Source organism: Lagenorhynchus albirostris, chromosome 15 (genome assembly GCF_949774975.1).
Source record: "Lagenorhynchus albirostris chromosome 15, mLagAlb1.1, whole genome shotgun sequence".
Lineage (NCBI taxonomy): Eukaryota > Metazoa > Chordata > Mammalia > Artiodactyla > Delphinidae > Lagenorhynchus > Lagenorhynchus albirostris.
The window spans coordinates 4944784-5233141 of record NC_083109.1 but is presented as its reverse complement, the minus strand read 5'-3'; the positions used below and the strand labels follow the sequence as shown (position 1 = coordinate 5233141).

The following is a 288358-nucleotide window of genomic DNA, read 5'->3' as shown; positions in this document are numbered from 1 at the left end:
AACAGAGAAGCCACTGCGATGAGAAGCCCATGCACCGCAATGAAGAGTAGCCCCTACTCGCCGCAGCTAGAGAGAAAAGCCTGAGCACAGCAACGAAGACCCAGTGCAGTCAAAAAATAAAATAAACAATTTAATTAATTAATTAATTTTTTTAAAAGCTACATAGCACACTTGGAGGCTAGATTCTACAAGGGTGAGGCGAGTCCAAGCTTTCATGGAACCTACAGCAGACACAGCTGAAATTCCATGGGAAACAAGAGGTTATAAGTCAGGGTACCAAAGACATCTGGTATTCGGTGTGCCAGGCACTGTTCTCAGCATTTGACATAGCGTATCTCATTTCATCCTGGCAGCAACTCAGTGAAGTTGGTCCTACTATAAGAGTGGGAACTAGAATCAACTGGTTTAACCAAGGTGCAGCCAGACATGGGTCCTTCACCGTGTCCACCCACTTCAGAGGGTGGACACTTCTGCTTTAGCACGTTCACAACAGGTGGGCACACTCCAGAGGCTCTATCTCATCTCATTCACCCCCGTTTCAGCATGCATACCCCACTTGGCTGTACGTGATGCCTTCGGCCTTCGCACACTGCATTTCAGCACACGCACCCCTCTTGTGGGTGCCCCCTCCCCTTCAGCAAGTCCTCTCCTTCCCCACGTACACGCCTCCTCACCAGGTACATGTCACTCCAAGGGTGGTCAGTGATTAGACTTGCCCAACCTGGATCCAATTCCAGGCCACCCCAGAAGTGTGGTAATAATTTCTAGAAAAGCCAGGCCAGACCTACCGCCATGAAATCCATTCTTGTTTTTAAAAACAAGAAAATCAAAACAAGTAGGTGCCCCCCAAATTTTACTCCATGTCACGGCAGAATGGCTTCGATACTGAGTGTACCCATGCATTTATGGAGCAGCTGTGCTGAGCCGAGGGCTGGAACCTGCTCAGAACTGTTGTTTCCCGTTTAATTGGTGGGAACAAAAAGTCATGGATCCCAACCAAAAACCATTCCACTCCATCAACCCTGTCGTCAAAATTGCTCCTCTCTCGCGAGCTCCAACATCATTACTGCCCACGTGTGCATTTGCCAGGCAAGCCTGTTTCCCCACAGCATCAGCTGGGAACTACCCCAACTGCCTCCACTTTCCAAGCATCTCTGGAGATTCAGGGTAAGCGCAAGTGACTTTAAAAGTGCATCTTGGAGGGCTTCCCTGGTGGCGCAGTGGTTGAGAGTCCGCCTGCCGATGCAGGGGACACGGGTTCGTGCCCCGGTCCGGGAAGATCCCACATGCCACGGAGCGGCTGGGCCCGTGAGCCATGGCCGCTGAGTCTGCGTGTCCGGAGCCTGTGCTCCGCAACGGGAGAGGCCACAGCAGTGAGACGCCTGCGTACCGCAAAAAAAAAAAAAAAAAAAAAGTGCATCTTGGGACTTCCCTGGTGGTCCAGAGGTTAAGCCTGGTCGGGGAACTAAGATCCCACATGCCTCATGGCCAAAAAACCAAAACATAAAACAGAAGCAATATTGCAACAAATTCAATAAAGACTTTAAAAATGGTCTACATTGGACCTCCCTGGTGGTGCAGTGGTTAAGAATCCGCCTGCCAATGCAGGCGGCAGGGGTTCGAGCCCTGATCCGGGAAGATCCCACATGCCACGGAGCAGCTAAGCCTGTGCGCCACAACTACTGAGCCTGTGCTCTAGAGTTCGCAAGCCACAACTACTGAGCCCACATGCCACAACTACTGAAGCCCGCATGCCCTAGAGCCCATGCTCCACAACAAGAGAAGCCACCGCAATGAGAAGCCCGAGCACCGCAACAAAGAGTAGCCCCTGCTCGCCACAACTGGAGAAAGTCTGCGTGCAGCAATGAAGACCCAATGCAGCCAAAAAAAAAAAAATCTCTAAAAAGAAAACGTTTTTTAAAGTGCAGCTCTTCCCTTCAACCCCTCTCAAACTCAGGCTTTGACTTTTGAGTTGTTAATAAGGATTTCATGGAGCCAAAGTTCTGTAAGTTTTTCTGCTGCACTCACAGGGGATCGTGTGCAGACCTTGAAGGTTGCCATGGAACTTCAGCAGCCAACCAAGAGACATGGAGAGACTGCAACCCACGCACACACATCCCACGTCTTCTCTTTCCCACCCCCAGCCCCGCGCTCCCTCCCCAGCACTCATGTTGTCAGGCTGCCCATTTCAGACCTGTACCACCAGCTGCAGAGGGACTGTCATCCTTGGGTTTCCACTAGCATTCGTCACCTGGCTGCATTCTCAAAGCGGCTCATCTACTGGCGCCTCACCTGGCTCCCCTGTGGCCTCCGTGACCACAACCTTCACTTCCCCACAACCACACAGAGCTCCGCGGGGCAGAGACTAAGATCTTTTCCCTTTCACTCTGTAGGTCATTCATGAACACCTCCTGGATTTGTAAGCCAATTGCCTGCAGGCTGGTGCACCAAATATAAATCTACAGTCACGAATTCTGGGGCCCCCAAACTGTCAGGTTCCTTTTTTTTTTTTTAAAGCAAACTAAATCCCCCTCTGAGGTCCCATCTTCAGGAAACTGGACCACCATCCTAGTAATGCATAGCCTGGGGTCTGCAGGAGTTTGATCCAAGAAAGCTGGTCCAGGGTGCACTTCCTACAACTCACTAGCTGTAGGGCTTCAGACAAGGAACTTAACGTCTCTGAGCCTGAGTGCCTGGTGTGTAAAGTGGGAATGATTGCACACATCTGTGCACACACATGTGCCTGAGATAACAGGTTACAGCACATTGTAATCCGGGGCAGAGAATAAGTATGACCCATTAGTGGTATGATTTACAACAGAAAATCAGAGTATTTTCACGTTTCTGTTTCTCTGGATTCCCCCCGCCTCAATCACTTCCTTTCCAGAGGTCAATTGTATTATCAGTCACCGGAAGTTACAGGCTGCTGCGGCCCCAGCTAGGGAATGGCAGACCCCAGGCTCTGCCAGTAAGGGCTTTGCAACATCACTCACGGAATCCTGCAAGAGCCCGGAAAGCTAGGGCTCTCACATCCCCATTTTACAGCTGAGCACACTGAGGCCCAAACAGGAAGAGAACGCACCCAGGATCACTCCATTGCTGAGTAAAAGGTAAAACCAGTTCACGCTGAGGTCTGGGGGAAGCCCCCAGGAAGCAGCAAGAACGATGGGCACAGACAGAAACTATGAAATGCCGTATCTTATGAAAATTAAAAACAATTTTTAAAATTTTATTTATTTATTTTTGGCTGTGTTGGGTCTTCGTTGCTGTCTGAGGGCTTTCTCTAGTTGCGGTGAGCTGGGGCTGCTCTTCGTTGCGGTGCTCAGCCTTCTCATTGCGGTGGCTTCTCTTGTTGCAGAGCACGGGCTCTAGGGTGCATGGACTTCAGTAGTTGTGGCTCGTGGGCTCAGTAGTTGTGGCTCGTGGGCTCTAGAGCGCAGGCTCAGTAGCTGTGGCGCACGGGCTTGTGGGATCTTCCCGGACCACGGCTCGAACCCGTGTCCCCTGCATTGGCAGGCAGATTCTTCACCACTGTGCCACCAGGGAAGCCCTAAAAACAATTTTTGAAATTCAGGCTTAGGGCAGTTTCTGAACATTTTTGAAGGCTTTTCAAACCTTATTCCTCTACAGCTTCATATCCGGAAGTCAAGCCCTTCTGGGCTTGCCGAATAGCGTGGGTGAGTGGGCGCTAATGTCAATTCATTTCCTCCTTTTCCTCGCCCCACCCCCAGCCCCCTCCGATCTGTCCAGTGGATGCTGAGGAATCATGCCGCTGATGGCTTTGAACTTGGCCTCTCAGGGGGAAGCGTGTCTGAGCAAATGAGAACCTTGTTCAGATGGGTTGGCAGTTTTGCTCCTGTAGTGAATTCTTTTATTTTCATCCTCCTTGATTCCTTCCCAACAAACTGAAACCATCTTATTTTCCCCTTGTTGAATTAACTTAATTAGGGCATTTGCTTTTGACAATGCTGGGAGATTTTTAGATACTGAACACTCCTCAGGAGACCAGAGGAAGGTGTGGTGCTCTCTGCCTGCAATTATGGAGCAAATCGCTCAGAACACGCTCACTTGTTGTATCTATTTATATCTTGGGATCTAAACCTTCATTTCCATTTTCTTCAGTTCTGCCTTTTGTGCCCAGCAGTGAGCAAGAAACTAGGGGCACGAGATAAGCCCCCATTTACGGAGAGCAGCTGGGAACACAGGCATTAACAAATAGTAACACGTAGAAACAAGTAAATACAGGGTGCAAAGAAGGTCAGGAAGAAATAGTACTTTGCAATGTGCCTTCTCTCTGGAGTTCTTTGGAAGAAAGCGAACAGGAGCACACCTTTCATACAAGAGTAAGCTCTGCTTTGTAAGATATTCTGTTTGAAATCACATCCATTCCTCACCATAGCCAGTGGTGGGCTCCAATATTCTTTTTTTTTTTTGCGGTATGTGGGCTTCTCACTGTTGTGGCCTCTCCCGTTGTGGAGCACAGGCTCCGGACGCGCAGGCTCAGCGGCCACGGCTCATGGGCCCAGCCGCTCCGCGGCATGTGGGATCTTCCCGGACCGGGGCACGAACCCGTGTCCCCTGCATCTGCAGGCGGACTCTCAACCACTGTGCCACCAGGGAAGCCCTCCAATATTCTTTTTGTTCACAGGCTGCATCCTCTGTCCTCAATGCTGAGCCCTGAGCTGGTCACAGGATGCAATCAGAAGAGGCATATTTTAGGAAGATCGCGTCTAAAATTCACACTAAAGAGACAATATTTGAACTCTCTATAATCAAACATATTTTCCAGTTTCTCCCTGAGTCACAGATGTGCTGCTTTCTACATCAGCTTTCAAAAAGACAAACCTTTCTGTGTCAGGAAGAAAAGTACAGAGACGAAAAAGAAAAAAGAAATCTCAAGATCTGATTCTTCACTCTCTTCTGACTTTACCAGAAACAAATGATACCTTCCCAGCAGTGACTGGCAACTACCTCGAAAACAAAATGATTACTCCTTCCTTTATTAAAAAAAAAAAGGTGAGGATATTTAGTTGTCCTTGGCTACAACCAAATTTCTCTAAGTATTTCAGTGCAGCTCAGAATACTGCGTTGACAGGTTCAAATCATAAAAAACTGCGTTGGGAGTTTTGAAAATGCACGGGTAGGATTATGCAATTTTCCTTCCATTTGAGGCTACCTCTGAGGACATGGTTTTTTTTAAAGTGTAAATTGTAGTATTTAGAAGATGGAAGACTGATTTGCAGGCTGTGCTGACTTCAAGGGGCCCTGCCACCTCCTTCCAGACGATGCCACCAAACGAGCAATGCCCGGAGGGGACACAGCCCAAGGGGAGGTCACAAGGTGGTTTTGGAGGTAAGGTGGCATCACAAAGCACAGAGACACACACTGACAAAGTTATTCGTCTTTAACCCTTCTGACTCGGCCAAGGAGAGCCTCCGCCGGGGAACTAGCCAACAGTTAACACATCCCGGACGGTGCCACCCCCCTTTTGAATAAAGAGAGTAAACGGGCTACAGCATCGAACTGGAATGTAATCACATCGGCTTACGTTACTTCTATGACCGCCTTCTACATACGGCAAATAGCATTGGTTCTCCGTTGATGGTGATGATTTAAAGTTTCCATTTTGAATAGATGTATGTTTTCAAAAGTGTGTAAAAATTTGAAAGAAAAGATGAAGTAAATAATAGCACAGATGTCATAGGTGTGGTGCCAAGGACGGGCTTGGGAAAGAGCACCATCAATAAAAAGAAAGTCCAACTTGGTCCTCCTGCTTTCGCATCGCTGCAGAGCAAACGAAAACTAAAATTCATTCCCTCTGCAGTGTGATGGAGGAGAAAGAGTGGCCAGGAGGACATTCACTAAACCGGTAAAAGTTATTCCCCCTAGGGAAGGGGCTTGGGGACAGGGGAAAAACATTCATTTTTTTACTTTAAACACATGTGGGTTATTTGGAAATTTTGTGTTGCCCAGAAATTAACCTGTTTGTCTGACATCTCGGTTATAAACATGTTTTTCCAGATTGGTCACGTGCGTAGCGCCTTTGTGATATCTTCGGCATGAAAAACTTGTTCATTTCACAGAGTCTGAAAAAGTCAATCTTTTCTTTATAGCTCCTGGGTTTCCAATCTTGGTTAAGAGGGTCTCCCCACCCCCTAGATTGTACATGCAGTACCGTAAATTTCTTGCAATACTATGACTATTCATTTATTACTTGGACCTAGTTAACCCTTCTAGAATTTAGTTCTGTGTGCCATGGATGACTGGTTACATTTTCCCTTTCTCCCACTTGCCAGTGGGTCCGTCCTGCCTCCTCTAAACTGAACCATGCCATGGGCTCTCTCTATAGACACCATCTGAGTCAGAAAGGCAGTACTGCTCCCTGCACCAAAACTGACTTGTTTGCAGGGCCTTTAGAACAGGGGTCCCCAAAACCCGGGCCAGGGACCGCTACTGGTCCGCAGCCTATTAGGAAGCGGGCCGTACAGCAGGAGGCTGGTGGCAAGCCAGCAAAGCTTCATCTGCCTCTCCCCATCGCTCACATTAATTACCGCCTGAACGTGGAAAGGTTGTCTTCCACGAAACCGGTCCCTGGTGCCCAAAATGTTGGGGACCGCTGCTTTAGAGCACATACTGGTATCTGGAGGGGTTGATTCCCCATCACTGTTCACATTTTCCTAGCCATTCTGGGGTCATCTCTCCCTCCATATGAGCTCTAAGAGTTTTATGTGACTATGCATTACTTCATTCATTTTCAAAATAAATTTTCTTTTATTGTTAAAAATGGGGAAAGGGCCTTTTAAGCCTCTTTCTAATATACCAAGAAGTAAGGTATGCCAGCATCATAAACAGAAGGTGGCTGAGGGTACCTCTGGCACTGGCCCCTCATCCGCTAGGAGGCTCCCTGAACTTTCTGCAACAGGAAGTTAGAGGGATGGAAGATGGAGCCCCAAGCGCAGTCACCATCCTGGCCTGAATCCTAGAAGATACCTGTCATTACCCCATTTCACAGATTAGCATCTCAGAGAGCTTAGTTCTTTCACACGTGTCCACACAGCTTGGGGCACTTGGAGCTGAGTTGTTCACTCCACACACATACCACACTCAGTGTAAGAGCAAGAAATACACTGCCAGCAGCACCCTGGAGGAAAATATTGGTCTTTGAATATGCATCTCCCTGATATATGGATACATATAAACAAATGAACTCAATGCTAGCATATATATACACAAAAATGACTAAGCCTGAATCATCATCTGACAAGCAAAGAGATACAGCAGTATTGATGCTGGCAGCCAGCATCTTTGAACAGACAAAACAAAAACAGAAAAAAATGAGAATCCCTCTTTCTAAGTGTTTTTGCATCAAACCCAATATCTGTTCAACCCCTTGCTGTTGCTTAAAGGATGTCGAAACTTTCAAATGCACAGCTTGGTAAAATCTTCATTATTTCACCTTCATTTGTCCCAGCTCAAAGTCCTCATGAGAGAACACGAATAACATAAAACAAATAAAAAGTTCTCGCCTGCTTCTCCCTTCTCGACTTTTTAAAAGTTTGGCGTCCAAGTGACTTGACAAACCCAGACCGTAGCAATGATATTTCACGCAGAATTCTGGGATCAAAATACAACTTCAAAAATAATGTATTTTCTGACATCCCCCGAGAAAAAAATTACTGGTTTCTTCCCTCTGAAAGGATTTAGAAGGAATAACATCTGTGTTGAGAATATTGTGAATATGTTAAACTGACAGGCAGTCTCTAAGGCACTCCGCTCATTAATGTTCTGTGCATAAAATTAAAACTTGAAATATATTTTTAAATCCATTTTGAATCATTTAAGCAATTCTCCCGCAAAGAAACTATTGTGCTGAAATAATATATTTGGAGCGAGGAATATGAAAGCTATTAAAATGTCTTAGACCCCCTGCTTTTCACGAGAAGAAGAAGAGGGGGAAATGTTCTCTCTCTTTGATTTGAAACACGCTCTCTATAAAGTACACCCAAAAGGAAAAAAAAACACAACCTACTTTGAAATTGCACTAAGAGCTTGACTTAAACCCACAGGAGCCAAGGAACTCAAGCTGGGCCTTCGTACTTCTGCCCCATCACGCTTGATGGAGCCAGGAGCGGTTCAGTGTGGGCGTGGGACGGCCAGCAAGGGTATGCACCTTCCCTGGTCTGCAGCGGTCAGAGCCGCGAGCATGAAACCCCAAAGGAGGTGGGAGACAGAGGCGCAAAGATAGCCTTGGTTTGCTCCCGCCCTTTCCTGATTTCTGCAAACACCTCCACGTACGCTCAAAACATGCATCGATTCGGTTGGTTTTTTTGGATCCGGTCGGCATGAGTGTGTGCTAAGAACAGCAGATGGATAGTCTCCCATCATTGTCCCCATCATCTGTTTAACAAATATTCATGGAGTGTCAAGAGCCACCACCGTCCTAGACCCTGAGAGTTCAGCGTTGGGCAAAATTCAACTATGGAAACTATGAGGACACACTCTAAGAGAAACGACATGATGCTATGAAAGGGTGGGGAGGTCATCTGGCCTGGTCTGGGAAGGCTTCCTGGAGGAAGTGACAGCCGAGTTATGTTCTAAGGGAAGAGGAGGAAAGTGAAAGTACATGCCAGGGCAGGGAACGGCAAGTGCAAAGGCCCTGAGGTAGGAATTTGCCTGCAGTGTTTCCTTGATGGAAACCAGGACAGTGTGGCAGGAGCAGAGATTGTGGGGAGGAGTTGAGAGAGGGTGGAGGTGAGGGTTGAGGTAATGGGTCAGCCCAGGCAGGGCCTGTGTCCACCACGAGAAGCCTCCACCTGCCCCTAAGGGCCAGTACTTTCATTGTCCTTTGCACATGTGGGGACTTTCCCATCTGGTATTAATTCATTTTTTCCCCATGACAACTGTCAAGGTGGGTATCATCGTGATCCCTATTTTACAGAAAAGGAAAGAATCTCCTCAACTTTGCTCAACTGGTAAATAGAAGAGGATTCGAACCCCAGGAGCCTCACTCAGTAGCCCAGCCCTCCCCACACTGCAGCACCACCGCTGGGAACGAGGGGGCCACTGGGGGCTTAACTCAGGGAGGGTGACTCCATCCAGTTTGTGCGTGTCCAGCCCACTCTGGCTGCCGGGTGGAGAGGGGTGGAAGAGGGGGGCCTGGTGGGTGCTGATTAGGTGAGATGGGAGGGGAACGTGGCTGGGGGGCTGTGGACGTGCACTTCCCGCCCCAGTGCTGAGTCAGTGGCCCCCCCTCCTGCCCCCCCCCCCGCTAGTCCCTGCTCATCGTTTGTCACTCAGCCTTGGCGGGATGCGCCTTGATCGTGCTGTGCCGGGACCAGCTGAGGGTGGTCCCCGATGAAGCCCTGCGCTCCCTCCCTCACCGTCCGCATGGACTGGAGCCCGCCATCCACCCCGCGGGCCGGGGGCTCCTGAAGGCGCAGCCTGGGGCTCGCTCACCACCGCATGCCCCTGTCCACCTCGGGCCTGCCACCACCTGGGGGTCCCAGAAAGGCAGGGACCACACAGTCTTCCCCCCTCACCACATGCACACGGGACACTTGTAAACTTCTGTTGAGTGAATTTCTGCACAAACTGAACTAAACAGGACAAACCATGGCGTCAGGAGCATTTAAGGCTTCCAGGGTGGATTTCTGGCACTTTTCTGGTTCAAAAGCTGAGATTCTACGGGACTGCTGTGTCATCAGTCATCCGAGAACACCTGACCCCCCGGCAGCCAGGAGGACGGCCCCCTCTCGCCGTGTGGCCCAGTTCCCCGCGTGTCCAGTGCTTCAGCAGACCTCTGGCAGGGAAATTTCGTCTCCTGTCTCCACGCCCCTGCTGCTAAGACCTTGCAACTCACAGTCAACACTAGCCCCTCGTGGAGACACGGAGATGAAATCCACCCTGTGCACGAGGGGGGAGGGAGCGACAGAAGCACGATATGCAAATGCAGGGATGTGGCCCTGAGGAGGAGCCTGGCGCAGGGCAGAGGAGGGGCTGCATCTGGCTGGGGTCCTCACGCTGGACACGCTCTGTTCTCACCCACCCTGGGTTCAAGGCCTTGTGTTTTGCTGATTCTAAATGCACGTTAGTTCACATTTTAACATCTCTAAAACTGAGACACAACTTACGTTGGATGGATGTCAGACTTAAAGGGCAGACTGAGGCTGACACCCAGATGGCGGTGGAGGTTTGATTCCTCCCTCTTCTGAGAGCGGAGCAAAGAGCTGGCCCCACGGGTCTGAGTTCGCTTTGCAAAGAACAGGATGACTCAGCTGTGAGGCTCCAGAGGCTGTCTGGTCCAGCCAGGCCTCCCATCGCTGTCAGAGATTCCCTGGCCGCCATCCCTGTCCATGGGTAGAGCGTGACAAGGACAGAATCCTTCTGCCTGGGCTTTTTCTGAGCTGCACCCTGTGCAGCCCCTGCCGGCCAGAGCACATCTCCCAAGCAACAGCAAGAGCTCGGGGCCCTAGTGCGCTCAGCTTCCTCTCGGCCAAGTTCTCGGCAGCAAATTTGACCGTTTACATGTCTGTGGCGCATGAAATACCAGGGTGTCTCATGATCAAAGGCATTTTAGATTTCATTACATACGGTGGTTATGTAATGGGGAAGAACAAACCTGACTCCATATGGGATCTGTTTCTTTTACTTTAACCTTTGTCTTCTATTGCTTTTGCTACAAGTTAAGAATGTTGCCTGTAGCCTGAAATATCCAGGACAGCCCCTTCTCAAGGCTCTGACCTTTAAGGGTAGAATACTTTTCCATTCGTATTGAGATAAAAAGCTGCAGAACGGAGACTAACATTTGTCTTTGAGGTTTGCAGGAACATCGTGACCTGACCCGCGTGGTCCCCTGTAATAACAAAGGATTCTGACACCAGGAAGATTGCAACAACCAACAAAACCCCCGTCCCCTTTTAGTATTAAAGACGCCTGAATTCTAACTGGGGTAAGATGGTTCTTTGGGATATCAGTCTACCATTTTTTCAGTCTGCTGGCTTTCCAAATAAAGTCACAGTTCCTCACCCCGACAACTCATGTCTCAATTTATTGGCCTGTCGTGCAGTGAGCAGTACAAGCTTGGACTCGGTAACAGTTAGTTGACCTGGGCTGGTAGTACAGCCACTCTGAGCCTCAGTTTCCTTATCTGCATAATGGGATAATAATACCTACTTTGCAGGATGAATGCAGAAATTCAAGAGAGTGTTACATGTGCATAATATTGGCACACAGTAAGTGCCTGATAAACACTGACAACCCCAGATGAAGATCACTTAGCTTTTCTTTAGCTTGGGCTGCGTTGATTAAAATTTCTAGTTATTTATAGAAAAAGTCAATGTTCTGGGTTTTTTTTGCCCAGTCTTTCCCAGAAATTTTCCCGAAATCCGTGTTTCCTGGGGAAGATCTAAAGAGAGCTAATATGTAGCCATTTTACAAGTAAAAAGAATTACACAACAGAGCGCAGGGTAATTTGAGATGCTTTCTGTACCAGGCTGGGCAGGTACCTGGGAGTATTAACATTTCAGGCAGACATCTCAGGGAAGATCCTCAAAGCAGCCTGAAATCTCAGCCTTCTGTGTGAGCTCCCCTCTGCAATAGTTACGTGTTTCTTCCTAAACTCTTTTCTGCTACACTCAGCTCTCCATCCTTCTGCCTTCCTGCGCTCAATTTTTGTACCTTCAGGGAAAGCCCATTATAATTATAGAGTATACCCCGTACGGGTCACGTGCACAAGGAGCTTTCATGGGGGTGTGGCCCCCCCGCTCCAGGAAGATGCTACAACCCTCAGATGATGCAGGTGGGTGTCTTTCCCAAGGCTGTCCATGCACCAAACTGCTAACTCCCCACTGAGCCCGTAAGGTGGGTACCACTCTCTTACCCACGTTACGGAGGTGACAGAGGCTCCAAGTGGCCGGAGGGTTGTCCTGAGAGCTCACAGCGAGAGGCTGGCAGGGCTGTGGTGTGCGCCCAGGTCTGTGAGGCTGAGGACCGAGCCCTGGAGCCATCCAGCCACATCTCACACCTCCCTCTACACTGCACCCTCGTCACCTGGGGGACAGCGAGGGTGGGGTGACGGTGGCTAGAGTCGGGGTCAGGGTGTGTTGGGCCAGGATGGTTCCAGTTCACTGAGGATGCCTGACAGTCCACACGCAAAGGCAGCCCCTCTCCCCAGGGACCAACGTACTGGATCACATTCTGCTCAGAGCCCCACTTATGCTGGGCATTTTCCTCGTCCTACTCAGGTTCCTCCAAGGAAGCTCTCCCGGATTTATAAACGTGGATTAGAGGCCCATGGATCTGTGTCGTCTCCCGTCCAAGCCGTCAGTAGCCTGCACAGTGGTCGTTGAGACCCGTGTATGTCCCCTGTATTCATTTCCTGGGGCTGCGTTAACAAATGACCACACACTCGGGGGCTTAAAACAACAGAAACGTATTCTCTCACCGTTCTGGAGGCTGGAAGTCCAAAACCAAGGTGTCAGTAGGGCCATGTTCCCTCCAAAGGCTCGAGGGAAGGACGCTTGCTCGCCTCCTCCAGCCTCCGGTGGCTGCCTGCTTCCCGGTGTCCTTGGCGTGTAGCTGCATCACTCCAGTCTCTGCCTCTGTTTCCACATGGCCTATCTTCCCCCTGTGTGTGTCTGTGCGTGTCATATGGCCTCTAATAAAGACACCAGTTACCGACTTGGGGCCCCCCAATCCACTATGACCTCATCTTCACTAATTACATGGACAAAGATCCTACTTCCAAAGAAGGTCACATTCACAGCTTCTAGGGGAACATGAATTCTGGGGGGACACTATCCAACCCCGTACCCCACCCTGCAGGATAATTGCCTTTTGAGAGCAGAGCTGGGGCTCATTTACCCATGGAGGGTGTCGATAAGTGTCTGATAAAGAAATGAATAAATGCGCGTACTGGGGCTTGGAAATGCTTATTCTTACTATCAAACCTCAGAGCTTCTGAAATCGGCCCAGCCTGCGAGCACCTCTAACACACAGAGGGAGCCCCCTACTCACTTGCAGGGTCCCCGGTCTGAGCTCAAGGGCTACAAAATGGAAACGGGAACATCTGCCCTGGGAATGCTGTGAGTTTTGAACATAAGTTTCAGGGGTTCTCGACAGGGTCTAGGGAACAGGTTAGAAATGCCAGGGAGAAAAAACAACAACAACAACACGAAATGCCAGGGAGGGGAGGAGTATCGGGGGTTATCACAGTGATGGGGCCACGTGGTGTGCTAAGAGAACTACACAGGACAGGGGCCACCACCAAGAAAGATCCCCACCTCCAACGACTTGGGATCCCGCTGCTGCATATTCGCGGAGGTTCATTCATGAAAATCTCCCTTGTAATGATCTAAGCCAGGAGCAGCCCTCTGTTTCTCATAGAAACGCAAAGCCATTTCACACATGTCAATACAGTCCTCTTTGCACAGGTTTATTTGACTTTAAATTCACCAGGAATAAAACTGCTGGATTCAGATACAGACGAGAGTTGTTTCACAAAATCACATCATCAACGGCAATGTCACCAGTGGTATTTGAGGGGCAACTATGCTCATCCGTGGGTAAGTGGCATCTGTGACCGCACACACCCCGTGACTCCACCAGGTCACGCAGGAGATACGGATCCCCTGTCTGGCTCAGTGGAAGGGCTCCTACCTGGGGCGCCTGTGTTATTATTAGGGACCGGAGTCCAGGCATGGTGGAACCCAAGGGTCCTTCGAGCCCATGACTTTCACCAATTTTTAACCACAGCCAAGAGAGGGGAGCCTGGGCACACGGTCACTGAGAGACAGGGACCAGCCACAAGCACAGGGCCCTCAAGAATGAGTGGGGGATGTTATGATCCCAAAGGACTCACGGTCAGTCTTAAAGGGCAAGGAGGGTGTGGATGGGAGAAGACCCAGCAAAGGGCCAGAGGCGGGTTGGAGAGCCCCAGGCTGGGTGCGGAAGGAGCCTCACAGTTTAACCACGTGGCTAGAGCTGCCCTAATGCACCCAAAGACGCCCTGAACCCAGACTCCAACAGTCCCCCCGCAACGCACTCACCAGCAAAATGCTTTTTGTATTGAACCAAAGAAAAATGGCTTTCCTATAAAACCCATCCTGATTATTGTCAGGGTGATAAGCCGATTGTCCCTGGAGATAAAAAGCAAAATTGCACGGGTTCATCCTTTTCCCCTGATCGAGGAACACTAAACACATTGCAGGGTGACAAGATCTTAACTGAGAGATAAAGTGGAAATGACAGCTGAGTTACAGACAAACGAAGGCCGATCGTCTGTAAATCGGGAACACTAAGTCGGGCAGAGCCAGAGGGTGATCTTGGTTTAATTTGTTCCACATGTCACTGCCGTCTTTGCCACTCCCCTATCCCCTTGTCAGCGGGCTCAGTTCATGGCACCCAGCCCCAGCCCCTGGCTACACCTCAGTGTGTTGCTCAAAGTCACCAGTGGCGTCCACCTCTTCCCCATGCCCACTGGGCCTCCACACCCTGTGCAGGGACACTTGTCAGAATTGCCTGCTCGCACCCTGACCACTTCTCCAGGTACTGGAGTGGACACGTGGCCCCAGCCCATTAATCAGCTCATTCTGTTTGCTGGCCGCGGTGATCCTGTCCGAGACGGGCACACACCTCTGACAGTCCAGTCAGAGAGAATGCTGAGACTGGTGTAGGAGCCATGGGGAAAGGAGGAGCCTCCGTCCATCGGGAGCCTGGAGCTGCTGGTGGCCACTGCCTGAAGAACCTGCCGGAGATGAGCCAGCAGGGAGGTGTGCAGAGCCCAGGGGTGCAGGAGACCAGGTCCTGATGGCCTTGCTCTAACTCCTGGATACAGCGTTACCTGAAGCTTCCAAAGTCTTCAAATACAGGAGCTAAATAACACTTTCAAGTAAGAGTCCTGGCTAATACATCCTCCTAATTTCTCCCTATCCCCGCACATCTAAGTCTTTCTCCCTACCCCAGATGCCACCTCTCTGGGCCCAGGCCTCATCACCACTTGTCTAGGCATCACTACCAACCTCCAGACTGGCCCCCTGGCCTCCAGCCTGCTATACAGTCCATTCTCCAGACCAGAGCAACCCAAACAAAATAGGGCACAGTGCGCCCCTCCCCAGAGCAAACTCTAGGACAAAGTCCGAGCTGATTACAGGGCGTGTAGAGGTCTTGCCCTTGTCATTTGGGCTTTAGGGGTCCCCAGAAGTGGGCTTCCATTTCTTCTTGGAGGCTCCAAGCTCTCTCTCATCCAGGGGAACCGGCACCCTCCCCGAAGGGCCTGGGAGATTCCCATATCTTGGAGGCTAGGAGCTCACCTCCACAATGTACAGCCTCAGAGGACCACGGAAACTTTAGGAACTCCATCTTGGCTGTCTCCTCCCCTGGTCTTGCTTTCTCTCTCTCTCTCCCCGTCCCCCAATCACAGAGAAAGAACTGAAGGGCAGTGAGGCTGATTGCGGACAGTGGCCCCCTCGGCTGTGTGCCGGATGGTCTCCCCAGATTCCCATCCGAATGCTCCCTTTTAAGCCTCTTCGATGATTAGACAGACGGGCAGAACCCGGGAGCCACCGCAGCTGCTATTCCTATTAACCGGCTGTAAAAGACCTGGCACGCACGTAGCCCCTCAATAATCACAGCAGAAGCAAATCTCTGAAATAATAGCTATTCCCAACTTAGCCTTCCGGATTTCACAGAGCCTCCAAGCTCTCATCTGAAATCCATTTTATGTGAAGTTACCTGAGCTTGAGCAATAGGAACCGCCACGAGATGTCTCCCCAGACACCAGCGTGAAGAACGCAGAAAGAGATCAGTGCACAAAACCGACTTGCCTTTTAGATCAAATGTGCGGAGTCCCAGTGGGTCCTACCTTGACACGTTTCTCAGCCTCTCGTGTTGCAGTTTCACACCCTGGGTGAGGCTTGTAGCCACAGAATGGTCAGAACAGCCTTCACTCAACCAAACAAGAATCTGCTGAAGGCCTACTGTGTGCTGGGCCCTGGCTGGTGGCGGGTCTAGAGGGAGGAGTGAGACTTAGACCCTAACCACCACACCGGGAGCTTGGCACGTGGTAGGTCCTTAACAATCGCGCAGCAGGTACTCAACCGGAGGGCCTTTCACTCAGGCCCAGGTTGTAGGGGTGAGGCATAAGGGGTGGCAGGGGGGCGGACGTAGAAACACGCAACGCTATTGGCCTCCTTTATAGGCATTAAGATTGTGCAAACCGTCACATGGGAAACGATGTATTCCTGACTCTTAACCATCTAAGAGGCCTGAACCGGTATTCCAGGTGATCTTTCTCCTTGCAATCTGCCACGTTGTTGGTGAGGTGCATCTGGATCTTGGCTTCCTACCTTTACTGCTGTGTGACCACGGACAAGTGGCTTAACTTCTCTGATTCTGTGTCTGCCTCTGCAAAGTAAGAATGACCATCATTCCTACAGGAAGGCCTGTGTGTTGGACGGAGCTACCCAAATGCAATAAGGATCTCCCACTGAACTCGGAATAAAGTCCCAACTCCCCACCCCAACTCGCAAGGCCTGCTGGACCCAGTCCCCATGGACAGCCTCTACTCTTTCTGGGGGTAGCCTCTATGCTTCGCATGGGTCCCTGCTCAAATGCCACCTTCCCTGACCACCCGCTAGAGAGCCCCGACTCCACACCATGCTTTATACGTTTTCATAACACTCGTTCCCAGCCGAAACTCTCTGGGTTTATTTGTTTATTGGACTGGAAGCTTCCTGAGGTTGGAACTAGACCTATCTTGTCCCTGCCGGGTTCCCTGGGCCTGGCACAAAGCCCAGCACATAGAAGAGACTCTACGAATAGTTGTTGGTTGAATGAATGAAAGCCATCTTGCTGAAGCCTCAGCCTGGTACCCCCCAGTAAGTAAATGAGTGTGGACTGTAATCCCTCCTCACCTCCCACCCCAGTGATCCACTTTCCCGTCAAAACCCTCTGTCTGACCCTCTGTCGGCAGAACCCGGGGCAGCGGGTCCTCTCTGGGAGCAGAGCCCTCCACGTGGCCAGTCCGGCTCCATAAAATATCTCTGGGGTAATAGATAACTACTGCACTTACATTGCCATTCAAGTTCAGTCTTTGTGACTTAAAGCTACGTCTAAACCCTTCAGAGATGACGCCCCTGTCCTCAGAGCATATGCATCTCTCACTAGCACCCTTCTCAAGCACTTCGTTGCAGATGCACAGACGCCTTCTGCTTCCAATCCTAACAGCCACCGGAAGGGGCGTCCTGGGCACTCACCAACCTGAATGACCCAGATCCTCGAGCCACATTCACACTTGGAAATCAAAGTCGGTTCTTTTCCCTTGCATTCAGACTCACTTTCCTTTTCACACAGGGGTTGGGCTTTTCTCACATCCTAAGAGCTGCGACAAGAGAGGCAGGGGAGAGCGGAAGAGCAGGACGAACTCTACCTCCGCCCCGGTGCGGGGTCTCTAATTGGAGCACTAATTGATAATTATGCCAAAGGTTGAAGAGGCTCAGGAGAGAGAATTCTAGGGTGCTGAGGGGAGGAGAGGTGGCAACGGGGAACTCAGCTCTTTTCTTCCACAACAAGACCCAGAGGATGCGTTCATTGTTACCTTAGGGGTGTGGAGTGTAGCTTATGTGCGAAGTAAGAGAAGAGTTCTTTCTGCTGGTACTAAAGAGAGCATAACGTGTTTGTGAGGGCCGGAACTTCCCAGCTCCCCGAGCTGAAGCTCGGTTCAGCCATGAAGTACATTCCCTGCAAATCAGCACCTTCAGTTCAAGCCTCCGCGTCTTTGCTGTGCAGCCGAGGTAATAATCACCCGCGCTGAGAGAGAGGCACACTGGCTGCGGGGACCTCTCCCCACACAAAGCCTTCTTCGGTTAAAAAAAAAAATCATACAATAAAAAGGAAAACTGTTTAAGCTTAAAAACTAAAAAGAAGCAGTTAGCTCCAGTTGTTGGAATGTTTTAAAAAGCAACAGCAAGATGAAAAAAATACAAAATGAGAAATCAACGGCCCCAGAATGCTGAGAGGGCCAAAAATATTAATATACAGGAACATGGCAAACCCTCTGCAAGCTGTAAATATTGTCTCCATTTCCCAGGGGTAATCAACAAGTGCAGCCTTCTTCTCCCTCAGCTCTCCCTTCAAACTTCCTGTTTGAAATCTACACTGCAGGGACTTCCCTGGTGGCGCAGTGGTTAAGAATCCGCCTGCCAATGCAGGGGACACGGGTTCGAGTCCTGGTCTGGGAAGATCCCACACACCGCGGAGCAACTAAGCCCATGTGCCACAACTACTGAGCCTGTGCTCTAGAACCCATGAGCCACAACTACTGAGCCCGCGTGCCACGACTACTGAAGCCCGCGTGCCTAGAGCCTATGTCCTGCAACAAGAGAAGCCACCGCAAGGAGAGAAGCCCGTGCACAGCAAGAGACCCAACGCAAGTGTAAATCAATAAATCAATAAATTTAAAAAATATATATACATATATATGCTGCAAAACACTTTTCCCAAATAAAATAAACTAACAGTATTAGGTGAATAAATTGTGTCTGTCAGAGGTCCATGAATTTCTTGTTTCGAATATAGGGAGGAGGGTTCGACCCCCAGAACCAGGAAAGAAGGAGGATATGTATAAAGCAAAGAAACACAGACCACCAGAAGTAAAAAATCAAGAGAAGTTCATATAAGGCAAATGTATTCATTTGCTGAGCATGGTAGGTACACTGGTGAAGAAACTCCCTGAGGGTAGGGTGGTCACGTAAGCTACGGATGCCGAGCTATTTTTAATAAATACATAATTTCTTAGCATATAGTACAGTATGGGTGTGCTCCATGAAATTCAAACTTACGTCCTGTATTTCTATATGCTAAATCTCGCAACCCTACTGATAGAAGGTTCCGGTGGTTATGCTAATTAAGGATTGATACTACGCACTCCGACAGGACAGTGAGTCCAGGCTCCATTCATACTTAGATGCAAGTCCCGAGCCCATCGGTCAGGAAGGAGACTTCAGGGAGGTCCGGGGAGCTGGGGTCTGGGGTCCCTGTGTGATCTCAATCCCCTCTCAGCTTTGGCTGCCTGGAGGCACAGCAAGTGTTGCTCCAAGGAGAAACCCTGCCTTCCACAGACATCACCTCAGGAAGACCAGACCCGGGCTCCTTCCCCAGCTGTCACTTGCTGAGCAGATTCGACCCTCACAGCTAAGCTTCAGCCACTGGGAAATCATCCAGAGAGAAGGGGGCCTCCTTGCTGGTCAAGAGAGAGAGGAAAGCCAGGCTATGTTGACTCTGCACCTTCCGGAGGGTCCTGCCCCTGGGAAGGAAGAGCGGTCCTCTAAGACAGGAGTTTATGGTAAGATGCAGGGGGTGGCTTTGGGGTTTGGTTCAAATCCTTTCTCTTCCACCTATTGTTTGAGGCAGGTTTCCCTTCTGTGACCTGGTCACGAGTGAACCCTTCCTCCACGAAGTCTGTGAATCTCCATGAAGTTAGAGGCTGAGGGAAGCGTCCAGCCAGGACCTGGTGAACGCTGCACCATGAGGGCGGGGCCCGGGGAGAACCCCAGGCCAGCGTAGCTCGGGTTCCTCTCTCACTTCTCAGGAAAGAAGGAATCTCGCCTTCCAGGCCAGTCCACCAGCCATACACAGCCTCTTATTCAAAACTGACATCCTCAAGAAGTCAACCCCAGTTCCAACCAAAGCCCCATTTCCGTCCGCCTACACTGTCCCCCCAACCTTTGTGTCTTGGGCCAAGGACCCTTCCCAAGCCAAGACTACCAAGATGCTATTCCTTGGGTAACACTCGCTGTTACTGGTGAGCGCCAGCCTTCCAGGCACCGTGTGGAGCCCTTTACATTTGCTCCTCACAGCCTGCTAAGATCCCTACAAGCTCATTTTACAGGTGAGGAAACTGGGGCTCAGGGAGGTTAACCAGCTTGCCCACGGCCACTGAGATGGTACACAGCAGAGCCAGAACTTGAGCCCACATCCAATCCCAAAGCCTCCGCACTTAACCATAATTCTCTACCCATTTCTCAACCTGGACCCATCCCCCAGGGTGCCTTGTGCAGATATTTCTGAGGAGAATGGGCAAGACTGGCAAACTCTTATTCAACCTTCAAAACCTCACTCACTCATCACCTCCTCTGCACTTTTCTGCCTCATCTGGGGTGCTCTCATCCTACTGTTATTTCATATATGAAGCTGCCTCCACATCCGTGTCCCTGCTTAACTGAACTCCTGGGAGAAGTTCTGCTTGCTTTCTCATTTCTGCACCCAGCCACACTTTGCAGGGAGCTCTCCAGCTATACTGGTCTCCTTATTGGTCTTCAAACAGCCCGGGCTTGTTCTACCTCAGGACCTTTGCCCTGCACTTCCCTCCTCCATGGAAAACTCTTCTGACCCCTTTGCATGGGTCCCTCCCTCTCCAGCTCTGTGCTCAGGCATCCCCTCCTCAGAGAGGCCTTTCCTGGCCCCCCACTTAGGATCGTCCCTTCCGTACCCCTTCACTTGACTCTGTCACCTCCAGCCTGCTTCCCTGATGTAACTTCCTTGACAGCATGCATCTCTCCCTGGGGTTATGGTGCGTTTGTTTATCTGTCTTCACTTGCTTCATTCTGTGTCTTCCCTCCAGACAAGTCAGCCCCAGGAGGGCAATGACTTTGCCGGTCGTGTTCCCTCCTGGATCCCCAGGCACACAGGAGGTGCTCAGCAAACATTTGTAGAATGAATGAACCCTTGGTGTCTGGCATACAGACTTTCAGTAAACGAATTCATTCTTAGTTAATCATTTTAACAGAATCATCTTAGAAGCTTCCCAAGAGAGAAGCAGACTTTGCCCCGCTACACGATGGGTCCTCTTCTCTTCCTAGCCATCTACTGTTCACAGTTCTTCCCAGGATACCTTCCCTCCCGTTGTAGGAATGGCAACCTCAGAGAAAGGGCCAGGAAGAAAATCCCGGGCCCAGCTGGAGACCCAGCCTGGTGGGCTGGCTTGCTCAGCCATGGCCACAGCGTGCTACACATCGCCCTGATGAATCCCTGCAGCTCTGATTCCAGCCCCTGCCTGCCCCCTCACTATTTCAGCTGCGGCAGCAGTAGGGACCACCCCAATCCTGGGCCTCCACCCAGCATTTCCAGCAGCCAAGAAGAGCATCACACACCTAGGGTGTGGGGAACGTCATCAAGAGGGGAAAACACATCCTCAAAACATCCCCATAAAAGCACAAATCTGTGGATAAGGAGGAGGTCAGGAATAGAGAGTCAGGGAGGCCCGCCAGGGAGGATAGCCGATACCCAGTGAGGAGATGAAAGCACCCACGTCCTCTCCGAGGCTCTTGCTAATCGTCCAGAGATGACCTGTAGGTCAGCGGAAGCTTGCTGCCTCCTTCTCTCGGTGCCATGAGGCTCTGGACGCCTGTGCATCTCGTGGCTCTCAGGCAGAGGAACATTCCCCTGCCCTACGCAGAGGATGCACATTCTGTTTTTTAGACACATTTTCCAGCCCCGGCCTATGACAATGTGGTGTGATGGAAGTCGGGGGGGGGGGGGTGGGTCGTCGCTGAGTCAGTCAACAAATACCAATTGAGCATCCCAATGATGGGGGATTGGTGTTGATGGGCGTGAAAGACAGAGTGTGGGGTGTAGGGTCTGGAGGCAATATTATCTTTGAATTGCATTTGGAGATGGTTATAAAGAGTGCATGCCAAAGAAATGCATGCATATGTTCTCCAAAAGCCATGTGCGCTGAAACTCACAGCAGCACTTTCATGGAGGCCCCAAAACTCAGCCCCAGTGACGCCCACATCGAAGTGAACACACCCCGGCTACTCGCAGCGACGTGGATGAACCACTCAAACGTAACACTGGACCAAGGAAGCCAGGCAAAAACGACACCAGGATGATTCCGCTTACACAAAGTTCAAATTGTGATGAAACAAATCTCTGCCGAGAAAAGTCGACGGGCGCTGCGGGGCGGGGCGTCGAGTGACCTATTTCGTAACCCAGGCGGTGGCTACAGGGGTCTCTATGACGGAATCCATTAAGCTCGGTACGCTTAGGGTTGGTCCACTTGGCCTGTATACTTGCAGGTCTCAATTTTAAAGGGAGGAGGGAATGTAAGGTCTTGAGGTTTCCCCAAGGTTTTCCGCAGAGAAGGGCTGCTGCGCCCGCGAGCCGGCAGGTGGGCAGGGAGGCGGGCGAAGAGCGCAGCTGCGGACTGAGATTGGCAGTGGGCGCGCGGAAGCCGCGGAGCCAGGCGGCCACAACCTCGCCAGGTGCTGCGCCGCCTCCGCCTGCGCGTCCTGCGTTGCTTGGCAACCCGTCTCCTAGGCGACGTGAGACGCTGAACCCAATGGCCGAGGGTGCCGGGCGCTCCAAGACCCCAGGCCCCATGGCGCAGAAGCCCATGAGCAGGGCCGAGGCCGAGCGCATGAACCTCGTGGCCCAGGACGAGATCTGGTAACGCCCGGGAACCGGGAACCCAGTGGGCTGGGCCGTTCCCACCTGAAGTGTTCAACCTGGCCGCCTCAGTTTCCCCACCAAGTCCTGGAGGTGATCGACCTCTGGGCGCGAAGAGCGTGCCCTGGAGGGGGTCGGGGGGCCTTGCGGAAAGGGGGCAGTGTTAGGGACGAAAGAGCCTTTCTTTTTCTTGTCTTAGGCACACCACAAAGGCGTGAAAGAGTTTGCATCTGCCTTTACAACCCGCTGCAAAGCTTTGCTTGTTGAGATACGACTGATGTGTGCTTATTTTTAATATTTACCAAATGCTTAAAACATCTTAATGTTTGTTCAGTTCGAATGAGAGCACGTCACATTCTCGCTTGCTTGTCCTGGTTTTTGAACAAGAAGCTTTAATTTAAAGAATAGATCCGTTTTCTCAAAGATTTATGTTCAGCAGACATCTGTAATGGATGTTTTTATTTGGCATTCTATCCCATTGCTAAATAGTATCCCATCTCTTTGAAGTTTTAACGGGTATGGGAAGTTACTAATTTAGATGCAAGTAAGTAAATATTAGCAACAACAAACCATCATGGCTCACCTCTTAAACTTCAGTTATCCTATTGTCATCTCTATGACTTTTACCATTTCCTTGAAAACCCTGTAATAGTCACTTCATATTTTTCTTTAAATTAGCTTTGTTTCACTTAGTGAACTTATTTTTATAGGAAACTTTATATCACTCTTGAAAATGGAAAGCCAGTATTATTTGCAATAAATACATGCTATTATTATTTTTTAAATCTTTATTTTTATCCAAGTACCCACTATAGGAAATACTACCTAGCAGGGTATTAGCAGGGTCTGTTTGCTCTGCCTAGAATGCCCTTTTCTCTCTTCCCCCACCAAACAAACTCCTACTCATCCTTCAAGACCCAAATCAGATGGCCCCTCCTGTGTGAACAGAGCCAATTAAGCCCTTAGACTGTTCTGTCCCATGTCCAAACTTGAACACTTGAAACGTGGTTATTCCAAATTGGGATGAGCTGTAAATGTAAAATACTAGATTTCGAAAACTTCATGCCCCTAAAAAGTGATACCAAAATTAAGTTTACCTGTTTATTTTTACTTTTTTTAAAATGTGGCTCTAGAAAATTTTAAATTACATATATGGCTCATATTTTTGTCTCATGTTACAGCTCCCTTGGAAATAGACTCTGCTTTAGATGCTCAGTGTCCAGGGAAAGAGTTTGGCCAGGGCCTCTGAAACTGTTGAGACATCAGAGGGGGCTTGGGGTGCAGATATTGATTCCAAAATAGGAAAAGAAACTTGAAAATCAAAATGAATAAATGTTTAATCAGATTTTTGCAAAATGCAACACACCCGCTCTTCAATTGCAATTCAGTTCAGCTCCTAGGTAGTTATGTATAAATTATATTCAATGTGGAGCAAAAGCAGGGCCAGGATTAGGGTGGGATGAGTGAGGCATCTGGAGTGCAATAGTTAAGGGGGGGACTCCATCTCAAGATCATGCAGGTGCTGGCTCTGTGCTTGCAGGAACCTGAGAGTGGGCACCTCCTTAAATTTTGCATCCCAGGGACTCACTCACTCTGGCCTGGTCCTTGCTCTGAAAACAAAGGAACCTTATATGTACCTCCATAATGATTTAAGACTCCCCCATTACTATAGGTCCAGGGGCCCCCAAAACAAGGATTCCATTCCTAGATGACCCCTCGGGCAGAGTCAGCCCCAGTTCTGTCTGCTCCCCAATGTACCACCCAACCAGCATCTCTGGTTCTTAGACATGTGTCTTCCTTACATTAGTGGGAAGTCCCCAGCGACAGGGACTCCTGCTTCCTCCCTGACACGGAATCATCCTTCAGTCCAGATGCATTGAAGAATGTAAAATTCTCCCCATTGCACCTTAGGGTTTGCTACTTTAACCCTTTTCAAATGTCTGGCATTTAAGAGCCTTCTTTTTCAGGACGTACCGCCTGAAGGCTGAAAACGAGGCACGGCAAAACTGGGCAACGAACTGGGGATTTTTAACGACCCCCCTCGAGGAGGTAAATGTAAATTTGATGAGCTCGGAGGTTATAGAATCAATCATTTCCAAGAATAAATGGTTATGAAGTGTATAATTTGCAAGAATAAATTAAAGAGCATGTTGTAGGCGAAGACGGCTGACACCTGAAGTTTCCTCCCATTCACAAATTTATTGAGTACTTACTATGTGCCAGGCACGTTCTACGTGCTTCATCCGAACCAGCTCATTGAACCCACACGACAACCCCTGTGCGGAGGGGCGTGCTCTTTGATGTCCATTTTCCAAATGAGGAATTTGAGCTCAAAGAAGTGCAAAGTCACACAGCTCAGAAAGAGAGGCGCCAAGGGGAGATGCTGGTCTGGCTGATTCCAGGGCCACTCGGCCTTGGAATTCCCATCTGTAAAATGGGTGACAGTCCTCACTGCCTCACTGAGTGACTGTGACGTTCAGATGGAAAGAGAGGAGAGGCCAAGTGAATATCGGCACGATTATTAGGAAAATACTCTTGGTATTTCCTACACCAGATAGGAAACAGAAACAAGGAAAAGGACCAGGCATAATTAATAGGGAGTGATGGGGACACCAGCAAAGAGACCACTGACCCCATCCAGAGGCAGCCACCATCAGCCCAGCTGAGGGCTACCAGGCAAGCAGACTGGCTGTATTTTCTGACTGTTCGAGAGAGTCCAGGGCTTCCCCGGTGGCGCAGTGGTTGAGAGTCCGCCTGCCGATGCAGGGGACACGGGTTCGTGCCCCGGTCCGGGAGGATCCCACATGCCGCGGAGTGGCTGGGCCCGTGAGCCATGGCCACTGAGCCTGCGCGTCCGGAGCCTGTGCTCCGCAACGGGAGAGGCCACAACAATGAGAGGCCCGCGTACCGCACAAAAAAATAAAATAAAATAAGAGTCCAGAAATCCAGACGCTTTAATGAAATCTCTGAGTCTAGAATAGTGGCTTGGATTTATAAGACGCCAACAGGCTCGCAGAATGCTTGTGTGAGCTTCACTGGGATGGCGGCCAGTGGTTTGCAACCTTCCACGTGACCTCCAGGACACAACATGAGGAAACCACATTTCTCTGGGGAGGCAGAATCGCACAAAGGCCGCATAATTCAAAATGTCCATGATTCTAGGCAGCGTAAAGCCCCTTTGTAATTCACCCCGTCCCACTAGCGCTGAAATTATGCCATTCTTAATGAGTTTTTTTAATACTTAGAGAGTTACACAATTTGAAATTTTATGCCTGAGTCCTTATTAATATAATATGCATAAAAGAGTTTATATTAATATTCCTTATGTGTAATTAAATTGGGTTTTTGAAGGGTTCAAAGTTGCTTTAAAAATTAAAAGGGGGGATGGAAGCTCTCCTCACAGTTTACAGGTTGGTCCTGAACCTTGCTGCCATGTTTTAGTCTAAGTCCATAACCTGTGACGTGTTCTCAAATCACTCAGCAGGGCTGTAAACAGGCAGTCTGCAAGGGCCTGGGGCTGAGCTGGCCTGTTGGCCAGTCCCCACGCCACCTCTTTCTAACTGTGATATGAGCACCACCTAACCTGTAAAGTGCCTCGTCCTGGGGGGGCAGTGAGGGGAAGCTTCCAAGGTCTCAGCCTGCAGGGCCCCATCCCTGGGGATTGTGTTTCAGCTGATCGAGCGTGAAGAAGAGCCTGCCACCCCAAAGCCCAAAATCGAGCTTCCCGAGCGCTTCCGCATCCGGCCAGTGACCCCAGTGGAGAAATACATCAAGGTTCGCAAAGTCCTTTTAAGTACTTGCTTTCCTAAGTAAGAAATCAACCCCACCGGAGACGGTGTTTCTCCTGTGTTGCTCCTGGTGGGCCCAGCCACCTGCACAGGTAAGAACACAGCGGCGCCCGGCCTGCGGGGAGGCAGGTTTCCAGCCCTTTCCAAGCGCACACATGCAAGACACAGCGGGTTACCGGTCCCTACACGGGCGGGACCTCAGAGGCCAGAGGAAGGAGTTGGGATTTGAGCCCGATTTGCAGTGGGAAGCAGGGCCACGGCGTGTTGAGAATTGCCTTTTTAAGAGATTGCTCTTGTTGCTGAGTGAGGGACCAGGCTGTCCAGAGGGGTGAAGACTTAGATGGTGTTCCCACCTGAGACCCATCAGCTGTGGATGTAGGGTAGATGTCTCTAGAAGTTGCTGAGCTCTGTATGTCCCTGGGTCTCCTCTCATGCATCTGTCACTTTAATCCTGGGTTCTGCTCTCTGCCCAGCTACGGAGAAGGCATTTCTGTGTCCTGATGGGGAGAGCGGATGAAAACTCAGGATGAAGGCGGCCAGGGGTGGGGGTGTTAGGCTCTGCATTTTCTTTTCCTGACGCCCTCAGGGTCTGATGGGGTGGCCAGCTCGTTCGTAGTGGGTGCTCAGTGGGTACGATCTGTTAGCCGAATGAATGAATGAATGAATGAATGCATTCCACTGAGATGTTGAGAGGGTTCCCCCCGATTATACAACAATAGAGGCTCAGTGATTTTTCTAGAAATACAGCAAAATATAAATCATACATTAAAACATCTGTATGTACCCTGACCCATGGTTAACATTTTGGGGAGTTCCTTCCAGATGTTTTCTATGCCTCCATATACCACCAATAAATGCTAGCTCTTTTTTTTTTTTTTTTTTTTTGCGGTACGTGGGCCTCTCACTGCCGTGGCCTCTCCCGTTGCGGAGCACAGGCTCCGGACGCGCAGGCTCAGCGGCCATGGCTCACGGGCCCAGCCGCTCTGAGGCATGTGGGATCTTCCCGGAGGGCACGAACCCGCGTCCCCTGCATCGGCAGGCGGACTCTCAACCACTGCGCCACCAGGGAAGCCCTAGCTCTTATTTTATTACTGTCCTTTAGTAGCTCCCCATACTGAGTGCTTTACATGGTTATGTCCACAACATCCCTGGAAAGTGGCTATAATGGCCATCAAACCCATTTGGTAGATGAGGAAACTGAAGCTGACAAAGGCTGAATAACTTTCCCAAGGTCAAGTGGGTCTGATTCCAGATCCATACTCTTAAATGTTATTTTTTGACTGCTCCTTCAATAAACACACACACATACACACACATGCATATATATATATATATATTTAAAAATCAAACTCCACAGGCTGCTTTGTAATCTTTTTTCACTTAACAATATGCCCTATATATCTTTCCATGCAGTTAATTACAGCACTCCAAATCATATTACGTTACTGACTGCATTTTTCTCCATTGTACGGGTCCACCATGATTTGTATACCCTTCCCCTATCTCTGGACGTCTAGGTTGTACCCAGTTTGCAAGGAGCAGCCTTGTAGACACAGTGTTTTGCTCCCAGTCCGTAAGTTTATTGGGAGACGTGCCCAGAAATGCAGTGGTTGTTCAAATGAACCACACACGTGGGGAACCCGCTCTGCCCGCACCAACTCCGACTGGAACCCTCGGGCTGGCCAGCGACAGGGCAAGCGGGGCAGGTAGAGGCTCTGCTATTTCTCCACTGCTGGGTTTTAATTCTGCCACCTCCCTACCCCCGCCTCCACCCCGAGGTCCCCGAGGGACCCTGCTGTCTCTCCTGGCCACGAGCGGTCCCCGTAAGTGCCTTTCTCCTGGGGAAGCTGGGCCCCTCCCTCTGCCATCCTGACAAATGGCCCCCATGCCTGCTCAGGCGGCATGGCAGCTGCCACCAGAATCATCATCTTTTCAAAGGAGGCGCTCCCACCTAGAGAGCAGAACAGCATCCCCTTCTGCGGGGGAGAAGAGAGGAACTGTCCTGGGACCAGAACAAAACGGAACATGATTTCTCCCTGTGTGAGCCTCTGCTTAGGAGAAGGCCAGGTGTGGAAGCCACACCCCTGTCAGAGCCTGGGGGGTGGACGGGGGAAGGAGTGGAGGGTCAGTCTCACGATCCAGCAGAGAAAGGTACTTTGCTTGTTTCCCTCTGAGCTTCCTTCCTTGCCGAAGAAATGGTTCCCGTCTTCCTCCTTCCCATCCCCTCTTCAGGTGGATAGACCCCTTAAAAATACATTTATGGGGCCTCCCTGGTGGCGCGGTGGTTGGGGGTCCGCCTGCCGATGCAGGGGACACGGGTTCGTGCCCCGGTCCGGGAAGATTCCACATGCCGCGGAGCGGCTGGGCCCGTGAGCCATGGCCGCTGAGCCTGCGCGTCCGGAGCCTGTGCTCCGCGACGGGAGAGGCCACAGCAGTGAGAGGCCCGCGTACCGCAAAAAAAAAAAAAAAAAAAAAAATACATTTATGGTTTAACAGGCATCCTACACCCCAAAGGGCAATGCCGTGAAAAGCCTCCTTCCGTCCCCCGAGTCCTGAGAGCTGTTGCCCCCCGTCTCTGCACCCTTCCCCTGATGCAATATGCCTATCCAAGTGGATGTGGAGGGCTCTAGCCCTTTTTCCTTTGTACACAAATTATACCATATTTTACATCTTTTATGCATCTTTTTTCCTCTTAGCAGTTTGTCTTCAAAGTCGTTCCATCTGAGGATATAGAGAGTGACCTCATTCTTTTAAACTGCTGCGTAGTTTTCCGCGGTGCGGAGGGGCTGTGGCTGAACGGGTCCCCGTGGATGGACACGTAGGCTGTGTCCAGGCATTGGCTATGACAAACAGGGCCTTGGTATGTGCGTGTGCAGGTATTAGGATGTCTTAGGATAAATGCCTAGGGATGGACTGTCAGGTCAAAGAGCGTTTGCATTTTCATTTTTCGTAGATGACGGTAAGATTGCCCTTCACAGAGAATTAACAACAGATTCTCCCATAAGCTCGTTCACGGTGGTGTTTTCATCTCTTCATCTGGTGGGTGAAGTGTGGCATCCCAGGGTGGGTTCTGACTGCATTTCTCTTACCAGTTGGAGATAGACTTGAAGGCTGGTCCCGTGTGTTCCCGAGGTCCCAGCATTGTGGAGAACTGGCTCGCTGGAGGAAATTCTGGCCTCGTTGGCGTATGTTCATGGCCCTCCCTGCATGGGGGCTCTCAAGAGATTCATTTTAATACCTCAGCAAGAATATATGTTAAGGGGCTTCATCCACCAGGACCGTCCCCTCCGGCCACCGCCTCACTCAAAGATCCTCTGAGCCAAGCGTGAACTCGTAGCCCCAAGCATACTAAACCTCTTCCTCTCGGTTCTTCTGCTGGAACAAATATTCCTCACTGCTGGCTTGGTTCAAATCCCCCCGTAAGAGCAGAACAGAAGATTATTCCAAATGTAAGGGAGAAACCTGCATAAACATTTAGCCTCATTTTCCAAAAATTTTCCAAATTTCAAGGAATTGACAAACAAAATTGTGGGGTTTTTTTCATTTCAGATAGAATCCCATTTCCCTTCTGGTTTTTAATTAAATTCAATTGTTTTTCATTCCTGTGGCATCTATGGTTTGGGTGTGTGTGTGCGTGTACACACACGTATCGTAAAACCTTCTACTCAAACCTATAACCGCCAGGATACCATCTGACAATGTTGCCACGTATTTTATAAAGGGCACTGTGAACTGTAGTATTTGATATTTCTGCACCTTACTTTTTTCTCTTTTTCGCTCTTCTACCAAATAAAAATTATTTCATTGGGTCGTGAATTAAATGTGTTAAGCATTACGAGATAAAGAGACATGTTTGGTGATCGTTACTTTCAGGGAAAATGTGATCTCCGAGGCCAGCTGATTGGAGCGTGCTTACGTTCAGCGCACCTTACTTAGGGACCCTGGCTCTTCTTTCTGTCTTTTCTTTCTAATTTTTTCTTCCAGTTTTATTAAGCTATAATTGACATACAGTACTAAGTAAGCATAAGTTGTGCAGCATCATAAGTTGACTTACATACACCATGAAACGATTATCGCAATAAGTTTAGCGAATGTCCATCTTCTCATATAGATACCAAATTTAAGAAATAGAAACAAAATTATTTTCTCCTTGTGATGAGAATTCTTAGCATTCACTCTCTTAACAGCTTCCATATATAACGTAGAGCAGTGCTCATAATATTTATCCTGTTGTACGTTACATCCCTAGCACTTGTTTGTCTTATAACTGGAAGTCTGTACCTTTTGACCACCTTCATCCAATTCCCCCTCCCCCACCCCCACCTCTGGTAACCGCAAATCTGACCTCTTTTTCTACGAGTTTCTTTGTTTTTGAAGTCCAATTGACCCACAACACTATGTTCGTCCTTATTATACAACACAGTGATTCAATATTTCTAAACATTTCAAAATGATCACCGTAAGTCTCGTTACGATCTGTCACCATACAAAGATATTGCATAATTACTGACTATGTTCCCCACACTGTACATTTCATCCCTGTGACTCATTTATTTTGCATCTGCAAGTTTGTCCCTTTTACTCTCCCTCACCCATTCCTCTCCTCCTCCACCACCCCTTTGGCAACCATCTGTTTGTTCTCTGTTTCTATGACTCTGTTTCTGTTTATTTTTGTCCATTTGTTTTGTTTTTTTAGACTCCACATGTAAGTAAAATCATGCAGTATTTGTCTTTCTCTGTCTGACTTATTTCACTTTTAAGTGCCCATCTATGTTGTCACAAATGGGAAGATTTCATTAATTTTTATGGCTGAATAATATTCCATTGTGTATATAGACCACATCTTTATCCAGTCATCTGTTGATGGGCACTTCAGTTGCTTCCTTATCTTGGCTATTGTAAATAATGGTTCAATGAACATAGAGCTGCATGTATCTTTTCAAATTAGTGTTTTCATTTACTTTAGGTAAGTACCCAGGGGTGGAATTGCTGGATAGTATGATAGTTCTATTTTTAATTTTTTGACAAACTTCCATACTGTTCTCCACAGTGGCTGCACCAATTTCCATTCCCACCAACAGCGCAGGAGGGTTCCCTTGTCTCCACATCCTTGCCAGCACTTGTCATTTGTTGTCTTTTTGATGATGGTGACTCTGACAGGTGTGATGATTAGTGACAGTGAGCATCTTTTAATGTGACTGTTAACTACCTGTATATCTTCTTTGGAAAAATGTCTATTCAGGTCCTCTGCCCATTTTTTAATCAGGTTGTTTGTTTTTTTGATGCCGGGTTGTATGAGTTCTTTGCATATCTTGGATATTAACCCTTTATCACATACGTTTGCAAATATCTTCCCCCATTCGGTAGGCGGCCTTTTTGTTCTGTTGGTACTTTCCTTCTCTGTGCAGAAGGTGCCTTTGAGTTTGAGGTAGTCCCATTTGTTTATTTTTCCCTTGCCTGAGGAGACATATCCAAACAAATATTGCTAAGACCAATGTCAAAGAGTGTGCTGCCTATGTTTTCTTCTAGAAGTTTTATGGTTTCAGGTCTTACCTTTAAGTCTTTAATCCATTTGAGTTTAGTTTTGTGCATGGTGTGAGAAGTAGACCAGTTCGCTTCTTTTGCACGTTGCTGTCCCGTTTTCCCAGCACCATTTATCAAGGAGGCTGCCTTTTCCCCACTGTATATTCTGCCTCCTTTGCCATGGATTAAGTACCCATAGAAGTGCGGGTCCATTTCTGGGCTCTCCGTTCTGTTCCATTGACCCATGTGTCTATTTGGGGGCCAGTACCGTGGTTCTTTCTGTCTTTTCCACACCAGGCATACCGATCCTGATGCCTCCGTGGACACGCCTCGTGTTGCTGTGGCCCAAGGTGACTCAACCCCCTGCCTTTCTATTCCAGGTGCTCCCATCCCCCCCAGTCCCAAAGACGACCCAGGGCTTCATCGGCTGGAGATCTGGGGTGCCGGGCCTGAACAAGTGTCTGGAGCACGATCATGAGATCAGAAGCTGCAAAGGGGCGTATGCCAAGGAGCTAAACTGGCCGAAGCAAGGTGTCCACTGAGTCCAGACAGAGACCCCGGCCCCTGGGGCAAGGAAGGGTGGACCGCCAGATGCCGGTGCCCATGCCCAGGAAAGGAAGAGTTCCCCGGCCTCCCCACCAAGGACAGGGTTCCCCTCCACATCTGCTCATAGGATATTGTTGCAAAGAACACAAAACAGCCCTTAGACGTTTTCAATTCATCAATGCCTCCCTTCCGGAACATTCTTGTAACATATTCATTCTTGGCTAATGCAATGAATAAAGCAAACTAGACCCTCTGATTTTTTTTAATACCATGGGAATTTCTAGGTATAGCTTTTAAAAACACGATGTGATTCCATTTTTAAATATTTGTCTAAACGCTTTAATGTCACCTTCAATCCCCCTTCTCAGCATCCTTGTTGTAATGAGGTTGTTGGCCAGGTGTTTCTGTACCCAAATCCCCCTGGGCCTGCTTTTCAGGAGGAATAAAGCGCTTTGAGCGTCCCTCGACACTCCTTCCCCAGGATATCTGCAATACGTCAACAGCTTTAAAGCAAAGACGGGCACAAGATGCGCCATTGAGTGCGGATTTCCTGGAGAGGACGGGTTTCCCAAGCGCTCCGTAGAAAACCTTCTCCGATTACCTGGTCCACCCCCCCCACCCCCTCACCCCCCGACCCCTATCACCACGCAGACAGCAGCCGAGCTGGGCAACGAGGCCATCGTCCGTTCCCCCGGGGACGTTTGACATTAACCCCTTGGTCAACATTTGATTTCCGGTCCCTGCCTGTCCCTGAGGCTTTGCTTCACCTCCTACAGATGGGGCTGGGGGTGGAGAGTGCGCTGTCCAGTTGGTGAAAGAGGGCAGCAAGGAGGAGCCAGCAGGTCCTGAGGCCCCGCCCACCGGACCCCAGGGAGTAGGCAAGCAGAGAGTTTGTAGGTGGCCTGTGAAGGCGGGTCGGTGTTTCGTTTCTGAGCAGCAGAGGGTGGTGCTTCCTTCACACCTGGGGTGGGCAGAGGTGGGGGGCCGCCATGTCAGTCACCGGCCGCCATGTCAGTCACCTGCCGTCCGCGGAGTCACGTTCCTTCCTCCCTCTGGTTGGTCCAGTGTCACTGTTCACGGGATGGGCTCCTCCCTGGGTTTGCTTGAGTGAGGGGGCTGGAGGCGCTTGTATCTCATGGAATCCACCTACAAGCCCCACCCATCCACACCTTTCCTGCTCACCTTCCTGTCCAGGTGTGGGTGGGAGTGCTTTACCAATGCAAGAACCCCTCATCTAGACCCTTTCCCCGACCCTGGACACTGGCCTCCTCTAGCACACTTCTACAGGGGCTCCATGACTTTGGGGGCACCAAATGCTGGGGGACAGAATTCCTACTGAGTCTCGGCCATCCCCTGCAAGGTCTGGGCTCAGTGTCCAAATGCCGGAGGCCCCTGGCTGAAGAGCTCCTCTTGTTCAGGGATGTGGTTCTCTACAAAGCCTGCAGGCTGTGCTTTGAGTGACTGGGCTTCTCACGGGGGGGGGGGGGGGGGGGGGGGTGGCTGCTGACTGCCGACAGCTCCAGAGCGAGCCGGTCGGGCACTGAGAACACAGCCACAGGGCAAAGCCTCCTCCCAGATACCTCGTTGGTTCTCTGCCCCACACGGCCCTCCTCCAGCCCAGAGCTGGAAACTCAGGTTCTCACGGGCGCCCAGCCTGGAAGAGCAAGAACATGAGAGAAACAGCCCTTCAAGAAGCCTCGTCATTCCCTCTGAGTGCGGTGCCCACACGCATCGCCTGCCACGTGGGTCACGTGGGCCACGGCCACCAGGAAATCCCACGGTCATCATGCTCACACCCCACCTGCCACCCACAGACCACACATTTAAAGGAGAAATGTCGTAGCTCTTTAGGTCCTGAGAAAAAATAGGACAAAGTATCATGGGCTAAACTGTGTCCCCCCCTAAAAAGATCTGTCAAAGTCCTAACGTCCAGCACCTGTGAATGTGGTCTGATTTACAAATAGGGTGATTGCAGAGGGAATGAGTTAAGATGAGCTCATACTGGAGTGGGGGTGTGGGGTTAATCCGATGTGACTGGTGTCCTTGCAAGAAGAGGAGAGACGCGGGGAGGAGACGGCCACGTGAAGACACAGGGGAGGAGCCACGTGACCACAGAGGCAGAAATTGGAGTGATGTATCTACAAGCCAAGGGATGCCAAGAACTGCCGGAAAACCACCAGGAGCCAGGAAGAGGCAAGGAAGGATTCTACCCTACAGGTTGCAGAGGGAGCACGGCCCTGCCGACACCTCGATCTCAGACTGCCAGCCCCCAGAACTGTGAGAGAACCAGCTTCTGTTACTTAAGCTGCCCGGTCTGTGGTCCTCGGTTATGGCGCCGCAGGAGAAGAGCAGAGGATTGAGTACATTCTGCTGCCTCCCTCTCCCCCCGCTCAGAAAATACCCTCCTCTGAGCACGTGTCCTTCTTCGGTCTTGACTCAGGCTGTGCCTGCATGAGACAAGCTCACGTGGCTTCAAAACTCCAAAGATGTTTCCAATCGCCCAGATGTTTAGCCTGATATAGACTAAACAACAGGATGCTGGCCAGACTCGTCCCGCTTAAATCCTAACGTTCTGGCATCTCGGTCATCGCTGCAGGCGAGGCATCTACCCTTGAAGAAACCCACGTCCCTTGTTGGGATCAGATGCCGCCCCTGTGGTGGAGCAGAGCAGCCAGAATCTTCTGTCTTCAAGCTTTGCCTCGACCCCGCCAGGGTTGAATTTCTGTCTGCTAGGCATGAGGCAGCACACACGTTGGCCTGGGACACAATTCCAACGTCAGGTGCTGATTTTTGTTCTAATTCCTGATCATAAAATGAATCTGTGAATCATCTTCCACAACAGTGTGGCAACACAAAAGTCCAGCAAAAAAGATGGGCTCCCTTGACGGTCTGGACCCCAAGCCTGGACAGGAATTCAGCACGCCCAGTTTGACTCTCCTGAAACTTGCTGGTGGGTTGACTTTAATTCTGATTTTAACTGGCTGGTCTGTGTTGATCGGCAGCCTGGATGTAGGTCAGTGCTGTCCCGGGAAATGACCCAGAGCAGCAGAGCAGGCCACACTGCAGTACCAACAGCTGAAACTTCAGAAAGGCTAGAAGTCCGGGTTGTAAAGGTGTTCAGGGCTGTCCCGGCCCTGGTACCCACCGCAGACCAGTGGAGGAAATGGGTACATCCGTACTTAGATCCACTTCACTTCAGGTCCTTGGGAGCATACAAATTCAAGAGACCCAGATCAACCCTGTGCACTGTTGGTGGGAATGTAAGTTGATGCAACCTGTATAGAAAACAGTAATGGAGGTTCCTCCAAAAGTTTGAAATAGAACTATCATAGGATCCAGCAGTTCCACGTCTGGGTATTTATCTGAAGGAAATGAAATCTCTGTCTCGAAGAGATATCTGCACCCCCATGTTCATTGTAGCATTTCGTACAGTATCCAAGAGATGGAAACAACCTAAGTGCCCATTGATGGATGAGTGGATAAAGAAAATGTGGTATATTTGCATACAGTTAAATATCATTCAGCCATAAAAAGGAAGGAAGTCCTGCCGGCGCAATGACACGGATAGAGAGTGAGGACGTGATGCTAAGTGAAATGAGTCAGAGAGAGAAAGACAAATACTATGATTTCACTTATATGTGGAATCTAAAAAAAAAGAAATCTCATAGAAACAGAACAAATTGATGGTTGTCAGAGGTGTGGGTAGGGAAAATGGGTGAAGGGATTCAAAAAGTACAAACTTCCAGTGATAAGATAAATGAATTCTGGGGATGTAATGTACAGCATGGTGACTATAAAGTCTAAGATTTCTTTAAAAAGAGAGAGAGAGGGAGTCAGATCAAAATCTGAAGACACACAAATCCTTTAGACAGTGAGAACACAAACACAGTTAAACTTCTAGGAAACTATCTAATGCTTTTTGCCACCCCTTAATTTAGATGACACTTACTCCAAGTTTATGTTCATGTGTTTAATGCCCCATAAAACTACTTCTACTTAAAACATTGAAGCATAGGTTCTTTTTTACCCTTTTGCTCTGGTCAACACACAGATGGTTTTATAAACTAACCAGCATCTCAGAAACCTCAGTTGGTGGGATTCTTTTCTGCCTCCGATAATTTATTCACTAACCATGTATGTGTTTTATTTAAAAAAATTAAAATGAGACAACATTTCTGCAGGTCTCCAATTACACTGCCAGGAGCCTCCCCATCACACCAATCCCCCTGGACTCAGATGACCTAAGTAATTTGGGCTGCACTTGTGGGCTCATAATAGAGCACAAATGTCCAGTCAAAGGTCACCGCTGAGAATGGGAGTGGACAGCACTGGAGGATTCCATCACCCTGGACCGTCTCAAACTTGACATTTAATCTATGGAAATCAACCTCTTTGTGGGTGTCCAAATGGGCTCATAAATGTCACCACACACTGTAAAATGCCACAACATTTCCAAGGTCGAGACGAGGCTGGTGAACCTGGGTTCACGATGCTGAAATACATCACAGCAATGAACGTCCAAATGGGCCTCGGTCTAAATGAGTGACCTCGGAAATGAAGCAAAACGTAATCCGGGGCTTCCCTGGTGGCGCAGTGGTTGAGAGTCCGCCTGCCAATGCAGGGGACACGGGTTCGTGCCCTGGTCCGGGAAGATCCCACATGCCGCGGAGCGGCTGGGCCCGTGAGCCATGGCCGCTGAGCCTGCGCGTCCAGAGCACAGCTCAGTCTAAGGCAAAGTAGAAACTCCGGTGCTTGAATTTCAAGCAAATGACACGACCGAATGCAATAAAACTAGCGGAGAACACAACTCTTGCTCTTACATGTTCAAACACACCCAGGTACCCACCCAATGGACCCTGGACTGAGGGAACCCCCTGTCCAACAGCTCAGGAGGCCTAAATCCAAGAGCACACAAGGAACTGACTCCTGCTGGTGGTCATGTGAACAAGCCCGGAAGCTGGTCCTTCCCAGCAGAGCCTTGCGATGGTCCCAGCCTGGGACATACCCTGACCCAGGGGACCCAGCTAGGCTGCACCTGGGCTCCTGACCCACAGAAGCTGGGAGATCACAAGTGCTGTTTTAAGCCACTAAGTTCGGGGTTAATTTGTTATGCAGAAGCAGATAACAAATACAGGCTATAATAGCAGATAAATAGCAAACCCACCGACCACCCCATTTTCAGGAGAGCCTAGAGAATTTCCCAGAGGCTCCGCAGAGCGCCGGCACTCGGGGCCATTCCCTCTAGGCACACTGACATCACCAGTGTGCCGTAAGGAGCAGAGCCCTTTTGCAAGGAAATACCGTGAACTATCCTTCCGGAAGCTCTTCCTTAAAATCGCAGAAGCTGGATCAACATTCCAGGTGACGCTTGTCGTTTTAAGTTTGGGGGGCAAAGCCAGAAAAATAATTCACAATCCCTCTAGCTCCAACGACGATGTAAAAACAGTCCTCACGGGTCCACCAAGCGCCAGGTAGAGCTGCCCTTGCATCAGGGGGCTGGCTGAGGAGCCTGGCTCAGGAGTCAGGCTGACCTGCCCTCCAAGCCGGCCACTCCCCTTTCAGACCCTGTGACCTTGGGCAGGTGGGTGGACCACTCAGACCCCTGCACCCTCAGCTGCGAGATGAGGGCACAGATTCAGTCTCACGGTGGCGGGGGGTGGGGGGGTGAGTACGGATTAACGGGGATTAGGGTGGAAAGGGGTTGGCAGAGGAGAGAGAGGAGGAAAATGTTTGTTCCATCCCTGGCGGCAAAAGTATAGATGTTTCAGAAACAGGGTGAAGATAAAGTATTTAAGACGTCTGGCCTGGCCAAGGGACTCGGCCAAGGGAGCTTGCTGCTACTTTATTGCTGTGGTTGGTAACGAAAACAATTCTACTTCCATAAAGCGAGACTGTCCTCAGGCTTTTCAATTAAGTGTACGGCATTTACTCAGCACCTACCGCATTTCAGAGCCGCCTGTCACCAGGGCTCTAGAGAAAGCTGGGCGCTCCTTCAAAAACCCACAAATCAATTAAACTCTCCCCCACCCCCCATGGGGGGAAAAAATCTTTAATCTCTTTCTGGAGCCATTCGTTCAAACTTTAAAAATGGAGCCCAGAAGAACTGTGGATTTTACGCTCGTTGCACGTAATTGCAGTACTCGCAGGCTCCCCGACTGGGTTTTCGTTTCAGGACACAGTCGTGGGGTTAACAGGCTGTGCTCTGCCTACTCTGGGGCATGACTCTGATTAGAGGAAATCCAGACCATGACTTCTGGTGAAGCCACAGCTTTTGGAACCCCAGGCATCAGAAGAGAGCGGCTTGCTTGTTCCCCAGAGGAATCAGGCACGAGTGTAAGTAAGCAACTGTTGTCTGTGTGTGTGTGTGGTTGTGATTGATTGATTTGCTGTACAGGAAGCTCTCTTTTAATTAGGAAATAAATCTTGCTTCTCGATGTCTGACTGTAACATTCCCACGGGGATACACGTAGAATGTTGATCTGGGCTCAACACAGGCTGCACGGCGGGCACAGAGGTGTGGATTGAACCAGCCCCGGAGCCAGAGGCTGCAGAAGGGGTGTGTAGCCAGGCTAGTGCCCCTTATAGGAAAAGAGAGGCTGGACAGCCACTGGGGTGGGGGGAGTGGATAAAATAAGGGCTTACCTTTATTGCATTTATTGGATCTCTACTAAGCGCCAGTGGACCCCACTTTTCGATGTCTGACTGCTGACACCTTTGAAGCCTCACCCCTCCCTCTCTCCCTCTGCCCATACCTGGGCACGCTTTTCACTATGCAACTCCAACTCACCTTCCACTTTCTGCCAGTGGCCCAGCCTAAGAGCGACCTTCTCTGCCCCATCGCAGCCTCCACGCTCTCAGGGCAACACACACCGCTCGCGACAGCTCATCACCCGGCAAGTCCGCCTTTATGTGTGTAATATTTTTACTAATATTTTACTCCTCTAAGAGCCTGACATTCCTGGCAGGCCAGGAATCACGTCCAGCTTTCCTCACCGTTACACACACAGTATCTAGAACAATACACAGTGCGTAATAGGTGCCGCATACTTGCTGAAAGAAGAAAGACGCTGCTTGAGGCGGAGTCATAGCTGCTCAGCCCTTGAAACGTTCACAGCTGAATATGATCTTCACAGGATAAAACTCTAATCAAATTACAGGCATCTCAAAGGTCCAAATACAAAGAGTTCCGAAAAACATGTGTGAAAGTTAGATGTTGAAACTCCTAGCAGTCGCTTTACATGCCATTAGGAAAGTTCTCCTTGTTAGAGAGTGAAAACATTTTTACAAAATCCCTAATTACCCTTTGTCTTTTAGAGGTGCTTTCAGTGCCATATTTCAAATTCGACACCAGCTCTTTTGTTTTGTTTTGTTCAAGACTAAATAGAAAGGCTTCAGATTTGCCTCCTGTGACATGAGCCTGCACTTGGGCCAGGGACGTGCCACGGTGTCTGAGACACCTGTGATGGTTAATTTTGCATGTTAACTTGACTAAGCCATAGAGGTGCCCAGATTGAACATGATTTCAGAGTGTGTCTGTGCGGGTGTTTCGGGATGAGATGAGCATTTGTATCGGTGGACTTGGTAAAGCAGCTCGCCCTCCCCAATGTGGGTGGGCATCCTCCAACCCATCCAAGGGCCCGAATAGAACAAAAGGAGGAGGAATGAGGAATTTGCGCCTTTTCCTTCCAGCCTTGCTGCTTAACCTGGGACGTCTTGCCTCACGGTCTCCTGCCCTTGGACTGGGATTTACACCATCTGCTAAACTCAAACTGGAGCTTCATCACCAGCTTTCCCGGGTCTTCAGCTTGCAGATGGCAGATATAGGACTTCTCAGCCCCCATAATCGTGTGAGCCAATTCTTCATAATAAATCGATAGCTGATAGATAGATAGATCTTCTATTAGTTCTGTATCTCTGGAAACACAGCTAACTAATACAATACCCATCTTGGTTGCGATGGCATTCATGTGGGAGACCTTGACTTCTCATCCTTGGTTTCAGCAAGTTCCTGTTTCCCCACTCATTTTTATAAACCGATTATACTGAAATATAGGACCACATTCAAACACTTTGCACCAAAGAAAGCCAAGGGAGCTACCAATATGGTGCCAGGGCCCATCCTGATCTCAGGGGTGCAGGCTGTGCCTCCACAGGACGGCTCAAGTTCACCTGCTGGCTGATGTGGCAAGGGTTACCCTCCAACACACAAGGAAAGGCACCAAGTGTAAGAAAAAGCATATACCGTCGTAATTTCTTTGAAAATCGACTCTCTTGCGCTATCCTTTGTTTTCCCAGTTTCAACAGAGACATGGGTGTAGAGACACAGTTAAAGTTCCTCTTCACTGCACAGAACACAGCATTCTGAGAAAAATGATGACTAGCAGCTGGCCTAAGGATCAAGGCCCCTCTGAGGAGGGGCCACAAGCGGCAGAGCCCAGGTCCTATGTAAGGAGCCGTTGCCCCCGGCTCAGGCGGAGCCTCGCCCTGGGGAGCTCGGGGCCAGGAAAGCCAGACCTTCTAATCAGTCAAAGGAGTCTGAACCATCCGAATTTTATAATGTAAAGTTTCCCAAATTTTTACACTTAAAATTTTTTTTGATTTTTCTAATGTTTAAATCACTGTTGAATACTAGGCAAGTTAAACCAAATATGCCAGCAGCCCCAGTTTACAATTTCTAAAATTAACTCCTACTTCCAACTGCTTTTCTGACATCTCCATTTGGATGTCTAAAAGGCATCTAACTTGACATTCAGAAATTAAATTCCTGATTCCAGCTGTCGCCTCCCCGCCCCCCCCATAAACCTCCGCCCCTCTCCAGTGTTCCCATGAGACTCAGTGACCAGGGTATTCCCTGCCGCCGGGGATCTTGGCTTCCCCTGTCTCCCCCAACCCAACAATCCTTCAGCATACGGGTCAGTGTAACTCTCTACTTCACCTCCGCCACCACCAGCATCTCTGTAAAAGAACAGGCCTGGAACACCATGATGTTCGTCTTTTGTGGCAGTGACAGTGAAGGTAGACAGCGTGGTCCATGACAAATGTTATTGTGGTCCATGCACACTGGCCTGGAAATGCTTCATCCTGGGGGGGGGGCGGGGGGGGGAACACATGTCTTCTTTTCACATCTCATTGCCCAGAGCAAGTCACCCAGTCGTGCTGAGTTTCAAGGGGCAAGGAGTCTTCATTACCGTTAATCATGTCTACTGCAGGGACTATAGCACCTCTACCCTTGCGAAGTTTTTATTTTTACAAGTCAAGAACATTTAAAATATGTATAAACAGTGCCACTATCTATTAAATGAGGGGTGCCCAAATCTGGCCTGCCACCTCTTTTATTAATAAAGTTTTATTGGCACACAGCTCCCTCATTCGTTTGCACATTGATAAAACGGCTTTCCACATGGCAGAGCGGAGTCATTGCCACGGAGACTGTATGTCCTACAAAGCTGAAATATTTGCTATCCATCCTTTTACAGAAAAGGTTTGCCTACCCTGGACTACACCATTTAGTATCACAATTATCTCATAAAAGAACAATTTAATGCTGAGAGAGAGAAGATGTCATCTCAGGATAGGGGCCCATCCTTAAATCAGATGTTGACGGAAAAGCTGTGATGGCTTCATTTTCTTCATTTATGTACAAAGAGAGGAAATCTCATCAGAGGACTGGGGCTTTGGAAAACCAAAAGGCAATTTGTATCCTCTCCCCAAGAGGAGCTGTGAGATCCTGGAGGGATAGTGGGTAACTGAAAATGGGCACACAGTCTTCTTGTCTTCTGGAGATAACTCATCAATAAAAGCTGCTTCCTCTGCTTTAAAGAAAAAATGACATAAAAAGGAAGGAAGTACTGAGACACGCTACAACATGGAAGAACTTCAGAAACGTGATGCTGACTGAAAGAAGCCAGACACAGAAGGTCACCTATTGTATGGTCCCATTTTTCTGAAATGCCCAGATCAGGCAACTCCATAGACACAGAAGATTTGTGGCTACTGGGGGCTGGAGGAAGGGGGTCTGGGGACTGCCTGCTAACGGGCACGGGGTTTCCTTTTGGGGCAATGAAGACGTTTTGGAACCAGGTAGAGGTGATGGTTGCACGACATTATGAATATACAAAACAACAATGAACTATACACTGTAGATGGTGCTTTTTGTGCAATGTGAATTTCAGCTCAATTTTTTTAAATGACCGGAAGTTTATTAAGTTGTCGATTCTGGGTAATGTGCATGAAATTATTCTTTTATATGTGCTTTCTACATCTGACATGTACATGGAAACATATATTACCCGCTGCAGAGGGCAAGTCAAGTACGATCCGTCCTTGAGCTGTCAGTTTGCCACGTCAGATCTCAACCATCCATGGTGGCCATCTGGTAATTACCTCTGTCAGCCATCACTACCCACGGACCTGATTAGCGGAATCTTTCCCGGCCTCAGGAAGACTGTTCTGCTGGGGTCAGAGATAAAAATAAACCCGCAGGATGCTGGGCCAAAGAGGCCAGACACAAAAGAGAACATGCTGTATGATTCCATTTACAAAAAGCGCAAAGACAGACAAACCGGATGGATGCTGAGAGAAGTCAGGACGGTGGGATCTTTTGGGGGCAGGGACGGAGTGGGGAGGTCGCATTCTAGGTCTCAGTCTGGATGCTGGTGACACAGGCATGTTCCATCGGTGAAAACGCACCCAGCTGAACGTTTATGATGTGTGCGTGTTCCTGTATTATGCTAGACTTCAGTATTAAAAAGTTTAAAAGTAAATAATAAATGCAAAATTCCATTGGATACATTTAATTTCCTGCCAAACCTTTGAAACACTGGCTCAGAGCTTGGCTTCAGGTGGCAAGCCCCCAGGCGGGCGAGTTTGTGGCTCCAGCCCCCCACATCCCGGGATGTGGGGTTCAGGTGCCGTTTGAGAAAATCAACGCACAGGAGGTGGATCACGGTTGCTTATTACAACTTCTTTCTCGTGCAAACAGAACTGCCTAATCCCGGCTCAGGGTCCCCTCTGGAGACCAAGAGGGGAAGACCTGCAATTTCTAACTTCAGTCCCACCCAGCACAGGGAGCAGAGGGTCCAAAGCTGCTCTTGTGGACACTGAGACATGGGAAAGGAAACGGAGGACTGGAACGTTATCCACCCAGAGCAAACTGTTCTCAGGCTTAGAGTCAGGAAAACAGACGTGGAATTGCGGAGGGCAAGCACTCCTCTAATGCTTTTCAGCAAGAATCCGAATGCGTTGGTCTGTCATTAAGCCCTTGGAGAAGCTGCTGGCGCCCACCTCCCCTCCGTGGGCTTGCTGACACCTAGGAAGGAGCCCAGGAAAGGCCTGTGCCCCCCAGAATGGCCTTTCAGAGCCCCCCTCAACCCCAGGCCAAGCCCAGCCAGGCCCTGCATACCTGGCCCGTTGAACAGGTCTTGCAGTTTCAGCCTGGACCCTGTCAGCATCTATGGCCAACAGCGGGCCGGGGATCACAGGAGCTAATCCTGTCCCTTCCCCTTAATACAGACGAGGTCAAGTCCCCACAGTGGGCACAGAGCCCAGCAGAGCCCACATGTCCAGCGCCTGCCCCAGGGTGGGGGGCTGGGGAGGACAGGGGGAGAGAGAGACAAAGAGACAGAGACTAAAAGAGACAGGGGGAGGGAGAGAGCAAGAGACAGAAGCAGATAAAAGGTGCAGCGGGGAGGGGGGCGGGGGGGTAGGGAGATGTACAAAGAACAGGAGGAGAGAGAGAAATGGAGAAGCAGAGGAGGGAAAAGGGAGGGAGGGGAGGGGAGGGCTTGCAGAGAGAGCACGTCTGTTTTCTTTTCTTTCCTTTTCTTTATTTTTCTTTCTCTGAAATTCCAGCGGGAGGGAAGTCTGCATTCCCAGGGAAGGGACCGCTCCCCAGAAGCCGCCAGCGTGCACTGGGCAACCAGCCCAGGAACGAGATGGCACGGGTTCGAATCCCAGCTCAGCCCCCTGGTGGCACAGTCCCTGAGGACGAGCTGCCTTCTGGGTGACCGTCCACCTGTGAGCTCCCGGGGAGCTGGGCGAGGGTGGCCGGCTGCGTCTGTGCTGAGCGCCACCCAAGCCCGTTCTTCCAACACCAGCCTCCCATCCCAGGGACAGTCCCTGGTGACACCCATTGTCCAGTTCAGCATTTGTCCCAGACGGAAGCATCCCGGTCTGGTCACTTACTCTGTCGCCCTTGGTCACCAGCTGGGGCCAGCCTGGGTCCAAGCCCCACCTCCACCCCTTACTCCGTGTGACATGGACACCCCGACATGTGAGATCAGGGATCAGGGATTCCGGCCAGAGGCTGCGCTGAGGGTCAACGCTGACGAGGCAGGAAAAGCCCAGCCGTCTCGGCGCTGCGGCCGCAGGTGCACTTACCTGCCCCGAGCGTCACAGGCCTCGTACCTGATGGGTCACCTCAGGAACCTGTCTTGACCGGGGTCCCCCAAAAGCAGAGCCCTTGAGGAGCACTTGGGAGCAGGGGTCTCAGGACGTGCAAGCAAGGAAGGGGCTCAGGAAGCGAGAACAGCAAGGGGTGGGGGGGGCGTGTTGATGGGAGGACCCTGGGCTTGATCCCCCTGGGGACCCGCTAAGGAGCTGCGAGGTCCAGGACTCTGGGTGCCTAACCAGCAGTCCCCCCCCAACCCCGCTGAGGGAGGCCCAACTCCCCGCACTGCCGGCTGGGGCAGCTTGACGCTAAATGGGCTCCCCCAGGGGCCTCCAAGTCTTCAGGCCGAAGACCAAAGAAGCCCAGCTGAGATGGAAACTCCAGCTGGAAGCGTGGGAACTCAGGTGGGCAGGTGGCTATGGGGGGGGGCAGCACCTCTGCACCCCCCTGGGTGTAGAGAGGACTCTGGGGGTGCTCGGCTCTAACCTGCTGAGAGGAAGCCCCACGTGTCACCTGCAGTTACCTGGCGCTCCAGGTGTGGCACCTGACGTCCAGCAAAGCTCAATAGTCAGCCGCCGCCCAGGGCTCTGGTTCAAAGCCCACGGCCTCCCACCATCGCGTAAAGCCACGTCCCCCTACTGGCTACGGCACCAGCACCCCGGGGCGGCTCATGCCTGTGGCCTTGTGGCTGAATTGCACAAACAAGGCCAGGAACAGGCTCAGCACAGGGCCAGCTAGGACACACCACTGGGATGGAGACCAGGTCCCCGTTCCTAGAAATGACCCTGGAACCAGCCAGCTTTCCCCGGAAAAAGCGGCTCTCCTGGGGGGGTCCTGCCCCTGCACAGGAGGGTGTTCAGAACGAGAATCAGGCTTGGAATCTGCAGGTTACCCCCAGTCCCTGCCCAGGAGAAAAGAGCAAAAGCTCCTGGAGGAGACAGGGGAGCATCTGAGTGCAGTGGGAGCGCCAGGCCCTGCTTCTCCTTCCAGGCAGGCACCCGCGAGGCAGATCTGCAGATCCCCCCACTTTACAGACGGGGAACTGAGACTTGGGGTGAGAGGAGCGCCCTCTGGGGCCCCCGTCAGGCAGCCAGAAAGTGACAGAGCTGTCGTCTGTCTCCTGAGCACACAGGTGGCTCACAGGGAGAGAAGAGGCAGGGGGCCCATCCCCACGACGGGCTCAGCCCTGAGCTCAGAGTCCAGAAGCTGCGGGGGGCCGGGGGGGAACCGCTGGGCCCGGGCTGAGCTGTTTTCATCACTAGAGACCAGAGCCTTCCCCTGAGAAGTCGGAGCCCCGAAAGGGCAGCTGAGCCCAATGTCAAGGGCCCCCGATCCTCGGCGTATCAGCCACGAGCGGGGCAGCCCCCCTGGGGGCCCCGAGTCCCAGCTTCCTGACTACAAAACGGGGGCACGTAGCTCCGCTCAGAGAATGCGAGGAGACCCGCTGGGGTGACATGCAGGAGGGGCTCTTTCGAGGGGCGGGCAGCTGTCACCAGGTCACCCTTGGAGACACCCCCCGACACCGGGCAGGCCAGCTTCCTGCAAAACAGAGCAATGAGCCCGACTCTTCCTGGGTCCCCCAGACACTCACCTCCCACACTCTCCTCACATCCCCCAGAGGCGGCCCAAACCCCCAGCCCTGGGCCGCGGGGCATCCATCCACCCTGTCAGGTGTCAGCCAGCCTGCCTCCTGCTGGGATGCACTTCCTGCTTCCCCGTGACAGTGGGGGCCTGACATTTAAGGCCGAGGATGTCTCTGAACTGGGCCTCGACAAATAGCAGTCACTTCTGAATCCATTCCTCTAAAAGGTCACCAGCCAGATACCCGCGGAAAACAGCCGTTGCCACCACCCACCCAGCGGCCCCTGCCGTCCGTTGTCCCCCCCCACCCCGCATCTCCTCCCCCATCTGCCTGGCTTGCAGAGCCCGGCGCAGGCAAGACGGCACCAGCCAGGGCCCCTAGCTGTCAGGACCGTCACCTGTGACCCTTCCGGCTCCTGGCACCCCCTACACCCACCTCGGGAGGCAGCAGCAGGAGGGGCCTGTGCCTCACCTGGGGACCAGGAGGCCCCTGGGCTCAGCACCCTCCCCTGCTGCCTGGGGTCCACAGGATGGGCTTCCCTGAGAGGCACTTTCCCTGCCCCTGGAGAGGTCGAGGACCCTGGGCCAGGTGACAGTCCCCACCCTGGGGAGGAAACGCTGTGAAAGCACGGCAAGTGCAGACCCCTCCCTAGCTGGGCCCTGCTCACACCCCGTTACCTCCTCCCTTTGACACAGAGATGGAAGAGGGGCTGTCACAAGCCCGGCTCCATGCCCCGGCGGTCTGTGAGCCCCACTGCCCGGCCACCCGGTGCAATTGCAGGGCCCGGGGCTGGGAGGCGGGACTGCCACTGCCACTGCCACCCTGTGCTTGGGAAGGAAGGAGGGAGGGAAGGAGGGAGGGAGGGAGGGAGGGAGGGAAGGAGGGAGGGAGACAGGGAGGGAGGGCAGGCATCTAAGACAAAGTGTCACGGCCAGCCCCCACCCGCCAGAGGGAGGAAAGTTCTTCTCCCAGACACGGGAGAGGACAGTCCAAATATAAAGATCAGCCTCTTTCCCTGAGGAGGGAAAGCCAAGGGCTCCTTCCATGATCATCACCGCTTTTTGTTTTTCTTGGATGAGAAAACGGACTGGATCCTGGCCACAGCTGACAGCTGTGCCTCCCCCTCCCCCAGACACCCTGTGACACCTCCAGGCTGAGTGCACACCGGCATCCACTCATTCATTTGTTCATTCTTTGGCTCATCGGCACGCACTTGTCTGAGCACCTGCTCTGTGCCAGTGATGCACTGAGCCAGGCCGCCAGGTGTCCCGGCCCCTTGGGGCTGATGGTCTCATCAATACGTCACTTCAACAGCCCCAGACCCAGAGAGAAGCTGGGACCAGCGTTCTGAGGCACCCGAGAAGGTCGCGGTGAAGCTGAGAATTTGGCCAGGAGTGAGGGACTGGGGCAGAGGGAGGGGGTAGAGGTTGGGCACGCAGAAAGGAGCTGGGGCCGGGGCGGGCGCTCCAGAGAGGTGGGGGGCTGGCATGGCATCATGGCCTCCACCCCCGCTGGCTCCCGTCCCCACCGCCCAGAGACAGACCACGGAGCACCCACCTGCGGGCAGGCACAGAGTCCACACCCAGCGGGTGCAGGAGGCCTGCTTCCTTGGCGGCTGGCTTTAGGCAAGGGCTTGGCATCTCTGTGCCTCAGTTTCCCCCTCAGTGGAGCTGCAGGGCTTCACACACCCAGGTCTGCTGACCCTGAATTCCTTCTTTGTAGGACACCACTCTCTCTGTGGAACTCAAATCTCTGATTTGCCCAGAGGGAACTCACTAGCTCTGGAAATATCTGCTTTTTATGCAAACCATGCTGGAGTCCCAGTCAAGGTGGGAGGGTCAGGGAGCCAGGGGGGTCAGCATCCCCTAGGGGTCAGGAGCTGCCTCTGGGGACAAATTCTGAGACTAGACTCCTGATTCACCCCTTCTGTGCTGTGTGGCCTTCAGCAAATTACTTAACCTCTCTGGGCCTCCATTTTCCTGAGAAATGGGAAGAAGAATAATAATAGTAATACCTACTTCATGGGGTTACTGTGGAGATTGAAAGGGTTAACGACACATGGTCATCACAACATGTCAGTAACTGTTGGGTTCCTGCGGGTGGGGCTCTTCAGAGGGGGGCAATGCACCCTGACTTTCTGGAGCAGACAGTGGGCAAACATTTATCAACAAGACCTGACCATTCAGCCATCCACTTGCCTGCATTCCAGAAACTACTTTTGGTCAAGCACCCTGCTAAGAGCTCACTTTAGCTCCATTTCCTTAGTTAATTTATGTCTAACTGTGCTTTTACCTGAAAGTCTTAATTTTTTTATGGTTTTCTTTTCAAATTATGAAAAGCGATGCACACTCGCCTTCGCGAGAAAAATGAGTAAAATATAAAATGCAGAGAGATGAACAACGATCCCTCCACCCCAGTTGGCACAGAGCCGGGGTGGCGTCTTCCCTCTCAGAGACTGGGACGTGCCCCAGCTTCCCAGCTACACACCATCATCTACGACGTCGGGCTTCCTAGAGCCGTCCAAAGTGACCATCCTGGGAGGAACCCAGGCCCCGGCACTCATTCACTCCTTCACACCTGGAAAACCTCGACCTGCCATTTCTTCAGTCTCTGGTTCGTTCAACTAGCTAAGGCCATCAGACCTGGGTCTGAATCCTGTGACCCTGTGACCTGGCCCCCTTCCTCATCCGTAAAATGGGACCCGCTGAAAGGATCCCATAAGGTAAACCCTGCAAAGCCCTAGACACAGCTCCTGGCATACAGTAAGTGCTCAATAAACAGCAAAAATAAATGTTACTGCTGGTGGGGGTGATGATGGGACAGGGGAGGTGTTATCAAGGCAAACCACCACACTGGGCCCCAGAGGCTCGAGCCCACCTGAAAACTGGGGGAAGGGTACCAGAGGGCACCCGCAGGCAGGGAGCTGGGCGTTCATCCTCCGCTCCCACTGCCTCGGCTGGGGCCTGCTCTGGGGGGACATTAACTCCCTGGCACTCGAGCCTGGACTGGAATGGTAAGCGCCGAGAGGAAGTGGGCAGGACACTGACGCCACCGAGTGCGGGATCAGATCTGTGCTTGGTGGTCTCCCGGGAGACCCTGCCCCACTGAGCCCGGGCAGCATGCGCGTCTGCGAAAGTGGGGCTTACGGTAGCGACCACCTCTCAGGACTGCTGTGCAGAGTCAGTGGGAGAAGAGCCTGGCACATAGTAAACATTCATACACATTTCGTCTGTGTGAACGTGTGAATTTGTTTCAGTTCAAATCCAAGGGAAATAACGCTGCTCATCAAAGCAGCGCTCAGAGGCTCCTCCCTCTCGTCATCCCTCCCCAGGAGAGGGACTGTCAGCCAGGGGTTAAAGAGCAGCCTTGTCGACTGTCACTCAGGACAGCTGGCAAGAAGAAGGAAAAGCAGCAAAGGTGGGAAGAAGGAACGCTCCCAGGTCGCAGGCGGGGAATGCACGTGCCCACGCCGCCCCCTTCTGGGCAGATGTGGAGTTACAGGAGCGGAGGTGCGGGCCGCGGGGACTTAGGCGCCCAGGCTCGCCGCTGCCGGGGTCCCTGCGGAGAGAGGCGCTGAGCTGGGGTCCTCCCCTCCCCCCGCATGAGCGTGGCGTGACACGTCTCCCCTGCGGAGCACTGGGGTCTCTTTAAGGCCACCTAACGCCTTAAAGAAGAGAGGTTGGGAGCTGACAGGCTGGGGAGCTGTGATGGAGGGGATCCAGGCAAAGGACCGCCCCAAACCAGAGAGGCGAGTAGGGTGGCACCCGGGTCAAAACGGCCCCGCTGGTGGCCATGGGAAATGCCAACATCCATCCTTTCATGTTAACTGGCCTCAGGGGGCTGCTCCCCCGGCGGAGAGTGGGGCGAATGGGGTGCAAATTTTAACGGGACGCTCCCAAAAAGCAGTGTTCAAGATAAATGCTATTCTAAAAATTCAAAATTTCCATGATGAACAAAACGTGGAAATTTTTAAGTGAAGACAGGATCAGTATTACTGAGTTTTCCCTTTGCCTCAGGCTCCAATACGGCTCAGCACAACCCTGTTACTTATCCTTCTTTAAAGCTTTGATATTTTGTTGATCATGGATTTTCGCATTAATTCTGATTTTTTGCAAATCGCATGAAAACATCATTTATCTTGTTTACTGGTTCTGGCGTCCCCTTAAATTTTGCACCACAAGGGAATGTTGCACTTGCCTCACCGTAGTCCTGGCCCTGCTTGGCCCTCGCCTGACTCCTGGGCCCTGGGGCCCCTCTCCTTGGACTCTGCAGGCCGGCAGAGCTGGTGGAGTCCCACTGTGGCTTCTTACCATCTGTGCCACTTGGGGTAAGTTACTTAACCTCTCTGACCCTCAGCTTCCTCATCTGCTACATAGGATCACAGTTTTTTCCGCCACACAGGTGGCTGGGAGGATTAAATGAGCTACCCATGCACGTGAAGCAATGAGCCTCGAGCCAGCATCTTTGCAAAAGCCCGTGACAGCCTTTGTTTTTACAGTACACGATTCAGAACCTAGCAATGGTTTAGAGGGATGTGTGCGTGTAGCCCATTAGCAGAAGGAACAACGTTCCGCTTGCCAAGGATGCTTACGGAGAAGGCAAAGCCTGGGGCAAAACATCCCTGTTTCTCCTGACAGGTCACTGAACATCCATCCCTTCTGAACACCTGTCCCTTCTGAATCCCTGGTACCTGGCCCTGGGGAGCGGGAGTCCCGAAGACCTGAATGCCACCCCCAGCTCCACCCTCCCTCACTGGGACCCCTGGGACAGTGACTTTCACTCTTGTAGCCTCGGTTTCCTCCTCTGTCCAATGGGAATGCTGGTCGTGTCCCATAAGGTCCCAGGAGCAAGTGCTTGAAGAGTCCCTGGCACCAGGACAGCTCTCAGTACATACTAGCTAATATTATCTTTAGTAGTAGAATCATAATTGACAGTGATGGATGAGAGCATGGGGTCAGGGCAGGCCTATGGCCTTGGCCACGTGACCTCACATCTCCCAGCTTCGATTGCCCGGTCTGTGAAATGGGGTGATGACTATGACCACGTGACACGTTCATCGGGGGGATTAAGTGAGATGAGGCACGTGGAAAGCTGTGCCCCCGGCCTGGCCCTTGAAGGGGCTTCCCTGCCACCCCACTGCCCACAGGAGGAGAACAACCCCAGGGGAACTGGTGGGAGAACTGAGGTCCAGGCCTCTCTCCTTCTCAGTGGCTCAGTTCCCCCACCCCCAAACCCCGGTACCCCAGGCACCACCTCACCATTCAAACATGAGGTTCACCCCGTGTTTTACATGGTCAGCTGTCATTTCACGCGATTTCTGGCAACAGGAGCCAACCTCCTGGGACTCCCCACATACCCTCGGTGGTTTATGACCCCTACAGATGGGATGATGGCTTTATCATGTATAATTGGCCATATATAAGCCCACATTTTATTTTTATTCATCATTATTGACAATTATATGGGCAAACCCTTGTCACTTAAGGGAGCATATAAACAATATCTCAATCATTTGTGCAGAGCTGATTTCCAAACAAAAGAGAGTCAATGGGCCCATCCGGCCCAGGAGAGATTTTATATATCTATATTATACAAACAGACGCACGTTTATTTATATATATGTAGATATATACCCACATAAATACATATATGTATATGTGCATATACAAATACATACACATCTATAGATACATATATGTTTTCCCACCACCTCCAGTCCCCCAGGATTTGAGAGTATATTTTCAAAGGAAGACTGTGAAGGGCAGTTTGATGTGTCAACTTGGCTAGGCTACAGTTATTCAATCAAACAATAAGTTAGGTGTTGCTGGTAAGGTACTTTGTAGATGTGATTACAGTCCATAATCAGTTGACTTGAAGTTAGGGAGGCTGCCCTAGATGGTCTGGTGGGCCTGGTCCAATCAGTGGAAGGGCCTTAAGAGCACGGCTGGGGGTCCATGGCAAAGAGGAAATTCTGCCCGTGGACGGCAGCCTGAGTCCGTGCCTGGTAGTTCCAGCCCTTCCTGAAGGCCCATCCCACAGATTCCAGGCCTGCCCAGCCAGCCCCACAGTCACCTAAACCAACTCCTTTTCCTGGTATTTACCTGAAGCTGGTTTATTCTCTGGTTGAACCCTGACTGAGACAAGGACCCTGGAGAATGACAGCCCACAAAGCAGGCCAAGTGCTCCTGAGCTAAGATCTGGTACAAACCTGTCAAATGGAATTGCTTCTTTCCATGCCATCACAAAGAACCCAAGAAAGTATAACCTCTCACGGCCTAGCCCCAAACTGGGGCGGTATCATTGCCGCTGCATCCTACAGGTCAGAGCAGATCACGGCCAGCCTGGATTCAAGGGAGGGAAAACAGACCCCATCCGTATGGGAGGAGTGGCGGGCACATACGGGGACGGGGGGCCTGTGGGCAGCGTTTGGGGGCTGCATGACGGCCCCCAAAGATGAGCAGCTCCTAATCCCAGAACCTGGGGCTACGGCCCTTAGAAGGCAAAAGGGACCTTGCAGGTGTGATTAAGTGAAGAATCTTAAAATGGGGAGACTATCCCGGATTATCCAGCTGGGCCCTAACTGGGGAGGGTGAGGGGAGTGGGGAAGGAACGAGGGGCAAGGGAGGGAGGAACAGCCCTCACACCCCCCTTGCCCAGTTCCCCCTCCTCATTTCAGCTTAGAGCTCTCTGCTCCCCAGACCCTCTTCTCCGTGGAATGGGGAAGCTCATGTCCCTCCCCCAGGGCCTGGCTCACCCAGTTCCCAGAGCCCTTCCTCCCCCACCCTCTCCTCCCCACCTCCCTGAACCCTGAGAACCCGGTCTCTCTATTTACCCCTGGGGCAAGTCCCGCTTCCCCTCTGGAGAGAGAGAATGAACGCCTCTCACCTCCTTTCTGAATTTCCTTATTCTGATGAGCACAGGGGAGCCTGAGAGAGCACCAGCTCTGGGGTCGGCCTAGAGTGGGATCCCAGGACACACTCGTCGTGTGGCCACGAGCAGGAAGTGGTGCCTCTGAGCCTTGGTTTGCTTTCTCCAAGGCCATCGCCCCCTTTGCCATGTGCCGTGTGTGAGTGCACGTGTGTGTTGGGGTGGAGAGTGTTACACAAGGTGACGCGTGGTATGCACCTGGCAGGCTATGAGCAGTGGGTGTCCCACGTGGGACGTGTCCAGAACCTTCTCTAAAGGTAGCTCTTCCCCGTGACCCCGCTCTCAGGACCGGGAAGTTTGCTCAGGCCTTCAAGCTAGGACTCATCTCACACTCCAAAACCAATCGGGCCACAAATCCTGATCGATTCTGTCTCAAGTCTCTCCAGAATCCAGCCACTTCCCACCACCTCCCGGGGCCCTGGCCAGGGTCACCGTCATTGTTCACGTGAATGCCTGCAGCCCCTAATCAGCCCCCCACCGTCCCTCCACCTTGCAGCCAGAGTGAGCCGTGTGTGCACGTGTGTGTGCGCGTGTGTGCGACAAATACACAGAATATAAAATGTGCCATCTTACCCAGTTTTAAGTGCACAGTTCAGTGGCATTAAGTACATTCATGTTGTTGCACAACCATCACCAGCCTCCATCTTCAAACAGTAACTCCCCATTCCCCCCTCCACCCAGCCCCTGGCAACCACCAATCTGCTTTCTGTCTCTTTGAATTTGACTCCTATAAGCAGAATCATACAGTATTTGTCTTTTTGTGGCTGGCTTCTTTTACTTAGTGTAATGTTCTCAAGGTTCATCCACGTTGTAGTGGGTGTCAGAATGACCTTCTTTTTTATGGCTGAATAGTATTCCGTTGTGTGGATGGACCACATGTGGTTTACCTGTCCATCCGTCGACAGACACTTGGGTTGCTTCACCTTTTGGCCGTTGTGAAAATGCTACTGTGAACATGGGTGTACAAATATCTGTTCGAGTTCCTGATTTCAAATCTTTGGGATATATACCCAGAAGTAAAAATTCTGAATCATATAGTAATTCCATGCTTAACTCTTTGAGGAGCCACCGGGCTGCTGTCCACCAGCCACACCATTTTCCATCCCCACCAGCAACACACGAGGGTTCCAATTTCTTCACATCCTCACCGACACTTGTTATTCTCCATTTAGGGGATGACAGTCATCCTGGTGGGTGTAAGGTGGTCCGAGGGGGACTTTACAGGAGCAAATCCTACCATGTCTCTCCCCTGCCCAAAGCACCCAATGGCTTCCTTCGCTCTGTGAATAACATCTTTCCACACACACAGGATCCTCCACAACCAGGCCCCCGCCCCCTTCCTGACTGCTTCCCCCCCAGCCGCTCTCCCCCTCGCACTCTCTGTTCCAGCCTCACTCACCCCCTTCCTGTTCCTCAGAAACGGCCAGTTCCCACCTCAGGGTCTTTGCATCTGCTGCTCCCCTTCCTGGAAACTGCTCCCTGAGACACAGATGGCGCTGCCTGGGTTGATGCACTTGAGAGCCTTGAATAGAAAGAGAGCGAAATCGTGTTTCCATGGTAGGAAGTCTGTGGATAACACCTAAAACTGCAAGATCAGGAGAAGCCGTCCAAGCTTATGATTTAGACGCAACGAGGAAATTCCCGGAAATAATCAGGTAAAAGTGCTGGATGGAATTTCCCTGATCAGGTGAGCACTATGGATACCGCCTTTTTCATCCTAACGAACTTTATGGCACTATTTGTCTCTAAGTGTAGCAATTACTTCGATTAAAATATAAATTAAGAGGGCTTCCATGGTGGCGTAGTGGTTGAGAGTCCGCCTGCCAATGCAGGGGATACGGGTTCGTGCCCCGGTCTGGGACGATCCCACATGCCATGGAGCAGCTGGGCCCGTGAGCCATGGCCGCTGAGCCTGCGCGTCCGGAGCCTGGGCTCCGCAACGGGAGAGGCCACAACAGTGAGAGGCCTGCATACAGCAAAAAAATAATAATAATAATAAATATATATATATATATATATATAAATTAAGAAATAAGACTTAGTCCCATTTGGTTCTAAACAGCTATCTTATTTAAACAGTGCCCAGCACTCAATAATTTGTGGAATAAATGAACAAATGTTCCATTCCCAGCCCTCCTCCCACCTTGGCTGCAGTGTGGGGGGAATAGAATTCTGGGGTTCATCCCCCTCTGTCTTCTGTGTTGGGGCAGGAGGGGGTCCGCTCCATATCTCTGGTCTGATGCCAGCTGGTGGCATCTTGCCACATCCCTCCAACACCTGTCCCTGTGCCCCATGCTGCAGGGATCCTTGTAGGTGAAACCCCCAACTTCGTTGCTTTTCCATGACCTGGTCCTGGGGGGCACGGGACGGGTGGCTCCGCCCCCCACTGCTGTCAGGGCATGGAGCTTGGAAGGGGAGGGCGCGCCAGCACACCGGCAGCTTCTCTCCAACACTTTCACCTCAACACAGGACCAGGGCGGAGTAAATACCCAGCTGGGAAGAGAAGTCGGTCTCCCATTGGGCAGACAGGGCCCCCTCCCCTGCCCATGTACTTCGCCTCCTCTCTCTCTTTTGATCTGGAGAAGAAGACCTGCCAAGACCGAGTCCCTCAGGAAAGAAGGAGCTGCCCTGAGTTTCTATGTCATCAGATGTCCTCACAAGTATTTTACTTCTAACAGCACAGTTGTGTTAGAGAAAGACATATCTTAAAAGGGGGGAAGGGTGCCAATAAATGCGACTTTGGGAGGCTTCCCTTGATGTTATCAACGAGAGGAGAGAGAAACCCCGCTGATTTGGTCATTATCAGGAAAGTGTCTTCACAAAGGAGATAACAGTTATTGTAAACAAGTGTCACAGGCAGAATCCTAAAATGACCCACAGCCCTGCCCCTGGGGTCCACACCTTTGTGTGGTTCCTTCCCTGGAATGTGGGCAGAACTGTGACCCTCTTCTAACTGACAGAGTATGGCAAAGGTGAAGGGATTTCAAGAAAATGCAAGAACCTGACAGAGCTGGGACGATCCCATCCTAGCCAGGTCTCCAGATGAGACATTTCGTCTCAGCCTTGTGAGATACAAGAAGAGAAGCCAGTTAAGCTGTACCCAGACTTCTGACCAAAGAACTGTGAGATCATAGATGCGTGCTGTTTTAAGGCACTAATTTTGTGCTACTTTGTTACACAACAATAGAAAACTAACAGAATGAGTCTCTTTAGATCATTTTAAAATGCAATAAAGCAAATGATTGCCCTATGAAGATCACCTGTTTACACCTACCGGCCAGATGGGGAAAACTGTCCTAACATCACACAAGTGTACCTTACAATAGAATATAGAGTAAGAGCCTTACGGAGGGAATTTGAAAAGTGCTGTGTCTCATACAACTAGATGGGAGTGAAGATGCTGAGCCCTGGAGAATGTTGGACCCTCAAAGGCCTGGGTGGAAGAGACCCCAGTGGAACGTTGACATAAGACTGATCCATGTTCAAATCAATAAAATTAGAAATCAAAAAGGAGAAGTTACAACGGACACCACAGAAATACAAAGCATCATAAGAGACTACTACAAGCAACTCTATGCCAATAAAATGGACAACCTGGAAGAAATGGACAAATTCTTAGAAAGGTATAACCTTCCCAGACTGAACCAGGAAGAAATAGAAAATATGAACAGACCAATCACAAGTAATGAAATTGAAACTGTGATTTAAAATCTTCCAACAAACAAAAGTCCAGGACCAGATGGCTTCACAGGTAAATTCTATCAAATATTTAGAGAAGAGCTAACACCCATCCTTCTCAAACTCTTCCAAAAAATTGCAGAGGAAAGAACACTCCCAAACTCATTCTATGAGGCCACCATCACCCTGATACCAAAACCAGACACAGATACTTCAAAAAAAGAAAATTACAGACCAATATCACTCATGAATATAGATGCAAAAATCCTCAACAAAGTACTAGCAAACAGAATCCAACAACACATTAAAAGGATCATACACCATGATCAAGTGGGATTTATCCCAGGGATGCAAGGATTCTTCAATACATGCAAATCAATCAATGTGATATACCATGTTAACAAATTGAAGAAGAAAAACCATATGATCATCTCAATAGATTCAGAAAAAGCTTTTGACAAAATTCAACACCCATTTATGATAAAAACTCTCCAGAAAGTGGGCACAGAGGGGACCTACCTCAAAAAAGTAAAGGCCATATATGACAAACCCACAGCAAACATCATTCTCAATGGTGAAAAACTGAAAGCATTTCCTCTAAGATCAGGAAAAACACAAGGATGTCCACTCTCACCACTATTATTCAACATAGCTTTGGAAGTCCTAGCCACGGCAACCAGAGAAGAAAAAGAAATAAAAGGAATACAAATTGGAAAAGAAGAACTAAAACTGTCACTGTTTGCAGATGACATGATACTAGAGAATTCTAAAGATGCCACCAGAAAACTACTAGAGCTAATCAATGAATCTGGTAAAGTAGCAGGATAGAAAATTAGTGCACAGAAATCTCATGCATTCCTATACACTAACGATGAAAAATCTGAAAAATGCCATTCACCATTGCAACGAAAAAAATAAAATACCCAGGAATAAACCTACCTAAGGAGGTAAAAGACCTGTACTCAGAAAACTATAAGACACTGATGAAAGAAATCAAAGATGACACAAACAGATGGAGAGATATACCATGTTCTTGGATGGGAAGAATCAATATTGTGAAAATGACGATACTACCCAAAGGAATCTACAGATTCAGTGCAATCCCTATCAAATTACCAGTGGCATTTTTTACAGAACTAGAACAAAAAATCTTAACATTTGTATGGAGACACAAAAGACCCTGAATAGCCAAAGCAGTCTTGAGGGAAAAAAAAATGGAGCTGGAGGAATCAGACTCCCTGACTTCAGACTATACTACAAAGCTACAGTAATCAAGACAGTATGGTACTGGCACAAAAACAGAAAGACAGATCAATGGAACAGGATAGAAAGCCCAGAGATAAACCCATGCACCTATGGTCAGCTAATCTATGACAAAGGAGGCAAGGATATACAATGGAGAAAAGACAGTCTCTTCAATAAGTGGGGCTGGGAAAACTGGACAGCTACATGGAAAAGAATGAAATTAGAACACTCCCTAACACCATACACAGAAATAAACTCAAAATGGATTCGACACCTAAATGTAAGACCAGACCCTATAAAACTCTTAGAGGAAAACATAGGAAGAACACTCTGACATAAATCACAGCAAGATCTTTTTTGATCCACCTCCTAGAGTAATGGAAATAAAAACAAAAATAAACAAATGGGACCTAATGAATCTTAAAAGCTTTTGCAAAGCAAAGGAAACTACAAAACAAGACAAAAAGACAACCCTCAAAATGGGAGAAAATATTTGCAAATGAATCAATGGACAAAGGATTAATCTCCAAAATGTATAAACAGCTCATGCAGCTCAATATTAAAAAAAAAAAAAAAAACAACCCAATCAACGAATGGGCAGAAGACCTAAATAGACATTTCTCCAAAGAAGACATACAGATGGCCAGGAAGCACATGAAAAGCTGCTCAACATCACTAATTATTAGAGAAATGCAAATCAAAACTACAATGAGCCATCACCTCACACCTGTTAGAATGGGCATCATCAGAAAACCTACAAAAAACAACTGCTGGAGAGGGTGTGGAGAAAAGGGAATCCTCTTGCACTATTGGTGGGAATTTAAATTGATACAGCCACTATGGAGAACAGTATGGAGGTTCCTTAAGAAACTAAAAATAGAATTAGCATATGACCCAGCAAACCCACTACTGGGCATATACCCAGAGAAAACCATAATTCAAAAAGACACATGCACCCCAATGTTCATCACAGCACTATTTACAATAGCCAGTTCATGGAAGCAACCTAAATGCCCATCGACAGACGAATGGATAAAGAAGATGTGGTACATATATACAAGGGAATATTACTCAGCCATGAAAAGGAATGAAACTGGGTCATTTGTAGAGACGTGAATGGATCTAGAGACTGTCACACAGAGTGAAGTAAGTCAGAAAGAGAAAAACAAATATCGTATATGAATGCATATATGTGGAACCTAGAAAAATGGTACAGATGAACCAGTTTGCAGAGCAGAAACAGAGACACAGATGTAGAGAAAAAAATGTATGGACACCAAGGGGGGAAAATGGCGGGGGTGGGGCGTGGTGGTGTGATGAATTGGGAGATTGGGATGGACATGTATACACTGATGTGGATAAAATGGATAACTAATACGAACCTGCTGTATAAACAAGTAAAATACAATTCAAAAAAAAAACCAAAAAACCAATCCATGAAATGTGAAAGAGGGGATTAACCATACTTCCAGAGTAATACCTCTGCACTATGTGATTTTTAAATACACGTGTGTAACTAGTTAAAGAAACATTATAACTAGGCTTTTGATGATTTCATCTACATCTTGGCCAATATGGTCTTTTTGTTTTTAATTCTTAATAGGAAAGTGGGAAGAATCTCCTGTTTTGGGTCTCCATATACGCAGGCATATATGGTGTTTGTTGTAAATAAATTTACAGGCGTCCGTTTCCCATCTGGGTGGTGGGGGGTAAGGGTAGTAGCAGGGCTTGGAAGTAGGGGAGCCAGGACACAAACAGCCACATCTGACCCCAAGACCATCCTTTCCAGTCTATCCCAGACAAACATGGAGAGAAGAAAGTTTCCAGGACCCCAGGAACCCGCAGATGACGACAGAGTCGCCAAGATGACCGCAGGCATTGTGGAGGCCAAAGGGGCTGGCCAAGACCCTTCACTGGAATCATAGGTGGTCAACGGGCAGCAAGGCCGAGGCCCCCCTCAGGCTCCCACAAACTTCCCACTTTATGTGCTAAAACTCACCTCTTCCCCAACTCCTACCTGAAACTCCCTCGCCTCCCAGAGATAACTGCTTGGTTTTCAGTACAATTTCAGTCATGTTAACGGGAAAAAAAATACCCTGAACTAAAGCTTTTAATGACCAGCTGTACATTTCTCGTTCGCCAGCCCATAGGGAAATGGATCTTTCTCATTTACTGTCCCCAGTGAGACTTGGGGTAATGTGTCCTGGAACCTAATTCTCAGACTATAATGGCAGGGAGAACCCATTTGGGGGCCACGTCTTGAGTTGATGATATACACTCATTTAGTGGATGGACAGCTAAAAGCTAAAATGCAGCAGCTAGAAGTTTACCGTCAAATTCTACTTTTTTACTTTAATTTTGTTTTGTTTTAAGTTCCATGTATCACAAGAGCTGTGAAAGTTCTCAAAGTTAGATAAAAAGCCATACCTCACGTTTGATTTCCAAACTAGGTCAATCTAGGGAAAGAAAGAGATGTTGTCTTTGTTTAATTATCAAAGAACATATTGAATAGAAAAATGTATTCTTTCTGCTCAACACTCTTTGTTTCAGGAAACCACATCCCACACTCCAGCAGTCCCATGAATCCACAGTCATGTGTCAGTCATGGTACCCTGCCCCAACACATGTACAGGGGCGGGCCATGAACCAGGCTGGCCAATGAGAAGACTCCATTCTACTGGGCATGTGACCCAAACAGACTAATCAGGGGCTTCCCTGGGACTTCATGCTAGGGGAGGTGGATCCTCTTTCTCAAGCCATGAAGACCACATAAGGTGGAGGCTTCCTGGTGGAGGGACCTGACTGCAGGAAAAAAGAGGGACACACACGTGAGAAAAAAGAAGCAGAAGAGAGAACCTGGTGACATCATTTGATCCCTGGAGCCCCTCGACCCCGTGGTACCTTGAATTTTTCTGTTTCATGAGCCCAGCAATGTCCAATTTGGGCTACAGTCAGTTTGAGTTGATTTTCTGTCAGTTACACCCAAACATGTCCTGAGTAATACAGAGAATTTCTGTCATCATTCATTCACTCACTCAGGTGAGGAAGACATCATCCCAAACTTGGGGAGAAGGTTGAGCAGAGGCAGCAGCCGTCAGACAGAGTGGCCAAGAGTTGGTCCCTGACGGGGGTGATGAGGGCCACCCAGGAGAAACTGGGGTCTTCAGGGCACGTGCCAAGGAGGGCCCACCCCTGACCGGGGAACTTGGGCGCCCTCCCCCAGGAACGACCCAGCAGATTCGACCACAGCTCCTAAACTCTCTGCTTTTGTTTCAGAGGATTTCTTTTTTGAGTTCTAAAGTCATCATGGATACTAACTCCGCTAGGGGAAAATAAACATTGTCATTCTTCTCTCTTGAGGGAAACCTCTGCTTCCTCCCGTACAGAGATAAACACTTTCCTCAGTGCCACAGAGGCACGGGGTGCTGGGGGGATGGTAAGAAGAAGCCGCTGAAACAACGTGTGGAGGGAGCCACCCTCTCCACAGCCCACCCTCCAGATCCGACTGCTGTGTGTCTCCCAGGAGGAGGCACCGGGGGCTCGAGGCCTGTGCCCATGACCAGCTGCCCCCACCATCCACAGTCCCACACAGAAAACCTCCCGGTGAAGGTCTGCTGCCTGCCACACAGCAGTCTCACCAGAGGCCACAAACACAGACTGTGTACCCACGAGCAGAAACACACATACACACAGGTAAACACACACGCATACACAGAAGGCATCTGCTAGGAGCCGAAATGGCCTTTTGGAGTAGATCTATCGAAAGAAGTTGGAGAAGCTGCCATAGAAGTACCACGATTAAAAATGAACCGGGAGACTGGGATTGACATGTACACACGAATATGTATAAAATGGATAACTGATAAGAACCTGCTGTATAAATAAATAAATTAAATTTTAAAATGTTTTTAAAAAATGAAGATTTGATTTTTGCTTTTCAAAAAAAATCCCTAAAGGTAGTAATAAAGTTTTTCTTTTTTGTATATCAAATATATATAAAAAAAACCACAAAGACACAAACATGCATACACGTACACATACACATATACACACAGGTGCACACAGGTGCACACACAGACACAGTACACTCATACAGACACACACAGACGCAAGCACATGCACACACAGACGTGTGTCAAATTATAGACATGCATGTGTGGACACAGACACACACAGACACACAAATACACAGACACACGTGCACAGACACACACCCGCAGATGCATGTGTGCACACCCATGCACACGCAGACACACAGACACACAGCAGAGGGGGCATGGAGGGTGGGGAGGTGTGAGAAGAAAGCGGATCTGAGGTGAAAAGGGACATGATGGCCACCGGCTCCGGGTGTTACCTCGGCTCAGCAGGTGGGGTGAGGAGACTGGGGCCCCCCAGTGCGGACTAGACCAGGCTTCAGCCGTCTCTGGATGCACTGGACGAATAGGATTCAAACCCCAGCTCCTCCTGGAGCCCCCCCGCCCCCCCGATCCTTTCTGTACCGAGTGGAGATGGCAGCGCCGCGCTCATTGGGGGTGGCGTGATGAGCCGTGCGTGAAGTGTTGGACGTGAAAGTGTGAGCACAGCACCTGGCAGGGAGCGAGGAGGGGTCTGGAGCAGGTAGAAGCAGCCCCAGAGGTTAATAACGAGAAAGAAACATCATTTTTGAGTCAGACAGAGAAAGGGGACGGGGAGCTGCACAGTCACAGCAGAAATGGGGAGACGTAGGGCCCCGTCAGCACCGCTGGGGACCCCCGTCTCCCCCTGACAGCGTCGCAGGGGTCGGGGTCTTGCCCCTCCCCCGCCGCCCACAGTCCAGAGCTGGTGGCTCCATGGCAGTGCCCAGGGACACCAGCAGAGGGCAGTGACAGCCAGCAGACACACCAGTTCAGGAGCACATGTGTGTCCACGCAGAAATGCAGGGCTGGAGGGCACAGGGGCTTTCCCGGGGCCCCGGGGGGCAAGGGCAGGTCTCGGGATGCCTGGACGGTGAAGAGAAGAACTCAGCGTCCACCAGGGGAGAGCACCCCACAGCCAGAAAGAGCGATCCCTGCCACATGGTGGGCAAAGGCCCCAGCTGCAGAGTAAGCCTCGTGGGCTTCTTCTCACCCCCCGGGCGCTGACCCCGAGGGTCCAGGCGCAGCGGGCGGAGAAACAGAGGAGCAGAGAGAACAGCAGAGCACAGCGTCTGCTCCCCCAAGACACGGCTCCTATCTCCACCTTCCGCCCAGCCTGCTTCCTCGGGTCCTCTCCTCGGCCTCCCCCGCACCCCCAGGCTCCCTGAAGGATCTCACGTGGTGCCGAGACCCCTGTGCCTCGGAGACCCAACGTGGGTGCCACCTCCTCCAAGTCCCACCGGCCTGACACTCAGAGCGTCCACATGGCGCCTAGCGCCCTCACCCTCCCACGCCGCTCACCGCCGCCCACCCACCATGCCCAGCGCGTCAGCAGCACCTGCTCCCCGATCCCCACCCTCCCCCTCCCACCTCTTCCTCTCCCCCGCTGGGTCAGCGGGTCTCCGAGGACACGACCAGGCCCTGGACCTCCTCTGCACCACTTCCCCCATCCCATCAGCACGTTGCCCTGTATATTCGCAGATTAAGTCGACTGCTTTTCTGCAGAAGAGAAGTTCCCCTTCTCTTGAACTTCACAACTTTTCATTTGTTAAATATCTGCTGGACGCCTTAAAATACACAGCTTCACTGAGATACAGTTCACGCACCATAAACATCACCCACAGAAAGCACACAAGTCAATCGTTTTGAGTCTTTTTACGGAATTACCCATCATGACCATAATCTCACTTTAGAACATCTTCATCACCCCAAAAAGAAACTCCATTAGCGGTCACTCTGCATTCCTCCCGGCCCTAAGCAACCAGTGATCTGTCTTCTGTCTGTGGATTTGTCTAGACTGGACATTTCGTGCCCATGGAAGCCTACAGGATGGGACCTTTTATGACCGTGTTTCACTCAGCAACATGTTTTTGAGGTTCTGCCTTTTCGATGCCGCCCACAAGGCTGCGGTGTTAAACTAGACGAAATGAGGCCCTCCCCTCATGCAGCTCCCCTCTATGAAGGAGACAGAGACGGAACAGTAAGGACACCCCAAATAATTCCCTACTGTGTTGATAGGAGAGCCAAGGGGTACTCCAAGGAATGGGCCAGGCCCATGAGGAACAGCAGGCAGGGCTCACTGCCAGGAGACTGCAGAACGGGAGGGTGGGTGGGATTCGCTGGCCAGAAGAGCACCCCAGGCAGAGGGAACAGCATGTGCAAAGGCCCTGCTCCAGGAAGGAAATACAAGAAGGCTGTGTGCCTGGGATACGCGTGCAGAAAGGAACGTGGCCCAGAATGAGATCCACAAGAAGTCATGGGGTGGGGGTGGGGGGAGACATGAAACCTCCCATCAGGAGCTTCGGCGTTATCTGAAGAGCAATGGGGAGTCATCAGAAGTTCAAAGCAGAGGAGGGATATCACACATTAGATTTGCAAGATGGTCCTGAAGGCAGGGCTGGGCGAGAGGCTCTGCGGTGGAACGGGAGGGGTGATTTGCCACAGGCCTCGGAGGCAGGCTGGACGTAGGGGTGAGACAGAGGAAGGGGTGAGTGGGGCTCCATCCCAAGTCGGGGCAGGGGGAGCTGCAGCAGCCAGCAGGACGTCCAGGCCTGGGCATCATCGGATCAGTATTCCGCACGATTCTTGGCCAAAGCGGAGGGTGGCTCTCAGGCCCCAACCTCTTTATCTAACGGAGCTCGGTAATGACCTTTCCCAGGCTGCTCTCCAGCTCCTCCGTGCTGCCGGCTAATTCAGAATGCAACTGGCCCGCTCCTCGGGCGGCGGCCGCCCAGCTCCTTCATGTCCTCAGCAAATGGGCACCACTGTGAAATGATGTTTCGCTCTCGGCCAATGCATTAAATTTAAGTGTTTTCTATAACCAGAGCACCCTGGGTCTTCTTTAATTCCCAAGTGATTTTTTTACCCAATTTATTGCCAGGACTCGATTCAATCAATACTGGCAGGGATTCAGCCCGCAGAGGTGTCCAGTGGCTCCGGGGACCACTGGAGCTTCTGCCCCTGCACCACGGTGCCCCCCATCCACCAAACTGATGGGCCTGCCACCCCGCAGGGCTAACCAGCGTCCAAATGACCAACCTGAGATCTGTCAGACACTCCAAATGCCGTAGACACCCTCTCCCTGCCCAAAGGGGCCTGCAGTCCTGCGCCTGAACTGCCCTGGGCCTGCCCTGACCTCAGGACTCCCTGGGGGAGGAAAAGTTTCGCAAACTACGAAGGCTCTGCGTTAATCTGGACAGAAACAGACTCTGGGAAGGGGGAAGGCATACGTGCCCTGTATGAATCGGGTCTTATTGCACTAGGGTCAGGGTTTAAATTAGATCCTTATCTTTCGCTCTGGACATATAAAAACAGGATGTGGGGTTTCTTGTTCCCAAGGATTTAGCAAAACTTTTGCTTAAAAAAAAATTGAAAAAAAAATGCCAGAAAGCTTTTTCCCTTCCAAAAGGAGGGTCACGGGGTCTGAAACCAAATATAAGAGGTGAAGGTCTTCCCTCTTGAACTTGCTCTGGCAAAAGTTCAGTAGAATCACATCCTCTGGTTCTAATTCTAAACTTCCTGGAGGAGGGACAGCAGGCGGGCAGCTCAATCTATAGCCTTTCTCAAAATAAATCACCAGCAGGTCACGGCAGCAGTACTGTGTTGTTTTTTTTTGTTTTGTTTTGTTTTGTTTTGTTTTGGTACGCGGGCCTCTCACCACTGTGGCCTCTCCCGTTGCGGAGCACAGGCTCCGGACGCGCAGGCTCAGCGGTCACGGGCCCAGCCGCTCCGAGGCATGTGGGATCCTCCCGGACCGGGGCACGAACCCGTGTCCCCTGCATAGGCAGGCAGACTCTCAACCACTGCGCCACCAGGGAAGCCCCAGCAGTACTTATTAAAACATGAAATTAGTTGACATGCCCATGTTTTTCACTTCCCCTCTCTTTACACAGACTTAGAAAGGCCTTTAGGCAGGGAGAACTGTTCATCTAGTACTAGATAAAGGGTCCTGGGGCCTGACAAGCCGTGTAAATGGGTGGCAGGGCCGGGTGGAAGGGGCAATAGGGAGTGGTAGAGGCCGAGGCAAAATCAGGAAGGCGGCAGCCGCTACCCTATGCCAGTCGTTGCCTGGGAGGGGACCTCCAGACACCAGGGCTCTTGGCCCTGCCAAAGAGTCTAGTGGCCCCCAAAACAGGCACATACGTCCTGTGCCATTAGGCTATGTAAGGACCAAGTGTCCTGGGACCACTGGTATCTGATCAGTGACTATAATCCCACCCCCCCCAGAGGGGCAGAGTCCATAAGACGGACCAAAGCTCAATTTCCCACCACCCCAAAGGGATAAAGCTCTGGGTCCAAATTAAATTTGCATAAAAATAATCGTTTTCCCTCATCTTTCTCCCTCGTGACCCTTTTCCTAGTGTGGGAACCCAGCGTTTGGTGCCATTGCCTCTGAGCAAAAAGGATGCCCCAGGAAGCAGAGGAAAACTGGAGTCGGCTCTCCCTCTGCTTTTGCTTCAAAAGTCTCACCCACAGAGCAGGGCGAGAACTCGGGGAGAACGGAGCTGGCAGCAGGTCTGAAGGAGAGAAAAGCTTCCTAGAAAACTTGCCCTCCCACCTCATCCATCCCTGACATGGGCAAAGTTTACCCACAAGGGGGTGTACAGGGAGAGGGTCCCTTTTACCAGGAGCCCCCTTGGAAGGGGACAAGCCCCCCATGAGTATATGGCTGCCCGGAGTATCTAGGCGGAAAGGATGCGAGTCAGCCTCCTGGGGCTTCTATGGCAGAGGAAGGGACAGTAGAGGGGTACTGGAACCCCAGGGGGTCACGGGAGTAGCAGGGTGGGGTCTTACAGCTTCCTGAGCCCCCAAGTTGCCCCAGCTGGTGTGAGACCAGCTCCATGTGCCCACTGCCCCTGAGAATAGAAGGAAAATGGCCGAGACAGAGGAGTAGACAGGACCCTGCAGACATCACGAGGAAAGGCTGAGCAGTCATTGCACGGACCAGAGTCTGAGGGTCAGACAGGACCACGTGTCCCAGCAGAGGCCACCTGCCCAGCCCTGATGCCCAGGCATGCCGCAAATGCCCTGGGACAGAAATGGAAAGTAAAGTTTTCCTCCATCTCATGTAGCTGGAGGACTTGGACCAGACACGCACCCAGCAGTGCTGAGGCTTTCTTAGGGTGATGTTGCCTTGGTGTGAATGTGATGGAAACCTCAAGAAGAAGCGCAGAGTTCAAACTTCAATGCCCTGCAAACCGCCCCCCCCCCCCCCGGGATCTCGTTAAAATGCACATGCTGATCAGGTAGGTCTGGCGCGGAGCCTGAGTTCTGCTTTTCTAACAAACTCTCAGGTGAAGCCGATGATGCTCGTCCAGGGACTGTGCTGCAATAAGGAGGCTCTAGAAGGTGCTAAAGGGGGCTTCCCTGGCAGTCCAGTGGTTAGGAGTCCGCGCTTCCAATGTAAGGGGCACGGGTTCGATACCTGGTCCGGGGAACTAAGATCCCACATGCCGCATGGCATAGCCAAAAAAAACCAACAACTACTTCCTAGAAGGTGCTAAAAGAAGACCCAGAATCCACTGGCAGAACCACAGGCGTTTGCCCACAGGCCTGAGTGCTGGCCAAGGGGTCCAGGCCGCCCCACTGGGTGCTTCTGGTGCATACTCCAGAAATGCACACCCTGGAATTGAAGGTAACGGAAAAAGCACAGAATCTCCATGTTTAAATGTGAGCCCCCAGCCATAAAAAAAGAATGAAATAATGCCATTTGCAGCAACATGGATGGACCTAGAGATTATCAGACTAAGTGAAGTAAGTCAGAAAGAGAAAGACAAATACCATATGATATCACTTATATGTGGAATCTAAAATATGACACAAATGAACTTATTCACGAAAGAGAAACAGACTCACAGACAAAGAGAACAGACTGTGGTTGCCAAGGGGGAGGGGGGTGGGGGAGGGATGGATTGGGAGTTTGGGATGAGCAGATGCAAACTATTATATATAGAATGGATAAACAACAAGGTCCTACTGTACAGCACAGGGAACTATATTCAGTATCCTGTGACAAACTGTGATGGAAAAGAATATGAAAAAGAATGTGAAGATATATATAACTGAATCGCTTTGCTGTACAGCAGAAATTAACACAACATTGTAAATCATACTTCAATAAAATAATTAAAAAAAAAAGACGAAAAAATAAAATGTGACTCCCGTGGAGTGTGGTCATGACCGCACAAGTCTGTAAGTTGACCATCAAAAGATGAATGGATAGGGCTTCCCTGGTGGCGCAGTGGTTGAGCATCCACCTGCCGATGCAGGGGACGCAGGTTCGTGCCCCGGTCCGGGAGGATCCCACCTGCCGCGGAGAGGCTGGGCCCGTGAGCCATGGCCGCTGAGCCTGCGCGTCCGGAGCCTGTGCTCCGCGACGGGAGAGGCCACAACAGCGAGAGGCCCGCGTACCACACACACACACACACAAAAAAAAGATGAATGGATAAACGATGTGTGGTCCATCCATAGAGAGGAATATTCTTCAGCCATAAAAAGGAACGAGAACTGATACACGTGACAGTGTAATACGTGGATGCACCTTGGAAACATCAAGCTAAGTAAAGAAGCCAGACACAAAGAGCCGCATATTGTATGATCCCATTGATAGGAAATGTCCAGGACAGGTAAATGGACAGCAACAGAAAGGTTAGTGGTTGTCAGGGCCTGGGGTGACGGAGCGATGAGCAGTGAGTATTTAATGGGTCTGGGGTCTCCTTTGGGAATGATGACAATGTTTTGGAACTACAGAGAGGCGTTGGTTGCACAACTCTGTGAATATAATAAAAACCATTGAACTGCATCCTTTAAATGGGTGAAGCGTACGGGATGTGAACTAAAACTCAATCTCAATAAAGCTGCTTTTTCAAAAAGCAGATGGGAGGACAAATCTGGGATGATTCCACTTATGTGAGGTACTTAGAGGAGTTAAGTTTATAGCAACAGAAAGTGGAATGGTGGTTGCTAGGAGCTGGGGGAGGGGGAAAGGGAGTCAGTGTTTAATGGGGACAGAGTTTCAGTTGGGGAAGATGAAAAAGTTCTGGAGATGGACGGGGGTGATGGTTACACGATGGTGTGAATGGACTTAATGCCACTGAACTATACACTTAAAAAGAGTCCAACTGGTAACTTCCAGGTTGTGCTTGCTTTACCATAAGAATAAAAAAAAAGGTAGCAGGAACAGGTGCTCACAGGGTGAGAAGGGGTCATCTCAAAATTACTCTCTAAGTCCAAAGGTGGAAACACAACTTCCCAGGGAGGGGGGCAGCTGTCAGGACCACAGCCCCAGGCTTGAACTTGGCATCCTGATGGTGGGACCAGCCTGAAGCTGATCCCCCCCGGAGGTCCCACATCCAGTTCACAGGAAGGCAGGGGACAGGGGACACGTTAAAAGACACCACGGAAACCGGCCTTGCCGAGCACAGTCGTGTCGCCAAGCTGGATGGGCTCTCAGCAGCTTTCAGCTCTGACGCCCACGCCCTCCGCCCGCCCCCAGCACTTCCCTCCTCCCTCACCAGCCCCTCCTCTCCTTGTCTGCTGGTTCCCTTTGCCTGAGCCCAAAAGAGGAGACCTCCGGCCTCCCTCCTCTGTTCCATCCACAGCCCTCGCCCTCCTGGTTCCCTCGCAGATCCACCTGCTTGCTGACAACCCCAAAACAGGGGTCCGGCGAGTCTCTCTCCTGTGAGCCCACCCACAGCATCCCCGTGGGTGCTGACACCTCAAACATACCCGCTGGAGGGGGTGAGATGGTGCCCCTGGAAAGATGTGTCCAACTGGAACCTGTGAATGTGACCTTACTTGGAAAAAGGGTCGCTTTACCCCCTCTCCCATTCCCACACCTCCAGCACCTGCCGGCCCTGCTGCATCCTCCCTGCCGTTACCACACTGGTTCGGCCACTGCCCTCTGGCACCTGGACACCGGCAATACCTCCAGTGATCTGATGGCTCTCACTGCTGCCCCCTACAGAACATTTTCCTGCAGGCCAAGCGGACACACGGAGGGCAGGCCAGGGGGCCGGTGCCGTCTCCCCCTTCCCAAGAGCACCACCTGACCTGCAACACAGAGGCCGAGGGAACAGTCGGACGGAGGAGGAGGGCAGGTCTTAGGGGGTCCGCAGGAAATCACCACTGGCAGAGGCCCAAGGGCGGATCTCCAAAACCCACTAAGTGCCTGGTACCCCCAACGGAGGGACTTTGGGGGCCAGGGGAGAGCCACACACAGCCCCTCTAACTTCTCCCAGCATCCCGGGCCCACCCCCCAGAGACACAGAAACAGCTGGGCAAGTGCAGAGCTGTGGAGGACAGAGCATAGAGGCCAAAGGCCCAGGGCCACCAGCCAGCCGGGGACAGCCCTGAGCTGGGGGAGAGACAGTGGAGGAGACGGTGGTTTCTACTGGGCCCAGGCTGGATTTTTTAAGACTTGCAAAAGATGGCTGTTGATTTATAGAAGTAGATAGCCAAAGGATCTAGTAACTCCCTGAGGCAGGGAGAGGAAGCCCACAGGGTGGGTGTGCAGGGCGACAGCGGAGCAGCAATGAGACCATTCCCGACGGCCTGCGATCAGAGCGGCCCGGAGCCCCGTCACACGTGAGGGCTCGATCACGGCATCTGTTGAACGCAGGGGTGGATAGCAGGTCAGTCACCTCGCCTCATCACCAGCACATCCATCTGCCTAACAGTCCAGGGCTCCAAGCTGCAGGGGACCGATTCATTTCTTTTCAAAGGAAGTGGCTTTGCTCCCCAAGCCTCTGTCGCTGTGGGGCAGGAATAAGAACACCTCACGGGGTCTTTACAAGAAGCAAATGAGATACCTTATAGGCTGGCCTAAGCGGACCTGATGCATTTTTTTTTTATCATTTAAATAGAATTCCTAAACCAACATGAGATGAACCAGGTATGAAATATACTGCAGTCTGCTGAAAGGTGGAGATAAATCATGAAGTTCTTTGAAGGTGTAATTTGGTAAAAATAGCAATTCTGATGAGAGCTCATTTTTAATCTCAGCCCCTCTCTGGGTGCCATGGCTTATACTTTGGGGAGAATATGGAGGATCTTGAGTTTAAAGATACCTAATTTAGCAAAATTCTTTCTTGTTTTTCTTGTTGCAGACCTCCTGGGTGATAAGACATTAAACATTCATGAGAGTTGCAAGGAAGGTCCTAGACTTTTCCTCCCTTTGGGGGGTTAAAAAAAATAAAATTTATCTCTAAAGCTGGCTGGCTCTTATTCCTGACCTTAAGACCATTGGTGAGCCCCTGGAGGAAGAGTCTTTGGGGGGCCGTATTTCTTTCTAAAATTCTTGTACCATTAATTTTATGTGAAAATACTACCCACATAGTCACTTTTAAAAATATCTTATGCAAAGATCAAAACAGCATAAAAGAATCGAATGGAAAGTCCTTGGGGTATAATGTCTAAAGGGAGAGGAGAAAATTAAATGCAGCAGGATCTACAACCTGCACAGGGGGCTCTGGACGTACTCCCGTCTGGATGGGAGGAACTCTCGGGCGCACCAAGTCCATCCGCGGTCTCGCTACGACACCTGGTGGCCGCCGCGTCCGCCCACCTGAGGCGTCAGCGCTCAGCAGCGCCACCTGGCGGGAGCCCTCGAGCTGACCCTGGGATGCCTGGAGAGAGTCCTTTTTCTAAACCAAAGACTGAGAGTCCTTTTTCTAAACCAAAGAAGAAAATGCTCAGGCCCCCCAGGGACCTGTCTTGCTGAGGCTCTGATACAAGCCGAACGGATGAGGAGGTGTCGGTGGGGTCTGATTACCTGCTCTGCATCCCGCGTTCTGTGCTGCCTGGTGGTGCCCAGCCCAGTAGTCCGTCCTGGTGAGGCTCTGGGTGGGCACCTCTGTGGTGCCTTGAGAGAGTGCCAGTATTTTCTGCGTTTTACAAGCAGGGAAAGGGGCCCTTAGAGAGGTAACCGAGGTCACAGCCGCCAGAAAGTCCTCCCAGGCCGGCTGGTTCACCCCTGGAGAAGGATCGTGGTCTGTGATCAGGCAAGTTTAATACTGTCAGGTGCTTCTTAGAACCATGGTCTAGGGTCAGGCATTCTCACTCTGCCTTTTACATGCTGTGTGACTCTGGGCAAGTTGCTGACTTCTCTGAGCCTCAGTTTCCTCAAATGAAAAACGGGCATGGATGGACTAGACCATGCTCAGTGCCACACAGCACGAGCATCCCTGGGAATTTGTTAGAAACCTCAGGCTCTGCCCCCAAACTACTTAATCCAGGATCTCGCGAGGCAAAGCCCAGCAATCTGTGTCTTAATAAGGACTCCCTGGGACTGATTTGCGCTCAAGGTTGAAAACCTCTGGCCCTCAGGATTACTGAAAAGATTAAATGAGATAATTCATGCAGAATGTCTGGCCCGGGATCATTGCTCAATAAATGCTTGTTGTGATTCTCAAACTTTGGAGAGCTCAGGTGGGAGGTAGGTTCGCTTCTTTTCCTTTTTCCTATTTTTTTAGTTACGAATGTAGGACATGCTGCTAAACACAGAATTCCTTTATGACCCAGGGACTCCCCTCCTGGGTATGTACTCAAAAGAAACAAGTATTCAGACAAATCTTATACAACCATGTTCATAGCAGCATTATTCACAATGGTCAAAAGGCGGAAACAATCCAAATGTCCATCGACTGACAAATGGATCAGCGATGGAATATCCTTCAGCCATAAAAACGAATGAAGTGCTGATACACGCCACCACGTGGCTGAACGTGGAAAACATCACACTAAGAAGCCGATACCTAAGGCCACATATTGTACGGTTCCACTTATGTGAAGTATCCAGAAAGGGGCAAATCCACAGAGACAGAAAGTGGATTGGTTGGTGGTTGTCTAGGGCTGGGGGGGAGGGAGAAGGTCAGGGGGACTGTTACTGGGTCCAGGGTTTCTTTCTAGGGTGATGAAAATGTTCTGGAACTAGATAGGAGTGATGGTTACACAACACCGTGAATGCACTAAGTGTCATTAACGGCCAATTTTGTTATGTGTGTTTTACCACCATAAAAAAAAGAAAGAAAGAAAAGACAGGCCGGCTGTGATAATTCAGAGCTGTGTAGAGCAACCCCGCGGCCCCAAAGTGAGCAATGTTAAGCGTTTAAGCATCTTTGACATAACTCTTCTTTTGCTCAAATAAGAATGTGCTTACGCGCACATGTATTAGATTTGCCTCCTTTTTAGAATTGTGACTCCATGAGCTCATGCGCATTTCCTAGGCAACGTGCTGTGTGTCACTTAACGACACATCACAGACACCCCTCGCGGCTGTCCCTTGGCCTGGACATACAGATCAAGTCGTTTTTTTTAATAGCTGCAAAACGTGCCACCACCTTTCCCAGCGGTGGGCCTCTGGAGTGTTTCCAGGCACTCGCCACCAGAAGCAGTTGCCACGCACTTGCACACGCGCACCATCATGGAGTGGGGCTTCATCTCCGTGGGACGGACTTACAAAGTGGGGTAGCAGGGCCTTCTGAACACCTCCTGTCCGATCGAAGTCCGGCAAGGCTACAGGACTCTACAAGCTCCCCTCCACAGCACTAGAGAGAGCCGTGTCCCAGGCACCCGTGTACACACGCATACACGCACATCAGCACCAGGTGTTATCAGTATGTATCATTTTTTCCAATCGCACATTGACAATGCACACCCGCCCAAGGGGTAAGAAGGGGATATTGAATTGCATCGATTTGATTTGACAGCTGGGGAGGTTGGCCTCCCCGTTACGTGCCCAGGTTTGGGGGATCCACGGACCCTCACAGGACATGATGAACGTTCTCCCCAGAAAAATGTGTGTTTTGAGGACAATTTCGGGGGTTGAGGCACAGAAGCTGTCCGGGAGCCCCTGTGGCTGAGCCCCACTCTTGAGTTTCCAGTGGGGCGCAGACTGCCGCAGCTCTGACATTTCCGGCGAGCACAAACAGCGGGTGTTTTTCTAAATGTTAATGGGTTTCTGTGCCCTCCGCTGGATGCTGGTGTAGTCAGTACGCACTGCAGAGGCAGAGCTGAGAGACTGGAATTTTCCTCTCACCTTAGAGCTTTTGTTTTCCTTTTCTCTCTCTCTCTCTTTCCTGCAGAACTGGCCCTGGATTTTTAAGTCCAGAACGACTTTCTGGACCCTGTACTTAATACTAAAATCTGCAAGTTTCAGGGACATTATTTATCTCCCAGTCTAGGAATGATCAGTGCTGGACGGGGACTCTCATTGTATAAGGTTTGCTGAGAATTGATAAGGCTCTCTGGACGCCGGGAGTGTATTGATTCCCAGTGAGTAAACATTTTAAGCAAATTAATTGGTGGTAGTAATAATAATAATAATGGATACTATCTTTCAAGAGTCTGCTCTGTGCCAGGCATTTCATCCCTCCCATGATGACAGGGGCAGATTTTATTACCCGAATGTTACAGACGAAGAAACTGAGGCTCTGAGAGATGCAATTGCTTGGCCCAATGCCACCCAGCCAGCAGGGGAGGAAAATTCTAAGTGGGATCTGCTGGACGCCAAGCCCGGGCCCTTCCCGAGGACAGTTCACATGGCTCATCACAACCGGGCTGCGAGGGAGATGATGGGGGTCCCTGTGGAGGCGACAGTTTGCCCCGAGGTCACACACTGGTTAGGAGTGGAAAAAGGAAAAGAATCCCAGCCCACAAATATACTGAAAACAAGACGATGTTATTAAATCCTGGCAAAACACTGCTGCCTGCGGAAGGCTGCTCTATTTGTGTATCTTATAAAAGCTCCCTTTTCGCAAAGGTCAGGGGGGAGTCTGACTTACGAACACCAAGCGGAGACTTTCCTCTTGTCGGAATTAAAAGGACTGAGAGCGATGTGAAAAGGGAATAACTCTCACCCTATGTTTCAGTGGCACCTACTGCAGCGTCAGGGCCAACTAAAGTTCCCTGAGGTGCCACCAGTGGGTGCCCTTCGCCTCCCCGGGAAAGTCTGGTTGGTGACTATGCTTCAGAGAAGGGAGCGTTCAGGCCCGAGATGGAGGAAGGACTCAGTGCAGCTGAAACCCCCCCGGATGAGTCTTTGGAGAGAGACGGCCATGCACCCAAGCCCTGGGCAGAGCTGAGAGACCCCAGGCAGCCAGGGGCCCGGAGGGACAGCCAAGGCAGATGGAAGCACGGTGGAGATGCAGCTATCACTGTCTTCCTTGAGCGAGCGGTCGGCCTCTCCAGAGGGGCTCCCCGGTTCCCAAGGGCTGTTTTCCAGGCTGACATAAGGCACACTGGTGAGCAGTGTCCCTGACGGAGGGGATGCTGAGGGATCCTTTCTTCACGCCGCCAAGAAATCCAAGGACGCTGCACAGCACTTTCCCGGGGGTACTGAGCTCAGAGGTCATCGGTCTCAAGGTGATCAGAACTTGAGAACCCAAGGAAGGCACCAAATGGTTCTCCTATTTGCCCCCAAGCCCCGTCAATCATCAACAATTGAGCCCATGACTTCAGAAGGAGTCTTCAGTCAAGCTCTCAGACGAGAAGAGCTAGCATGTACTGAGTACCTCCTACCTCCCAGGCCCTCCCAACAACCTTAGGGACCAGGCCCCACGACCACCCTCCAACCTCCTGTACCTCAGAGCAGTAGGGAACGTGCCCAAGGCCACAGGGCAGAGCCACCAAGATGCAATCTGGGGTCCAAGCCCTGTGTGTCCACACTACCCCAGTAGCAATTCCACTCTGGCAACTGGAGTCCAGCTTCATGGGAGATACACAATAAGGAGGAGGGCGATGGATGTTATACTCAGACAACTGACAGTAGCTCCTTTCCGAGAGGAAGCCCATTCCTCTCCACACAGAGGTGAGGCCCACCTGGGTGATGGCAGACCACCGCTGCTTCACCACAAAAGACCATCCCCAATACCTCGGGCCTAAAAGGATTTCAGGGTCCTACAAAACCGTTTGAGATCAACCCCTTTAAAAAAAATGGACACTAATATGTATAAAATAGACAATTCATGAGATCCTGTTGTATAGCACAGGGAACTCCACTTCGCTGTAGAGCAGAAACTAAAACAACATTGTAAAACAACTCTACCCCCATTAAAAAAAAAAAAAAACATGTCTGTTGGCTCCAAAGCATGACCCCAAAAAACTTCAAATGTTGAATGAAATTTTCTGCAAAGTGTAAGATGATGGCAACCAATTGCAAATCAACTCTTCTGAGGCTATGGACATATTTTATTGAATAGGTGGTACAGGCTTGTTTGAATATAACAGCTAGAATGTTAAGATCGTCTAAAAGAAGAGCCCCCAGGACCTACAGGACTGTTTCAATGACCCTGCCACAGACCGAGCAAAATGTCACCACGGAGAGTTTGGAACTCACCCAATTGCCGGCCGAGTGTTTAGCTGAATTAGGGGTGACAAAGACAGAGGGCTTCCCTCCAGAGTTTGGAAGACAAATGTCAGGCAGCTGGCTCTGCTAACAATAAAGACAGCAGAGCAAAGCTCCTGGAAAACACATGACTCTGACTCACACCACTTGTTAAGTTAAAAGGGTGCCCAGGTCCCCCTGCCAACACACCTCATTAGCTAAATGAACTGACCCTGCTGGATAAGGTTATTTAATATCTGCCTATTGACTTTGGAGAACGTCTGCCACAAACAAGATCTCAGTTTTGATATTGTTGATGCTGAGCTGTATGTTTTTTTCCTGATTATTATTTGTCAAACAGATCGCTGAGCTGGGTCCAGCCACGTCCACTGAGTGTAAAGCCACGTCACCAGCATGGCTCTTACTTGCCACGACAGCGGGAAATGCGGCCAATTAATGTAAAAGTGGAATCCAGTTCTTGGGATGTAAGTCAGAAAGAAGGGCGGCTGGGATACAGGGCCATTTTCCAGCACCTTAAAAACAGCACTTCAACGGTCGAGAGATTGTTGCCACACAGACTGACTCCGGAAGCTGTGTCAGGACATAGGGCTTCAGAGAGACACGTGTGGCCACGGTGGAAGGGTGGACAACACTTCCCACCCGGCAACACTCAGGGCCATTCCCGCCCTGTGGCTTCAGAGCCGGGGAAAGTTCCAGTGAGTCTTAGGTTGCTTCTACCCGTTTCCCCAGTGAAATGAGTTAGTTTGACGATGGTCGGCAGTCCCAGCCATGGCCTCAAATCTCCTACTTCTTTTGTTCCGGACGCCGACCTTAACATAATTCAAGCCAACGCTTAAAAATCAGGACTTAGGGCTTCCCTGGTGGCGCAGTGGTTGAGAGTCCGCCTGCCGAGGCAGGGGACGCGGGTTCGTGCCCCGGTCCGGGAAGATCCCACATGCCGCGGAGCGGCTGGGCGCGTGGGCCATGGCCGCTGGGCCTGCGCGTCCGGAGCCTGTCTGGAGGCCACAGCAGTGAGAGGCCCGCATACCGGAAAAAAAAAAAATCAGGGCTTAGATCTACAAGCCAGGTTTCCAGCTCTGGGAAGCTCTGCAAAGATCTAGGTGCCTTTGGCTCGCCTTTCTGCCGCAGCTGAGTCACGGTGCCCTCCTCAGACAAGGGTGTGCGTGTCAGTCCGCCCCAGCCTTCAGCCCTCCCTCTCGGCTCCCACACCCACAGGGCAGCTTTTGTGGGTGTCGAGCCCAGAGTTCAGCATAGACACTGCCCCACAGTAGGGACGCTGGAGCTACCCCAGTTCTAGCAGGAAAGGAGAAAGCTAGCGGGAGGGGGGTGCTTGGACCTCTGGGGATGGGACAAAAGGAAAAAAGAAGCTCCCAGCTCGAATCCTCTCCCTTACGAGCTCATCACCTTTCACACCGTCTCCTCCAAATCCAGTGCCAGCTTGTCACCTTTCACCAAGAGTAACCAGGCGCCCCTGTGGAGAACCAAGCTCTTAGATGCTCCCCAGGTCAGCCTGGCTTCTCCCCCCAGCCCCACCTCAGACTCAGGCAGCAGACCCCTCCAGGAAGGTTCAGGAAAACTTCCGGAACATTGCTGGCTTAGGGAGCATCTAGTGCCATGAATTTTACAAACTGAAATTCACAGGTCACACTGCCCACGACCTGGTGACGTTTGCCTGCGCTGGTTTTGTACCGTAACAACAGAGCTACTCTCATCACGGCTATTACCCCTATTATGCCAATGTGTTAGATGGTGTCCAGACCGGAGAGAAGGTAATTGGTTCCCATCACCCCAAGCAGCGTTACTGGATACAATGAACAAATAGCTCAAAATTAAAGGCTGGCATGGGAGCCCATTAGGTCTGTGATGGATTTAGGAAATGAACACAAACTCACCCACTTCCATCAATACCCTCCTCAAGTCATTTGCAAAGAGGACAGATGGTTTCGTATCTGATTCAGAGGAACTGCCACGTTTCCCGGCCTTCCTGCTAACCCAGAGCCACTGGCCACCGTGGATCTGAACTCAGGAACGTTACCCCAAGTCAGAGCTGACATGCAAACATTCCCAGGTGGAGCTACGTTTTGTTCTCCTTCTTGGATCCAAACCCGGCCTCGACTCTCTGAAAAGCCTTGTTCACGACAGGGTCCATCGGGTCCTTTGTCCCCAGCTTCACCATCCAGTAGAAGAGGAACATCCACCACCTGCTCTGGCTGCGGTTCAGGCGGCAGGCGAGGGACATGGGCGTCTCCCCCTTGGTATCTCTGTCGTTGATGGAGGCCTCATAGTTGAGCTGGAGGCTGATACAGTCCAGCCGGCTCATGGCTGCAGCCACGTGCAGGGGCGTCCTGCCCACGGGGGATCTGCCCTGACAGTTGGCACCTGGGAAATAAGAAAGTTGGCTGAGGGAGGGCCCCCTGCCGGCAGGAGCCAACCCTCTGGAAACCCGTTCAAGAAGAGAAGCATGGGAAGGGCCGAGGCTGGGAGAGGAATGCTTGCAAGAACGAATAACCGAGTGCACGGAGGGGGGCACTGCTGCATCTCCCCCCTCCCACCCAGCATCCAGCACTGCCTTCCCCCCCCGACCCCATGCTTCTCTTACAGCAGCCAATGACCTTCCTGCAATGCCTGTACCACTCTCCCACTCAAATCCCATTGTTGGCATCTACCACCCTTGGGGCGATGTTCTAGGTCTTTACTGCTCTGTCTCACCCACCCACCCCCCTTATCACTCCAGCATTACCCCCCTCCGTGATCTTCCTTGCCCGCCCATGCTCCGCTTACACCAGCCTTCTGGCTTTATCCCGTCAGTATACCTGCTCCCTTATCCTGCCCCAGGATCTTTGCATATGCCATTCCCTTTGCTAACAACACTCTCATCCTTTTTTTTTTTTTTCTCCTGGGCTAACTCTATGTTTCTTGAGGTCTTGTTCACTTCCTCGGGAAAACCTTCCTTAGCCCTCCTCCCCACAAAACCCCCTGCATTTGTTCAGCAGACATTCTACGTCTCCGGAACACACCACGCACGACTGACCATGGAATTAATTATTTGTAATAATCTGCTGACTTCCCTTCATAAACTCCACAAGGGCAGAAAACACACTTGTTTTGATCACGGCTGTTTTCATCCCCGGCACGTAGCACGATGCCTGGAGAAGACAGGCGCCTGGGAAATGACAGATGATGGGCAGCCTGACTCATGGACAGACTTCACTTCAGCTGAATTCCTCACTGCCTCCTGCAGATGGATGGGCTAATGACAGGTGTCCCATACGGACTTGTTGAATTGAATCAAATAGTGGGTAACAGATATCATGACACAGAAAACAAGGCAATTCAATTACATGCAGTTGACATTTCGGGAGCCAGTGTTTATGAGCTATGGCTGGTCAGTGAGGTAGTTTTAAATAGGTTTTCACAACACTTAGCCTCAGCCCTGGCGCCTCTTCAGAGCCACTGTCTGCAAAGGACAGAAAACTTTGCAAAGCTGGCTGTAATTTTTTAACTGGTGCTTTCAAATACATCACAGTTCCATCAGAGGGAAAATGACTTTTTATGAGCTTAACGGACTGCTGGGTTGTGAAAAGCCCATATTTCATCTTACAACAGGAGAAGTGCAGAAACCAGTGGAGGAAGGAGAGGAGGAGAGTCAGAAAAACCTCTACCCATCACAGACGTGCGGCCCCAGCATCCTGCCTGAGCATCTGAGATGCTTTCCCAGCTTGGTTGGTGGAAGTGGGGCAAACAACACAGAGAGCCTGGGCTCAAGGCCGAAGGCTGGGAAGGAGGGGTCTAACTTGGAGGCTAGTTGATATGGGAAACCCTCAGATGAGGCCCCCTCCTGAGCCCCAAACCATTGACCAAATACCACATTCTTCCTTTTTCCCGAGGAAGCCAGTGGCCTGGGATGTCTGCAACCGTCTACTGTTGGTGAAAGGTCTACACCTCAATCCGTGGGCCTCCTTTCCCAAAAATACTCTACATCCAGGGAAGATAAAACGTACTCCCACAGAACCTCATGCAAAGCCCTTTAACTCGGAGACAAGGCAGGCTAAGGCTTCTATGTCTATGGACAGAGAGAGAGTGAGAGTAATCGCCCTTCGGTGGAGGAGAGATGAAAAGAGGGTTTGGGGCAAATTCAAAGAGCTTGGAGAAAGGAGACTGGCTAGCCTGCTAACCACCAAGGCAGGGATGCTGGTTTGGGGCTAGACCCCTCGGACCACTGCAGAAACGGGACTTCGGGTGGGAAGAAATAACAAACAGGATGGGAATATCCCCAGCGGAGTGTCTGGTCGGACGCAATAAACCAGGAAGCCCCGTGGCTTGGTGTCCTGAAAGGTCCGTCTTCCTGAGCCCCTGGCAAGAGAGAGGACACAGCCTCCAATAAGCACGTCCAAAGACCCCCTCAGACAGGGACTGAGTGGCCCGATGGGGACCTCCATTGGTGGCTGACAAACTTGGGTCCAGGAAACCATTACTGAAGGGACCAGGAGGCAAGCCGCTGTGTCCCCCTTGCCCTCAAAAGAACCCCACTCTTGAATGTCCTCGGCTGCTATCAGAATTACCGTGTTCTAGAAGGTACTGAACAGCCTCCGAGCGACCCCTGTGTGAGGCAACATACAGCGCCATGAACGCTCTCTGAGAAATCCACTTCTTCCACTGCTTGTCATCAAAATGCTGCGAATTTGTTGTTCGGTGGAAAGCATCTTCGGCAACACCGAGGCAAGACAGCTGGGCGAGGTAAACAGAGTCACGCACGTGCGTCTGGGTGAGTTCAGAAGTGCAGATACCCCTGGCTGGTGGGTGATGGGACACTGGAGGAAAAGTTTGCTTGGATGCCACACGCAGGCTGGTGATGGGATCAGAGCGGAGGAGCTGGAAACGAGCCAGGGGAAGACATGTAACTCTCTCTACACGTCCAGGAAATACGAATTTACCATCAGCCAGGCTCGGGAGGCAGGAAATTCTTCCTGTCCATGTTTTGAAGAGAGAAAATAGCTTTTCTGGGTGTCCAGAGGAAGGGGGTTACGGCTCTGAAGGAAGACCCCAGCCGACACGGCACGGCCTCCCCAGAGGGGCACAGGCGTCTCTGGAGATGTGATGGATCCTGGCCTTCCGGTCTATTTTTGGGCCCATTGTCTCCATTAACTTTTGGGACACTCTGAACTCTGCTCCCAGGTGAATAACAGCCCCGGGATATAATCATCACGTGGAGAATTAAGGCTCTGAGCACAGGAGGCCGACTACGGACTACAGACGGGCTCTGACAGATAGGAACCCGGTCGCAGATGTGCAGCATCCGGTGTGGGGCGAAGCGCGATGTGAGGGGCCCCCAGCGGGGTGACAGCAATTCTGGCTCAAGAGAGGAGGGACTCACCCATCACCCATGTCCAGAGCAAGAGCCAGAAAGTCTAGGCACGGACACAGAGCCAGAGGGGTAAGCAAGGGAAGGCAGGGGAAGAGGAGAAAAGCAGGAAGGAACCAGAGGATTATGCAAGGAAGGGCCCCGCCCTTCCTTCTAAGGCTCAGGCTCCAGGGCAGCAGGTCCTGGCCCCCCCTCCCCCGAGCCCACTCCCCCTTCCCAGACCTAATCCCAGTGCCCCTCCCGCACCCAGCCTTCCCTGACCCCCATCCCAGCCAGAAGTAAACTCTCTCTCCTCCACAAGCTCATAGCTTCTCATCCGAATTTATTTTCCAGAAAGAACGCGCACCTGTCCCCTTGTGTCTGAATGATTCATCTTCACTGCTGGGTAGACACCCTGATTTCCTCCTCTTGCCTCCCAACTCCCACCCCAGAGCCCAGCTGAGCACCCAGCTCAAGGCCTGGCCAAGAGTTAACGGCACCCACTGTGTTTCCAAGTCTCTCCCCCTTGGGTGAGAGCAGACCCCCCCAGAGGATTTTTTGCAGCATTGAACACTCTGGGCCACACGTTTCCAAGTGATCTGGCATTCTCCACTGTTAACTTAGGTTTTCAACTTTACAGAGTAGACACGTGAATAGAAAACGTGCTGCCCTGGCTCCTTTTGGGGCACGGTGAGTGGGTTACAAGTCACACAGCTACGTGGACGCAGTGAAATCGCAAAAGCCAAACGGCAAATGGCAACACTCGACTTGATCATGATGACATGAGTCCTTGTTATCTTTTCCCTCTACTCTGAAACTTTTACCCAAATATTCATATTAAAGACTAAGTGAATCCCCCCCCCACACACACACAATTTACAGCTGGTTCATGAAGTATAATATCCATTTAAAGAAGCATGAAAACACCTTACTGGAATCCCCTTCCACAGCCGCCAAAACCAGTTCCGTCCATCCATCATAATGCCAGATACGTAATGAAATAATCCCACCAGGAACAACATCGTGGCACCTCAGCGTAGCGTCATCCATCAAAATTCCTCCAGGGAATGATTTTTTTCTTTAAAAAGAAAAATCGGGCATTAAAGATAAACTGTTACATTGGTTTAGTTAAGAGATTACCTGACCTTGGGTATCACAAGGATAATTTGAGAGCCTCGAGCGCTACTCTCATTTGATGACCCCACATCCGTCTGTTTGTGGTTAGTGATGCTTTTTAGAAAATTAATTTGGCTTAGCTCAAAGAGAAGCCAAACCAAAAGAAAAAAAAAAGGCAACGAAAAAAAAAAGGCAACGATTTATAAGATTCTGTAATTGTAACTTGACCTATGGCAAAAAAAATACATGAGTGAATAAAAGTCATTTCAGGAGGCAAACCCTAAGTAGAGCTACTTGAACTTGAAGTAACTGTATATTACAGATGTGGTGCAATGCGGTTATATAAGTTATAGATGTTAAACTAAGATACTAACTAATTCTGGTTAATGTTATCATCAGTTCGCTTAAAGAGGTAATAAGGACAAAAATTTGTCGGATCTTTCAAATTGTAGTCTGTGGCAGCATTTCTCAACCTTGGCACTCCTGACATTTGGGGCCAGATGCCCCTCTGCTGTGGGGTCTGTCCTGGGCATTGCAGGGCGTCTAGCAGCATCCCAGGCTTCTACCCACAAGATGGCAGTAGCCCACTCACCTAATTGTGACCACTGAAATGTCTCTAGATGTTGCCTAATGGCCCCTGGGGGACAAAGCTGCCCCAGTGGAGACCCTATGTAACATAAGCATCTCAGTGACGTGGGATGGAAGAGATCCTTTCTCTGTTGGGGAGGTTCTCCCCAAACAGCCCCTTCCTCATATGAAAGAATGGGGGTCGGGGGGTGGATCCACTCACACTTCCTAAATTCAGACCCTTTGGGGCAGACCATCAGAATTAGTAGAAGAGGATTGTGGAAAATTTTAAGAAAAATGCAGTTGTTTTTAGTTTACTTTTTAAAAGACACACACTTCTTCCTTCATGGCCACCTGTAACCTAGCTGAAGGATAACAGAGTCATTTGTTATCTCCAATAAGCAGTGCCAAGAATGGAACCTCTCAACTCTGCCCAGGTTGGATTATCATTTATTCCGAGTAGAATTCATGAGTTTTTTGGTTTCATGATTGAGTGATTTCTAAGTGCCATTACCCAGCACCCACATGCTCTAAACCTCACGACGAGCCAAGTTCGTCCTCTCCATGTGCTGCAGGAGTGGACGGAGGCTCGCACGGCCAGCGAACAGCAACGCTGGGACTCCAGACCTGCCTTTCCTCGGGTGCCACGTGACGCTCACTCTAGATTTTGCTGGTACCCTTTGGTCCCCAGCAACTCCAGATGGTGGATGTAAACGCGGAATAGTGATTAGCAAATCTGTTAATTAGGGTCTTATTTGTGGTTCTGACACAGAGAATAATCAGTCATTTGCCTAAGTAAGACAACTCGAAGACTTCCCAACAACTTTGAAAAAAATGGAGCAAGGCTGTGTTTCCCTGAGAAACACAAGAGCACGGTGCACACATGCTAAACAGCTCTTAGATCAGAGCACATTCTCCTTTTACAGGCAGGCAGCAACCGCCTTCACCTTAGACAAATACTCATTACCACCGGCTAAATAAATTATTAGAGTTGACAACAGATGTGGAAAGGTGACCCGCCTCCAGGAAGATGTTCACCCCCTTTAGTCTTGTGTCTCTCAGGGTTTTCACACTCATTATCTCATTTGATCCTCCCTGGCAACCTCTGAGGTGGGTAAAGAGGCATCAGGCTGGTTATGCATCAGCAGAAGCCCAAATTTCTTCTACTGACGTGCTGTACTTTCTCTCCTTCTCGTTTGCCGTCAACAGGAAGGACGGCAACCAAGCTTGAGAGAGGTCAGGCTTCTCACAGTTGCTAAGTGCTTGCTGAGTGATAGGATTGTGACATCAGTGTTAAGCCACTCCATCCCTTTCATTCCCTCTTAGCTTTCTTGAATTTATTGCTCAGCATAGCTCATCGGCAAAAATAAATTAGGGGTGCCGGACACCCGTAGTTCAGGACACGTAATTTTCTAATTACTTGTTTTGGAACTCTTACTAAGTTCTTCCACAGCTCACTTCACTTTTAACACATTAAGCACAGGTACATCTCTTTCCAGATAAAGCCTCAAAAATGCCCCAAAGCTCTTCCAAATACCCCTATAGCAAAGCAAACATATCATGAAAAATGCTTAACCGATTTCCAAGAGGGCAAAGGAAAGGATTTGGGCCTTCAATATACCTTCTGAGTCTCCCGAGTCACTTCTGCCTAAAGGGGGACACGGCACTGAGAATCCTAGAGCTCACAGGGCTCTGCTTTACAGATTAGGAAACTGAGCCCCGGAAGCGCAGGGCCTGGGAACACGATTCTCATGGAGACCAGCTGCTTTCAGAGCTCTGTCTCCATGGCTTCCCGGTCCCTGCAGTATAACTGCAATCTCTCTGCAATATTGGCCGTTCACTTTCTCTGTGCAGCAGACCAGAGAGTTTTTTATATCTTCATTTTTCTTGAAGTGTTTTTGCATTGATTTCAACTGGGTGGGGAGATGTTGGAGCCTGGGGACTTTGATCCTGTTCTCATATGCTAAATACTGTAGGGATCGGATCGGGACAGCCAGGTCCTCAGGCCGAGGGAAGGAGACCGATGGAGGGAGAGATGGGGCTCTAGGGCCCTTGCCCGCCACGGGGTGCCTCCCCCATGGGATCTGTCTGGACAGGGGGCCTTGGGGTCCTCACTCAGTCACAGTGAGCTTTGGGCGCTGGGTTTCGATTCCGATTGGGCGAGCTTTGAGCTCCTGACGTCACAAGGGCGCAGCTTGAGATTCGAGGTTCTGATACGGACTGGGTCAGTGCCAGTATTCGGGGTTCAAACGTGGACAGGGTTTGTTTTGAGATTTGGGGTCCCAATGAGGGCAGAGTTTGCTCTGGATTGGGGTTCTGATGAAGGTAAGGTTTGCTTTCTGTCTGGGAGTCCTGGTATGGGAAGGGTCTGTTCTGGGATGCAGAGTCCTTCTGCGGGCAGGACTTGTTTGGGGATTTGGGGGTCTGATGTAGGCCTGGGTAGTGTGGCAACCGGGGGTGAGGAAGCAGACAGGTCTGCCCCAGGATTCGGGGGTCTTGACAGGGACAGGTTCGGCTCCGAGATCTGGAGTCCTGATATAGGTGGGTTTGGTCTAGCGCTGGGGGTTCTGGTGTGGATCAGGTTGATAAGGGATTTGGGTTTTCAACTACAAGCAGAGTTTGCTTTGAGTTTGGGGGCCCTCGTGTAGGCCAGGCTCGTTTGGAACTTTGGCTTCCTTACACAGACACGGCTGGCTTAAACCTTGGAGTGCCGGTGTGGACGTGGTTTCTGTGGAGGTTGGAGGTTCAGATATGGGTAGACTGGACTTGAGTTTGGGGTCCTAGTGTGGGCAGTTTATCTCATGTCTTGGAGCCCTTCGGATGACACCTGGCTTCGGGTTCTTCTGTCGTCATTGTGAGCTTGGGAACTAGCTTTCAGGTGTGGGCAGAGTTAACTTTGAATTTGGGGGTCCAGATGTGGGAGGAGTTCACTTTGAGCCCCGGCATCCTTACGTAGACAGAGATGGCTGATGGATTGGGGTTCAGGTGCACAACTGGTTAAGCAGAGAGTGGGGCTCAGAATTGGATGTACCTGCTCTGGGGTCTAGGGTCATGATCTGGGTAGTAGGCTTCACGCTCTGGGACTTAGGTTTCTGTCGTGAGCCGGGGTCACCTGAGGATTGTATCTGAGGTTCAAACGTGCATATGGTTCATGGAGAGACATGGGGTCCTGAGGAGGGCAGAGTTTGCTTAAGGCTTTAGTGTCCTTGAGTCTACACGGTTGCTGGGAGGACTTGGGGTTCGGATGGTCACATGGTTAGCCTGGGGATTGGGGGTTCAGTCTTGGGCAGGTTTGTTCTGGACTTGGGGTCCTTGCACGGACGTGGCTGGCTGGAGGGCTGGGGGTTCTGGTGTCCCACAGCCCAGCACAGGGACTTGACGTTTAATTCCATCTGGGTCCTGACATGAGCAGCCTTGCCCGAGGTTGTGAGGTCCCGCTGAGGACAGGCGTTTCAGACCGGAGGTCTCGTGTGGCACTGCTGGCTTTGGGACTTGGGTCCCTGATGAAGACGTGGGAATCTGAGGTTCTGGTGTTGGAGGGCCCTGCGGCGGCAGCGTCTGTTTCGGGACTTGGGGTCCTGACGTGCACAGGGCTGGGCTCAGGTTGGCAGGCCACGCTAGACGGCGGGCTTTGGGCCTGGAGTCCCAGCGCAGGCAGGGTCTGCTTGCGGATTAGGGTCTTGCTGTAGACAGGGTCTGCCTGGAGATTTGAGGTCTAACGTGAAGCTCGGCTTTTCTGGAGCTGGGAAATCCCTATGTGTCCAGGGTTAGCTTTTCCACCCGGGGTTTCACGGGGGTGGGGTTTGTTTTGACATCTGGGGGCCCTCCTCTGGGCGGGCTTCCCTTCCCCCACTGCGGGTTCAGAGGGGACTGCGCGCCCCGGGTCGAGGGAGTACGTGGGGCCGGGAAAGGGGTCGGGCAGGGGCTGCCTTGGTCCAGATACTGGAGCCGCTGGAGGCTGAAGGGGATGCCGGCTATTAGGTCCAGCTCCTCCTTGAGCTCCCGCACCGTCATGTCGCTGCGGCAGCCTGTCACTCGGAACACCTCCCCGGAATCCTCCAGCAGCACCTGCATGACGAAGACATCTGAGGCCAAGTCGAGCGCCAGGCTCACAGCCTGCGGGTCCCCGACGCGGCTCCAGCCTCGGGCGCGGGGCTGCGCGGGGAGGGGCCGCGGAACGGCAGAGCCCGCCCCCCGCCTGTCCGGCCCGCCCGCATCGGGGTCTGGGCGAAGGGCGCCCCCTCGACGGCCTGGCCGCCTCCGCCGCCGGGTGCCGGCCGCCCGGCCCGCCGCGCGTCATCGCCACCCCCGCCGCGGCGGCCCCTCCGGGACGGCCGAACCACCAGCGCCCGCAGTGGGCCGACGGGCCCGCCGTTAACCAAGGCGGGGCTCCATGTGGACGCGGGTGACGTGTCTGCGATAAGGGGAAAAGGGCCCGGGCGCTTCCAGAACACTGGGAGGATGCATTGAGACCCAACCAGAGGCCTCGCGGAGGCCGCGCGCCCCGCAGACCCAGCACGGCCGCATCCCCGACTCCTCCTCGCCGCTTCCGAACTGCTCTCACTGTCAGTTCCTTGAACTCGGAAGACGAGGCGGCTCGTGGCCGTTGTTAGGCAACTGTGACCTCCTCTCCATGTCTGTTTAAAATACAATCATTGCACAATTCGGGGCCAACTACCTGTAGGAATTATGCGTGAATAATGCTCTAAATCATCTTTGCATGCGTCGTCTACAGAGGGTGGTAAAGTGCAGACTTTAGCCATGCTTAAAAATCGTTATTTCTTAGCATGAAAGAAAAAACCAACATTGCATAAATATGACCCCTTTCAAGCCGATCTGGGCCCAACTTGACAGTGAAAAGACCTGATACTTGGCCACTCCGGAAGTGGGAGACAGACCTTCCTGAAAATTTGCAAAGCTACATCAAAATCCGTCCATGTTGAAAACGTTCTCGAATTCTTGAAGTGAGAAAGGCGCTAATGAAAACACTTAGCAAGGAGGAAATGTCCACTTGGGGAAAAGCTGAGATGGTTCTATTGTTGAGATGCCTTTCAAGGCAGCTGTACCTGTGAGAAACTATCTCGTGCTTTTCCATTAATTCACCGGAGGAGGCCGAGTGCTCAAGAAAACAGGAAGCTTACCTTCAGTGGTCAAATCACAGACACTCAACACTGCACCTAAGAACAGTTAATACGTGAAGACCTAAACTGGTGGAGAAGCTACAGGAGAGAACAGCAAGGGCAACCAGAACAAGCTTGGGAAAATCTGTTGTTACCAACGAAGAATAAAATGCAAGCTTTCAACATACTCTCTGCAGAGAAGTTAGTCATAAAAATAGCTTTCCACTGGAAAGGCGTTCATATTAGATGATAGAGGAATTTTAACACATAAACTGAAAATTTAAAGGTTAGATTATTTACCAAAGAGTCTCAACAAATCTCTACCAGCACATCTGATTCAGGAGGCAAATCCTACACATCACAACACCAACTGATTTGTCTTTTCCTTAATGGAAAGTGAAGCTCTGCACAGAATACAAGATTCCAGTTGGGTAATTCTACTTGCTGCTAGATCAACAGATTTTAACATGATAAGCTCAATTTCTAGGCAATAAAAATAAATCAAAGATTGCTTGCTACTGAAGCAAAACAATACCTCCGTCTATTTACTTTAGGCAAGTACTAAATACAAGATAGATTGATTTTTTTTTTTTTTTCTCATTATGTAGTCTCCAATGTATTAACGTCACTCTTTGCTGAAGTTGTCAAAATGCTATCCTGGGTTGCAATGTGAAATTCTCATACATGTGACTTATTTTCTTTGGCACGGTATAGATTCCTTCCTTTCTTTTTAAAGAGTCAGCCCAGTGGAATTTGGGGGAGGGGAAAACATCCTGTATACCAGGAAATTCAATATATAGCTCCAGAAATTTTATCTTTTAAAAAAAAGAAGAGAAAGATAAGAAAAAGATCCAAGGGAAGAATGGAGACAGCTGGCGTGCCCTTTGCAGCTATAGCTCTGGGACCCCAAATGGGCTGCTCTTTCCTTCCCTTATGCTTGCCTTTGAGAAGATACAAATAGAAACAAGAAAAATAACTTCAGCATACATGTATGCAGAATTTAATCAACTGTTTATAGAGCCTTGAGTTATTAACTAATGCAAAACCTGTTTAAATTCTAGAGTATCTTTCCCTTAGTCTAAATTTTAAAAGCACGAAATCTAAGTCCTGTGTACTTAGATTTGAAGAGTATCATAATTTAACCTCCCAAATCACTGGTATTTGTGGCCAACTATATAGAGTGATCAGAACTATGATTTCCTATTTTTTGTTAAGACTCTAAAGCATCAGATATAAAGTCAATATCCATGCACCTCAGTGATCAATTTCCCCCCACCCCCAAGTTCTTAAACAAATGATAATATATCCATATAAGAATGAAAATCTTTCTGCTTTATGCCTCTATCAAAGGCCAGTACCTATCTTTACGGAAACAGTTCCTGCAAGAAGAGGAGGGAGTGAGTGCTTGAGGAAAAGTTCCGAGTACAGTTTACAACAAAAGTACAATATTAGAAAGACTGCCATAAATCAGTCTTTAGTAGATTTCTTTAACTATCACATTTTTCAAAAGTAAACAAATTGGGCTATATTTGCAGCCCAAAGTGCAAAGCTCAAAGTGGAGCATAAATTTAAATGATGTATTTGTTCTGTTCACTGATAGGAAGCTAATCTTACATTAATATATTTTCTTCCTGTCAAGAGTTATTTACATATGTACAGTATTTCAGTTAAAAATAATACCATAAACTATATTTTATAGGAAAGCATGAGGGAAGCCAAATATACAAGTCTATCAAAGACTTAAAAGCTTCTAATAACGTACTTGATTTTTGGGGGGGAGGGGTTGGCTGGGGGTTAAATAATATAGTCTGTAATAGAGAAAACAAACCGCTCACAGGCAGTCTGATGCCATGGAGGTCCCGTCCCCCCCCCCCCCCAGTGAGCCACCTGGTTCTACAGCCTTTTAACAGATTTCCTCATCAGGCAGGCAGGGGCACAGGAGCCCAGCACAGGCCGGGCCACCTGGGACTCCTGCCCATCCCAGCAGTAGTTCCCGTGAGTGCAGATGGGAAAGGCGTCATTTGCACACACAACATCAGAGTTTCAGAAATCTGTCCTCCCTGGGCAGGTATGATACAATCAGTTCCCCTTCAAGGTATGGTGAGCAGCATATGCCACACATGAAATGACCAGATTGTGAGTGACCACAGACTGGCTAATTCTGGTTTTCTAGCATGGTAGTGTCTATACTATTCCGCCGCTTTGGTTCTAGGGTGGCAAAAAAGGAAACATCTTGGTTCCGGTCGGACTGCAACGCTAAGACAGTCTCTTCAACGACTTCAAGATGAGGGTTACCGGCATTTCTAAAATACACTAAAGAGAAAAAGACATGAAATTGAATCACATGTGCCGTGAACTGTGTTCAAAAACATACTCTGGTTTGGTTTTTTTTTTTTTAAACCACATCTCAGGACAATAAACCATTTTTCATAGAGTAAGTCCTTTAAAATGATAAAATTGCTTGAATCAAAGAGTGTTTCCTAAATTTTAAAGACAAACTCCTAAGAATAGGCATGCATATTTTTTCAGCTATAACTAAAACTCTTTTAATATTATCTTTTCCTCCCTCCAGTACAAAAGAATTGGCAACACAGAACACAGGCAGCGGGGAGCAGGTTGCTGGACAGATGGGGTGGAGGATGGGAGGGAAGTGGCAACAAAGGGCTACGCAGGGCAGGAGATGAGATGTTCTCCCGAATATGTGGTGTAGACGTGAACTATACAAGGGACACAGTCTTATATTAAGTCCTGTTCAGGTTTAAAATAACTGACTAGGCTGGGGTATAAACTTTTTCTGACTGACCACAAAATTAATACGATTAAAAACTGACCATAGTTAATGCTTAAATTGACTACCTTTCATAATCTGTCTCTGTCATAACTTAAAGTTTATAAAAGTTTCCCTCATTTCTAGAAAACTATGTAATATTTTGCATTTCAGCATGTTTATTAAATATAAAACTGAGCTATCTTAATTCTTAGTCATTTTATAAATAACATAACTTATGCATAAAAATTAACATATAAATTTATATAACAGATCTGAAGTACGCTACCACACAATTTGCCACAACTCCCTAAAGAGGAGATTTGGCTGCTGCCTGATGAAGGTTAAAATCTGTAAGCTCAGAAAAATGGTCCGCGTACCCTTTTCCAACAGTGTCTGTTTTAGAGCTTTGGCTAGCAAAACCCTTACGTTTGGCACAGGATCTGATGCAAGGCTTACAAGGCTGGGGAGTAAGTGTTCAACAAACTGGTCCACAGGGATACACTCCTCGCTCACCACTGCCTGTGATGAAGAGAAAGCCAGAGCCGGAAAACAGACCTTTTTCAATAGTGATGAGCACGGTTTTTCTAGAAACATCCACTTCTGTAATTCCAAAGAAGTAATTTCAGGATCTTTTGGTCTGAGGAGTGTGTGTGTGTGTGTGTGTGTGTGTGTGTGTGTGTGTGTGTGTGTGTGTGTGTGTGTGTCTCAATTTTAAAATCTCAACCACCGAATTTGGTTAGAAACACAGTTAACACTTTTATAGTTCATTACCAAGCACTGGGGTACAAGTGGTGTAATATTTGGTGGGGAAGTCAAAGGCTTTGGAGTCAGACAGGTCCAGGTTCAAAACCTAACCTGGTCACTTCTAGCTTCGTGGCCATGAGCAAGTGGCTTCACCTTTCCGGGCCTCGGTTTCCTCACCTGTACCATGGAGTAGCAATGGGGATGGCAGATCATTTTTGCAAAGGCTAGCGTAGCGCCCGCCAACAAGGGTTGGGAACCTTCACGCCTGTTACTCACCAGAGCTCAGGCTTTGAGGACAGGGACCACGCCTATCACATGACAGCCAAATCCCAGACCCCAATTCAGTGCCCGGCCCTCTGTGAACACCTAGCATTTACTGCTGCTCTACTTACAGAGTCGTATGTGGATTCTCCCATTTCATTCTTATAGCCAGCCATGGAAATCAGACTGAGCCTAGTTTTACAGGTGAGTCCAATGTTGTGGTGACACCCAAAGGCTCAAGACCCACAGGCAGCAGCAGGTGGAGATTCCAAGGAAGGAATGTGGATTCTAAATCCTGCAGCTCTTCCCACTGCCGGGTAACAACAGCAGCTGATATGCTCTCCAGGTGCTCTCCAGGTCCCCGGCACCGTGCCTGGCTACTCGGATGCGTCAGCTCGCTAAAGCCTCAGGGCCACACCAGGAGGCAGGCCTGTACCCCGGGAACTCCATCTTACAGAACACGGAAAGGCCGTGCAGAGAGGGTTCTTCGCCCAAGGCCACCCAGCAGGGAAGCAGTAGACCCAGGCTTCAAAGTAACAGGTTTTGACTCCAAAGTCGGCCCCCCGTCTCCAGGTTGCGACGCCTCCCTGCGTTTAAACAGTGATCCACGTGCCCACCGGGAGGTTCTCCTGGCTGAGGACACTCTCCTTTTGTTTGTGTTACTGTAGGTTTTCTAAAGCTTTAATGAAGGCACACCAAAAAACTGATTTTTCTCGAACAAAATTAGTTGGTGCCTTTTCCTTGTTTCATCGCGGATTGTCTAAATCTCAGAAAAAGAATTTAAAAATAAAAGCAAAAATATCTCATTTACCCTTTCTCTACAAAATAGTGGGCAGCACTGACTTCTTCATGAAAGTCTGTGGTATCAGGCCTGTGCTTTGTGACTTTGGCACCGACCCTGTCCCCTACTGCCCTTCTGCAAGTAGATGGCCAAAGTACCCCTGTGATACCCCTGCGGGCCTACAGGGGGCCCTGGTGAGTTCCTCAGTAGGGAGGCCGAGTGGTTCTGGGGGAGGGAAAGGGGGCTGCTGCGGGGCCAGGGCTCAGGTAGAGCCCGATCACAGATTTACTGTATTACTGACAAAGCCGGGTGACAAGTACGTGCAGGTTCATTCTACTGTTCCCTCTACCTTCGTATATGATAGACCGTGTGCATGAGGAAAAGTTAAAACTGTTAAAATAACAGTTCAGCAGAAAGAAAATCATGGCTTTACACTTCCTGGGTGACCCTGAGCAAGTTACCTAACCTCTCTGGGCTCCAACTCCTTCAGCTAGAACAACTGGTCTAAAAGTACATGGGTGCACTGAGCCCAACACCTGGCAGACCTTACTGTTAGGAGCAGGTGTAGGACAAGATGCCCGGCACACGGAGGCGATCCAAAATGACAGCCATCCTCCCCAGCCAGACACAAATCATGACCTCACTTCCAAGATGCTAAGTAGAGAGGGCGACCTGAGGCGTTGACCTTCACCTGAAAGAGACGAAAGGTCCCCGAGCTGCCCCACTGCTGTGCCCTTCACCCCACCTTCCTCCTTCCCTACTGCAGCGGGCGCAGTGATGAGCAGCCCTGCGCTGGACATGACGGGAGCACGGTCTGGGCCTGGCCCCCACCTCCCTGGATGGAAAGTGCCGGAGAGCAGGGGGTTGTTCCTCTTCCGTCCCCAGCATCTAGAGCAGGCCTGGCACACAGTAGGTGCTCAGTCACTATGCATAGGATGACTGCACAGAAGGGCTGGGTAACCCTGGGCAAGTCCCTTTTCCAAACTGGCTTGTCACAATCTCCTGTGAGATAAGGGGGTTCGGTCCGCTGCTCCCCAGGTTCCTGGCTAGTCCTCTGGGGCTGAGATTCTTTGCCTGGTGCTGTGTGTTGATATCACACGGCAAACATACGTGCAGGGTAGATGCTCCCCCCAGGCCCTGCTAACCTGACAAATGAAAGCAAACGCTTGCCTCCCGACCCACTTAGAACAGTGCCGGAACCTTAGGATGAGTTCATTGATGAAATTTAACCCCAACGCACTTTCACTGTTGGAATAGAACTTCTGCAGAATTGCTACAACCTGTGAAAAATATTAGAAGAGCGAATTTAGAATGTTGCCATCTACTTGGATTATGAATACGACTCTACACGGAAACTAGACATTTTGATGCACCCTTCCACCTTTAAGACGAATTTATAAGCACGCGAGAAAGTCGTTTTTGTTACAGTGATCATTAGAACACAGAGGAAAAAAGATGTTTAAATATATGGTGATACACACACACACACACACTCACACCCATAAAACCCTTCATAAAATGAAATGTAAAAAGGGACTGGCATTAGAAAAATACATTATTCTTAAGATTCGAAAGTTTAGAAGATGTCCCCTTGCATAACAACTAAATCATTACCTTTCAGAACATGTCATTTTTATAAAATTTTAGCACCATCAGAGTACCTTAGTAAATATTTTCAAATGAGAATTTTTTCCCTCAGTATTCAGCTGGTACAAGCCCACATAAAACAGGTTCGGCTTTTCTTTGCTGGAGTTTTTGCTCACTAACTACTTTTCTACAAAACCGTGCTGCAGAGTCAACCCAATCTGTGTTGAAAAGAAACACTCAGCCATTGTTTAAAGGGTTTCATACATAAGGTGATTTATCCACAATTTTCATCACTCAAGTATACTGCTTAACAAAAGAGCTATCTTACATACTGATAAAACTATAATACAGTTCCTAATTTCAAAACTTAAAAGCTGCTTTCATGGGTAAATGGACAAATTAAGCCCAGAAAAAATAAAGAAGTTAAAATGGAAGAAACATAAATATTCCTTTTTCTAAAAATCATAAACAGAAAAGGTCATGACTCCTTACTAGCTTGAAGGAGATCCACCGAACTTCAGAAACTTTATCTGCACAGAACTTTAAGGCAATATGCACGAAATAATCATAAACATCATTGGGATGATAGAGTTCCAAAATCAGTATCAGCTGTCTGAAATTTAAAAAAAAAAAGAAAGAAAGAAATTGTTTGGGGGGTGAAAAACACATTATCAACCTCTCTTTATTCTCGTTTCATTTTATAGATAAAAATAGCCAGGCTGGGAGATCAACGGAAGCGGAAAGCTGAGTGAAAATGGCCACGCAAAGAAAATTGGGGGAAAAAATCTTAACTCTTCATCTCTCTCTCACACACAAATCAAACAGAAAGGAAATAAATTAAACTTTGTAAAACAGAGGCTGAGAAATTTATGAATAGGGATTCAATATTTCAACTTTAGGTTATCAGTTCGAAAGCACATAAAACTTTAAAAATCAGATAACATAAAAATAGCCAGGATGCCGAAGTTCCCAAAGATCGCCAGATCAAGGGAAAACACATGAGATTTCACTGTCTCCAGTGTGTTCCTGACGCTGCAAATTAAATTTTCTGCTTTTGCTGGCCGGCTCACGCACTGTTCACGAGCCTTGTTCAATCCAACAAGTTCCACCTGGAGAGAACGGGAGCACGAGCTCTTTACTCCCAGGGAAAAATTCATAAGATGGCTGGTGGGAAAAACCTACTACCAAAGCTTTCACTGTTTTCTAAACGGCGAAGGGGAGAAGGGTATGAAAATAAATGGCATTATTTCCACACTGGCAAAAGAAAGGAAATGAAAAAGAGATTGGAAGGAAGCTAGAACCAAAAGCCAGGGGTGCCGGTGAATACGTTCATATCAAAAAGCACTGTTTTCAGAAAAGTGATACCAATATCGTGGGCATGGAAGCACAGAATTCGTATCAGTGGCTTTGGCTTCAATAACCATGGCAGAGATGTTAGTTAGATAGCCCGCGCTCGGAGACAACGCCGTCGGGCGAAACGAGCCGAGCCGAGCCAAGCCGAGCCGGCCCGGCCCGGCCCGGCCCGGCCCCGGCAAGCAGGTCATCGCAGCCGGCACCGGCTCCGGCTCCACACCGTCCCCGTCGCTGGTCCCGGGTCCCGGGAAGCTGGTCAGCCGGTCCCCAGGCCCGAATCCATCCCCGGCCTCCGGCCCCAACCCCGTCCCGGGGTCCCCAGTGCCCGGTTCCATTCCCATCCCCGGCCCCGACCCCGACCCCGACCCCATCCCCATCCCCATCCCCATCCCCGGGAAGCAGGTCAGCCAGGCCCGAGACGGACCTCGCCGAGTTCCTGCACTCAGCCGCTAGAGGGCGCGATGCCTTCATGGAAAAAAACGTGGGCCTGTTTTTCCTCGGTTCTCTGAGAACACACGCCGGGAACATGGCATAATGACTGAAACCTCAATCTCTCAAATTAAGCATAATGATTAAGGATCACAGCAAAGAGAAAATCTTTCAGTTTGCCCCTGGCACAGGCCAAATCATATCCTGAAGAGCCGCAAAAGCCTGATGGATTTCTACAGGGAAGACAATTATTTGAGAGATTTCCAGTTGAGGGCAAGAAAAATGAAAACTAGAGATACTGAAATAAATCTCGACAAGGTGAAAACTAAAACCCAAACAACAACACCACAAACAAATCCACTCAATACTGCGGAAAGCACATTATACACCTCGGGACGGAGAATTATTTTAAGTGACACTTTCACTCTTTTAGAATCACTAAAGCCTGGAACATTCCTCCTGCTAGCACAAAACGGGGAATTAAATCACTCCCTCACACACAAAATGACGTAAAGATCTGAGCCACCTTGGGGGACGTTTTTATTAAATAATCGCTTCATCTGGGTTAGACCTTTTCATATCTCTCACTGTAACGTAATTTTCCTTAGTGGCTGAAGTGTATAAACTGTGCTGTGCCCTTACACAGAGGGCTACACTCAGAATGTTCAAGAAAGCTTTGGCAAAAACTGCTCCGATAAATAGGAAAATATTGAAGAGCGGGTGATTCATCTTTCATTTGGTTCAAATAAATTGGCTTACAGAACAGCACAACACTCTAATTCCAAAGTGACTCTCGCCCTGCCTGCCTCTGAAAATGAATGTCTCCCCAGAGACTGTGGTATTTGTAACTTAGAGCTTTGGAATTCATTTTATCCCTTAATAAAAACATAATCTCTTTATCCAAAAGAACACTCCTACTGCTACTTTAGAAATCAATTATAAGGTAGGGAAATTAAGAATTATTCCATCTAGCTTGCCTTCTCATAACCCCAAACAGGCTTTACTTACTCTGTCAGTCCATATCGAAACCTCCAATTCCTGCTGTTATCGGTCACTACAAATTCTTGAAGCTGATAAAGATATTCTCTCCTCTTGTCTTCATGAAGCAACTATTTTTTAAGAATGTATATATAAATAAAAATACATAATCCTTCAAAATGTCCCCAAATAGACTGTTTTATTATACTTCAGATTATACATTTGTCACCGGCCAGAACCGTGCATTTCCCTGACGCCTTGTACTCCATTACCCAGTGTGGCTGTGAATTAGCTTTGCTGTTAACAGACGTCCAACGCATCCCTGACTGCTTCCAATCTTTCTCCCCTGGTTCGTGTATGTGCTTGTGTGTTTCTACACGCCCCCTACTCATCCTTCTTTCACAATTTCCTGCCTGAAAAAAAACCAAGCATGTGTGTGCTTGGAAGATAATGCCCCGGCTGCTTCCCAGGGAGGTGGCACTGCTCGTGTGCTCCTGCACCAGACAGGAAAATCTCCGGCGATGCGGCACGCGCCAGACTCCGTCAAGGGCAGCTCCTGGTCATGTGGACGCGAGTAATTAGTTTCTCTAGGTCATTTTTAAACTCTTAGTTTTACGCTCATCGTTCCTCTGGGGCGGGGGCGGGCGGGGAGAAGGCAAGAAGGGAAGCAGCAACATCTTGCAAGAAAGAGCCCTTGGTGCAGAATTGAGATTGGATTTCAGCTGGCTCTTCCCTTAGGTGACCCCGGGCAAGTCACACGCCACCCGGGAGCCTGGTTCCTTCTTTCTCAGAGTGTGCTGGGCCATCTGTCTACCATCCTCCATACAATTAGAACTCTAAGGGACGGGAAGATTAGGAGGAAAGATAAAAATATTTACCCGTCACTGAAAGAATGCCCACTTTAAGATTTTGGATGACATGCTTCAACTGAAGAAACCCAGACAGCTGTTTCTGGTTTTTATTCCACTGATACTTTACATATCCAGGGTTTTAAAAAATTGTATTGGGACTTCCCTGGTGGTCCAGTGGTTAAGAATCCACCTTCAAGCGCAGGGGATGCGGATTCGATCCCTGGTCGGGGAACTAAGATCCCACACGCGCAGGGCAACTAAGCCCTCACCCGCAGCTACTGAGCCCGCGCACTCTGGAGCCCACGTGCCACAACTAGAGAAGCCGGGCACTGCAACAAAGAGCCCACACGCCGCAAAGAAAGATCCCGTGTGCTGCAACTATGACCCGACACAGCCAAATAAATATATAAAAATTGTATTGAAGAGGGGAGATTTGTTTTTTGTTTTAATCCTTCTTCCTACCTTTAGAAAGTCATACAGGTGTTTCAGAACTCCTAGGCGTACTTCATCCAGGTCCTTTAAAAATCCATTGAAGATGGGCAGCAGGTTGGCAGCCGTGAACTGATCCCCAAGGATCACAGCCAGCTCGTGGATGGAGAAGGCTAAGGTCTGACGGACCTTCCACTGGGGGTGCGCAGAGACATACGGACCACAAAAGGCAAGCATAATTCAGTGTTATCAAGAGCATAAGTGGCATTTGTGGAGCCAAACTGATACTGCCAGGGGTTGACCACTTAAAGCTTCATTTGATCAGAGACCAGTAAACAAGCCAATGGCGGCCACATAAAATACAGGTCAGTGAGCAGCCCTGCCACAGCTTCCCGTTCTCCGTAATTAGACGACCCATCCTATTCTGTGCCTGCCCCTGAAAAGGCTCCTTTTACCTGCACGTCGGAAGCCAGCGTCTCGTACGTATCTTTCAGGCAGTGTCAATTCTGCCTGCCCAGTGTCAGCGCCACCCCCGGGAGGCTGTAGGCACAGTGTTTGGCGACGTCGGTATCGACGGTCTGGGCTCGAGCTGGGTCAATCATGGACACATACTGATCTAGCAGGGGCTGAGGTATTATATCCTGGGAAACAGGAGAGAAAGGGAACCATCATGCTTGCAGTAGAGAAGGAGAACACTCATGAAAGACGAGGACATTGGAACCTGGAGGTGAAAACAGCAAAGCGGGGGTATAAGAGGAACAAGAGGCCTTCCCAAAGCTCGGGGCTCTGGATTGCACAAACTTCTTGTTCAGCATGTAGTGAGTCAGCTTGGTCTTAAGTTAAAGCAGTGGCCATGCTCATCTTTTCTAAATTGGTCCAACACTGGATATCACAGGGCACAGTCTAGAATATCAACGTTTGGCTGGTCTGGTACACGCAGCTCTGGAGAATGCAAACTAGCTCCTCTTTTCTTATTAACTGCCCCCAGCACCTATGGCCAGAGCCACTACACTCTGCTCACCACTACCTTTTTCCAGCTGATGGGATAGTGCCTTCATAAGACATCACCCACTTACCTTTTTCTCTGCAAGGACGAGGGGATACAGTAATTAAAAACCTTTAAGAGAACTGCCATAGCACTAGAAGCTAATCCACAAGACAGAACAAAACCAAACACAGTTCAACAAAGGAAGCTGTCGAAAACTCTTCAGACGAAAAAAGGAGCTAAATGGCTTGTATAAACAGACACTAAATATTAACGTATACATGCCAAGTTCTTTTCTCATCTTTGATCTGCTTTATTAAAATACCTTCGAGACTGTTCAGAAGACTTTAAACAACACTTGAGAATTTACTTTTTTTAAGTTAGAGAGGAAATATCAGCAACACAGATTATGAACTAAGATATGTCATTAATCCTGATGCAAGACAAACGTTTGGTTCCAACAGCCGTTCTTAAACGTAACTTCCAGAAAATGCAGTTTTGAGTTGCTTTTCTTTTCAAGGAACGAACCTGTGGTTTAGACTTATCCTCTTCAAGTGGGCTGCAGCCATGCCTCTGGGCAGTCTCCAAGTGGTCACTGGTTCCACTGCCAGGTTCACCTGGACCCTGCAGAGTTGGTCGGGCACATTACCAACGTGGTCCAAAGGAGGAAGCTGTCCTACCACTCCCCCTTCAAAGAATCCTCTTTCAAGGCCAAAAGTGACTTCTGCAGACCAAGACCAGAGCTCCCCTGAAGTCAATGGTGCCCCTCCAGATGTGAAAAAATACATTTGCACAGTTGTATATGATACCATATAGGTCAGTCATTTCAAGTGCATTTTAATTTCAAGACTGCTTGAGGCCCTTACAAAAGACAGGCTCTTGTTGGTGAGTACCAACAACTCGAGTCTGTATTTACCCTTCTTTAGGTCCCAGGGTCCCCAGTGTGGTTAGCTGATGCCCTTAGGTAACGGTCGCATGTTTAAAGCAGAGGCCACTCCGGAAGGCAGGGCGAGGTCTGCAAGAAATGGTGAAGAGCACCTCCAGCATTTCTCAGGGATGAGAGAGTACAGTGCTCTGGACTCCAGACAGAGGATGGAGAGGTGGGGGGTTGGGGGGACCCATTTAATCTGAGTGAAAAGATGTGGCTGATGAAAGGGTATTTAGAAAACTGTTCTCAATTTTCACATGTACAAATATCTCTAATGTTTGCTGATGAACCTTTACATTAGGTTAACAATTAAAATGAGCTGGACCATCCAGCGGTGACATATTGGTCTCTGGTCATTGATTAACATTAACTGAGATGGACCTGACCTTCTCCTTCAACCATAACACGGATTTTCCTACTTGCACTTGAAATGTCATACTGTCTACCAGCTTAATGGATTCTGACAAATCAGCTCGATATATGATCCGGGAAGTCGATTAATACACCGATAGATGCTTCGCCTGCTCTGAGGCACGCTACCAGAACCTTCAATTCCCAAGGTTTGCACTGAAATGTACTGCTTATTTTAACAGAGGACATGAGAAAACAGAAATATTTTGGTATGATAACCTAGGACCCCAATTTTTCCAAGTTCATAAATTCATATAGATTAATAAATAATAAATCATTATTCTCCTTCTAGGAATTAATTTTATTCCAAAGTCTTCAGTGCCGTAGTTACATACAGCACTTATTCCAGGAGCCAAGGTTTACTTAAGGTTTAAGTAAACCACCCCAAGTCAAGGCAACCCCAGAGGGAATTGGGAGGTCATTTCCCCAGAAAACTACCTGGCAGTCAAAAGAGACAAGTGGGAAGAAACAGGCCCCTCCTCCCCCTGGGCACCTCGGGACCCAGTTGGTGCATGAAGATGGCGGAGTGGGAGCTGGACCAAGGTCAACGCGAAGGCCGAGGGCGAGCAGCCTCCCGGCCTCACCTCCTCTTCTGTCCTCATGGCTTAAGCTCTGAGCTTTTCTGTTTCTTTTTCCTTCTTTTGCAACTAGAGGCATCCTGCCTGATCCCTTAGGAACCTAAGAGTCAAATTCAAGAGCCCTGACATCCATCGCCATGAACCAAAAGCCCAATTATACAGGCCCCTTTAAGATCCTTCACTCAAGACAGCCAACTTGGAGGAATCTGTTCTCTCTTTTCCTTTTTCACTTCTGTATGTGACAAAGAAGCCCGAATACCACCACATCTCCCACCAAGGTAAACGTGACCACACCTTTCCACTCAACACAGGTGGTTTTCATACTCCAGGTAACAAAGGTAACAACGTGAGCTTTCTTGCCTATTTTTTGAAGCAAATCAGCAGAACAGGATATCATCTCATTCCCTACTAATCAAAGGCAACCTTAATAACCCCTGAACATTTTATATTCAGGCGTTTTTAATTCGTCGTTTAGTTTAGCTTCACTGGAGTAGACCAAGGGGGTAAAAGGAGGTGATAAGTTAGTTTAATCACGGACATCAGAATATAAACCGTGTGAATGGAGAAACAATTGGTATTCTGACCCTGGAGACCACAAGTTTAAAGAGATTCTCCATCGTGGCACATGAAAATGAGAGGGTGCCCACACATCGTGACTTTATGATCACAGACCCCTTGCTAATTTTAATTCGCTAGTCTCACCACTACCTGTGAAGGACCCCAACTCAAAGGGGTCCATGTGCGAGTTTAGTAGGAATTAGGAAGGCATCAGAGCCCCCTACCACGAGCGAGCTGGAAAGCTAGAGAAACTCAAGGTGAGAAATAAGTGCCAGGCTTCCTTTTTGCCCCAAACACGGAGTCCCAGCCTCACGGGGGCTGGTTCCAGACTAGAGGAGAAACAGTAGTGAGCTACTTGTCTTCTCAAAATCGCCCCTCCAAGGGCTTCCCTGGTGGCGCAGTGGTTGAGAGTCCGCCTGCCGACGCAGGGGACACAGGTTCGTGCCCCAGTCTGGGAAGATCCCACATGCCGCGGAGCAGCTGGGCCCGTGAGCCATGGCCGCTGAGCCTGCGCGTCTGGAGCCTGTGCTCCGCAAAGGGAGAGGCCACAACAGTGAGAGGCCCGCGTACTGGGGGAAAAAAAAAAAAAAAAAATCTCCCCTCCAAGAAACGGCATCCAGCACCACTCCTGAGCGAGCACGGGTTAAAGGAGGCCCACGGGACGGGCTGGAGGTAAATAACGCACAATCTCAAAGGTCACTGTCAACTTTACATTTTAGGAGTTGCATGAATTCACCTCCCCTTGCTACTGAAAGATACAAGCGTCGGTTTAGTGAAATAGAGCATTTAGACGGTTAATCCCCCCAAAGAACCAGGTTGTCTTTGGAGAAGAGGGAAGGTGCTTTTGGTCTCCCCACGTTTGTTTTTTTCTTTTTTTTTTTTGCGGTACACGGGCCTCTCACTGTTGTGGCCTCTCCCGTTGCGGAGCACAGGTTCCAGACGCGCAGGCTCAGCGGCCATGGCTCACGGGCCCAGCCGCTCCGCGGCATGTGGGATCTTCCCGGACCGGGGCACGAACCCGCGTCCCCTGCATCGGCAGGCGGACTCTCAACCACTGCACCACCAGGGAAGCCCCCCCACGTTTGTTTTGTGGAGGAGAGTCGGGGTTATCAATCACCTGATTGATTCGTTGTCTAGTTATCCAAAACATGACCTTAAGAATAAAATCAAATGTGCCATTTATCAATTCTGCCAGGATATATTAATAAAAGAAAACGCAGCTGCGTGATTTCTGTCACATCCTCGCTGGCTGAGGGAGAGGGCAAAGACTCACTGTGCTTTGTAACGTCCTGGCCGCAGCGAGCTCATTCTGCGGGGGTGAAGCCGCCGGGGCCGGCTGACTGCCAGAGGCTGGGCTGGGATCTGAACTGGATGCCTCCTTGAGCCCTCCGTCGGCGGGCGCTCGGGCTCATTCACGGAGTCTAGCTGTGCGGCAACCAGTGCAGCTGACAACACCTGAACTGGAGCTGCAGGAAGAGAAGTTCCAGGAATTTGAATAACTTTATGTGGTTTGCAGGGATTGACTCACAACGTGGACGCACCGCACAAGCCCTCCCCTTCCGGACGTCGGGCGCCCGGCGCGAGCTCTCACCGAGGTGCTGATGTTTACGGCCATTACCTTTATTCCAACTAAATGCCAGCCACACACACAGCGTCCGACCTGAACTCGAAAAGCCTCAGTGAGGAAAATCAGAGTCCAATCCCATCACCTTCCACAGAAAGACAACGCGATGCTCCTGAACGCTGCTGTCTGGGAGGCCCAGCAACATGGGGGGGGGTGTCCCATCCCCCATTTATAAACCAGGGCGGCCGTTGCTCTGCCACACGCATATACACGCACGCGCGTGCTGGGATCAATCCATCCCCGTCCACACCGACGAGTAAAGACGCGTTCACCCAGCCCCGAGCACTACTCATTCTTTCTGTCCACAGCACGGCTATTCGAGACTCTCCTAACAGTGAAGATGACATAGTTCACATGCCTTTCTGTAAAAACAAACTGATGTTTCCATGTCTCCAGCCTCCAAACACACACACACGCACACACACACACACACACACAGTACTGCCTGCATCCTGTTTTCTACTAGTTCAACAAGAGTCCTTAAAATGTTTAGAGCTTACAAGGGCTCCCCACTGGGCCCAGGGCAAGGTGCCACCTCCTTAGCGCACCCGAGGCCCTTTCCAGGGGTCTGAGTGACATTTTCAGCCATGGCCAGTTCACAAATACCCAACGGGTAGTTTATTTCTCAGTCTTCTGGGTCCCAGATCCCTCTGAGTGCTGATGAAAGCCGCGGGTCCTTCCTTACAAAGAAGTTAAGTCTGCATATGCACACAAGATTTTACAAACAGCGATTTCAGGAAACTGGAAGAAGCCTCTGAAACTCAACCCTCGACTTCTCGAGATGATGGAGTCCTGGCCGTCGCCTAAAGCCTAAAGCCCACATCAAATGTCGGCTGCTCTGCAAGGTCTTCTCCCAGATGCTTCCTCCGCCCGCAGGCGGGACCGGCTTCCTGCCCTGTGCGCCCACCCCTGCCCCAGCCCGTGCCACTCCCTATGCCGGGTGGTTGTTTCCATAATCCCCTCAACCAGCCCTATGGGCTTCACGTGTCGGGCGTTACTGCCCCAGCACCCAGCCCGGGTCCGAGCACTGAAGAAGGCAGGTTTAGAAATGTGTTTTCCAAAAACAGACCTTTGTCTATAACAATTAGAAGCGATATGTTACATGTGCTCATTCCTTCAGCAAACACTGACTTAATTTCCTTCATAAATTTAAAGACAAAGAATAATCACAGGGCTGACTGGATTTTCACATTTCCTTTCCCGAAAGCTTCACCAATCTTTGCCCGGCAACGGCAGCAAGTGTTGTTTTTTTCCAATTTCCCCAACTCAAGGAAGAACACAAATACAGCCCCGTTTAGAGAAAGAAGAGGCATGGTGATGGATCTGGACTGCAAGGCCTGGCTCCCAGATCAGACGCTCTGTGGGAACACTGGTCACAAAATGAAAAATACCCCAAAGAAGAAGTGCTCCTCCTGGCTGTACAAAGGGAAAGACCTTAAGGTTTAGGTGAGTTAACAGGCTCCAAAAGGAGCACCCTCCTTGGCTGTTCGTAACTAGAAAGGGCTTTGTCACACGGCGAGAGGCAGAACCGTGTCCAAGGAGCTAATAAAACTTCCACCGCTCCAGACACGCCCGAGAACTAGCCGCTTTTATCTGAGAACCGGGTCACACGGCTGAAAAGCAAGGAGGCAAAACCCTCGCAGAGACCTGCAACAGCAGGACCCCCGGCGTGAGGGCTGTGCGGAGACTGGGCCAGGCGCCCCCGTGGTGGGTGCGCAGGGTCGATCGAGGGAAGTACGCACACGTGGACAGCCACACGGGCCCGGCTGACACACAATCCAGAAAGATCCCGTTTTCTCTTTCATTACCGTGGACAACAGCTACCTTGCACACCTGGATCGTTCATCATATGCTCCTGCAAACCATCCAGGACTCTCTGAATCTCGCTCCTAGCCACACAGCTTCTATGCACGGCCTCGGGTGTGCCGCCACCTTCCTCCCGCACGCGGGCCAGCCTCGCTCGGGAGCAGCTCTAAGTCCTTGCTTATGTCAGGGAGAGGAGTTCGCCAATAAAGGAAATTATTGAAAACGTCCTCAGGACTCCCCGGGCGGGCCCAGGCGTCTGGTCCAGGATGGCTATTGACGGGGAGGTCGTTAACACTGGGGAGCTTCGTGGCCTCGGGGGAAAGCCTGGTCACCTCGGCTCCAGCCAAGACAGAGTCTTCCGTTGGGTTCTCCGTCAGGCCATTGGAGGAGCTACTGACGCACGGAAAATTGCTGGTGTCCGTGGATGTGCCTTCCATGGGTAGAGCTGGCTCGGTCTGGCCCGGCTTTGTTGAACTAGTTTAAATTGAGGGAAGCAAATTTTTAGCACCGTGCAATAGACTGGAAGTAAAATGGGGAAACATCAGACCCCCATCCTTGCGAAGCTGGTCCTCCTCTCTACCTGGCTACCCAACCTCCCGTGACTTCCGGTGCCAGAAGTTAATAACCTCACAGAGGATAAGAGGTCCAATCGGTACCCTCTGCCCCACGGGGAGTATTAAAGCACTGAAAATGCCACAGGAAGGTTCACCCAATCCCTCCATTACATTCAAGTGGTGCACCAGCCCTGGCTTCCACAGGCACCCTTCCGTGGCGAGACTTCACGCACTTACTGCTCATCAGTACCTCCAGGGGGCAGGCATTAGAAAATAAAAGGCGCTAGAGCTGCTAAGAACTGGCTATTGGTGAACCACCTGGAGGGTCTTGATGAGGAAGATGTGGCACACAGGCCTGACCTTCAGCAAGAACTCAATGCATTTTGGTGGAGAAAGATGGAGAGAAGGATGCACCCATCTTGCGAAGCATCTGTGCCATCCGAGATGTGAATCACCTCCTCTCACACGGCTGAGGAGGAATATTCGCAATGGAGAGATGATTGTAAACTACCTCGCATGGCCTGCTTAGTACGTACCCATCGTCTTCCGAGGAAACAGGAAAAAACCCGAGATCGATCACTAGGACTTACTAGAAGAACAGTGTGGGCCTACTAACGGTGAGCCAGGAATGTCACCTTCATGTGCACGATAAATCCTACGGCACAAAATTCTATTGGGGAGACTTCACATTTTCCCTGTGTAAATTATCCAAAGAACTTCATTAATCAAAAAGTAAGAGAAAATTTTCTTTATTGGTTATTTAATCACGACTCTGAGTGAATATTTTATCTAAATTTAAGAGACACAGTAGCTTCATTATTTATAACCCACTAGTCATGTTTCAAAATCATTATTGCAATTACTTTTTGCTTCTTTACATAATTAAAGCTCTAATATTCCACCGTGCCCAGAAGGTCACTGTTACTAAAGCTCCAGACAAGGTAATTGCTAGAATTTTAGGTGGATGCTTGAGGTGACACCGGGATCCTGATAATTACTCCAGCCGAAACTCACCAGGCTGAGGACATGTTCCCATGGCTGCCTGCACCCGGTGACCCGGAGGTGAAACCCGAGTCCAAATCCGGAGCCGGTGGTCGGATGCTCAGGGTGCCATCCTCTCGAATATAAAGGCCAGCCCTGGAGGGGTTGGCAAAGGTGAAGATGACGGGGCCCAGGGACTGGAAGGCAGCCTGGCGCACCCGAAACCAGAGAAGAAGGGTGCGGTGCACGCCGTGTCGGCCAGGTCTGATCCCAGGCTGAACAGACGGCTGATCGCCAGCGAATCCACTGTCTGCCACGTTACGTGTAAGCAGATGCACTGCTTCCTAAGGCCATCCCTAGGTTCCAAGTAAACTATCTTCCAACAGAAAATCAGGAAAAATTGAGTGCCATCATGTAGTCTGTATGCTTCCCGAATATTAATTCCACATCAAATAATCCCAGACTTCGTACAGCATCTGAACAGCCCTTATTCATCATTGCGGGCGTGTTTATGATCACAACAGAAAAGGCAACGATCCAGTTACAGCTTCCTCCTTCTCCTTCCTCGTTTCTGTGATGTTCGTTTGCTATGAACGCTGCGGTGTGTGCCACTTTCCTACTACACACCAGGCTTCTGAGACTTTAGGTGCCCTAATAATCCTCACAAAGTCTAAATACGCCAAATCCGTTACCGAAAAGACACAGTAACAGTGCCCAGTGCAAAGCCACACCGAGGCCCGCGAGTGGCCGCACTCACCCACCGACAGGGGTCGCTGATCAGCGTGATAAAGGGCGCCGAGAGCCTGGCCCCGCGGCCCTCAGGGGACGTGCTGTGGGACATGCCACGACGCACTCCGCACAGGCTTTCCTCATCCCCCACGCAGTGTCTGAGCAGAGCTCAAAAAACTTCGGGAGCTACCAAAGCAAACAAAACCATGTCACCCGAAGGAAGGGCAGACCTGTTTCAATGATGTAGTTAAGGCAGAGCCTTAAGTTAATGACACAAAAGGGAACTAGCTACGAGTCCAAAAGGAATCATCTGAAACAAACAGAAATAACTTCCTTTACCTCTTAATCCTAGTAAATGACTGCGTTAAATTCAACAAGATAATACAGAAAACCGCCCCAAAGGCTGAATGACTGATATGCACCTGTGAACTGTAGAGAATTGTGAATGACTCTGAAATTGTGGATTCCCCAACTAGCGGCCCCACCCAGGTCCCACGGTCTTTGGCTGGGGTACTTTAGTGAAAGAAGGCATACTGTTAAAACCTCACAGTACCGCCAATAGTTCCAGTCCACGGAACACAAACTGTGTGCGGTGGAATGCAACGGATTGTCATCACGCTGGATAAACACGGTTGTGAGTCCATTTACAAGTTCACATCGGTCCTCCTCGGTGTGACCGTAAATGTGCGGCGCTTCGGTTACGCTAGCTGCATTCCAGCCATACAGGTAGCACGCCCTGTCACGTAAAAGCGGCAAGTGCTTACTCAGCACAGTCCTCTGGGGGTCTGGTACCGGGTGGGCAGTGGAGAAGCAAAGGTGAACGTGATGGAGTGAAGTCCCCGTCAGCAACGCTGCAATGAGGCGTGGTGGGGGACACGCAAGCACTCTGAACAGAACGTCATGGAATGCTGAAAAGGGAGACCCAGCGGGTAGATGAGTCCAGACAGGGAAGGAACCTGACAGAGGCAAATGCACACGCAAGCTGGGTGTGAAGTGTGAGTAGGGTCCCCCCGCCAGGCAGGGAAGCCTCTGGAAGGAGACGGGCAGTAATGAGCAGGGGCAGGGAGGTGCACGAGAGCAGAGAGCTAGCTGCAAGGCCCTGAAGAGCCCCCCGGCTGCCTGGTGACGTGGTTCTCCAGACTGTTGTGCTGAGAATCACCAGGGACTTCAGCAAAAATACAGACCCCGGCCATGCCCCCTTTCACCCTCCCTGCGGTTCAGATGCACAACCGAAGGTCAGGGCGGTGTTCGGACCCGAGGGAGGCGAGTGAAGGTGAGGCAGGAAAGGTACTTGTGAAGGGAACTGAGGGGTCAACACGGGTCTGGATTTTAATCTGTAAACCAAGAAAAAAATCCCACAGGTTCTGAAACCCAGGAGCGAGGTGGTGGAGCAGTGTTCTAGAAAGAGCAGTCGAGAAGGGACAGAGGGCGGCTTAGACAGTGAGAAGAGCGGGGGGGGGGGGGGGGGGTGGTGGTGGTAAAGCAAGTAGTGAGGAAGCCACAGCAGAAGTCCCCGGGGAAGAGGGCGGGGCTGCCCCTGCAGCATCCCACATACCAGCTGCCTGAGGCTTATAAGAAATGTAAGCTTCAGCAGCCAAGAAACCTGAAACTGATGGATGCAAAACTGAGCTGCCATTCCAAAGTAACAGACTCATAAATACAAAACGTCACCACTGATTTCACAAGCGCCCTAAGAAGGGCATCAGCAAGTACAGCTGGCAAAACGTCACGTACCAAAAATTTCTCAGTGGCTTCTTGTCCGACAGCACGACAAATATCACCCAAATTTGTGGCACAAACCTTAAAAAGGCAAAAGGCATACTCATTATTCTCCGATTTCTTTCTGTCTTAACAAATTGTGTAAACTGACAAGCGGGAGCCTTGAGAGCAACAAGTCCTCTGGTCGGGCAGCTAACAAGCACTCACTGAGCCCGGTGCCTCCACTGCACCGGAAACAGAAGACTTACAATAGAGCACCGCACGCTAGGACGCTGTGGCTCCTCCTCCTCTCGATACACAATGCTTCTGGTTAGCACTAGAGCAAAAGACACCTTTAACGTCCTCTGCATGGTAAATGAGACCCAGCTCCTTGCCTCTGCGTCACGAGGGGAGACCACAGGGAAGATGGGCAGCTGCACAGCAAGGCGGACGGTGAGGCTGCTCGGGGAGGGGGTTGGCAATGGTCTTCAGAAGGAAGAATATGACAACCGAGTGACGAGCGATAAACGGGGAGGGCAGTGCAGGGGGTGCAGTTGGAAGGTACAGCAAACATGCGAGGGTCCTGGAGCCAGTCAGCCCCAGTGATGAAAGGCCTTGCACGCCTGGGCGCCAGCACTGAAGCACAAGCCAGCAATGTCTCTTCCTCCTGTGCCCAAGAGGGTTACCCTCACGGCGTCTAACCCTACGTCTCCACAGATGCCCGGATGGCAGGGAAAACTGGCAACAGCGTTCACTGTTTTCCTTACACAGTTCACACTGGCCACGTTTTTCATCCAGACTGTGTCTACTGAGGAAGTCCAGGCACTTTAAAGGAATCAATTTTGAATCTTGTTTAACTTTTTGAATTTTTCAAGTTTTGAAACTGTACATTCCCACCTTCCGAACTTGAACGACTTCCCATCACCACACAGCTCACAGAATCGAGGGAGCAGCCGGCGCTCAACCGTGCTCTTGCTCAGCACCGACGCCAGCTTGCAGATTACCTACAAATAACAAGAAAACTTGGGTCACTTGGAATACCAAAGCGTAAATGTCCCACGTATCACTAACTGGATTCCAAAAGCGAGTATCAAAAATATTGCCAAAATACCCAGGAGGTCAAAACAGAGAACACCTTCTTTTGCATTTTGTCAAGTTGTATCAATAGAAGGCCAATAGTTTTCAAGTTTTACTCAGATATGGTTTGTCTAAAGCTGAAGCGTTACCATGTGCCAGGTGCCTGCCATGTGCCCGACACGTGAATGCACAATTGATGTGCGTTACCTCTTTCATGTTCCCCAAACCCTATGACATGAGTATCATGTATCTTCATTTTTCCAGATAAGGAAACTAACGCTCAGAGAGGTTAAGTCATGTTACCAAAACCAAAGAGTAGTGAGGTGGGACATACAGTAACAGCTGGACAAAGCATAAAAGACGGCTCACAGGCGATCACTGAAGACTAACCAAACACTGGTGGGGACTAAATGGAAGCAGACCCTTGAGAGGGGAAACCACACTGGGTACAACATGCACTGCCTGCTGCTGCCTTTCTGCCAGGGGCGTCCTTCATTCTGTACAGCCATGCGGGGTAGCTGGACTTCCAAGTCAAAGCTACCGTTTTACTGGCTTGAGAAGTCAGAGGACAGAGACGGAGGTGGCCAGGGAGGCTGGAAAGTGAGGGTAGAAATCCTGGGAGGGAGGGAAGGGTAGAGGAAGGAAGCTAAAGAAGGGAGAGCCCCCACCTCTGATTACATCCTACTCTTACCCTTGGCTGATCTCAGCACCACGTGGGCACAGGGGAGATGGTGAGTTTCACAGAGCAAAGCAATAGCTTGAAGGCAGAAGGATCTGTGTGGTTTCAGCTGCTGAGAACTGCAAAGGAAACAGAATCTGAACTGTTTGCTAGAACAATGTTAACACTCTTCAGAGGAAAAACACAGAATTCAGAGTTTCTGCAATGTTTCATTGAGAAGATACATTAGTCACAGACGTGAGAACAAATGGGAAAATGTGACTTACATTCAAGAAAAATCTCAATCACTAGAAACAAATCCACAGAAGATCCAGATGTTAGAATTAGTGGATTTTAAAGAGCTATTATAAATATGTTCAAGAACTAAAAGGCAAATAGAGTCATAACAAATGAACAGGTAGGAAATCTCACCAAAGAAATGGAAACTATAAGAAAGAATCAAGACTTCTGGTAATAACACTGTAGCTTGGTCAGACTTACGCTCTTACAGGTAACAATTACAGAATCTTGAAAAAAACATAAAAAAACAATCATTTAAGAGTACTGGAGAGCAACCAAAAGGCAGAAACTGGAGCAGAGGCTGTCCTTAAAAGATGAACTGCAACAGGAGAAATTTGCAAATAAGGTCCAAAGTCTGTGTCTATATTTTGCTGAGATCTTTGGCTGCTGCTAAACTACACATATATGGGGAGACCCCAGGGACCCGGCAGAAAAGCAGCAGCCAGAAACTAAACAAACTGAGCAGAGGCGTCAGCTGCTGCTCTCCACAAAGGAGACAGCTGGGAGCTGGAGATCAGACAAGACTACTGCCTGCTATGTAAAAAATCACTTTAGAGAAATAAAACAGAACCCAGATCTCTGTAGTGTATCATTTTTAATGTCCAGTATTCAATTAAAAATAACTATGTATTAAGAGGAAAAAGTGGCCCATAATAAAGAAAAAATCAATCAATGGAAATCAACACCAAGATGATCCAAATGTTGCAACCACCAGACAATCACTTTCAAGGAGCTTTTATAAATATATTCAAGGATGAGAAGAAAATACAAGCATAAAGAACATATAGGGAATCTCTACATCATAGAGATATATAAACTATAAAAAAAAGGTCAAAATGGGGACTCCCCTGGTAGTCTAGTGGCTAAGAATCCACCTTCCAATCCAGGGGATGCAGGTTCGATCCCTGGTCAGGGAACTACGGTCCCACGTGCCATGGGGCAACTAAGTCCACACGCCGCAACTGCTGAACCCATGCGCTCTGGAACCCGTGCGCCACAACTAGAGAATCCGCACACCACAACAAAAGATCCCACCTGCCACAATGAAAGATCCTGCGTGCTGCAACTAAGACCCAACATAGCCATAAATAAATAAATATATTTTTTTAAAGGTCAAAATGGAAACTCTAGAGCTGAAAACGACAATAACTGAAATAAAAAATTTAATGGAAAGGGCTAATAGATTGGAGATGACAGAAAGAGTCACCAAACTTAAAAACAAATCAATGAAGATCACTAAATCTGAACATCAGAGACAAAAATTACTTAAATAAACAAAACAAACAAACAAAAACAGAACCTCAAAGACCTATTGTTGGGACAATATCAAGGGTCCCAACTTTATAAGGCCCGGACTGAAAGGAGAAAGAGAGAAAAAGCACCTAAAGGAACAATAGCCAAACACTGCCCAAATAGGATATTTTCTCCACAGGAGTACGATGTGAATGACAGCTGACTTCCCCAGGAAACAACAGGGTGATATCTTTAAAGTGCTGCAAGGAAAAACGAAAACAAACCTCAATTCTATATCCAGTAAAACGATCATTCAAAAATGAAGGCAGGGGCTTCCCTGGTGGCGCAGTGGTTGGGAGTCCGCCTGCCGATGCGGGGGACATGGGTTCGTGCCCCGGTCTGGGAGGATCCCGCGTGCCGCGGGGCGGCTGGGCCCGTGAGCCATGGCCGCTGGGCCTGCGCGTCTGGAGCCTGTGCTCCGCAATCGGAGAGGCCACAGCAGTGAGAGGCCCGCGTACCGCAAAAAAAAAAAAAAAAAGAAGGCAGAATAAAGACATTTTCCGATTAAAACTGGGAGATTTCATCAGCAGCCAACCAAATTCAAAAAAAGTATTAAAGGAAGTTCTTCAGGCTGCAGGGAAATGATACCAGATGGAAACTCAGACCTAGGAAAGGAAGCAAGAGCACCAAAAATGGTAAAAATACGGGTATAAAGGGCTATGCATTTTTTCCCTTTTCTTACTTTCTCCCAAAGATAGAATTGTTCAAATCTAAAATCATAATACCACATTACCAGGATCATCATGTGATGTACATGTCATAATGTATATGACAACCACAGCACAGAGGAGGAGAGGGTGAAGGGAGCTACGATGTTGCAGGGTCCCACATTTTTGAAAATCCTCAATAGAGAAATTAAAGTGCAGTATACAAAAATATCCAATTAGCCCGAGAAAAGGCAGGAAATAACAGAAGAACAAATGACACAAATGGAAAACAACAAAACGGCAGAATTAAATTCAAATATATCAATAATTACATTAAACATAAATGGAATAAACACTCCAATTAAAAGGCAGAAACTATCAGATTGGCTATAAAAGGAAGACCAAACTCTATGCTGATGAAAGCAGGAGGATTTTAAATGTAAAGACATACAAGGTTTTGAGTAAAGAGATGTAAACAAATATACCATGATGGGCAGTAAACATAAGAATGCTGGAGTGGTTACAGTAATATCACAGTGGACTACAAGATACAGATTACTACCAGTGATAAAGAAAGTCACTTCTTAGTAAAAGAGTCAATACATCACAAATATATAAACATTAAATGTGTAGCTTTAAACCCTTAAAGTAGACAAGAAGGTAGGCTGAAAAATATTAAGCTTCCTCCTTAAGAAACTGGAAAACTACAAGCAAATTGAACTCAAGTAAGTAGAAGGAAGGAAATAATAAACAGTAGAAATTACCAGTATCATAAATGAAAGGGATAAAACTACAGATCTTCCAGGCATTAAGAGGTAAGGGAGGGGCTTCGCTGGTGGCGCAGTGGTTGAGAGTCCGCCTGCCGATGCAGGGGTCGCAGGTTCGTGCCCCGGTCCGGGAGGATCCCACGTGCCATGGAGTGGCTGGGCCCGTGGGCCGTGGTCGCTGGGCCTGCGCGTCCGGAGCCCGTGCTCCGCGGCGGGAGAGGCCGCAACAGTGAGAGGCCCGCGTACCGCAAAAAAACAAAACAAAACAAAACAAAAAAAGAGGTAAGGGAATATTGTAAGCAACTTTATCCCAAAAACTTGATAAATTAACAACTTAGATGAAATTAATAAATTCCCTAAAATATACAGCTTACCTAATAACACAGATGAAATAACAAGCCTGAATAGCCCATATCTGTGTTGAATCTGTTATCAAAAACCATCTCACAAAGAAAACCCTAGAACCAGAGGTTTTACTGGTGAATTCTAACAAATATTTAAGGGCAAAATAACACCAATCTTAAAAAAAATCTTTCAGAAAATAGAAGAGCAGGGAATACTTCCCAACTCATTTTCTGAAGCCAGAATAACCCCGATTCTAAAAGCTGACAAAAACATAACAGGAAAAGAAAATTGCTTACAATAGTCCACTTGAATATAGATGTGAAAATCTCAACAAAATGTCAGCAAATAATGCAGAAGGGAACGCTCTTCACAGTAGAGCGACAGCTGGAATCATCAGTGGATGCTAACACTAGTGGGTGAACGTTTGATGGACAGCAAACTTGTGTAGCTGCAAAGTAACTCCCCTTATTATGTCCAGAGGGGAAAAGCGGTGCAGAGAAACTTGGCAGACACCTCTAAGTCACCAGAGTTAACATCATCAATCTCAGGACGAACTGAAGTCCTGGGCCTCCTAACGTGACACATAAGGATACAACATTCCTCCCAGGGCATCCCGCCAGAAATGCAGAGCCTGAATCTAGTCACGAGGAAACACAGGACAAACCTAAATTGGGAGACGTTCCACCAAAGCACTGGCCTGTCCTCTTCCAACATGTTAATGTTAACAAAATTCAGAGAAAGACTCAAGATCTGCCCCAGGTTCAAGGAGACAGAGGAGATGCGACAATTCAGTCCAATGTGTGATCCTGGACAAACGACAATATTTGAACATGACCATGGATGGGATATTAGTATTGTATCAGGGTTAAAATTCCTGATTTTGATCAGTGTACTATGGTTGTTTAGGAGAGAATTTCCTTGTTCTTAAAAAGGAAATATGCACTGAAGTATTTAGGAGTAAAGGGGCACAATGTCTCCAACTTACTCTCAAATGGCTCAGAAAATATACACACATATGTGTATGTATATATCTGTGTGTGTGTGCAGATGTGTAAAGAGAGAGGATGTGATTAAACAAACAGACCTAAGTATAAACCACTGGAGAAGTGAGATAAAGTATGTACAGGAGTTCACTCCTGCAACTTTTCCACAAGTTTGAAATTAAGACAGAATGAAAAATTACCCCCCAAAATGTTTAAAGAACTCTCCCATCCCCCCCCAAAAAAAGAAAAAGGAAAGAAGGAAGGACTTCCCATCCCTCATGTCTGCTCTGCCCACTGCACAGCACTGCCTTTTTTTTTTTTTTTTTAAACAGCAGAGCAAGCTCCTGGTTAGCAGTTCACCCACTATTCTACTTGGAATCTGCAGACAAGAGGGAAAAGAGAACCAACTGGGGTGGGGGAAGAGGAAGCTATCCCCACAACACAAATGAGGGAAAGGCTGTGTCTTCCGAATTTAGAAGACACGTATTTCTGATCTGATGCTCGGCAGAGCTGCATAGAGTGACAGCCACATAAATGGGCCACGAGGCTTCATATCCAGGGTGACGGACAACTAAGCAGGGCCCGGCATCTCTATCCACCCTCTCCATCTGCCACGCCCACACGACCTTATTACTACCCGTGTGCAACAAATCCAGAATCGTTAAAAAGTCAGCACTCCGAGCGCCAAGAAATGACATTCCCGTGGCCCTGGGAACCACTTGTATGCAATGACGATCTTCACTCGGTTGCTGGGGGCCAACTATTCTTTGTGGCACACAACCACAACATTCTTTTTAAATAAATGCACAAATAAAAATGAGCTCAAAACCAGGAAGACAACAAAACATGAGGAAGCCTTAATGTGAAAACGTGTTGTGAGAGAAAAATAGGCTTCTGACAATTAGTTATAATCTCAGAATGCTAATGGCCTTCCTGTGAGCGAGAGGAATTATAATTGGTCTCCGGTGGCCTGTTTATGCTGTCTAGATATAATTACAGGATACAGCGCTTCCACGTTTTACCAATTGATTCATTCAACAACTAACATTTATTTAGTACTGACTCTGGGCCTGGCACTGTGCTGGGTGCCGAGGGCAGAAAGACACCTGTTGTTTAAGAAGCGCACTATTTTGAAGGAGAAATAAACAAACAAATGAAGTTCGCAGTTCGATTGCTAAATGACAGAAGACATATGAACCAAGCCTCCGGGATGGGTGAAGGAGGGAGTCGCTAATGTCACCTGGCATATTAGACAGACTTCACAGAACAAACCGCATTTATCTGAGAAACCAGGACATAAGACACCAACACCTAATACATATAACCTGCACTGCACAAGTCAATCTTAAAATGCCCAGGACGTGTCCAGCTGGCCAGCTCCGATTCTCTCAATCACGTATACACTAGGGTTGCTGGCATCAGAATCGACTGATTGTAACTTCCAAAGGGAATACAAAGGCTAACGAATAGATGCATGTTTTGTCAATAGAGGCACGCCGTTTCCTCGGAGCAAGAAGCAATTCCTTCAAAACGGCACTGTTCCGAGAGTGTGTGCTTATGGACATATGGACGTAGCAACATTCACACCATATGGCTGCAAAGAAAGCCCGAAATACAAGGGCATCGGAGCAGTGCAATTTGCTTCTTTTCTCACCTGTCACCTCCTCACACATACATGTTGGTAGCCACGTGTTTGGGGTGTCACTCAGACCAGCTAAATGAGAGAGCGCTATCCTCCTAGGGGAGCTCTGCCAATCCCACACGTGGTCTCCGTCCCTTGAAGAGTGAAATCCACTCCCTATCGTACTGTCATTTCCTAGCTGAAAAGAGAACAGCACCCTCTGTACTCCAGGACTGTGGGGGCCCAAGGAGTGAGACCCCCTCCAAGACTCCTTGACCTCCAGGAAATAAGGGAAGACAGAACAGCTTCTGGGTCTGACCCAAGCACACACGGGCCAGGCAAGGAGCCCCAAATCCTGCTTCCCTTGGGGCCCTAAGGGAGGAGAAGTGGCAATCTTCCAGAAGTGCCCTGAAACGCAGATGTGCCTCTACCTGGGGAGGGTTCAAGACCATTTCCGTTCTTTGCAGCCACGTTTAAAAGCTTGCACATTTCAAGTAATGAAATCGGCAATCCGCTTTGAATAAAAAGTGCAGTTTATGTGAACTAATTTGTTCTGCAAGTGAAATGTGAAGAGAGCTTTTTGAAGACTTGTTATATTTTCCAAATATCTTCACCAAAAGAAAAGAAGAATATTGCTGACAAGAATGGAGTGGTTGGAAACAAAACGAAATAAAAATCATGCAAAAACGCCTTTAAAATTATTTGTCATGGTATTTGGCAGTCTTTAGGGGTAAGATATTTGGTTGTCAGTTGTAGCTTTGGAAACTAGCCTAACCAACTTTCAAATGAAAAAGAAGATCTAGTTGGCAAAGTTTACCGCTCGGCTGCCAAGCATCCCAACTAAATGACATTATCCAGGTTCATCCTGCAAAATGAATTTAATTTCTTACAGGGAAACTTGAAATTTATCAAAGAACCCTGGAGAATTTGAATTTTAATAATCAATTATTCTTCAGCCTGATTCATCTTATAAACATATGGAATATGCAAAAAATTAAATTAGTTAAAAAAGCCAGACCTTTAACTCATAGGTGAGGACAACTTTTACATAAATGAAGAATAATGACCCAATGGTCTGATGCTGTATTACAAATTTTTAGCTCCATGGTGTATGTTTCCACTTTGAAAAAGAATTCCTTTTTCGAACATCATTCTTTCTCAACCAAGAAAACAACCATATCTTATTGTACTCACAATTGAGGCTTAAGATTTTGTAAATCCTTATGTATTTTCCTAAAATGCTGGAACATTCCTGGAGCTGTTTAGTTTTGTGATGCCAACACAAAGGGCCAGCCGGTGCAGCAACCCCTGCCCCGGTCCCTGGGGAGGGAGTGGCAGCTACGGAACACAAGGTAGCCTTGGATGACCTTCCCTGACCCACGAAGGAGAAGCCTGAGGACAAGCTGGGTCTTAGTCTAAGGGCGGCACGTAAAGGCCAGCACTGGCTCGTCAACAGCTAGTTTGTGAACAAGGGCTCCAGAAGCAAGTAGGAAGTCCTTGCTTGCATAATCACTTCATAATGGGCACAGCATCCTACAAACCCAAGGATACCACAAAGTTAACTACTAAAAGTAGAAGACATTCAGTACTTACACTCTTTCTTTCATCGTATACCTTTAACTGACAAGAGCACAGAGACTTGAACACAGCATCTCCCAAACTGCTGTAAACATGATGGCCACATTCTTCAGATAGACTCTCTCTTATTTGCTGACATACCTAGTTTAGTCTCATCTTAATTTATAAAACGGACACACATGTCCATTCATTTTTTTTTTTTTAATTGTCCAAGTACCACCTAAAAGCAGCTCCCATACCGCACTCGGTTCCTTACTTTGGGAAACAGGATCCATGACCCAAGCTGGCTCAAGGTTTACCTAATAAATCTCAGCATCTTGCCCAGCAGGAGTCCATGCCAGCTGCCTCACCTCTGCCCGAATCACTCTGATTTCCCAAGCGTTGCCTTCCGGAAACAATTGGATATTAGGATAATCACTTCCACGACAAGCTTGGATCTGAACTCAGAACTTTCTCTGATGGAGGCCACACCACCCGCTGCCTTGTTTATGGGAACAGTGCTGATCAGCACTGAACGCACGTGACGCTTCGAGTCCCGCACACGTCAAGTTATGGGACGGTCCGCCGAGGCTCGGGGCTGTCACCCCCCAAGGGACTTACACTCACGGCTTCTGCTTTGTACTCATCCTCGCCGTCAGGGGCAGAGAGCGCCAGCAGGATTGGACACACTTTGTTTTCAATATCGTGCTGGAAAATTAGATCTTGTTCCAGAAGAATCAACAGCACCTCCTGACTTGATTTTCTAACCTGGAAGAGGCAAAAGGTGAAACACAGAATGAGCCAAAGTGCTTTCAGGATCAAAGACCAAACTCCCTACGGTGAGTGCCAGGCCGGCCCCTGCCTCCTTCCCCCGCCCCCGCCCGCCCCACCACACGGATCTTCTGGGCCTTCGGTCACTTCCTCCCCCAGGCCTTAGATGAGGCCACCAACGGCACCGACTGTTCCTCTGCGCTCAAGCCACACATCCCGTTTCCCACTCGGGTCGGGTTCCCCATCTACACTCTGACGGCATAACCAGGCTTGCACTTTGCCTTCACAACGCCTACCCCAGATTTCTACACACACACACACACACACACACACACACACACACACACACACGCATTTTTCCTGTATGATGATACATTGCTGTCTGTCTTCCCACTGCAGAGAGTGAACTTGGAGAGTGGGTACCATGCATGCAGGGGATGGGAAAACACGGCGCTGTCCTCCCGACACTCTGTAGAGCCCTGGCGGGGAGGACCTGCTCTGCGAAGCGGGACACGCGCACAGAGGCTCCCGGGGCCAGAGACGGAAGGCTGGGGAGCTGCCTGCCCCTCACCGTCTGCACCCGGTGAGCGACCACCAGAGCTCCAGGGCTCCTAAGAGGCTAGAGAGAGGACGTTTTGGGGAAGTGAAAGCACAGGAAATTCCAATCTGTGGAGGAAGTAATGAGACTGGCAGCTCATCACAGTGATGGGAAGGCAGGGGAATGGCAACGGGGCCCAGAAACGTGCAGGCAGAGCCGCAGGTGATAGGACAGGACCTGGTCATAAAGAGGCGAGCCCGGGAGGCTGGAACCCCGGAGGCCTGGCAGCAGAAGTTTCTGAAGAGGTGGTGTTGTTCTAAGCCACCCAGTTGGTGGTACTTTGTTCTGGCAGCCCCAGGAGACTAACACCGCAAGCAGGAAAAGGGGAGAGGACAGCGTGCTCATGAGCAGAAAGATGAACTCTGGGGAGAAGTCCCGGGTGACCGCATGGGGGCGGCGGGTGGATGGCGGAGTGCGAGCCTGAGGGGCCAGCGAGGTTGGAGCGGGAAAGGCTTCCAGGTCCCACTAAGACTTCTGGCGGCTACTCCGGCACCGTGGGAGCCCCAGGGTGGAAAAGCAGAGGAGTGGCAAGATCGTCTTGGCCTCAGTGAGGGTGACAGTTTAGAAACCTCGCAGGCTTCTAACTGCTGAGAGCAGGCAAGGGGCTCCTGTGCAGCGACGCTTCCGGCTGTGACCAGGCATGGGCTTGGGGGCAGGGGACAGAGCGGGGGGGTCCCTGCACGCATGTGGTCACAGAAAATCAAAGGTGACTCGGGATCTTTGCCTCCAGGCACCAGTAAATAAAACAGAGAAAATAAGGCTGAAGGTAGAGAGAACAGGTTTGGGTGCTGGAGAAGTTGAACTCTGCGGATCTGATGCAGCAGACGTCAAGGGAGAGCCAGCCACTGGGCTTTGGGGGAGGAGGTCAGCGACGCACCAACTCCGGAGGCCTGGCTGAGACGCGGCATCCTGGCGTTCGCACGCACAGGGACCTCCCCAGGCCCAGGGGAGCAGATGAGACCCGGCACCATGAGAGAAGAAGACCAGACAACAGCCTGAAGGGCGGGCGAGGACCAGGGCTGGCGATGGAGACTGGGGAAGACGCAGGCAGGGAGGGAAAGGCTGGGGGACACTTCCGAGCCCAACAGGTGACACTGCAGTGGCGCGAATGCCGTGCCTGCCCTGTGCTGTGCGATGATGACCAGTGGGGCCTCCTGGGCAGGGGATCAGCCTCTTTGAGCCTCCATCTCTGCACCTGTAGAAGTGGGCAATGATAGTGCCTATCTCACAGGTGGCTGTGGGGCTGAAACGACCTCATATACATAAAGGACAGTGTCTGGGGCATATCGGGATGGGGCGACCTTAACTGCTGAATGGGCGTCCAAGAAAGGTTTCTTCAAAACCGCAAAAGCAGTTAACAGTGGCAAGTGGGGCAAAAGGATCAAACAAAGGAAAAAGGAAGTCACTGGACAAATAAATGGTGAAAAAAATAGAAATGCAACACCATAAAATAGTTCAAATGAGTGACCAGGAGCTCTCTGGATCAACGGGGATAGATCTTAAAAACGGGGGGAATAAAAGTAGGTGGCAGAAAGGAAAATACAGCCTGATGTCATTTATGTAAGGTTTTAAAAGCACCCGAAACAAGACACTCTCTTATTCAGGGCCACTTACACAGGCGGTGTGACTATAAAACCCGGCATGGAAGGGACACACCAAGCCAGGGTGGCAGGTTCCTACAGAAAAGGGAGAAGGGAGAATGGGATGGAGGAGGGACCCAGTGCAGTTTTCACCATACCTGCAACCTATAAATAAAAATAAAAAGGTTTGAAGCAAAACTGCAAAATGTTAACATTTCTCAAATATAGGCGGTTAGGGATATGGGTGTTTATGATATAACCCTCCCATGTGATTAAAATAGTCTATGAAATTCTAAAAATTAAGACTATTTTTGAAAAAAACCAAAACATCAGATTCCACAATGAGATTAGTTGAGTCCATGGCAAGATACCTCTCACTGGCTTCGGGACCACCAGCTGCAGTACAACGAGCTGACCCCTGAATGGGAGCCCACAGAGGGTCAAGGCCACAGTGCAGACACTTGGAAAAGGAGTGATGGTGTGCTCAGGGTCAAGGCCAGGGGACACAAAGATGAGGGAGACTTAGGCATGATTATAACTGAAAGAGAAAAGCAAGAGACTGGAAAATAAGCAAGCTATGAACAAGAGATGGGACCAAAGAGGGGAAGGAAGACATCAAACTGGAGAAGGAGGTTGGACGGCCGTTCCCCTGAGACAGAAGGCAAGGAGCCCAGGACAGCTATGTTACCAAAGGGAGAGTTTACAGCCAGTGCAGTTCCAAATACCTACCAGCCACCAGACCCTTTGCTAGGTCACAGAGATAAATAAAGAAGACCCAGGTCCTAGTGTCAGGGGCTCAGAGTCTAGAATGGGAGAGAAACTATTGGTTACAATGTCCAGTAGACCTGGGCAATCCCAAAACATCCACCAGATGAGCCTCATGAGCCCGGGCTCCCAACACACACAGCCACACTTCTCTGCACCTCGGCTTCCTCACCTCTGAAACAAGGATGAACTCACCAGCATGCCCATTCTTCCCGAGATGGTTAGGAAGAGGAAACAAGAGCGTGGTACGTCACACAGCGAGAGCTCAAGAAATCGCAGCTGTTAGCAATCGAGGCAGTCGTGGTGACAACACTGCTGTCGTGCCCAATTCTGTGAATTTTACACCTCACAGGAGTCACCGCATGTTCAACGGTCATGAAAAGTACCTGATGATGAACAGAGAAAGACAGCCTGCCCCGAAATGCAGGTGCTGGATGGGGCCTGGCACACCCACTGCCTCAGGCAGCGAAATCTTCGTCTTGGCCCAATTACAAATCGTAACTCATCGGGGACCTTCAGGCACTGCGAGCCGCCCACACGGTCGGCATCTGTCAGAGGGAGGTGGGGACCGATGGGAGGAGAGAGGCATTGGGAAGGAGCAGGGAGACCGGCAGGAACGGAAGGAAGGGGCGGGGCGGACGCCTGTGGTGTCCACGGAGGGATGGGGACAGGAGGCCCATGGAGGAGGCTGGGCTGTGCCTGAGGGCGCTAAAGAGTCTGAATACTGTTCACTAAGATGCGACTTCATCATATTCCTGTGTTTAAAGACGACAGGAAGGGCGGAGGGGGTGTCTCAAGAGGTTATGTGTTTGTTACGGAAACAAAGGAGACTTGGGTCTAACCAGCTGTAGGAGGTGAGAGAAGGAAGGATCTGGGTGGTTCCCAGGTTGTGGCTCTGGGGAACTGAAGAAAGTGGATGGCGGGTCCATTCATTGAGAGAGGGGATGAAGACTGAAGGCCTCTGTTTTCTCTGGGAAGTAAAATGCAAGGTCACCGGCTAGGCGCAAGGCAGGGTGAGGTGAAGAGGCTTGATGAGAGCTGCCAAGGATAATGTGAAAAGCAGCTGATGAGGGACAAGTAACAGGACTGCCAGGCAGCACCGCAAGCCCAGCGGCGACTGGAACCCATAAATTTGCAATGGCCCCAGTCAGTGCACGATGCGACTCCCCTACCAAGATGGGAACCCAGGATGGAGGGGGCCGGTGGGCTGCGGGCGGCAGGGCCAGGAGGGCGGAAGCGCGGTCCAAGGGAAAGAAATGGAGCGTGATGGTGGAGACGGCCTAAAGGGCAGGATGAGAGAGGGAGCAGCTGAGGAAGAACAGGAAGTAACAGCAGGGCACAGAGTGGGTCGGGGAGCCAGAGGTCTCCAGGGCAGGTGGGCTCAGGGCGGTGGGAAGTCAATGGTGAGAGAGTGGACGACATCTTCGGGACTTCAGAGGAGGCAGCTCTGGAGACCCCAGGAAAGGAGCGACCAAGGTACAGCAGGGCGGAGGCGGGCAGTGGAGGTGCGTGAACAGCACAGGCCGACAGCGGGGAGAGCCGGCTCTGCACCACGGACACGACTCCTCAGCAAACACAGGCTGAGTGTCAGGAACCACGCGAGAACCTGGGACCAAAACCACGGCTCCTGCCTCCCTCCTCTGGAGTCGAATGTAAGACAGTGATACATGACAGAGGCCAAGGACGTGTCAGTCCCCCAACCCAGTATAACTTCATTTTTAAGAATGTATCCAAAGGAAAGAGAAAAGCCAACAGAAAAGTAAAACTGCACCTTTTGTGAAGCTCACTGCATCTACAGGACAAGAAAGCTGAAAGGAAGCTGAGCATTCAAAAAAATTAAAAATATGAAGATTATGAAGATGTACAACATCTATGACACACAGACGAGCTTCCTAGGGTAGAAAAATCCAACCTACTCATCTCTTCATCCCCAGCAAGAAGCGCCACGCTCAGCTCGTGATGCGCACTCAGAAGCTGTCTGAACAAATGAATGGCTGGAGGAAACTGCATCGCATTATGATTAGACCTACGTAGGAAAACATGTAAGCGCCCGCAGAAGAAAATGCGAAAATAATCAAAACACTGATGACAGGACAGTGGAGGCAGGATGACTTCTTTCCTTATTTAAAACCATCCTTGGGCTTCCCTGGTGGCGCAGTGGTTGAGAGTCCGCCTGCCGATGCAGGGGACGCGGGTTCGTGCCCCGGTCCGGGAGGATCCCACATGCTGCGGAGCGGCTGGGCCCATGATCCATGGCCACTGAGCCTGCGCATCCGGAGCCTGTGCTCCGCAACGGGAGAGGCCACAACAGTGAGAGGCCCGCGTACCACAAAAAATTTTTAAAAAAACATCCTTAATCCCATCACACTGTCTGATAGTCAAAAGTGAGCATCTGGTCTTTTAAGAATGCTTGGATCAAGGGAAAAATACAAGTCAAAACTGTAGACTTTCTTGGCAATGACAATAACAAAAACTTGGCATATCATAAAAAAATTAGTGGAAATCCATCCCCAGAATCAACTGACAGAAACAGAAATGACACAAGGTTATTTGTTGCAACAATTTTAATGTGGCAAAGGGTAGACATGACCTAAGGTCTACGGATAAAGTACAGTGGAGTGCTCTGATGCTGGGAAAAGTAACGAGGAGGCCTTCCCTCGCCTGTCATGGGCTAATCTCCGGGACACCAAGACAATGGGAAAAGCAAGGGAGAGAGCACCAGGGACAGTATGCCACCTCACACCTGAGAGCGGAACAAGGCGGTACAGGATACAAGGACATACATGTATTTGCTTAGAGTTATTTGTGCGTGTGTATTTTTTGAAGGCAAGAACAAACCAAAAGCTAATAAAAATGAACATCCATAGGGGAGAGAGAGAACGGGGAGGGAGACAGGAGTAGAAATCAGATTTCTCTAAATGTACTTTCTTTTACAGTTTTGACTTTAGAATCATGTAAAAACATTTTAAATAATTACAAGTCTAAATTAGATCAAAACGTAAAAGCTAAAGCAATTCTTAAAAATAAAAAATAAATGAAAACAAATGAGCCTAACTGTGTATCAGGATGGCAGCTTAACCACAAAAAGAAGGGTTAATGCAAGTGACTTTAAAATACAGTAATATTAATATGACTGTGCATCTCTACTGGGAGATAGCCTAAAAGCAAAAAGAACTGCAAAGAAATCTTAAACTATATTCAGTAATCCTACCAGGTTGTTAGTAATACTACTGGTATTTTTATTTTAGATACACACACATACACATCACACACACACACATTAATACCATGAAGGAGGAAGATTTATACTGTGTAAAAAACAAACAAATAAAAAGATACAAATATAAAAATCAAGTAAAAAAAAATCAAGTAAGTAAAAGCCCTATAATCTTAAATTTGAGTTGGAAATATCAATATAAACTCATGAGGAATTTTTATTTTTTTAAGAAAATAAATTGCTCTGTCACTAGAAGCCATGACCACTCTTGTAGCGATGAGCATCTCTGGTACCCACGTTCTCGTTTCTTATTATTATTTCCCTCATAAAGGAACCAGGGCTCCTTGGAGAAATAGCTGATTCCAGGTAAAGTGAGCTAGCAAAGTCTACTGGATCACATCAAGAAAATTCAGGAGCCAACTTGAAGGGTTACCTCTGGTCAAAACTAGGACAATTTGATTATTAAAAAGAATAAAAACTACAGTGGCTTAAAACATATCTAATATGTTAAAATTCAGGAGTTCATAATAGTACTCAACATAAAATTTTAAAACCTAATTGGTAACCTTGTAGATTATTAGGATACCGACTGATTCTTCTAGAAACTGGTAAATAAAGGGGAAAAGTAAATCATTTAACCTGTCTCCCATAGACAGTTTTTCAGAGTTACCAAATAGCTGAGGGGGAAGTTCTTTATGGAAGAATTCCAGCTATTAAATTAAGAAGGAATGATGAGGGATTCCCTGGTGGCACAATGGTTAAGAATCCACCTGCCAATGCAGGGGACGCAGGTTCGAGCCCTGGTCTGGGAAGATCCCACATGCTCTGGAGCAACTAAGCCCACAACTACTGAGCCTGTGCTCAGAGCCCGTGAGCCACAACTACTAAACCCGCGTGCCACAACTACTGAAGCCCACATGCTTAGAGCCTGTGCTCCGCAACAAAAGAAGCCACCACAACGAGAAGCCCACGCATCACAGCAAAGAGTAGCCCCCGCTCACTGCAACTAGGGAAAGCCTGCGGGCAGCAACGAAGACCCAACACAGCCAAAAATAAATAAATAAATAAATTTATTAAAAAAAAGAAGGAATGATGTTGATAACAGATACACACTACTATATATAAAAAAGATAACCAACAAGGTCCTACTATATAGCACAGGGAAATACACTCAGCATTTTATAATGACCTATAAGAAAAAAGAATCTGAAAAAGAATATATATACATATGGGGCTTCCCTGGTGGCGCAGTGGTTGACAGTCCGCCTGCTGATGCAGGGGACACGGGTTCGTGCCCCGGTTCCGGGAAGATCCCACATGCCGCGAGCGGCTGGGCCCGTGAGCCATGGCCGCTGAGCCTGCACGTCCAGAGCCTGTGCTCCGCAACGGGAGAGGCCACAGCAGTGAGAGGCCTGCGTACCGCGCAAAAAAAAAAAAAGAATATATATACATATGTATGTATAACTGAATCACTTTGCTGTATACCTGAAACTAACACAACATTGTAAACCAACTATACATCAACAAAAAATAGAAAATAAAAGAAGGACGGAATTAGAGCATCACAATTTTGCAACCTCTAACAAAATCCCAGATCTAGGTGATGATAACTAATGGTTGATCACAGATTGATGAGGAACTCTGTCATAAACAGATAAGGCTGACAAAACCTAATCCGGTGACGACACTGCTTTTGTGCTTCCTGATTTGATGCAGCAGGAAAACACAGCAACACCTAAAAAGTGTTCTCACTATACGATACAAAAATCTGAGTCTGACTGAGCCTCTAGGCTTCACCAGTTTGGAGGAAATGCTGGGAAAAGAGGAACATCTCAAACAACACTGGAAATGCAATCAGCCGGATCACAAATGTGGAAAAACCTATAGGACTAATGACCTAGTTTCCTCAACAAATACACAGCAGCGGAGGAAGAACTGTTACAAATTAAAGGGGATTTAAAAGACACATCAATCGAATGCAATGTGTAGACCTTGTGCGTATTCTGATTTGAACAGACTATCTGCAAAAAGCAGATTTATGACAAAACTGGGAAAATTTGAACAGTCACTAGATGTTAGATGATATTAAGGACCTACTGATAGTTTTTATACTTGTGATAATGGTACTGTCGCTATGGGGATTTTTTAAGTGTCTGTATTTCTTAGGGAGGAATACTAAAGCATTTACAGTTGAAATGTCTGGGAAATGCTTTTATCTGGGTTGGATTTATCTGGGTAAGATAAATGAAAAACGACTGGTCAAGTGTTAATGAGAGTTGGAGCTGGGTGGAGAGTACACGGGCATTCATTTTAATACTCTCGCCACGGCTAGGTGCGTTTGAAAATTTACATAGTAAAAAGTGGGGGAAAAAAAGAAATATGATAATAAGAATGCGTGCCATCTACCTTCCTATGTGATTAAAGAAACTGGGCACAAAGGGACCTTTCATTCTTGAGTCACTTAACTCTAAGAAGCTGTTTTCTGAATTATGAATATCAGCGAAAATAAGACGAAAGAGAATTTGCTACAAAGACCTTAAGGTTATAATTTTTCACACCTGGTTGTTTGGATCTGCGAGGCACCGCACCACGATGGGTATGAGATGTTCAGAGAGCACCACTGGAAAATCAGACCTGTTTTCTTGTAGAAAAATGGCAATAGGAGGAATCTGTTCCAGCAGCTCAGCCCGCACTGTGGGCTCTGCAGCAATAAAAAAATGAGACAAAGAATTATATAAGAATAAGCCAAGCATCTTATATAGTATATATTGATAGTTTCTAGCTTTTCTTACTAAAATACTTCATCAAGGAAATTAGACAAATGCAGGTTAAAAAATCATTTCCCATTTAGAGTATTTATGCTACAGACAAGCTTAAAAAGCTTATAAGCTATACGGCAATACAAAAACATAAAAAGCTGATAAGCTATACAGCAATACAAAATCATAAAAAGAAGAGAGAATGACAACTCTATTATAACAAGCCATATATAAATCAAGGAGGGGGCAAGACATCTGCATGCCGGGCCAGCGTCCAAAACCCATTACAACTAACGGCATATATGCGAGACCTATGGGCTGTGCTTATTCAAATTCCAGCCAGAAAGTATACGTTACAAATAATTCTTTCATAAATGCACTCCCCCACAATCCACGCACCCCAATTGTTTCTAAGGCAAAGCATTAAACGAAAGAGCGGCTCTAGCTCCAATACACCACATTAAATTTCACACGAGTATATAATTGCTTCAGCACCGTAAACGGTGACTCACTTACAAAGAGAATCCATTTAAGGGCTCAAAACATCCACTCGAGCCTTTTTAAAAGCGTTGTGTCATGCTCATATGAATATTTTAAACTAATATGGGAGCTATATGGAAGGGTTTATTTTTCTATTTTCGGTTAAAATGATCAAAATCTAAAGCAAGCCAATCAGCTATCACAGCTTATATACAATTTCTTGGAAATGTACAACTTAAAAATATAAGCGGGCTTCCCTGGTGGCGCAGTGTTTGAGAGCCCGCCTGCTGATGCAGGGGACGCAGGTTCGTGCCCTGGTCCGGGAAGATCCCACATGCCGCGGAGCGGCTGGGCCCGTGCACCATGGCCACAGAGCCTGCGCGTCTGGAGCCTGTGCTCCGCAACAGGAGAGGCCACAGCAGTGAGAGGCCCGCGTAGAAATAAATAAATAAATAAATAAAATAAAAGTATACAATCCTTGTACAAACCTGCATCTTCTGACAATCTGACCACGATCTCCATTACCGTTATGAAGTCTTCTTCATTGTTACTGAAGTCCCGGAAGATATCAAGCAGCCCTCTGGCAATAATCTGACTGTGGAAGCGAGAAAGGATCCATACAGTTATGTGCGCTAATTCCGGCATGTGCTACGAGCAGGTAATACAATCATGGGGGAAAGGAAAGTCAGCCACCTCCGTCCAGAGGGAGAAGACACGGTCAAGCAACATGCAAAGGTGGTCAACATCCTATAAGACGAGGACCCACATCCTCCAGTCTGGCAGTCACTGGAGGTGGAAACTGTCCACCTGCACAAAAGAACACCTTTTTCTCCTTTTCTGACTGATTCTTCAGGCCTAGATAGACTTGGAAAAGAGATCCCATAACAGCGGGAGGGAATTAAGTGACCAATACAAAATGCAGAAGGAAAAGGTCCAAAGGGACATCCGATGGCCATCTCAATCTCGAATGGCCTCTACCCTCTAGGTGTCAGTAGCAGCCCCCTGGCTGCCCCCTCCCCATGATGTGACAATCAAAAATGTCTCTATATATTGCCAAGTGTCCACTGGGGCCAAATCACCCCTGGTTGAGAACCACTGCATTAAAGGATGCTGGGCAAAAGGCATAAAGGAACTCTCTGTACCATCTTTACAGCAATTCTGTAAATCTGAAGTTACTTCAAAATAAGGTTCAAAGACAAAACAAAACACAAAGACCAAAAAAAGCCACAATGGGGTAACACGACCCCCACTAGAAGAACGAAAATTATAATAACAATACCTAGTGCTGATAAAGACATGGAGCAACAGGAATTCACAGATTCTGCTCGTGGGAATGCAAAGTAGCACAACTGCTACTCGGAAAACAATTGGACAGCTTCTCAAAAAGTTAAGTGTACGCTTGTCATGCAACGCAGCAACTCCCTCTTAGGTATGTACCCAAATGAAATAAAAACGTATGTCCACACAAAGACTTGTACACAAAGGTTCATATTAGCATCATTCATAATAGTCACAAGATGGAAAACATCTCAACATCTGTCAATTGGGGAATGCACACACAAAACACAGAATACCCATACGATGGACTATGACTCAGCAACAAAAAGGAGAGAACTGCTGGTAACAACAGGGAGGAATTCCAAACGCATTTTGCTAAGTCAAAGAAGCCAGCAGAAAGGACTACATACCACATGATTCCATTTACAGGAAATTCTTAAAAAGGCAAAACCTTAGCATCAAAAAACAGATCAGTAGTTGCCTGGGCCAGCGGTGGTGAGAGAGGGGGAGACTGACTGCAAAGAGGCAAACAAGGAAACGAGGGGCTGATGGAAATGTTCAAACTCGACCATGGAGATGACTGCATGAGTGCATGCATTTACCCCAAATTCACCTCACTGGACGCTCTAAGTGGGTGGATTTTACTGCATGAAAAGTATGCCTTGATAAAGGTGTTTGTTTCAAAGACACTGATGAGGGGAAAAGTCAATGGGATCAACAGTGGCTAACGGTGGCCTGGAGGCCTTGGTGTGCCCGCAAAGAGGGACTGGCGTTCCTGATGGGTGTCTTGGAGCAAATGGAAAGGAGCCTCTGTCTGCCTCTGTCTGCTCCTCTGGGTACCTGACAATCTAGAAATAATACACGTCTCTGTGTCATTTCTGGCCAAGCATCGGGAGAAGAGCTGAGGTCAAAAACCCACCTTGCTTTTCAGAAAAAGATGACTAGAAATGTGGAATTCAAAGAGGCATCTTTTGGCCCAGCGTACTACGGGAAGAAATCCATCAGCTCGAGCCTGCCCGTGGAGAGACTTATACCACCCCTGGGATGAAAGGTCGAGGTCTGGCAGCCAGGAGGTTTGGGGAAGCCGGAACAGACACTATGAAGTCCCTGATTACAGTTCACTGGACCACATTCATGGCAGCCTCCCGGGGGAAATCAAGCAACTAAGATCCCCAATCTGCTTGTAGGGCCATAGAACGAATAGACAGAACTGCATGCAGCCTCAAGTGGTCGCAGGAGGCCTGCCCTCTTAAGGAGAGCAAGGAGAGGGGTAAGAGAGGGCCCTGAAGCAGGGGCACATCCACCGCTGTGAACGCAGAGCGCGAGAGCTAAAGACGCAAACAGATCGGGGCTTTGGCACCAACACTTCGGCTGCTTCATGTTGGAATGACCTGGCGAGGTCACAGCGGATGAGCAGAGTCCAGAAGCATCAGAGTCGATACTTCTGTCAGCTGTGCTAATGACATGAAAGAACAGTGGACAACTGTGCACCTCAGGAAAGTGTGAGGAAGCTTAAATGAGATCGTGAGATCGTGCACGGGCAGCTCAGAGCATGGCACCTGGCACACGATGAGTCCTCTAGTGCATCAGCCATCAACCATATTACGATATAAGCAAAGAATTGCAATCAAAATGTCTATCAAAAGAGGGAAGCTAAAATAAATTATGATGTAGCTATACACTGGCATACCATACAACCATTTTTAAAGGTACCTATAGAAATGCACTGAGTTAGAAAGCTGCCCATGATACATGAAATGAAAGAACAAGAGGAAGAATTTTACATACAGTATGAACCCATTTCTTAACAAAATTAGGTTTTTGCATATGTGTGCAATACATGTACATATAAACACACTCATATATACGTACACTCATTTAGGAAACGTGTGGAAGGATATATACACTGAACGGCTCATGGGTACTATCTAAGATTATAGTGCGGAAGGGAGGGAGACTCTCACTATTTAACTCCTGAAACTGCTAAATTTCAAAGAGCATGTATTATTTCTGCGAATTTTTTTTAAACATAAAGAAAGAGGATGGCTTGATTTCACATGGCAATGTTCCCTGGAAATGTCACCACGGAAGGAACCCTTGGTGTCTCTGTCCCTTCTTTCCCTCACCCACTCGTGCAGTTATGATCATGAGTTTAGCCCCACTGGCTCTGGACTAGGGGCAGGAAGCCGGGGGTGCAGAGACCAGCAAGTTCCAGGTCCCGCTCTGAAGGAGCTCACAGTCGAGGCCTGTAAGGAGGCAGGAAAATCGATGATGACCAACAGTGATACGATTCTAAAGACGGAGAAGAAGGACGTGGAGGAACGAGGCAGGGAGACGAGCGTGCGGATGAGCAGGTGTTGGGTAGGGAGACGTGGAGGGGTGAGGTCATCGGCCGCCGACGTGGGAACAGTCAGACGAGGACTTGAAAATAAGTCTGATTCACGTGCTGCAGGTCACTGGAAGAGCTGGGCATGCTGGGGCAATCAGGTAACACAGGGGCTCTCTGTGCTTCCTGCTCAGTTTTTCTGCAAACCTAAAACTGCTCACAAAAATGAAGTCTGTTAATTAAAGTGAAATAAAAACCTCCCAACAAACGAAAGCTGTGAGAATCATTGACAGTGGTCTTGTGCTAACAAGAATTGTTAAAGGAAGTTCTTGAGGCAAAAGGATATCTGACAGAAATGGACAGTTTACAAAAAGAACTAAAAAGCACAAAAATGGTAAAAATGATAGCAAATATAAAAAATATTTTTCACGGGCTTCCCTGGTGGCGCAGTGGTTGAGAGTCCGCCTGCCGATGCAGGGGACACAGGTTCGTGCCCCGGTCCGGGAAGATCCCACATGCCGTGGAGCGGCTGGGCCCGTGAGCCATGGCCGCTGAGCCTGCGCGTCCGGAGCCGGTGCTCCGCAACGGGAAAGGCCCGCGTACCGCCAAAAAAAAATATATGTGTGTGTATATATATATATATATATATATATATATACACACACACACACATATATTTTTTTTTCTCATTTTAGTTGCTTTAGAAAGATAGTTGACTATCTGAAGCAAATATAGTAACAAGGTATTGTAGGGTTTGTAACTTGTGCAGAGGTAAAATGTAGGAAGACAATAGGGGGCGAGGAAACAGAAGTCCACTGCTGTAAGGTTCTTATACTGAATCCTGCACTGCATGAAGAGTGGAGTAATTTTATTTGAACAGTTGGAATAAGCTAAAGGAATATACTATAATCTCTAGAACAACCAATAAAAATTTTTAAAAGAGGTATAACTAATAAGTCAATAGTGGAGATTAATTGGAATTATTAAAAAACTCATTCGAGGGCTTCCCTGGTGGCGCAGTGGTTGGGAGTCCGCCTGCCGATGCAGGGGACGCGGGTTCGTGCCCCAGTCCGGGAAGATCCCACGTGCCGCGGAGCGGCTGGGCCCGTGAGCCATGGTCGCTGAGCCTGCGCGTCCGGAGCCTGTGCTCCGCAACGGGAGAGGCCACAACAGTGAGAGGCCCGCGTACCGCAAAAAAAAAAAAGCAAAACTCATTCGACTTTTCTTAAAAAGGCAGGAAAAGAGGAAAATACCAGGAAGAATTGAGACAAACAGAAAACAAAGTGCAAGACAGTAGATTTAAACTGAACCATATCAATAGTAACAAATGTAAATGAGCTAAACATTCAAATTAAAAGGCAGATTGTTAAACTGGATAAGAAAGCAAGACCCAACTATATGCTTTCTACAATAACCAGGCTTTAAATATAAGATATAGGAAGGTTAACAACAAAAGTATAGGCAGAAGTATACCATACAAACACTAATCAAGAGAAAGCGGGAGTATATATATTAATATTAAACATAGTAAGTTTCAGAAAAAGGAGTATGACTAGAGATAAAGAGGGACATTGCACACTGATCAAGAGATCAATTTGTTCAAGAACACAGGGCAATACTAAGTGTGTACACACCCAAGAACACAGCTTCCAAACACACAAAATGAAAACTGTTAGAACTGAAAGAAAAACAGATCAATCCATGATTATAGTCACAGATTCCAACATTCCTCTCTCAGTAATCGACAGAACAAGAAGACAGAAAATAAATAGGAATAGACAAGACCTGAATAATGTTTTCAAACAACTTTCCAAGTTGACATTGATAGGATACTCTACCCAAAAACGTTGGGATGCACGTTCTTTTCAAGCGCACGTGAAACATGCAACAAGTTAGAGTAGATTTCTGAGCCGTAAAACAAATCTCAGCGACTTGTAAAGAAGAGAAATAACACGAAGTGTGTCCTCTGACCACAGAAGCCTTAAACTAAGCATCAAATAACAGAAAGATCCCGGAAAAATCTTCAAGTATTTCTAAATTAATCAATATACTTCTAAATAACTCATCGGTCAAAGGAGAAATCATTATGGATGTTAAAAATACTCTATACTAAAAGGTAATGAAAATATTGCCTATCAGAACTTGAGGATGCAACTAATATAATATTTAAGTATTTATAATACTTAATATAGTACTTAATAGCAACCTTAAAATGTAAAATGCAGATGTTATAAAGGAAAGGCCAAGAAAGTAAAACGTTGAGCATTCCTCACAAGAAGTAAGAAAAAGAAGAGCAATTAAATTCCCCCCCCCAAAAAAAACTCCAGGGAAGAAAATAATACAGATTAGAGCAAAAATTACTGAACTAGAAAATGAACATATAACAGAGGAATTCAAAGACAAAACTTGATTCTTCAAAATAACTAATAAAATTGATAACCCTCTGGTTAGAATCATCTAGGGAAAAAAAAGAGAAAAGGCAACCAGAGCCAACAACAGGATGGAAAATGGGGCCGTGCTACAGATTCCACAGACACTTGCCAACAGACAATGAAATAACAGATCTAAGCAGTGATTATTTGTGACCATTAAAATCATTAGAAGAAAGGTTTGTAAGGAATTTTGTAGTGAAAGAATCGAACACCTGCGCCCACTGCTCAATACTAACATCTCGGCCAGATCTTGCCTCCTGATGTTTTGTAATAAAAAGTACACAAGACAACATATGAAGTATTGTTTAAAAGAAAATTGAAGCAGAATCTAATCAAGTCTCCAAGTTTAATTTTCAGTTTACAGAAAATACAGAGAACAAAGGAACACATGAAATTATACCATGAGAATAATGACCACCAAATCCAGAATGTGGAAAATTCTACAAGACTAATGACCCCTTCAAGAGGGACTTCCGTGGTGGCGCAGTGGTTAAGAATCTGCCTGCCAGGGCTTCCCTGGTGGCACAATGGTTGAGAGTCCACCTGCCGATGCAGGGGACACAGGTTCGTGCCCCGGTCCGGAAAGATCCCACATGCCGCAGAGCGGCTGGGCCCGTGAGCCATGGTCGCTGAGACTGCGTGTCCAGAGCCTGTGCTCCGTAACGGGAGAGGCCACAACAGTGAGAGGCCCGCATACCACAAAAAAAAAAAAAAAAAGAAATGATACAATTTACATTAGCCTAAAAGGTCAAATACCTAGAACTAAATCTAACAAGATACAAAAGATCTCTACAACAGAAAACCACGTATTATACTTTTATAGTTATTTATGTGTATGTTTATACATGTATATGTATATATGTGTATATACACACACACACACACACACACACAGGGAAAGTGAAGAAAACCTTAAAAAATTGAAGGAGTAGAAAACTAGATATTGTAAGGATATCAATTCTTTACATATTGATTTATAGATGCAATGCAACTGCAGTGAAAATCCCAGTAGGTTTTCTTTTCTAGAAACCGATAAAGGGGTATTAACATACACTTGGAAATGCAAAGGGCCAGCGGCAGCCAGGACAATCTTGGAGAACAAAGCGGGATAGCAAGGTATCAGGTAACCTCTCTGATACCAAGACTTGGATGACAAAGTTGCAGTAATGAGGATGGTGGGGTCCTGGTGCTACGACAGATACACAGCCAATGCAGCAGACTAGAGAGTCCAGAAACGGACAGCTGACTGAAGACAAAGGTGGCAATGCGGAGCAGAGATCAACGCGCTCTCAATGAATGGCCCTGGGTTAACTGGAGACCACAGGAGGGAAATGAAACCTGACTTCTCCCTCACATCACACCAAACAAGAAAAGCAACGCCAGGTGGACTGTGGCTCCCAGTGTGAACGGGAAACAACAAGACTTCAGGAAGACAGTGTAAGAAAATACGCTAGTGGCCTGGGGGAGGCAGACATCTCTTACACAGGACATGAAAAGCACAGACCCTAAAAGAGAAAGTTGCTAAACCGTGGACTACATGCCTCAGTGAAGAGCGGCTCATCAAAAGACGCCGCTCGCAGCACCCTCGCTTCCCCAGCTGTAGATCTGGGATAATAATTGGGCTCGCTCAGTAGCACTTGCTGTGAGCTCACCTTCTATGATTTAACAGATGTAAAAGCAGAGACTATAATTTTTTAAAGGAGTAGTAAGAATAGACAGTGAGTAGGAACCAGTCTTAACAGAACCTGTCCTTCAGGGAAGGGATGCAGGGAGGGCCGGGGAGAGTCCACAGAACTGTCAGAGAGAGAGAGGGTGTGGAAGTGGAAGGAAAGGGCCCGTAGAAGGGGTGACAAGGAAGAGACAGAAGACGGAGGGAGACGGGAGACGAGAGAGCGTCTTCTCTGAGGGAGGAGGGAGATGCCGGCAGATGCAGGTTTGGGCGGATTGGGAACTGAAAGGGATGCCTTAGTCTCTGCTTTCCTCCTGAAGGAGGAGTCAAGGTCATCTGCTGAAGGGAAGAGACGTGGGCTGAGCCCAGAGGAGGGTCCTGCCAGCACCATGAGGAGTGACAGCAGAATGTGCAGGACAAGTGGCACAAAGGTCCCTGAAGCCCAGTGCCGTCAAGACACAAGACAGGCGAGCAACGCACCGACCGATGCTTCTCAATTGTGGGACACGTTTTACTTTTCTGAGCACCGTACATGTGAAGGAAAGCCAGCTAGCAATCCTAATTATTTAAATCCCATTACATTTCACCACCGTCTCCTTCCTGGCTTACCTGGTGGTCAGTAAAACAGCAACAAGAATAATGGGAAACCCTAATGACGCAGTGCTGTTCAGGCAGACTCTCAGCACCCAGGGAACAGCCCGTATCCACCTCCACCACGCACCTGCAAGGCTGTCACAGACAGGTGGCCGCCGGTGGCCCCTTGACCGCACGCAGGCCAGGCACAGCTTACCAGTTGAAGATGTTGCCACTGAAAGTGTACTTTTCCAGGCGAGCAAGTGCAGGCAGATTGTCCTGGCCCAGAACGTCCAAGAAGGCTGTCACCCTCATGCCATCGCATGAGGGACCGTAGTCCTCAAATCCATCTAGAGGGGAAGAGGGGAACCACACTCGTAAGTGCGCACCAACTGGGACTGGCCACACCCGGGCAAGACGGGGCCGGTCGCACGCCTTCTACTTTCGCAGGCCTTCCCGGCTGAAGCCTCTGAGTACCGCAGACTTGACAATGCATGGAAAATGCAGGGGGCAGGTTAATAAACCAAGGGAAGGGTGATGAGACCAGAGCCTTCGAGAAGGGCCAAACGCCCTGCCTTCAGGGCTGCTGGTCTGATGCACTCTCACCACCGTGGACAGGACCCTCTCTGCCATCTGGGACACAGAAGCAGGTGAACAAAGCGCTCGCCCCTATGAAAACTGGCCCCGGAGCTCTACGCAAACACATTTAAAACGGTCGAAAGAAAAAGAGGTTGGACCCCTAAGCAAGAATCTGACGGCAAGTCCTCAGCGCCATATCTTGTCTTGGCCTAAACGTCCTCACTATGCAGCTTCACCCACTCCGTGACGTCGAGTCCCACCAACCCTCAGCCCTGGCCTGGCAACACCCAACCAGACCCCTCCACATGGATGTCTAACAGGTGCCTCCAACTCACTCTGGCCAAAAATGAGCCAGCTGTCATACTGCCTCTTCCCCTCCAAGCCTGCTCTCCCCTGTACCCCCACTGAGGGCAGGCATCCCCTCCCTCCAGTGTAACGCCAAACAGCCCTGGAACGGAATGAATCCCCCAACTTCTATGTATTAGCTGTGTGACCAGAGTAAGTGACTTAACCTGTCTATGCTCCCATATTCTAACATGTAGGGTGCATACAAAACCCTACCCTTGCCCGGTCCAGATGCTGGAACAAGTAAGTTCGTGCATGGCAAGACCAACGGGATCTGGCCCCTCATGATCTGGCCTTGACCCTGGCCACCACCCTCTACGCACCCACGCGTCAGGGGTGGAAAGGCTTCCCTCCTATCCCCTGAGCTGAAATAGCTGGGCGAGAAGCACTACTGCAAAAAAGCAGAGGGTTCCTACATGGCAGATAGAAAAACCACGGTTAATTTAGGCAGTAAATGATAACAGTTGAAAACAAGAGATGACAAGTTTGCGCCTAGGTGCTTACTCTTGTTTGAAACATTAACCACATTTCTTTTCTCAACTAATTCTTTTAGGCTAGTAATCAGAGCCTATTAAAAATGTACACTGTATAACAGTTACCCAGATAATTCTAACACAGAATTAGACGTCTGTAGAAACAAATGTGTGTGCCACGATCAAAGACGTCATTTTCCTGCAGGGTCCCTCCTGGGAACACCAGGCCCCTAACCACAGTCACGTGGCATGGGCTATTCCCAGTACCTTTCGGGACCCAGGAAGAATATGCAACCTCCAACCCACAGACGGTCACGGAGCACTGCGGACCCGGCCTGGAGTGGGCTTTAAAACACCGAGTTCAAAACAGACAGCTTTGGGACATGATGATGTCCACAGACATACATGCCCTTTTCACACATACAACTTTTCATAAGGATCAGGTTTCAAAACATCCTCTGAGGCCCAACCGTGTACTTCATGGGTTAAGAACTCCTGTTTTAAAGTAACAGAAAATATTTCTTCAAAAAACTCTGCTTATGGACTTCCCTGGTGGCGCAGTGGTTGAGAGTCCGCCTGCCGATGCAGGGGACACGGGTTCGTGCCCCGGTCCGGGAAGATCCCACATGCCGCGGAGCGGCTGGGCCCGTGAGCCATGGCCGCTGAGCCTGCGCGTCCAGAGCCTGTGCTCCGCAACGGGAGAGGCCACAACAGTGAGAGGCCCGCGTACAGCAAAAAAAAAAAAAAAAAAACCAAAAAAACTCTGCTTATCAGAGACCTAAAGAACTTAGCAATTCATTCTGCAAAAGAATAATTGTTATTAGAGAACATTAATGATTCTACTACACTAACTATATACATGGAAATAAAAGCCATAAGCCATAAAATATTGGATAATAACTAAACTTTATTGGTTACTTCCTATAGGCCAGGAACTGTGTTAAGAGCTTTCTGTATAGCAGTAGTTCACTAAACCCTGACAATAACCATATTAGCCCATGTTTCCATTAAGGGAATTGAAGCTCAGAGAGGTTAAGAAGGTTGCCGAAGGTCACGCAGCTACAGAGTGGCAGAGTCAGAACCTGAACGCAAACAGTCGGACTCTAGATGTTGCACTATGCTGTCCTGCCAGAAAGGAAACCGAAATTTTAATATTAATTTTCAAAGAAATCCCTCCCTCCTCCCTGCCCGGGATTCAGCCACAGTGGCGTTCCCTTAGTTCTTCAAACACACCAAAAGCCTTCATCTCGATGATTTTGTACGTGCTGTTCCCACTGCCTGGGACACTATCACTCCTTAATCGCTAGGCCCTACCCCAGCCTGGGTGTCACTGTCCAAAAGAGCCTTTCCCTGACCTTTGCAGAAAGGCCAGTCCCTGGCTACAGCCTCTCCTGGAGCTGTGGCTCTCCCGTCCTGACGCCGCCACAGAGGTGCCGGCACCAGCTTTTGTGGCTGCTCGCGTCTGTCTCCCAGCAGCTCTGCCCGCTCCACGGAGGGGCTGTAACCCCAGCACCCAGGGGTTAATACCTGACAAGTAACAGGTGCTCAATAAAAAGTAGTGCCGTGAAGGAACACCAAAAGAAACCTAAATGAATGAAAATACTGAATTTTTTTTTAAAAAAAAGAATGTTGTAATATAAAATCATAAAGAAGCAAGAAGGAACCTTAGCACATTCCTTGATAAATTCCCTCACTTTATATTCAGAGCCCCCAAAGCCAGCAGCAAAAACTGCAATTCTTAGAACCTAAATGTTCTGCATTCCGGCCCAGCGCTCTCTCAAGAGATGTGCAGAAAGACCTACTGAGATGAAGGCTGAAAGCACAACAAAGCCAAAGGCAAGGGTTGTGGCCTCCGAGGCAACTGAAGGAAGGCGAGAGAGACTTCCGTTTCCAGCCGAGAAGGTAAAAGACCTGCAAGGTTTTCACAACTAGAAAACCAGGAAAAATATCAATATGTACACTGTACGTGTACCTCAATATGTACCCTGAGATAACGGCTAACAATTTTCCAGAATATAAAAGATGAATATTCAATTTGAAGACGTACAAATCCTGAACTGTATGATTAATAACAAATCCATACTTAGAAGCACTGTAGAACACCAATGGCAAAGGAAAGCATCTAAAGAAAATGAAGAAAAATTAAAGATTAAATCCCAGACCTCGCACTTAAAAGACGTCAGAGGCATAATGCATGAGTTGAAATAGCTGGTTCTGAAATCCAGCTCTGCCTCTTAGAAGGTACACTCCAGGTAAATATCTGACCTCTCTGATTCTCAGTTTCTCACTCTAGTAAAATGGATGCCTACCTCAGGTGACTGTTGCAGGGTAGGTTAAATGACAGTAGATGGACACATAGATACAGTTATGCAGCATGCGACACACATAAGCGCTTCAGAAATGTCAGCTGCTGCCGTTCTTATGGCTAAGCCACTGAGCGCATTACGTCACTCGTATTGTTTATGCTTCTACCCCCCAGAGTTCAGGGTAACCACAGCAACTAGAAAGTGTGTTGCTGTGGGGGGGGGGAATATGAGGGGAAGCCCTTGTATTAAACTCAGCCCAAACTCTGGCTTGACCCCTAAACCATGCCCCTGTGTGGTAAACTCCAGCATAGCTGAGGCTAGGAGAACTGAAATGAGATTTGGGGTGCTATCCACTACAGGAGAGACAGTGGGAACAGTTGGACTTCAATTTAAATGCCTACTGAAATAAAACAAAACAGAACAAAGAAATCAACACTCTCTGGAGGCATATAGCAGAATTCAGAGATTTTTACAGCACATAATATTCACTATATCCAGGTTACACTCCAAAATTACTCAGTAAACATAGAAACAGAAAACTTGAACTAGCTAAAAGAGAAAACGTCAAAGCATATAGGAAGGATCAAAATTTTAGAATCACAGACAAGGATTTTAAAACAACTGTTATAAAATGCCTACGGATATAAAAGAAAATATGCCTATAATGAGTGAAAAGATAAGAAATCTCAGCAAAGAAATGTTAACTATAAAAAGACACGAAATAAAAATTCTAAAATTGAAATATCTGAAATTTAAAAATTCACTGAGCGGCCTTAACAGAATGGAGATGACAAAACAATGGCCAAAAACTCCCCAAACTCGGTGAAAGAAACAAATATATAAAATCAAGGGTCTCAGCAAACCTCAAGAAGATAAATACAATTGGCCCTTGAACCACACCGGGGTTAATCCAAGTATAACTTATAGTCTGTCCTCCAAATGCGTGGTTCCTTTGCATCCACAGATTCAACCAGCCACAGACCATGTAGCACTGAAGTATTCCTTACTGAAAAAAGACCTGTATATAAGTGGGCCTGCACAGTTCAAGTCCAAGTTCTTCAAGAGTCAACGGTACACAGAAAACCACACTTAGACACATCACAGTCAAACCGCTGATAACCAAAGAGAATCTTGAAAGCAGCAAAGAAAAACAAAAATTACGTACAAGGAGTAATGATTTGAATGTCCCCTGACTCCTCACCAGAAATAGTGGAAGCAGAAGACCGTGGAAGCACACCTTTAAAGGACTGAAAGAAATAATGTCAATCCAGAACTTGACATCCAGTGAAATATCTTTCAGGAAGAAAGATGAATGAAAGACACTGTCAGACTAAAAAGGAAACAAAAAAGTACACACACTAAGAATTTATTTTTTAACACACCCTTTTAAACATTGCCAGCAAATGTGGACTGAAAGAAATGCTCGGTGAAGTCCTACAGGCTGAAGAGGAGTGATACCACCTGGAAACTTTACCTTCAAAAGGAATCAAAAGCATTGGAAACAGTAAATATGTGGGTAAATGTTTTAAAAACTATTTTTCCTCCTGATTTCTTCAAAATACACACAATGGTTTAAAGCAATACAAATCAAAACTTATAACTTCGTATTGGAGAATTTATAACACGTAGATGTACTATGCAATAAAAACAGCAACATAAAGTAGGAGGGTAAGAAATGGAACTATACAGTTGTCAGTTTTCAACATCTTACGTAAAGTGGTGCATTATTAACTCTAAGTAGACTGCTTCTGTCTCCACGGCTAGACTTGGAGGCCCTTACGCCCTGGGACCACGTCGCATAATGCCTGGTACATAGCCTACACTTAATACATAGCAGTTTCTATAGAAGTCAGTCTCCCAAGACTTTGACTACCTGGATTCAATTCATGAGAGTCTAACAGCCCCTGAGAAGCTGAGAAAATCTAGCTTCCACCAAAAGAAACATGAGGTGCAGCAACTAGCCTAAAGCCACCTGGAGCCGCACGCACAGCGAGTTATCAAGAAACCAAGACATTAATTCATTCGTCTCTGCTTGCAAAAATGAGAGGTCTTAGTTTCAGGACAGAACGCAGGTCAAAACTATCACATAACTGCTACGATAAAATGAATACATTGCAACATCCAATACAAAGCGCATGAGTTCCTCAAAAGTATTCCACCATCCTAACGATGAATATAGTGGAATTAAATTGTGGTAATTCATATTAAGTAGGTAAAGAGGGACAGAGGGAAGAAAGACGTGTAAAATTCACTGGAAATAGTAAGAAATCTGAATTACAGGGATTTTTGTTTTAAGAAGTGGAATTACAGTTTTAGTCCTGTACAGAACAAAGAACCAGGTTATCACACGGCTACCTCCCTGGGAGAGTTCTGCATTAATAGACCGCTGGTGGCCAATCAGAGCCAAAGAGGACCGGCCTCCTTTACATCCCTGGTTGGTCACACACTCTCCAACTGCAGCTCTGACCTCACCAGCGAGTCTGCAAATGCACAGCCGTCACCTGGCCTCACTATGGACAGCTCAGGACGGCACGTCCCCCAGTGTGGCACAGGGAAGGGACATTAAATATCACTAAACCACACAGTGGGAAAGTTATTCTCTTCTCAATTCTCTGATTAATCAAAGAAAGTTTCATTTCGACTAGTGTGTCTTCCAACACTTCCCTAAAACTGGTTCATCTTCCTTTCGAACACAGAGCAGGGCTCACACTCAGAATCCTTAGCAGACAACCGTGTCTACCTAGAATTTTATCATGTGATTTTACTTTTGTCTTATGATATTTTGGTTGAGTTTCATGTTGAGCAATTCATACAAGTTCCCCAAAATGTGTTTCAATAAAAGAAATTATTTGATACAAAGAAAAATACAGGTGGTATATAGATACAGCACAAATAGGAAAAGCGGGACACGAATGACAGACTTCTGAAAAATACTGGATTGGTATAATCCAAGGACAATATTCCCCACTAAGAGCATCACATTCATATGTGAATAATAGTGTCTTTTACTCCAAGTTCCAAATACACGTAAACATTGTCCTTTGGGTGGACCAACATCCTGGCCCCTTTCAAAATCCTACTTGAATCCAAATTGATGAGATTATCAGTCAGACTATTACTATTTACTTGTAAATGACGTATTAAGTTTTTTGAACTACTCCATAAAAGCACCAGCGTTTACTAAAATGTACATGCAAGGCAGATTTGGAACCCCTTGCCACAAAGCGAATGAAGACAGCCAGCATCAATGTCAACTCTTCAACGTCAACTCTGACAGTATTCTAACCGGATACCGTGATTAATAACCTCTTCCCCTGACATTTTACTGTGGGTTTCTTTTTTATTAAGTCTTCAAAGACAAACTAAATCAATCAGCAGCTGATGAACTATATAATAACAGAGCAGGGTTACTCAGCCTCAGCATGATTGGCCCTTGAACCACATTCTAACAGCCCGATGCAGGGCTTGTTCTGTGCATTGCAGGACATTCCGCAGCCTTCCTGGCCTCAACTCACTAGATGCCAGGAGCATCCTCTCCCCACTTTGTGAAAATCAAAAACGTCTCCAGACACTGCCACAGGTCCCCAGTTGAGAACCACTGTGAAGATAAAAGCTAGGTGTTACCTGAGCAGCCCCTGGTGAGTGGATGGTCCCATAAGGGAAGGGGCTTCATGTCAGCAGGAATGACCTGGCCCCCTTTGGCCTCTCTGACCTCATCTCCCACCCCTGCCCTCTCCTCCAGCCACGCAGCTCCTTGCTGTTTCCCCATGACCCCAGTCACTTCCCTGGCTGAGGGCCATCACACAGCCCAGCACTTCCCTCTGCCGAGAACTCTGCTCCCCAAGATGTCCTCTTCGATAACTTCCTTCTTCTCAGGAAAAGCTTTGCTCACTCATCCTCTCAATGAGGTCCACCCTCATTTTGAAATTGCATGCCTCCCATCTACACCATTTTGAAATTGCATGCCTCCCATCTACACCCCACCGTACCCTGATCTACTTTTCTATTTTTCCAGAGAATGTATCAGCTTCTGACACACAGAACGTTTTCTTCCCACGTCTACTGTTTATCAGCTGGGTCCACCCCCCAATCCTCCACCATCGCACCCAGGGCAAAAATCTTTTACTGACTCCTTGATATGCCTGGCGCACAGCAGGCTATCAGTAAGAGCTGCTGAATGAATGAATGAATGAATGGTAAAGATCTGTCAGGCTAGGGGCTTCCCTGGTGGCGCAGTGGTTGAGAGTCTGCCTGCTGATGCAGGGGACACGAGTTCGTGCCCCAGTCTGGGAGGATCCCACATGCCGCGGAGCGGCTAGGCCCGTGAGCCATGGCCGCTGGGCCTGCGCGTCCGGAGCCTGTGCTCCGCAGCGGGGGAGGCCACAGCGGTGAGAGGCCCGCGTACCACACACACACAAAAAAAGATCTGTCAGGCTAGCTTGCTGCGCCTCCTGGCAGTGGCAGCAACACATAAAATAACTCCTGCTCTCAGAAAGAATTATCTAGAATTTACATTTCTAGCCACTGCTAAGAGGGCGAACAGGCAACTATTCACGGAATAAGGAACCACGGTCTGTGGACACGGTGATATCAGGAGCAGTCGATTATCCACAAGTCCAGGTCATCCACACACATCAGGAATCTTAAGCATTCAAGCTAGAAATGAAACATGAAGTAGGATATGAATAATGCCTTGTTCAAATTTTTTCATTATATTTTCCTACATTTGAAAAAAAAAAAGTTACCTACTCCACTCAAGAAGGCTTAATATAATACAGAAAAGCAAAGCCTTCTTAAGAAAATAATCTCTAATACCTTCAAGCCTTCTTGGCTCACTTAAAATACTTTAAAAACAACACTGATCCTGATCGGCTTCACTTGCTGCCTCCGCGATGAGGGACTTTTGGCGGCAGCTGTTTTCTATGTTTCTGCCACGTGTGAGCTTCATTGGCAAGTTTGCACAGGACATCACTGACCCTTTACCAAAAATGACTAATAATTTAAACCTAACAAAGACCAGCAAGGGAAAGGCTGAGAAGTGCGATTTGACTTGCAGGGGTAGGGGCCCCTCCTGCCACACCTTCTGCTCAGCACCCTGTCCCCAGCTGCACACCCACGTGTCCACATGTTCCCTGAACCGTAGGGTCCACGTCCCCGTGGCCCTGGTGCATCTCAGGCAGCAGCTATGGCTGCTGCCTACCCTCCAGGGGGATGGTCCAAGTTAAAAAAGCCAGCTAACCAGCTAAGAGATATAAAGCTCACCTCCATCCAACCCAAACCAGAGGGTCCTGAAGCAGTAGCCTTAAGCTCACCCAACCGAAGATGAGGCTGGCTCTACTTCAATGAGATACTGATCAGTTTACAAAGTACAACAGAATTATTATCCTTTGACTCTGATACTAGGTGACTAAGTAAAAAACAGGCGAACAACCAAAAACCTCCTCCCTCATTAAATGTGTTTCTGGAAGCTACAACCGTGGGGGAATAAACGTTTTTCCCTTTCCCAGATCCTCCTCAACACTAACTGGTTACTCAGGGGTTATCTACCAAACATCATGCACACTGTCAGTAGAGTCATCATTTAAAACAGGCGTGGGGGGGGGCTTCCCTGGTGGCACAGTGGTTAAGAATCCGCCTGCCAATGCAGGGGACATGGGTTCGAACCCTGGTCCGGGAAGATCCCACATGCTGCGGAGCAACGAAGCCTGTGCACCACAACTACTGAGCCTGCGCTCTAGAGCCCTCGAGCCACAACTACTGAGCCTGCAAGCCACAACTACTGAAGCCCGCGCGCCTAGAACCTGTGCTCTGCAACAAGAGAAGCCACCGCAATGAGAAGCCCATGCACCACACGAAGAGTAGCCCCCACTCACCGCAACTAGAGAAAGCCCGCGCACAGAAACAAAGACACAACACAGCCAAAAAAATACATAAAAAAATAAAAAATAAATAAAACAGGCTGGGGCGCAAAACAAGTTGGGTGAGGTTGCTCTGGCAAAAACACACAGGAGACCCTGAGCACGCGCCTGTGTGTCAGTGCTCTTCACAAGACACCAATCTGTCTTAAACCAGCCTAAGTAGGAATTAACGCTTTAAGTATAATGTTAGGTGAATGTGCTTTACAGGTTCAAAGTACAATAGATACGATCTAATAAAAAGAGAGAAAGAAAAGAAATTTTCCAGGTCATTTTGCATCACAAAAAAGATCAGAAGATCTAGTACAAAAAACAGAAGGCGTGTTAACAGCAAGCGCACCTCAAACGTCCTCTCCCCACCCACCAGGGTTAATTTCAGGTGACAACAGTAAACCATAACTCAACATTCGACAGAGTACTAGCGGTTCAGAGATGACAAAGGCATGGTCCCCAGACTCCAAAAGCTCCCAAGGGAACAAAGATCTTCCCACACATCACAACCCACAATACCCCGGTGGCAAGAGCCATAGGGTACAGGTATAAACAAGACAGGGAGGAGACCAGCTCTGCTTGGAGGAGGAAGGAGGGGGTGGGAGATGCTTCCCTACAACAGCAGTGATATTTGAGCTGGGCCTTGAAGATCGAGTAGGAGTTTACCACACAGGAAGAGAGAGAGGATCTGGGAAAGGGAAAAAGAACATTCCAGAGGAAGGGAAGAACACAGCAGAGGAAAGTGCACTGGCTGTCTGCTGCCTTTGGGGGGTTCGGGAAGCCAGAGACTTCTCACGAAGCCACCAAGCCCTAGCTGAGCAGCCACCCCAGAACTGGTCTGAAGTGGAAAGATGAGAAAAAATAAACACAATAAAACACGTCCAGTGAGATAACTTTATTGGCCCAGACATGAACAGAGGTAGAGACGGAGGCAGAATGTTAGAGCACGTCTACCCCGGCAAGCGTTTTCATTAAGAATCCGTTCTCCAGGCATTCCCAATATTTACGATTCTCCATTCAACATGTCATCCTGTCACTATAACTCTGTGTGAGATACGCCACCCTGGGCCAGCCCAATTATCCATGCGATCCAATATTCTTTCTCTAACACAGCACTAGGGGACGACGGTTGGGAGAAAACATGACAGATGTGACCCACTGTCTGTGTCCACTTCAATATGTTAGAAGATTGGTTGATGGTGGCTGAGAAGGAGTCTAGCCTTATTTGCAAAATGCGTACTTAAAAAAAAAGAGAGAGAGAGAAAACTGTATTAACGTAGAACTTATGTAATTGATAATTCTTAGCGCTTCTCATTAGCTACTCTTCGATGAACAATAACTAAGTCTCTGCAAGGCCTTATATGATTTGGGGGGAAACTAGAGTAAACCATCCATTAATGTATTATTTAAAGTGGCTTCATCCTTCTTGCTAACAGGCTTATAAATACTAATGCAGATTCTTAAATTGGGACTATTTCTAAAAGCTACACCAGACAAACCCAACCCATGCGGAAGATAAAGAACGTTCTTGCTTCTTCACTGACTTGGGGTGGCGGGGGGGGCGCGGAAGGTGGAACTGACCCCTGCACACGGCAGGTCTTTGTTGACTTAACTAAATTTCAGTGGCAAGCTGCGCAGGCAAACTTTCTCTGTATAAATGCCATTCTCTAACAAGACCCACACTGATTTATTAGCTCCTGTATGAGCGGATCCGTCCAGTGCATAACGTTTTGTATCACAAATCTTTGACGGCTACTGATGGCTATTACTAGCACTACGCAGTGGGCTGGCTGAAAAGACCGGCCCAGCTCACGAGCAGCCGTCCTTCCTATACCATGCATACATGGAAATTCCTCTCTGATTTGTGGCTTTAATCACGGCTTCCAAAACCCGTCATTATTTATGACTCTGACTTTCACACTGACGGTCAACGGGAAACACTGACTCGGGTCACCTGATAGGCGAGCACTCTGTAGCTCCAAGCCGCTCGTGGGCTCCACTGTGATATTATACATCTCAATTTTCCTGCCAACCCACCCAGCTGGGGACAGAGCTGGAGGAGCTGTGGGTGAGGGGGCCAGACTCTACACAGTCTGATGGATGGAAGAGCGCTACTGAAAAATGCAGCAACTTCTCCACTCAGACTTGAGGCAGATTCGAAAAGGAAAAAAAGGCTGCAAAACAAAACCCACAGCCCCTGGGGTGAGTGTATGCGCGTGGGGGGCTCTATTTTCCTACTGTTCAAAATATTTGAGACAATCAAGCAATACTGGCCAACATTATACCACTTTTCTAATGACCGCCTTGGCCAAACTGCCAGGAAGGTCGCCTTCCTCCTTCTGGAAAGAAGCAAACTCCTCCGCGGATGCACCGAGTTCCATGCCTGTCTTACACGGTCCAACCCCGCCATCACCCTCCCCTTCCGCTCTCTGCCATCTTCCCCTTTGCACAGACTCCTTCCCCCCATCCACGGTTATGCTCTCCCCTGTGCCTTGATCTTAAAAAGCAATTCTTATTTTTTTAACTGAAGTATGCCATTCACACAGAAAAGTACACAAAAAGTAAGTGTTCCACTTGACTAATTTTTTAACTGAACATGCCTGTGAAACCAGTCCTCAGCTCAAGAAAGACAATTTAACTGGCATCTCCAAAAGCCCCCCATGCTCCCTCCCACTTACTGCCTTACCCAAAGGGGACCACTCTCCTGCCTTCTACATCAGATCAGCTAGATGGCTGTGCTTGTTTCCATACTCTGTGTAAACAGAAGCATCCAATCTCTACCCTTTTGTGTCTGGCTTCTTTCACCAACCACTATGTTTGTGAAGTTCATCCATATGTGTGTGACGCTGTAGATAATTCAGTCTTATAGCTGCACAGTTTTCCATCGTGTGAACATAACCACCATTTATAATCCATTTTACTCACGATGGACATTTGGGTGGGTTCCAGTTTTCGACTATTAAGAAGAGTGCAACTATGACCCTGTCTTTGTGAAAATATGTGTTCACGTTTTGTGGGCAAGTAACCAAGAGTGGAACGGTTGGGCCATCCAAATCCTTTTTCTTTTTTTTTAAGGTTGTCAGAGTAGATACAAATAATGCGAAGATGTTCTGGGCTCTCTTATCCAGGAAGAAAAGCAACCCCTCCAGCTGCTTCTTCTCAAAAGGGTCTGTTTTCCTGGCTACACTGGGAGCTCCCAAGAACAGTGACCATTCCCCAAAATGCCCAATGGCCAGCCAGTGTCTGGAATACAGTGGGTGCTCGATGCATGGACTACAGCCAACATATCCTCAACTTCCCGACGCCACTCATTCTGGCCCGGCTTCTGGCCCCTGGCTGCACTGGAAAAGTTCTCACTGAGGTCACTCACCCATTGCCCTCCTTGGCCTGACCCAACTCAACCGGCACCTCCCATCTGTGCCATCTCTACGCACACCTTCCCTCTAGGTGGGAGCAGCTCTGGGATGGAGCCCAGGGTTCTTCATCCCTCTATCCCCAGTGCCTCCCACAGGCTGGTGCCTGGGAGGAGCTGGAGAAACATCTGTTACATGGATGAATGACTTTCCAAACAGGGAAAGCAAACACTTGCCCTCATCTCCTATTTTTTTCCTCATTAGGCTAAGTGATGTTTTGAAGCTCAAAACCGCTTTCTCCTTCATTAGCTAGGTTTTGTTGCAAAATTTCTGCTTAAAAAAAAAAATCTTCATTTGTGAGGTAGAAAGCCATATAAAACTCTCTTTTTAAACAGAGACAATTTCAGGGAGTCTCTAATGTTCATCTGTTTGTCTCATAGGAAATGGAAAACACAGAACAACAGAAGTAAAACGCATTACAGTTATCAGCCGGGAAGCACAGTTGACTCGGCCCACACCACGCTGACTCTTTTGTTCCTTGCTCACCCTCATCCTGTTGGGAGGAGACAGGTACGTGCTTTTAATCCCCAACACACGAACAGGGAAAAGGAGACGTGAAGGCTGAACAACTTGCCAAGGGCTCCTCCACAAAGCAGGGTCTGTGCCGGCAAAAGTCAGCTCTTCAAACTGAGCCCAGTGGGAAAGGCAGCCTTCAGGTTGGCTCAGCTAAGCAACAAGACTTCTGGGTGCGAACAGAATGAAATCAAGTTTCAGAGAAAGACAAATATAGGATACCACTTATCTGTAGAATCTAAAAAAATGATACAAATGAACTTATTTACGTAACAGACTCACAGACTCACAGGCATAAAAAACAAACTTACGGTTACACCAAAGTGGAAAGTGGGGAGAGAGAAATTAAGAGCTTGGGATTAACATATATACACTACTAGATATAAAAGAGATAACCAACCAACAATGACCTACTGTAGAGCACGGGGAACTATACTCGGTATCTTGTAATAACCTATAATGGAAAAAGAATCTGAAAAAAGAATATATATAATAAATATATGATAAAATATAATATATATATAATATATATTATATAATAAAAAGATAATATATAATAAATATATAATAAAAAGAATATAAATATATGTATATACAACTGAATCAGTTTGCTGTACACCTGAGCCTAACACGACATTGTAAATCAACTACAATTCAATTGAAAAAAAAAAAATCCCACCCCCCCGCAAAAAAAGGAAAAAAATGAAATCAAGTTTGATTTAGAACCGAGGGCCAAATGCAGCCCTGTGTTTATAAATGAAGTTTTATTAGCAAACAGCCATGTTCATTCATTTATGTGTATCTGTGAGTGCTACCAGGCTATAGTGGCAGACTTGAGTGGTTATAGCAGGGCTTCTGCCCAACAAAGTCTAAAATGTTTACTATCTGATCCTTTACAGAAAAAAAAAATTGCCCATCTCTGACTTGGAGAATAGTCTGATGTCTGGATTTTGTTCTATTTCCCAACTATTAGCACATTCAGGTTCCTGTTCAAACTATTTCACTCAACAAGGAGGTCTTTACTTTAAAAAAAAAATTGACAATCTTTGATTTGAGTTTATATAATAGTTCAGAGAGAAGGTTCAATGGTTTGGTTTGGGGCTAAAATTAATCTATTTTCTCTGCTTGGCTGTGGTCCTCAAGCAGAACATTTTTACAAACCTGGACAAAAGTGGGCAGGCGAAATGGAATGCATTCTGCTCTGGAGGATGTCTTTTATTCAAGCTTGAACACACACCACTCCTTCTAGCATTAAGATTCAAAGAGTCTATCTGTATCCCCCTGATTTAGCTAATCCCATTTTCAACAAAGGTCCAGGTATTATTTGTTGGCACCTAGCTTTTCTCATCAACAGAAGTACACCTTCTTCCAACTTCTTTCATAGATACCTCAAAAACTAAACATTTGAAAAGAAATACACAGTCCCTCAAATACGAATAGATGCTCCAAGTCTGTCTTTTGAAGCTAAACGCATCTTACAATAACATGGCAGCTGACTTCAGAATTGAAATCCAGCTTTAAACTCTTCATGTAGATGTTTGATCATATATGAAACTTTCATCTCATTTTGAAAAACTTTCTATTAAGGAAATTTTCAAACACATGCAAAAATAGAATAGTATAATAAACCCCACACCCCTAGCAACCAGTTTCAACAAGTATAAACATTCTGCCCATTTTTCCCACTCATCCTTCTTCCCAACTTTTTGATGACTTATTGTTTGTTGCAGCATTTTCAAAGCAGACCTCACACATTAAATCATTTCACCCATAAATGCTTCTTTGTTTCTGTTAGATAAGGTCCTTCTCCTTTGAATAAAACTGTGACACCACTATCGCATCTGACAAAATTAATAATGATTCTTAGTATAACCTAATACCCAGCCCAAGTTTAATTTCCCCCAACTGTCTCATTAATGTCTTTTTACAGCTGATTTGTTCAACTAAGGATCCAAATATGACCACATATTGTATTTTGTTGATAGGTCTCTTAGGTCTCTTTATACCTGCAACAGATTCCCCTCACTTTTTTCCCGCCCACCACTGGCACACACTTAAATTCCATTGGCCAAGCCAACCTTACCAGGAGTAACACCTCTTCAGCCTCCACCTGCTTTAAGCAACCCAGACGGTCACAGGACTTTAAGCCCGAGGCACAGACGCGTCCAGCTCCACCTCCCACGTGCAGTCCACCAGGGCCACCATGCCAGACCATCCCACGTGCTTCCTGCTCTCAAGAGAAGGAATTTAGATTGCTTCGGCAAGCTAATTCACTAAAATTAAATCTTTTCTGTGCTGCAATGACCCGAAGACTCTGAATGATTTTAAAAGACAAGGCAGCCTTCCATTATGGCTTCGTTTTGAAGTCAGCCAATTTAATCAAGAGATCACAGAGTAAATCGGACAAGACTTGTCATCCATTATCACTACCAGTAATGACATTAATTGAACACCTAGATTATGGAGGACACTGGGTGATAAAAAAGGACGACCTATGTTCCTGCCCAAAGTGACTTAGAGCCTAAATGGAGCGGTTATCCCATCGTTTAGACAAAAAATGCCTAAAAAGGACGACAGATGGAGAACCACCACAACCAACATCCATGCTCTTGCCATTAGCTTAAGAATATTCGTGAGGTCAATCTGTGTGACGGAATAAAAAAAGCAAGACTCAGAGGAACAGAGTTGGTTGCTAGTTCTATCACTTATGACCTGTGCCATACTGGATAAGTTAGTTAACCTCTCTGATTCTCAGTTTCATCATTTGTAAAACAGGAATAATCCCACCTACTTTATAGAGTAGCAGCCCTTAACACAGAATCAGAAAATCGTATACGAGTGCCTAGCAATAATGATGATGGTTAAAATAATAACAGTAATAAAATCATTGAATATAATACTCTATGCCAGGCACCGGGCTGAAATGTTTTATGTGTATTGTTTCATCTAATCCTCATATCAGTCCTGTGAAGCATCTCCAATTCTTATGTCATTTTCCAGATGAAGAATGTGAACAGAGTGAGTGATCTACTCTCACTGACTCAGCTAAAGGCAGGAAGTGGGCTACAGGACCTCAGGGTTCTTGCTATCAATCACAGCATGATAATGCCTCCCAAATACCACCCCAGTAAAGTGCAAAGGTGGGACCCAGGGCTGCATAAATTACTGGGGGGACAGGCCCTCCTATTACGGCTATTAATCTAACCAACTATATTGTAATTTCATAGGAACAGCACCCTGAAGCCCCCACCCCTGCTCAAAAAAAGAAGCCCCAGGAGGCTCCCAGCGTTGCCCTACCCATGGCATGGGTGTGTTCAGAGCCGCAATGCTGGCTTTCTTCTTTACCGGGACGAGTCTCCAGCCGTCTGCTAAAGAGTGTTTATGGCATTATCACAAGTCTCAAACACCCAATATCTGCACAAACAGGGCCAAAGGAAAATCAGAACTATTTTTTCCTATGTAATCTCTTCCTTTTTGAACACATATACAAAAAAGACAAAAGGAAGCTAGCTGCCAGCAAAGAGGTCCAAATGCCTGCCGTCACCACGCTGTGAGAAGCCCAAGCCAGCCAAGTGGAAGAAGCTCCTGGAAGAGAACTGAGGCCCTGACCTGCAGTCCCAGAAGATTTCCTGGCCAAGAGCCACGTGAAGAAAGCCATTTTGGACCTTCTTATCTTCCCAGAGTTCACAGAGAACACACGAAGCTTCTGTGTCACCCAGTCAAGGCACAGAATTGTTAGAAATAACAAAATGCTGTTGATTTAAGCCACTGAGTTTTGGGGTGGTTTGTTAGATAACTGATATAGCCAGAAATCAGCTTTTCCAGCCGGGCCAAATAGCGAATCTGCGAATGAGAGGTGCCTTAACAGCAGCTACATTCCTTCCATTCGAAGATGCCCGCTGGCCGAAACATTCAGCTCTGTAAACCTGGGGCCAACACTGTACTTTGCCCCACAGTGTGACATAATTATGAATAATGATCACAACAATAATAACGGCAGATAATATTTACCCAGCGTGTCCTATGTACAAGGCTTCACGCTAAACCTTTTATTATTTAACCTGCGCGGAAGCCTTTTGAGGTGGACTTCTATTATGCCCATTCTACAGATGAGGCAATGAGGCTCCAAGTGGTACAGTGACTTGGCCAGGATCACACAGCCAGTAAACAGTGGCTCAGGACTTCACCCTCTGGCCATCTGACTTCAGGACCCATGCTCCTAAACACTGACCCCTTCGAGTGTCATTCTACTTTAATAAAGTTGCCTCCTTCTAAAAGAAATAATGTGTATAAAGGGTTTAAACTGCGCCTGACCTATGGTGTTTCCTGTAAACACCAGTTCTTGTTAGTAGGAAACTGGTAGATGGGGAAGGGAAGCGCACAGTAAGCCCCCATTAATGTTGGCTATTGTGATGGTTTGTACAGGCCTCCTTCATGAGCAGGCAACCCGGCATTTGGTAATTATCTGTTTACAAGTCGGCTCTCTCCCTGGACTGTGAGCTCCCTGAGAGTCGTCACCGTTTCAGGTTCGAGTCTGTAGGTCCCAGGCTCCGCGCATGGCTGGCCCAGAACCAGCAGGTGCTCAAGAAATGTTTGTTGAATGGAAAGGAAATGCTTCAGTCACCACAAATGCGAACTTGCATTTCCAGGAACACCTTCCCCAGCCATCAGTCCTTAACGTGATTCTAAAGGAAAGAGCAGGAAGGGACAGGTGAAGGATACCCACCCAAGGGGCTCCTAGGGATGAGAACGGAGCTGGGCTTGTGGCCAGGACACTGGAGAAATCTGTGCGAGTCTGTGGCCGGCCACACGGGGAGCCGGACCTCCCGAACTCCCCAGCACTCTGAAAAGTCCCAGGGAAAAAAGTGGAGACCCTGGGTGGAAGCCCCCGACCCCCAAGGTGGCCACGCCTCCTCCCTCCCGGAATCACTAGGAGGAGGGCCTAGCCCTCCCGCCCCTCCCGGGCCGCCGCAGGAGAAGGAGGAGGAGGAAGAGAAAGAAAGTGACAGGAAGTCAGAAGTTTCCCAGCAACAAAAATCCTCCCCATTCTCGGCCGCCCCGCCCAGTGAGGAGGGACCGCCGCAAGTGATTAAGGCAGTTGGGGGTCCCGCTATTCTGGGCCCAACACGGAGAGCCCAGCCCGTAGGTCCCACCCCGCCTTTCGTGCACCCCGAACTCTATGAGAGGTTCCCAGGGAGGGACGGGACGCCCGAACTCTTACTTACAATCGTCTAAGTCATCCTGCAAGTCCACAAAGTACAGGGGGATCCCTGAAAACCAAGAGACACATAAGGAGTTACAAGGGGGCTGCGGCAGGCGGCCTCAGGGGCGGGCGGGGGCGGTCCCCGGGCCTCGAGGGGTGGTCCCGGCTTGGGGAGAGGGGGGCGCCCCGGGAGTCCAGCCCCACTCACCCGCCATCTTGGAATGGGCCTGGAGGCGGGGCCGGCGCGCGAGGGGCGGGGCCAGAGGGAGAGAGGCGGGGGCATCTGGCTTCGGATCCCGCCCCTCGTCGGCGGCCCCGCCCCCCGCCTCGAGCCTCGCGGCGCTAGCCGGCCCCGCCCTCGCGGAGAAGGTGGCTGCCGAGGTGGGCGGGGAGGTCAGGTGACCCGGCTGGCGTCCCAAGATGGCGGCAGCGGTGGCGCTCGGGAACCCGCGGCACCGTCCCGGCTGCTGAGGCGGGTCCCGCACGGCTGGTGACGGACGGGCCAGGCCGAGGACCGGCGAACGGGCGGCCGCCGCCTATACGCGCCCCGCGGCCGGGGCTAGGCCGTGCCGCGGCGGCGCTGGGGGATGCTCGTGCTGGGCCGGGCCTCTCCCTTCTCAACTTAGGGCGGCGGCGGGCCCGCTCCCCTGGCTCCCAGGCCATGGCGCTGAGGGAGCTCAAAGTGTGTCTGCTGGGGGTGAGTGGCGGCGGGCCGGCTGGGAGGGCCGCGGGAGGCCGGGCGGGCCGGGGACCCGGGCGTGCCCACCTCCCGTTTGCCCCTTCTCTCAGTCTCAGTGCGGGACGCCGCCTACCTGCCCCGGGACCCTCCTTCCAGCCCCCCTCCCCCCCCCCAGGCTGTCCCGCCCACCTGGCCGCACAGTCCTGAAGGTTTCGCTGGCGGGAGGGACCTTTCCCCTCGTCCCTCCCTGGAGCCCAGGGTCTCTTCCCGCCCCTCAAAGGGTGACGAGCCCTCCCTGCCTCTCCATTGCATCTGGGTTAAGAGCAGCTCTTAAATAGCTTCCCCAGGTACTAGTTAGGAGTTGGCCAAGTCTTGCGAAGTACAGCCAGTAACAGGTCTTTAGGTTTTACGAGCAGCAGTAGTCTCCTTTGCCATCTGCTTGGTGTTTTTGAACTTGTGGGATACCTCTGACACTTCTCACAGTTACTTTCCTTGGGGCGGGCGGGGGGCATTCAAATCAGGAAGCCCCAAAGACTAGTTTGAAGCTTCGGCTTCCTGACTTGTCGAGGCAACCTTGCTATTTCAGAGCATACTTTCTGAAATTGATGCTCTCTTGCCTGAGTTGCTGCCTTAAAGACTGAAAAAGGTTGCAATAACTAGTCTTCGCCCTTCCTAGATAGGGTGGGGCTAGGATTTATCAGGGATTACTCAGAAGTAGTTCAAGAGTTCATAGTTCACGTAGACTTATTATAAAGCAAGTGAGTTTGTCACTTTGCACAGTAAGCAGAAACTTTGGATCTTTCAGAAGATCCTGTCTCTTAAAAACTTGGAACCCCTCTCCTACAATACATTTTGAAATCTCTTAGTTACTCCACTGAATTTTTATGAAAACCTTTTTGTGTTTCTTAACTTCTAAAATTTACCTATCTGGAATGATTTTCCCAAAATCCTGAACGTAGGGCACAAGGTAGTTTTTGGTGTATGCAAGCAGGTAAAACTTTTTTTTCTTCACCTCTCATTCTCTTTCAGGATACAGGTGTAGGTAAATCAAGTATTGTGTGGCGGTTCGTGGAAGACAGTTTTGATCCGAATATCAACCCAACAATAGGGTAAGAGATCAAGTTTATTGAATGTGCATCTAAAGGTGTATTGAAAAGTCCGTTCAAATAAAGGCTGTGTTACAGGGGTTAGGCATCCCCATTTTAAACTCTAGTGAATTTGGAGACAGTGGTTCCCATCATCTCTAGAAGAACTTGAAATGGTGGAGTGAGGATTGATGTGTTTTAGGAAAATTGTCTTTTGATTTGTGAGGAATGAAAACCTCCAAATGAAAGTATGAATTAAAGTTTCACTTGTTAGAATATACATAGAGCCTTCAATCTATGAATAGTAACAGCAATTACACCTTGAAATAAGGCAGAAGAAAACAGGCCCTAATACTTTTATTTCCCCCGGCATGTCACCTAAAAGATATTTTAGGTGGCTTTAGTTCTTCGTAAAAAATAGTTTGGGGTCCAAACCCTTCTCACACGTTCCAGCACTGCTACCTACACGTTCCAGTAGCAGTAAAGAATTAACAAATTAATGTCAAAATGGAAGCTTTTTTCCGGGTATCTGGGTCTTAGAATAAGTGAAATTGACTGGCTGTCGGTTTTTGACTCTGTGAGAAAACTTTTCAGGCTGTTTAAATATCATAATATTAATACTTTCTCTGTGAGAAGTTGTGTTTCGTGGGTGTTAATACTTTGTTGTGCTTGTAAGACTAGATAGCGACTATGCGAAGCCCCAGTCGAGGGGTTTCTTCCATTAAAGAAAAATTCCGTTCTGCCTAATCGGGAGATACCTTACAGCATACACAGACACACTTGAACGCACCAAGATGAAACAGCCACTAATCCTCTGGCATGAAAATGCCTTTCAATACCCTTCAAGAAAGAACTGGGTACGTCTACATGTTTGAAGTGTGAACTCATCCTCCTCTGGGCCTGCCTGTCACTGCCCGCATGGGAAAGTGAAGGGACAGGAAGTGATAGCAGGTCGTGCTGGTGACTCAGTGAGTGACACACCTCACACTAGGCAGCACTAAAAACCCAAACGCCAGCCTGGTTAGCAGTGCTGTCTCACCAGAGGAGAGGGACGGTGGAGGCCTGTGGCCCTGTCCTGGGTGGCCAGCCCTCGCAGCCCCACAGGCGCTGGGGTTCTTCACCTCCCCGAGCCCCACTCTCTTCACCAGGTGGTCCAGGCGCACGTCTCGCGGGGAAGATGATCCGAGGCTTCCCCCTCGTCCCTTCCACCGTCCTTGTTCCTCTGTCCTCAGCAGGTGTCCTCCTCCTTCAGGACCAACCCCACACACACCTGAGCTCTGGAGCCCTGCCTTCTCCCCTTCCTTCCCCAGCCCTGCCTTCCTGTCGGAGCCTGCAGACACGCTCCCCGAAGACAGGGCCGTCCCCCAAACCTGCCGGGCAAACGGGGGGCTCCGGAAAGAGGACTTCCTGCTTCCTCAGCTGCTGCTTCTCCTCAGCCCCCTGCTGTCTCCATCCCACCCCACCGTCCCACTGAAACCACCTCCCCCGGTACCTGTCTCCATCTCATTGCCAAAGCAACGGCTTCTTCCTTCCTTCCTTCCTTCCTTCACTGAGTGCCTGCTGTGTGCCGGATGCTGGGCTGGGGGCTGGCGATTTAGACCAGGGCTCAGCAGACCGTGGCCATGTGGCCCCCTCTTGACTTTATAGATCAAATGATGCCGTGACACGTCACACCCGTTCATTCATATGTTGTCTGCACCGCTTTCGGGCTACAATGGCAGAGTTGAATAGTTGTGACTAAGACCCTGTGGCCTGCAAAGCTGAAAGTATTTACTATTTGGACCTTTTCAGAAAAAGTCTGCCAGCCCCTCCTGCCCTCATGAACCTCTCCTAGAAGGACAGAGACATATTCTGTAACTAAAGTACAGGAAGTGATTTCTTTGACCATTTTCTGTGCTCCAAAGGAGGAATGTGGAGCATCTGTGAGAGCCTGTAGCAGGAGCCTCACCCAGGCCCAAGGGCGTGACTGGTTCCTGAGGGGAACAGTGAGGGCGTGAGGCGCTTGGAAGCCCTGACATTTCAGTATTGAAAGATGAGTGGACTGTATTTCGAAAAACAGTTTTTGAAGAGTGGAAGGTAATGATCGGTGGTGTTGAGGGCAGTGAGTAGCACGGGGGACAGCAGGAGCTGTGAGGGTGCGGGACAGGGCACATTGGATGGGTGGCCCGGAGGCTGGGCAGGCAGCAGGGCCAGGCCCCAGACGTTCTTTCTCTCCCTGGGTCCGTGACCATCCCCCTCAGTCTTCTCCCCACCCCCACGCTGAGTTCATACATGTTTGGTCTTCCCCACACTGCGTCCTCCTCCGAGCAGTGCCTTTCCCAAACAGTAAGGGGCTCTACGTATTTGTGACTGAGCTCATAAACTCCCCATCAGAGGCTTGGCCCTCTGCTCCTCTTTCCGTGGACCTTGCGGAAGAGAAAAGGACCAACATGTCCTCAGGTACCCAAGCCAGCAACCTGGGCATCCTTCTCAGATCCCCCTCCTAATGTCCCCTCCCCTCCCTGAAGCCAGCATGAGTCACCAGCTCCTCCTGAATATCCTTCCATACCTGTTCTTTGTTGACTTCTAGACCTTCATCTTCCCTCGTGGTGGTTCCAACATGGACTCTGCCACCTGCCAGCTAGTTAACCCTGAATCCGTTTCCCCATCAGCAAAATAATAGTAATACTGGCACCAATTCCATATTGTTAGGGGGATTCCGTGAAATACTGGATATAAAATGTTTAGCTAAATGCCAGGGACGCTGGGGCTCAATACATGATAGCATTGTTGTTTTTAAAAATATTTACATCTTTTTAAAGCTTTAAAAATTATTTTTATCAAAGTAATGTGCATGTGTTTTTTTTCTGTAACAGTAAGGCTTATAGGTTAAGTATAACAGTCCCCTGGTCCACTCTGACTCACTCCCTAGAGGCAACTACTGTTGTGATGTTGTTTAGCTGGTTTTTTCTGATCTTTCCTCCAGATTTTTTCATAACATGCATATACTGCTAATTCTTGATCCCTTCTCTCTTCTCCCCCACCCCATCACCCAACTTTAGGCATTATCTACTGATTGTTTTCTGGAGAGATGGGAATTAGTCATCCTACTTCTCCCACCTCCCTCTGCTCATTTGCCCTCCCTCCATCTTTCCAGTAAAGCACTACCACTGAGCGTCAATGTAGCGTTTAGAATGCGGGCTCTCAAGCCAGGCTAGCTGCCTTCACATTCCAGGTCTAACACGTAGTCGCTGTGTGTCCTTGAGCAAATTATTTAACCTCTTTGTGACTAAATTTGCACATTTGGGAGAATAAGTTGCATCTCATTATAGAGTTGTGAAAATTGAGTTAAACACATAAAAATTAGTTAGAATGGTACTTGGCATATGGTAAGCATTTGTTATTTCTTAGCAACTGTTATTTTTTAATAAGCCTCTAACACTATAGTGTTTTTTTAGACTTTATTTAAATGGAACTAGACCAGTAGGTATTGTTTTGTATCTGCTTATTTTATTCAAACCTTGTGAGATTCATCTATGTCATTTCATGTAATAATAGTTTTCTCTTTTTCATCTCTGTATAGTAAGTAACTCATTGGATAAATATACCACAGTTTATTCTGCTGTTGGAGATTGTGGTTGTTTCTAGTCTGAGGCTATTACAAATAATTTTGCTATGAACGTTTTCGTACGTGTCTTTTGTGCCCATATGTATGGAATTTCTTTGGCAATTGGCAGTGGAATTCCTGAGTCAGAAGAAATATGTATCTTAACTCTAGTAGCTACCTTGTAAAGTATTGCGCCAATTTACATTCCTACCAGCAGTGTTTGGGAGTTCCGGTTGCTCCATATCAGCTACAACATTTGGTATTATCAGTCTCAAATTTTAGCTGTGTTGGAGGGTGGGCGGTAGTACCTCATTCTGGTTTTAATTTCTGTTTCCCATATGACTAAAGCTATTGAACACATTTTCATATGTTTATTGGTCATTTGGATATGTTGCCTGTTTGAGAATCTTGTTCATTTTTCTATTGGGTCGTCAGTCATATCCTTATTGATTTGTAGGTGTTGCATACGTATTCCGGATACTAGTCATTCGTTGGTTCTGAGCATTGCAGATATTTTCTTGCACTCTGTGACTACGGTTTTCACTCTCTGAAAGGATCTTTTAATGAAGAGTTGTTACTTTTAATATATCCATTTGATCAATCTTTCTCTTTATGGTTAGTGCTTTTTATGTCCTTTTAATAAACTTCGATTTACCAAGGTCATGAAAATACTCTCCTGTTATCCTATAGAAATTTTGTTTCACTTTTCAGATTTAGATTTAAATTTTACCTGGAATTAATTTCTGGATGAGATGTAAAATAAACGTTAAGTTTTGGGGCGTTTTGACTTTTTTTTTTTTTAGTTCCAACAGGGTTATCCAGTAATCCTCATCCCTTTTTTGTTTTTTTAGACCATAATTCAGTGTTCTATGCTGAGCTGTGATTGTCATAAATTGAGCATCTGTATTTATAGTGCACTTTTTATGGTTTTTTTTTTTTTTTTTTTTTTTGCGGTACGTGGGCCTCTCACTGTTGTGGGGGAGCAGAGGCTCCGGACGCGCAGGCTCAGCGGCCACGGCTCACGGGCCCAGCCGCTCCACGGCATGTGGGATCTTCCCGGACCGGGGCACGAATCCCTGTCCCCTGAATCGGCAGGCAGACTCTCAACCACTGCGCCACCAGGGAAGCCCCTGGATTTTTTATTCTATCCCATTGATCTGTGTTTTTAATTGACTTTACTGAAGTATAGTTTACATGCAATAAAATGCACCCATTTTTAGTGAATATGTTGATGAATTCTGACAGATTTATACATCTGTGAGATCACCACTGCAATCAAGATGTAGAACACTTCCTCACTCCAAACTGTCCCTTTCTGTCCCGTCCTGTATTCACCCTCACCCCTACCACTGGCTCCAGACTTCCTCACTCCAAACTGTCCCTTTCTGCCCCATCCTGTATTCATCCCCACCCCTACCACTGGCTCCAGGCAACCACGGATAAGCTTTCTGTCACAGAGATTATATGGAATTTTTAAATTTCAATTGTTTGTTACTAATATATACATAAAATGGATTTTTACATATGGACCTTGTGTTGTGTGACTTGGCTAAATTCAGTTAGTTCAGGCACCTTTTTAATAGATTCCTTGGGATTTTCTTAGGTGCACGATCATGCCATCTGTAATAGGCAATTTTATTTCTTTTTTTCCAATCTGTATGCCTTTTATTTCTCTTACCTGCCTTAGCACATGAGCCAGGACCTCCAGTACTGTGAGAAGTGGTAAGAACAGACATCCTTTCCTTATTCCTAATCTTGGTGGGGGAAGCATTCGGTCTTTTCCATTAAGTTAGACATCTAGGCTCTAGGTTCTTTTTATAGGTGCCCACTATCATGTTGAGAATGTTATCGTCTACCCCTAAATCAATGAGATCTTTTTTATCAAGAATTGTGTTGAATTTTGCCAGGTGGTTTTTTTCATCTTTTGAACTGTTCTTGTGCTTTTTCTTTTTCAGTCTTAAAATAGTGAATTACAACGATTGATACTAAAATACTAAGCCAACATTGCATTCCTCGGATACATTTCACTTGGTTAATATGAATTTTTTAATACATTACTGAATTTGATTTACTAAGATTTTGCTAAGCATTTTTGCCTCCATGTTCATGATGGATATTGATCTGTAGTTTTGTGTAATATGTTTCTCTAGTTTTGGTATCACGGCCTCATAAAATTAAGTTGGGAAGTGTTTTTTTCCTCTTCTACTTTTTTGGAAGAGTTGATGTAGAATTGGTATTTCTTCCTTAAAAGTTTGGTATAATTCATAAATTATATCCATTTGATCAATGGATGAAGCCATCTGAGCAAGGAGTTTTCTTTGTTAGAAAAATTTAGCTACCAATTCAGCTTCTTTAATAGATATGGGCCTATTCATTTCTTCCTGAGTAAGCTTTCATAGTTTGTGTCTTTCAAAGAATTTGTCCATTGTATCTGTTTTTTAATTTATTGGCATGAAGTTGTTCATGATATTCCTCTATTATCTTTTTAATGTCATTAGGATCTGTCCAGCTATAAGTTTAGCGGTTTTAATGGTCTTCTCAAAGAATCAGTTTATTTCATTAATATTTCACTCTTGTCATTGATTTTTGCTTTTATCTTCATTTTTTCCTTCCTTTGCTTATTTTGGCCTAACTTCTTCCTTTTTAGTTTTTTAAGGTGGAAGTTTATAATATTGATTTTTTAAGGCTTTTTTTATATATGCAATTTATACAGTTAGAACTATAAATTTCCCTGTAAGTACTTGTTTGAGTGAATCCCACAGATTTTGATATGTTATGTTTTCATTTTCATTTAGTTCAAAGTATTTCTTTCCCTTGTGACTTGTTTGACCTGTTAGTTGTTGGAAGTATGTTTTCTAACTTACAGTTATTTGGGAATTTTTCCAGATATTTTAAATTAGTACTGAATTGTAGTTTAAATCCGTTGTAGTCAGCGAACATACTCATTATTATTTCAAACCTTTTACATTTGACATTTGTTTTATGGCCTAGAATGTGGCCTTCATGAATGTTCCGTGTGTACCAGAAAAGAATGTATTCTGCTACTGTTGTGTGGTGTGTTCTGTAAATGTTAAATTATCAGCTTGGCTAACGGCACTGTTCCTCTCCTTTGTATCCTTACTGATATTTTTTTCCCCTTATTTGAAGTGAAAGGAGTGTCTGAAATCCAACCCTAATTGAAGATTTGTCTAGTTCTGTTTTTAGTTTGATCAGTTTTTGTTGATGTTTTGAAGCTATTATTGAGTTTACCTACATGTAGCATTGTTATTTTTCTTGATCACTTGACCCCTTCACTATCATGAAATGTCCCTCTTTTTCCCTGGTAACGTCCTGATTCTGAATTCTACTTGGTCTCATATGAATACAGGCTCTTCCGCTCTCTGTTGGTTAGTGTTTGCATATCTTTTCCCATCCATTTACATTTAACCTATATATATTTAAAGTGAGTTTCGGGCTTCCCTGGTGGCGCAGCGGTTGAGAGTCCGCCTGCCGATGCAGGGGACACGGGTTCGTGCCCCGGTCCGGGAAGATCCCACATGCCGCGGAGCGGCTGGGCCCGTGGGCCATGGCCGCTGAGCCTGCACGTCTGGAGCCTGTGCTCCGCGACGGGAGAGGCCACAACAGTGAGAGGCCCGCGTACCGCAAAAAAATAAAATAAAATAAATAAAGTGAGTTTCTTGCAACCAGCATTATGGGTCCTGCCTTTTATTTGGAGTGTTTACACTTGTACTGTCTAATACAGTAGCTGCATGTGGCTATCTGAACTTAAGTTAAAATTTAAAATTCAGTTCCTCAGTCACACTAGCTACCTTTCAAGTTCTCATTGTAGAAGGCTCTGTTGTATAGTACTGGTTTAGACCCTTTTTATTTTTTGTAACTATCAATATGGTTTGGTTTAAATCTACCATCTTGCTGTATTTTTCTACTGCCCATATTAATGGTTCCATTTTATCTCCACTAGTGGCTTGTTAGCTGTACCTCTTCTATTATTTTAGTGGTTGTGCTAGGATTTGCAATATACTTCTTTAATTTGTCAGCCTACCTTCAAATAATATACGGTTTCACGTATAGTATGAGAACCTCCTTACAAGAGTATACTTTCATTTCCCCTCGCTCATCCTTTGTGTTATTATTGTCATGTATTTTATTTCTGCATCTTATAAAGTCCACAATACACTTATTTTTTGCCTTAGTCAGTGATCTTTTAAAGAGACTGTTAGTCTTTTTTCTGGGTCCTTGTGTTAAATCCAGTATCTTTGTAATAAGTCTTAATGTCCAGTAGTATGAGTAGTTCTATTTTATTCTTCGGTAATTTCTTGGCTGTTCTTGGCCTGTTACATTTCCATGTAAACATTAGTGTTATCTGTTTTCACACACACCAACACACTAATCCCCACTGTGTTTTTGATTGACATTCCATTGAATTTATAGATTGGTTTGGAGAGAAATGACATCTGTATGATACTGCATCTTCAATATATGCACATAGATTATTCTTCCATTTGTTAGGCTTCTTTATTTTTTCTGAGCATTTTTTTCTGCTTTTCTGTGTAGTGGACTTGCATATCTTTCGTTAGATTTAATCCAAGGGGTTTGATGTTTCAGTGCAGTTTTCTGCTGTCAATGTGCTAAATGGTATTGCTTTGAAATAGCTTTATTTCTAAAACTTAAACTTTTTGTATCTTTTATTGAGCTGAGTACGGATCTGCAGTACTGTGTTGAATAGAAATGGTCATACTGGGTATTCGTATCTTATTTTAATCTTAGCAGGAAACTTTCTCTATCATACCATTAAATATGTTTGCTATAAGGTTTTTGTACATACACCTTATCACATTACAGAGTGTCCTTCTTTTTATCATATGCTGGAGTTTTGGTTTTTTTTTAACATGAATAAGTGTGGAATTTACCAAAATATTTTTCTACATTTATTGGCTTGATCCTGTAATTATTCTTTTATGATGTTAATGTGGTAAATAACGTTGAATTTTCATGGAGTAAATCCACTTAGATTCTAATATATTTTTCTTTTTACATATCACTGGCTTTAGTTTACTGTGTTTTTTTAGGACCTTTTTGTATGTTTTAGGACCTTTGAGTAAGATTGTCATGTAATATTACTTTCTATAATGTACACGTCAGATTTGGTATGAAGGTTTTGCTTCCCTTATAAAGCTAGTTGAGAAGCTCTTCTATGGAAGAGTTTGTGTAAAATTGCTCTTATTTCTTCTTTAAATGATGAGTAAAATGTATGTGGGCTTCAAGTTGTCCTTGTATAATATAGTTTAATGAGTCAATTTCTTTCTCTTTTTTAAAAATACTTTTTATTTTTTTTTTATTTGGTTGTACCAGGTCTCAGTTGCAGCTTGCTGCCTCCTTAGTTGTGGCATGTGTGCTCCTTAGTTGTGACCAGTGAGCTCCTTAGTTGCAGCCAGTGGGCTCCTTAGTTGCAGCTTGCCAAATCCTTAGTTGCGGCACATGGACTCCTCAGTTGTGGCAGGAGGGCTCCTTAGTTGCAGCTCACCAGCTCCTTAGTTGTGGCATGCGAACTCTTAGTTGCAGCATGCGAACTCTTAGTTGCAGCATGCATGTAGGGTCTAGTTCCCTGACCAGGGATCGAACCCAAGCCCCCTGCATTGGGAACGTGGAGTCCTTAACCACTGTGCCACCAGGGAAGTCCCTCAGTTTCTTTCACAGTTGTAAGATTATTCATTTTCAGATTTTCTATTTCTTCTTGTATTGATTTTGATAGATTGTGGTTTGTTTGGGGTTTTTTTTAAGGATTTTCACTATTTTCATATACTTTTCCCAATTTATTGGCATAAAGGTGTTAAGATTTTATACTTTTTACATTTTACATATATTTCTTTTACATTTCTGATATTAGTTTTACCTTTGGTCAACTCTGCAGTATTTCTCTTTTATCATTAATTCCTGCTCCTATCTTTATAGTTTCTGTTCTGTTCAATGTGCAGTTCTTTTTCTAACTCCTTGAAAGAGATGATTATATAACTGATTTTCAGTCCTTATTTTCACTTGTATTCCTTATGTTTTAATACCTTAGCCATGGCTTTTGCTGGATCCAAGTTTGTGTATATCATCATTTTATTGTCATCCATTTCAAAATATTTTCTGATTTTTATTATGATTTCACCTTTGATCCAAGTGTCATTTAGATATGTGTTTGTTGATTTCCAAATATAGGGAAATTTTCTAGTTAACTTTTTTTAGTGATTACTGGCATAATTGTATTGAGGTCAGAGAACATATTTAAATCCTTTAATTTCTGATGCAATTTGCAATTTACCCAGTATATGTTGATTTTGGTAAATGTTTCATATGTGTTTGAAAAGATTGTATACTTTGCAACTGTTATTTGCCATGTTTTTTGAGTGGAATTAGGTCAGGTTTATTAATCGTGTTCATTTCTTCTGGTTTTTTGGTCTACCCAAATCCATCAGTTACTAAGAGACTTAGTGGGTTAAAAATCTCCCACTATGCTTGTGTATTTGTCTGATTATCCTTTTTGTTCTGTCAGTTTCACTTTATCTGTTTTGCAGCTACAGTAAGTACTTACAAATCTGGAATTTTGTATCTTACTGATAATACAAACCTTCTAACATTCTGAAATGTACTCTTTAGCTCTGGGAATGCATTTTGCCTTGAGGTCAAATTGTGTCTTAATATAACAAGACTATTTCCTTTGGTCAGTATTTGCATGGTGCAACTTTGTCTCATCCTTTTGTTTCTAACCTTTCTGTATCTTTCTGTTTAAAGTGGGTTTCTTGTAAGCAGCTTATGATTTGAATTTGATAAAATACATTCCATATAACCACCACTTAATCAAGATCCAGAAATTCTCATCACCTCAGAAGGTTGTTTCTGTGAGTCCCACTCCTCACAAGTGACCACTGTGCTGACCTCAATCACTATGGATTAATTTGCCTGTTCTTGCATTTCATGTAAATGAAATAATACAGAAGACACTCTTTGGTGTCCTGTTTCTTCCCCATAAAACGATGTTTTGGAGATTCAACCATGTTGTTGCATGTATCATAGTCCCTTTTTTTAATTGGTGACTAATATTCTCTTATATGAATAGATCACAGTTTGTTTACCCATTAGTTTTGGGCTACTATGAATATAGGTTCTGTGAAGATTCTTTTAAAACTCTTTTTGTACACATAGGTTTTCATTTCCTTTGGGTAAATAACTAGGAATAGAACTTGTAGTTCATAGGATAGGTGCATGTATAACTTAGTACGAAGTTGCCAAAGAGTTGTCCAAAGTGGTTGTATCATTTTACCCTCCCATCCGCAAGGTATAGAAGTCCAGTTGCCCTACATCCTCACCAGCATTTGTCTTTTTAACTTCAGTTATTCTAGTGGATATAAAGTGGTATCTCATTGTGCTTTTAGTCTGCATTTCCCAGGTGACTAATAATGTTAAGCATTTTTCTTGTGTGTATTTGTCATTCATATATCTCTTATGAAGTCAGTACTCAGGTCTTTTGCCCATTTTTACTGGGAGTTTTTGCCTTATTTCTTACAGACTTGTAGAAATTCTTTACATATTACAAATAGAACTCTCTTGTCAGGTATATTTATTGTGAATATTTTCTTCCATTCTGTGGCTTGCCTTTTCATTTTCTTAATGAGGAGTTTTAATTTCAATGAAGGCCATGTTATCAGTTTTGTCTTCTTGGGTTCATGCTTTTTTGGTCCTCTCTAAACAAGCGCTGCTTGCCCCAAGTTCTCAGAGATGTTCTCCTATGTTTTCATCATAGTTTTAGCCTTACTTTTAGTTCTTTGATCCATCTCAAATTAATTTTTCTGTATTCTGTGAGGTAGAGGTAAGAGTCATTATTTTGCCATGTGATTATCCAGTTGTCCCAGCATCATTTGTTGAAAGACTTTCTTTTCTCCATTGAGTAGCATTGGCATCTTAATAAATTATAATACTGAGTCTTCTAATCCATGAACATGGTGCCTTTCTCCATTTACTTAGGTCTTCTTTAATATGTCTCTGCGTTGTTTTGTAGTTTTTAGTTCAGGAGTCTTAAGAGTATTTTTGTTAAAAATTTTTCCTAAATATTAATGTTTTTTAAACTATTATAAATGGAATTGTAATTTTTTATTTTATTTACAATTGTTTGTACCTGTATATAGAAATACCATTGATTTTCTTATATTGACCTTATATACTTTAATCCTGTTAAATTCATTTATTCTGATAGCTATCTTGTAGAGTCCTTAGGGTTTTTTTACATGCATGATTATGTTGTCTGAGAATAAAGTCAGTTTCTTCCTTTCCTTTTAATTTTTTCCATATCTTGCTGCATTGGCTAGGACCTCCGGTACCATATTGAATAAAAGTGGTGACCAACATCCTTGCCTTTTCCCAATCTTAGTGAAAAAACATTCAACATTATACTATTAAGTATGATGTTAGTTGTAGGGTGCCCATTATTAAGATAAGGAAGCTTCCTTCTTTTTCTAGTTTGCTGAAAGTTCTTTTAAATCAAGAATGGGTCTTGAATTTTGTCTTAATACTTTTCTGCATCTATTTAGATGACAGTATGGTTTGTTACCTCCTTTTTTCTGTTAATGTGGTGGATAACTGTGTTCATTATCAATTGCTAAGTAACAAATTATCCCAACACTTAGCGGCTTGAAACAACAAACATTTATTATCCACATTTTCTGTGGATCAGAAATCAGAGTGGCTTAGCTGATACCGTTCTGGCTCAGTCTTCTGTGGTGTTGCAGTCAAGATGTCCCAGTCAAGTCAGGGCTGCAGTCATTTGAAAGCTTGGCTGGGGTTGAAGGATCTGCTTCCAAGATGGCACACTCACATGGCTGTTGACTGGAGGCCTCAGTTCCTCAGATCTTCACCATGTGGGCCTCTCCATGGGGCTGCGTGAGTGTCCTCACAAAAGGACAGCTAACTTTCCCCAGGGCAGGTGACCCAAGGGAGAGCAAGGAAGAATCTGTAGTATTTTTATGACGCCTTAAAAGGGAGTTACTAAGCCCATCCCAGACTCGCAGGGTATGGAATTAAGCTCCACTCTTGAAGGAAGGAGTATCAAAAGGCAAAAAATGAACACATTTTGTAACTACCACAATTACATTAATTGAATTTCAAAAGTTTAATCACCCTTACTGTATCTAATCATGTTGTGAGTAAACATCAGATAAACTCGGATTGAGGAACGCTTTACAAATGACAGGTATATAATCTTCAAAAGTCTCAAAGTTTAAAAAGTCAAGGAAAGACCGAGAAGCTAACCCAGACTGAAGGAGACTGAAGAGTCATGGCAGCTGAGTACAGCATGTGTTTTGAAGTGGATGTTGTACCAAAAAGGGTGTTATTAGGACAATTGGCAGAACTCAAATGGGCTCTGAAGAATAGATGGTAGTAATGTGTCGGTGTTAATTTCAAGTTTTGATTATCTTATTCTGCTTGCGCAGGAAGATAGTCTTGTTTGTAGGAAATGTCCGCCAATGTTCAGAGGTAATGAGGCAACTTACTCTGAAATGGCTCAGGATAAATAACTTCTGTACCGGTAACTTTTCTCTAAATTAGAGACTGTTTCAAGTTTGTTTGTGTGTTTTTAATGATGGCTATTTTACTGTAAATAGACATTAAAAGACAACCAACTTTTATCCCCCGAATGTCATTAAAAGACAGCTGGCTGCTTGGTATAAAACAGTATAACATTGAGCTGTTGATGCACTCTTCACCTTACATGCTGGCTCTGTGAGCCTGGGTCACCCCACCCCTCCGCTGCATGTACCTTCCTGCTTGGCCCACCTAATTTAAGTGATTCTGAGATTTGAGTAATTATTCAGGGTAAAAAAAAAGAGGAAATGCAAAACTCATTTCTTTTTATTTTACACCCATATTACCATTTCCATTGCTCTTCATTCCTTCCTGTAGAATTGAGTTTTCATCTGTTGTTATTTCCCTTCAGCCTAAAGAACTGTTTTAGCATCTCATGGATCTCAGGGCTACTAGTGACAGAGTCCCTCAGTTTTTGTTTCTCTGAAAAGGTCTGTATTACATCCTCACTTTTAAAGGATATTTTTGCTAGATAAGGATTTCTGGGGGTTTTTTTCCCCCTTTTTGTATTTTGTTTGTACAGCATAATGATTTGATATGGGACCATATTGTGAAGTGATTACACAATAAGTGTGGTTAACATCCAGTCACCACACATAGTTAGAAAATTTTTTTTCTCGCTATGAGAACATTTAGGATTTACTCAACAACTTTCAAATATACAGTACAATATTATTAACTATAGTCACCAAGCTGTACGTTCCATGGGTGAGATGAGTGAAGATGTCAGAGGTACACACTTGGAGGTGTAATGTACAGATAGTTTTCTTTCAGCATTTTGAGTATAGTATTCTACTGTATTCTGGCCTTCGTGGTTTCTGCTGAGCGGCCTGGCGTCATCTGTAGCACTGTTCCCCTGTATGTAGCATATGTTTTTATCATCTGGCTGCTTTAAGATCTCTTTATCTTTTTTTTTAATTAATATTTATTGGAGTATAATTGCTTTACAATGTTGTATTCGTTTCTGCTATACAGCAAAGTGAATCAATTATTCATATACATATACCCACTCTTTTTTAGATTCTTTTCCCATATAGGTCATTACAGAGTATTAAGTAGAGATCCCTATGCTATACAGCACGTTCTTATTAGTTATCTAGGGTCTCTTTATCTTTTGTCTTCAGCAGTTTACTGTTGTGTGCTAGGTGCTTGATATACTCTGGGGTAACTGAGTTGCTTGGATTAGAAATATGATTGTTTGGGACATTTTCAACCAGTATTTTTTAAAATATTTTGTCTACCCCATTCTCTTGCTCCACCTACAGGATTCCAGTCACTCATGTATTAAACTGTTGGATATTATCTCGCAGGTGACTGCGGCCTGGGTTTTGTTTTGCTTTGTTTTCCATCTTTTTCTCTTTAAGGATCACGTTATTTCTGTTGATCTGTCTTTAAGTTCGATTGATCCTTTCTTCTGTCTTTTAAGCACATCTAGTATATTTTTTTCACTTCAAATACTGTCTAATTCTAGAGTCTTTGTTTTTTATATTTGTAAGCTTATCTGTTCACTCAATATGACTCTTTGTCTTTAAGTCCTGATTATATTTCTAATAGCTTTTAAAGCACATGTCTGCTAGTGCCAACATCTGGATCAGCTCAGGATCTGTTGCTATTTACTCTTTTTTCTCTTGACCTTGGGTCACATGTCTTTGCATATGTAGTAGCTTTTCTTTAATTACTATTGTATACTGAATGCTGCAGAGGTATGTTGTAGGGATTTTCTATTCTCTTATCTTCTGCGCAGTGCTGAGTTTTGTTTTGGCAGAAAGTTGAACTGTGGGCTAATCACCTTGAACTTGGAGAAACGTGCTTTTACACTCTGTTATTAGGATGGTTCTATTGGATTGTTGCCTTCAGCCTCATGGCAAATCCTTATTCCTGGGACACAGTCTTTACTTCTGAAGGATGGCCTACCTGGCTTTTCACTCAGGGTGCTCACTGGGCCCCTGTAAGTCGGCAGGATTCAGACTTCCAACTCTTTGTCGCGCGGTTGGCAGCAGCTGAAATCCTGCTCAGCCTTCCATCACGCTGTCTTTGGAGTCTCCCCCGCACATGTGCGGTTCAAAGTCACCGTGGGTCTGAGGCGACTTGATGCATAGATTTGAGGCTCCCTCTGCAGCATCTTTCTTCCCAGGGCATCCCATCTGCATTTCCAGCCACACTGGGAGCCCCAAACCCCATCCTGCAGCCAGCGGCACTGGTTTTCTGCTTGACAGGCTGGTGAGGATTCTCCCAGTGCGGGCTACCACCACCGTGCCTGGGCTCAGAGCTCCTGGCTTTGACTTTTAATTTGAGTATTTAATTATTTTACTTTTAATATAATTACTGATGTATTTATGTTTAAACACTACAATTTTACACTTTGCTTTTTATTTACCCTGTCCTGTGCTCTTGTGGGTTGAATTTTGTTTTGTTTTGCTTTTAATGCCATATTTCCCCCTTTGTTACCTTGGAAATACATTCTTTAATTGTTCTTTAATTGTTACTCTAGCAATTACCTTACGCATCCTTGACTCTTTTGAGTCTAATATAAATTACCTTCACCACATTCCCACAATGCAAGGATCTCAAATCCAATTTCCCTGTTTCCTGCCTTTTATGCTTTTACAGTGCATTTTAATTCTAGACCTTATAGGACCTTTATTATTGTTATACAGTCAACATTCCTGTCAGTTTTCTCCACATGTTTACTCTTCCTGTTGCTTTACATCCCTGCCTGCGTTTCTGACCTTCCATCTGGGATTATTTATTTCATTCTGAAGAACACTGTTTCATATCTCCTTTACAGTACTCTTCTGGTGCTGGGGGTTTTTTGGGTCTGAAAATGTCTTTAATTTCATCTTTTTTAAATAGAGCTTTTATTTACATACAATAAAATGTGCGGTTCAGTGCATTTTTGCCTTGTACTTGTTTAAGTGCCATCAAGCTATAGAACATTTCCGTTACCCCAGAAAGTTCCCTTCCTGGTGTACCCACCCCTGCCTCATCAGCCTGACCATCGTCAACCTAACCTATAACAATAGAGTAAATGTGTGTTTTAAGCTCCATATAAACGCAGGCTTATTATATCTACTCATGTGTGCTGCCTTCCTTTGCTCAAAATACTGTTTTTGAGATTCATCCATGTTTTTGCACAAATCAGTAGTGTGTTCCTTTTTATTGCTGAGTAGTGTTGTATTGTATGAATATACCACAATTTGTTTCTGTAGTCTCCTATTGATGGACATTTAAATGGAGTCCAGTTTTAAGCTATTATGAATAAAGCTGCTGTGAATATTTGTGTACAGTTTTTGTGTGTAGATATGTACACGTGTCACTCTTGAGTATATACCTGAAGATGGAATTTCTGGTTCAAAGGCATGTTTCTTATCTACTATGTGTAACAGAGTACCCTAAAGCTTAGCAGCTGAAAACAACAATGAACACCTATTGTCTCACAGTTTTTGTAGGTCAGGAATTCAGGAGCAACTTAGCTGGGCGATTCTGGCTCTTGCCATACTGACCTCTCCATAGGGTTGCTTGAGTGTCCTCACAACATGGGAGCCCAGGATGGAAGCCACAGTGTCTTTGTGACCTCACCTTCATTTCAGTAATAACCTCTTGGTTACACGGGTCAGCTCCATTCACTGTGGGAGGGGACTACACGAGGACATAAATACCAGGAGTGAGGATCCTTAGGGCCGTCTTAGATGCTGACTGCCACAATAGGTTTTAAGGCATGTTTATAAGAACTTACTGTTTTCCAAAGTGGTTGCATGCACTTTTCCATTCCTACCAGCAATACATGACAGGTCCATTTGTTCCACATCTTCAACAGTTGTTTTTAATTTAAGCTATTTTGGCACGTCACAATCATTTTTTAAAGTCTATTTTCATTGGATATAGAATTCTTGGTTTTCAGTTATTGTCTTAGGTCTTTGAAAATATGTATCCCATTTTCTTACAACTTCATCTGTTTTTATTGAAGTCAGGTGTCAGTCTTGTTGCTCTCCGAATATTAATGCGTCATTTTTTCTTCTGAGTGCCTTTGAGATTTCCTTTTCATCTTAAGGTTTCACCAGTTTTACTTTGATGTGCTTAGGTGAGACTTTTGTTGTATTTATCCTGCTTGGGTTCATAGTATTTCTTGAACCTGTGGTTTGATGTCTTTCAAGTTGGAAAATTCTCAACCATTATCTCTTCAATATGGCTTTTGCTCCATTTTCTCTCTTCACATTCTCAGACTACTATTACATATAGTTTAGAATTTGTGTGTGTGGCTTTTACACTCTTTTCTACACTTTCCATTATTTTTTTCCTCCACGCCTTAAACTAGGTATTTTCTCCTAGCCCTTAATCCAGTTTTTAATCTTTTAAAATTTTTCAACTAATTCTAATCTAATTTTAAACCTATCTTTATTCTTTATTTCAGTTATTATTTTTCTAAAGTTCTGGAATATCTGGTTGGTTTGTTTCTTTTAGTGCTCTTTTCCTTGCTGAAATAACCACTCTAATCGCTATTACCACATAATGTTTTGTTATTTTCATAGTAAATATTAAAATCTATTATCATTTATCTATTTATTTACTTACTGTCTGACCCCACCACTCCATAGTTCTATGAGAAAAGGAACCTTATCCAGAGTGACTACAGATGTATCCCTAGTGCCTAGCCCTTAGTTATGTGCTCAGTAAAAAAAAAAAAGATTGTTCTTTAATTATAAGACTTTTACAATTGTATACAGTCATCATCTCTATTTACCAATCTCTGATTCATTTTAGATCCTCCTCTTATCGACATCTGCCCTATTAGTGCACTGAAACCACTGTTGCAGAGTTTAACATCAGCTCGTGAATGGCCAAGTATAATCCATTTTATTGTATTTCTCCTCTCTAGAAGTACCTAGCATTCTTTATTTTTTTCTGCAAAGCCTCTTGTTACCTGGGATACAGTTCTTTTTTTTTTTTTTTTTTTTTTAAGAAAGTGCAAAGGTTCTGAGGCCAGGGTTCAGTTTATTTATTTGTTTGTTTATTTATTTATTTTGGCTGCATTGGGTCTTTGTTGCTATGCACGGGCTTTCTCTAGTTGTGGCAAGTGGGGACTACTCTTCATTGCAGTGTGCTGGTTTCTCATTGCAGTGGCTTCTCTTGTTGTGGAGCACAGGCTCTAGGCGCGCGGGCTTCAGTAGTTGAGGCACACGGGCTCAGTAGTTGTGGCTCGTGGGCTGTAGGGCTCAGGCTCGGTAGTTGTGGCGCATGGGCTTAGTTGCTCCATGGTACGTGGGATCTTCCTGGACCAGGGCTCGAACCTATGTCCCCTGCATTGGCAGGCGGATTCTTAACCACCACGCCACCAGGGAAGTCCCTGGGATACAGTTCTGATTCTCCTCCTTCCTACCTCTTGGGATAGTCCTCCTTTTTCTGTTTCTTGGCCTTGGTGTCCACCCCTAAAATGTGGAAGCAGGGAAGATTTCTGCCATGGCCCTGGGTCTTGGCCCAGGTGATTTCATTCACCCTCACAACCTTGAGAGCCACCTTTCTCCAGCGACTGCAGATGACTGCTGTGTCACTGCAGACACGCCTGGGACATCACATATCTGCCCCTGAACTCCTCTCTCCACCTTTCGTCCCAAAGACCTCATCCTCCTTGTCAGTGCGTCCACCACTGAGTGTGAATTGATACAACCACTCCAAGCTCCAAGCTGTAGTGATAATGTTGCTCATACTTTATACTTCAAATACGGTAACTTAATCCTTAAAACAACCCTGTGTGCTTACCATCCAGATATAAAAAGTCACAAAATTCTCATCCAAAAATAAACAAAACCAGCAAGATAAATTTTTAAAAGCCCATTAGACATCTCAGCTCACAAAGTAACCTAAATGAACTAAACTTCAGAAAGTGACAAGCCACTCACAAGAGAGAAGTGATCCATGGCTGCCCTCCTTCCCTGCAGAGACAGGGACAGGGAGAAGCTGCCGTAGACGGGGCCCTCAGGCTGTCAACTGCGGAGACTTGAGGCAGCTGGTGAGCCCAGAGAAACATCTCTGAGGGAGTCCCCGCCTTCACTGGACATAGGGTGACAGCAGCCAGGGCACAGGGATCCAGGCAGGGAGCTGGAAGGCCAAGAGAACTCAAAATCCTGATCATGTTTGCCGATCCTTCCTCTGCTGTGGCCGGTCAGCCATTCAGCTGATCTAATAAAAGTTGTATTTAAAGTCAGGTCAGTAGACTGAACCACAAGGGGAAGAAAAGAGTTAACAACAACAACAAAAGGACGTCTGGAATCTGTAGGACAATATCAAGGCAGTTTCACTGTAACTTTTTACTCATGACACCTCTTCCACCAAATGTGTGGTTTTTTCCACACCAACAATCAACTCTCCAACTCTCCAGACAACCACTGGACATCCTTCAGTCCAGTTCGTTTCTGACACTACCTCCCCAGAGTTGTGTCAGACTCCACAGGTTCACACCTCAGTCCCACGAGACTGCTGGCTCTCCTGGTGCCAGTCCAGTGTCACGTGCCCAGGGCACCCACACTTCTGTCTGACGTGGCTACAAAGTTGAGACTCCCACACACACACACACACCCCCCTCCACCCCTTTGAGGTTTGATAATTTGCTAGAATAGCTCACAGAACTCGGGAACATACTTTACTTACATTTACTGGTTTATTATAAAGTATACAAATGAAGAGTGAGACAGAGAGGTCTGTAGTGCTGGAAGCATCCCAAGCACAGGAGCTTCTGTCCTGTGGAGTTGGGGGGATGCCACCAATCCACAAACTCTTCAAACCCCATTGTTAAGGACTTTTTATGGAGGCTCGATTGCTAGGCATGACTGACTAAATCATTGGCCATTGAGATTAACTCAGTCTCCAGCTCCTCCTCCCTCCCCAGAGGATGGAGGGTAGGGCCGAAAGTTCCAACCCCCTTATCAAGATCTGGTCTTTCTGGCAACCCGCCCTCCCACCCCACAATCTGGAGCTATCTAGAGACCTGCCAGGATTCACCTCATCTGAACAAAAGACACTCACTCAGGATATTCCAAGAGATTTAAGAGCCCTGTGTCAGAGCCTGGGAACAAAGACCAAATATATATATTTCTTATTATGCCACGCTCACATACACATCACTGGCATCCCAGAAAGAAAGGAGAAAAAGAATGGCACAAAAATATAATTCAAGACATAAAGGACAAGAACTTTCCAAAACTGATGAAAGTGATCAATACACAAATCCAAGAATATCTCCAAACGCCAATCAGAATAAATACAAAAGAGTTGATCTTAAAAGCAATCAGAAGGGCATTAAAAAACACATTATATACTGAAGAACAGTGATAAGAATTGTCACCGACTTCTAAACAAACACTGGAGGTCAGAAGATAATGACATGGCATCTTCAACACAGTAAATAAAGGTGGGGCAGGGACCTGCCAAGCATGAATTCTATATCTAGCAAAAATTTTCTTCAAAAGTGAAGGTAAATTAAAGATATTTGCAGGCAAAAGCTGAGAGAATTTGCCTACAGCAGACCCATATCATGAAAGATACTAAATGAAATTCTAAGAAGACTGTTGGCTTTTAAAACAAAAATAACAATTGTATTACTGTGTTTATAACATTTGAAGAAGCTAAATATAAGGCAACGAGCACAATGGGTGGGAGAGGAATACATGAAATTAGATTGTTGTATATCTTCCATTGTTCATGAAGTAGCACCATATGTGGAAATAGACTGAAATTTAAAGATTCATATTGTAAACTCTAGAGAAACATTGGAAAAAATAGGCACACACAAAGGGGTATCGCTAAAAAGTCAATACAAGAGAAAAAATAGAATACAGAAAAAAGTGTGATTTATCCAAAAGAAGTCAGAAAAGGAGGAGCAGAGAAACAAACAAATGCCAAAACGAGAAGCTTAAAACCAGTCATGGAAATAATTACATTGAATGTCAATTTTCTTATTTCTAGCATTCACATATTTTATAGACTCCACAGGACATTGTGCATTTCTACATACACTATATTGAGGTCAATAAATATGGTCTCTGTGACAGTTTTACTGTTTTTACAGTCTTGGTGCTTTTTTTCCCTTATATTATTGACTCAATCCTCCAATACAGTGTCGAATACAAGTGGTGAGAGTGGACATCCTTGCCTTGTCATAAGGCATGGCTGACATTAAAGCATAACAGCCAAAATGCTGGTGAGAATGTGGAGCAGCTAGAACGGGATACATTTCTGAGGGGAGTAGGAAATAGTGTGACTGCTTCGGAGGACTGTGCTCTATTTTCGTATTAAGTTAAACGTATATCTAACTTATGACTCAGCACTTCTACCCTTAGGTATTCACCCAAGAGAAATTAAAATATATGTTTAGAGAAAGACTTGTAAAAAAAAAATGCCTTATTCATAATAGCCAAAAGCTTGAAACAACCCAAATATCCCTTGACATAATGATGGGCAAAGTCTGATATATTCATACAATGGAATACCATACAGTAATAAAAGAAGAATTAGCTGTCAAATAATATAGATTCCTTTCAAAAACGTCATTAAATGAAAGATGCCAGACACAAGAGTATATACTTTCTATGAAATCCAAGGACAGTCAAAACTCATCTATGAAGTAGGAGTCAAAAGGTTTTGCCTGGGGTAGGTACAAGACTTAACTAGAAATGGGCAAACTTTCCTTAACTAAGGAAACTTTGGGGGTTATAGAAATGTTCTTTATCTTGTTTGGGGCAGTAGTTACACGAGAATATGAAATGTCAAACCATATGCTTCATTTTATTGTTCGTTAGTTATACTTCGGTAAAATGTACATATATATTTATATATATAAAACGCTTTAAAGCCCTGTGTTATAGGTACTGAAGGTATTCCTAGTTTTCAGATGAGAGAACTGAGGCAAAGAAAGATTAATTGACTTGCCTAGTTGGTGGCAAAACTAATAAACAGAGCTGGGTAGTCTGGCCGAAAAGCCTGCACTCCTAGTGAGAATGCTGTTGTCTCAGATCCTTGCCCAGAAATTTTACTTCTAGGGCTTTATCCTTCAGATAAACTCACAGAAGTTCCAAACAACAAGGTTAGTAACTACACAAGATTAGTCCTTGCAGCGTTGTGGATTAGCAGGGGGCTGATTCTATTGTTTATAGTGTAATCACTTGATATAATATGATGAAGGGGGAAAGGCCAGCTTGAGAAAACTTTATATACTTATATTGGATGACCTCCTAGGTGTAGTGTAGAGTGAAAAAAATCAAAGATACGTACTATATTCTACCATCTGGGTTAATAAATAAAAGAGGATGCAGGGAAAACTGTATGCGTATATGCTTGTATAAACCGCAGGTATATCTGAAAGGAAACCTAAGAAACGGACGAGATAGTTTCCAGGGAGAGGAATTGAATGGCTGGGAGAGAGGGGTGCGAGGGAGACATTTCAGGCCAGTATACCTGTTCTGTACATTCTGGGTCATGAAGCGTACGAGTGTATTACCTATTCCAAAAATTAATGATATAGTAACAATTTGGAAATGACTGAAATAGCTCATCACACACATAGTTGCCACCTTTCTCCAGGATTGTTTCAGGGCCTCCTAGCTCGTTTCCTTCCCTGTTTCCCTTTTGTGTCCCGTTCCCTCCATCTGGTCCAAGCTCTCACGGTGCTTAGTATTCCCCAGGTTTTGTCTAGAAATCCATTTCCACTTCTGCCCTGTAAGGTCCTTAAAAATAGCCATCCGTCTCACTCATCCACGGGTTATTAAGGGCTTGGTATCTGGCAGAAGGACCCCAAAGGCCTGTCGCTTCTAGAATTCAGCTTTCAAACGGGTCTGATAACACTATGCCTTCCTCCCCCCTCAGGGGCTCCTCCCACTTTCAGCCGTCTTTCCCCAAACACCATCCTCCAAATGACTTCACATGGTGCACAGGTGGTCGTTTTAAATTTATATTGTTAAGTATTTTATGGTCTGTTAGAAAAAATAAACTAGTCCATGAATCCTGCTGGATTTTAATTTTACCAATATTATTGCTCAGAGAAGTTTAAGTTAAAAAATAGAATGATTTTTTACAATATTCAGTAGTAAGTAATACAGATGGAACATGGATATGGCAGAAATGGTGACAGTGAGGCCCTGGCCTTCAGGAGATGCTGACATACAGGAAACAGGGCCTCACGCAGAGCAGACACTCATTGGTTTGAAGATGCAGCGTCTCGTTGACCTTCACCACCTGTCTGTCCGCGCCCTGCCTGGAGCCTTTTCTGTGGTTACCTGAATGTGCTGGCCACCCCACCCCACCCAGGCTCACTCTGCAGAACCACTTGGATTCGTCTTGCACGTTCACCATTCTGTGCTTTTGTTCTGCTGTTTCTCTTTATAGAATGTGATCCCCCCCACCTTAGGTCCTGTTGCTGGGCCTCTGCTGGGCAAACTCTCCTGAAGAAGGGTTCAGTGGGGTTCAGCTCCAACTTCAGCTCTTCTCGTGAAGTCCTCCCTAGTGTATTAGTTTCCTATTGCTGCTGTAACAAAATATAGCAAATGTCACTTGCAAGAGCGCAAGTTTATTGTCTTATAGTTCTGGAAGTCAGAAGTCTGAAATCAGTTGCACTGGCTTAAAGTCAGGGTATTGGCAGAGCTGGTTCCCTCCCCCAGAGGCTCTGAGGAGGGAATTGGCTTCCTTGCCTTTTGCAGCTTCTCGGGGCTGCCTTTCTTCCAGCCTCCCATACCTGGCACCGCTGCTCTCCTGGGTGCTTTCTTTTTTTTTCAGTGTAGACAGTCTTTATTAGCAGGTGTTAAGAACGCAAAATAGTAACAAATCCAGAAGGATGGGAAAGGAAGCAGGGCATGGCTCTCCTCCCCTACGTGAGGACCCTGGGAAACCAGGCCAGTGGGGTGGGGCCTTGGCCACTTCGAGCCCAGCACCCGTGCAGGAGAGCGCCTCACAACACAGGGGAAGGGAGCAGCGCCCCGGAAGATGCCTTTCACCCATCTTCAGGGCACATTATCTTGGTCTCCACTTGCATCTTACATAACCTTCTCTGCCTCCAGCTTCTCCTCGTCTCCTTCTAAGGACCCTTGTGATTACATTGGGCCCATCTGATAATCCAGCATCCTCACCCCATTGCAAGATTCTTAACCTAATCGCGTCTGTAAGGCCCCTTTTGCCATGGAAAGTAACTTATTCACAGGTTCTAGGGTTGGGGTGTGGACATCCTCTTGAGGGGTGTTATCCATCCTCCCACACCTGGAGTCAACCCTTCTCCTGGGAACTCAGATGTGGCTTTACCTCTGTGCTCCCGCAACTCTCTGTCCATCCTTCAGTATCTCGTTGAGTATCTGCCTTATAATTATTTGTCATCTGACCAGTCCTCTCCCTGTGAGCCTCCTGGGGGCAGGGGTGGGGTTGCAGCCTTCCTGCCTGCCCAGACTTCCTGCCGGACAGAAGAAGGCATGTGTTTGAGGGAGTCGACCACCCAGTGCACGACGGCCCTGCGGTGCTGCGGTTCCCAGGCCAGGCTCAGGGCCCGGCCGCCTGGTGAGGTTCCCAGCTGTGCCACTCACTTGCTCCGCCCCTCCATGCCTTGTCTGCAAAATGGTGCTGACGAATCGAACCCAACCCAGAGGCTAACAGCAAGGACTAAATGGGGTCACACACGTGAAGGACGAGAAGAGCACCTGACCATCATGGCCACTCAGGGCAGCTAGCTGCATCCCTGTTGTTGTTGATTTTATTGTTTATGTTGTGAAAAGTTTTTCCTTTGTGTAAGTTATTCTTGACAAACTTAGGAAACTTAGGCTACACTCTTTGTTATTAAGTCTAATTGTCTTTAGGTTTAAAGTAATGTTTTCCTTGATTTTAAATATTTTTGCAAAAGTTTTTAGAATGACAAAAATGTAGAAAGTACTAGAGAACTTGCTTAGGGTGATCGTGAACCTGTGGCCTAGCCGTCTCGTGTGCACCCACCGCTCTGGTTCAGGTGGGCAGGGCTGCCTAGACAACAGCCCTGTGCAGAGTGGTACGAAATGGCACGTCAGACCTTAGATCTCTGAGAGATGGTAGAGTTTAAAGATGCATGTGACTGCGGAACCTACATGAGGAGCTGAGGTTCTGGACACTCAAAGCCTTCCTTACAAGGCACCACAGACCATTATGGGGATGGCAGTGTCATTCCAAGGAAAGGGCTTGGAGGTACTGGAGTGTGATGCAGAGCACACCTGTGTTCTGAGAGAGCCGAACAAGCCTACTGCAGTTAGAGGAAAGGCATTTTTAAAACACCTTGTAGCAGGTACTTTCATTGGGAACACGTGCTCCTACCAAAGATCATGACTACTTGGTGCCCATGAAAGTCATATTTTTAGAATGTCATGAAAAATGGAGAGGTATATGAAAGGCATTCTAGCTTTAGGAAATAATGCTAGTAGGGATCTTAGATTTAAAAGGTAATAAGATCTGCGTAGGCAGAGTGAGGAGAGATGGTTTAGCAGTGAAGAATAAGGTTATCAGACAAGTAAATGGCAGGCTGGAAAATAAGAACGTATCGTTTGGATGCAGGAAGCCATCGCCTGCTTTTCAAAAAGCAAGCTACTGAAGTTATCATACCGTCCGCATCACTTAACTTGAACGTTAAAGGAGTGATCCTGGAGGTGGTGTCATGGTGGGAGGGAGAAATTGTAGTGGTCCCGCTCGAAGAGTAGGGTCCAATTTATGAATTTATTTCAGGGGTTGAGGTTCAAATGCAGATTAAATGTAAAATGAAGAACCAGACAGTTCTCTCAGAGTGGATGGAAGTAACAAAGGACAAAGAAGAGTTGCAGACCAGTGTCTGTTCCGTGGAAGGCAGACACCATGTTCTGATTGAGAACTTGGAATTGGGGACTGTTGTGGGAGTGGAGTGGAAATAAGCCCCGTCTTCACCGCATCATGTGTGAGATGGGAATGAAGTGTCTAGATTGTGGAGCTGAGCTGAAGGCGGTCAGATTTAGAAAAGCACTGTCCCCCAAGGATGAAAGCCTAAAGCTGTGGGACAGGATTCACTCTGGTGAGCCGTGCAGGAGGCCTCCTGCCCAGGGCCAGCCAGCACGCAGGGACCACCCGGGAGAGACAGTGGGCATCACCCCCTGCCGTGTTTGGCCCGAGTCAGGGTGTTGTCACTGTGTAGGGGAGGAAATGTCCTTACAGGTGTGAGAAGCCAAGATCTCAGGTTCTCAAAGATCAACAGAGATACCTGTTGCAGTAAAGAGGCGTCACGGGGCTCGGGGAGGAGAGGACAGGGAGGCATGGTGGTCACGCCACAGCCACCTGAGCTGAGACCCGGCGGTTGGGGAGGCACTCCTGCTTCAGCCGTGAGTGCCACAGCCTCTTCCTTAGCATGGCTCTGGAAGTCTGGGCGACGGAGGGACACGGGAGTCGGTCACTGCTCAAGACGCCTGGCTGTCTCCCAGTGCCTGTTGGCTGGCCTGGAGGTGAGAGCTGGCGGCCAAGCAGCAGCAGGTCGTGAGGACTTCCCTGGGCGTGGTCAGCCCTGCTGGTGGCACCCACCCCCACCCCCAGAGGCCACCCCCCTGGCTCAAGAGCCCCCAAGGCTCCTCTGATCTCAGCTCTCTGTGCTCCAGAAGCACTTCTCACTTTATGCTTTGGGGAGTGCTTGGCCGAGACTCCCTGGAGCTGTGGGCGTCATGGAAGGCGAAGTGGCTTATGGCACATGGTAAATGCTTTGTCAGAATTCCAGGATAGCAAGGAGGGAGATGAGGAAGATACGCCTATTACAGGGAAAGACGTACAACAAGGTCCCTACCTTCGTGGCGCTTACATTTCTCATGGGTGAGTTAGGCATTGAACAGGTAAATTTAAAAATAGATAAGGCAGATATCATACAGACCTTGTAGCAGATGCCCTGAAGACAAATGGGATGATGTGTGTGTTGCAGGGTGAAGTTGGGGTGCAAAGCTGCCTGGCTTGGGTGGACCACACAGATTTTTGTGATTGTTGGCAGCTGAGCTAAGACCTAAAACCTGAGGAGCATTTGGCCAGGGAGGAAAGCATTCAAGGAAAAGGAACAGTCATCATGAAGGTAGAAACAGAGCAATTGGGAGGATTTGAGTCTGGGAGGAGGAGACCAGTTCGATGACTGCAGTGGCCCAGGCAGGGTGTGCTGGGATCATGATGAGAGCAGTGATGACGGGTGAATCAAAGACAAGACATCTCTGACTCAGCAGAGGCAGAAAAGTGGAAATCATAGCTGGTGTGAATGGAAATGTGTTTATTCTCAAGTTGGGATGGTTGATGGGGGAACATGTGGGGAAACTTTGGGCTTATAACCTCTGTCTTCTCTGAGAAGGCCGAAACAAGCTGTTGCCCAGGAAAGAGGGGTCTCGGGCAGTGGTTGGGAGCTGGAAAAAAGTCGTAGGAGTGTGGGACCGTTGCTATGTGGAATGAGAGGCCTGGGTGGGTTCAGCTGAAGTAGGACAGTCTTCACACCGGTCCTCACAGCTCTGTGACTTTCTTCCAGCAAGGCAGCCACCCCACCTCTCTGCAGAGGAATCAGGGAGAGAGGCTTTTCCAGGTAGTTGAGACAGAAGGACAGGCAAGGTTCCTAAAGAACTGGCATGGTATGGCGAGCGATGCTGGCGATAAAAGGACGAGAGGCCAACAGATGTGTAGATCCACGGAGACCTAAGCAGAGAGCTTTGGACACGACAGGACCTCAGTGCAGACGGGAAGGAGTTGTCTTGAGAGCGACCATGGGGGAGAGGTGGAAGGATGGCCGTGGGTCGCAGACAGGAAGTTAGGGTTAATCCTTTTAGATCCCCGCATTACATTGCAGCTGCCATTTTGTCTTTTCTCCTCCTGTCTGAGTAATGAATCTGTGCTTTCATTACAAGGGAAACGGTTGGCAGGTTGGTTGGATTTCAGTGAATTCAGATTTGATAATGAAACGTTTCCTTTTAATTGTTGTATATATCTTTCTCAGCTTTTTCTCTACTTAAAACATATTTCTCTCTTGTTCTTCTCTTGTTCTTCTCTTGTTGGATGTGTTGGATGCAGTGGCTCTGTTAACAGGTGTCTGTTGTCACTCTTACAGCTAACACCACAGCCATAATTGATGGAGAGTTGAGTTGCATGCTCTTAGGACTAATTGCAGAGTCTAAACTAAAACATTTCCTGCAGCTGCCTTTAAATAACAATAATAACAATAGTAATAATATTTTGTATAGGGATAATACTTTACAATTTGCAAAGCGCTTCCACATACATCATATCATTTAATCTTCACAATAAATAAGGCTTTTTGAATGCTTAGATCTTTCCTAAGTGAGAAATCATGGTGCATATCTTGATTTAATCATGCTGAGTTGCCAGAAGTTCCTGGCATGATAAGCATTTATTGAGCACCTCCTGTGCCCAAAGCACTTTACTGAGGGCAGCACGGGGTAGACGCCCCTTAAGGAGGCACCAAGGAGCCGCGGCCCAATAAATGTGACCTTGCTTCCCGCCTCACTCCCCCTTCCTCATCACAGCCACTGCTTTGGTGGCTGCTTGCTAAACCATAAATTTATATAAATATTACTAGGAATTCATTGTATCAGAGTTTAAGTTTTTAAACCTAGGATTCTGATACTTATCTAAGCTCAGTAATACTTCAGAACGTCATTCTATCGATTTCAGCTTGAACTTTCTTGAAAATTATGTATCTGTAACTTGAATCTCAAGGATATTTCAGATCCAGCACATTTGAAAATGTCTAGCCATCGAGTTGGTTGTCTGATTAGGATGATTAGGCTATGACTCCAAGAGTACAACTTGACCCTCGGCCCCAGAAGGCTTATTCAGTGGGAAGGAAGACATAATCATCTCTGGGTTCTTGAGCCAGACTCGGATGCACTGAGGAGACTGGGAGAGAAAGGGCTTCCCAGGAGGGAGCTTCCTGGGTGAGATGGGGAGGAGAGGGTAGCATTGGAGCCGAGCACAGGCCCAGGGCAGGACTTCTGAACCTTTAGCCAGGAGCCCCTAGAGGGTCCAGGCGTGTGTTCTGGGCCACCACAGCCCCTCACAGATTCTCCAGAAAGCATGAGACACCCCCAGCCCCTGCCTTCACGGGCCTCTGGGCAGAGTGGCACCTCACAGAGAGCACATCAGCATTCCTTTCCCCATGGAGGGCTGGGGCGGCCCCTGAGGCCTGATGTGGCCCATCAGGACCACCCAGGGACTGCTTTGTTGCTGAAGCACAGAGGTACCAGCTGTCTTCCTGCTTCTTGTTTGGCATCTTAGTTTTATTAACTCTAGTGTTACACTAGCTCTGTATGTGGTCATGTGGTTTAGGAATGGGTGAGGACAGACCTAAATGGCCTAATGCTTATAAGCACACTGATTTCCTGGACACAGTTTTTTTTACAAAAGTTTTCCCACGGTGCCATCTTTTTAAAGAACAGCTTCTGTGTATTACAAGGGAGGCTAATATCTGGATTATCAAATTATCTCTTGGTTCTTTTGATATGGAGCTCAGGCAGCCACAAGCCAAAGAACCCTTCCTTTGTGTTGGGCAGATATGCCTGACACTTTATTTTGACACAGAATGTGCAGCCAGCATCTGAGCAGCTCGTAAATACTCCAGAGAGGACCCCGATTAGCATGTAGTGTGGAGCAGGAGTTTGAACGTGAAGTCTAGGTGGTGGTTCCCACTGGGGCTGGCGACGCGCTCTAAATAATTGTGTTCTGATCATTTAGGTCTCTCTTTACAGGGCATCTTTTATGACCAAGACCGTCCAGTACCAGAATGAGCTGCATAAATTCCTAATCTGGGATACGGCTGGACAAGAACGAGTAAGTCACTCTTTAATTCGCTATGTGTTTTTCTGAGGCCCAAATTAAAGCTCCAACAGAACCGCCGGTTCCTGTCATTTCACGTCGCTCACCTCGCTTCTCTGCGCTGGAGACAAGTCTTTCCAGTTGCGGGGGCCAGCCTTTCTCTTTTCAGTTGGAACCACAGAGTCCACCGATGGAGAAAGTGATATGGGCACTGAGGACATTTTTATACTTTTTAGTGTCTTCAATTAAACGCTGAGTAACAGGTCTGATAAAACCCTGCTCAGAGTATTGTGTGTAATTTGGGCTCCATCCTCTAGCAAAGATATAAAAGAATTAATGGTAGAAAGGGAGAGTTAAGCACATCTCATTTATAGTCGCCTTTTAAAAGCTAAGGAGGGAACTTTACAGCATATAAAGTTTGAGATTTAAGTGAAATGGATGAGCTAACACAGTGCCGTGCGATAGGTGCTTAATAAACGCCGGATGATGAAGTTGTCCAGGGTGGTCGTCTGCCTCAGGAAGGGCCTGGACCAGAGCTGGGGCCGGGAGCGCGGCATCACCGTGCAGAATGGCATTTGGCAAAGCCCGCCCAAATCGGACGGGGTGGGAAGGTGGGGAGGGGACCAGACGCTGCTGCCACCTCATTTCCCCTCTGGGCCCGGAGTCTCATTTCCCTGTTGAGGTGTGTCTGGCAGCTACCCCATTATTCAGCTGCTGTTTACTTTTGTTTTCAAACAGTATTATCAAAACAAGAACATGTGATGGATACACAGTGCTACGTTAAGCTCTTATAGAAGAAGTAATCAGGAGACATAGTCTGTCCTCACAGTCTTATCTGAGACGTCATAGATACCGCAAACGGTATAAAACCTGACAAGAATCATCACAGACACGTGGAGGAAAACCCAACAAACCATTACTGTTGTCCTAGACGTAGACAGCATACATTTTGTACAGATTTAATGTCTAAAGTTTGCTCTGTTTGGTTTCTTCTGTTTTTTTAATGCTGGATATCACACCTTGTGTCCATTTCCTCATCTTAGATGCATCTGCTAAGTCTCCGGTCCCCGCTGCTCCTATGTTGTTTGGGCTGTGCGTCTCCAGTGGGGATAGGCTTTTGCTAACCGTCACTCTGCTGTCCTTCAGAAGGGCTGCTTGCCACACAGTGTTCCTGAATATAACCATTGCCACAGCCCTGGCATCTAGCCTATTAGCCACGAACTCGTGGCTCTTCGTACAAGTAATATATGTGCCCTTTCACTGAATCCCAAGTTTCGGTTACCCCCTCCCATATATTTGATGACACAGCGAAACCCTCATTATAAAGCACATGCTATGATATAGATTCCATTATGCTTTGAATCAGAGCCCGTCCTGGTAGACATGGTGATATGTAACATCTTTCCAGAACATAAAAAAAGAACAACACAAGGGTTTATGCGTCTCTCTTACTGCTACCATAAAAGCAGGATTCTGTGAAGTTTTGTAATTAGCTGGTCTGCATGCCTCTCGTTTCCCCATTTCTAATTGATTCTGCACCAAGAGTAGTTGCCCTGAGATGCAAATCTGCCTCACCCCTACCTGGAGCTAGATCACTGAACCATCCAGGGGCTCGCGCAGGGAATGTAGGTGAGCCCAGTGGGCCCGGAAGGCCCGCCCATCAGAGCGCCGCGCCGAGGAGACCCTCAGGAGAGGGGTGCCTGCAGTGAGCCCTCGCGCCAGCTGGTTGTTGCCGGATCACAGGGTTTAAGAAGAGCGAAGCGTCTGACAGCTCATCACAGGCTGCTTGAAACGCTGTGAGGATCCTCCAGGGCGCATGCGTGAGCTTGTCCTTCCCGCTTGTCCTGGGCACGGCCTTTAGGGCCCGGACCGTGCCAACCTCGGCCTGACTCTCCACCTTCACCTCCTTCCACCAGTTCACCCTCCAAGACCAAACTGCATAGGCTTCTGCAGTGCGCCAGGCCAGTCCACACCCTCATACCCATGGCTTGCCGTTCCCTCTGCTCAGAATACCCTCCCTCCCACCGTTAGCCTAGAGAGCGCCATGCTCAGCCTTCAGAGCTCGCGTCTCATGTCGCCCAGGGAGCTTTCCTCACCACCCCTGCAGTCCTCAGGTGGCCACGTGCCCGCTGTGCTCAGGCGTGAACGCGGAGGCTCTCCTTGACCCCCTCCCCGTCAGCCTGCCACGTCGGCGAGACCGCATGTCCCGACGGCTCCGGCTTCTCAATGCACCTCAGATCCGCTCGGTTCTCCCTGTCTCCACTGCCAGCTCTCTGCTCTGCACCACCTTTAACTCTCACCTGAGAATTCCTTTCACCTTTGAACTGGTCTTCCTGCCTACCCCCTTCCCAGCCCCACTTAGTACCTTATCCTCCCACTTACTGCCCTTCAGTGACTGCCCACTGCCCCTCTCCTGGGAGCCACGCCCTGCCCACTGGCCTGCACAGCCCTGCATGGCCTGTTCCACCTGTTCTCCAGGGCCCTCCCGGTCCGTCCACGCTCTCACCTGCTGAGCTCCAGCCCGCTGCCTCCGCTCAGTTCCTCAGACTCTCCAGAACCAGGCCTTCACACACGCTGTTTCTCATACTGGAAATCTCTCTTCCCTCTACTCGGAGCCTGGCCAGCTGGCTCCTTACCAGCCTTTTCGTCTCAAGTTCAGTGTCACACCGTCACAGTTTTCCCTAACCCCTCTGCACCTAAGCATGACCCCAGCTCATTCTCCGTCACTGTCCTTTATTCATTTCCCTCAGGACCCTCATTCCAAGTTGTAATTAGATACCTGTCTACACACTCTTCCTGACAGGCTGTCCCCACAGACTGTAAACTGTGAGAGCCGGGACCACGGGGTCGTATTCCCAGGGCCCAGCACAGAGCCTGACCTGGGGTTGACGCTCAGATATTGGGAGGACCAGTTAGCAGCTGAACTCTTTAGTGTATCTCTTCGGATCCTGAACAGTCTTTGCGATTGCCCACATCCGTGGGATTGTCCCCCGGTTCCTTACTTGTTTATCTTCTGTAAGACTGTGAGCTCCTTGGGGGCAGGGACCGTCCTCATGTCTGTGCGCTCAGCCCCTGGCACACAGTATTGATGCCAGTGGATTTAGATCAGTTGATTGTCAGCCCTACTTTGGCACAGGTAAGGAGGAATAGATCCTCTGCCTAGTTTCACCATGTGAGTATTGCATGCCTCAAATTATACACTTCCGATATTTGCATATTTATTATTCAGCTCTCTGTAGTAATGACATTTATTATGGAACCAAAAGTCATCGTAAAATGGCACCCCTTTATGATGAACTGACCATTCAAACATCCTCCCCACTTAACCCTCGCGTTTTCACAGATGGGTCATCTTTCTGATGGTCCAGTGACAGTTGGTTGCAAAGTAATTTCATTAAGTCAATGAAAGTGATTTTGGAGCACTTCGCAGATGTCATGCAAAGCCATGGACGGTGAGGGGTTTGTTCCATTAAGTGAGGAGAGCACTGCTGATCAGAATGATGACATAAGTGCTTCAGAAGGTAATGATTTGTGTATCAGAAGGTTGAGAGGCCTGGGGAAAACTGTTGGAGTCCTCAAATATCTTGTAAAAATTCCTTTTTTATGATAGGACTAGGAAGGGCGAACATGAAATGAAAGATAGATACCATATTGGGCCAGCATATGGTGTTGTCAAAGGAATCAGTCAAGTTACCATCAACTCTGACTCAGCGTTCATTCAGGAAACTAGCTCCTGGTTGCAATAATGAACCTAAGTTTTTTCTAATATCAGATAAAATGAAACTCGTTTTCATAATTTTTTTTCTCAAGATAGAGCCTTTGTCAAACCTTTTCATTCCTATTTGCTATCCTAAATGAATTCGTTTTAAGTGATCTTTTCCCACCAATCACCCTTCACTAACAGGGACTCCTGCAGAAGCATGGAGACAGACCCAGCCCCTGCTCAGACATGCACCTCAAGTCCATATCAGAAATGCACCGTAACTGTAGCAGCAGCATTTCAATTACTTGCCATCTGTCTGTGATCATGTAAAAGAAAGCTTCTAACCAAAGTCTAATAGACACTGCATCCAGTCCTTGAAGGTTTATGTCCCTGAATCTTACTGTGGTTTCTCCTAATGGCTGTTTCTAGAGGGCAGAGCACCAGGAAGACAGGGACTCATCCACTGTCACAGGAGCCACATAAGAGTTGTTCTCGTGTCTGAAATCAGGAAAACGTGTAGTGGCGTAATACCTAGAGCCAGGGTCCACACTGTGGCCCACAGGCCAAATGCAGCTCGCTTCCCGCTTTATCAGAGCACAGCCGTGCTTATTTGTTTACGTATTGTCTATGGCTACTTCCACGCTTCCGCTTCCGTAATGGAGCTGAGGAGTTGCGACAGAGATCATATGACCCACAAGGCCCAAATGTTTACTGCCTAGCCCCTTCCAGAAAAAGTTTGCCAACCCCTGATCTAGAGCCAGATTGGGAGCAGAGCTGTGCGGACGTCCCTTTAGTCTCTTTTTAAGCTGCCGCCTTCTTTCTTTACACCAAAAGGACATGGAAAGAGTTTCAGTGTCAGTGATGGTAGAGTGGCTTGTAACAGACTAACCCTCCCACAGAGAACTATTATGTATAAACTCTGGACAGAACATTAAACAACTCTCTGAAGGTACTGCCAAGCAACCAGATGCAGTCTGGGGACTGAAAAGGGAACGACATTGAGTGAGACTCACATTTTCATGGCTTTTCCCCAGAGGGCGCTCCCCAGACCATGCAGCACAGGGTAGCTAGGACTCCCGCAGAAAGGCTGTCTTTTTAGCTTGCAGTATTTGAGGACAGAGTTTAAGGTTGCTAGAGCAGCTGGGAAAGAAGGAGGCAAATCCCAGAAAAGATGGATCCAACAAGGAGGGAAGCCCCCAAAATCTGCTTGTAAATTCCCTTCAAGGCTTTGCTTAACCCCCAGATTGTGACTGCACAGGGGCGACACTGAGAGACCCAACAGAAGCCAACAGCTGGAGGAGTGACAAGACAGAGCAGAGATTCAGCTGCTGCTCATCACAGGAAAGTCCAGTCCTGCCCTGTTCGAGGGAGTTGATAAACACGTTGGGCTTCCCTTGAAACTTCTGAAGGGCCATGTCTTAAGAGTAGAGACCCAAGTAGACCCACCCTAACCATGTGTAAAACCAATCTCAGGGTGATTAGCCAGTGTTTTAACACTCTTCAGAGAAGATAATGGAAACCAGATGGTTTGGAAATGTTCAGAGATTTAAAGGAAAAGTAGTCTTTTTTTTTTTTTTTTTTTTTTAGGAAAAGTAGTCATAATCTACTTAACTACAGATGGGGAATCTTACACAGAATGGCAACTAATAATCAGACGGAAATGCTAAAACTGAAAACTGTAGTATTTAAGATGAAAAGTCCACTGGGTAAGTGACAAAACAAAAGAACAAAGAGTGGAAGAATAGGAACATAGTCTTAGTACCATAGGGACAAATTCAAACAATCTAACATATGTGTAACTTGAGACCCAGAAGTTGTAAAAAGAGGGGAAGGAGACAGAAAGAAAAGATATTTTGAGAAATAATGGCTGAAAATTTCCCAAATTTTGTGGAATATATCAACTCACAAATCCAAAAGTTTAGCAGACTCATAGGTACAAAGAAAACCACATCTAGTTCCATCATAATCAAACTGCTGAAAACCAAAGTTAAAGAGACAGATCTTGAAAGCAGCCAGAGATAATAGTATAGACACATTATGTGCGGGACACAACAGTATGAATGAGGGCCAGCTTCCCACGGAGTCAGTGGAGGCCAGGAGACAGTGGAGCAGTGTATCTTTAAAGTGCCAAAATTATCTTTAAAATATGAAGTCAAAGTCATGACACTGTTAGAAGAAGAAAAACAGAGAGGATTTAGCAGCAGCGGTCCCAGAATGGTTCTCGGGCTAGAGGAAATGACACTAGATGGTAACTCAGATCCATAGGAAGAAATAATAACCACTAGAAACAGTAAATATAAAAATCTGTCTTTTTTCTTATTTAAGAGACGACTGGCTATTTAATGCAAAAATTATAATATTGGATTGTGTGGGTCATCACATAGCTTTAAAATATTTGACAGTAGCACAAAGGACAGTGGGATAAAACAAATCTTGCAAGGTTCTGATCTTTTACATGAGGTGGTGCTTTTTTTTTTTTTTTTTTTTTTTTGCGGTACGCGGGCCTCTCACCACTGTGGCCTCTCCCGTTGCGGAGCACAGGCTCCGGACGCGCAGGCTCAGCGGCCATGGCTCACGAGCCCAGCCGCTCCGCGGCATGTGGGATCTTCCCGGACCGGGGCACGAACCTGCGTCCCCTGCATCGGCAGGCGGACTCTCAACCACTGCGCCACCAGGGAAGCCCGAGGTGGTGCATTTTAAACTCTACGTCAACTGTGAGGAATGTATATTGTAGTTACAAGAGCAGCCACTTAAAAAGTAATACAGGAAGGTATAACTGAAAAGTCAATGGACAAATTAATAAGTTAAAATTGAATACTAAAAAATAGTTAATGCAAAAGAAGGGAAGAAAGGAAGAACAGGGTTTTCTTTTTTTTAATGGAACAAATATAAAGCAAACAGCAAATGGTAGACCTAATATTAGTAAAAACCAAATATATCGGTAAGTACATTAAATGTAAAGGAACTAAACATTCCACTTAAAAGGCAGAGGTTGTCAGATTGGATCAAAAGTCAGGATCTAACAATGTGCTGGTTATAAAAGGATTCCCTTAAATGTAAACCCAGAGATTGCTTGAAAATAAGAGAATGGAAGAGGATATTCTATGCGGATCTTAAGCAAGAGAAAACCATTGTGGTTATATCAATATCAATAAAATAGACTTGGATATTCAAGGATAAAGAAGGGGCGTGAAAAGAAGAGCATTAGGGAACTTTCCATGTTGATACAAACGTTTTATATCTCAGTGGGATGGTGTTTACGTGGTTGTACACATACACATTTGTTGTTTTACCAAAACTTAAGACCTTTTATCAAACTTAAGATCTTTGCACTTCTCTAAATGAATTTTACCTTACAAATTTAAATGCAAAAAACAAAGAAAACAAAGCCAAAAAACCAACAATCTTGTAAAGCATGTTGCCAGAATAACGCATCAAAAATGAAAGCTAATATCGTTGCCTTTGCTCCTGTGACTCTCACCGCATGAAAGACAGTCCAGAATCTTTTCTACCTAATAATCTGGTTTCCTTAAAGTTGCTTACAGGTTTTATTATTAGTGGTTTTTTTTCTTCTCTAAAACTTAACATATTATATTGGAAGTTATCCGGCTTTGACCCCAGCAGCAGGGATCTTTCGCACTGAGACTAGTAAAACTTCACATGGATGGTCATCTGGGTTTGGCATTTAGTTTGACCTCCTCCTGCACCTAAACAGTTCTTATTCCCTTATTCCCCACTTCTTTCTGCCTTACTACAGTGTGCCAGGCACCTGGCCCAGAGATAAAATGGGGTACTAAACAGACATGCTCTCTTCCTCATGGAGTCTACAGTCATAATTTTACTTTCATTTATAAAACTCAAATTAGCATGAAAGTTTAAAAGCCAAAGTTTAAGTCATTGGTTAAGAAGTTGTGGAGTCTGTAATTCTGTATATGGAATGTATTCAGATGCTCACTTCTGACGACAGTTCCTACCTGTGTTTTGCGGGGAAGCCACAGAACAGAGACCCAGAGGGGAGTCCAGTGGTATCTCTCACATCATATGTAGGGATCAGGTTTCAAAGTCAGGGTGTAAGACAAAGGTCAAGCGTAGATAAGAGTCTTGTCTTTCAACACTGGCATCACATTCACTGAGCAAGGTTCTCACACAGATGCCCAGGAACCAGGGTTGACTGGAGAGAGAGCTTCCCATTTTCCATCTCACACTCTATCACGAGAAATGGCCCACTAAATCAGCCTCGCTGTTTAAATTGTTATTATTCTCCCTTTCCTTCTCTTCCCTCCCTATTGTATTGGGGCAGGGAGGTGATTGGTGGGAAGGAGCCCTGCACACAGAGTTAAATTCATGTAAATGAAATGAGATATGTACCTGCATTTGGGAACTGCCACATGTGTGGAAGTTACCAAAAAAGCGAGTTACAGGCTCATCCAAGTGGTGAATGTAAATGTGTGCTCATCTCTGTAGCACAATCAGCATTTAGATTACAGCGTTATCTTTTCAACACCCAAATGCAGCCACTTCTCTGGAGAACTATTTACAGCATTATTTTTATCTCTTTGATAGTTTGGGAAGCCAACGTTTAAAGGACTATTGAACAAATGAATTTGGGAATTATAACATTGAGTTCAATTAAAAAGCCTTTTTAGCTGAAACAATTGTTTATAGCACCATATTTAATTCCTATAAAAATGTATTCTAAACTACCTTCTGAGAGGCATTTCAGTGTTACATTAAAAGGTTTTGCCTTTGGTAATTACTGGTTCATTTGCTTTAAAACATCATGTCATCTTCTTTGGATTAAGAGAAGGATTACCTTTTGTGCAGGGGTAATGGGGTTAAAAGTCTAGTAAAAAACATATTTAACCAGTTTTCCCAATTTTGTTTTTTATTTTTTCCTCTTCTCTGCAGTTTCGTGCCTTAGCGCCGATGTACTATCGCGGCTCGGCTGCAGCTATAATTGTTTATGATATCACAAAAGAAGTAAGACTTACATACCGTTTTCTTTAGACTATTTTGAAAACTCTGTTTTGGTTGCTTATATCTCCAGTTGCTTTCCTCCTCTGTGTTACAGGAGACATTTTCAACATTAAAGAATTGGGTAAAAGAGCTTCGACAGCACGGCCCACCCAATATTGTAGTTGCCATTGCAGGAAATAAGTGTGATCTTATCGACGTAAGGTAAGTTATTAGAACAGGAGATTACAGTGCTGATTATGTGTTCCTTTTCTTACAGAGCAATAGCCAATGTAAGAATCTTGCTTTTATTTTATCTCTGACATTGAAAAATTCCTTTTTGTTGTTTGGTTGGAGTCCTGAAGTTTCAAACTAAAATTTAAGAGTTCAGACATTTGGAGCTAATTAGATTATATATCGAGACAGGTGTGTAATATATTTAAACGTCATTTGCGTCATAGTTGACATTATCTGGGATTAGTGTAGCCCTCAGCTCTCATAACATAGGATACCTGAATGGGGAAGGATATTTTAAGGAAAGCACGTTTATTGGAAATTTCTCTGGACCACTTCCACGATTCCCCAAGCAAGGGCTCTACTTTGAGGGGAAAAGAAACCCCGGTGATTCTCTGGCCATTCCATTGGATGCATTGCTAGTAGTCCCGAGTTCTATTCTGTTCTGTTCTGTTTTCTTTAACCGTAGAAGTGGTGTAATTGGGAGGACCACGGTGCCAGGGCTCATTCACCAGCCATTCCTGACATCCTCTATCATCATAAATCTGGTTAATTACTGGGTAGGTGGGGATCACATTAAGCTCTTGATGGGCAGAATTTCTGATTTGCAATTCGTTGCCTTCCAGAGAGGTCATGGAGAGAGATGCTAAGGACTACGCCGACTCCATCCATGCAATTTTTGTAGAGACCAGCGCAAAAAACGCGATAAACATAAACGAACTCTTTATAGAAATTAGTGAGTATCTCTGTGCCTTATGGGTTTCCTCTGTGCAGAGCAACTTAAAACAGAATTATCTTGCCGAGTAGAATTTTCTCCTTACGTAGAGTGGTGTAGTCTCTGATACTGTTCTCAGTGGAATGAGATTTGAGAATTTAAGAGTGACGGTGGGTTTTCATATCATGCTGTAAGTGCTGGAGAGCTGCTGCCTGATGACTGTAGCCCTTCTAGAAAGAATGTTGCTACTGAATAAAGAATGTGCAGGGCCTAGAGGTCCTAGAAGCTGTCATCTCTCCCTCTTTCTCTCTTTAAATGTGTTTCAGTTAGTTGTCCAGAGTCATTGAAAATGAACAAAATAAATAAAGGGAAATGAAATGCGTGTGTAATTCCACTATAAGAAAGCCCTCAAAAATTAATACTAGGTACTCGCTAGTGAAACGTAAGACCAGTTTTTCCCACCCCTCCTCTTTCCCTTTCCAGTAGTGTTAATAGGATGACACTAGATAGGAGAGAGGCTGCTGCGTACCTTTGGGATCCTCTACAGATTGTATCTGTTTATTCATTTCATTCAAATTCATCAGTATATTCATTGAGAACTGTTCCAGGCTCGGGGGAGGCAGCAGCGAACAAGATGGGGTCTGCTGTCCTGGGGTGCACGTTCCACTGTGGGAGAGACAATGAACACACAAATAAGTGAGGTCCTTTCAGATGATGAGCAGTGATAGGAAGAAAATAACATAGGATGAAGTGAAAGAGTTTTCTGCAAGTGGTCGGGGAAGGCTTCTCTGAGGAGGTGATACTGAAGCTGAGACCTGACAGAGCAGGTGTGCAGAGCCCTGGGGTTCATGTTAACTGAACAGGTCAGACTTCCCTTTGGAGGACAGGAGAAAGCCAGCAAAGCACAGTGAACTTATTCATTAAGATCCATCCTTTGGGGGAGGTCTGAGAGAAGTGGAAGGGCCCTTGGCCAACATGTAGAGGAGGAGCCACCGGGGCCAGGCAGGGACGGCCCAACAGAGGAGCAGGCTGAGACCTGGGGGGCTGCAGAAAGCCCTGGTGACCCTGACAGCTTGCAAGGGCAGGCCCAGCTCCAGCAGGTGAACCGCACTGGGATTTAGGCCCTTGGCTGCTCAATTGTTGGGGTTATTTTCGGTGTTATTATTTTTTGATGTTTTTAGTTTGTTCCGAGAACCAGAGATCTGAATTTTATGTAACATGTCACACTCTTTAAATCTGGCCACTTATTCAAATATTTTCAGAACCCTGTGCAGGCCTGCCAGGCCCATCTGCTCCCTGGGGCGGCTGGTAGAGGCTGGTGTGCAAGCTCTAGTCCAGCCCTTTCCTTCCAGCGTTGAAGAGTCACGATAGTTATCGTTTTCCTAGATTGTAAACAGCAGTTACCCAGATGCATTCTTGAAAGGCAGCGTGAAGCCAGGCGGGAATTTTTCACAGTTCAAGCTGAAATATCTAAGTGTGTGGTGTCATGAGTGCTAAAATTATCACTATTTCTTTATAAAGTGTTCTTTACTCCAGCAGTATTAAAAAACAGGAAGGTGGTGAACTATACCAATAATGAAAATTCCTGTATAAAAACTAGCCTGTACATACTCATTTTAACTGTGAAAAATAAAAAATATATGTTCAAAAAGATTAGAAAAATTTAAGGAGATGTAAATTGAGTTTATTATTTACTGGGCTGTTGTAAAATTGCATTAGCACAGTGCCTGGTTTGCTAGCTTTTTATTAAAGTCTAATATACATGCTGAGAAGTGCTCATATCAGAAGTATAAAGCTCCAGGCATGTTCACGGACTGTGTAGACTCCTGTAATCGGCACTCACTCCAAGACCCAGCAGCGTCCCAGCAGCCTTCCTCCCCCACTCCCCACCCAGGGAGGCACCATCCTGACCACTAACTCTTCTTGTTTTGCCTGTTTTTATATTTTATGCTTTTTAAAACATGCTGGGTTTACTCTCTTGTGTCTGGCGTCTTTAGCTCTACGTCACATTTGGTAGATTCGTGCGCGATTCATCCTCATCGACATGGAGTGTGTGTGCTAGGGTGGGCGCGGCGAGGAATACTCACAGTGTGGATAGGCGTTTGGGTAGTTATGTCCAGTTTCGAGCTTTGACAAGTAGAACCTCTGTGAACATTCTGCTTCATGTCCAACATGTACACGACAGGTACACATTTTTCTTGGGTCTGTTTATACCCAGGAGAAGGATGGCTGAGTCTTCAGGTATGCGTGCGTTGAGCACAAGTTTACTGTCAAACAGTCTTCAGGGTGGTTATATTGGCACGGACACCAGTGGGGTCTGCGAACCCCAGTCACTCCGACGCGGAGGGGCAGGGTAGTGACCTGCACCAATGGCAGTGAATGAAGTCGAGCACCTTTCCGATGTCTGTTTACATTTTTATGATATCTAGATATCCTCTTTTGTGTAGTTTTGCCTATTTTCCTGCTGGGTTTATCTGCCTTTATCTTAGTGTTTATAGTTTATTTTGACTATGAGTCCGTTGTTGATTATGTCTATTAGAGAGATGCACTGTGTGCCTTGGCTTTCATTTTTTTAAATTAATTAATTAATTTGTTTGTTTATTCATTTATTTATGGCTGTGTTGGGTCTTTATTGCTGTGCATAGGCTTTCTCTAGTTGCAGCGAACGGGGGCTACTATTCGTTGCGGTGTGCGGGCTTCTCATTGCAGTGGCTTCTCTTGTTGCGGAGCACGGGCTCTAGGCACGCGGGCTCAGTAGTTGTGGCTCGTGGGCTCTAGAGCGCAGGCTTAGTAGTTGTGGCACATGGGCTTTGTTGCTCCGCGGCATGTGGGATCTTCCCAGACCAGGGCTCGAACCCGTGTCCCCTGCATTGGCAGGCGGATTCTTAAGCACTGCGCCACCAAGAAAGTCCATTGACTTGCATTTTTGAATCAACTCCTTTAGTAAATTGGAGCTTTTAATCTTAATGTCATCCAATTTATCCTTATTTTTCCTTATGGTTAGCATTTTGGGGCTCCTGTTTAAGAAATCCTTGCCTATTCTCAGGTCACGAAGGTGTTCTCTGCATTCTTCTAAAAATATTTCAGAGATGGCTCTGTAATACCAGCTGTGTTTTCAGTATCCATTTATTGAGAAATAAGGAATGACAAGAAGAGTCAGTGAAGCTTTTAAATAAATGTGCATTGTACTCACAGCAGTGCATATAGGCGTTTGAAAGTGCTTGTAGGACATACTGGAGGATGCTTCCTAGCCATGCGGGCACCATGCTGTGTTCTGCCCTCTCCCTCCCCAACCCCTGATTTGCAGGCTGCTGCATGCGCCAGAGGCTTCAGGTTGGGCACCCGAGGACCTGAGAGTCGGCAGATTCCCGCTCAGCCTCATTAATGCCAAAGATGCAGGTGTCAGTTCGTTCCATGTTTTCAAAATACCTCAGTGCCAGGTGCTATGCTAAATAGATACTGGAAACATAAAGCTGGAGATCTCTTCCCTTGAAGAGCTTTGGGCCTCATTAGAGGGAGATAATGGAGATGGTTGCGTAAACAAATGTGTAGTAACGTGCTTCTGGCTCCTGACTTGATTTTAGCATCTGAGATGTTGGACAGAGTTAGGAAGTGGGAGGGTTTCAGGAAAGCCTTTGTACAGGAAGCAGCCCTTGAGTTGTCAGTGAGGCAGGTGGATGGGTGATTTAAGGCTTCTCTCAAAATTGACGTTATGATTCACAGAGCAGTAAGGTGAAAGCTGTTCATTCTCATGCATTGCTGGCAGGAGGATACAGTGGCGCAGCCTCTTCAGAGCAATTTGGCAGCATCTGTCAGAGTTGAAATTGCACGTCCTCCTTGCATTTGTGCTAGACAGACACTGCGAATACAGTGTCGGTGTCAGATAAATACCCAGGAGTAGAATCGCATGACCCGGCTCTTCCACGCCTGTTCATTTATCCCACGCATGCACTCATGGGTTTACAAACACAGTCTTTGCATTGTTTTTAAAAACATCAAAATATTGGAAAGAGACTTAAAGATCTATCAATAGGGGATAAAGAACGGTACATCCATACAATGCGGTATCACAGAGCTATTTAAAAGAACGCGCTGGTGGAGCAATCCCCAGGTTATATTACGTGTGAAACAGTATTTGCTCCTGCCCTGGTTTTAAGAGCGTGTGTGTACTGTGCATGTCTGCACACACCTGTCTCTGGAAGGTGGCCTCTGCCACGAGACAGAGGGACAGGCACATTCTGATGCAATTTTTTTAACATGTAATATTTTAGTTAAAAAAAATTTGTACTAAATGCCATGTGATACGCTTCTTTGGACCCTGGAACAGAAACAGGACATTAGTGGGAAAACTGATGGCATCTGACCAAAGTCTGGGGTTGTGATGTTCCAGTGTCGAGTTCTTCATTTTGCCAGATCCCATGGTAATACTATAAGATACCAAAATCAGGGGAAACTGGGTGAGGGGGATACAGCAGTGCTGTGTTATCTTTGCAGCTTTTCTGTAAATCTAAAAGTCTTCCAAACTTAGAAGTTTTTTCAACTTTTTAAATTTTAATGAAACCTGTCAAATTGCATCTGCAAAATGGTTGTGTCTGAGAATGAACAGGTTGAGAATGTGAAAGCTCATTCCCTTCCCTCCTGTCCTCTTGGTTCAGGTCGAAGAATTCCATCCACTGACTCCAACCCGCCTTCCGGTGGAAAGGGCTTCAAACTCCGAAGACAGCCTTCGGAGCCGAAACGGAGCTGCTGCTGACTGAGCCTCGGCCTCCAGGCTCAACGGTGAAGTAGGTGGTCCTGAAAGTTAGCGGGAGGGCTGGAGCCCTGTCGCCAGGGGTCGCCTCGCCGGTCTTGTATCTTCTTCGGGCAACAAGGATTCACAGGAATTGACCGGTTCTGTTTCCTCTCTGGAGACTGCAGCAATAATATTTCAGTCTGTGGACTTCTCTTCTGTAAAGAATCTCTGGTGTACAAAGGGACTACATCATAGGCTTTTGACCTTGCTGAGAAGGAGTGTATAATTGTATAGATGGTAGGATTAAATTGTTGAGTAGTTTTGTAATCAAGAGTTTATGTAACATTTGTAAAGGGAAAATTAGCACTTTTGTGGTTCTTAAGGGAAGAAAAAGACCTTGTGGAGATGATCATTTCCTTGGTTTCCCATTGGTACCCATGATACCATTTCCTTGGTGGCATTTAGAACGTGGTCGGTTGTCATGAATGGAGGGATGGCAGTTCTTATTATTTGAAGCTAAAATGGATTATTTATAAGGGCTGACGGAGATGGTTTCACCCCTGCCGTCTCTAAAGCACTTTGCATTGGGTACATCAGCCCAGGACATGCACAGTAAACTCACAGCAGCAGGTGCATGCCTCACCCTGGGTTTGCATGTGTCACCAGGCACATTATTGGCACCTTTGTAAGGAAGCTGTCGCGATCAAGGTGGTGGTGGTAGAGAAGCTGCCTGGAATAAATTGAATTGCAGATGATCAAACTGACTAGCAGTGGTTTACAAAGAGAAGAAGAGAGAAAGTAAAGAAAGTGGTGTAAATGCTGTCAATTTTTTATTTAACCGAGATATTTTGGTGGGGGAGACAATGATCTGTTGCTTAGCATATGTAAAGTTGTAGTCTATATTTACGAGACCATTGCTTACAGATTATAAATTATGTAAATACATTAACAAATTCTGTGTTTCATTCAACACTCCATTTACTCTCGTACTGTGCCCGCCCATTTCGCAGCCTGTGCACAGGAGGCTCCTTGAAGCACGTTGACCTGGTGCAAAAGCTTAGAGCGCGTGGCTTGTGATCGGTCAGGATTTCTCTGCCTTCCCTCCCGCCGCCCCCGCCCCTCCAGTCCCATCTGGAAATCATTGTGAAGACGGTATGCCACTTTGACAAGCCTGACTAGCCCTTCCTAGCTTCGGGGCAAAAGGTTAAGGTCCCGAGCTCTCCACATTTACCTACCTGGTCTTGGGGGTAAGTTTCTTTTAGCTTTTACAGCGACCTCAGGCCAGCTGTTTTGAGAGAGCTTTCCTTGTTAACAATTTAGCCTGTCTTTCCGTTTCCCCTGTTTTCCCCTGCCTCTCTTAGTGGTTAAAGCTCTTTTCCCTCAGGGAGCCTACTGAGGTTTTTAATGTAATCTAAAAATAAAGCACTAAAGTGAAGTTGGTGAAAATTTGTTCCTGGTCTAATTTGGCACCCTTCCAACATGAGTATTGTAAGGGAAGGAAATGTACAAGATTGAATAGGAAATGAAACAGTTTGAATTTCAAACTAAATTGTGCTTTCAGAGCTATCCTTAAACTGAACAGTTGAAACTTTTAAAACTAATGGTTATTTCTTTGTGCCCCCCACTTGATACGGTTAGATTGTAATGGGAAAATTATAACTCAGATTAAGTAAAAAACGATTCCCTTTCCCCTGGTGTATGTCTTAAGCATTTGGAATTGCTTATTCTCTTATCGAAATCATATAGAAGGAACGTTGGTAGTGAAAAGTCTAATGTTTTGTTTAAAATACGTGTGGACTCTGTGCCCCTGCAGCATCTAGCGTCCTTCCCAGCGTGAAATTAGCAAGCTTTCAGAGAGAATGCCTGATTCCAAAGGCTGGGCTCTTCACACCTGAAGGTGGTTTGGCTTTGTTTCATATACTTCGAAATGGATCCGGCCATCAGGCCACTGCCCTGGTTTGTCCCTAACATTCCCACTGCTGGGCCTCTATCTCCATGACAACAACATAAAACAAAGGTTGCTGGATTCACGGAGAGGCGACGCGTGTGTGGCCCTTTCCCTCTTTTTTCACCAAAAGATCACACAAATCTGTGACCTTCACATGTTTTCAACCAAAGCTGTCAGTCAGCGTGGATGATTTCATGACGTCTGGGTGCACAGGGAAAGGCAAAGTGCCTCGGTGCCTCTCTGATTGGTAAGCCCTCCGAATGCCTCTCGTCCTATTGTGACATTTACTGCACGGAGCCCAGAACGGGTCCCTCCTTCAGCCCTCCGCAGCCGCCTTCTCATCCTGATTTCTCGTTCTCCTTCCCATGTGTTCCTCATGCGTTTCAGGGCCTCTCTTGCTCTCATTTTCCTCGGTCTGTCTCAGAAATTGCCATGGCTGTTTCTCATGTGGTGTCTTTTTAATGCTTAACAATAACAACTACACATTGCTTTCTCAGAATTCATAATTCATACTCGATGAGAACAGGGGAAAAATGTTTTCAGTTATCTTGTTTGCTTCTCAAATGCAGAGACGAATATTAAAGTCAGAAACAGTGTTTTATTTTGAGCCCACATTGGATTATTCACCTAAAGAGTGATCTAGTACACGTTTTATATATTCTTTATTCTTATTTCTTATTATGAGAAAATTCTAGATTGTATAAGAATTGAGACATAGCCCATCTATAAAACTCTTCTTTTGGTTCTCTTATGACGCAGGGCCATCTTTAAAAACTTTGGGGACTGAAAAGAGAAAAAGCATTAATTAGCTGCAAGTGTATATTGATTCTTCTCAGAGAAATGGAAATCAGCTCTTCGCAGGTGTCCAATCTTAGTAACCATTGGTCTTAAGAACTCTCCTTTCACACAAGTGTTTTTCTGATTCTGTGATAACTCATTAACTGTCATTTGGTGATTAAAAGAACATACAGTATGGGTATGATTAAGTGTCCTTCATTTTAAACTCTCTTTAAGAAGTGATTAGGGAGAAGTGCCTATCACAGGCCCTTCTGGTTCCAAATGAAACCTCCATCACCTGCTTTTCAACCACAGGCCACGTTCTACACATAGCAAAGGAAAGGTTTGATTCCTTTAGAATAACACACTTCCTGGTCGCCTGTGTGTGATTTTGTTTGAGGTGCCTGCTTCCCGTTGTACACAGGCTTCCTGGATTCCTCCCCACGTCTGAAAGGATTGACCCTCCTCTGTTGGAGGCCCGACCTCCTCTAAGTGGGCTGGTGTCCTTCTTGAGGTTGTCGGGTTTTATTATTTCTAAATATATAAAAAGGGAAAGAAAACCACATTTAATTTCAGAACTTCTCTTTACGTTTTGTGTTTATTTCTTTTCTGTTCTCAAGAAGGAAAATAGGTCTAGGAGACCTTCTAAATTAAACTCTGGGAGATAGAATAATGAAACTATCTTCAGACGACTATTCCATGGCTTTCCTGGAGGCGTCAAACCAGCGTATCTGTACTGTTATGGCGTTGTGTTAAAATGGGCAGATTTAATTCAATCTACACTGCGCTAATTGGCATGTCAGCCTCAGAGCTTGAAAAGGCATTTGTTCACTGTTACATGCATCTTTTTACAGGCTGAGAGTAAGTTGCAAAAGAGGTTGTATAAATTCTTACAAGCATTTTTTCACTTGTTTTTTTCAGAACACGCTGAGAAAGTGATTCATGGCCCCTTAGTGTATAAGAAAATACACGCACAGTGTGTTATGTGTATGACAGACGAGCCCCCTACACATTCGGATGTCTTTGCAAGAACCTGTATAAGTAATGAGAAAATCCTTTCCTTCTGGGGAAAAGTTATTAGAATCCCCTTAACTCTGATCTGTACTAGGTACCTGCTGTAGAACATCTGGGGGAGAAATGACAGCCCACAGACTCAGGCTGGCTCTTCTCTCCCAACTCATTAGGCTGCAAGTGTTCCTCCTGTCTCTGTAATGAAAGTTAAACAACAGTGATAAGCTAGAGAGTGGAAACCTGTCAAAATTCTTCATTATTTAAATTTGTTTTAAAGGGACTATAGCAGCATGACTTGTTTGACTACAAGAGATCGTCTACCTCTTAACAGTTAATATTTTTTAAAAGAAGAAGCTAAATGTACCTTCAAGGGTCAGGCTGTGACTATATATATACCTGCCCTCAGTTAGCTTGGTCCATCAAAAATTTTTAAATGATTCAAGGTAATGTTTAGGAGATGTGTTTTAACACCTGTGGTACTATGATTGAAACAAACAAACAAACAAAAAAACAGTCCAAGCAACAAATTTATCCAGGAGATAAACATGATACTGTATAGTCTTAGCAAAGGGAGGCGGAGGTGGAATTTAGCCTTGGACTGAAAGAAGTGACCTCTGCCCATTTCTCTTGCTTGTCTTGACTTCCAGTAATAGAAATCCAGGCCATGTGGTTATCCGGTTTTCATGAAATATTAATGGAATTCTGGGGCATTTGTCCTGTTATATGTGCAAATGAAAGTCTAAAAAAAAATTAGGAGGGTATTACATTCTTCAGGAGCCCCCACTTTTTCAGTCTAAGAGAATGATAAGTGAGCAACCTGTTACTGATGAAGTTTCATTAGGCATAATGAAGAAAGAGAATAAATAGAACCGAGAATCTCCATCTTTCTCAGTGTGTCCTTCAGGATTCTCCTAGCATGTAAGGAAAATGATTTACTTCCCAAATCGAGAAGGACTTCCAGGGGCATAGATCAACTTTGATTTTTGGTCTGTACCATCAGAAATAACTAATATCTGTGTTCTTTCCTCTTAGAGTATAATCAGTTCCAGATAGGCTAGAACTGTTCGTAGCTTTCAAACAAAAGATTCAGAAGTTTAATAAAAAGAAAAATCTGAAATCTTCCATCTTTTCCTTTCATTATCTTGAACATTTTAGATAGATAGTAAGATTAGGATGTGTCATCAGTAGATACTAGAATTAAAACCATGGAGTCTTAAAAAATTAAACAGAAATTTTAAAAAACTCATGGCCAGTTCATTTTCAGATCGGTGTGCATGGTCCTGGCGTCCGGTGCCTCATCAAAATGCTTCATAATTGAAACAAACTTCTGGGTAGCTTTCCACGAACAGGAATTCAAGTGCCAGGAATTCAGCCAGTTAATGGGAAATCCTCAGATAGGAATGATTTTTTGGAAGAGCCTTCTCTAATTGGCAGTTTTAAACTGTAGACCTTAATCATCCCCTTTGCAATCCTGCAAAAGGAACAGAATGCTCCGGTTTCGATGCACCTTCTCGATTCAGGAACTTTTTCGTGTTTCCAGAAGCAAATTGTTTAAAGCGGTGCTTCAGAGGAAATCATCTTTAAAACAGCATTTCACACACAGGGCTGACAATCTTTACTCAGAATTGCACTTATCCAAGAAACTCCCCGTCTTATGTCACGGAGAAAAGCCGAGCACCCGTTCTTCGCCTGGGCAAGCCCAGCACCCAGTGAGCACCAGCTAGAGTGGGACAGGCCCGGGGGCGAGGTGGAGCACGCCCCCTCCCACTTCAGGAATCGTCAGCACCCAGCAGCGTGTGACATCAATTGGAGCTTAACCCTTAATTCATCGTTATTAATTTTTTCATGAAATTTATACTTGAATCATCAGTTTCACCCACTGGAAAATGTTGAAAGTGGGGCTTGAACTTGTGTACCTCCGCTGACTCTGCCTCTGCGGTTATTACCTAGTTTAGGAAACTTTCTTAATGGGGGTCATGCACGTGCTGTCCAAGCGACTGGTCGATTCAGCGTGGGGACAATTAGCAGCAGCTGGCTAGTCAGAGCGACTGACGGGTGGCTGTTCTTCAAACCATTTGTTGTACTGTGTAGACGGAGCTTTATTGCCCTGGAAAAGATTTTTTTTTTTTTTTTTTTTTACTCTCATCCAGCCTCTCAGTCTTTCCATCATCTCCCTTTATGAGTCACTCACATGATTGTCGATCATGCCTCTGACCGTCTTAAGAACGGACGTCTTGCCTTCTCTGCGATCGAAGCCGACTTCTTGGCCTTATTTCTCTTCTTCTCATTTTGCTGCGGGCTCTCCCTTAAAGACGCAGGGCGCCAGCCGCCTCCTCAGCGCGTGTGACATGCCTTCCCATGCCGCCTTACCTGGTCGCAGCGGTAAAGTTTGCCCACCACATCCAACAGGGGAAGCAGTAGGCAACCTGTACTGTCAGATCACACAAAGGCTAATTTTAGGGGAAGAAATCCAATATTTCCAGCGAGGAAAAGGGCAGTACTAGCTTACAGTGGCAACATGGCTGCGGAACAAAATGTTTCTTACCGCGGGCGATGAGGCAGTTTAAGTGTCAGCACCTCGCTTAGTTTGTAATAGAACATTTGTTAAAGTATGTAAAACCCCAAGTCTAAAGTCTTGGAGAGAAACGGCTGTGGAGATGAGCCTAGACATTTAAAAAAAAAAAAAAAAAAAGCTAAGCCGTTGTACCAGCAATTCTTATTTCTCCTAAGAATGTCATGCCTTTTCAAGACCTGATGCAAGGAGTAAGATATTTGTGCCTTTCTATAATAGCGTCTATTATGAAAAAAATCAAGTTGCTTACAGTTTAGGCCGCCTTGTTGCACTACAAACAGCCCAAATTTGTAGCCGTGGCTTCTCTGCATGACGCATCGCTTGATTACCTGTGATGAAATATTGTAATGATGGTTTGCCAAGCTTATATGGATGTTTGAAGACTTTATTTTTGCAGTCTTAACCTTGGGCTGGACCTAAGTCTATATATAAACTGTATGATGTCTGTACTGTTTGTAGATGCTGACGAAAGAAAACTTGATCTTTTGATTTTTGTTGTAAGATTTTTCTTTTTACATTTAGGCTGGTAGTAGATAGTTGCAGTGGTGGTTGATTTGGCATACTTTTAAACTGTATTGTTTTAGCTTGAATATTCTATACTAAACTTTTATAGAGTATAACATGCTAAGTCACTACAAAATTTGTTGTATTGTAAGGAGAGTGTAAACATTTTGTTAATAAAAATGCTATGTTTCCAGATATACGTATTTGCCTTTCAAGCGGTTTTTCTTTGTGATAATCTTTTTTTTTTTTTTTTTTTTTTTGCGGTACCCGGGCCTCTCACTGTTGTGGCCTCTCCCCTTGCGGAGCACAGGCTCCGGACGCGCGGGCTCAGTGGCCATGGCTCACGGGCCCAGCCGCTCTGCGGCATGTGGGATTTTCCCGGACCGGGGCACGAACCCGTGTCCCCTGCATCGGCAGGTGGACTCTCAACCACTGCGCCACCAGGGAAGTCCTGTGATAGTCTTCATCACACGTTTGTCTTAACCAAATCTCCCGGAGTCATTTTAAAATGATTTTTGAAAACTGGAATGCCAGAACTTTGATAGCTGTAGTGTATGGTGAGCAGCGCGGTATTTGTATCCATCAGTCCAGCTCCCAGCATCTCTCTCTTAGACAGCTCCTTCCTGTCCGTGTCCTTGCAGAGCTCAGATGGGGAACGATGATGGAGGCAGGCCTGCAAAGCCTCCAGCGAGCGTTTGGAGGGAATGCTGCTTCCCAACCTCGTGAGCAAAAAGTTTCACACCATCTTCTGTTATCTGCTGGATTTCCTCAGCGATGCCAGCATTTCCGTTGAGTGTGGACTTCAGCCCTGGACACCCTCAGTCCGTGCATTGCCCACAGAAGCACAGCTTCACACACTCGTTTTCTCTTTGATATCCCTCTACGAGAGAAGCACAGTTGTCTATATGCCATGGTTGTGTTGACAGGACAGATGTGTTCTAACGAGGGAACCAGAGAGAGCAGCAAAGCCAGGAGATGGACAGACTTGGGTTTGAGCTTCAGCTTAGCGCCTTTCTAGGCCGGGTGGCCTTAGACAGAGTTGTTAACCTCTCTGAGTTTCAGGGCCTTCATCTGTAAAATGGGAAGATAATAGAGCACCAACCACATGTGGCTGTTCAGGGGAGATACCTACATACCTGGCATTCAGCACAACATTGACAAAGAGTAAGTGCTCGCATATAATTTATTTTTAAAGCATCTCCCTGATAATCTTTATCTGTTTCAGTTAAAATAACTATTTGTCGTTAGTTTGGTTTTTTGTTTGTTGCCATTTTTTTTTTTTGAAACGTAACATACAGGAAGTTCCATAAATCTTGTATACACCTCAATACATTTTCACAAAGGAGACATACCCACGTAACTACCCCTCAGCTCAAACAGCAGGACATCATCACCTCCCGGAAGCTCCACCTTGTGCCTCTCTGGAGGAGATTAATTTTGAACTTTACCATACATACCGTTTGGAACCGTAGTGTATGTACTCCTGGGTCTGGCTTCTTTCATTCAACATGGGCTGCAGTATTCACATTCATTCTCACTGCTCTATCGTATTCGACTGTGTGAATAAACTACTGTTTATCCATTCTGCATTGATAAGCGTTGGGTTGTCTCCAGATTTTTGCCATTACGAATGTACCACAACAAACATTCTTACACGTGTCTTTGGTGCCCGTATACAGATTTCTGCTGGACATATACCAGGGAGTGGAGTTACTGAGTCATGGAAGAGAGCTATATTTGTAGATTGGTTTATTCATTTTTGCTTCAGTAGATGCAGTTTTCCTAACGTGGCATATCACTAGAACTCCCACCCACAGCGTATAAGAATTGCAGTTGCGCAGCATCCTTGCCAGCACGTGATATATTCTTCTCCATTTTAGCTGTTCTTGCAGGGTGTAATGGTATCATACGGTGGAATTTGCATTTTCCTATTCGATGTGTTTTTTAGTCCATATCCCCCAGTGTTACAGTACATACACCCACAGCTAGAGCTGCGTGTGTGGGGAGATGAAGGAGGATGATGCGAGGTATGGCGGGGACCCCCAAACCCAGCGTCAACTCCCAGGTCCTTTATCTGGCTACTGGAGAAGATAGACCAGAAAAGGCCATAGATGAATTTGAAAGGTGAACCAAAACATTGGGCGGGGGGCGGGGGGGGAATGTTTGCCGCATATATGATGGAATGGATTACTATCTAAGTCTGCTAAGAGTGTCCAGAACCACCCTCAAAAAAGGAAATAAAAGGACCCATTACATGAAAGGACAACTCACAAGAAAGAAAATACACATAGCAAATGAACAGGTTAAAGAGGATAATCTACACTAATGCCCATCCAAACCAGTGAACTACTGTTTGGCCTGTTGGTGAGAGGGAAGCACACCAAGCCCTCTGTGGGGGGCACCCCTCCCTTGGTCCCCATCTAAAGGCATCACCGCCTGAAGATACTGTAGAAGGATTCACACAAAGAATAGTCTTTGCAGCCTTGCTTATAACTTCTGGAAAAGGAGCATAAAGGAAACAAAACTGTCACATACAAATTAACATGGAAAGGTGTGCCCGATATATTGTTGAGTGAAAAAGAAGATCAGGGTGTGTGTAGAGTATGAGTCTATTTGTATAAAACAAATTATGCACGTACACACATTTATATGTGTGCATGCTTGCAAAATCTCCTCCCTGAGGAGAGAGGCTTGGTTACAGAGCTGTTAACTTTTTTTCACTTTCTGCTTTATCTGTAGTGTTTTAAACTATATTATATATATATATATATATATATATAATATATATATATTATATATAACTATATTATATATATATTATCTGTAGTGTTTAAAACTATATTCTATAGTTTTAAAACTTTTTTTACTGCGTGTTAGGTGTGGATTTTTTCTTATTAAAAAAAAAATCATGCGGACTTCCCTGGTGGTGCAGTGGTGAAGATTCCATGCTCCCAATGCAGGGGGCCAAGGTTCGATCCCTGGTCCAGGAGCTAGATCCCACATGCATGCCACAACTAAGAGTTCGCATGCCACAACTAAGGAGCCCACCTGCCGCAACTAAGACCCGACACAACCAAATAAATAAATAAATAAATATTCTTTTTGAAAAGTCATGAACTCCTGCACCCTAATTCACTCTTCAGATTCTTCATGAAAACTGGCTCAATACCTACACTGAAGTTGCATTGGTCTTATTTTTCCTTTTTAAAACACACACACAGGGACTTACCTGATGGCGCAGTGGTTAAGAATCCACCTGCCAATGCAGGGGACACGCGTTCGAGCCCTGGTCCGGGAAGATCCCACATGCCGTGAAGCTACTAAGCCCGTGTGCCACAACTACTGAGCCTGCGCTCTAGAGTCTGCGAGCCACAACTACGGAGCCCATGTGCCGCAACTACTGAAGCCTGCGCGGCTGGAGCCCGTGCTCCACAACAAGAGAAGCCACGGCAATGAGAAGCCCATGCACCGCAACAAAGAGTAGCCCCCACTCGCTGCAACTAGAGAAAGCCCGTGTGCAGCAACGAAGACCCAATGCAGTCAAAAATAAATAAATTAAATAAATTAAAATAAATTGTAAAAAAATAAAATAAAACACACACACACACTCCTTCAATTTGGTTAGTAAAAAGCTTAGAGCCGGATTGGGGCAAGTGTTTAGAAGTTTACAGTCCACACTTATTCTGATATCTTTTCAAGCTGCCCTAAATCCACCTAGAAGAAAGGGTGGTGGGGAGAGTATAAATAAATATATGTTAAGAAAAAGAATATTAGACTGACTGTCACCTGTCAAAATAGTACCATTACAGAAGCCAGTCTCATTTATAGATGCCAAGAAAAAGAGAAGACTGTCAAAAGGGAAGAAACAAATTAGCACACACCCGAAACAAACAGGGATGTTTTAAATGCAGACACAAAACAACTGGGCTTTATTTTTCCACAAGCAACTGGCTGTTGCCTTACAGCGTATAAGAACTAAATCATGGACCCAGGTTTCTAAGCAACCTTAATGTTTATTGCAGATTTTTTTTCCCCTTTAGAACTTAAGAACAAGATTTCCATTAAGATGGCATATTATAAAAATAAACTGCAAAGCCTTTAAAATTTTCCAGTTGTTTGGCTTATAATAACACTAGCCAAAAACATGATTCTCCACTGAAAATGTCAGTGTTGCTTGGGAAGTCAAGCATCGTCAGCCTCCTAGGATTTACCAAGAGTATTAAATTATCAGTTCTCTTTATACCCTTTCTGAGAGACTGCTGGAGATTGTAAGGGAGAAGAAAGGAAGAAAAGACTTCACAGCTAACACCTTGTCAAAATGAATCACTGTGTTAGTAATGATTTTAATCAGACCTCTGGTCACTTAGATTTTTTTTTTTCAGCGTAACCTTTCAGCATCTTGCAGGAAACAATGTAAGAACTCAGAGATCACCTTTTAAGATGTGTTCATAAAGCTGATTTATATAGCCACAGGTATCACTGTTAAAGGGGTGGGAAACAGGACAAGAGGGTCAGAATTCTCTTTATTAATACACAGTGTAGAATATTATCACCTTCAGGCCTCTGTTAAATAAAATATATGGAAAACATAATGGGAAAGCTACCAAGGCTCCACTCCATTAGAGAAAGGTCACTTTTAAGAAGAAAACGGTAGGCTTGTGAATGTAAGTGTGAGGTTAATGTACAGTATTAGGGCACAGAGTCCATACCCAGGGTATACTATCATCAACATTAGAATTTCAATCAGCTGCCCCAGCGATGGGGTCAGGTCACATCTTCTTTGCATATAAATGGAACACATCATAGTTTTTGAAAAAAGTGTAAAAAAAACAAGGAAAAAAACAAATGCTACAGCAATGACATAGGAGATCTTTACCACCAGGGTGATAGGAGGTCTGAATCACCGGTTATGAATACACGGGGCCATCAAATCATAAAAGATCCCACTGAGAATGTTTTAAATTTTATCTTTATGCTTTTTGTGTCCAATGTGATAACCTCACGTTAGAGAAGTAGGATCTCCGTGGGTTTTCTTTCCCTGGTTTTAAGTTACTTCTCCCCACACGCATCTCCTTCTGAATGTAATAGGAGATGGGAACGTGGGTAGATAAGCGGCAGGTTTTATAAACGGGCTGTTAGCAACCTCGCGGTGCCGAAAGGACAGCCTCTTACGGTACAAATATGGAGATGATTATTGTGTGAAACAAACCACCACCGCCACCACCCCCAAAAAAAAAAATCTCAGCCACCTTGAGTGGAAGACCAGCCTGGAAAGGCTCCTTGGCATGAGCTGGATTAAAATGATGTACAGGCTTAAGGGATCCAGTAATCTTGAAGAGATGTGGTACAATTACATTTACTTGGGCTCTTCTCTAAGCTGAATGACTCCAGGCTCATTTTTCGAAGGGGGCTCTGAGGCCAACCAGAAGACATTTAGTATTTTGCTGACTCAGTGACTGCCTGAACTTTGGCTACCTCCTCTGCAAGTCAACGTGTGATTTTATTTGCTAAATGATAATGATGCCGACTTCATGGGGCTACTGTGAATAGCTAATGATGGCAAGCCGTCAAGCTCTATAAATCAATATTATTAATCGCACCAATAATAAACATACAAGTTCCATTATTAGCCCTAGCATCTGACAGCCTGTTACAAAACCACACACATTGAGTACCTGCTTTTCTTCACCAGGGTTCCTTTGGGGACTTCTTTCTTGTTTCTATATTACAGGCTAAAAAATATAAGAGTTTGTCTGTGTTTTTCATAATGCTGTAGTTTAAATAAAAATACACCCACACATACCTGTGAGTACACACACAAACACAAAATGAAGCAAAGGCAATGACTTAAATTGCAAAGTACCATGAGAAAAGGACAAAAGATGTCTTGCAGCCGCAGCAGCAGAATAGCACAGGATGAGAAGGGTTTGCACCGGAGACCTCTGAGGCTTGGGGTGGGGCGGTAGGGGGTGGACAAGAACAGCTGAAGGGGCAGAGTGCCTGTGCCCATGGGCACTGCTGCCTACAGCCGCGGCGAGACAAATGCCACCCCTTCCCCTCCCAGGTACCAGCTTTCAGAGGCTGATCCATCATCATTTATCACTTGTATCGTCAAATGTTAAAACACTCCTGCCACCGCAAAGACCTACGTCTCAGACACGGAGAAATAAATAGATGAAAGATCACGACAGGGTTTTATGACCCCTGTCACACACCATGCGTTATCACAACACAAATACGTTAGGACCTCACGAGGGAATTAATCTTCTGAGAGATAAAGCTGGTTCTTTGTGATACCTTTCCCATGGGAGGAAATAACTGCAGGTATCTACTACATGCCCCTTTTTCTAATCGCTACGAATGAAGAATCGCTTGCTTTTATTGAACAAAAGGTGGGGGGATGGGGGATGCCTTCACCAAGTTACAAACTGATGATGAAGGGCCAGTTTTTAATGCCCTGTTTCCTGGGTGTGCCGTATTTGGGGTGAGAGGGATTTACCTATGCGATGAACTCATTTCCTTCACAATGTGTCAAAAAACTCGCCCTGCAATAAGTAAAATCTCCAGGAACAGAACAGCTCCCAAGCCCACACAGCATACAAGCCTCCCAGACGCAACACAAGAGACCGCGAGAGCTGTCTGCAATGCCACCCTCGTGGTCATAGCTAATATTTTATTGAGGAATTACTATGTGCCAGGCACAGGGCACTAAGAACTTTACTTGCATTCATTCATTGCATCCTCCCCAAACCTTAGAGACGGAAACTTTGATTATTCCCCACGTTACAGATGAGGTGTGGGCAGGGAAGGAAAAGCAGCTCCTGGCAGCCGGGAGCTGGCCTGGCACTCACAGCTGGTCCTGATGTCCTCTCTCCTGTTGAACGGAATTCCACAGGGCGCCAGCATCCCACAGGGCCACTCTGTGACCAGGGTGGGTCGAGACAATAACAAGACCCCTCTGTCATCCTTCTGAGCCCAGACAAAACAAGGACGTTGTCCAAACCCCCCAAACTGACCTGTCCCAGCTAATCTGAGTGATGGGTAGGCTACTGCGCTGCCAGTTGGTTACAGCTGTAAGCTGCCTCTGGTCTGCCCTCTCTTGCATCTAACCCAGAGTGAAACCCTCCCTCATCTCGCTCCCTTCGGGTGTTCTGAGCTACCTCCTCTGCACTGCAGTGAGCAATGACGCCCCCTCAGTCCGCTGCAGCTGTGTCCCGGGGCATTGGCTGGAGGGCATTGCCCACAGCTTAGGAACCTGCCGGGGGCGGCGGGGGTGGGGGGGGCGGTCACACACCTAGTACATCTCAGAGCTGCTAAACTGGTCTGTGGCCCAGGCAGCAGCCTCCACCACCCAGATAGGGTCAGCAAGGCTTTTCCCAGCGTGAGATGATGGGGTCTGCTGCAGCTGTTTGGATTTCCTGAGAACACTGCATTTGCTTTTGTATAGTGTGATCACTTGTTTTTGTTTCCCCGCGCCCAGACAGAAATACAAAGTCGTGACAGTCACTTGAAAATCTGTGGCCCTAAGCATTCCTGGGAGCAGGACGCAGGAACATGGAAGTGGAGAAAGCAAACCTTAAAACACCTCCGCCGCAACACCTGTCCCTCCCTCCCTCTCACCAGCGCTCTCTCTTGCCAACCCCTCCCGCCCTCCAACCCTGGGCCCTCCCGGGCCCTGCTGGGGGGGCTCTGCCACCCAGTTCTGGGGGGTCGTGTCGCAGGGGACTCCTCTTCTTCTGAGCCTGGTGTCTGGGGCTGCAGCAAGGTGTCTATTCTCACAGGGCCCTGGGGGTGGCCAGTGGGTCAGAAAGACAGCGGATGTGGGGGGACTCGAAGCTGCATTCTCAGAGCAAGCAGAGTTTTTAATCAGATCAGTAAGAACTGCCGTTTTCTATTGACGGCTTCCTTCACTGGTGGCTTTTTTTTCTTTTTTTTGAATGTACTAATGTCATCTATTTGGGGTGGCTTGGGAAAGAGGCCCATAGAGATGACCTGGAGGGTCCAACACCTCCAGCCCCTGCCACCCCGTGGCGGGGCCACTGGAGGCTCTGTCTTGCTTGGCTTTGTCTCTGGCTGGGCCTGGACGAGGGGTCTGCGTGTCTTTTGTCCCTCGGTCCCCACGCTCGGGTGGTGTGCCCCCTCCGTGAGGGAAGGCCACTCACACGGTGGAAAATCACTCGGGCTTGGGGAAAAGCGAGGTTTGCAAATTACACACACACACACACACACACACACACACACAGTTGCAAACGCACAAATGGAGGTGTCCCCTGTCCCCTGAACACCCCCCGACAAACTGGAAATGATCTATGGGGCCGCTATCAGCTCTCCCCACAAGGAGAGCAGGCTTACCCCGTCTCATCAAACACGCATCACGTAGCGCCTCTCCTCACACCGCAGGCGGTGGGGGGGAACAGGGAGGTAAATATGCCTTCCTAACCCCTAAGGAGCTTGGAATCTAATTATCTTCTAGAGATCCTTTGGGGATCTGCTTAATAAATCAATACCAATGATTTGTAATTAGAATATCAATTATTTGTATGCAAATGTGGCCTTCTGGGTGCTTGGGGACGAGGCCTAAGGATGGAAAAGACTCTCCCCACCCCACCTTCAAATTCTTAATTACATTATTTCGTTCATTCATCAGACATGTATTGAGCGCAGAGATGGGGACCACAAATCCATCCCCCCGCAGGTCGCTCCCAGTCAGGAATGACGAACCAAGGGAGCTCAGGGCAGCAGGGAGAGCTTGCTCCTGGGCGGGGAAGGGAGAAAGCATCCGTCTCCTTCCCCTGAGCAGGGAGCCCTTCCCGAGCCCTCCTGCCTGAGCCTGGAGGGCCCCCCTCTTTGGACAAGGGTTAGGCCACCTCGGGCCACACGAGTGCACCCCTGTTTGCAAAGAAGTGGGGTGGTTCTGAGTCCATGACCCTCCACCTCCATCTGGGCCGGTTTGGAGCTGCTGGGTCCATGTGGGTTTTAACACAGCGTATGTGTGAGCTGGTCCTGAAATTTCAATACCTGGTGACCCTGGATCCTCTTCCCTCCCTCCCTCCCTCCTCTACTGATTGCTGTGCTTGGAGGCTTCGCTAGGAGCTCACACCCAGCGGGATCCTTATGAAGCTTGTGTCCTAGTGGGGAGAGGGGCCGCATATAAATAGATCAGTAATTCCACGTTGACAAGCGCTGGGAAGGAACAGCCTGGCTTAGAAGCTGGTGTCAGGGAAGCCTCACAGAGCGGGCTTCTCAGGCGGGTGTCCCGTCCAGCTCACAGCCACCCGCCTTTGGACCTCCAGCGCCCACCACTCCCCTCCCGAGGTTCGTTTTCGCCTGTGCGCACGTGTCTCCACATGTGACCGGGACCTAGCCTGGTGCTCCGTGCGCAGCAGGCGGTCAGGAAGTGGTCGAATGACGGTGACAGTGTCAGGTGGCCCTGGGAAGGCCCCCGCAAGAGAGGGAACAGCCAGTGGGAAGGGCCTCGGGCAGGGCCACGGGATTCTGTGGTCGTCCCCCAGTCCCTCACTGTGGCCTCCACTTCTGAGAAACGCACCCCACCCTCACCCCTGTGGTCCCTTTCATCCACGTCCGTGTCCTCCAGCTCCAGTTTCTCACTCCTCTTGGGAGAGTGTTTAAACCTCCCTGTGCCTTGGTTCCCTCAGCTTCAAACTGGAGAAAGTGATGTTATCACTCATCGTTTTGAGAATGTAGGAGAAACCCGTGCCTCTCAGGATGGTGCCAGTCATGTGGCACTTGGTCCTCGGAGGCTACAGTTGATGGTGACATCACTCCAACCCCCAGTCAGCTTCCAGAGCATCTCTGTGAAAAATAAACTGGCTAAATGCAGTGTGGTATCCTGGACTGGATCCGGTAAAAGGACATTTGTGGAAACACTGGTGACGTCCAAAAGCAGTCTGGAGTTTACAATGATTAACGTTCCAATGTTGTGTAACGTTCCACAGTTGTGTAAAATGATGTAAATTGATAACATTGGGAAACATTGGGAAAACTGGGTAAGGAGTAGACAAATCTCTTTGTACCACTTTTTGCAACTTCTCAGTAAGTCTAAAATTGTTGCAAAATTAAAAGTGTACTTAAAAACAATACATTTTTGTTTTTGCTTTGAGCATTTTATTTATTTTTAAGGCTTTCTAACTATTGGAATGGTTTTATTTATGTATTTATTTTATTAAAGTATAGTTGTGCTATACAGTAGGTCCTTGTTGTTTATCTATTTTAGGTATAGTAGTGTGTATATGTTAATCCCAAACTCCTAAGTTATCCCTCCCCCTCTTCTCCTTTGGTAACCATAAGTTTGTTTTCTATGTCTGTGGGTCTCTTTCTGAAAAACAATGCATTTTATATGTATAACTGAATCACTTTGCTGTACACCTGAAGCACTGTAAATCAACTATATTTCAATTAAAAATAAATAAGTAAAACAATACATTTAAAAAAGAAAAATGAAAAAAAATTTAACGAAATGAAACAAACCAACAAAACAAAGAACCAATGCATTTGGTCATGTTACTCATCTGGATAGGACATCCTCTAGGATAGCCAAGGGTGACACCTAGACTCTATAGCACAACAGAAGGCCCATCACCCTGGCCCTTGCTGGTACGCTTCTCAGTGCTTTGGTCTCCTCGTCTGTAAAGTGGGGCTAGATCACCCTCTTGACATGGTGATGATTAAACAAGTTAATATAAACAAAGCACGTGGTGCAGTATCTGGCCCACACATAAACACTCAATACATGGGAAGTAGAGGTCCTGGGAGATGAAGGTCGAAGATGCTATGTTGCTGGCTTTGAAGATGGAGGAAGGGGCAAGAAGCCAAGGTCTGTGGCCAACCTCCAGGAGCTGGAAAAGGCAAGGAGCCTGCAGATGGAGCGCAGATGGATTTTAGCCTCGTAAGACCCATTTCAAACTGCTGACCTCCAGAACTGTAAGATAATAAATATGTGCTTTTTAAAAAATTATTATTATTTTTTATCTATCTATCTATCTATTTTGGCTGCGCCAGGTCTTCGCTGTAGCATGTTTAGTTGCGGCATGTGGGATCTTTAGTTGTGGCATGCAGACTTCTTAGTTGCGGCAGGAAGACTCTTAGTTGCGGCATGCATGTGGGATCTAGTTCCCCAACCAGGCATCGAACCCAGGCCCCCTTCATTGCAAGCGCAGAGTCTTACCCACTGGACCACCAGGGAAGTCCCGTGTGCTGTTTTAAGCCACACTTTTGTGGTCATTTGTTACAGCACTATAGGAAACAAATAACGTATGCTAACCTACTGCCTGACACAGAGCAGGAGCTAAATAAATTTGAGAAAGTTTTATTACTCCTTGCCTTTCCCCAGAGAGGCCCTGGCAGGCCGTGTACCCCAAGGCCTTTGCATTTGCTATTCCTCTACTTGGAGAACTCTTCCTTCTCTTTTCTGTCTGGCAAGATCTTTCCTACTGTTTTCCCAAGATTATTCTCTAATACCCTATGAGCTTTTAAGTTTTCTCCCAGTCCCCAGAGTAAAGTTCATTGTCTCTTGGTATCTTTCTTCTTGACTCCCCTCACTAGACTGTAATGTCCTTTGTAGCCAAGGTTAAATCTATCCACTGCAGGATGCTGATGCAGTGGATCCTGGGAAATGCTGCTTGGATGAGTGAATGAATGAAAGAGAGAACGAGTGAGTGACTGACTGAGGCCAGGAAGGATGGGTGGGATTTGGACAGCCATGGGTGGCGGCATTTCCGAAGCAGGAAAGGGGGTGAGACACCAGTTCAACAAAGCCACCCATTTCTTCAATGTGCTTCAACCTTATGCATTCTGGTTATCAAAGAATTTGAGGGTCAGAGAGCAACAGTAACTGATTGCACTATAGAGAATGCCAATTTAGGTGTTTGAAAATCCAATAATAATATTTTAAATAAACTTTTAAATTGAGAATAGATTTGGAGTTACAAAAAATTTGCAAAGCCCGGGGGGAGGGATAAAACAGGGATTTGGGATTAACATATACACACTACTGTATATAAAATAGATAACCAACAAGGACCTACTGTAGAGCACAGGGAACTATACTCAATATCTTAAAATAACCTATAAGGGAAACGAATCTAAAAAAGAATATGTATATGTATAACTGAATCACTTTGCCATATACCTGAAACTAACACAACATTGTAAATCAACTATATTTCAATAAAAATTCTTTTAAAAAGAAAAGTTGCAAAGATAGTAAAGAGAGTGTCTATGTGCCCAGCACTCAGTCTCCTCTATCTCTAACGTCTTCCATGTGATACGGTTTGTCACAACTAATGAACCACTATTCATGTGATGACCATGTTACTGTTAACTGAAGCCCATATTTTATACAGATTTCCTTGGTTTTCCCTGATGCCCCTTTTCTGTTCCAAGACCCCACCTAAGACACCACGTGACATTTAATCATCACATCTCCTGAGGCTTCTCTGGGCTGTGACAATTTCTAAGACTTTCCTTGTTTTTGATGACCTTGACAGTTTCAGGAGTGCTGCTCAGGTATTTTGTAGGACGTCCCTCAGTTTGGGTTTTTCCAATGTTTTCCTTGTGATTAGACTGGAACTGTGGGCTTCTGGGGGGGGGGGAATACCACAGAGGTGAATTGCCCTTCTCATCACATCATATCAAGGGTCCATGCTCCCACCATGACTCATCATTGATCACCTGGCTGGGGTACCATTTGCCAGGTCTCTCTTCATAGAGTTACTATTTCCCTACTTTCCATCTTGTACTCTTTGGAAAGAAGTCACTAAACATAGCCGTCACTCAGGGGGTGGGGGGTTATTTCCCACCTCTTTGAGGGAGGAATAGCTAACATAAATTATTTGGAATTCTTCTGTCTCTTCTACTCTATTTACTCAATAAATGATTCATATCAGTATGGACTCATGGATATTTATTTTACTCTTCAGGTTATAATCCAATACTATGCTATTGATCGCTGTTGCTTAAACTGTTCCATTGGGAACTCTTTCACTGGCTCCTGTGTCCCTTTGACATACCACCTAGTTTTGTCTTTTGAGCACTTCCTTATTTCCAGGCACTCTAAGATGCTCCAGGTCCATTTCAGGTATTTATATATATATAAATATATATATTTATATATATGTTATATATATAAAACTGAATCACTTTGCCATACACCAGAAACTAACACAACATTGTAAATCAACTATACTTCAACAAAAAGTTGTTTGTTTTGGAAAAACAAGATAAGAAAGTATTTTAACATGAAAACTCTCTTCATGAGACTCCTATTTCTGGCAGTATGGAGGAGGATTGGATATTCTGCGTGACCCTCCCAATCAAAACAACTCGCGTTCTAAGAGCATCGAGCAGCTGGAAACAGGGGTGCTCTGATGCCAAAAAAGAAAGGGAGAATGAAACCCTCGTTGAGAAGCCGAGTCCTGGAGCTGGGTTCTGTCCTGGAAAACTGAAGTTGTGAGCATGATTTTCTCAGTCTTTTGGGTATCATAGGATGAAAGACAAAGTTCAGGGCCCACCCCAGGTGGGGAGTCTAGCAGGGGCCTTCAACGTACAGTCAGCTGAAAATACTGCCCCCAGCTCCAAAGGGAAGGGAAAAGGCCATTTCCTCCGAGATTCGTGAAAACAGGGCAACTTTCCAAAGGTTTGAGGTTACCCTGGCTGGTGCCCATCCCTGCCCCCTACCTGGCAGAAGACTGGATATTCCACAAACGGCGCAACGATGTTTCCTGCCCCATGTGCTCTACTAGGACCTTGCCACACCCCCATCCGGAAGTAGAGTCTCTGTCCCCTCCCTTTGAACCTGGACAGGCCTCTTGACTGCCTCGAAGGATAGAATGCAGTGCATAAGTGGCCCTGGGTGACTTCTGACACCAGTTTACAAAAGATGACACAGCCTCTACCTGGCTCACCTGTTCTCTGTTTCTCTCTCCCTCTCTCAGTGTAACTGAGCAGGACCCTATGGGGCCTTCCCAGACCAGGACCTGACCCTCTGCTCCCTGCCATGCCCTCCACCTGCCTTTTGTCTGTAGAAAAACTTTAGAAAAAGAATAAATTTAATCAGAGAAGTGAGGAAATGCAGAAAGAAAGGAAAACAGTCAAGCAAGACAAAATAATAATGTTTAGCTGTTAAACAAAGTCAAGGACCTTTGGTTCCTCCTCAAGGGCTAGAGGTAATATTCTGAGCCACGTCCTGTGAGCTGTTTTGTAGATTCTGAAACCCCCACCAGGTGGAAGAAGTCAACTGTATGCTGCCCACAAGCATGGAGACCCCAGACCAGTTAGAACCAGAAGGTTGATGATGTTGACTCCCGATTACCTCACCACCAACCAATCAGAAGAAAGTCCACGAGCTGATCACACACCCCACAACCGCTCTCCCTCACCCCGTCTTTAAAACCTTTCCCTGAAAGCCCTTGGGGAGTTTGGGTCTTCTAAGCGCTGTCTGCCTGGACTCCTTGTTGGCGCCCTGTATTAAATGTTGCACTTTCCTTCACCACGACCCAGTGTCAGTAGGTGGGCTTTACTGCGTGCAGGCAAGTGGACCTAAATTGGGCTCAGTAACATCAGGACACCGGCTTTCAAGCCCTGAGCTGCCATGTAGAAAGTCCTGTCCCCTGCAGCCTCCATGTGGAGGGACTCTGTGGGCAAATGTGAAGTCAGAGGGCAGTGGCCATGGAGCCCCAGGTGTTCCAGCTGCTGAGACCTCCTGGCCAGGTGCCAGACATGTGAGCATGTGAGCCTTCCTGTGATTCCAGCCTGTAGAATGGGGAATTTGGACTTGGCCAAATCAAGGTCTGGCCTTTGTCCAGCCTTCTGGGGGGTGATCTCTGGACCCTTGCGATTTTGTGACTGATAGGAGTATCTGTTTGCCTGAGGGTCGTACTGGATAGTCTTCACAATGTGATATAGGGCACCGGAGTGGGGAGGTGCATATGCAGATAGCCTGAGAAAGGGGACTGGCCATGCCAGAAAGAGCAACAGTGTGACTTAAGGTCCCATGATGTCAGTTGAACCTGGAGACTGAAACAGCCCTATGGGCAATTGGTGGACCAATTGTGCCTATGTAATGGAGCCCCAGTAAAAACTCTGGAACTCTGGACACAGAAGCTCAGGTGAGCTTCCCCAGCTGGTGATGCTCTGTGCACATTGTCACACATTGACCCTGAAGAGTAACACTTCCCAGCCCTACAGGGAGAGGGCAACGGGAGCTCCATGTTTAGAATCCTCTGCCGCATGTGCTTCCTCACTTGGCTGATGCGAATCTGTGTCCTTTTCCTGTAATGAACCATAACCATGAGTCCTTTTCCTGTAATAAACCATAACCGTGAGTACACCAGCTTTCATGAGTTCTGTGAGTCCCGCTATTGAATTGTCACACCTGAGGGTGATTTTAGGAGCACCGCCTCCCCTGACACTGGTGTCTGAAATGAGGGCCGTCTCAGGGGCCATGCCCTCTAACTATGCAGCTGGTTCTAAACTCCCTGCACAGCCTCAGCCCTTCTCTTCCTGTCGCCCCATGAGAGGCCAGGCACCCCCCCATTGCGTGCGAGGAAGACTGACTGTGTGACGTCTGAAGCCACTGGGCTTTGGAGTGACTAGCTATGTGGTGATGGGTGATGGCAACACCAGACCTCAAAAGATTCCCATAAATAAGGTGAAAGATCATAAAACACACAAGGAAACAGGAGGCCCTGAGCCAGCAGTTAACAACAGCATTGAAACTGCACACACTTCAGCTACTGAGAAAGTTGTAAACAGTCTTCAGTGTTTAAAGAAATCAAAGAGGGTGTGGGGATTAGGAAGCCATTTCCCCTCGGCTCTAAACCAAGCCTCTGCGCTCTGCTCTGAGGTGCTGGAGCTGGAGCCCTGTCCACTCATTTCTCCTCAGGCAGCTGCTTTCCTGTCAGGTTCCCTCAGTACAGGCGCTTGAGGAAGACCCAAAGGCAGGAGGGCTGAGAAGGGGGTCTTGCTCCTCCTGTCTGCTGTGTGCTCCTGTCACTGTCACCTCAGCAGCCACCCTCCACCTGGCAGCAGCCTGCTCCTTTCTGGAGGGTGATCCCAGAAGCATCCTCACTGCATCCCCTCAGAGGCCCCGGCACTGGCCAGTCTGCTCCCACTTGCACAAGCCTCTCCTCTGAGCTCCTGGGGTCTAATGACCCGACACCTTGCGTATGTTCCCCTGCCCCCAGCCCCACTACCCTCGTGATACCTCGGCGTCTTCCTCTTCTGGCTTTTACAGTTCCCCCTTACCTGATTAACCATTTCCTCATACTAGATTATCTTTGTCAAAATAACTGGTGTAGTTTCTTCTTTCCTGGCTGGACCTTGACTGATAGAGTACTTTGTACCAAGAGTGGTCCCAGGAAACAGACCCTCGAAGAGGGGATTCTGGGGCTGACTTAGCCACATCCTCATGCTTGACTGTGGTACCCATGGGGTGTGGAACAGAGGCAAGGGTGTGCTAGGCTCGGACCAGCTCGCAGAAGCCAATGGTGCATCTCTTTTAACTCTGCGTTCCGCGATGTTCCATAGGTGGCTTAAAATCGGTCCTGGTGGGAGCGTTTGCATCACAGAAATCTGCCCAAACTACAAATCAGTTATTGTTATCCCAGAGAGTCAGTTTAGCATCCAGCGTGGGTTACAAGTAATCTACGAGTAATATGCAGTGCCATCACTACTACTTGCCTTCACATCTGCATCTGACTGTGAAGTAGTGCCCACAGCAGCAAGGGCCCGGGAGAGCCGAGTGGCTGCTACCCCTGACATGGCAGTGATGACCACGGGACTGTGTGTGTGGGGGTGGGTGGCTGCATTTGAGTTCCTGGAGCTTTTCTTTTTTTTTTTTTTTTGGCCACATGACTTGTGGGATCTTAGTTCTCTGGCCAGGGATTGAACCTGGGCCCTTGGCAGTGAGAGTGAGGAGTCCTAACCACTGTGGCCAGGGAACTCCCTCCTGGAACTGTTATGGAAAGTAAATGATAAGCTCTTTAACCTCTCAGCTTAAGTCACGGTTGGAAAGCCAGAGAGATTCTACAGAGCCCCAAAATAATCCTTTATTTCTTGCAGCTATAGGTTTTCGACCTTGCTGAAAATCATAGCCCAGATTTAATTGGTCAGGTTGCAGAATTACAACATAAATGGAATCCATAGATTTTCCAGAATCTCAGGCAGTACATTTAGATGTTTACTTTGTCTGGCTGAGAGATGACCAGAAGCACAGATGTACACTGACCCCTGGGGAGTGGGTGGCCAGGAACAGATACAGCAGAACCGGATTTCGTGAGAAGGAGGTGTGGGGAGGGGTGAGGTGGATGCCTCCCAGGATGAGCTCAGTGTGAAGATATTTCCAGTGTTCCATGTGAATGCCCACCCAAGGGCATCAGTGACTCAGTAATAATCCACTGGACAGGGTGACAAATTCTGGGCCAGCCCTGCCATTGCTTGTACACTGAGTTTACTTAAAAGTGTTCATGGCAGCAGGTGTGGAAGCTCTGCATGGGCCCAAGAACATGGACTTCCCCTCAACAAGCTGACCTGGCCACTGCCACTGCCTAAGTGACAACAGTGGAGACCAACACTAAAACCCCAATACGGCACCATTCCCTGTGTGGAGGGGGGCCTGGAACCAATGTTAGAGACCTGCCAATGGGATCCTTAGTTGTATAAAGGCACAAAATAGAACTTAGAGGCTTAAAAAAAAATAACTGAAATGAAAAACTCCTGGAATGGGTTTATCGGCAGTCTAAGGGAAAATTACTGACTGGAAGAGACATCTGAAGAAATATCCACAATACGGGACACAGAGATGAGAGATGAAGCTGTGACAGAGAGGCAAAGAGACACGGAGAACGGTGATTTTATGTCGCCTTTGGGAAACAACCTGCAGTTTGAAGAATACTGGTTGAATAAACTACTAGTCAGACTTCTGGGAGAAAAGAGTGAGAGGATGGACTAAAGTAACATTTAAAAAAGACATTGTCACACATGCTCCAACATGGGTGAATCTTGAAGACATTATGCTAAGTGAAATAAGCCAGACACAAAAGGACAAATACTGTACAATTCCACTTACTTAGAGTAGTCACATTCATAGAGACTGAAAGTAGAATGGTGATTACCAGGGGCTGTGGGGAGGGGGAATAGGGACTTATTGTTTTTTGGGTATGGAGTTCTAGTTGCAAGATGAAAAGAGTTCTGGAGGTGGATGGCGGTCATGGTTGCACGATAATGCGAATGTATTCAATATCATTGAACTGTACAGTTAAAATGACTAAGATAGTAAATTATATGCTATGTGTATTTACAACAATTTAAAAAATTTTAAAAAATATTGTTTGAGAATTTTCCAGAACAATGAAAGATACAAGTCAACAAATTCAGAAACCCTCAGGAATTCAAGCAGGATAAATGCTATAGACCGAACATTTGTATCCTCCCCAAAATTCATATGCTGAAACCCAATTCCTGAATGATGGTATTAAGGACCTGTGGTCTTTGGGGTGATAAGGTCATGAGCGGGGAGACCTCATGAATAGGATTTGTGCCCTTATAAAAGAGACCCCAGAGAGCAAGAAAATAGCTGACTATGAACCGAAAGTGGGCTCTTACCTGGCACAGAATTTGCTGGTGATTTGATCTTGAATTTCCCAGGCTCCAGAACTGTGAGAAATAAATGTTGTTATTTAAGCCATCCAGTCTATATGGTATTTTGTTAAAGCAGCCTGAATGGGCTAAGACAATAAATTAAAAGATACATCGTGATAAAACTGCAGAACCCCAGAACAACAGGAAAAAACTTTTTATTTTTTATATTTTAAAAAATTTATTTATTTAATTAATTTATTTATTGGCTGCATTGGGTCTTCGTTGCTGCACGCGGGCTTTCTCTAGTTGTGGCGAGTGAGGGCTACTCTTAGTTGCGGTACACGGGCTTCTCATTGTCATGGCTTCTCTTGTTGCAGAGCATGGGCTCTCTAGGTGCTCAGGCTTCAGTAGTTGTGGCTCATGGGCTCTAGAGCGCAGGCTCAGTAGTTGTGGCGCATGGGCTTAGTTGCTCCGCGGCACATGGAACCTTCCCAGACTGGGGCTTGAACCCGTGTCCCCTGCATTGGCAGGTGGATTCTTAACCACTGAGCCACCAGGGAAGCCCCAAATGGATTATTTTTGAAGGAATAATGAGGAGATTGTCATCTGAAACCTCAGCAGTAACAACGAAAGCTGGAAGTCAGTGGCGGCATCCTCACAGCCCTGAGAGAGAACAATTATCCCTCTAGTAAACCAGCCAAAATACCTTGCAAGAACAAGGGAAAAATAAAGTAATTTTCAGATGAACAAAAACCGATAGCATTTGCTGCAATGAACTCACTGAAATAGAGTTTAGAGGCTCTATTTCAGGCACGAGGAAAGTGATCCTGGTTGTAAGTTCTGAGACGCAAGAAGAAAAGATGAGTAAAGAAACTGGTAACTGTGTGGTTGAGTGTAAACCAACATTGACTATATAAACAATTTAGTAATGACTCACTGGTGAAAAAGGAAAAGATTAAAATATACTATAATTAAGGCATATAATTTATGGGATGGGTGATTAAAGTATGCCTAAGTGCTTTTATTTTCAGGGAGCAAAGTAAAGAGTGATCACTAAAACAACATAAATAGAGTATATAAGAGGAAGAAAAGTGGAATGAGGAAAAAAAAAGTCAGCCCTAAAGAAGCAAAAAGGAAAGAAAAAACAGTCATGACAAATAGAAGGCGCAAAATAAGACTGTAGAAATAAATCCATATATATCATAAATATAATAAGTATAAATCGACCAAATGCTGTAGTTAAAAGACAAAGATTTTCTTTAAAAAACCCTTTTTCTTATGAAGAATTCCAAGCATACTGAAAAGTGGGAAAAATAGTACAAAGAATCCCCATATGCCTGCCATGTAGGGTCCGTGTTAGCTATTTGCTGTGTTTCATCTATATGTGAAAAGGAGAATATTAATACATATTTTATGTAGTAAACATTACATAACGAAGTAAAATTTAAATGTCAATAATGAGGTGAAGTGTTCACTTTTGAGGCCAAGCAGATATGGGGTCTCAGTAACTTTTTTTTTTTAATTAATTATTTATTATTTTTGGCTGTCAGGTCTTTGTTGCTTGCGGCGAGCAGGGGCTACTCTTCATTGCAGTGCGTGGGCTTCTCATCGCAGTGGCTTCTCTTGTTGCAGAGCATGGTCTCTAGGCACACAGGATCAGTAGTTCTGGCTCGTGGGCTCTAGAGCACTGGCTCAGTAGCTGTGGCTCACCGGCTTAGTTGCTCTGTGGCATGTGGGATCTTCCCGGCCCAGGGCTCCAACCCGTGTACCCTGCATTGGTAGGTGAATTCTTTTTTTTTTTTTTTCTCTTTTTTAGAGGTGGGGCGGGGGGATGAGGTCAGAGAAACTGGCAGAAACCAGGTCTCACAGAGCCTCAAGGCCATGGAAGGCTTTGGAATTTATTCTAAGTGAGATGAGTGACATTGGGGGTTTAAGCAGGGGCATGACACCATTGGACTTAGAGTTTTTTTTTTTTAAAGGGAATTCCTTTATTTTTATTATTTATTTATTTATGTATTTATGGCTGTGTTGGGTCTTCGTTTCTGTACGAGGGCTTTCTCTAGTTGTGGCAAGCGGCGGCCACTCTTCATCGCGGCGCATGGGCCTCTCACTATTGCAGCCTGTCTTGTTGCGGAGCACAAGCTCCAGACACGCAGGCTCAGTAGTTGTGGCTCACGGGCCTAGCTGCTCTGCGGCATGTGGGATCTTCCTAGACCAGGGCTCGAACCTGTGTCCCCTGCATTGGCAGGCAGATTCTCAACCACTGCGCCACTAGGGAAGCCCGGTAGGCGAATTCTTAACCACTGTACCATCAGGGAAGTCCAGGGGTCTCAGTAATTTTTAATCATGTACTTTTTTTGTGCAGTCATTTATTCAAAGGCTGCCTCTCCTATGGGCTCTAGTGAGAGGGTGGGAACCAGTCAGTATTTCTGATCATTGTATTTCTAAATATTTGTTGCATTTAGTAGCACAGGATTCAGCACAGTGCTTGTTTACATAGTAAACATTTAATGTAGAGTAGCTTTTATTTATTATAATTGATGCTGTTGTTATCCAAAGCGTTCAGCAAAGTGGCACAAAATAAGCAAGCAATAATTGGTAGCTTACTAAATTTATATTTATTGTTTACCATACGTCATCGTGCCTAGCACATATCATTCACCCATAAACATCATGTTTATAATAAGAATAAATAGTACTTTCATTATTCAAAATCTCTAAGTGCCTGGCACCACATTAGCAGGGGAAAGTGGAAGTTCATTCTTATTAATTATTATTATTGAGTAAAGCACTTAACACAAAGCCTGGCCCCCACGGGCCCTGAAAAAATAATCTTCAGGGGGACGGTCCTCAATTCTGGGCGTCCCCCACCCGCCCCTCCCCCGGGCCTGCGCAACGCCCCACCCCCTGCCGTCCGGCAGCCCCGCCCCCGCGGCAAGCGCCGCGCCTGCGCATTGCCCGATAGGGGCTCGGCGCGCCCAGCTCTCCACCGCCCGAGCGCGCGCCGGGCCGTGGCGGCCGGCTTGCTGCGTGCGTGCGTGCGTCTCTGCGTGCGTGCGTGCGTGCGTGCCGTGCGCTCGCTGGGCACCGCGGCCTCGCCCTCGCCCTCCGCCCCTGCGCCTGCACCGCGTAGGCCGCCCCCCGGCGCGCACCCCTTAGGCGACCCCCGCCCGCGCCCCGGCTGGCCCCCCCATTCCAAATTTAAAGGGGGCGCAGCATTCACGCCTTCCGGCCCAGGTGACCTCTCAGGGGTCTCCCCGCCCGAGGTGTTCCGCCGCCGAGGAACATGGCGAAGGTGGAGCAGGTCCTGAGCCTCGAGCCGCAACACGAGCTCAAATTCCGAGGTAAGCCCGGAGGCCCGCCGCCCCGCGCCCCCGCTCCGGCCCGCGCTCCGGGGGGCCCGGCGGCGCGGTGGTGACGTCGGCCCCCCGGCCGCGGCGCCCGCCCGCGCTTCCCGGGCCCCGAGGGCCGGGCGTCCGGCGCGGGAGTCCAGGGCCTGCTCCTCCGCAGCCTCCCGCGCCTCGCCCTCAGGACAGTCGCCTCGTTGCCGCTGTGGCCGTTCCTGTCCCGAATGCGGCCTCCTCACTGAGTGTGGGCCCCGGCGGCCGCCTGTGCCGAGAAGGCTCAGGTCCTGGGTCAGAGGTCGCCTCTCGCTGGCCGGCCACCCCGCCGTGGACCCCTGCGGCCGTCCCCTGTCGCGAACTGCTCGTGGCAGCTCGGCACTTACCACTCCCTGAAAGGACCACTTTACGCACTTGTGTACCATGTCTGTATGTTAGGAGGGAAGCTCCATGAGGACAGGACTTTGTCACGTCTCTGCTTTATGCCCCGCATGCCTTAGGAGCCTAATAAGTACCTGTTGAGCAAATGAACGAAGGGGACGTCCGCAGAAGTTCCCACGGGGTGCGTGGCCCAGCTTTCCTTCTCCTGCCTTTCTCGTGCCCGTTGCTCATGTCTCTGCAGCCGTGCGGGGCTGTCAGGATGGCGAGATCTTTTTTGTCCCCGGAAGCGCCTGAGACTGGAGCCCGAGGAAGCCCAGGGGGCCACATGTGTTTGTGGCGAGCCAGAGCCCCTTGAAGTGTGTACCTTTATTTTTAATCTTTTTCCCCTACCTTCTCCAGCAAAATATTAGAGCCGGGGGATTTCTTCTGACTTGGTCATTCCTTCTTTCCAAAGGGACTGAGTAACTGTGTAGCAGACGTTGCTTGGCCCTTGAGAGATATGAACGGACAAGACAGACAGGACCCCTGCTCTCATGAAGCTTACCTTGTAGGGAGGGGCGACAAGCCAGCACATGAGAGTGTTTCAGGTAGTGGTAAGTGCTGTGAAGGAAATAAGACAGGCTGGCATGATGAGAGTATGCTTGCATTGGACGGCCAGGTCACCGCTGTGTCGCCAGCACTTGGCCTAGGGTAGCTGCTCGATAGATGTTTGTGGCATTGGAATGCCTGCTGGCCACAAGGCACCCCACTTTAAATGTACCGGCAGGAGGTAGTGTCCGGTAACTGACCCAAAGTTACTCAGTTGGCAAATGGCACACTTGAACCCAGATTTCAGGGTTCACACTTGAACGGTTATGCTATCCGACCCCTGGGAAATACTCCAGTGCTGTGGCTGTCACTTAGCCTCCCAGGTGAACAGTCTCCAGATTGTCACATTTGGAAGTGACTCCAAATGTACAAACAACTGAAGGTTTTCAGTTAAAACAAACAAACACCCCAAAAACCTAACGTGGATTATAATTCCACAACCGTGCTATAGCTTATGTGATGTTCTCATCACCCGCCTGAGAAAGGAATCCAGGTAACTCAATTGAACATGGAGGGTGATGGTTTCCACTTGAGTTGTCTGAAGTTCTCTACCCCGGAAGCCTGGCTTAGCTACTCCTGGGAATTGGCACGTTCATTCATTTAGTCCGCAGACATTTCAGTGCCTGCTCCATGTGTCAGGTACCAGGAGAAGATGAGGCACATCACATGTAGGCCCCTGCTGTCCCTCAACCCCCCACCCCAGAACTTAGGTGTAGGGAAGAGAGCAGATGACAGAATCAGCCAGAGCAGTGCAGTGATACAAGGTAGTCCAGAGTACTCTTGAGAGCACTGAGGAGGTCAGCTCCGGAAGGAGGTGTCATTTGAGCAGAGTTTAAAGGTCGAATGGAAGCAGGTGAAAAGGAGAAATGGTTGGGGAGCCTGTCAGGTGGAGGAAATTGCATGTACAGAGGCACGAAGACTGAGATGATTGGGCTCCTTTGGGATGCCAGTAGTGTTTCGGAATGACAGTGACAGAGCATTTGTTGGGGTCACGAGACAAAGGAGGAGATGAGGCTGTCTAGTAGACAGGAGCCAGTTCGTCTAAGGCCTCCGTGCACAGGCACAGCCAGTGTCCAAGTTCATATGTGTTGTGTCTCCTCGGCTAGTTCTTCCTTGATTGATCCCCTGCAACCTTAACCCCACCCCTAGTACATACACTCCTCTAATGTGATGTCATAGAAAGAGGCACTAATTGGAGAAAATTAAAGTTTTTGTCCCAGTTCTTTTACTTAGTGATGTTTGACCTTGGGCTGGCCACTTTGCTCCCCAAAGCCTGGGATTACTCTTTACTCCATGGGAATGGCGCTCATATCTCCCTTGCCTCATGTAGAAGGTTTTGTTGGTGTTATGGCTGTTCAGCTGCTTTGTAAATGTGCAGTATTATGCAGAGATTGGTTGTATTTACCCTACTGGTTTCATCATTTCAACTTCTCTACCTGAAAGGTACAGCAAAGAAGAGTGATCTGTCTCTGGCCCAGGGTTGACCAAAGTAATGATGGCCAAAGTCACTGGATATTTTTGCTAGGGAAGTGATCCAGGAAAGTTACGGTGTCAGATTGTGGAAGGCTGTTGGCTTGTGGCTTCAGAAGAGGCATCTGCAGGCATATGTATGTAAACCACCTTATGATTTGTTTGTTGGTTAGTGTTAAACTGAGGACTAAGATTGTGAAATCAGAACAGAGGCTCAGTACCCTGTTTTGCTATATAGACAGCATTCGTTTCAGGATGCGAACTGGCGCATTTCACTGGTGTCTTCCAGATGGCTTGGGGTGATGATGCTGACTTCATACGCTTCACTTAGATGAATCAAACTCGTAAGCTAACTTTGCTTAAGAAGATAATAATTAAAATGCTTGTCATCCAGAGGAAAAAAATTAGTCATCTTTTAAGTGCAGCCTAAAATGATATGGGGTTGTATATGTTGGATATATTTTCGTCTTGGGCATTTTGTGTGATTCTTTTGAAGTTAAGCATGTTGCAGAAGAAAAGAGGACACAGAGTTACAGGACCTCGTTCAGTCTTACTTTTTTTTTTTTTTCCGGTACGCGGGCCTCTCACTGTTGCGGCCTCTCCCGTTGCGGAGCACAGGCTCCGGACACGCAGGCTCGGCGGCCATGGCTCACGGGACCAGCTGCTCCGCGGCATGTGGGATCTTCCCAGACCGGGGCACAAACCCGCGTCCCCTGCATCGGCAGGCGGACTCTCAATCACTGCACCACCAGGGAAGCCCTCGTTCAGTCTTATAGAAAGTGCCGCGCTGCACTGTGTTAAGTGTCAAAAGGAGAAGGATTCCTGGCCTCCTGAAAGAAGCATGACGCTGTGACATTTGCCTTGGTGACACAGTAGGATCTGTTTGGATTGGGGACACCTTTCTGAACGAGTTAAGCGCTTCTAAAACCTGTGAGGTGTGTGCTTTGCATCGTTGCTCTTTCTGTTGCTCTTACCTCTTCCGAGGCCAGATCATTTTCTTTTTCACTCTGAGGTCCCACTTGTTGCCCAGCTCAATGAGAACTTTTTCAGTGAGTCACTTCAGGGCATTTTGTATCTCTTTTCTTTTCTCCTCCTCTCCCCCTTCCATTGATTCCATCCATGGTGAGTAGTATGTCTTGTATTTTCTTGGTCATTGCCCAGGACTCTTAATCCTTCTTCACATTCTAGCATTCTCCCGCATCTCGTGATACTGTCACCTGAGAATGGTCAGTTAACCGTCCTCATGAGCTGATTAGTTAAGATTTAAACCTGCTGTGGACCCATTACTTTTGCTTTATTGTGTGACTAAACCAGTGGCCTTCTAGAAGTCTCAGGTAGTCCTGCTGTTGGTCAGTGTGGGTCACAGGTGGGGTAGCACCACTGGATTGGTGTGGTTGATTACCACTTTGGGGTGGAAATAGGAACTTGGGTAGATAGGTTAGGGACAGTCTCTTTTGTATAAGGAAAGCATGCTTAGAATCATTAGTTCACCCTCTTAAGTTAACGTGTAGTTTAGTATTTAGGAAGCTAAAAAATATAACACCTTGTAGATATAGTCTGTTCAATGCAGTAATTATCTTTCAGATGCTAATTACAGCATTAATTCTCTAGTTTTAGCATAGCACTGATTTCCTTAACATTTCATGATCACATAGAGCGGACTGTGTTTTACAGCACAACAAAATGTCAGCAGTGTGCTTAAGATTCTTTATGGTAGTGGTTTAAATCCATCCTGAATAGATCATCTTCATTTATTTAATTATTAACCAGCTTGCTTATAAGAAGCAAGTGGCACTAAACTTACCAACCTTTAGTCAAACTTAAATCTTCATAGATTGTGAAGTAGAAGTTAACTTACTTTTACCCACTTATTTACTTCTCTTCTTCACAATTAACTCCTTAAGGAAGAAATGGATAGTTCTCGGCTATGTGCTTACATGGTGATAGTTCCTTGTGTGTGGTTGTAACATGAACACAGTTTTCTTCATGATAAACCTGGTAGCTTTGCATCCAAGTGTGGATTTATTAAAATAATTAGTCTGGGGCTTCCCTGGTGGCGCAGTGGTTGAGAATCTGCCTGCCGATGCAGAGGACACGGGTTCGAGCCCTGGTCTGGGAAGATCCCACATGCCGCGGAGCAACTGGGCCCGTGAGCCACAACTACTGAGCCTGCGCGTCTGGAGCTTGTGCTCCACAACAAGAGAGGCCGCGATAGTGAGAGGCCCGCGCACCGCGATGAAGAGTGGCCCCCGCTCACCACAACTAGAGAAAGCCCGCGAAAAGAAACGAAGACCCAACACAGCCAAAAATAAATAAATAAAATTAAAAAAAAAAATTAGTCTGAATTGATGCTTATTAAAGAGGTGAACTCTTAAACATTATTAACACTGTCTTTTATTTATTAAAATTATATAGCATCTTTCCTTCCAGTGCTGAAGGCAAAATACTGAGAACTTTGACCCTGTAATATTACCACTAAGTTGCTGAAAATGAGGGGAGGAATCAAGGGAGTAAACTACATTGGTTATACTCATATACTACCCTTAAGCTTGATTTTTAGAACCTGAAACTTGAATTTTTACATAAGGAATTATCTCCAAGATTGCTTCATATATCTCCCACTTGTATTTGAAAAATTTGCCGTCTGAAGGATGACCATGGTTTGGAACAAATGAGCATAGCTTTCAGCAAGATGACAAGAAAGACCAATACAAAGAGCGCTGAGTTCCATTAGTCAAGACAGGGTTGCCATTGAGTGTCTTTAATAAAATAAAATAAAAGCCTTCTGAGCAGTTATTTTGCACTGGGGATTGTGTTAAAAACAAAGTTGCATTATGGCTTCCAGGCTTGCCTCCTCCTTTTCTATCATTCTAGGCCCCCCTCTCTAGGCTGTCATCAGCGTAGCATATCCAGGATTGCTTTGGCCCTTGTTCGGTGGATGTGCACATTCTTTGAAGTTTTTACCTGACAGACCTAGGCTGCTAGCTTTACAAAAACAACAGTTGTTTAAACAGCTTCATTATGGGAACAAAATTACTGAACTTGACAATCATTTTAAGACGATTTTTAAAAATGCCAGTGTGGCAAAATAGTATCTCTAGAATATCTGTTTTTCAAAATGTTAAATATGCTGTTTTAACAAAAGCTGTTGATGTCTAGAAACAATGCCTTAATGTGCTTTTGGATTTTCCCCCGTGCATGGAAAAAAAAATCGTTGAGAAAATGCCATAGTCCCAAGGGAAAAATCTTGAAGTGCTTTCATTTAATAATTTAGCATTAATGGCACAAAACTGTAAAGGTGCAGAAATACCTTCCTAGAGTTTTCCTTCATCCTTTCAGAGGGGTTATTATCAGTTTTTGACTAGCAGGTTACTATTTCTTTTCATCTGTGTCAAGTATTGTCTTCTTTTCTTTTCATCTGTGTCTTCTTTTCTTTTCATCTTCTTTTCATCATCTTCTTTTCATCTGTGTCTTCTTTTCTTTTCATCTGTGTCTTCTTTTCTTTTCATCTTCTTTCTTTTCATCTGTGTCAAGTAGTGTCTTCTATCAGGCTTTTGGCTGTGTTTGTGTGTGCACGCCCATGTGGGCACCTAAAGTGTTGCTGGTGTGCACACATTCTCACAGGTACCCATGATGTGTTTGAGTTAGTATCCAGTTGGCATTTCAGTAGGGTCTTACAACCTTAGCCTATTTGGGAGGGGTGTTAGGGAAATAGATATTTGCGGGGAGAAAGAGATGGAGACTTTTGTCTTTTGTCTTGTACTTGAAGACAATGTTATGGCCCCCTGGACCGTTTACCTAGATTTGAATTGCTTGCGATGTGGCTTGTAACCTTTATGACTCTAAGTTCCTTGGGCTGTCTTTAAAGGCTGGAGGGTGCTCAAAGACTGGAGAGGAACAGAACCCCGCACCAAGGGAGCTGGGAGCAGAGGGCATATTTGTAAGGGGCTAAGTGGTAGAGGTCCCCCACTTAGTAGACCCCGCAGTAGGGTGGGAGTTAAAAGCAGTGGCCGTAGTGGAGCTGACATTCATTTTGCAACATGAGAGGAAAGAAAAGGTGAGGGAAGAATGAACGTTTCTAGAAGATAAATGCTTAATTTCCAGAAGGTAGACCACAAAGTCGAGGGACTGTGGTAGATGCTTTATGTTCTTCATCTTACTATTTAATCTGCAGCACAGTCCTGTGGTGGAGTTACTCGGTGGTTAGGGAGCCTGCTCCTGGAGGAGGCCACTGTGGCACACAGTGGTGCAAGGAGTCAACACAGGTTTGTCTGGCGTCAAAGCCCTTTTCTTTCACATCGACTCTAGAATGAACTCATAAAGGGTTTCATTTTGGAGGGAGGGAGGCAGAGAATTTTTAACCATTAAGGAAGTGTTAGGAGCTGTCAGGATAATTTCTTAAGAACATTAATTAATTAAGAATTATTATTTGTGGAATTTTTAGGAGGGATTTCTCAGCATACTTTTTAAAAAGTTCATGCTGGTGACTCCAAAGCATTCTTTGATTTACCTTGTGAATATTCAGTTTTTATAACAGGTATCATTGGTGTGTCATGATTCTGTATATTTAGAACACATTTAACTTTCGAGTAATTTGCACGTCTGCTCTGGAGTCTTTGGAAGGTAGGGTGAAACTTATAGGTAGAGATTTTCACAGGTTTGCACATTTGTAAAGTGGGAATTTAGAGTTCAAAAGGGTGCTTATTAAGATACGAAGGTCTGAAATAAGTGACCTTCATAGGTGCTACCTTAAACCTTACAGGTGGGGCTACAAAGGCAGAGAAACAAATAAGTGTGAATTAACATATAACTAGAGATTTCTCAAATGTTGAAAGAGAAAAACTCAAGGTGAATATCAGAAAGTGCTGTTTTATTCTGTAGGAGGTATACTTTGGGAAGTCATCATTCCCCCAGATGATGACATCCATGCATATGAATCAGATTGGAGAGGCTTTGGAGACATGCATGGGTATGATGATTGTGTGCGTAATAGATGATTGTCCGATTGAGAGCATTTGGGGTTTCTTCCTTTTCCACAGCTCATCCTTTGAGGTTTACTTCATGAACAGATGACCCCCCTCTTGTCTGACGGAGTACAGCATAACTGTGACTCAGGGTTGGTTTGGTCACCGCATCCTGAAAGCTTCCTGTGGGCCAGGCACCGGAGTGGGGACTGGAGAGGAGTCCCGGCCCTTAGAGTTTCCAGCCTCCAGGTGGTGGGAGGATGGAGGAGAATGTGGAAATGGGACACTTACGGGCTGTCCCTCACTGGGAGCTTAGAAAAAACTGTTAATTCAGCTTTGGGGTTTGAACCTTACAGGAAAGGTGGGATTTGAGATCTGTGACTTGTGCTAGGCATTTTTCTGTAAGTGCTCATTTATTCTTAAAACAGGTCTAGGAAGTAGATGGTTACCATCCTCAGGTTCATGACCTGAATTAGAGGTAGAACTGGGATTTGAACCAAGATCTGTCTGACCGCAAAGCCCATGTTGTTTATCATTACATTGGCTGTATTGCTCCCCTTAAAAAGTGAGTGGGAGTGTGGCTCACTAGGAAGGCCCGGGATTTTCTTATTTATTATGTTGTTAGGAAGATGAAAGGAGGACTGGAAATAGGACAGTGGGAATTGAGAAGAAGGAGTGAAAGAGAAACGAGATATAAAAAGGAAGGAAAGGTGCTTAGTTGTCATTGTGATCTAGTAATGGCTTCTTTGTCACTGCTTCCACGCAGTGCAGAGTTGTTCTGGAACGCTAAAGCGACTGATTAAAAAAATCTTTGTACTAATTCTGTTTTCCCCTAAGAACTTTTGTTCTAACTTGATCACTTCTGATTGTGTCATTCATGTATGAATGTTGAAAATTATGTGCTAATGTTATCACCACATCTTTCCTTCTGCCATCCACTCCCCACTCCAAGGCCTTTATTACCTCAGTGTCTGTCATCACAAACAGTGCAGGTCGATTGGGTCCTATTTTGTCTTTTAATTACATCACTCAGCATCATTTACAGTGTAGTAGCAAAAAGGGAAGGAAAGGAATGGTACCTAGGTCAGTTTTCTCTTTCTCTCCATTCTCGGAGCACCCTCCAGCCTTTAGAGAACCCAAGGAACTAAGTGTTCCAAGCCACATCACAAGCAGTTCATATCTAGGTAAACAGCCAGTAGTATCATCATCTCTATTTTAAAAATCAGAGAAACTGGGCCCAGCACTTGGTGGAATGCATAATTTGCACCTCGGGCTTTCAAGCCTCTAGAGCTCGTGTGCTTTGTATTACAAAGGGAGGCTTCTGTTCTTACTCTTGCTGTCACTTAGACACTCAGCTCACCTCCCCACCCAGCTTTGATTTCCTCTTCTGTTGGATGAGGAAGCTTGAACTCAATGCCACTTTGTGTTCCTTCCAGCTCTAGTCTTGAAAACATGTGATTAAAATTTATTTTCGCTGAAGAAGAAAGATGGAAAGCCCATGAGGGCAGAAAGTGGAGTTTGTGTTTCTCTTAGAACCTACCATTGCTTTGCACTAGTGGGCTCTCAGATTTTTAGTTAATGAGCCTTCTTGTTCCTGTTGCAAAGCTCACTATATCCTAGTAACCTTTCTTGAGTATTCTTGGATATTCTTATCCAGTTCCAGTGTTTTCTGGATCACCTCAAACTGTACAAATTGTGTACCACTGCATGTTTTGTTTTTTTTTATCTTTTTTTTTTTTTTTTTGCGGTACACGGGCCTCTCTCATTGTTGTGGCCTCTCCCGTTGCGGAGCACGGGCTCCGGACGCGCAGGCTCAGCGGCCATGGCTCACGGGCTCAGCCGCTCCGCGGCATGTGGGATCTTCCCGGACCGGGGCACGAACCCGCGTCCCCTGCATCGGCAGGCGGACTCTCAACCACTGCGCCACCAGGGAAGCCCTGCATGTTTTGTTTATGTTATCCTCTCCCTGTGCTTTATTTACTGATTGCTTTGTCTTCCATGCTATAGAATGCAAGCTCCTATAGGTTTTGTTTCTTTTGTTTTCCCCAGTGGTAACTGATAGAATATATTCTTTTCTTCTGCTAGTAACCCCAAAGAAGTTGGACTTGGTCATCTTTTCAGTGTGTGGTTTGACCATTTGAAATAGAAGCATATACACAAGAATAAAAAGAGGGATTTGCTGAAAAACCAAAGGTTTGTCCTTGTGGAGACTTATTTGGATTCTCATTCTGTTGGTTGAATTGATTTGTTGGCATATAAGTGTGTCCTGATGGACTGCTCTGAAAATCTAAATCCGTGCTTTTTGACCTTTTCGAAGTCAGACACTGCTTTACTAATTGGATGAAGAAAAACCATGAATCACTCCTTGGAGAATCTGCAGATACACTCCTCATTCAAAACTTCTCATGTAATTTGGGGACAGGAGGACCACAGTTTACTGTGGGTGCCTAGTTGACCTCTGGTTCAGAGTGGCAGAGGGGGAAGAAACATGAGAGGTCATCTGGTGAAGTCCAGAGAAAACTTGGTCAGTTTATTTGGGTCTCTTTATTTTATTCTTTCAAAAAATTTTTAAATGGATGCCTTCGTTGCCTTTGCCCTTCCTAGTAAGGTTGTTTCTTTTTTTTTCTCTACATGCCTGACTTTGAGCACAGTGCTTTGGCAGTTAGTCCTCTTCAGTAAATGTGTGAGTGTTGTCCCGTCTACCTTTAAAAAAGAATAACTGCTTTCTCAGTCTCGTTTGCTCTCCCTAGCTATTCCCTTCTGGAAGTAGCTTATCCTAGCAAGCCTCTGCAAATAGTCTTAATCACCATTCTCTCACCGCCCATTCACTCCTAAAGTCATTGCCTGGGAACCTTATTGCTTCATTACTGCATCTGTTGTTGTATTTTTATTCTTTATCACCTGTGTACCCTCTGTAGCATTTGACACCTGTTGCCATTGTGCTACTTGACACTCTTCCCTTCACCTTCTTTTTTTTTTTTTTTTTGCTGTACGCGGGCCTCTCACTGTTGTGGCTTCGCCCGTTGCGGAGCACAGGCTCCGGACGCGCAGGCTCAGCGGCCATGGCTCACGGGCCCACCGCTCCGCGGCATGTGGGATCTTCCTGGACCGGGGCACAAACCCGTGTCCCCTGCATCGGCAGGCGGACTCTCAACCACTGCGCCAACAGGGAAGCCACCTTCCGCTTCTTAATCACCCTCTTTTGGCTTTCTCCCACCCATCTGGCCATTTTTACCCACTCCTTATGGAGTCCTGTGGGTGAGGCTGAGGGATACAGGTTCCCCCCTGCCTTCTTGCTCCTCTTCTCGTTGTCCCTCAGTGTCCCCACCCGTCTTCCTTTTTCCCTGTCGGGGAGCTCTTCTGCCAGTACCCTTGGCTTCTAACAGCGTTTATGAATGATCCTAGGCCTGCCCCTAGCCCATATGTGGGACTGCAGATACTCCAAATGCAGCATGCCCCAAGATGTATTTTTCCCCACTCCCTTTTCCTTTTTTCTCCAAATCTCCTCTTCCTGCACATACCTCCTTGAATGGTACCCACATCCACACAGTGGAGCGACTCAAACTCAGAAAGCCCATGGCTCAGCTCTGTCCCTTCTTCCTTGTCCCCTCTGTGGCTGCCTCATCGTCCTCCCGGATGGCTGTAATAGTTTCTCTCCTGGTTTTCCTGCCTTGAGTCTTTCTTCTCTCCATACTGGTGGCACTTTCAAATGTGCAAATCTCAGCTTATCTCTTGCTTTTTTTTTTTGAAGTTTTGAATTTTATTTTGTTTATTTTTTATACAGCAGGTTCTTATTAGTTCTCTTGCTTTCTTAAAATCTTTAAATGTCTACCCATTGCCAAAAGAAAAACTTTTAAATTCTTTAACAGCACCTGGAAAATCATTTGTGCCCCTGATCTCTCCAGCATCACCTTTCCTCATGCTTGTGCTCTGGCCTTTGGTTCTCCCTGGTTGTAGAGCTTTTGCATATGTTGTTTCCATCACTCAAGATGAGTTCATTCCTCCTCCTGTCCCACTGCTCCCTCCTGCACTTTGAGGTCATTTTCCTGACACTCCACTCACATTGTGCCTGTCCCCTGTGCCCCTGCACGTATCATGGTGAGTTGTGTTTGGTTACTTGCCTTCCTCCCCTGTTAATCAGCAAGGCCTTTGCCTTTTTTTGGACCATGTCTTCTATCCCTGATCCCAGTGCTTAGCATAATGCATGGCACGAGGCACCTTCTCAGGGAGTTCACGTCCAGGTTGAGAAAGGTGAGAAGGGAAAAAGAAAAGAAAACTTAATGTGCAAAGGAATGATGAAGCCCATCAACAAGGCCTGCTGTGTGCAGCTGATCAATGTGGACATAGTGCCTTTCACTCAGAAAATAAAGATATTCTACCAAGCATTGGTCACTTTTCTCTCCTCTGCATGCTTCGGTTTCGCCGCCTCCCGTCCTGGTGCAGGGCCTCAGCACCGCCCGCACCACCCCTTCACCTGGTGTGCTTCACCCCGTTCCTCTTCCATCGCTTGTGGTATCTTGCTCCACTAGTCAGCCTCTCTGTTTCTGGTGTCTCAACTTCCTGTTCTACTTGATGCTCTCCCAGTGCCTGCAAACATGCTTAAGCTTCCCCTTCCTAAAAGGAAATCACATTCCTCCAGATCTTCCCCCACTTAAGCAAATGCTCGGTCTTACATCACAGGTAAATTTTTGGAAGCAGTGAATCTCAGTGACTGGTTTACGTCTTCACTCTCCTTTCAATTCTCATTCCTGACCCCTCCACTGAAGCCCTTCTCAGTCACCAGGTTTCTCTTTGTGACTTTTGTCTTTGACTTTTCTGGTGAACTGCCCAGCCGTTTATCATCTCTTTTACTGGATGTTGACATTCCCCAACCTTCTGTCCTCAGTCTTCTCCATTTAAGCATTCTCTGGGTTGTCGCATTAATAGTCCCTTCGGCTCTCACTTCTACACAGAAAACTTGCAAATCTCCAAGCAGATCTTTTGATCTCTAGGCTATCTGCCTACCAGTCATTTCTGCCTCTCTGGTGGTCATGAAAACACCTCAGGACTTGCCATATTCCGCGCTGCATTCATGGTTTACGCTCTCGTTCCCTGTTGAATGTGTCTGCCGTATCTTGGGACTGGCCCTTGCTCCCAGAGGGGTACGCCAGAGATCCTAACCTCGTCTTTCCCTGCCCCTTATCCCACGCTGCTCACGTCTAGTCAGTCCATTTTCATGAGCAGCGTCTCCTGCACCCCTCTGCTTCCGTTTCTGCCCACTGCCGTATCCTGAGTGTAGGCCCTCTCTCTTCAGTATTATTGCCCCATGTCCCAACTCCCTGTTTCTAATTTACTCCTTACTTCCCTCACCCTTCAAGCTATCCTGGATACACTTTTCAGAATTATTTTCTAAAAATTGAAATTGAGCATGTCATTTCTTTATTTTAAAACGACGTTCGTTGGCTCCCTCAGTCCTACAGGTTAGTGTTCAAAATTCTTAGGCCAGCATCACAGCCTTTCAAAACTGGGTCACACTTCTTTATTTTTAAAACGGTCTCGGCTTTTATTCTCTATTTTAAACAACTAAAATATTCAAACACTCACATACACACAGATGTGTGAGTACATCTCCTCTTGTATCTGGTTGCTACTGAATGCTGGCAGAGGCGGTGAATACTTTTCAGAGCCCCTGAGTAGAAGGAAACCCATTTTCCTTCCTCATACCTGCCTTCCTAGCGTCATTTTTAATATTCTTCCTTTCATTTCCTTCCACAGAGCTCATTGCCAGACTTGTGTAGGTTTACGGCTTTACTTAAACTATAAGCCTTTAAAAAGCATAAGCAGACATGATTTCCCGCCACCCCTCCCGGTTCTCAGTTCATTCCCTTCCCTCAAACCCCTTCTTCTGCAGCCATATGGTCTCCCTTACAAAGGCCTCTTGCACTTTGATCACACCACACCGTGCTTACCCCAGGGCTTTTCCTCCAACTGAGAATGTACGTTCCTTTATCTTTTCAAACTCTGGGACTTCCCCTCAGTGTTCAACTCCCCGCCCTCCTGTGTTTACACAAAACTTTATATATTATCTTTCACATGATATTCAGTGCAATGAGAGGTAGTGTACAACCCAGCAGTTAAGAGTGTGAACTCTGGGGCTAAAATGCTTGGATGTGCATCCTGGATCTACCACCTAAAAGTTATATGACCTGGGATAAAGTATTTAACTTCTGTGCCTCAGATTCTTCACTTTGTGGTATGTTAGGAGAGGATTAGTGAATTAGCACATGTAAAGTGCTTAGAATAGACCTGTTCAGTGTTAACTAATGTTACTGTTGTTTGATAATGTTTTTTCAATATACATCATTCCGGAGCCTCAACCCTGGAGATTCTTTTTTTTTTTTTTTTTTTTTTTTTTTTTGCGGTACGCGGGCCTCTCCCATTGCGGAGTACAGGCTCCGGACGCGCAGGCTCAGCGGCCATGGCTCATGGGCCCAGCCGCTCCATGGCATGTGGGATCTTCCCGGACCGGGGCGTGAACCCGCGTCCCCTGCATTGGCAGGCGGACTCCCAACCACTGCGCCACCAGGGAAGCCCTGGAGATTCTTATTCATTAGCTCTGGATGGGTCTTTTCAGGGTTCTGGGCAGGGGCAGCAGTGTCATCTCTCTAGCTTGAGAGCCTAGCGCAGTACCTGGACTGTGCAGTCGTCAGTTACTTACTGGATGCCTGCAGTGTGCTAAATACTGTCCTGGGTACTTGAGACACCGAGATGAAAAAACTGACAAAACCTTCTAGTGGGGAAGATGGGCAGTATATAAAAGGATGGGAAATACGTATAATATGGTATCAGATAATGGTAGGTGCTGAATGGGGAGTGGGGGTGGACGCAGGATAAAGGGGTTTGGTTGGGAGTGGGTTCTGTTTTAAAGAGGGTAACTGGGGAAGGCTGAGTTTCCGAGAAGGTGATGTTTGAACTGAGACCTGTGTAAAATGAGCGTGCAAGCTGGGGGAAGAGCATTAGAGAGAGAGGGGACGGCAAGTGCACGGCCCTCGGATGGTGATGGGCTTGGTGTGTTCAAGGAGCAGCACAGTCACTTTGCCTGCAGTTGAACGATGGAGTGGTGCAGTAGCAGATGGGCTCAGGGAGGAAGGAGGAGCTCTTGGTAGACAGGCCACGGGAAGGACTTTGGATTTTGTTGTGATGTGGGAAGGCATGGAGGATTCTGACCAGGAGTCTTTTTAAAAGAGCATGGTCGGTGTGGGGAAAGTAGGCTGTGGGAGATGTGTGGAAGCCATGAGGCTGCTACAGTTATCTGTAACTCGTCCACCCATCCGTCATCCATACAGTTATCCATCATCCATCTACTCATCCATCATGCACACAGTTGTCCATCATCCATCCATCCATCTGTAATCCATACAGTTATCCGTAACCCAGGCCAAGAGACTGTGGCTTGGACCAGGGCGGTGGCAGTGGAGAGAATGGGATGAGAAGTGCTCAGATTCCAAATCTCTTTTGAAGGTAGAGCTGGCTGAAAGGTCAAATGTGGAGCAGGAGAGGAAGAGAGGAAACTAAGGTAACTGCTTTTGGCTCAAGCATTTTGGTGAATGGTGGTTTCTTTTCCTGAGATGGGAAACACTGGGTTTGGGGGAGGGGAATGGGACTCTGCTCTTTGGCCATGATAAACTTGAGATGCTTAGTACAGCTGTAAGTGGACATCAGGGGAGAGGGTCAGGCTGTGGATATAAATTTGGCAATTCTCAGTTTATCGTTAGAACACAGTATAGGGAGGAATAATTTTTTCCAACTGAGAGGTGACGTAAGCCTTTCCAAAAGAGAGGACATTTGAGCAAAACTTTGAAGAATGAGTATGATTTCCAAAGTCAAGAAAGGGGAAAATGGAAAATATTTTTCACCCAAGTCTCACAGCCTTTTTCCCTGGCCTCTTGTTGAATTTGTTTAAGAAGCTGCTGACCTGGTTGATAATCTCTTTTCACTTGTATAGCCACTTAGGTTCTCTATTGAAAAGGAAACCAGAGCAGATTACATACTAACTGATAAACCACATTCTGCTATTTCTCATTGTTCACAAATTGAAAATTCGAGTTGGACCATAGAGGTGCAGAATGCTAAGTGTGTTTTTGCTTCACTCCTCTGTGTTTGCTATGAATTGGGACGTGTTGATTTTGGTGTGGAAGTTTTTCATATGTTGTCATCTCCACTGAAGGTTGAACATTTTGGGGAAGTTTTTACTTCTGCTGTTACTGACTCTAGGCACTTGACTTGACCTGTTAATTTATAACTCAGTCAAGTTCCAGCCACAATGACCATGAGAAATTGGGACCCCTTGCTCTCTAATCATGCATATAACTCCTTTGGGCATAATATCTGTCTTGATTCTTCCTGCTTTGTGTGAAAAAAAATGTCATGTTTTGCCACTCTCCTTTACAGGTAGAATTTTAATTGGAGTAGAATATTGCTTATCTTTTTGTTTAATTTCATGATCACCCTAATCACAAATTTGGTCTCCTAAATAAAGAAAAATTACTAGATGTTTGTTAGTCAATGGGTCAAAGATTATGCATTGAAAAAAAACTGAGTCTAAGATACTTTTAGAACTGATATAAAATTCACACTAGATAGGTGTGCCATTACCTTAAAATAATCTGTTTTAGTGCTGGGTATAGGTAGAATGTACGAAACTTCAGCTCTTATATAATACTTTTAGCCATTTGTCTATTTAGAAAAGAAATGTTGCATTAACGAAAGTAGTCATAGAATTTATTTCTAGGGCTTCCCTGGTGGCACAGTGGTTGAGAATCCGCCTGCCAATGCAGGGGACACAGGTTCGAGCCCTGGTCCGGGAAGATCCCACATGCCATGGAGCAGCTAAGCCCGTGCGCCACAACTACTGAGCCTGTGTGCTGCAACTACTGAAGCCCACGCGCCAAGAGCCCGTGCTCTGCAATGAGAGAAGCCACTGCAATGAGAAGCCCGCACACTGCAATGAAGAGTAGCCCCGCTCACCGCAACTAGAGAAAGCCCGGGTGCAGCAACGCAGACCCAACACAGCCAAAAATAAATAAATAAAATAAATAAATTTCGGGGGGGAAAAAAGAATTTATCTCTAGATGGGTAAAGGCTTCTAGTCTTCAAAGTTTTTATAATAGATTTTGTCAAAATTTTGAGTTTGGGTCTTTGTCTTGAATTAGTGAGACCACTTCTACTCTAAACGTGTTTTAAATAATAACCTTGATTTTTATAAAAATTACACAGGAATGGCTATTGATGTGTGTATATTGGTTTTCAACAGCTCCACAATTCAGGATTCTAGTATTTTCATGTATACAAAGTATTCTGGACAAGAAGAAAATTCTCTCAGAACATTGTCTGGATCTTAAACTGTTGCTTTTTTCCTGTGGAAAAAAATGTAAATACACAAAAATACATATAATTTAATAAACACCCAAATACAGAATAACTAAATGTTAATAATTTGTTAGACTTGTAAAGTTTTTCTTTAATAAATGAACCTTCACCAAGAATTTGAAGACATGTTTGACCTCCACATCTGCCCGTTCATGCTCCAGATCTCTTCTTCACTTTCCAGAGGAATCTAGTGTGAACTATTTCCATTTTTTTCTGTATTACCTAATGTGCTATTGTGGTGTATGTATCACGTAACATGTTTTTTGAGACCCATCTATTGTTGAAATACAGATGTAGCTCATTCTTTTTAATTGCTGTATAGTATTCCTTCATAAGAATTTTTTTTTTTTTTCCGGTCTGCGTTGGGTCTTTGTTGCTGTGTGCAGGTTTTCTCTAGTTGCGACGAGCGGGGGCTACTTTTTGTTGAGGTGCGTAGGCTCTAGGCCCACGGGCTTCAGTAGTTGTGGCACACGGGCTCTAGAGCACAGGCTCAGTAGTTGTGGCACATGGGCTTAGTTGCTCCGCGGTATGTGGGATCTTCTCAGACCAGGGATCATACTCGTGTTCCCTGCATTGGTAGGCAGATTCTTAACCACTGTGCCACCAGGGAAGTCCCAACACATTTATTCTTAATAAGAGTTCTTTATATATTCTAATAGTAATTGCTTATCTGTTAACATAAGCTCCAAATATCCTTCAGTTTCCTAAGGTGTTCCTTGCTGTCCAGCTTTATGTCTTTTGCAGGTAGCTTTCCTGAGTTTGATCTTACACTTCCATAGTACTTTATCCATTGGATTCTTACAGTACAGTAGGATGCCTTGTGGTCTAGTTTTTCCCACCCATGGAGTTGATGGGAGACTGAGTTTTACTTCTTTTTGCCCCAAAGGAGCTAGGAAACTAGTGAGTTGAATAAGCAGCCTTAAAGGTTGGTATAGCCTATCTCAGTCAAGCTGGCGTCTAGTGTGCCTTTGATGGCATCATTAGTGAGTATTCTTGGTTTTTGATTTCTCTTGCTATAATAATGGGTATGATGTTTCTCAGTAGCTGGCCTTCTCCAAGGATATCAGGTAGGTTACTTTATTAATTTAGAACACTTTGCATTCTAAGATTTCTTTGGGAAAGTTATGTGTATGTGTAGGGTTCTTTATGTGTGGTTCTTTCAGAAGAAGAGGTACATAATTAGGCTTTCTGCTGAAATATTGGAATCCACTGTCTGCCATTAAAGGCACATTGGTTGCAAAGCTTTATTTTTGTTTCTGAAGCTTTGAATTAACGTGTGAGCTAATAATTAAATCAAGAAAATAGATTTAAAAAAATTATCTCCCAGTGTCCTTACTCTTGAATTCATGGTTATTTAAGAGCTTACCGTCTTTGAATAGCTGTTACTATGAAATCTGTTTTTCATTTTTTTTGAAGGGGCAACTTTAAACAAAATTATCATAGAATAATAATGACGAAGGCATCATTGACACAAGTGAACATTTTTAGTACCTTCAACCTGTGTATGAACAAAAATATATCATGATTTCAGATCAAAGTTATGGACTAGGCATTCGTTTATAGGAAACGTGTCAGAATCAGAGTTGAATCGCCTCTGAGGAAGTCTGATGTTCATTTGTGCTGCACACACTTACTGAGCCCTTTAGTGCAACAGTGTGTTGCGCTCTTCTAGACTCAGACCTTCCAGTGCTGAATCATGTGGAGATTCACTCTAGGTGGGAAACAGGCAGGAAAGGAACACATGAACTATCAGTCAGTGGTAAGTCTTAGGTAGAAGATGAAAAGGGGGATAGTGCTGTGGAGGGAGCAGTCAGCAGCCAGCTCAGTGTTGGTTCGCCCCGAGCCTGGTGGTGCATCCAGGAGGGAGGGTGCAGGAAGACTGGAAGCATTGTTTAAAGTAGAGAGAAGTGTGGCACGGCCGTTTTACTCATTTGTTCAGCATATTTATTGCGCATCTGCGCTACGTCTGGAAGTGTTCTGGAAACTGATGATCAGCGGTGAACACAAGAGGGACAGAAAAGTCTCTGTGTTTTTGGAGTTTACATTCTGAAAGTGGAAGCCTTACATAAACAAGAAAAATAATGTGAGGATTGGTGCATTGCAGATGGTTAGGGAAAGTAGGAAAAAATAGGATACCTTTAATGAAAATACACTGTCAAAGGATAAATTTTAAAGACGTCTATAAGATATCCAACAGATTTTTACTTGACAGTGTCCATTTCCCCCATCTTAATATACTTTTACAATAGACTCTGTGTATCAGGGTCTATTGTATTGAAACCTCAAGCATAATTTCATTGTCTTAACAAAATCCATCATCAGTCCTAGGCTTCTGGAGACAGATTATTACCTTTCCAGAAGGTAATCTTTTCAGAGTTGAAATGACATATGGTAACTTGTTTTTTGGAAGTGTTGAAGAAACAAGAGATATTGTACCTAAATTGTGTTTATAAAAGAGTATAAAATAATATAGCTCTTTTTATGTAGAGTGGAAAAAAACTTATGGAGCTAATAACTTTAAATTTATATCTGGAAAGCTGAGAGCTGATAAATTATATATCAAATTGGCATATAACTTACTTGGTAACACATAGTTTGAGTTTCAAAGTATTGTGGCTACCTCAGGACACATATTACAAAGGAAGGATATGTATTTGCAACACCAGAATTTCATGAACTCCAGAAAATGGAAGAAAAGCAAAACAAAGCATCTTTATTTATTTATTCAATTATACATACACAGTATATTAAAATCAGTCATATTTACTATCTGAAACTGTGGGGGTGCCACCAAAAGTGGATTAATATGAAGACCAAATACTTTTTTCTTCCTTCTTTTTTGGGGGGAAAAGAAAAAGCTTTATTTTTTTTGAGAGCAGTTTTAGGTTCACAGCAAAATTGAGCAGAAAGTACAGAGGGTTGCCCCGGCTGCACACATGCACAGTCTCCTCCACCGTCAACGTCCAGCACTAGAGTAGTACGTGCGTTACAATTGATAAAGCTGCATTGACACGTCATTGTCACCCAAAGTCCGTAGTCTGCGTCAGGGTTCGGTCTTGGTGTAGTACATCCTGTGAGTTTTGATAAATGTATAATAACATGTATCCACCAATATAGTATCATACAGAATAGTTTCACTGTCCTAATAACCCTCTGTATTCAGTCTCTGTATCTCTCCCTTCATCTTAACCCTGGCAACCACTATCTTCATAGTTTTGCCTTTTCCTTAATGTTATATAGTTGGAATTATACAGGTTATAGACTTTTCAGATTGGCTTCTTTAACTTAGTAATATGCATTTAAGATTCGTCTGTGTCTGAATTTTAATGGTGTGATGGCTCATCTTAGTATGGAATGATATTCCATTGTCTATATATACCACCGTTTATTTACCTACTGAAGGACATCTTGGTTGCTTTCAAGTTTTGGCAGTATGAATAAAGTTGCTGTAAACATCTGTGTGCACATTTTTGTGTGGACGTGAGTTTCCAGCTCCTTTGGGTAAATACCAGGGAGTGTGATTGCTGGATTGTGTGGCAAGAGTATGTTGGGTTTTTTAAGAAACAGCCACACTGTCTGCCAAAGTTCCATACCATTCTGAATTCGCAGCAGCGAGGAATGAGAACTGTTGCTCCACATCCTTGCCAGCCTTTTATGCTGTCGGTGTTTTAAATTTTGGCCATTCTAATAAGTGTGTATTGGTATCTCATTTGTTATTTTAATTTGCAATTTCCTAATGACATATGTTGAACATCTTTTCACTTGTATATTTTTTCCACCTGTATATCTTCTTTACTGAGGTGTCTGTTCAGATCTTTTGCCCATTTTTTTTAAGTTCAGTTGTTCATTTTCTTATTGTTGAGTTTTAAGAGTTCTTTATATATTTTGGGTGACAGTCCTTTATTAAATACTTTAAATATTTTGCACATATTTTCTCCCAGTCTGTGGCTTGCTTGTCTTCGCATTCTCCTTAACAGTATCCATTGCAGAACAAACATTTTTAATTTTAATGAAGTCTAGCTTATCAATTATTTCTTTCATGGTTTGTGCCTTCCGTATTGTATCTGAAAAGTCATCGCCAAACCCAAGGTTATCTAGATTTTCTTATGTTATCATCTAGGAGTTTTATAGTTTCGTGTGTGTGTGTGTGTGTGTGTGTGTGTGTGTGTGTGTGTGTGTGTATCTATCTTTGTTTTCTAGTTGAATTGCTAAGGAAAAATATTACCCCTTAATTTCTGTCCTGCTCTTTACATATGGGGTGATACGATATGCTTAAGGTTACACAGATAAGTAAGGTCAAGATTGAGTTTTGAGTTCACTTGGAGTTTCACTGTCACCTTTTACAGTCATTGGGACCTGAATGCTTAAGTTATTCTTTTGTGAAAATGGTTATTTGCATTTTCTGAAAGGAAGAGTTTTGTTATAGTCTTTTCTTCCATGGATCTTGGAATGAACGATTACAGGAAGGAAGTACTCTTAAACCGTGCATAGATTGCTAAAATGTGTAAAAATTTAATGGAATACTTTTTCCACAGAATGCTCTTGTGTTTCTTGATTGATAAGTTTATCTAGCCATTTTTGATGAAATTGTCAATACCTGAAACCTGATGTCTTACTGTTGAGAATCTCGTTTGCTGGATTATGACCTTCTTTCCTTGACCTTTAAAACCAGCGCTTTATAATGCTGAGACTCCATTTTTGTAAGTAAGACTGAAAAATTAACTGTTCCTGCTTTTACTTTTAATGCTATGCATATTTCTGCTGAAATTGTATTATTTACTTTCTAAGGCCAATTCTAGATCTTCTTACAGTTTTAAAATACACACTTTAAAATGACAATAAGCCAAACCTGGGTGGAAGGAATAGTTTATACTGTGCTTAGTTTTATCTTAGTATGTTTTAGAGCATGTCATGGAATTCATATTCGCGTTAGTTAATGCTATTCATGAGCATCTATCAGACTCACAAGAATTTTCACAGATGAATATGCATAATATAGGGCATGAAGAACATTATTCAGATTGTTAAAAAGGAGAAAAATTAAAACTTTAAGGAATATTCCTAATTTCTCCCAGATTCATGTTGCTTCATTTTTTTGGACCTCCTTTTTCACATGTTAGATGATAATTCTTAAATATCCGTATAACTATCTGAAATAAGGAAGATTAGAAAGAAAAATGCTTAAAAGGAGGTGCTGCAGTGCTAGAGATACCAAATCATTTTTTTCATCTTTTAAAATAAAAAAGTCTAATTTTTGAAGATTTCATTTGTAAATTGACTCTGTTCATTGGTGATAAATAGCATGTTGGTATAGGAAAATCCCATTTTTTACATAATGCTTTAATGGAAATGGCAGTTCTATGAAATGAAAATGACTAGTAAAAATATGAATGATTCTCATAAGCCCTTATTACATCATTTTTATTGAGATTTTTGTGTATTCTGATTCATTAATAGAGGGGAAAAGGAGAACAGTAACATGATTTATTTCCTATAATTACTCAAATCGAATAGAATTTGTTTTCAATAAAATTCTTCGAGTCAGTTGCCCAGGGAGAGGAGAGAAGGGTTGGCCTGTTTTTACAAAATGTCATGATTTTTACACATGAGACTTTGCTATTTTATCAATGATGTTGTTCACTTGCATATATTTTTAGTATAGTTTATTCCAGATTTTTAAAAATAAAACCTATGTAAGCCCAAGAAATCTCTAACACTTAATGGCTCAGGATTGAGTGTTGAGGGAGAAATCTGGGATATTTATTTTATTCTGCTTATTACACAAATATCATTTGTCTTTCAATAATTTAGACTACTTTTTAGGTGAATCTTATAGGCTGAAATATTATTTAGATTGCTATGTAATGGGTTAACTGGTGGAATTTCCAAAAGCAGATTAGTGTTTACAGTTAAATTTGCTTTATTTTTGTGGAATACCTAGAAGAAAAGGTCATTGTAAAGGATAAAGACACTTAAACTCCCCCCTCTGATGAGGCAGGGTGAGGAGGAAGAGACGGGAGAAACTGAGCTGGAAACAAGTAAGTGCTCTTAATTTCATCACAGTGGAATCTTGCCAGCATCCCTATTTTCTGCTTAGTAAACTTCAAACCACCTTAGAAAATCCTCTATTTTTTTGGATGTGTTTGTGGGGCCTTATGAATTCTTGGCATTCTGACCTGAAGATGTTTCCATGTTCTTGAGGCAGAATTTTGTTGAAACAAATAACTTTAAGCTTCTATCTGGAAAGCTTTAAGGCCTGTTAGTTTATGAAGCACCTTCAGGTTGTCGGTGAGAGTACTGTTTTCCCCCGTAGGCCTTATATTTGAAAGTGCACCCCTTTTCAGGTGTCTCACAGTTTTTGTCTGTTTTCTTCTCCTTTCCCCCCCAGCATTGTGGGGTCATTCGAGCTGGAGCTCTGCTTATATGATTGGCATGTAAGTCCTTGTGATTGGCACCTTTTACATGAGGGCCAAGGAATATATGTACATCGTGATTGTGCCCGTGTAGGTCTGTCTGAGCTTGTGTTTGTGTGTTTATTTAATTGCTTTCTTTGACTCCAGAAAACTTGAGTTGTGTTTAGTTGTTCTTTTTTTCTTTTACCATTGCTGAAGTGATATCCACTTCAAGCAAAGAGACTTAACGGGAGATCAGACTTTCTCCATCTTCATTCTGAGCCAGACTGCATTTGTTGGAGAGTGGAAAAGGGTAGAGTCGTGGAGAGCTGCTGCCTCCATAATCCCGAAAAGACTGCCTCAGCACCAAGTGTCTTTTTTCTCCCGAGAGGCCAAGAATTTGATACGAGGATGGCGCGTGGTCAGCGTCTGGCTGGCCCTCACCGTGGCTGAAAATCCTGTTGGGCCACAGGGTACCCACCCTCCTGTGTCAGCTTTTAGTTCTCAGTAAGGAGATGACTTAGCATGTCAAGAGAGGGTTATGTGTGATGGAGTCAGTAGGCGGGATGAGATAGCAGAGGCCTTGCCTTTCCCCATGCCTGGACACAGCTGGACCTACAAAGTGCCTCCCTCTTGTGGCGTCCAGCTTGACTGCCACGGGGCCAAGGGCAGGGCTTATTGGAAAGGTAAGCAAATGGAGAAATTCTGTCTAGGCATTTCATTCTTTTTGGGGGGGGGGGGCGCCCTGCCACGTGGCTTGTGGGGTCTTAGTTCCCCGACCTGGGATTGAACCCTTGCCCTTGGCAGTGAAAGTGTGGAGTCCTAACCGCTGGACCACTGGGGAATTCCCTAGGCATTTCGTTCCTGAAGGTGTCATTGCTCAAAGAATGGGAATAGCTTTTAGTATAAGTAACTACAAAACAATAGATAATCTAGTAGTATAATCAGTCCTGCTACAACGCGGCACATGCATTCCTAAAAATCACCATCCTATACAAAATAGCACAGTAAAAACCATAGGACTTAGGAGGAGGAAACGAGGTTAGGTGCACAGCACTCAAAACCTTTGCTGGTCACACACGCACAAAGACAGGAACCTGATACAAGCAGAAGCACAGTTTTGCGCACATTAAATGGCTCGGAAATATATACATACTACAATAAATATGGCATTTTACCTTGAAAAAGACCTGAAGTTTGCCTGTGGAAGTGGGCGTTGGAAGAGAGTTGCAGTTTGTGAGGTACTGAAGTGGAGGAAGGAGGGTAACCCGAAATCACAGGGAAGGTGACACCAGGTGAGGATGGGTGTGGCCCCTGTCCCACACGGTGAACGGAGGTGCTGGTGGGTGATTGAGGTGTGTGTAGTTGTGTATTTTGTGTATTTCTATGCCACTCGGTGCAGCTGGGTGCAGTTTTCTGTGATTACTTAGCGTTTCTTGCAGACAAAATCACACATAAGCAAATGTGAAATCCATTTTATGCTCAGATTGTCCCCATAATATGCACATCAATCACATTGAAACAGATTCACGTTTTCAAAATAAGCTTTCTAGCGGAACTGGCTGTAGTTTATTTTATTGGAATTGAGTCCCTTTTCCTTTCTTTCTTTTCACCGTTATTGATTTCTTAATTTATATTTGTTAAGCCCATATCAGATTGATTTTTCATGCCCAGAGCACCTCCAGAGGCGAGAACGCAGCCTGAGATTTTAATTTTGCTAGTGGTAATCCACGAGGTACTTTTCCTCCTTGGTGAGTGACTCTCAGTCAGTCTCTGTCTCTGTCTGTCTCTCTCCCTGCCCCCTCTCTCCACACACACCCCTTTACCACATGCCAGGCACAGTGCTGGAGATACAGAAACTGGTATCATTCTTGTCCTCAGGAGCTCAGAGTCTCATTGAAAAATTTTCAAGGCGCAGATTTAAACGTCTTGGTTGTGGATCTCCGTAGGGAGCAGATGAACCAACTTCATGTGTTTCTTAGTTTGTGAACACAGGAGCACACATACCTCCCCACCCCATCTCTTACTTCCTGTGAATGTAAAGATGGGGTAAAGAGCTTGCCTGGAGGAGACACAAAGACATCATTGATTTACATAGTGAAAAGATGTGAATTTGAAAAGAGGTTGAAGAGGTCCTAAGAGACCTTGTAGTTCACCCCCCCCCCCCCCGTCCCCCACCCAATTTCTTGATAAACCCTAGTGGTCAGGTGTTGGAGAAGTCTCAGAGTAATGTAAATGGTATGATCCCATTTTTGTTAATCCCCCCTCCTCACTCATGTATGTGTGTACTGCTTGTGTAAGCATACGTGATGTGGAAACATCTCCCATATTGTGAATATTAGTTACCTCAGGGGACAAGGGAAAGCTGATTAACTTCCTCTTTATACATCCTTTATTATTTGGCTTGTTTTAAGAAGCATGTTTTACTTTTTTAATTAAAAAATCTAATAAAGTAGAAAATGAATAAATAATAATGATAAAAAATACCCTCAGGGCACTTTGTTTCAATCTTCCCAGTACCCTGGGGAGTTAAAACTGAAGGTGATGTTTCAGGGGTGGGCTGCCCAGCAGGACTCTGAACTTGCCACAGCCTGAGATGATGTTACCTTTTCTGCAGCGACACTGTGTTGCTGTGGGGGCAGTTTGTGTGTATAGACCATTAACACCTCAGCGTCATTCTTGCCTCTCTACTACTATTGGCACACTCTGCCTTTGATAATCATTTTGGACCCAGGTCCAGTCCTTTACATTCTCCCTGTTAGATTTCATCTTGTTATTGCGGAAATCAGTGTTCAGCATAGGTTAAGAACTGGCCTTGGGTTCAGGCTGCCTGGTTGCAGATCCTGACTACCGCTAACTAGTATGAAAACTTCAGACAGGCAGTGCCTCCTCCCGAGCCTCCGTTTTCTCCTCCTGCAGTAACCATGGATTTGTGAGGTGTCACGGAGACACTGTATGCTAGGACACTCACTAGGCCAGGTGCCTGGCGGCGTGGTGAGAACCTGGTGAATGTTAGCTGTTACTGTTAGTGTGTCAGCCTCGGCTGGTCTCTCCCATCCATCATAATGAGATGGTTTTGGATTAACCATATTTGCACATCCCTCCTGACCCCAGACCATAAATCAGTCTTTCTTCTAAACGATCCTCCTGAGATCCCCAATCAATCTCTGTCTCATTCCACAGGTCCCTTCACCGACGTTGTCACCACCAACCTAAAGCTTGGCAACCCGACAGACCGAAATGTGTGTTTTAAAGTGAAGACCACGGCACCACGTAGGTACTGCGTGAGGCCCAACAGTGGGATCATTGATGCAGGGGCCTCTATTAATGTATCTGGTAAGTTCTGAGAATGAAGGCCAACAGGGTGGGCTAAAAAGTCCCCCTAGAAGTAGTGGGATCTCTTAAAGCTTGTGTGTGCAGTATAGCAAAATAGTATGGTCGTTTTCTCCCCCACAAGCCCCCACCCTCTGATTAAAAAGCTCTGTGGGTCCCACTCACCTGTTGTTCTTCCATAATTAAAGTCTCTTTAGTTTAATGCTTACAGCCTTCGTGCCTCAATAGTTAGAGCAAAATTAAAGTGGTAACTTCAGACTTTGCTTCAGAATGAGTTTGGTTTTCGCTCCCTTGAAATTAAATCTGCCCTTTGGCAGTAAATAAAAAAGGGCTAAACAAACTTAATTTTACTTTGTGGGAGAAAGCTAAATGGAGTTATTTTCTTATTTAAGCTAAATGATTTCTGACATTAAGCTCATGTCATTTCCAGTGATTGGTAACTGCACTTTACTGATTGTGAAAGGGTAAGGGAGATGAAGGCTGAGGAAATTGGAATATACTCAAGGGGGCAAGTTCTGTGCATGTCTGATGGGTTTTTTCCCCTCCTGTCTGAGAGGGCATATATTTTCCAAAGTCCAAATTTTGAAAAGATGCTGGTAGAGTACCCAAATTGAGAATTGGATTTCAGAATTAAGGAGATGTAAGTGATGGGTTTGAGTTTAAATGTATTTTTAGAAATGGAATAAACTTTTAGCTCATTAGAACTTCTGGATCTAACAGTGCTTTTTGTATTTGTGGAGGAGCTGTGGGGGAGTGTGTGTTAATCCTTTAAGTATCAGGAGACTGTCACAGAAGGTTCGGCATCATTAGAAACTACTACTCATTTGAAATGGGTACCTGGCTGGCTTTTTTCATGACAGATTTTGATTGTGATACATTGGGCTATTCATTTGACACCTAAAAGAAAATGACTCACCTCTTGGGAAAGATATAAGGTGTTTCATTATCTGATCATTTCTGCAAACTCTTGTTCCCTACATCCATTGGTCTCTCTCATTATGGTGCGCTCACACCAGCTGTCCCCTTATGTGTTTGTCCCTGAGGCTGCAAGACCTGATTTGGACTCTCGCATCGGGTTGTTATCCAGGAGAAATCAGGAGGGTGGCAGCCAGCATTTACTGAGGGTCTCCTCTGTGCTGGGCCTGCACACATGTCATCATGTAATTTCTGTTATCTGCCCTGTGCAGAATGCACTGTTACCCCCATTGTACTAAGAAGGGGGCCAGTGACAGAGCGAAGGTGTGGACCATCCTGTTTGGCTCTGATGCCCAGACGCTCTGAACTGCAGCATGCTGGTATAGGAAGAGGCCCAGGGTGTTGGCATTTCGGTGTTCCTTGGATCCAGAGGGTTTCAGTTTTTTCATTGAAATCAAGGGCAGCTGGTATCTTTAATTCTCTTTTTAAAATTGACTTCTTCTTTACCTCTTGATTTCCTTGCCCATGTCAAATTTGAGTAAGGTTGTCAGTAGATGAGACTTAGATGTTTTCACGGTAGACATGGGGCAGCAACATCGTTTTCTGAATAGTCTCAACGGGCAGTTGTACAGTGTAGGTGTGCTTTCCAATATGAAGTATAAACGTGTGTGAGTATATGTGTATCTCTTTCAGAAAGATTCACCCCTCCCCCATCAGAGGAATGTTTTTTAAAGTAATAACGAACCCTGGGCATTTGTTTTGATTTATGTCTGCCTCCTTAAGGAAGACCAAGATTTTGTGGTTGTGGCCTTCCTTTTGCAGATAAGAAGGTAAGGTTCAGAGAGTGGGTGTGAATACCTACAGGCACATGGGTGATTAGTGGCCGAGCTAGTATTTGAAGCCAGGTGTCTGTCCTGATCTAGTGGCTCTTTGGTGACACTGAACTGCCTCAACAGTGTTAGGGGATGGCCCCACTTACAAATGAATGTAAAGCAAAATACCTTGGCTCTCAAAATGTCATGTACTTGGGGGAAAAAGCCACTGAATAACAAAATGTCCATGGGTCTGCAGACCTTCCTCCTAATGAGACAAGATTATGTTTACACGTGAGAAAGGCCTCCTTTGTTTTTATTTGGTGTGTATCGGTCTCAGTGCTTGGGGTGCACCTGGGTAAAGCCAGATTTTGTTGCATTTTCGGGACAGCCTCATCAGTCGGCAGAGGAGACCAGCCTCCACTTGCTGTAGTTTTCCGTGCTGAGGGGCCGCTGTATCATTTATTAGATGTTCATGTCTTGGGGTAGAAGCACTGCACTTTTCCAAGGGTTTTGTTAAAATGCAGCCATGTGATGGCATCTGGGTGAGGACGTGGGGTTCCCGGGTTCCTGCGGGTGAGAGAGACTGTCCTCAGGAGAAGGAGGCGCCCGGCGGCCGGGCAGCGCAGAGGGCTCGGAGGCCGGCCTTCCCTTCCCGCGCGCACGAGCGCGCGGCTGAGCTGGGCTGCACCCGCTCTACTCAGAGGGCGTTAGAGCTGGGCTTCGGAAACCTGAACTGGGAAGCCCAAGCCTGCTGTTTAGCCTGTCGGCTGACCTGTGCCAATACTCTTAACCACCCGAGGTTCCAGTTTTCTCATTTGTGAGGTGGAGAGAGTGGTGTCCGCCTCACAGAGTATTTACCAATGCTGAAGGATTTTAACGGGAAGCGTGGTACGAGAGTGGGATTGCATTTTTCTTCCACTAGCTTTGACAAAAACTGGCTAGTTTGTGTTGAAGGTGGATCGTACATATTTGAATTGCCTTTTTAGAAATAAATCAATCCTATACATTTTACTAATTTATGAAATTTTTCTAATTTAAGAAGAAATTTTTGTTTTTCTTCTTTCTATAATATGCATTTGTTTTATAGTGAAAAGTCACTAGTAAATTTTCAAATACAGTCTATGAAAAGGAGGTCATCAAATCAACTGAAAATACTACCAGCATTGCCTTGCCTACCACACAGAATGTCACAGCATACCTGAAAAGGACATGACTAGTACATTATTTTTTTCCCATCTCTGAAAACCCTTGGGATGTGCTAGCTGACAGGAAAGGTTATAAATCATTCTTTGAGAGAGGGGGGCAAGGAGGAGGGGAAAGAGGAGGAGGGGGGTGGTATCCACCCATGGAGCTGGCAACACAGACTGAGGTCTGAGGGCACACAGATCAGGGTTTTGATGGGGGATTGAGACTTTCCAGCTGTCAGATGTCTTTCAGACACACCCTGTGAAACTCTTCTCAGCTGTCAGCTTAATCTGATATTCGCAGGACCTTACATTATGCATCGAAAGTCCAGACGCTGACCTGTCATGTCTCTTCTTCAGAAGACGGCACATCACTCATTGGGCCCTTAAAAAAAACACAACAACTCTTGTATAAACTCAGGTGGTAAAGTTACAGTTGGAAACAGGTATAACCTAAACTTCTTGTGTCGGTAGGTGAAAACATGTGGACTTTGCAAAGGAGTGTTTGGGGATCCAGTCACTCGTGTCTCTGACTCCTTTTCTTTGTCCTTTAGATAGGTGCTCCTTGCATCTCCTTCTGACAGCCCCTTCTGGGATCTGTGCCTGTTGGATGAGGCAGGCAGTAGGTGGGAGGGTGCTGGGTGCTTTGTGTTTGCATTAATTGGCCCAGAATGCCATGGTTTTGGCCCCTTGCCCCTTGATACGCACCATCTGCTAGAGACGGTTTTGAATTATTCAAATCTGGACCTCAGCAAAATAGGCACACTTAAATGGAGATTGGAGGAGAGGAGATTGGATTTTCTCCTCTAGAGATTTTAAATGCAAGGAAAATAGAACTTTTTGAATTAATGAATTGTTTGAAACAGTGGGGGTTCTCTCCATTTGTTCTAGCTTTACAAAATTAAATCTGTTTTCTGAACTGTCTGGTGGGAAAATATTTTTAAGGTAGATAATTTCTGAAAATGTCTGTGGTAAGCTGTTAGTGTTGTGGATTTTTTTGTTTTAATACTGCAGTTTCATAATGAGGGGGTTTTCCATTAATATTCCAAACCATGTTTGCCAGCGGATACAGCAGGTGAAGTGGTAAAATTATGGGCCCATCAAAAATGCTTAGGCTTCCTGTAATATGATATTAAGTTTAATATTTTTATAGCCTTCACTGAATTCTAATTTCACTAAAGTAGCAAGCACGCTTCCATTTGCAGTTCAATTATGCATATTGGTTGCCTTTGTACCAAGGAAATTAGAAATGCAAAATATCTGTTTGGTGGGGGGGGCATTGGAAAGAGTCATTAAAGATACCGATATTTAGGTACAGATACACTTTACTAAGTGTACCCTGGGAATTGAAAATGAATTAAAGACAAACCAACACAAATCTTCTAGTGTCTGAATCTGTGTTTTAAATTAAAATCCAGAGAATTAAGGAGCAGTGTTTATTCCTGACATATAGCCCTTTTCAGCACTTATTTCAGTCACATTTAAAGCGTAAAGTTCTTCCAGTAAAATCCCGAGGACAGAGAATGCATATCAGCAGCTCTTCTTGGATGGAAACATCGGTCAGGTAACATAATTGGGTAGTACTACAATTGATAATTAATCCTTTTAAGATTTTGCTGACTCAGTTTAAAGGAGGTGCTTGCTTGCCCTGGACCAGCCAACCTTGGGTTGCAGCTTTTAGGTGATTAGCGTCCGGAGTATAAGTGCCCTGCCCTTAGAGAAAGAAGTCAGGGATTCATCCGTCAAGTGCTGATAGTGGGAGCTAAATTTGGAGGTATGGGCATCTTAACAGCCACATTCTTCTTTGATTGATCGTTTGCTTGGGAAGTCTCTGATAAACAGAACCTTTTCCTAAGTGGTTTTCACGAACCAGCTTTATGACTCTCAGATAAGAACAACTCACATTCATACTTGAAAGATGTCTTTAATCTTTTTCACCAGATGAGATTCTGGTTTTTAAAAAAAGGGGGAAAGTACCAACAGTAATTAAGCTTAATCGTGCTTCTAAAGATTTTTTTGAAGTTTACTGTAGGGACTTCCCTTGGTGGCGCAGTGGTTGGGAGCCTGCCTGCCAGTGCGGGGGACCCGGTTTCGAGCCCTGGTCCGGGGGGATCCCACATGCCGCGGAGCCGCTGGGCCCGTGCACCACAGCTACTGAAGCCCGTGTGCCGTAACTACTGAGGCCCGCGCACCTGGAGCCCATGCTCCGCGGCAGGGGAGGCCACTGCAGTGGGAGGCCCACGCCCCGCAATGGGGGGTACCCCCCGCTCGCCACAACTTGAGGGGGCCCGCGTGCAGCAACGAAGACCCAACACAGCCAAAACTAAATAAGTAAATAAATTTATTAAAAAAAAAGGTTACTGTAATATTGAAGTTTCTTAAGGAGAATCCTAGGTTTCACTTTTTATGAGTGTAACACAATTTCCCTAGTTTTTACATTTTTCAAAGATCATGATCAAGAGGACTTTATCCAAGTACATTCAGTACACCTCACTTAGCTGAAGTACATTCAGTACAGCTCACTACAGCGTGGCCGAGGAGCAGCCAAAAGTAATGTTCCTTTCACTGGTTACAGCACCTTTTGCACATTCTACACTTAGGCTCCCTAGTCTTGACTGTCCTGTTTATACTCTTACCTTAGACTCTCTGTTAACCCTGTTCTGATGTCCAGCCCATCACAGGCCAGAGTGAAGGGCAAGGGCTGCGAGCGGTGGCCACAGTGAAGGCCTGGACAGGAACACCGCAGAGAACAAGTACGGGAAGGTAACAGCAGGGATCTGGGATTGCCCGAACCTCAGGGCACACCGTTCTCCCTGTGCGGCGGGTCAGTCCCGAGAGACCTTGCTTGTGGGTCATATTAAGGTGGCATGTAATGGATGTTGATAATCAGAACACGAGAGTACTCAGGAAAGGCTGTGTGGTATTCCAGTATGAAGTGTTAGTGGAGATAGGAAAGTGTGTTGGAGCTTTGAAAAAAGATGTGCATTTTAAAAGATATTTATAAAAAAGAGTGAGTCAGCCATGTTCTTTGGCCAGTGATTGTATATTGCACACCTCATTTTCCAGTGATACTGGGGTACATTTGCACTGTAAACTCTGCACAGATAAATCAATAAGACTCTGAGGGATTTGTTATCTAAGATGGGCTGTACTGAACTGGAAACTCCTGTAGAGAGCACAAAGACAATTCAGTGTCAACCAATTTATAAATAGATAAAATTAATTATTTACTCTCTAGACTCTTAGTTCCATCCATGGGTCCCTGAATAGACAGAAGTCCAGGAAAGTAGTCATGTTTCCAACATTTTGAGCATCCTGAAGGAAGTAATAAATTTACTCACGATAAGGGCACCCAGTCTCACTAAAATGTCCGCTTTGCTTTAGGCTAGAACTCTGTCCCCTCATTGTGGAATACTGGTTATCATAAGCTGATGACAGAGTGCTGGTGTGTCTCTGATTAGTTTCAAAAAAGTGGAGCAGTGACTTCATTATGACATTGTAAATGCAGTTTAGTAGAGAACAGTCTTTTGACAGAGGCATGAAAGCAAAGCCAGAGAATGCGAGAGCACAGTGGTGATGAGAGGATTGGAAACCACTGTCTTAAACCACGAGATGAAGAGTGAGTGGCTCTGGGAAGTGGGGCAGAAGAGAAGACAGCGGGTTGAGGATTAAAGAGGGTTTCCTCTCTCTGTGCTGCCCAGGGAGATTTCTGGGGGGAGCATGATTCCAGAGGGCTTTGAATGTTGGAAGGGAAGAGGGGGCATACTCCTCAACCAGTGGAAAGCTGCAGATTAGTTCCCAGAATGTGAGGTAGCAAAGCATGAAGTCCTGGTCTCAGCTTAATTGGGTAGAAAAGGCGAACATGTGGGGAGAACTCTGTATCAGTAGTGTCCGCTGATAGAATAAGATCCCCAGTAAGATGAGAGTGTGAAATAGCATTCTAGTAGGAGCTGCGGCGTGAGGAGGTGTCGTGCAGCACGTGTTCTCCAGGTAGGGTGCCTGGACCGGCGGCAGCAGCTGGGAACAGGTTAGAAATACGTGTTCTCAGCCCCACCTGTTGAATCAGAAACTGGAGGTGGGACCCTGCCACCTGTGTTTTGACAAGCACTCCAGGTGGGTCTGATGCACGCTGAAGCTGGAGACCCCCTCATGACAGAGTCAGACTAGTGGCAGGTTCAGAGTCAGATGAAGCCCGGGGAGGTGTGACATACTGAGATGTGAGTAGGGCAGGGGGACCGAGAGGGATGTGGCAGCCTCCTAGGCCCAACATGATAAGAGGAGACTTGGGTAACGACAGGAGAATACCTGCATGCGGGGGTGTGGCCAGCGCCATGTGCACACCTGTTGGACCAGCAGGGAAGCCTGTTGTTGGATCATATCAGTAAACTGAGAGAACCAGGCTGTGGACTTGAATTGATTGTTTTTTACTTGGGAAATAGGCTTTTTTTTTTGTAGCAGGTGTTTGGTCCGAGGAATATCGTGATGGTGAGTAGGGTGTTTAGGGGGAGATTAAATTTGTAGCGTTTTAGGGCTCTGCAGGGCAGCTTGTCTGAGAGAGAGGCTGGGAGGAGGTGGGGAGATCTAGCTGGAGAGGCTTAGGTGTTGGGGGGTGGGGTGAGCTGAGATTGTGGTCATGTGAACAAGGAGAGGGACATTTTAAAGATAAAATTCTGAGATTAAAAAAATAATAAAGCGTGTGTCGAGTTGCTTGTTAGACTTTTATTCATGTGCTCTGTTGCCATTATTATGATGCAGATGAAAATGATCTGTGACCTGCTCAGGTTCTCATAAGAAGCTTTTATGCTGCATTTAATCAAGTCATCTCTCTGAGGTGTGTGTGTGTGTGTGTGTGTGTGTGTGTGTGTGTGTGTGTGTGTGTGTGTGTGTGTGTGTGTGTGTGTGTGTGTGTGTGTGTGTGTGTGTGTGTGTGTGTCTGTGTGTGTGTCTGTGTGTGTGTGTCTGTGTGTGTGTGTCTGTGTGTGTCTGTGTGTGTGTGTGTGTGTGTTAAGCGGCATATATTCTGCATTTCTTCTGAAGAAAGTCTGATCTTATTGATCCAGTGTTTTATGACCATGAAGCCCCTTTCCTAACAGGATCACGCTTTCGCAGTCTGCAGTATAGCAGACATTGTATGACAAAGCGTTAATGCTGGTGAGTGGTGACCTGGTCTCCCGGCCGTCTCCTGGTAACAGGCTTCTTTTTAGTGTAGTATCAGCAATACATTTTAAAAGTAGGATAGATGGTTCATTTAAGAGGATTTTATCATCAGTGTCTCTGGTATTCAAGTGAAATAAGTTAATGGGAAGCTCTTTTATAGCCTGTCATGGAAAAAAGTACATAATTTCTGTCACAATTTGCATGTATGCAGCCGAAAGAACAAACGTTTAACAACATTTATTCTGTCATGTTCTCGTAAAGTTCCAGCTAATAGAGTATAACAAATTGAATTCAACATGAGATGATCGTAGCTGAGAAATACAAACTTTTGGACATGAGTTGGGGGCTGTGTTAGTTCAGCAGGGTGCAGATGCTGAGGCCCAGCGAGGGTTTATGAAATTTCACAAAGCCTGGGTGCCACTTGACATCCTCCCTCTCGCACGCTGATTGGGGAGCCCACAAGAAAGGAGCTGAGCTGAGATTGTGGTCATGTGAACAAGGAGAGGGACATTTTAAAGATAAAATTCTGAGATTAAAAAAATAATAAAGCGTGTGTCGAGGTGCTTGTTAGACTTTTATTCATTTGCTCTGTTGCCATTATTATGATGCAGATGAACATGATCTGTGACCTGCTCAGGTTCCCATAAGAAGCTTTTATGCTGCATTTAATCAAGTCATTTCTCTGAGGGGGGTGTGTGTGTGTGTGTGTGTGTGTTAAGCGGCATATATTCTGCATTTCTTCTGAAGAAAGTCTGATCTTATTGATCCAGTGTTTTATGACCATGAAGGCCCATGAAGGCAAACGCCTTCTTTTCCACCTACTGCTCTAGGTGGAAGGAGAGTTGCTGCAGAAGTTCACCAGCGGCCACCATTTTCACTCAGCTTAAAGTTTTCACCTTGCCAGTCTCACCAGTGCATCGGGCATCTGCGTTTGTTTCATGAGTCCCAGCCTTTGCAGAGGGGTATTTGACCCGCCGCCTCTGCTGTCTCCAGTGCTCCTGTAAGGTGATTTGTTACCACCAGTACCCACTTCTTTGTGTGCTTACATTCTTGTTGAGCCTCGAGGTCTAAATGTCAGTTACATCCTCTTGAGGGTCTTCTAGCTCTGCACTGTGGCGACTTGGCAGGCAGCCTGCTCTAGGCCTGGAGTTGGACTGATGCCACCTTCAAGGTCCGAGGGTGGCAGGGGGTCTCAGACAGCGCCCTTCTCCAGAGGTGGAGCAAGAGGTTGCAGGGTGGTTTGGTTAGCAGAGCACAGGGAGCCCCAGTGCCCTCCCTGTAAGGGACACATGCGCGTGCACGTGTGCTTCTGTCTCCACCCGAGGCCTGGGTACATACGGGACTCAAGACTTGGTTTGTGTGAGGTTGCTTTCTGTTTCACACTGCACATTCTCCCACGAAGGGGACCACACAGAGCCACCAGTGCCTTCACTTGAATTATTAACACGAGCATTTTCCTCCTGGAGGGGCCTGCGAGGCAGCTTGATGTAGAATAACGGTGGTCAGACCTTTTGGTCTCGGGGCCCCTTTACACTCTGAGAAATCAAAGACCAAAAGAGCTTTTTTTGATTTGTGGGTTGTATCAATATTTATCGTATTGCAAATTAAACTGAGAAATTTAAAAAGTATTCCTTTAATAACAACTTTAATAAATACAGTTATATGCAAACAGTAACATTTGTAGTGGAAAATAACTTTTCAAAAAAATTATGGCTTTATTCAATATGTTTTGCAAATCTCCTTGATTTCTGGCTAAATAGAAGACAGGCTGGATTCTCTCAATTGCTTTTGCATTTCAGTCTGTTATAATGTGTTGTTTTGGTGAATATATATGAAGTAAAACCACCTTTACCACAGATATGTATTGGAAAAGGAGAGGGTATTTTTAATAGCCTTTTCAGATAATTATAGACATTATTCTTTGACACTATACCAAAACTTGACAAGTGACACTTTCTTAAAGTTTAATACAGTGTAGAATCTGACACCCTGTCAGTGAACCGTTTGAACTTTGTTTCACTAAAATGCATTGGTTTCTCTTACACTTGATGGCTTTGGTAATATTATGCTAGCTGAGTTATACAGATCTTCCAGCTGTTGACATCTCATTATACAGTATCAGAAAAGTACATTCGTTACTGTTCCCACTGATCTCATTGGAAAAGTCCTTAAATCTTCAGGAAACTGTGAAGCTCTTGGTGGCAGAAAGAGGTTTTCCAATATTCTAACTTCTGTTTGAATGCCTGGTTTTTGTCACCGGCAACAACTATAAGTTGTTTTCCTTAAAGTGACAGGCTCACTTCATTCATTTTTCAGGAAAATATCTGCTGTATGCCCAGGTGTGAATAACCATAGTTTTTCTGTCGGTTGTTCTTTCAAGTACATGGTTCCATGAGAAAGCGTCCAGTTGAGCTCACAACCCAAACAGTTGCACAGGTGCTTTTCCCAAGGCAGCAGAAATGCTTGATGTGTACTTGTCATTTCATTGTACAGAGTGCTAAGATGCATTGTCAGGGGTTGGAATTTAGTAAAGTCTGCACTCAGGCACTAGCAGTTTCACCCACCTTTGCTTTTGTGCCGATCATCACTTCGAATGTCAGTGCAGTGGAAAAAGCATGTAACATGTAACGTCTTGGTATTATGAGCAGTTTTGATTTTATGGACCGCCTGAGGGGTGGGTCTCGGGGTCTGGGAGTAACACTTCGAGAACCTGTGGTGTGGAAGTCGGACTGTGGACACAAAGCCAATGTGGAGCTCTGGTTCCATCAGTTAATACGCTGTCCATGGGACTCGAGGGAGGCTACCAAGCCCTGTCTTCTCATCTAGAACATAAAGACATGGCCATCTTTATGATTGTTGGGAGAACTGATGGGAGAACTAAGGAAAATATTCCTTCTTTGGTGCCTAGTCCGTACTGGGCCCTAGTAAAAGTTATTTTCCTTTTTTGGGACATTGCGAAGGCATTGGGGATGGGAGTGTGGGGCGAGGTAGAGAGAAAAAGGGTCAGTTTGCTTTAGAACGTGCCTGCGACCCAAGCCCTTCTTTCTGGCTTACACCTCCTGGAGGAAGGGGGAGAAGAGTGGAAAGGGAACAGCAGCACTTCCTGGGGCTCTTTATGTGGGGTTGTCTTAGGGTCTCTGGACCCATCCATTCTCTGTGTGTGATCCAGTGTCACTGGAACTAAAGAGCCAACTTCTCTGAAAATTAACCGTGTCTTCCGATTGCTCTCATCTCCTGGGCATTGGGCTCGTTACAGATAAGACGGAGGGGGGTGTTTGTATTTCTCTTCCTCATCATGGGTGGTTCTGTAAGATACGTGATGGTGGGTCTGCGGTGCGTGCAGGATGTGACCCCGTCGCGAATTGGAGTGTCCATTGTGGCTGAAGGGGTGCTGACTGCACGTGGCTCCTGGTCGAAGTTTTGCTGCTTCCCAGCACAGTGACCTTGAGCAGGTCCCTTCACTTTGTCGAGTCCCTTCACTTTGTTGAGTCCCTTCACGATTCCTTTATGAGCTAGGGCTTAGGGTAGGTGCCCTGCATCTGCTGCAGGGGGTGGTTGATTGTGAGGCTTTAAGCACCTGGGAAGTTCTAAGTGGTGTTCAAGGGCAAGAGAACACTGACGAGTGCCCAGCAGCAGAGGTGCTGGTGGAGAAGGACAGGACCTGCACTGTCAGAGGACAGAGAGCCAGCCCCTCATGGTGGCCACGAGCATTGGCTTTCCAGTCAGACCACCTGCATTGGAGTGTCCACTCCTCCGCGGTGTGACCTTGGGCAGGTTAGCCAACCTTTCTGCGCTTCAGTTTTTTCATCTGAAAACAGCCATCAAAATAACTTCCACAACATTACCTGCCTTTGAGGTAATGATAAAGCTGAAGTGCAGAGCTGAGCTTCTGGCCCAAGGGAGACGCTCAGTCCCAGGGAGCTCTTATCAAGGTCAGGGCTACAGTGGGCTTTTCCTGGGTATGGAAAAGTTAGTTTTCAGGGAACTTAGTGAGATGTGTGGTTTAGTCAAAGGCTTGTAGCAAAACCTGTATTTGAAAGCAGCTGTCATTTAATGGGGTAGGGTGGTAAGTCCTAGGGCAGCCGGTCAGAACGGGACGACACCTCGCTCAGCGCAGTGGCTGTGCTCAGTCAGGGAGCCCTTATGTGAGACTCCCCTAGGTGCTTAGGGAGAAAAAGGGTGTAAGCTGGTGGTGTCTTCTCCATGCCCTGAGGGTGCTGGTTCTGAAAATTCCCTAACATTCTTGGCAAAATTGCATTTGAAGCATTACTTTGATGACCTTGACGTGGGAAATAGGACAGAGAGAAGCTAAAACAGTTCCTCAGATGTCTTGGATTACTCTGTTTTAGTTCCTGAAGAGATCATTTGCACGTGTCTTCTTGAGCACAACAGGCACAGGTGTTTCTACCTGGTTGACCTGGATGTAAGGCCCGTAGCAGATGTTTGGTCAGGTGTGCCCTAGCGGCAGATCAGTGGGCTGGGAATCAGAAGACCTGGGTCCTGAGCCCCAGTCCTGGCTCTGCCACTACCTGCAGGTGGACCTTGGGGAAGTCCCTTCAGTTTCCTGGACCTCAGGTTTGAGACCTGGTCATCCTGAAGGCCTGGGGCTTCTGAAGGCTCAGACAGAGTCCTGGTAAACTGCTTTACAACCAAACTACAAGTAATTAACGTAACAAATGGCTGCTGGTAACCGAGCTCTGACCCTCCTAATGAAATATTTTCTTTCTCAGTGATGTTACAGCCTTTCGATTATGATCCCAATGAGAAAAGTAAACACAAGTTTATGGTTCAGTCTATGTTTGCTCCAACTGACACTTCTGATATGGAAGCAGTAGTAAGTACTGAATGCTTCTTATTTTTTTCAGTAATTAAAAGAAATGATTAGGTGCAGAATTGTGGGTGCATGCATTTCAAAATGTGTCAAAATTGATTTTAAAGGGGAATGGTGCCTTCAGGGAGGTTTGTGCTTTGACTGCCTTTATGGTTTTTCTAAAACTTTGATTTTAACATTTCATGTAACTTTTTAGAACACTTCTTTTCTGACTTTTATATCTGGTTGCCTTCAGCAGTTCCTTCTTCTGGTGGATTGTGTCTTGAATGGTCTGAGGATTCTCTCCCTTCACCCCCCTCCCATTCCCCCCACAGAAAAGGACAGTTTTCACTATAGAGAACCTTCCTACCACATCTTCCCCATATTCCAGAACCCAGAGGGATGGGAGAGAGTTGAATACTAAATATCCTTCAACCCTTTAGGCATTTTTTTTTTCATGCTTGGTTCTGGTAAGCATGATTCTGGGTTTTTTGTTGTTGTTGTTGTTTTCCCCAAGTTTCCTTCATTTTTTTTTCCCCTGCTTAAATACATGTTTAACTCTGTCTCTTAATTTTGGTAAAAATAAGATGACTTCATTTTCATAAAATAAATAATTGATATATTACAGTTGGCCCTTCATTTCTGTGGGTTCTGCATCTGTGGATGTGGGCCAGCGGTCCTAGCATTTTATGTGAGGGACTTGAGATTTTGGTAGCCGTGGGGGCGGGGCCCTGCAATCAATCCCTCGTATTGATTTTTCTAGAAGAAGATTATAATGGTAGTTCTTCCCCAAGGCTTCACTTGAATAAATCAGCAGGCATCCTGGTGCTGTGAGTGTGTATCACAATATACGGATAAACCTTAAAAAAATCCACAGCACCAGTGAGGACAGACTGTGTAGCCCTCACAGTTTGGGAAAGAAGGGCAGGACTGCCGCAAGGTTTTCACTGCTTTGCAGTTCGCCAACTGAAACTAAGAGACTGAAGTCATCCGAGGAATGGCTGCAAATTTGAGTTAGCTGGGATGCACACTGTACCGCTGCTTCTCTTTCACAGTTGTATACTAGGTGCTGTTTTCATGCACAGCCTACCTTCGTGTCCCCGTGCCACCACACAGCTGCTGCTTTTCATCTCGGAAAAGCATAACCGACCACCTTCACGCATGTTTAACTTCTGGGTAGGAAATGAAGGGTAAGCTAGATATTTGGGGGTTTCAGAGAGATCAGGGAGAGTAGGCTTCCTTTAAGATTCCTTCGAAGAGGAATGACTGTTGAGACATTCGCTACTTTTATTTCCTGGAACATGATGTGTCACTTCATGTTACTTTGTGTGACCAAGGAAATGTATGGCAAATGCAGAATGTGGAATATCCAGGAATATAATCTGTTTGGCTTCTGCTGCATGGCTTGGTGAGAAGAGCATGGGCTTGGGTGCCTTGGGTGTGAAGCTGAGTTCTGCCTCTTACTAACATTGTGGCCTTGGGCGATGTTCATTAACTCTCTTGAGGGTTTGGTCACGTGTAAAATGGGGATGAACACCTAGTTCACGTGGCTGTGGTGGGATTAAATGTGCTGTGTATGTAGAACTTGGCGTAGTGTCTGGCATCTGGCAGCTGTTTTATCTGAGCACTGTTATAGGCCAGGCACTCTATATACAATAAAGGTGAATTTTGCTTCCATGATAACTTTTATAACAGTTAAAAATTTTTTATATGAAATGTACATTGTTGGAAATTTTGGAAATATACAAATGAGCAAAAATAAAACTAAGTGACCTGTAATTTGTTTATACTAAACCCAACCACTGTTAATGAGAGCCTTGTGCTTTTTCTTTACTTTAAAATATTTTTCTTTATATTGTGATATACAGAAAGTTGAAAAAATAGTAGTGCCTACTCATCTAACCTTTACTAAGATGCACCGTTTAACATTTGCCACGTTTGCTTCGTTGCTGTCATAAACTTCCTTTTTTGCTGAACTACTTGGCTGTAAGACACAGACTTCATGACCCTTCACCACCTATAACTGCTTCAGACAAGGACAGCCTCTTACATAGCCACAGTCCCATTGTCACACCTAAGAAGCTTAACATTAATTCAGTAATGTTTGATAGAGAAACCCATACCCATGGTCACCATTTTCCAGTTGTTCCAGAAATGGCCTTTAGGTTTTCTTCTCCTGGAGCACCCTCACCCTTTTTACAGTCCAGGCCAGTTGACTTGCAGAATGTCCCACATTCTGGATTTGTCCAATTATTTCCTCATGATTAAATTCAGGTTAAATGTTTTTGCTTTCTTTTTTTTTTATTTTGGCAAGAATATTCCCTAGGTGGTGTCATGTATGATGCACCATATTAGAAGGCGTTTAATGCCGTGTTGTCCCTCTTTTGGTGACACTAAGTTTGATTACTTGGTTAAGATGGTGAATGCCAACTCTCCCCAGTGTCAAAGCACATTTTCCCCTTGTGGTTAATAGGTAATCTGTGATACTCAGAGTAATCAGATACTTGGAGACCACATGAACATCCTGCTTGCCGGCGAGCAGTCTTTCACTTGGTGATTTTTGGCACCCAGAGATGATCCTTGCCTGATGTTCTTTTGACACACGCACGCAGGCACACGTACACTGTGTGCGTGTGCGCGCGCGCGTGTGCAGAGGAACAGACTTAAGATATTGCTTGTAGTTTCTTCACTTAACATCCTGCGAATTTTCCCCATGCAATTAAACACTCCTCAGTATCCCTTGAATGGCATGCTATTCCATTGACTGTACCTGCCATGGTTTATTTGGTGGTTCCCTATTGTTCAACACAAAGATTATTTCCCATTTTTGGCTCTTGGTACTGTGTTGCTCTCGCTGCCTCCTGCATGGTTCTGGGGTGAGGGTGGGGGAGTTCGTTCCTTTTTCTGTATTGCAGCCTTCCTGCTATGCTGGTCTGTAATGATCAGAACACCTGGGATTCCTGTCCTCCACTGCCAAGAGGAGGAGGAGTAAGCCAGAAGTGCATCGTCCCAGGACATGGATTTAGTCAGGGAGATATTACTACCAGCACACTGAGGCAGTGGGGGGCAGCCCAGACAGTGGCGATCACAGGGAGTGGCCTGCCAGTTCTTGTGCCCTGTTGGTAGTTGGCAGTGTTCTAAAACCACTCCCAGATAGCACATGCTACTCTCTCTTAAGAAGGACGTGCCCTGTGAAGTAAGTTGTGTTTTCTTAAGGAGAGCCCAGATGTCCTTAGGCCATCCAGTTGTAGTTTAGAAGATTCCTCTTGGGTCAGCGGTGGTCTTCTCTGTCCCGTGTGCTTCCCGCAGACTGGCGACAGGAGGAGCGCTGGTGGGCTCTGAGGGGTCCGGCAGCAAGACTGGGGTCTGTGAAGAAGAGTATATATTCAGGAGAGCTAGTGCGTTTAATCTTGTCATGTTAAAAGTATTGAAATCTCAGCAGACTTAAGTTCTTTATTTGATATACATCAGGCCTTTCTCATTAAGAGTATTTTTCTGAAATTGTCAGTTATAGGAAGAAAATTATTCTTCCAGCAGCTTTATAATATCCTGATTATTAAATTTAAATTGTTTTAGTGGAAGGAGGCAAAACCGGAAGACCTTATGGATTCAAAACTTAGATGTGTGTTTGAATTGCCAGCAGAAAATGATAAACCAGTAAGTATGTTTCTAGTTAACAGTAATTGATGTTGCAAGCTGATGCTTATTTGCATACCGTCTCCCGCAAAACCAAGATTTAAGTTGGCAAATTATTTTCCTTTTTCTGACGTATGAAGAAAAAAATAAGCTGAAGTTAACAAGTAAGTGGGCCTTCATGAAATCTGCCTTTGAGAGACTTGCAGAAAGACAGCTAATTGAAACATTTTTTCCCTTTGAAAAGTGCAACCTGTTGGCTGTTGAAATGTCATAAATTCCAAAGAGCTTCTGTGACTTGGCAAAGTTATAGGTTGCTATTTAACGGTGGGTAAGACCAAAACGGAATAATTTGCCGCTTATCGTGGTGCTTGGTGGACAGGTGGTGGTGAGCTCTGAGGTTCTGTTGTTCTACAGAGTGCCGCCTGTAGGCTTCCCCGTCTACACTTTCCCTCAGCACCACCTCTCTACCCCTTGAACCCCACCCACCTCTTCAGTCAAAATATGCTTTTAGATTAGGATTTCTCAACCTCAGCACTATTAACACTTGGGCTGGATAATTCTTTGCCGTGGGGGCAGTCCTGTGCCTTGTAGGATGTGTAGCGGTATCCTTGACCTCTGCCCACTAGATACCAGTAGCACCCCCTAGTTGTGACAACCAAAAATGTCTCCGGATATTGCCAAATGTGCCCTTGCTGGGGCAGAATGATTCCCTGTTGAGAATCGCCCCCTTTGCTTTTCGAGCTTGTGAGGGCAAGGAGCGACTTCCTCCAAGCTGTCAGCTCTCTCTTCTCTGTGTGAAACCCAAGGGATAAGCCTGTCGTGGCCCTGGCTTGTGAACAGTTGGAGAGAGAAGATTGTATCAGTAATGCTAATGTGGACCTCCCTTCAACCTAGTCAAAAAACTTATAATAAATTGTATTAAAAACACAGTTTAAAACACATGTAGAACATTCAGCCACCCTGGCTGTTAACAGCTGGAGGTGGGAGATAGAAATGCTCACCTCCTCAACATTGTCCATAGCCGTCTCCAAGAATGCTGATGCTTCGTGTCGAAACCACGTAGCATTTTTTTTCTGCTCAGTAATTGACCACTATCGTTATCCTGTTGGTTTGAATGGCACTGGTCTTTTTTTCTTTTTTTCCTTCCCATTCCCATTCCAGTCCTGGGAAGGTCAGTTGTGGACGCTGTGAGATCTGTGTTCTGGCCCTAGCTCTGTGCTAGGTGATTAGCTCTGTAAGCTGGGGCCTTGCCTTTCAGGGCCTCACTCTTCTCACTTGGGAGAGACGAAGGGTAGAGCTCCTAGTTTTCAGTTTGCTGCATGGAACCCCCAGGGCAACGATCCCCAGTTATTTTATTTTCCCGACACACCTGAGTGCTTCCATGCCCTCTCCCCACCTACTGATTCATCCCCCGCCGGTCTCCAGAGTGTGTCACAGCACAGTCTTGGCCGAGGAAATGGAGGAATGTGGTGCTTCCCCAGACTGAAATATTGTAGACACTGAGTTTACTGCACCTTCCTTCCATCTTCATGAAATAAATCGCCCTCTGTGTTACGTCCCCTCTGGCCGCCTTCCGAGACCCCCACTCAGCCAGCCCTGGGGGTGTTCAGACCTTCGTGGTGACAGTAATTTGTGGATGGTAATTCCTGAGCTTGCACAGTTACAGTGTGCTAATTTCTGCATGGCAGGACTTTGATAGTGCAGTATGCACGGCCCCTCCTCTCTTTCTTTGACGTGTTAGTCTCAGCCGAACTTCATCATTTGCCCTTATCCATGATTTCTGGAGCGCAGTTGCTTTAGATTATTAAGATACTAGATAAAGTAATCCATATTAAAAGTAAATGTGACATTTTACAGTGTGGATGAAACGCTACCACGTGTGGTGTTTGCTGAGAACTACTTTTTACTTTGCATTAAAAAGTCCATTACTACATAGTTGGTGACACTTGGGCTTTCATTTATTTCTGAACAGCATGATGTAGAAATAAATAAAATTATATCCACAACTGCATCAAAGACAGAAACACCAACAGTGTCTAAAGCTCTGAGTTCTTCTTTGGATGACACTGAAGTTAAGAAGGTGATGGAAGAATGTAAGCGGCTGCAGAGTGAAGTTCAGAGGCTGCGGGAAGAGAACAAGCAGTTCAAGGTAACAGCGTTTTATTTTCTGATCATCTGCAGGGAACAGGGGCTTTTTCGCTGTGATCTTGGGTGGGGAAGTTGATGGACCCCAGCATTTGTAGAGTTGTTTTATATTTGCACAATATAAACTCTTGTCACCTCGTATAAAAGCAACAAACAAACAATCCATTAGCGTAAATTGAAATTCAGTTCTGAGACTAAAAATAAAACAGCAATGGCTATCTTGAATTCACATGTTCAAACCCCACTCCATCCCCACTGGATGAGAATCTTTTTTAAGTGGGTAAATACTGACCTGTATTCTGTTTTAACACAGCATAATTCTGTTTCATGAGGATCCTAAATAGGTCTAGGCAGTAGGGTCTCATCCTGCTGTTAACGCGGTGAGGAGACTGGAGGTGGGAAGCTGTCGCCGTACATGGGTGGAAATTACAGGGAACCAGAGTCTCCAGCTTGTGGCCATTGACCCGGCGGTTGGCATTGGAGGGAAGCAGGTGCATTTCGCTTGGTCTTGGAGGCCTGCAGTGTTGTGGAAATGACCAGCCAAACTTGGGCTCGCTGTGAATCTTTTTTAGTCACGGCGGCTCCCAGGCCTCTGTTCGCAAAACCCCTTTAAGGCCCCTTCCAGTGTTAAAAGTATGTCTGTTTCATACGCAGTATTAAAGAGAGCATTTCTGAACGTCTGATCATAGGGTCTTTCGTTGCAGCTTAAATCTCGAGGCCGATCTGTTCTCTGCATCGTGATCATGTCCCCCAACCACATGATAGGCTTTTTTCACTGCGTAGCGCCAGGTGCACGTCATAAATTCGTGGCAGTTGACTTTCCTTCTCTTATTCTAGCAAGGTAGTAGATACAGGAGGGCTGACAGAGTTTGGGAAATGGCATCATCTTCTTTCTTGGCAGTAATCTTGATTTGACTTCCTTTAGTAAGGAGTAAATTATGAAGCTGACACGCTACTTTTTGGCTAAAAATCTAAGATACGCCTAGAGGTTCTCCTTGAATGTATTGCTCTTCAGAAACAGACTTCTGTGCCATTTAAAGTGATAAATAGGTAGAAATAGCTTCTATATAAACCCAATAAAATAAATGCTGTATTGCTGTGCCCATTTTTTTTTAAAGTTAATCGAATAGCACCAGTCATTTATCACTGCGCAGTCGTATTGGCCATGCCCCGTGAGCAGAGCGTCTTTTAAAATATTATCGGGCGAATCTTGACATTAGAAGATTCTTTATCTTGCCAAACACTGATTTCTTGTTTTGTGTTGTTTCCTCCTGTCACTTGGCCAGCACATTTCCTAAGGCCCTACCTTGTACCCCGCTCTGTGGATACAGACACGGGCAGTCCCTGCCCTTAAGATAAGCTCCCTTGTTAACCAGGGTAGCCGGGGAGGCCCCGACACGAATACTGATACCGAGTGTGATGAGCGGTGCCACCGAGGTGGCCATGAGTGTCACGGAAAGTCTGCTCGGTGGGTTGATGCCTCTTGTCTTCAAGACCCGCTAGGCACTTGCTGAATGTGAATGGACTGAAGCAGAAGAAGAGAAGGTGCAGCTGCTGTGTGGGCGTCAGGGATGAGTCGAGGGGTAACTAGCCGGGGTAGGAAAGCCTTGGTGTGCGCCCCGTTTGGGGACGTGGAGAAAGCAGAAGTTTCTGTTCGTACAGGTCTGTGTGTGCGGGGGAAAATGGCCAAGTTATCTTCACGCGTATGAGAAAGAGAGTCATTTCCTTGGTGGGAATTCCATGCGTTAAGTAGAAAATATTTGAGATGCATGTATCAAGTTCATTTTAATATTACACACATCACAGTTTTGATCCAGCAGTCTACCTGTAACTCATCAGATATCAACTATATACAGAGCTCTACCTTTGAAAACTTCCAGGTCCCCCACTTGGTCGTTTCTTGTGATTCTTTTCTCTGAAGAGTTTTTTTCTGTAAATCATGGGTAACCAGGGAGTCCCCTGCTTAGATGTGTGGTATAAAAAGGTACCCAGCAGCACTGTGTAGGATGGATGGGAGAAAAGAGGGGCTCCCGGCAGTATTTTTGTGGTGGCCTCAAGCCAGTCTCTTCTTCTGTGTAGGCTTGTTTCTCCATTTGCAAAACGAGGAGGTTGGACCTCATCATGTGATCGAGTCTGGGCATCACCGCCTCCCTGCCGCGTCCCCCAAGCTGTACAGTTGACTGCTGCTCTGGTGCCTTGGACTGTCTTTGAAACGTGTGTTTGCTCCCGTAGGAAGAAGATGGACTTCGGATGAGGAAGGCAGCGCAGAGCAACAGCCCTGTTCCCGTGTTAGCTGCGGCTGGGAAGGAGGAGGGCCTCAGCACCCGGCTACTAGCGCTGGTGGTTTTGTTCTTTATCGTCGGTGTAATCATAGGGAAGATCGCCTTGTAGAGGCAGCAGGCAAAGGATGGTAAATTGGATTGATGGCTCCGCCATGTCATGGGATTTAAGTGTATCATAACCGCGTGTAAAAAGAGGTTAATGTATGATGACATCTCACAGGTCTTGCCTTTAAATTACCCCTCCCTGCGCGTGTGTGCTGCCGCACGCGTGCACACACACACATAGAACATAAAATAACAATCTTTTAGAAAGTTTAACACGTATAGTAAATGATCGGGGGAAAAGAATGATCCTTATTAATGACAAGGGAAACCATGATTAAACGAGACTGGCATGTTGTACATGTCATTTTAAACACTTGTAGCCTTGGTCCATGTTGCTAATCACCTCTCTTCCAACACGACACTCTTCCTTGCCTGTTGGTGCTGGCCCTCGGGGAGCTGGAGCCCAGCGCGGTGGAGAGTGCATCCCCCCCAAGGCGTCCTCCCCGCACTGCTCGCTCCCTCCGGGCTGCTCCTCCATGTCTGCCCCGGCCATCAGTTCCCTGGGACTGATGGAGAGAGTCTGAGGCCGAGAAGAACGGCGCTGTGGCAGCATCGGCTATGCTGGGAGGTGTATGTTGCCCGAGTGACCCAATACTCTGGAAATAGAAGTCAGTGAAGGCTTTGTTCTCTTAAAGGGACCAAGCTAGATAACCATTGGTTCATGTCATGAGATTGAATTGTTATTCAGAGATGTTTAATGCATATTTAACTTATTTAATGTATTTCATCTCATGTTTTCTTGTCACAAGATTATAATTAACTCTGTGGCCTAAAATCACCTGTGCTACCTAACTCTGCTGGGTGAAGCTGGCATTGCTGCTGGAGGTTCTGGGCTGTACACACAGATGGAGGTGCGGCTCATTGGAACGCTGGAAAACGGCTGCCGGGAAGTGGTTTTCTGTGCAAATAAGTAACGACTCTCGTAGGGAGGGGAGTGCTTAGTAGTGGCAGTCAGCTCTAGGTCACGCTCTCTGTGGGGAAGGGCAGCCGATCTCTGTACTGTTCTTTCTTTCTCCACTCCTCAGCCACCACTCACGCTTCAGCACACGTGCCCCAGTGTGGCCCTGACCTTCCCCGTGTGGCCCTAGCTGGGGATCAGGGCATGTGAGTCAGGCAGCAGAGGGGTGAGCAGAGAGGAAACCGGCTCGGTGGGGTTGGGAGGGGGTGGGAGAGAAACGTCAGATAATCCGTCAAGTAGTGATCGAGAGTTTGTGAATTAATTTTATGCCATAAAAGACCAATCCAATTCTGTTCGACTATGTAGCATCTTTAAAAGAAAAAAAAATTAAAATAAAGCCCCCAAATTAAGAGTTCTTTTGTCATTTTGTCACTTGTGCTAAATGGCGGGGGGAGGGAGACATTATTTTTATCATTATTATTTTGTCATTGGAAGGTTGATTTAAAAATGAACCCTATCGATGAGAAATATAACATGTTTACTGTACATCCTGAGAACTCGCGGTAAACGTTGACTAGACCTTGTTCTCGACCACACACCCATGGCGTGAAGCTATGGAAGGCCGGCTGCCCGGTTATAACTTACTCTCCAGTCTCTATTCCGTGTGGACCCAGGTACTTAGGAAGAGGAGTGAGAAGACTGAGCTGGGAAGCCTGTGCTTCCTGCTGTTTTCTCCAAGTGGAGTAAAACCTATCTGAGTGTAGGAGTTGCAACGAATTGCTCTTCATGTGGCTTCTAACACCTCATGACCTTGAAAGGAGAGTGATGGGGGGGGTGCCTCAAATAGTGCCTGGGGGTGCAGTACAGTCCCATTCCTCTAGAGCAGGAGTTGGTAGACGTTTTCTTAAAGGATGTTGCCGTGTGTACCATTGAAACTTTATTCACAAGAACAGCTGCTGGGATTTGGCCCATGAGGCTGGAGTTTGCTGGCGCCTGTGGTCGAGTGACCAGGTTCTCAAAAAGCGTACCTGGGACACTTGTGTCTTAGGTCTTTGGAAGTGACTAAGTGTTTCGTGTGCATCTAGAAGGAATTCAGCTTCTCCGAGGATGGTGGCATTTTGTGTGTAGCTAAAAATCAAAATCTAAAATCCAAAGTTGTCTCTTAAAACTAATCATCCTGTGAAACCTCTTTCTGTTTTCGGGGCTAGGACTTGGTGAGCACCTGTTGAGCTTTTTGACTGAGTGGAAAAAGGGAACATCTCCCCCCCGCCCCAGGGAGAGGAGGAGGGTGGTGATGGGCAGAGCGGACACCATGCCAGTGACCCTGGTCAGTGAAGTGTGTGTCAGGGAGGAGAACGTGTGTGGAGCAGGCACTGCTCGGGTTCAGGGACCATTTTAAGAGCCACAGACACTCAAGATCTCGAACCTGGAGAAGCACGCACTTTTTTTTTTTTAATTTTATTTATTTTTGAACGTTTTGGGTTTTCGTTGCTGCGCGCGGGCTTTTTTTAGTTGTGGCGAGCAGGGGCTACTCTTCGTTGTGGTGTGTGTGCTGCTTCTCATTGCTGTGGCTTCTCTAGTTGCAGAGCATGGGCTCTAGGCACGCGGGCTTCAGTAGTTAATGGCTCGTGGGCTCAGTAGTTGTGGCGCAGGGGTTTAGTTGCTCCGCGGCATGTGGGATCTTCCCGGACCAGGGCTCGAACCTGTGTCCCCTGCATTGGCAGGCGGATTCTTAATCACTGCGTCACCAGGGAAGTCCCAAGCATGCACATTTTGGGTGTCTTTTCTGGAAAATGAGAGTAAAGCAGGTAGATTGGATGTGCGGTCCTGCCCCGTGGTCTGTTCTGTCCTGAGAGGGTGAGAGTCAAGTCACTGGAATAAACTGGCTTAGAGCGAGCCAGGCTGAAGCTGGTTAGGGTGCTGGCCGGGAAGGGAGCCTGGGCGGGTGCAGTCAGGCTGCTCCGGTACCTGCTGCCCTGGTTACTGGCTCACGGCACCTCTGAGAGTGGTGCCCTTGTTTTAGAGATACCCGCCACCGGGCTCGCAGATACGGGAGAGGTGCAAGCAGTAACAGAGTCCTGTAAATTTTTATTGATTGAATTTAAAAATTGGTAATTTAAGCTCCCTCGGCACCTTACAAAATACCTGAAAGACCAGCAGGCTATGTTATTTGTAGGTATGAGGACCCGGCTTTCATTTTTTTTCTCCTCCTAGTTTGCATGTTTTCCTTCTCTAGTCTTCTAAACTGCTGACACCAGTGCTAATAAATACTGATAAAATCAAAATTGATTTTTACCAGTGGACAGTTTATGCCTAGAGAGACGGCTTATACCTACATAACACAGAAGGGGGAAAAATGAAGAACCTCCAGTGATCCGTGAAAACCTAAAAGCTTTCAAAGAAATCCCAGGAACAGAATTGCTATTGGAAGATACCAGTACTGGACTTGCAGGCTGTGTTGAGTCAGATACAACTGAATGAGGTGATAGCCCAGAGCTAAACAGCCGTTCAAATTAATTTGAAAACAAGCTGTGTGTGTGTATATATATAGCATATGTACCATATGTAAGTAGCTTAACATTTTTCAAATGGTGCCTATATTTTTTGCACACAAAAATCTTTATATTTGCAAACTCAGAATCCACACCAAAATAGAATGCCTTTTGTCATCTTCAGCTCCTTCTTCAAAGAACTGGCCCAATTACAAGTTTCTGGTTGTGGGTTGTTTGTGAAATTCTTGATTAAAAGAATACAAGAAAAGAAAAACGAGCAAGGTGGGACTTGGGCTTGGAAGTCACCTTGAACACTTGAGCAACGTTTAACCTCCGAGACCTTGGCAGGTGGAGAGGCCGCTGCTCCCCCTGCTGGTGATGGCCGTTCACTGACTCGCGTCTCGCTGGGGCCCTGGGGCGGGAGCGGCCTCTTCCTGTTGAGACAGTCGGGCTAGAGCAGGAGGAGCTTTAAGTAATACATGGAATTATCAGAGTTCCCACTCTGAGGAGGCCTGGCTCAGTGAAGCTTGGGCCGAGGTTGCTGCTGCCGAGAGATGAGCGGGAATGGGGTTGTATTTAGAAAGTCCCCTGCACGGTAGACGGAAGACTCCAGCTCAGGGCACGCAGATCCGATAAGACCCGAAAGGGCGGCTTGGGACCACGTGTGCCCCACGAGAAGCGGGGTCCCTCAGGGTTCCTGGCCCGATTGGGTTTGGAGAAAACTTATTAGTCTTTTTAAAAGCCTTCCTCAGCCAGAGCTGCTTTGACAGTAACCTCTTAGAGAAAGTCGCTGTTGTTAGGACGCCCTCCCACCCCGTGCAGAGCATCCGATAGGTTCACTCACTGGCTTAATGCTCACGACGACTGTGATGGGGATGGGGGCGTGAGGGCTCTAGTTTTGCACGTGAGGAAATGCAGCCTCCGGGAGGTTAAACGGGGCGGCTTGTTAGTACCTCTCATTTGGAATGAAGTCAGTCTCTGGCAAGCCTGCTGCGAGGGCCTAAATCGCCAGGACGCTGTTTCAACCACAAAAACCAGTCAGAGGAGCGGCGAGAAAGGCCTCGGTGAATTCACAGGGGCTGATCTCAGCAGCACTGATCTTCGTCCACCTTCCAGGTGTTTGCCTTCGTCCCTTCTGCAGTGATTTTAAAGATAAAGTAGACAGAATCAGGACTCTCCTTCAGATGCTTTGTGTTTTGCTTTTTGAAACTAAGCACACTTCAGGCAGTGAAGAAATGTGTGTTTTCCATTTTCTCACTGCCTGAAGATCTCTGCATGATGCTCCTGGGGAATGAGTTTGGGGGCTTGAGAAAGAAAATTACTAGCTTGTCTCAGCGAGGTGATAATGAGAAGGCTTTCCAGGGAGGCTTTACGAAACTTGTGAATTAAATGGGAAGCGAAGGCAGTTCATTAAAATTGGTGTCACAGAAGCGGCCTGCTGAGGTTCACAGCAGCCGAGCCGCTGGTCTCAGACCTCTCCCCCGAGTTAGCGCTGTGCTTCTCCGGGAAATCACCGGAGGGAGCCAGTAATAGCAGACCCCGATGAGGCACATCGGCGGACAGGCAGACTGGACAGGCTGTGAACGTGGATCTCCAGCGAGATTCACAGACCCTTTTCCTCCTGCGTCTGAATCTCACCAGCCGCGTACTTAGCACGCAAGGCTTGGCCTCCAGGACCAGGAGTTGGGGTACACAAGGCCCTACACCCCCGTGCCGACGACACAGACCCCACTCTTGTTAGCTACGGCCCCACCACTGAAAAGCGAGGTGTCCTTCTCATTGTCATCACAGAGGTATTCTGAAACATTTAGAAGACGTGAGCACACACAAACAGTTGTGTGTAAGAGTTAAAAGTGAAACCAGTAGAGGTGGATGAGAAGTTGTCTCAGTATAATTACTTCAGGTTTTCTTCTTAGTGCAAATAATCATCAGAAAATGCCTGCATCCAATCAGTAGGGAAGGAAAAAAGAACTAGCAACAAGGATACAGCTGTTATCTAACATGCCATATATATTTGCAATTATGATACCTTGGAATGTTGCCACAATATGGATTGCTTTGATTAAAAGATGTCAGTTGAATAAAACAGTACCGTGGGATAATAGTTTTCTGCTGCTAAGTAAATGCTAATGTTTGTTTTTAAACCAGGAAACATTGATCCTGTGACAATACCGTATTACAGTTTCTTGTACCGCAGGGTTGATGTGTATTTAATCATCTGGCTCAGGGTGGGTGGGTGCAGGGCTGATGCTCGCTCCCCCGTCCTGCTCACCTCTGCATCCTGGACGGCAGGAGCTCCGCCCGGCTCCCGCAGGTGCAGCTGCGGCCCCGGAGGGTTTCGTCTCACTGATAGCCAGCGCCAAGTCTGGCCGAAACAGAACAGGTTACTTTTTGTTTGTTTGTTTCCTTCAGCAACTGCCAACTAGGGGAGACAAATCAGATACCTTAACCCGATTTCATTAAGGCTTAGTGCTAACAAGAATGCGTAGCTTTTTGTGATTTAGGATGATAATTTAGCATGCATGTTTAATAATTTTGTGATTTAGGATGATAATTTAGCGTGCATGATAATTTAGCATGCATGTTTCTCACATCAACTCGACGGTTTTCCATGTAATACGAAGAGGTCTGGTTCTTTTTATGAACTGGCTGCCTGCATTCCCATCTGTCTTTTGTATTTTATTTATTTTTTAATTTTTATTATTTTTTTTGCGGTACGCGGGCCTCTCACTGTTGCAGCCTCTCCCGTTGCGGAGCACAGGCTCAGTGGCCATGGCTCACGGGCCCAGCCGCTCCGCAGCATGTGGGATCCTGCCGGACCTGGGCACGAACCCGTGTCCCCTGCATCGGCAGGCGGACTCTCAACCACTGCGCCACCAGGGAAGCCCTGTCTTTTGTATTTTAGAAGTAACTTAAATTCAGCTGTTAACCTCTAGTGCAGCATTCATTTAAAAATACTTTTTTCCCCTTGATAATTTTCTTTGGATTCAAAGGTCAGAGTTTACTGTCTGTCCTACTGAGACCATGTGTATGTACAAGAACTGCTGCTTGCTTTTCACCACTCCCTCATTCAGCAAACGTTGATCAATTTACCTGCTCTGTGTCTGATCCCGAATGAGATGCTGGGAAATTACTCAGTGGGAAAGAGTGTGTTTTTGTGTTTTTCATTCGTAAGCAGCCTCAGTAAGGTGCCTCACGCTCCTACCTAGAAAAACGCAAAATACATTTGGTTCTCCTTTCTCTTGCTAGTGTTTCGTGTTTTTTTTAAAGACAGTTTGTAAACTGCTGCCATTTGGAACTTCTTTAGGAAACTCAAAACGATCTATTTTTATTTAAATGCTCCCTTCACCTCCTCTCAACAGTTTTGAGTAAAGAAGTAGTTTCAGTCACACGTGCTGTTCTTTCCATGCTTTGTGTCTCACTCCCTGTCACTCCCTGTCCTGGAAAGAGATCTCTGTGGTTTGTGGTCAGGGTTTTTATTCTGCCTTCAGTATATGTTAACGTTTTGCGATTGAGTATTTTAAGAGATGTCTTAGAATGCTTTCGTTTTCATAATTTTTCTTTTACATATTTTAAGTTGTATGCCCTGTTTTGACATGGAATTCCTTTAAAAAGCTGGTGTAGGAAAGGACTCTTTACCATCGTACGTGTTGGTTATCTGATGTGTAATGAATTCACGGTTTTATGGCTGATTTTCTGTTCTCCGGAGGGAAGGAGGTGTATTCCTGCAGCGGCCAGCTCGAGAGAGCCGTTCACAGCATGTTCTCACATGTTCCGTGTCAGCCTGATGAAACCTGCCCTGCTGAGGCATGAACTTCTGTACTAGCCATCTCCATATTATGTTCAATAAATTCTGTGCTCTGAATGTGTTTAAAGGATGCTTCAGTGTACGATTATTTTGAACAGATGGCCTATGAGCAGTTTAGCTGTGCTTTAGAGAAGATGGTGCAGCCCTCTCTCACCACTTCTTAGGAACATGAAATTGGTTTAAGAGAACAATCAGATATTTTGTGCCCCAAGACAGACTTATGGGATGACTTAGGTCAACCTTCTCATTTTACTGATGGGGAACCTTTTGCCCAGAGAGCTTCAGCATGGGGGCCAGACCTGCATCCCCGTGTTTTCCTACTGGGGGAGGCGTTTGTCATTGATTTACTGATTGCTCACTGGTGTCCAGTTGCCTCCAAGCCTGCAAGGTGGGGTGGTGATGGTCTTTAAGCGGTGGCTGATAGGCTCCATCTTCTGATGTTATCTTTTTAAAACATTCCTGAAAACATTTTAACCTCTTTGGGGAAAGTTACACATGCCAACAGTAAGACTTCATACAAGACCAAAGGATAGACAGCTCCAAGTCAGTGCCCCCCCAGGCCCAGGCCCGCTCCCCTCTCCAGGGGCTCCTGTGCCCCATTCTTGTTGGACTCTCTCCAGAGAGCCTCTCCCTGTGCACCTGTGTACGCAGAGCCCTCGTGTGTCCTTGCGCACAAGCGGCAGCCCACACGCCCTGCCCCATCCTGAGTGCTGCGTGTGGACTTTGTGATGCATCTTGGAGATCGTTTCATGGCCACAACACATCTGAATGGTTCTGTAGTTCTCCTCTGGGTGATGTGCCCATCACTTTCTTAACCAGCCCTCTGTGAGGTGCACCTAAGTCATTTCTGGTCTCGCTGCTGCAAACACAGCCACAGCAGACTCCCCTGTAAATGAGACAGTTCCTGGAAGAGAAACAGGAAAGGGCGCCTGCATGTAAAATGGGTCATGTGACTCCACATCGTCTTCCAGAGGACGTGGCCGCACATGGTCCCAGCACTGCCTCCTTCCCTGTTCCTTCACCAGCATGTTGCATCGTCCACCTTTTTGATCTTTGCTCATCTGAAAAGCGCACTTGGTTTCCCAGCTTTAATTTGGGGTTCCTTTACATGAGGTTGAGAAGCTTTTCATACGGTAAAGGATCTGCAGGGACATTAAAAGGCCACACAAAGGGCTGATGACGGAGAGCAAAGATGACGATTCTGAGGACACACATTTATGAATGTGCAAATAGGAATCTAGACAGGATTTTACTAATAGGAAAATCACGTGCAGCAAAGGGTACAGAAGTGGATTGGGCAGGGGGAGGAAATCGCCCTTTGTGGCCAACGAATTGAGCTTGGACTGTTGACCTGCACTAGCAGCCTCACTACTGCACCAGTCCGAACATCTTTTGTCACATTCCTGGGGTCCTTTGACTATGGAGTCCACAGAGGATGTGAATGGGGTGGGATGTTTCAGCCTCCCAGTCCAGGGAGCTTCTGTAAGAGGGACTGAAAATGGTGGTAATCCTTAAAGGGTTAAAATCCAAGCTGTGAAACAGAGGCCTTTTCAAACCACAAAAGGTGCCGTTCTGAGGAAATAACCACACCAGTTTGCCATTAGCTTTCGTTAGTGCATTAGAAGACAAACCTCCCTGAGAATCTGCCAGGGTCCTGTAACGGGAGTGACGTGCCCCGTCAGAAACTGAGAATACCCTCGGAAATTGTACTCGGAGTCTAGACTTCCTTTTTTTTTCAAGTAGAACTTCTGTTTCTTAGCGATGTTTGACTGCTAAGGTCACATCAAAGAAGCAGAGAAACAGCAAAACTTTGGAGAAATACAAAATTAATGTTATGGACTTTTGCAAAAATACACTTTTATGCTATTTCAAAAATGTTAGGAAAATGTGTATGCAAGGCAGGACTCTATTTTTAAAGACAAACCAAGACCGACCGTTATATTTTAAGCCCCTCCTTGCGGTCACATTGCCAGTCCTAAACGTGATTCCAAAACATAGAAGTATCTTCCATTAGTAAAGATGAAACCATCAAAGAATAGCTATCCAGGCCCTGTGGCCCTGTCATGCTTTGGGTATTTCCCTTCAGTCTCAGACCTTGAGGATAAGCCCACTTTGCAGAGTGAAGATGTTATCTTCTCTCTTCATCTGGCACTGCCTGCTCTACGGCACCGTCCCTACCCCACCACCCCTGTCCCCCCGACTCTCTGTCCCTTTACTGGATTAAGAGCAATTTGAAGGGACGTTCTAGGTTTTGTCATTGGATTTGGTCGTGTGGTATTTTTAATTTTGTTTTTTAACTGAAGCATTTCGTGTACATGGTATAAAAAGCCAAATAGTTCTAATAGGCTCATAATGAAACCCAGCAGACCCCCATCACTCCCAGCTTCCGTTGCCTAGAGGCAGCTGTTTTAGCACTAATTTCTTCTGGGTATCAACCTCTATATTTCTGAATAATGTGCCTGTATTACTTTTTCTTGGTTTTTCATGTGTAGATACTGTCTACTGATTTCCTCCTAAGGAGGATAAGG

General features: G+C 46.6%; 5 protein-coding genes across 7 annotated transcripts; 3 read left to right on the top strand and 2 right to left on the bottom strand.

Annotated features, from left to right (window-relative positions):
• Positions 1-22336: 22336 nt before the first annotated feature.
• CIMIP1 (ciliary microtubule inner protein 1) lies at positions 22337-32296 on the top strand. The gene is made up of 4 exons (XM_060124968.1): positions 22337-22443; positions 24411-24492; positions 26116-26217; positions 32135-32296. The coding sequence occupies exons 1-4, from the start codon at positions 22337-22339 to the stop codon at positions 32294-32296; spliced, it is 453 nt and encodes a 150-aa protein (XP_059980951.1).
• Positions 32297-77612: 45316 nt separating this feature from the next.
• Positions 77613-94076, bottom strand: ANKRD60 (ankyrin repeat domain 60). The gene is made up of 6 exons (XM_060123759.1): positions 94022-94076; positions 87812-88014; positions 87530-87755; positions 82845-82975; positions 81139-81304; positions 77613-78955 (listed from the first exon to the last, which is right to left on the bottom strand). The coding sequence occupies exons 1-6, from the start codon at positions 94074-94076 to the stop codon at positions 78651-78653; spliced, it is 1086 nt and encodes a 361-aa protein (XP_059979742.1). The 3' UTR covers positions 77613-78650.
• LOC132504722 (putative serine/threonine-protein phosphatase 4 regulatory subunit 1-like) lies at positions 90483-156501 on the bottom strand. The gene is made up of 17 exons (XM_060122286.1): positions 156398-156501; positions 156212-156256; positions 137669-137801; positions 129662-129768; positions 128493-128635; positions 119625-119771; positions 110653-110759; positions 109792-109857; positions 103637-103829; positions 100417-100512; positions 99359-99544; positions 98937-99098; positions 97654-97754; positions 95356-95476; positions 94422-94556; positions 91868-93967; positions 90483-91033 (listed from the first exon to the last, which is right to left on the bottom strand). Exons 1-9 carry the CDS (start codon positions 156402-156404, stop codon positions 103772-103774), a joined length of 813 nt encoding a protein of 270 aa, XP_059978269.1. The 5' UTR covers positions 156405-156501; the 3' UTR covers positions 90483-91033; positions 91868-93967; positions 94422-94556; positions 95356-95476; positions 97654-97754; positions 98937-99098; positions 99359-99544; positions 100417-100512; positions 103637-103771.
• A 101-nt stretch (positions 156502-156602) lies between these two features.
• On the top strand, positions 156603-209308 carry RAB22A (RAB22A, member RAS oncogene family). 2 transcript variants are annotated; one of them, XM_060122757.1, is made up of 8 exons: positions 156603-156886; positions 157898-157977; positions 175922-176002; positions 187894-187975; positions 196572-196643; positions 196735-196841; positions 197477-197586; positions 202221-209308. In XM_060122757.1, exons 3-8 carry the CDS (start codon positions 175995-175997, stop codon positions 202316-202318), a joined length of 477 nt encoding a protein of 158 aa, XP_059978740.1. In that variant the 5' UTR covers positions 156603-156886; positions 157898-157977; positions 175922-175994; the 3' UTR covers positions 202319-209308. The 2 variants fall into 2 exon arrangements, with proteins under 2 accessions (XP_059978740.1, XP_059978739.1); XM_060122756.1 differs by lacking the exon at positions 175922-176002.
• A 21472-nt stretch (positions 209309-230780) lies between these two features.
• VAPB (VAMP associated protein B and C) lies at positions 230781-279943 on the top strand. Of its 2 annotated transcripts, none has more exons than XM_060123613.1 (6): positions 230781-231050; positions 257434-257523; positions 270385-270488; positions 274041-274121; positions 276073-276249; positions 278478-279943. In XM_060123613.1, the coding sequence occupies exons 1-6, from the start codon at positions 230993-230995 to the stop codon at positions 278634-278636; spliced, it is 669 nt and encodes a 222-aa protein (XP_059979596.1). In that variant the 5' UTR covers positions 230781-230992; the 3' UTR covers positions 278637-279943. The 2 variants fall into 2 exon arrangements, with proteins under 2 accessions (XP_059979596.1, XP_059979595.1); XM_060123612.1 differs by having other exon boundaries at positions 230782-231050; positions 257434-257586.
• Positions 279944-288358: the final 8415 nt, after the last annotated feature.

Bases quoted from the DNA above. Each gene is read 5' to 3' on its own strand.
- ANKRD60 (XM_060123759.1), bottom strand. From the start codon at position 94,076: ATGTCCAGCGCAGGGCTGCTCATCACTGCGCCCGCTGCAGTAGGGAAG. The intron at 82,976-87,529 runs GCAGCCCCTGCC...CATTCCCTGGAG, and splicing joins GCTCCAGTATCTGGACCAAG to GAATTTTGATGGATGACGCT. The intron at 81,305-82,844 runs GTGTTTTCATGC...TACCTCGCCCAG, and splicing joins TGGAAGGGGATTCCAGTAAG to CTGTCTTGCCTCGGTGTTGC.
- VAPB (XM_060123612.1), top strand. From the start codon at position 230,993: ATGGCGAAGGTGGAGCAGGTCCTGAGCCTCGAGCCGCAACACGAGCTC. The intron at 257,587-270,384 runs GTAAGTTCTGAG...TTTCTTTCTCAG, and splicing joins GGCCTCTATTAATGTATCTG to TGATGTTACAGCCTTTCGAT. The intron at 270,489-274,040 runs GTAAGTACTGAA...AAATTGTTTTAG, and splicing joins CTTCTGATATGGAAGCAGTA to TGGAAGGAGGCAAAACCGGA.
- LOC132504722 (XM_060122286.1), bottom strand. The intron at 128,636-129,661 runs GTTTGTACAAGG...TTATTGCTGCAG, and splicing joins CAGATTGTCAGAAGATGCAG to AGCCCACAGTGCGGGCTGAG. The intron at 119,772-128,492 runs GTGTGAAAAATT...TGCCTCTTCCAG, and splicing joins TCGCAGATCCAAACAACCAG to GTTAGAAAATCAAGTCAGGA.
- RAB22A (XM_060122756.1), top strand. From the start codon at position 156,851: ATGGCGCTGAGGGAGCTCAAAGTGTGTCTGCTGGGG. The intron at 157,978-187,893 runs GTAAGAGATCAA...CTCTCTTTACAG, and splicing joins AATATCAACCCAACAATAGG to GGCATCTTTTATGACCAAGA. The intron at 197,587-202,220 runs GTGAGTATCTCT...CTCTTGGTTCAG, and splicing joins CGAACTCTTTATAGAAATTA to GTCGAAGAATTCCATCCACT.
- CIMIP1 (XM_060124968.1), top strand. From the start codon at position 22,337: ATGGCCGAGGGTGCCGGGCGCTCCAAGACCCCAGGCCCCATGGCGCAG. The intron at 22,444-24,410 runs GTAACGCCCGGG...CTTCTTTTTCAG, and splicing joins GTGGCCCAGGACGAGATCTG to GACGTACCGCCTGAAGGCTG. The intron at 24,493-26,115 runs GTAAATGTAAAT...ATTGTGTTTCAG, and splicing joins TAACGACCCCCCTCGAGGAG to CTGATCGAGCGTGAAGAAGA.